General features: G+C 42.1%; 1 protein-coding gene across 1 annotated transcript; it reads left to right on the forward strand.

Annotated features, from left to right (window-relative positions):
- The first annotated feature begins 56,859 nt into the window (after positions 1-56,859).
- LAMC1 (laminin subunit gamma 1) lies at positions 56,860-181,663 on the forward strand. Its single transcript, XM_059147025.1, has 28 exons — positions 56,860-57,768; positions 136,587-136,891; positions 141,401-141,531; positions 143,663-143,829; positions 146,849-147,037; positions 147,846-147,963; positions 148,344-148,442; positions 148,534-148,670; positions 149,227-149,349; positions 149,437-149,626; positions 150,139-150,251; positions 152,172-152,393; positions 152,512-152,700; positions 158,629-158,874; positions 159,369-159,522; positions 160,133-160,275; positions 161,219-161,397; positions 162,506-162,662; positions 166,791-166,996; positions 167,419-167,498; positions 169,100-169,237; positions 169,768-169,912; positions 171,028-171,177; positions 171,431-171,545; positions 172,568-172,767; positions 174,072-174,230; positions 176,708-176,807; positions 178,632-181,663. The coding sequence occupies exons 1-28, from the start codon at positions 57,354-57,356 to the stop codon at positions 178,886-178,888; spliced, it is 4,827 nt and encodes a 1,608-aa protein (XP_059003008.1). The 5' UTR covers positions 56,860-57,353; the 3' UTR covers positions 178,889-181,663.
- Positions 181,664-205,204: the final 23,541 nt, after the last annotated feature.

The following is a 205,204-nucleotide window of genomic DNA, read 5'->3' on the forward strand; positions in this document are numbered from 1 at the left end:
TTTGGAGTTTATTTTGAGGAAAATATTAGACTTAATATCATGTTCAGGGAATAATTCCATTTATCACATTTGACTCTATGTTTATTCCCTTTGTCAGGAGTCTTGGATTTTGTTTAAAATTGTACTTAGCTACAGACTTCACTTACTGAAAGTAAAATCTATTTACTCTAGCATTTCTTCAAAAAGTTTGTTTTTAAGACATTTTAGTACATTGTCATTAGATTTAGAGTAACAGAGACCACTTGTCCTAGTCAAAAGTTTAAAAACAACAATAGCTTCTTTCCAAAAAAAAACCAAACCAAACCAAACCCAAGCAGATATTTGTAGGAACCTGCTATGTGCCAGGTAACACATAGATGTCAAAGTTTTAGAAATAAAAGACTGAATTCTGGGTGCAGATGGGTTAATAGATGATTGTGTTGAGGAAGGACCCTGATTTTAAAAATGTATTTAGGGGTGCTAGGTGGCTTGGTGTGTTAAACCTCTGCCTTTGGCTCAGGTTGTGATCCCAAGGTCCTGGGATCGAGCCCCACGTCAGACTCTCTGCTCAGCAGGGAGCCTGCTTCCCCCCCCTCTCTCTGCCTGCCTCTCTGCCTACTTGTGATCTCTTTCTGTCAAATGGATGAATAAAATCTTTAAAAAAATTTTTTTTAAAAATACGTGTGTGTGTGTGTGTGTGTGTGTATTCTGCAAGCATATATTCTGCAAGTGTGTGTGTGTGTATATATGTATATATTTTTTTCTAACCCCTTTATGGGAAAAAAAGATCTTTCTTCCCAGAAGTGACACTTAAGCTGAGTCTTGATCATGAAAGCAATATCTGTGTCATTTTGAAATAGAAGGAAATTTAAATCAGTTGTACTTCCAATGCTTGGCAATAACTACTGTTAGATTTTGGAATATTTTCTTTCGATAGTTTTTCCTATCACATTATTACATAGTTTAGATCATATTAACTTTTTCATTAATCTTTTATTTAGGCTAATCATTTTCTTATTACAAATTATTTAAGTACATTATTTCCAATATCTGTGTATAATTTCCATAAACCCATACTTTTAGGTGTTTGAGCTACATTAATTTCCATAATAATGAATATGCCATTTTGATACATTTGTACTTAAATTTTGCCTGTATTTAGTATGCCCCACACTCACCCCCCAGGGAAAAGTAGGATTCCCAAGTCAGGATGTGTAAACATTTTAAGACTGCTAGTATTGCCAAGTTGTTTCCCAAAAAGGATGTGTATGAATTTCTACTTCCATTAGCAGATATAATTCTCAGATGGACTGTGTTATGAAATAGTAGATTATAGACACCTCAGCTAGGAATAGAATGGGAGATGGAGTAGGATAAACTTTCCAGGCAGAGAGTCATTAGTGATTTTACAGAAGAGTAAAAGAATTTGGTCTCGGTAGCTTAGTATGGCTGGATTAGCAGGGGCAAACTGGGACAAAACCTCAGGTTGGAGAAATATACAAAAGCCATCTCACAGAGGGTCATGTATGTTATGTGTATAGGTAGCTGAATTCTAACCATACCGAGAGACTCTCCCTTATCTAACTTGATATTCCACTCTCTGATCTAGCACCCTCTGTATCCACTCCCACATAAACTTTCCTCGGTCATGCCAGTACATGTTGGTCAGTCCTCTCTGGCTGGACGCAGTACATCTCTTGCTGGGTTAGGTTGTGCCTTCACCCTATTTATTGGACTGGTGGGCTGGAGGGAGTATGGGGTAGGTCCTCAGTGGTGCATGTAGTCTTCCAAAGCAGAAGCCTATGTGTCATCTGCAAACACGGGGGACTCTAGCTTTCAGTGGGGAGAAGTGAGCTCAGAGGATTCAGAGGATTCAGTATCTCCCATTGCATCAACCAGGATATCCTCATACCAAGGCTCAGGGTCCCTCCTTCCCAATCAGAGACTGACTGGTTTAGCAATCCTGCCTCTGAGAACTCACCCTTCCTTGGAACTCCATTCCCCCCCCCCTTTTTTTTTTAAGATTTTATTTATTTGAGAGAGGGAACATGAACGGGGAAGGGGAGGAAGAAAAGGAGAGAGACTCTCAAGCAGACTCTCCACTGAGCCTGGCGCTCAAGGCGGGGCTCAACCCCAGGACCCTGAGATCATGACCTGGGGCTGAAGTCAGACACTTAATTGACCAAACCACCCAGGCATCCCTGGAACTTATCCTCATAAAAACCCCAGAGCCCATGTTTTTTCCTGCCTTTCAGCTATAAATGAGTCTCTTTATGTGCCGCAGTGGAGGCCTTTCTGGCTTTGACACTTCACCTTAAATTGGTTATCTCGGCATTTCTTTGTCTTATGCCAGTAAATACATAATCCTCAGCAAGAGAACATTGAGTCCATCGTCCTTACAACACTGTCTCCACCAAACCATTCCAGTTCCTGACATCGGACCACCAGGGCGTTCTCGTCCCTCTCACCCACAGCAGAAGTTGGAATAATTGCAATGACACAGCGTGCTAAGAGCCATCAGTATACCATGGACCACCAATGACAGCGTCCTCCTTGATGGTGGTCTAGAAGGTGATTCAGCTCCAACATGTCATTTTATAATCTGCTTCCTTACTGTTTGTCTTATCTTGGGTCTCCTGGGAGGGATGAGCGACAATGATTTCCATAAGGAGAATTTGGGGAGATGCTTTCGAGAATGATATCTATAAGGGAAGGAGGGAATCAGGAATGGACAAAGAGAACTGTGCAACTATGATGAGTTTGCAACAGAGTTCTCAGCCATTCATCCTGGAAGCTCTGGGCTAGGATGGCCCTTTTGAGTTCTGGCGGGGGATGGCCCTTTACATCCATGCATCTTCCTGTCATTGGCGGTGAGCTGCCCACAGAGAGAGGCATGACCCTGATGTGGTAGCTCCTTTTGAAGAAGCTGCCAAACTGTCTTCCAACGCAGCTGTGCCATTTTTGCGTTCCCTCCACCAATGAATGAGAGTTCCTGTTGCTTTACATCTTCACCAGCGTTTGGTGGTGTCTGTGTCCTGGCCATTCTAATCGATGCAGAGTAGCAGCAGCACCTTTTGGCGGAGGGTAACTCCCAGAGAGGGCTTTAGAAGCGAGTTTTTAGCGTCCAAGAGATTGGATATCTTGATTCTTTTTTTTTTTTTTCCCCAAGACTTTATTTATTTATTTGACAGAGAGAGATATCACAAGTAGGCAGCAACAGGCAGAGAGAGAGGGGAAAGCAGGCTCCCCACTGAGAAGAGAGCCCAATGCGGGGTTCAATCTCAGGACTGTGAGATCATGACCTGAGCTGAAGGCAGAGGCTTTATCCCACTGAGCCACCCAGGCGCCCCTGGATATCTTGGTTCTAAAAGAAGGCTTGGGGAAGCAAACCAGATCATCCACTCCACAGAGTTGTCAGACTACGTTATAAGAATAGAACTCTATTTTGGTAAAGTGGACTTGCTGTGGGCTCCTCTGAGCCATTGGCCTCTAACACAGAGGTAAGTCAAGCACTTGAGCTTACTGTCTAGAAGTCAGTTGGTTTTAGCTCCGGGTATTAATGGGACATAGGGAGGGTTAGCCATCCTCTCCGTAAGCCCGGGGTTCAAGGGATTTGAGGGATGGATACAGGCACAGTTGTTGAATGTCTATGTAGCTGATCTCACTGGGCTCATGTCTTTGAGCTTTCTTTTCCTCCAGCACTTTCTCTCCATTCACGTCTTTGGGGAAGTAATATTGAAAAACGAATGGTCGAGAGCATGGACTCTGGCCAGACTGCCTGGGTTCTCTGACTTCTCTGAAGTCAAGGTAAATTTCTCCTCCTCTTTACGGCCTTTTCCTTGCCAAAATGGGGCTGTAATACCAGTGTGTGGTAAGGAGTTTCTGCGACCTTGGCCTTCTGCGGTTTGAGCCGTGCCGGCGGCACATCTCATCTGATGTTCTGTCAGCTTCTGCTTTCCCAGAGCTGTTCAAACGACTCTTGCATTTGGTTAGTGATTCTCACTGGCACGGCCTTGAGTGTTCCATGAAGCCAGCTCTGTACTCTCTCTCGGGGTTGAAAAACTCATTTCCCTTCTTTCTTCTTGGAGGCTTTTCCTTGAATTGGCTCTTCCTTCCCATTGAAGTGGTGAGATACAAGAGGACGATTGCTGAGCGGGTTCCCAGGTGGAAAGGGCAGGCGGCGGCCTGGCTTGCACAGACACTGAGCTAGGCCGGCCTTTGAGGTAGAAGAGAGTCTATGGTTCCTGCCTACGGGCCAGTTTCCACACTGGGCTTTATGGCCAAAACCTGCTGGCCTTGTCTTGTTTCTCACAAAGGCCTTCTGCCTGATTGTGGCAGAATTGAACTTGAGAAATCTCAAGTCTTGGGTATCTTTCTTTTTCTCTTGTTTCCAGGGATCTGACCAGTAGCCATTGTCGTGCCTTGTTCATGCCATTTTCTTCAACTTGAATAACCCTTCCTGTTTGTCTCTACCTGTCAGAATTCTCCTAGGCCAGGTTCCAATACACCAGCCCTCATGAGAACTAAGCTTGAGTACTTTCTGCACAGTATTATCAACATTGAAAATCCTTCATGTACAGGGACAGATACATTTTTATATCCAGTACTTAGCACAGTCCTTGGCACATAACTAGTAAAAGTTTTAAGAATGGTACCACTATAGAAGTATAATCAATATTTTTTTCCAATTTCTGAGTGAAACGTGTATCCGTTCTTCTCCTCCCCTAGCGTTTTACTTCCTTGCTGCCCACCCAGGATCAGTTCTACTCATCTTTATGTCCATTTGTATGTGGGCTATGTTATGTGGATTTGTTATATCCATAAGTTGTATGTGGGTTAAATTCTACAAAATAAGGGGAATTTTCACAGGCTTTTATTCTCTTCAGGTCTGAGGGACCTCTAAGTTAAATCCACAGGCTGTCTCCAATATACAAATGATCTACATACAAAAGCTTATTTAAGAGGCGCCTGGGTGACTCAGTGGGTTGAGCCTCTGCCTTCTGCTCAGGTCATGATCTCAGGGTCCTGGGGTAGAGCTCCCCATTGGGCTCTCTGCTCAGAGGGGAGCCTTCTTCCCCCTTTCTCCCTACCTGACTCTTTGCCTACTTGTTATCTCTCTCTTTGTGTGTCAAATAAATAAATAAAATCTCTTAAAAAAAAAAAAAGCTTATTTAAAAATTAGAACTCATTAGGGATGCTGGGGTGTCTCAGCTGGTTAAGCGGCTGCCTTCAGCTCAGGTCATGATCCTAAGGTCTTGGGATCAAGTCCCACATTGGGCTCCTTGCTCAGAGGGAAGCCTACTTCTCCCTCTACCTGCTGTGCCCCCTGCTCACTCTCTCTCGGATTAAAAAAAAAAAAAAATCAAAACTCATGATTGTCTGTCTGAAAAATATTTCTGATCAAAACTTCTCTTCCTCTTTAAAAAACAAAGAGCTTATCTTCCTAGGTCACTGTGAAACAGTCTTTCAGTCTTCCAATCTCTGAACATTAACTCTTTGAGATCTTCTTTTTTCTCTTTTGCCTTCGAGGGAAAAAGCAAAGCACCTACGAATAATAACACCTAGCTGTAGACAAAACAAGAATAGATAAGACTTGGGGCACCTGGGTGGTCAGTCAGTTGAGCGTCTGCCTTTGGCTCAGGTCAAGATCTCTGGGTCCTGGGGTCCAGCCCTGATGGTCTCCCTGCTCTGGGGAGAATTTGCTTCTCCCTCTGCCCCTCCCTCTGCTCCTATGCTCTGGCTCTCTCTCTCTCTCTCTCTCTCTCTGCCTCTCCTTTCCTTTCAAACAGATAAAATCATTTTTAAAAAAAAGAATAAGACTCACTGACATTTCAGAGATTCACCCAGACTCAGAGTTTCCCCGCGGTTTCATTTCCATGTAGGATAGGGACTTGGGATCAGGAGAAGACAGATCTACTGGACATGAGTACAGAGATGTAACAGGGGCTGGGGTCTAATACAACCAGCTCTGGGACTGGGGACACGGATGGACAGACAGCAGAGACTGGGAGGATTCACCTTCCTTCCCCCCTAGTGATGCCTAACCTGAATTGAGGGGAAGAGTTGGGACCAGAATTAAGAGGAACTGAGGGATCCCGTGTAGCAAAGAGAAAAGAGAAAAGAAGTTGCTTCATGCTACAGATACGTATTGTCCACCTACTCTGGCTGGCATGGTGTTACGTGCTGGGGATAGAGCAAAACTTACAAAAATCCCTTAGCTTGCATTCTAGATAAGGGAGATAAACAATAAACATTTTTTTTTAAAGTAAAATTCCCAAGAGAAACAAACACTTGCTCACATGAAAACTTGCGCAAGAATGTTGAGAGCAGATTATTTACAATAGCCAAAAAATGAAAAGAACTCAAATGTCCATCAGTTGATAAACAGACAAAGGAAATGTGGTATATTCCATATAAGGGATATTATTTGACCATTAAAAGAAATCAAGTACCAATACACACAGCACAGAAGAACCTTGGAAACATGCTAAGGGAATTAACTCAGTCACAAAAGCCCACAGAATGTGTGATTCCATGTATATGAAATGTCCTGAATAGGCAAATCTCTAAGGACAGGAAGCGGATTAGTGATTGCCCAGGATTAGTGGCTGTGAGATGGCTCAAAGGGAAACGAGGTCTTCCTGCTAAGAGGTCCTGGAGTTCTTTTAGGGGTGATGAGAACATACTATAATGGCTTGTAATGAAGGTTTCACAACTTTGAGAGCACACTAATAATCATTAAGTTGTAGGTGTGAAATGGGTGAATTGTATAGTATGTGTATTAAAATAAATGTGAAAAAGTAAAATTTATAGTAATAAGCCCTCTGAGAGTGATAAAACATATGGCAGGAAGCAGAGATGGAGGAGTTTTTTTTTTTTTTATATTTTATTTATTTATTTGACAGAGAGAGATCAAAAGTAGGCAGAGAAGTAGGCAGAGAAACAGGCAGAGAGAGGAGGATGCAGGCTCCCTGCTGAGTAGAGAGCCCAATGCGGGGCTCGATCCCAGGACCCTGAGATCATGACCTGAACCGAAGGCAGAGGCTTAACCCACTGAGCCACCCAGATGCCCCGAGATGGAGGAGTTTTGATAGAATTTTTACTCAGAGTAAGGAGGGTAGGTCTCACCATAGGTGATATTTGAGTGACTACAGATCCAAAGGAGGTCAGAAGGAAAATATTGGACTTTGATATTGAAAAGGGAAGAAACTTTTTTCCATCACTGAGTTACTTACAGAGAGCAATTCAGATAAAAGGAACACAGGGAAATGAGAAGTAACTACAGTTTTAGAGAATCCATAATGCAACTAGAATTATTATTTTCACATTTCCTCACATGATAAGAATTTAAATAAGTACTCACTAAATGAATACATCTGGGGATTTAGGAATTTTAGAAGTTTTGTATGGTGGAGATTGGTTTTTATCGTTTGGGATGGGATTCTGCAAAATGCTGTTGTATTTGTTTCTCCACTTGGTTTTCTCAATTAAATAAATAAGTAAATATTAATCAGCACTTCAGTCAGCAATTTATTTTCAAGTACTTTAATTTCTCCTCTCTTGAAACATGAATTTTTCCCTCTCCCTTTAACTCTTTGACCTTAACTCTGTAAACAAATACTCTGGTGGGACCAAGCTGGTGCAGCTCTCTTGGAAGCATGTAACTCTTCATTTTTGCCAAAAGAGGGAACTAGAGAGCTTTCAGGCCGTTTTCAGGGCGCCAATCCCAAAGGGCTAGGTGGAGCCTGAAGCGATCCTTCAGCCCAGCCTGCCCCAGTCCTGACTCAGAATCAGACTGCACAGCACTTTGTAGGGGACAAGCTCAGACACATCTCTCTAATGTCTAACACTTCTCTAACCACAGTCTTCAAACTCTGACAGTGTGTACTAACTCCCTGATACTTGTTCTGTGTTCTGCTTTTGTTTTTAGCTCTTTTTGAGATAAATACAGATTTTAATTTTACATTAACCCCACAAAAGAAAACAATCACCAGGCATGTTTCGGGCACATAAGTTCCACTAACAAGAGGCAGTACAGGCTATGGACAGGGAGCAGCCTAAGACCGCTGACACTAGCTTTCCTGGTAACAACTAACGGCCCAAACTTGCCTGAATAGTACTCAGAAGTCTTACATTTTAGTCTGACAGTAAAGGACACTAAGTAACAGGGACAATGGCTAATTAGCCTACATTTCGAAAGGTGCCTAGATATCTAATAGTAGGGCGAACACATAATATTGATAATGATCACTGTAGAATACTCACTCCCAACCACTGTTGATAGAAGTTGAAACCGTTAAAGACATTTAGGAAGGCAATCCGGCAAAATCTTTCAGAGTGTCAAACGTGCTTAAGTTCAGTCCAGCAATGCCATCTTCAGAGATCAGTTCCCCAGAAATGGCTTGTCTGTGTGCATAAAGGCATATGTAATGATCACAGCGATGATGATAGCATTTACCGCTTACTACGTGCCAAGTTTGAAGAACTCTATGTATATTGACTAACGTGATTCTAAAAGTAGCCCAGTGATCTCTCTGCCTTGTTGAGGAAAGAGGCACAGTGAGGTTAACTAACAGCCACGAGGTTGTGGAACCAGGATTCAAATACAGGCAGTGTGATTGCAGAGTTTATGCTCTTAAACAAGACCCTTAAGCAAGACCTGGGCAGGACAGGGTATTGTTTCTAATAGTGTAAAGCTGGAAACAACCCACGTCCATTGCTAGTGGAATACCTGAATCACCGATGCTACATCCATCTTACCAAAATGAGGTCAATCCAGATGAAATGACTCAGAAAGACCCCCAAAGACATATTGTAGGGAAAATAGCAGACGGATGGAGGGGGAGCAGGCGGGAAGCAGTTCCCGGTATAATACATATAATATGATTCCATGTATGGTTCTTTAAATTTCATATCTGTATTTGGATATGTACAAGCATAGAGAAAGGGTGGAAGGACTTTAGAGACATCAGTCTGCACTAGTTGTAACCTTTGTTTCTTTTTAATTTTTTTAATAAAGATATTTATTTATTTATTTGGCAGACAGAGATCACAAGTGGGCAGAGAGGCAGACAGAGAGAGAGATGGGGAAGCAGGCTCCCTGGAGAGCAGAGAGCCCGACTCAAGTCTCGATCCCAGGACCCTGAGATCATGACCTGAGCCGAAGGCAGAGGCTTTAACCCACTGAGCTACCCAGGCGCCCCTAGTTGTAACCTTTGGGCAGGAGAGTGGGATTGGGGATGGGCGGTGTTTGTAAAAGGAAATTTTCAATGTTTTAGCCTATATAATTCTGAAGGACTTGAATGTTTTGAAATAAAATGTATTTATGTACTAGAGGAACAGCCTTTCAAAGAGGGAAAATGATACAGTTTAAAAATAGAAGGCCATCTTGGCAAGCAGTCCAATCAACCCCTTCACATCACAGATACGGAAACTGCGGTGTTAAGGAGTAGAATGCATATGCAGCGGCCGAGCTGAGCTAGAGCCTGCCAGCCCCGCTCCTGCCCCTGCATTCTCTGTGTTGCACCATTTTGCCTTCACTGTGGGGGAAACCTTTGAAAACAAGCTAAGCTGTATCTTTTTTTTTTTAAGATTTTATTTATTTATTTGACAGAGATCACAAGTAGGCAGAGAGGCAGGCGGGGAGGTGGGGGGAAGCAGGCTCCCTGCTCAGCAGAGAGCCGATGCGGGGCTCGATCCCAGCATCCTGAGACCATGACCCGAGCCAAAGGCAGAGGCTTTAACCCACTGGGCCACCAGGTGCCCCATAAGTGCTATCTTAATGTGATCTCACATTTATGTTTTATTTCAGAGATTCATAATCATCTGGCCTTTAAAAAGTTTTGGAGGGTATATAATGTCAGTCATTCAATCAACAATTATTTATTAAATCACATAATTAGAGAGTACTAATTAGATGCTCATTGTTTTATGTCAGGTACTGCGCTAGGCCTGGAAGTACCGTGGGTTTTTTTGTTTGTTCGTTTTTATGTCAAGTTTTTACTTAAATTCTAGTTTGTTTGGAAGTACAATGTTGATCAAGGAAAAAAAAAAAGCAGTTGTTACCCTCAAGAATTCTGGACACATGTTCACCACATAAACATGTATGGATTAACCAAAATGCAAAGCCATGCCTGCTGGAAGAGAATGCACAAAAATATTAATGGCATTAGGAGTGTTAAGGTGTTTTATGTGGTTCTTTACAGATTCCCATGTTTTCCTTTTTCCAAAAGTTTCCAATTTGGGTGTAATTCTTCCACTCAGAAAAATGTATTTTAAAGATCAAGTAATAGCACTTTGTCTGCATCTGAAGCATGTTGAATTATATGGCAAGGGAAGAAGGTCATTATAGTGGAGGAAATGAAATGTTTCAGGGGTAGGGGAGGAGAAAAGGCTTGGGCAAGCTGTTCTCTCCCTGACACTGAACCATAATTCTATGGCATTCTCAGAGAAAAGGCTTCTCAAAGGGCACTGAATAGAGGTGGGAGACACCTTTTGTCACACTTAGGGAACATCAAGCTGTATATCAGGGGAGAGGGCGCTGGAAGCCAGGTAAACACTCACAGGTCAGTCCTCGGACTTTGGAGATAGGCCCTGGGCTGTGCAACCTTGAGAAATATACTTGCCTCTCTGAACTTGTTTCTCTGTCCATAAATGGGGAGAAGATCAATATCATACCATTGGGTGGTTATGAGAATTAAATGTGTTAATATATGTAAGAAGCAGGATGCCTGGGTGGCTCAATGGGTTAAAGCCTCTGCCTTTGCCTCAGGTCATGATCCCAGGGTCCTGGGATCGAGCCCCACGTCAGGCTCTCTGCTCAGCAGGGAGCATGCTTCCCCCTCTCTCTTCCTGCCTCTCTGCCTACTTGTAATCTCTCTCTCTGTCAAATAAATAAATGAAATCTTTTAAAAAAAATATGTAAGAAGCTCAAAACCAAAAACAGAATTAAAAAAATAATAAAACAGCTCAAAACCATGGCTGGCACAGAGCAGTGCTTAGTAAATGTTAACTCTTGCCTGCTGCAGAGTTCAACAGCAGGACCTGATTCTTATTCCCTTGACCATCCCCTCATGCCCACACACAGTCCACACACATACGTGATTTTGCACACTAAAAACACAGTCCAGGCCAGAGAGAAAATGTCATCAATACTATTTCAGGCACTCATACAAGTTAGTTGATTTTCTTAACAATCGGACCAGAAATAGAACAACCCGACATATTAAAATATAATAATAGAGAATGACCCCCATGACATTTCTTTTCACATTATTGCTTAGGGGTCCTCTATGTCCAAAGAAACAGGTCTTAGGACGTATGGCCGGCTCAGGCAGAAGAGCTTGTGACTCTTGATCTTGGGACTGTGAGTTCAATTCCCACACTGAGTGTGGAGATTACTAAAAAAATTAAACTTAAAAAAAAAATAAAGTAAATAGGTCTTAATATTTTCCTCTATCCATTGTTTTATTTTTCAAATTCTTAAAAGGAACCAATAATGGAAGGACCCTGGAGAAAAGTGGCCACATGGTAATAATGTAAGAAGGGTTAGTCCTGGGTGCCAGGGCGTCCAAAAAAGCAGAGGCTTGGATACTCCCCTGACATGGGAGCAGCAGAACCGTCTAATTTGAAGAGACCGCATGGGCCCAGACAGGGAGGATACCCATGGCACCCATGATGAAGTAACCCTCAGTCATTGTCCAGCACCGGAAGTTTGGGGTTTGTTGCTTTGAAGAACCATTTGTAAAAGACTCTTACCTTTGTGTAAAAATGCAGCACCTGCTAGATTTTGAAGGATAGTAAAACAATGTATAAAACTTACAGTGAAATCATAAGATCACTTTCCAACAAGTCATCGACTGCTAAAAGTGTTCTTGCAATCTCGAAGGAAGCCAGACTGGGTGCAAAGCCAGCAAAAACAAGAAACAGAGAGAAGGAAAGCCAGAGCCCCGATCCAACTCTTCCTGAAGCTTGGAACCATTTCTGGACTCTTCAGTTAAATGGGCCAGTAAAAAATCCCAAGGCTTTTTTAAAAAAAAAACCATATATTAATGAAGCAAACAGGTCTCCAGTAGAACAAGCGAGTTTCCTATTCTGGTTTCGAGTCTCAGAACCAAATTTGTGGACCATGAACTGATGCAGAGTCACACCAGAGTTTTTACACTGATGTGTTTGTTCCCTATCATTAGCAATTCCAAATTCTGTTCGTTTTGGAATACTTCTTAACTCAGATTTGCTTACTATATATTTAAAAATCGAAGCTGTGAATATGTTTTACTGGTGAGCACAGTCCGTAAGTCAATTTAGTGGTTGGAGGTTTGGAAGGCTCACCAAGCCCAGGACTCCGTCCTGGGGGAGACGTGCTGGAACACTTGGCCGACCTGGGGCTCCTGCCAGATGGGGGTGGCTGAGGGAGCAAACACTGACCCAAGGAGTCACTCACCGACCTTTCTGCTGTGGATTTGTTGCTGGAAAGAACATATCAAACCTTGAGGAAAGGGGAAATGAGCTACATTTCTTTCTTTCTTTCTTTTTTTTATTTATTTGACAGATAGAGATCACAAGTAGGCAGAGAGGCAGGCAGAGAGAGAGAGAAGCGGAAGCAGGCTCCCCGCTGAGCAGAGAACCCGATGCGGGACTCGATCCCCGGACCCCGAGATCATGACCTGAGCCGAAGGCAGCGGCTTAACCCACTGAGCCACCCAGGCGCCCCGCTGAGCTACATTTCGGATAAGGAACTGTTTGACTTCACCAGGATTTCTCCGTGCCCTTCTCTTTGATCTCAGAGAGTAAGAGGAAGAAACGCGCTCGTGGAGAGGTAAATGAGAACAGCAGCCATGACTGCCTCGTGAATGTCAAGAAACTCTAGTTCCTGAATAATGGAATGCTGCTAACTGGCTTTTGTCTATTTAGAGTTAAAAAAACCTCCTTTAGGCAGCCCAGGGAAGAATATAGAAACGGAGAATTGGAAAACTCCAGCAAGGATAGTTCAAAGCAGTTTCCAGTTTGACTTAGAAATGTAATTCATGGGGCGCCTGGGTGGCTCAGTGGGTTAAAGCCTCTGCCTTCGGCTCAGGTCATGATCTCAGGGTTCTGGGATGGAGCCCCGCATCGGGCTCTCTGCTCAGCAGGGAGCCTGCTTCCCCCTCTCTCTCTCTGCCTGCCTCTCTGCCTCCTTGTGATCTGTCTGTCAAATAAATAAATAAATAATCTTAAAAAAAAAAAAAAAGAAATGTAATTCATTTTATCTCATAGCTGTGAAAAGCTAATGCCTTTCTAAAAAACCTAGAATCAGAGGATAACTAATGGACTACAAAAAATGGAATGGTTTGAGTGATTTGGGATGGCTTGGGACACACACCCCCTCCTTGATGTAAAACAACTGAAAAAGGAAAAAGTTGTAAAACAACTGAAAGTTCCATTGCGTTTGTAATCTAGTGCATCTCCCCAGCCAAGAACTGAACACACGACGCAGATTGGTCCAGGCTTCTTTTCTTGCCTTGTCTCCAGCTAAACTTTCTTTATCCCATATCTTTTGTACCATTTCTTTTCTTTCTTTCTTTCTTTTTTTTTTTTTTTTTTTAAGATTTTATTTATTTATTTGACAGACAGAGATCACAAACAGGCAGAGGGGCAAGCAGAGAGAGAGGAGGAAGCAGGCTCCCTGTTGAGCAGAGAGCCTGATGCAGGGCTCAATCCCAGAACCCTGAGACCATGACCTGAGCCGAAGGCAGAGGCTTTAACCCACTGAGCCACCCAGGCTCCCCTCTTTTGTATCATTTCTTATCTTTGGGCTTTGGTTTAAGCTGCTCCATTCCTGCTTGGAGTTCCCTCATCCTCTCCCTCCTCTAGTATCTGCCCATCAAATTCATACTTTTCTTTTTCTTTTTTTTTTTTTAAAGACTTTATTTATTTATTTGACAGACAGAGATCATAAGTAGGCAGAGAGGCAGGCAGAGAAAGAGGGGGAAGCAGGCTCCCTGCTGAGCAGAGAGCCCGATGTGGGGCTCGATCCCAGGACCCTGGGATCATGACCTGAGCTGAAGGCAGAGGCTTTAACCCACTGAGCCACCCAGGTGCCCCACATACTTTTCTTTTTAAGGCATAGTTCCAAACTGACATACCCCAAGTGCCTCAGAAAGGCAGGAAAGAATTTCATTGTTCTTAATATTCCCATAGTGTTCTGTGTGTACTGATATTGTACGCTTACTGTTGCTGTCTTGTATCACAGTTATTTATGTGTTTATCCATGCCTCTTTCCACCTTTGAGCCTTCATCTACACACTTTGCCCATATTGTATAGCTCATAAATTCAGTGCATTCCTGTTTTCTTATAGTATTTATGTACTACCCATAATAATAGCTCACTTTTAGTCATTCAGGGATGGTTTTGAAAGCTCTGCATTTATCAACTCATTTAAAACACACAACACTGCTATGGGGTAGGTTACCATTATTATCCACGGTTGACAGTTGATGATACTGACATGTTACAATCAATTGCCCAAGGTCACACTGCTAATAAGTAGCAGACAGGGATTGGAATCTAGAAAGTCTGGTTTCAGAGTCAGGCTCTTAACCACTAAGATGTATGTGTGCATGTGTGTATATGTTGTATACATGATCACCATTATTCTTTATTATTATTATTAAATTCTTTTGGAGAAATCAAAGACTTTGGTAAGTCACACATGACATGTGAAATTCTAGAGGTTCTGACATCATAAGTACTAGATTAGGAGAATTTGACTGGACATGAGTAAATCCATTGACTTTGGAGTTTGTTGAAATGGCTATTTTTTTCATTTTTGGTCTGCCTAACATTTTCTGATCACTTTTGCTACATCAAGAAATCTCTAGACTTACGAGTCTTGCCTCCCCAAGAGAGAAACCCAGAAAATTCAATTCCTTGGGATCCTTTGCAGCTAGCTCATAGCTATGTGAGACTTTATCTCCAAACTTGTACAAGGAAATAAACTCAGAGGAAACCATCCATTTTACAGGTAAGAGTGGAAGTAGAGGGGACAGCTCTCGTCCTAAGGTTGGTTTCCCATGTAGCAGTTAGCTATGGTGCTGGCCAGCAGTATGGACACTCTAAAGAAGGACCATGGTGAGCCCTCCATGGTGGGGAGAGCAAGACCAACAGGTTCTTCAACAGACCATTCCTGCACGATGGATTCGTTGTTGCTCCTGGAAGTGTCACTTTAATTCACGTACATTTTCTCCTGTTCTCCCACTGATTCTGTGAGCTATCCCATGATATTATGATTTATAATAAGAAATATGTATTTGGTTTTCGTCCAGTGATGAGAGTGGAAAAAAAAGTCTTTCATTATGCTAATGAGGCAACTTTTGGAAAGACCCTAAGAATGGAGCTGGTCTGAGAAATTACAGGGCTGGAGTTTTCAGTATGTGCTACCCCCATGTCCCCCACCCAACCTCATCCTGAGGAAGGGAGAGGGGTTGGAGATTGAGTTCCATCGCTGGTGGGCATCTGTTTAATCAATAATGCCCATGTAATGATGCCTCCATAGAAACCCAGAAGGATGGGGTTTGGAGAGCTTCTGAGTTGGTGAATACTTGGAGATAACATGTTGGGGAGAACGACAAGATCAGACAGTGTGGAAAATCCATGCCCCCTTCCCAAATACCTGACCCTGTGCTTCTCTTCCTTCTGGTTGTTCCTGTTCCCGTATATCCTTTAATGTAAACTGAAAATCTAGCAAATAAAATGTTTCTTTGAGTTCTGTGAGCTGCTCTAGCAAATTAATCAAACCTGAGAAGGAAGTCATGTGTTCCATGGCACAGGGGACAACGTGGACTTGTGACAGTGGGCAGTGTTGCAGGACTGAGTCTTTAACCTGTGGGATCTGACACCATCTCCAGGTAGTGTCAGAAGTGAGTTGATTGCTTGGTGGTGTTAAAGAAAAACAAACACACATTGGATGCCTAGTACCCTTTGTTTTTCTTTTATAGATTTATCAAGGTCTAGCTGACATAGTATCAAGCTCACCTGTTTTAACCCAGTATTCTTGAGAAAGTTCTTTTAACCAACTGCTTAAATATCCAGAGTCAGCATCTATTGTTTGAAACTAAAAACCCTGATGGAGTTGTTTATAATCACGAGGTCATATGGCATTTTCTTTGGGATGTTTTCTTGCCAATGGTACTACCATCATTATCTATCAGTCTCTCTTACTTAATTCGTTCAGTTGGATTTCTTTTTTTTTTTTTTTAAAGATTTTATTTATTTACTTGACAGAGAGAGATCACAAGTAAGCAGAGAGGACGGCAGAGAGAGAGAGAGAGGAGGAAACAGGCTCTCCACTGAGCAGAGAACCCAAGGTGGGGCTCGATCCCAGGACCCTGAGATCATGACCTGAGTAGAAGGCAGAGGCTTTAACCCACTGAGCCACCCAGGTGCCCGTTCAGTTGGATTTCTTAGGCACACTTTATCACACTCTTGATACGTTTTTAAATTAAAGAACATCATAAAAACAGTTTAAGTCTACATTAAAGTAAATTCTCTTTCAAGGACCTCCACCTAACTGACCTACCTGATGCCCATAGAATTAACTCTTATAGCAATGTAGCTACTCTATTGTGCTGTCCTCAGACCTTTTACTGCTGTCTGTCCTCAGACCTTTTTTTTTTTTTAAAGATTATGAGAGAGACACAGGGAGAGAGGGAACACAAGCAGGTGGAGTGGGACAAGGAGAAGCAGGCTTCCCGCTGAGCAGGGAACCTGATGTGGGGCTCCATCGCAGGACCCTGGGATCTTGACCTGAGCTGATGGCAGATGCTTAACGACTGAGCCACCCAGGTGCCCCAAGTCCTCAGACCTTTATATGCCCATTTTTATGTCCATCTTTTTTTGTTGTTTATTGTTTAACCCACATCTAATTCGACAACTAAATAATTTCAGTAAGGGATTAGACCTTACTGTTTTCAGGACATTTAACTTAGTTTTCACAGAAAGAATATTCTTTCTTTTCACTCATATTTTATTGACTTACGTAGTTTTTTTTTAAAGATATTTATTTATTTATTTATTTAGAGAGTGAATGTAAGCAGGGGGATGGGCAGGGAGAGGGAGAGGGAATTTCAAGCAGGAATTTCAAGCAGACTCCTTGCTGAGAGGATTCAAACTCACCACCCTGAGATCATGACCTGAGCTGAAATCAAGAGTCGACTCAACCAACTGAGCCACCCAGGCACCCTGACTTGCGTAGTTTTAAAAATTAAATTATGTAATAAGACAAATACAGAAGAAAATGTCACAGTGAAATGTTACCAATCAGGAAACCCGTTCTTGGAGGCCACTCCCGCCTAATGTCCTTGTGATATAATATTGGATACCGCATACCTCCTGAGAGAGCTAAGGCTGTCCCTCTATCAGTGCGGGAAGCTACGATAGCTCCCCAGGGGAGTCTTGCTTTTCAGCAAAAGAGAGACTGAAGACTGAGGAGCCTGACGCGGTTCAGGCCTTTAATTGAGAATTGACAATACAGCAAAGGATGGAGAGTCTCATCCCTTATGAATTTGGTATCTGTGTGACAAGAAGATTAAATTAGAAATGATAAATGGTTGAGGTTTTATGTTGTCTTTTTTTTTTTTTTTAAATCTGAGTCTCAGGAAGTCTTAAATCATTTTGTTTAAAAACCTTGTGTAAAATTGGGACCGGAACAAATTCAAGACAATAAGACATGGACTGTATTTTCAAATGGTATTTTTAAAAATACCATTTATTTTTATTTATTTATTTAGACAGTGTGTGTGAGCAGAGGGAGGGACAGAGGGAGAGGGAGAGAATCTCAAGTAGACCACACTGAAGTGTGGAGCTCGATTCCGTAACCCCACGATCTTGACCTGAGCTGAAACCAAGAGTCCATCCCTTAAGTTAAAAATGGTATTTTTAAGAAAAATCTAATGATGCCTTTTCAGCATTCAGAACTCAACCTGAGTCCCACCATACACAGTTGTACCACTGTGAGCAAAAATCCAGGTCCTAAAAGAGGTCAAGAGAATAAATACTTCATGGAAGTTGTTTTTAGCCAGAAAGTAAACACGATCAGACAATGGCGCATGGTTGTGGTATTTTTTGAATCTGAGCTAAATTCAGCATATGGTGTGTTACCAGGCTCAATTTACTCAGCACAGAATGTTCCAATTCACAAGCAGGTGTGGGGAAGAGCCCCAGTTCACTTCATTTGCCACTGGAAATTTTGGAGGAAGACTAAGTTTAAAAGTTATTTTTCTCATTCTCCAGTTTACTTTTGGTTTTCAAGGACTCCGTGGCCTCTGAGGACATCAAGGCAAAGCCTGCTTGTTGTTTTTGCTGTGAAGTTACAGTAACTGACGGGTGGTTTTTCTAAAGACGCAGTATAAGGTTGCCTTTGTCAACAAGCTGTTAGACATAGACTGTTGATTAACCCCTACTCAAGGTCTGATGTTTAACTTCTCGAAGTAAACATTTGCAGGTCACAGCAGTGACTATGTAGGTTTTACGTATCCCTTCAGGTGAACAGGTGAAAGTAGTGATGGTAAACCACGCATTTGCTCAATGTATCAGTTCCCTGTGTTTAGGAATTGAATGTGAATTAAAATGATAAAGGAAATCAGTCTCTTAGATTCTAAATTATAAAAATATGTATAATTTTATGAATTCAGGGTAGAACTATGGCTTTTGAAATTTAAGAGTTTTGCAGCAGAAAATGACAAAATCTTTAAAAAATTTCGAAAAAATCCTTACTTTTTTTTTTTTTTTTTAATTCCATGACACAGTAGGAATCCAGACATTCTAGTAGTTGCTAGATCTCTGGAAATAATTACCTACCAGGAGATTAACACCTCTCAACTAGTTAGTGGCCCAGCTGTACGCTATTCTTTGTTGGTAAAGGAGCTATTCATTCATGGAGCTGAACCCACCAAACCAAACAAAGGGACTCTTGGTGGCTATTCAGGTAACTCCAAGCCAAGAAAAAAGGATTGCCTCACTTCCTCGAGACTGAACTTTTGATCAGTGCTGTGTGGTCGGTCAAGCTAAAAAGTTTGTGGGCTTTTAAAAAATTATTTATTTATTTATATAAATTTTATTTTTTTAAATTTTATTTAAAAATTTTATTTATTTTTAAATGTTATTTTTTAAATATTTATTTATTTTATTTAAATTTTATTTATTTAAATTTTAAATTTTATTTATTTTATTTTTCTTCAGTGTTCCAAAATTCATTGTTTATGCATCACACCAGGTGCTCCATGCAATACGTGCCCTGCATAATATCCACCACTGGGTTCACCCAAGCCCTTATCCCCCCTCCCCTTCGAAACCCTCAGCTTGTAGTTTGACGGAATTTTAAACAAGGTTTTAATGGCATTTCGGAAGCCAACAGCAAATAGCCTCCAGTAAGGAAGCAGGATAACAAGACAGATTGAGTCAGGAATTTATTAAGGAAATTTGCCTCATTACTACACTGTGCATAGATCTCTTTCTGACATCTACTGTCAAGGCTGGTGAATATTTTACAAATAATAATAAATTATTCACTTCAGCAAATCGGAGGATGTAAAATGGGTCTTACTCATAACTTTCAAGTTTTTTGTAATTAAAATGAGGTTGAGTTTGCAAGATACTGGGGTACAAGAGAGAAAAGATTGACAAAATCCTGTTCCTGTGGACCTTGTGTGCCATTGGTGGAGACAGACTGTAAATGTCTTTTTAAAATGTATTTTTATAAGTTGTGATGAGTGTTTTGAGAGAAAGAGGGTACTGAGAAGAAAATAACAGAGAGAAATTAATTAAATAGGGTGATCAGGGAAGTCCTTTTTGAGCTGGGGACTTTTATTTATTTTTTATTTTATTTTTCTTTTTAAGACTTTATTTATTTGGCAGACAGAGATCACAAGTAGGCAGAGAGGCAGGCAGAGAGAGAGAGGGGGAAGCAGGCTCCCTGCTGAGCAGAGAGCGGGGCTTGATCCCAGGACACTGGGATCATGACCCAAGCCAAAGGCAAAGGCCCCAACACACTGAGCCACCCAGGCACCCCAGAGCTGGGGACTTTTAACTTGAGACCCAAAAGATGAAAAGAAGCCATTCATGGGAAATCTGTAGGAAGGACAATGGCATTGCAAGTGCAAAGGGCTTGGCGTGTTAGGAAAGAACTGACAGAAGGCTCAGATGCGGGAAGCATCAGGACCAGGAAGGGTGGCATGAAATGAGGTTGGAGAGATGTATGGACACAGATCCCACAGGGAAAATTTCCTCAAATTTTTTTACAATGACAAAAAAAAAAAAAAATAGGAAATACATTTTATATCTTATTCAGTACTTAAAGCAAATGCACAAAACAAGACCTACTCTTATAATGTGTAATGCCTACATACGCTTTGTTCTATTCTGTAATTTTATTTTAAAATGCTGGTCATTGCCTCCTGAATTGATTTCCTGACCAACTAATGGATTTTTGCAAAAATACAGATAAAGGTCCCTTGTAGGCCAGGGTAAAGTGTCTGGGAAATTACTGAAAGTCTTTAAGGGACAGGGAGAATTATTTAAAAAAAAAAAAATCATTTTAGCTGCTGTAGGAAGAATAAATCGAAGGGTTACAAAAACGGAAGTATGAGGGTCAGTCATGATATTATCGCAGAAGGCCAGGTGGAAGATACTAGTAGCTCAGGCTGGGGTGGTAGCAATCAGGGTAGAGCGATGTGTTCAAATTCAGGATTTATTTTAGAGGTAGACCCGAGAGGACATAGTGATGGGTGGGATGGGTGAGGATGAAGGAAAGGGAGGCATCTAGAATCAATTCCAGGCTTCTGGTTCTGGCAACTAAAACAGTGATAGTACTATTGATTAGGTTGTGGGAGTCTGGAGCAGAACAGGTTTTATGGAAGAAAATAAAGAATTCCACTTTAAACATATTAAATTTGAGATAACTCTGAGTCATCTAAGCAGTTAATACACACAATTAGAGTTCAGAGAAGGAAGCTGAGAATCAATAAAGTGAGGTTTTAAAACAAGTAAATAATATTTGAAGTCACAGAGATGGATGGGTTCACCGACAGAACATATGGATGTTGGGGAGAAAAGAAAGGCCTCAGGAAGGACTTCCAAGAAATTCCCATGTTGAGAAATGGGATAGAAGGGTTGAGGGGGCTGGTAAAATAGATCAAGAAGGACCTACCTTGGAATCTGAGCAACGTCTGCAGAGTGCACTGTTCCAAGAATGACTGGGCGGAGTGTTTCAAGCAGGGAAAAGCCATGTTAAATACAATTGAAAAACCAAGCATAATGAGAGTGGAAAATTACCCATCTGGCAACATGGAAGTCTTTGGCAATCTTGACATGGGTGTTTAAGTGCGGCTGAAGGGACAAGATTCTGGATTAAACCCTAGAATCCAGAAATTCCACCCCTCAGTTATTGGAAACAAGAAATTCTTGCATGAGCACCCCAAGAGAGACTCCTATAGAAGATAGTCATAACTGCTTTGTTCACTGGGGCAAATGACTGGAAATGACCCAAATTTGCATCCTTAGAAGAATAAGAAAATAAGGGGCGCCTGGGTGGCTCAGTGGGTTAAAGCCTCTGCCTTCGGCTCAGGTCATGATCCTAGGGTCCTGGGATCGAGCCCTGCATCGGGCTCTCTGCTCAGCAGGGAGCCTGCTTCCTCCTCTCTCTCTGCCTGCCTCTCTGCCTACTTGTGATCTCTGTCTGTCAAATATATAAATAACATCTTTAAAAAAAAGAATAAGAAAATAAATTGTGCTGCACTCATGGAATAGAATAGTATAGAGTAATAAAAGTAATTTCTTCAATGTGGGTAAATCATGTTGATGGGGGGAAAAAGGCATAGGAAAAAAGTATGATTCCATTTATATAGAGATTAGAAATGTATTATTTAATGATTTCAGCTCAGGTCATGATCTAGGGGTCTTGGGATTGAGCCCCAAGTCAGGCTCTATGCTCAGTGGAGAGTCAGCTTGAGGATTCTTTCTCTCTCTCTCTTTGCCCCTCCTCCTGCTCACACTCTCTATCTCTCTGAAATAGATAAATAAATCTTTAAAAATAAATATAGATCTAATAGCTTTTTTATTTTTTAAATTTTTAAAGAGATTTTATTTATTTGAGAGAGAGAGCAAGCCCAAGCTTCGTGTGGGAGGGTGGTGGCAGAGGGAGAAGCAGACTCCCCACTGAGCGGGGACTACAATGTGGGGCTGAAGGCAGGCGCTGAACCAACCTGAGCCACCCAGGAACCCCCAATAGCTTTTTTAAAAAAAATATTTTATTTATTTATTTGACAGACAGAGATCACAAGTAGGCAGAGAGGCAGGCAGAGAGAGAAGAAGGGAAGCAGGCCCCCCACTGGGCAGAGAGCCCAATGTGGGGCTCGATCCCAGGACCCTGAGATCATGACCTGAGCAGAAGGCAGAGGCTTAACCCACTGAGTCACCCAGGTGCCCCCATTAATCTGTTTTTGATTTTTCTATTTTGTTTTATTGTTCTGCTTGTCCCTCTACCCCTGCTTCTGAGTTTGAATTTCTATAGCATCAGACTAAATCTTGATAGGCAGTTGGGCAAGTAAAAGAAGGCTTTGTTTTTTAAAGAGAAGTCAAAACACATTATTAGAAGAGAAAGGTATTAGACTGAGAAGGGGCAAAGGCCTTAAAATGCTATCCCTTATTCTTCATCCATACGGCTCATTATCATTTTCAGTATTCAGAGGAGAATGAACAACACGCTTTCTCTGAGCAGAATTTGTTTTGGAACAAACTGGAATATTCGTGGGACAACTAAAAACCAACAGAGGAGGGGCGCCTGGGTGGCTCAGTGGTTTAAAGCCTCTGTCTTTGGCTCAGGTCATGATCCCAGGGTCCTGGGATCGAGCCCTGCATCGGTCTCTTTGCTCAGCGGGGAGCCTGCTTCCTCCTCTCTCTCGCCTGCCTCCCTGCCTACTTGAGATCTCTCTTTGTCAAATAAATAAGTAAAATCTTAAAAAAAATTAAAAAATAAGAAAATAAAAACCAACAGAGGAGTCACACTAGACAAGACAGGAACTTGCCCTTTTGTATCTGAGGTCTTCATGCAGAGTCTTAATCTTCATCTGAGCTCTGATCAGAAATTGGTTCAGGTTTTGTATGAAGTGAGCAAATGATAAGTAAATCACCTGGGTGAGGTTCTTACTTTTTATCTGAAATCCGTAAGTACTACTTAATGCAGAATATGCCAAGCCATAATTAGAAGCAACAGAGATATTCTGTTTTGAAAGATTTCTAAATTAATAGAACTTATGGCTTCCATTAGTGGTTTTTGTTTTTTTTTAAGATTTTATTTATTTATTTGACAGGCAGAGATCACAGTAGGCAGAGAGGCAAGCAGATAGAGAGGAGGAAGCAGGCTCCCTGCTGAGCAGAGAGCCTGATGCGGGGCTCGATGCCAGGACCCTGGGATTATGACCCGAACTTGACAGAGGCTTTAACCCACTGAGCCAAGCAGGCACCCCCAATTAGTGGTTCTTTTAAAAGTCTCACAAATATCTCATATCTGATCTGTATTTGAACAAGTAAATCACCCTTGTAAGCATAATTTTTTAAATGATAGAGGTAGTTTTATGACAAGCCAGTGTATTATAAACTAACACACATAGGGTAGATTTGGAAAACTAAGGCCAGAAAGTCACTCAATATGTATCCAAATTCCAAAGTACATCCATATTGTAGCGTGGTCTGAATTTCCTTCCTTTTTTTGGCTGAATAATTTCATTGTATGCATATATCACATTTTATTTATTCATTCAATTGTTGAACACTCGGGCTTTTTCTATCTTCTACCTGTTTCTTCTTTTCTGTCGTCTATCTTCTATGGCCATTGTGAATAATGTTGCTGTGAATGTGGGCATACAAATATATTTTCGAGTCTGCTTTCAATTATGTTAGGTATATTCCCAGAAGCAGAATTGCTGGATCATATGGTAATTCTATTTTTAACTTTTTAAAGAAACTCCATATTGTTTGCAAAAACAGCTGCACTGTTTTAAATTCCTATGAAAAATGCACAGGGTTGCAACTTCTCCACATCCTTACCAGCACTTACTATTTTCTGGTTTCGTTTTGTTTTGTTGTTTTTTAAAGATTTTATTTATTTATTTGACAGACAGAGATCACAAGTAGGCAGAGAGGCAGGCAGAGAGAGGAAGGGAAGCAGGCTCCCTGCTGAGCAGAGAGCATGATGTGGGGTTTGATCCCAGAACTCTGGGATCATGACCTAAGCTGAAGGCAGAGGCTTTAACCCACTGAGCCACCCAGGCACCCCTCGTTTTGTTTTTGTTTTTGCTTTGTAATAGGTATCCTAATGGGTATGAATTATGATTTTGATTTGTATTTCCATAATCATTAGTGATGTTGAGTAACTTCATCTTTTAAGGGTTTTTTTTTTTTTTTTTTAAGATTATTTATTTATTTATTTGACAGACAGAGATCACAAACAGGCGGGGGTGGGGGGTGGCGGGAAGCGGGCTCCCTGCCGAGGCGGGGCTTGATCCCAGGACCATGGGATCATGACCTGAGCCGAAGGCAGAGGCTTTAAGCCCACTGAGCCACCCAGGCACCCCCATCTTTTAAGGTTTCTAATACAGTTCATGACTTTTACTTCTTCCCAGGTAATGGAACTTTTGATTTCAATTTTCCTCTTACTGCCTATGTGCTCCTATCATTGTGTAATTTAATTCTACATATACTTTAAAATTCCATGTGGCATTATTATTGTTTTGTAAAGTCACCTATTGATTTGTTTTCCTGAAAATAAGAGCTAAGAAACATGTGCTGTGCCACATTTGCTGTTTGTTCTCAGATCCATTTTTTTCATTTCCCCTACTTTTCACAGGGATTGCATTTCCCAGGCTCCCTTGCTAACTGATCCCGTTAGGTTCATACAAATGGGAGGCACTGGCAAAAGACTGGAAGGTAGCATAAAGGAAGAAGTCAAGCCATTTTTCTGCTTCTCACTCTGCTTCAGGTGATCTCTCCATCAGTAACTGTGCCTTCTCTGTGGTTGTAGGTCCTACTAGGTACCCCTCTCCTGGCATCCTAGCACCCATTGGGCTCTTCCTAAGGGGTTCTATCCCCCTGCTGCATGGTCTTGTCCTGTAGGCTCTGATAAGAACTCCTCATTCCATCGCCCCTGCTAATACCTGGGCAGTCACCCTACCCCTACGAGGCTTCCCAAGGCCTTCCTCACGTACATAACCAATCTCTGTATTAAGGCCCTTTTGTTCATAGTTCTGAGAATAGTTCCCATTTCTTGACTGGACCCTCTTATTACACTCCACAAAATACACTCATTCACCAAGGTTTAGCATTAAGAAGCTGTTACCTAGTTATCCTGAACAGAGATCCAAAAAGAGAAATGCAGTAAGCGGTGTGTTGATTTTAAGTCTTGAGAATGGTGTGGATTGATTTTCATTCTCTTATAAACCTTGGAAGCCCCAAATCAATGTTTGCCAAGTAGGAAGAAATAAAAACTTTGGTATTTAGGGGAAGGAAATGTTATTTTTAAGAATCTAAGTTACCTATTTAAAACAATAGAAGGCTTAAAAAAGAAAACCTTAAGAATATATAAAAATAAGCCAGTTTCCTCTGAAATACTGCATTATTTCCTTTATGAAAAAAATCAGTCAATACCTATTTAGAAAATTTAAATATTGAATTGTTTTTAAAACAAATTTAAATTTATTAAGTTTAAAATTTTTAATTTAAAGTAGATAATAAAAATCATGAGGCACCTGTTATGTGCTAGGCAAGTATTATGAGACACACAGGTTGAATAATGACAATTCAAAAGACAAAACAAAACACTGGAAGAAAAAATGTATTTATTTGCAAATCCATGTATAAGATTAGCCATCATTTAAGTTAAATTTATTTATTCATTTAAGGTTTATTTATTTGAGAGAGAGAGAGAGTATGTGCATGTGGGGGCAAGGGCAGAGGAAGGGAATCTTCAAACAGACTCCCCACTAAGTGTGGAGCCCTAAGTGGGGCTTGATCTCATGACCTATGAGATCATGACCCATGAGATAATGACCTGAGCTGAAAGCAAGAGTCAGATGGTTAATGACTGAGTCACCCAAATGCCCCAACTTAAATTAAATTTAACTAACATTTATCTAATACCTTTTCTATTTTATCATGGAATCAGAAGGAAGATTTATTATTAGGATACTAGTGACATAATACTGATTTCATATTTTACCACTTTCCCTTTTGCTCCCCCCATTCTTGCTACACTGGACTTATTGCTATTCCTTAAACAAGTTACACATGCAGCAAAGACAATGGGACATCATACATGAAAGTATATAAAATACAAGTATAATGTAAAAATAACAAAATATATTAATGATGATGGGTGCCATGTGTCTTTTTTTTTTTTTTTTTTTTTTTTTTTTTTTTTTTTGGAGAAACAGATATGGAAAAGGACAAAACTAGAATGAACACTTTGGATTGGATTGGAATTAGAAGTATTGGTGTGAACTCATGGATTTCAGTATGTGTAGACAGATACAAAAATACAGATAAATATAAAACACATACATTCTCTAATTTTGGCTTAAAGCAGCAATGCCTCACCCCCAATAGCAATGAATACACCAACTGTCCAGAAATTGTCTTCTAAATACTATTATTCTCCACTAAATGGAATCAGGACTCCTTATAAAAATGGCTTATTCAAGAGTTGGTGCAGGGAAAGTAAAAGATGAGACTGGGATATTTTATTATACCAGACAAAAAATAAGAAACATGCAAAGAATGATGGGGACATGCCAAAAGATCACAGAAGTCTATTTGAACAGAGTTCCCACTGGCCAAAATGGGGACCATAGGAACAACAGAATGATGCTTTTAACAGGATATGAATTCATGAATCTATTGTAACATAAATTAATAATTGGATAAATTGAAGGTTTGGTGAAACTTTACATTGCCTGGAAGTACCACTTTACAAAATGCTTATTAATGATAAAGAGAAGAAGAGTAACTGAGAAGTAGAGAGGTCTGGTAGCCATCAACTTAAGTGATCAGAGTTAAATGGAACAAAAAAAATTCTGTGTGCTTGGATTGGATGGAAGGAGAACAGAACATTACTCCTGTGATGGTTCTGACAGAGTTCAGTAGCTGAGAGCATAAGGAAATCTCACACAAATCCGAATTCAAGGACATGCTACAAAATAACTTGCAAGAAATTCTCAAAATATCAAGGTCATGAAAGTGAAAGAAAGACTGAGGGACTGTTCGGTACTGAAGGTGTCTAAAGATCCATCACAAGTAAATGTAATAGGTGATTCTGGATTGAATCTGTTCCTTATAAAGGAATCTGTTGCCTATGAAGGGTTAATTGCCTGATTTTGATGGTTGTATTGTGGTAATAAATTCATAAAGTAATTTTACTGTTGGGACATCAAGTCAGAAATTTAACTGCAAATGATTTCGGAAAAAGTTCTTTGTAGGATATTTGCAAATTTTTTCTAAGTTTGAGATGATATTAAGATAATAATGATACATACAAAGAAAAAGAATGGAACTCTCACAATCTTCTGGGTCAGGAATTCAGGTAGGACTTAGTTTTTGTGTTCTATGTAGCAAAAGCTGGGGTCACTCATTCAGCTACATTCAAATAGAAGTTGTGCTAGAAGTTCCAAGTAGCTTCACTCACTGTCTGGCTCCTATGTGCTCCTCCATGTGTGCCTCCCTGCACCCCTCCACACACAGTGTCCCATCGCTCAGGAGTCTAGCCCAGTCTTCTTTCAGTCTGATGGCTGGATTCCCAGAACAAGAAAAAAAACGGCTACTCCTCTGAAGGTCTTCTCCACCTGGCTCGTGGTCGCATAGTGTGTTCACTTTGTAAAAATTTAATCAGGCTGTATACTTAAGACTTTATTTTCCTTACACTATGTTTGGTGTACTTCAACAAAAAAGGTAAAAATAACTTATATTTACTGTTGCAGCATTCTAATTGCACATCCTCCTTTTTTACTTTTTTAGTTAACAACCGCTGATAGGCAAATTCTTCTTGGAATGAAGGTAAGATAGTAACATAATCACATGTATTTGACAACCTTACTTTTTTTTTTAAGATTTTATTTATTTTTCTGACAGAGAGAGAGATCACAAGTAGGCAGAGAGGCAACGGGGAGAGGGGGAAGCAGGATCCTTGCTGAGCAGAGAGCCCGCTGCGGGTCTCGATCCCAGGACCCTGAGACCATGACCTGAGCTGAAGGCAGAGAGGCTTAACCCACTGAGCCACCCAGGCACCCCAACAACCTTATTTTCTAAATATCTCTCAAAATGATCTAACACATAAAATGGATACGTTTGCCTACTCCTGGAAAATAAAAACCTATGCCACCTACATATTTCAAGACTCTAGGAATTTTCATTTAGTTAACATAAGCAAGAAAAAGGAGCACCAGCTTGTTGGCAGTTACCTTTAACCATTCTTTCTAGGGAGAACTAGAGAATGGCTTTGACTCATATCCTTTTTGCTTGCTAGGAGAACTGGCTGGCTCACAAATATTTATTAGCCTCCCACTCTGGAGGAAACCTCTTTACAGGTTTGCCCCCAGGGAAAGATGTGCCTGGTCCTGTTCTCAAAGCCACTCAACAAGAGGAAGCCTGCTTGGAAACTTGCTCTAGGGAGATTGCAATCTCTGTAGCCACAGGCTCTGTTCCTGCTCAAAGGAAGGGATCTGAGAATAAGAGAGAGAAATATATTTTAAACAAACCTGGTTAAGATAGATTGTAACTGAATGAGCACCAACTTATAGAAAATTTAATGCATGAATTACCCCCTTAATGGAGAACAAAAAGGCTGATGGAAGTTACTAGATTAAAGGTAAAAATATGGAATGCAAAGGTAAGTAATCTAATGTTTCATTTTGTTTTGTTTTTAATGAGTAGCTAAAAGTAAAAATAAATAAAACAACCAAAAGAAATTTATAAATAGATACGCAGTCAGGGTCACTGAAAAAGAGATGTACAGCTACATGTATTCTGATAAAATTTACAGATTGCAAAGATAAAGAAATTATATATACTTCAAGAAAGAAAAATACTTATCCATAAAAGAAAGATAATCAGACTGGCAGGTTAGTCTAGATGTTCACAAAGTATAAAGTTTTGAAAACAAATATCCTTTGATAGAATTTACAGGTTACGTTTTAAAAGAATGAAGTATTTATCTGCCTATCCAGGAACATGATCTATCTCTCTATGTGTCAGATTGTCTTTGTGTCTTTGAGTAAAATTTTGTAGTCTTCTTAATTTGTGTCTTGTTTATGTCTTAATAGATTTAATCTTTGGCCTTATATGGGTTATTGTGTGTTTGTTTTGACATTGCTTGTTTATTGTTTCATTACATTTTTTTTGGAAGATTTTATTTATTTATTTGACAGGTAGAGATCACAAGTAGGCAGAGAGAGAGGAGGAAGAAGGCTCCCTGCTGAGCAGAGAGCCCAATGCGGGGCTCGATCCCAGGACCCTGGGATCTTGACATGAGCCGAAGGCAGAGGCCTCAATCCACCGAGCCACCCAGGTGCCCCTTTCAGTACATTTTATAAGTAATATTAGTAGTGCATGTTGCTAAAAATGATGACCGTTTATCTATCCCATTCAAAATTTATCCTGCATTTTTTCTTATCTTATTGCATTGCTTAGTACCTCTAGGACAGTGTTGATATTATCAGTCTTTTTTTTTAATTTCCTGACTTGAATGGGATTGCATTTAATGTTTCACCTTTAAATATGAAGTCTGCCATAGAGTCTGGTAGATCACTTTTATCAGATATATTTGTAGCTTACTAAGGTTGTTTATAGTGTGGAATTTTTATTGAATTCTTTTTTTTGTCATCTTCTGACTTGATTGCTTTAATGTAACTGATAATGTGGTGAATTTCATTCCTGGCTTCTGTAAAGCTGATGCATCTTTATATTCCAGCAATAAACCTAATTAGGCAAGAGTATTCATGTCTTTATATATTACAGAATCTAATTTGCTACTAATTATTTAGCATTTTTGCATCTTTGTTCATTAGTGAGACTGCCATAATTTTATTTTTGCTGTACTATAATTATATTTTAGAACTAAAACTATGTGTATGTTAGATTCATAGAATGGGATGGAAAAATTTTTTAAGCACATGTTCCTGAATAGTTTGTACAACATAAAAATTATTGAAACTATGAAGAAACTGTGTCATTAATATTTTGGAGTGGTTCTTTGACAGATTCTAATTTTTTCTAAGGTTTTGATGTATTTATTGTTTCTATGCCTTCTTAAGTCAAAAATAACATTTATATTTTCCTAGAAAATCATCCATTTCAAGTAGTTTGTCAAGTTAGTTTTGTACAATAGTTAAAAATATTATCTAAGAACACCTAATCTTTCTTTAAGCAACTGTTTCCCTTTCTTGGTTTTAGTGGTGTTTAATGATTTGTACTCATTGTTTTCTTGACTGTTCTTACAAAAAATTTTTCTATTTTATTGGTATTTTCAATGAAGTGGTTTTTGTTTTCTCAATTAAGATTACACTTCTATTTTTGGTTTTGGTTCTCTATCAGTTCTCTATCAGTTTCTTTGTTCTTATCGATGATTTACATTTACATATTTTGCTATATTTTCCTTTAGCTTCTTTTTTTTTGTTTGTTTGCTTGGTTTTGTTTTTTATTTTTAATTTTTAAAATTTATTCCTTTAGCTTCTTGAGTGGAATATTTAATACCTGTATTGTATTTTGTTTTAATTTGTAAAAATGTCATCAAGGTAATATATACAAATAGATAAATTATCAAGTAGTATTAGAGGCTTACATCAAGAAACAGTAGCCTTGGTGGTGGGGTGGGGGTTGGCACTGTTTATAAGTGCCAACCGCCATACCTGGCCCCATGGTCCACCCTTGCCAGGTGGCCAGTCTGCCATACCCCCCCATTACCCCCACCCCAACCTGGAAAGTTGCAGCCCTTGCCAGAGCAAGGCCAGCCAAAGTGGGAAGGAGCACACAGCATGGGCCTGCCTGGAGAGAGGAGCCCAGGACGGGGTGGGGGGGTATACCTCCTAGCAAATTATTGGAACACACATGAGAAATGACTGCATCCTGTCCTTGTGTGTAATCTGATCTGGCACAGAATGTAGGTGCTGCAGGTGTATCTGCTGGACTACTGACCTGAGGCAGGGACCTGTACCCTCCAGTGCCCTCTGCTCCCCACCCCTTGGGCCCACTTGGCAGACAGTGCAGTGCCAGCAGGTCTCCACGTGGTGCTTGCACTCTTTGCAGGTGTAAACAAAGCAGTCCTCGCCCTGGGTGCGTAGCTCCACCAGTATGCACGTGGTGGACCACTGGGCTTTTTGGAGTGGAGAGAACTCCCGGAGCTTGTCCCTTGTGAGGGTAAAGAAGGCAACTGACAGTCAGGATCAACGGTGCGAGGCAGGGATTGGCGCCAGGGCAGGTAATCAGAGGGATCACGGAGAAGACAATCTCAATCTGACTCTAGAATGAGAGCACTGCACTGGATCAACGGCAGCAAACAGGTGAGTGGAGCCAAATGTCCACAAGGCTGGTCACTCTTTACTCTTTAGTTTGCAACCATACAAGTCCTTACAATACAGCCCTTGCTTTTTCCTGCTAACAAACCTCTGGTCCCTTCTCTGAGAATGACTACAATGGGCCTAAAATTTACATCTTCTTATCTCTCATTTAGTAATTCCTTCAAAAGAAGAACCATCTAGGCCAGGTAGAGTGCATGGACAGTGGACACTGCGCCTCAAAGGGTCTACTTGAAAATGCAGCCCACACAGTTCAATCTGAATCTGATCACAAGGAAACAAGTCAGATCCAAATGGAGGGGTAGTCTACAAAACAACTTTTGACCTTGGCTTTCAAAAAAATGACCATGTTATGAAAGAAAAAGCCAGGAACTGAGACAGGGCACCTCAACTTGACACATAATCCTTGGTTGAAGCATAAGGACCAGACCCTAGATACTGGCACTCGGGGAAATTTCCTGAGTGCAAAGCCCTAGTGTGCTTAAGCAGGGGAGGTCTTCTTCCTTAGAAAGAGCTTGCTGGGGGCACCTGGGTGGCTCAGTGGGTTAAAGCCTCTGCCTTCGGCTCAGGTCATGATCCCAGGGTCCTGGGATCGAGCCCCGCATTGGGCTCTCTGCTCCGTGGAGAGCCTGCTTCCTCCTCTCTCTCTGCCTGCCTCTCTGCCTACCTGTGATCTCTGTCTGTCAAATAAATAAAATTTTAAAAAAATAAAAAGAAAAAAGAAAGAGCTTGCTGAGCTACAGATAAAGAAGATGTAGCAAACTGTTTGCAATTAGTGAATCTAGGGGAGGGATATTGGAGGGGTCGTTAGGCAACTTCTTGTAAGTTTAAAATTCTAAAAAGTTGGTGGGGGTGGGAAAAATAAGCAAAATCTTCTTAGTCCTTGCTGCAGAAACAGCAAAAGTTTTGTTCATTAATGTCTGAAAAGACAACCACCATTAATTCCCATAACCAGGAGTGGAAAGGCTGCAACAGGAAGCTGGTATTGCACATCTATTTTACATTAATTAGTATATAATGGTAAACTCTATTAAACTGAAAAATGTAAAATGGTACCTTCAAGAGATGAGGAACTCGTGAGCAACCGCTGTGCTGCCCACTATATTCTACCAACTTCTCAGAGACTGAAAATCTGTGCAAACTATCAGTAACACTGGTAATATACTTAGATAGCAAGCGTTTGCATAAAACAAGTCTTTTTAAGATAAGACACATTTCTAGAAAAAGAATGTAGGGCAAGAGAGCACACTGAGTAGAGACACCTCTCGAACAGTTGCCAAAAGTTAAAAGCATCTAGGGAGGACTGTAACATGTATTTGACCTTATAATATTGGGTATAAGATTATGGCTCAAAGAAAGCACTCATAAAACAAGGAAGAGCATTTTGAAAAGGGATGCCCGGAAAAACACCGAATCTAACAAATGGAGAATGCCTGTAACAACTCATTCAAAATAGAGGCAAATAAAACCAGCTGGTGACTAAGAGAGAGCGAAATAGTGGCTTTTTCTCTTTCTACCACCAAATATAACTTCCTAAGAGCAGCCATTTTCACCTTTTTTAGCTGTATCTTCTACTATTCATCTCCCTCTTTCTAAAATTATGCTATTTCTTGACTTACCAATTTTAGGCAGAGCCTATAGGTGACCTATTATGGTAGTTGAGAATTCACTTCTGGTTTGTTTTTTCTTTTTCCCCTCAAACAACAAATATTTATTTCTCACAGTTCTGGAGGCTGGGGAGTCCAGGATCAAGGGGCCAACTGATTCAGTTTAGAGAATTTTTTTTTTTTTAAGATTTTTATTTATTTATTTGACAGAGAGAGACACAGTGAGAGAGGGAATCCAAGCAGGGGGAGTGGGAGAGGGAGAAGCAGGCTTCCTGCTGAGCAGTCCCAGGTCTCAGGACCCCAGGATCATGACCTGAGCTGAAGGCAGACGCTTAGCGACTGAGCCACCCAGGTACCCTGAGGATTTACTTCTGTACGTCCCTTTTTCCATTCTCAAAAAATTTTGTTAGAGCGATATTCAATGTTATATATCATTCTGTTATGTAAATATTGTTCATTATTGTGCAAAATAAAGTACTTTGCTGATAGTCCTTTCTGTAAACCCTCTGGTTTTCCTGCAAGTAATAATTGCCTCCTTTTTAAAATTTGCTTAAGTTTTTTCTGTACGTAGCTCTGTTTTCCAAATACTACTACCATTTATTTTTCCAAATCATCTAGCAATCTTTCCAAATGTTCCATCACATCAGATAGTCTATAAGTTTCATCTATTTTGCTTTTTGCCTTTGTCCCAAAGTCCACTGTCCTCCTATTCTAATATGGACCACGTGGCCCCTAAGCCTGGTGTGTAGTCATTAAGATGGGCATTTCTTTGTCATTCTCCTGTGGCAGATCTCGTGTTTCCTAACTCCCTCATCTATTGTTATAGATTCTTTAACAGTCTAGAGAATATGCTCTAGCTAGTTTAAGCCCAAAGAAAACTATCTGATTTGTGCAGTCATTGAAAAAACTGAAGGAGGAATCTCGAGGTCAAGTTTTCAGGACCAGGGCGCCTGGGTGGCTCAGTGGTATAAAACCTCTCCCTTGGGCTGAGGTCGTGATCCCAGGATTCTGGGATCGAGCCCCACATCGGGCTCTCTACTCAGCGGGGAGCCTGCTTCCCTTCCTCTCTCTCTGCCTGCCTCTCTGCCTACCTATGATCTCTGTCTGTCAAATAAATAAATAAAATCTTAAAAAAAAAAAAAAGTTTTGGGACGCCTGGGTGGCTCAGTTGGTTAAGCAGCTGCCTTCGGCTCAGGTCATGATCCCAACGTTCTGGGATCGAGTCCCACATCGGGCTCCTTGCTCCACGGGGAGCCTGCTTCTCCCTCTGACTCTGCCTTCCACTCTGCCTGTGCTTGCTCTCGCTCGCTCTTTCTCTGACAAATAAATAAATAAAATCTTAAAAAAAAAAAAAAAAAGTTTTCAGGACCTCTGCCAAAGTCATACCATAAAACTAGGTATTGTTGGACTCGTCATGATGAGGAAGCTGCTGAATCAGGAAGCTGCTTCCACAATGGCTGGCACCAGAACCAGGTGACCTCTGCCACATCAAAGTTGCTGAATCTAAAGCCGCCTGCTAGCTCAGGAGGATCCCTGGAAATCAGGGATTTCCAGGTTAGCTGCCAGCTCTAGAACGCTATCTCCTCTTTATAATCTGTATCAGTCACTATTCTCATAAAATTCAGTTCCAAGTCAAATTCTTTCAGAGTGTATATGCTTGGCCCAATTCACATAATCTCAATCTAGAACCTTAGATGCAATTTAAATCTAAATTGTAGGAGGAATGTCTTTCTGCTTTCCAACCGCTGCTCTATGGGAAGGCATTCCAGGGCAAGGGTAACAACATAATAGGTGTTGTGCAAACCATTCCATGTGTGTGCGATGGTCCTCCTGGTTACCCAACATCCACACTCACCATTCTTCCCATACCTAAACTTCCAACGACAAGGTATTCCCACTTAATACAATGCAACTGTACTTTGTACAAATGAAAACATCCTTACCAACTTTCAAAAAGAGGAGACCCCAAATCTCTGTCACTGCATCCGTTTCTGGGTGACGCCCTTTCTTTCTCTAGTTCAGTCTCAGACCTCTCTTGATAACCTATGACACGTGGACTAAATAAACTCACCTCTACCAACACACTTTGTATAAAAGCAGAGGAAAGAAAAAGGGAAAAAAAGGAAAATTCGTCATTATGCAGATCTTCCATAATATACAGTGGGGTTGTGTATGGATAAGCCCATCATAAATTAAAAATATCCTGTGTCAAAAATGCATTTCATACACCTAACCTACCAAATATCATAGCTCAGACTAGTCTACCTTAAAAGTGTTCAGAGCACTTACACTAGACTACAGTTGGGCAAAATCATTCAATGCAGAATCTGTTTTTTAAACATCCTCATGTAATTTATTCAGTACTGTACTGAAAATGAAAATGGGTACAAAATCATTGTAAGTGTGCTGGTTTGCTCATGATTGTGTGGCTAACTGGGAGCTGGGCTCACTGCTGCTGTCTCCCATCACAAGAGAGTAGTGTATTACGTAGTGATGGCCCAGGAAGGATCAAAATTCAAAATCTGAAGTATGATTTCTAGTGAATGTGTATTGCTCTAGCAGCAATGTCTTTATAGGTTAGTCAGTAAAAAGTAAGAAGTTGGAGCTGCACACCCAGATATGGCACATATTAACTCTAAAATGCAGACAATCCCACTAAGTGTTGTGCCTTTTCTTCAAAGTAGAGTTTTAAGGTGTATCTCTGTATCTTTCTCTTTGGAGGGAATATCCTGTTGTGACTCAAGTTTTTTAAACCTTTTAAAGCACTAATTTCAAGGATTCTCCTGGGAAGGGTATGCAGTATTGCTTTTGGTTTGGTATTTTGATCAGGAGGGCTGTTCTACTTGACCCTTTTTTCTATAATAGCCCTTACTACTTGACTGGAAGCTAAAGTTAGGATTTTTCCAGTTCCTGAGTATACTATTCCAATATACACTCTGGAATAATAGAAGTAATGAGAGAATGGGTTTGTAAATGTCAAGACCCACTGTGAGATGCACTGGAGCCCAACTCCATTTATGACCTGACCTTGTAAGGCAAACTCTACTGAGTGACCATTGTAATGTTCTGCGTTCCCAGGGATTCATGGCAGCTCATAGCCATTGGTGTTCTATAACCCTTGAAGAGTATTACTCCTCTTTTCCCAGTGTACAGTTATAGTACAGTGTACAATAAATGACACAAGGTCTTTTGGAAAAAGCCAGGAGCTCCGGGTTTGAAACAGATTCATACTATGGTGAGGGGTCATGACTCAAATCAGGCTCTGTGTACCAGACCTAAAATTTTTGTTTGATTTGGTTTGGTTTGGTTATATAGGTCATGTAGAACCTTAGTGTGCTGCCCAGTTATTTAGTCCTAAAGACTCCATGACCAATTAACGATTGCAAAAGATCTCGAGAATATAGTGTGGCCCTCTGGTCCTGATGCCTATTACAGCAACCATGCCCATTTGCCTCTGTGGTTAAGTACTGCCAATTAGGCTTTGTGTCGCAGTTTAGAGAGCCCATTTAATGGCAGCATTTCCTTCCTTCATTCCAGCAGCATCTATAAGGATAGGACTTTAGCAACTCTCAAGAATAGTGTTCTTTCCTTGAACTTTAAACTTTGTATGCCCAAGTGAAGGAAATCTCCTTTGGAACCTCGCAAGAAGACATAGGAGTTGTTGAGCTGGTCACACATGATCAGTCCACTCTAAGATCCCCATATCTCTGAGTGTTTAGATTTATTCTCCTGTATTAGCAATAGTCCTGGGATGGAGTTACCTCTTGAGGGAATTTTGGGATCTGTGGAACCATTGGATATCACAGTGATTAGGGATGTTTTTAGCATTTGCTGACAAGGGCCAGGAATAGTAAATCCTACAATTCATGGGACAGACTGACTCAACAAAGAATTGTACTGCATCCTGAATAACATTCAGTGGTCCTCCAGACGTTACTGTATGTGAAAAATTTCTTTACAATAATCTGAACCTAGAACCCAATTCCAGCTGATATATAAACACAGAGTACTTTCTTTCTTTGTTAAGGTTTTATTTATTTATTTGAGAGAGAGAGAGAGAGAGAGCATGAGAGGGAGAAGGTCAGAGGGAGAAGCAGACTCCCTCCATAGTTGGGAGCCCGAAGTGAGACTCTATCCCAGGACTCTGGGATCATGACCTGAGCCGAAGGCAGTTGTTTAACCAACTGAGCCACCCAGGTGCCCCCATAAACACAGAGTACTTTCACAAGATTTTAATAGACACGAAATTTCCTGGAAAGCAAGAATTGTGTAACTAAAGATATTACTATATTGTTTTGTTCGGCACTTTACAAACACTGTTTCACCATTTTGGAAAAATTATATTGCTGACTACAGTACTGCTTGTGAACTTTTGTCTTCAAAAGAACACATCTGTATCAGTCCACATCTGGAGCTATTGTAATCAAGGCAACTCTGAATATAGATCCAGACATAGGATTACTTTGCTGTGTCTTCTAGCAGAGCTGTGCCTAGGCACTCACATGCAGAAATGATTATACTTTCCTTTCATTTCTTATCTCACAGTTAGAATATTATGTTGATTTAAAACATAATCTGTAAAACAAAACAAAACAAAACATAATGTGTATATAATATATGAACTATAATGAACTATAAATTTCATTTAAGAATAAAGGGGATATTGGGTGCCTGGGTGGCTCAGTGGGTTAAAGTCTCAGCCTTTGGCTCAGGTCATGATCCCAGGGTCCTGGGATCGAGCCCCACATCGGGCTCTCTGCTGAGCAGGGAGCCTGCTTCCCCCTCTCTCTCTGCCTGCCTCTCTGCCTACTTGTGGTTTTTCCCTGTCAAATAAATAAATAAAATCTTTTTAAAAAAAGAATAAAGGGGATATTACCATAAAATTATCATAAAAAGGGGACATTGGGTCTAACAGGGTTGAGAATCACTGTTTCATATAAGACCAAGGAGTTTCTGTTATCTTAATTTAACTCAGCACAGAACACTGTTTAATCAAAGCCAACAATTAGAACTATTCTCAGCTGCCTGAGTTAGCTCACTGAATCCAAAATCTCTCATGGATACATGCCAGTTGATAAGTTCAGCCTAGTTTAAAGTTATGTTCCTGCCACCTGATCTAACATCCTTAGAATTTATTACCACACATATTCACTGTTCAGGGTTTGAAAGACGTAAATTAGCACATAGAAGCAGCCAGCCTGCCTGACAGTTGTTGACTCCTTGTGTGCACTACCCCTTGTGTGTACTACCTCCTCACTTATGGTTTATAGCAGCTGACATGACATCTGCTAAAGCCTTGCCTTTTTTTTTTTTTTTTTAAGATTTTATTTATTTATTTGAGAGAGAGAGATCACAAGTAGGCAGAGAGGCAGGCAGACAGAGAGGAGGAAGCAGGCTCCCCGCTGAGCAGAGAGCCCGACGTGGGGCTCGATCCCAGGACCCTGGGATCATGACCTGAGCCAAAGGCAGAGGCCTAACTCACTGAGCCACCCAGGCACCCCAAGCCTTGCTTTTAATAGACAATTCCTTCAAAGTCATTATAGGTGGTAACTTACCTTTTTTTAGCACCAGCCCTTGGACTACCAATGTCCTTTCCTTTTCTCATTATGGTTTTCTGATACTGTTTCATAGAGGAGGTCTTCTTGCATTTTATGGAAGAGGACAAAAAAATGGAAATTTCTTTCTGAATAATGCTCTAGGATGATTTTCAGAATGATGTTCTGCTCCTTCTTCCCCACTGGGTTGTGAATCAATAAATATTATGGAGCATCTATTATGTGCTAGACATTAGGGAGCTGTCAGAGCTATAATACTGGCATTGTCCCTACTCCCATGACATGTTAAAGGTACTGTTGTTCCCTTCCTCTTATTCTGTAGAGCTTTCTCATGGTCTTCACTTCCTTTTTTATTTTAAAGATTTTATTTATTTATTTATTTGACAAGAGAGAGAGAGATCACAAGTAGGCAGAGAGGCAGAAGAGAGAGAGAGAGAGAGAGAGAGAGAGAGGGAAGCAGGCTCCCTGCCGAGCAGAAAGCCCAATTCGGGACTCGATCCCAGGATCCCTGAGATCATGACCTGAGCCGAAGGCAGGAGCTTAACCCACTGAGCCACCCAGGCACCCTCATGGTCTTCACTTCTTTATGAAGTCAGATCTTTCTAGACTTTTTTGTCTTTGTTACTATCAGTGGCAGTTGAATGGATCCTTATCAATAATAATTACAATTGAATGGATCATTTTATATGATTCTGGATTATATCCAAGTATCTGCTAATTCAATTTGAAGAGCATGTATCTACTATACATAAAACACTGTGCTAAGAGAAATGGCAAATGATAGTAAGAGCTAGCACACACTGAATACTTAATAAGTGTCGATCACTTTTAAGTACTTTGCATGTATAACATGTTTAGTCCTCCACCACTTTATGAGGTGTTGCTGTTAATACTCCCATTTTACAGATAAAGAAACTGAAGCATTAAGGCCTTAGAACCTTGCTCAAGGTCATATGCCAGTAATTAAATTAAACACAGATGATCCACATCCAGGGCCAATTCTCTTAACTATTTCCTTGTGGTAAGTAAGATACTAAGTTGAAAAATATGACTTGCTTCAAATAACTTGCTACCAAAGGGAGGCTTTGCAAATTACAATAAATTATTAGACTGAAAAAAAGGTCAACTAAGATTCTTTCTTTTTTTTTTAAGATTTTATTTATTTATTTGACAGTGAGAGAGGGAACACAAGCAGGGGGAGTAGGAGAGGGAGAAGCAGACTTCCAACTGAGAAGGGAGCCTGATGCGGGGCTCGATCCCAGGACCCTGGGATCATGACCTGAACGAAGGCAGGCGCTTAACAGATGAGCCACCGGGGACCCTCAACTGGGATTCTTGAAGTTTTTTAGAAGAGCTGGCTCTGGTAACTTTTCTGTTGATTTTTTTCTTTCACTTTTTTTTTTTTTCCCTCTAGTGATTCACTTGACCATTCATGAAATGGTATTTCTTTGCATTGACTTTTTGATCTGATTGTTTATCTTCTCTACAAAAATGGAGAATTTCTCGAAGGTAGGAACCATGTATTATTTATTCTTCTATCTTCAGCACCTAACATATAATGGAGGATCACTAAAAATAAGGACTAAATAAATTATTATATTCAAAATAAATAGTAGTAATCATTCATACTCAGTATTTATTGAATACATTTCACCCAAGGGTGCAACAATATTTTAAATCCTTTGATTGAATAAGTCTCAGTAACATTCTTTTTTTTTATCTGCAATTTTTTATTTGATGCTTCTTTTTTTTTCAGTAACGTATGATGTATTATTAGTCTCAGTAACATTCTTATAGAGTTAAACATTATTATCCTGTTTCACAATCAAGGGCTTAATTGTCAAAAGGTCAAGTAGCTCCCAAGTTATAAAATCAGTAGAGGAAAAAACAGAATTTAACAGTTTCTTACTACAGAAAGATTCCCCAGAAGTTAAATGAATTCACATAAGAATACAAAAAAATATAAATAACAAAGATCTTTATCAAGACCCAAGCAGTATTTTAGTAGAAAACACTAGCTTAGGTTAACTTTGGGAGAAAGTTTTTGAAAAGCAGCTATAAAGATCATGTTCAGAAACTTCTTTCCATGCTATTTTTGTTTTCTACACATTATTTTAGTAATAAGGGCTATATCCTCCCATGAGATCTACAGGGCGGATATGAGATAAGCCATAGATGAGTTAACTTGTTTTGGCTTGAATAAGGAAATGTGGCTGCTCCAGATGCTTCCATGCTCTGAGCACATCGGATCTAGTAGGCAATAGAAACTGGACTAAGACTCAAAGAGGGGGGCTGTTTCAGCGAATAACAAAGTCTACTCCAGTGTTTCCCTCGACAGAGATTTTTTTTTAAAGAAAAATATTATTACAACATAGTTCTAGATTAGCTCTTCACAAACAAACCTCAACAAAGGATGATCCTAGGGTCTTGAACTTTTTTTTAACTATAAAAAAGTTATTTTTACTCTTTACTCTGTTTCAGTGACAGCTTTCCCTACCTCTGTTCATGGTTTCACCATCCATCCATCAAACCAATCAAGCTAGAAACTTTAGATTTATTCTCTAGGGCACCTTCTCCCTCACCCTCACATGTCAGTGGTTTTCCACATCGTGCCCATTTTCTTTTCTTTTCTTTTTAAAGATTTATTTATTTGATAGAGAAAGCATGGGTGGGAGAAGCAGAAGGAAAGGGAGAAAGAATCTCAAGCAGATACCATGCTGAACGCAAGCCTGACATAGGGCTCGATTCCATGATGTGTAGATCACGACCCAAGCTGAAACCAAGAGTCAGCTACTCAACCCACTGCACCACCCAGGCGTCCCAATTTTCTACCTAGGTGTATCTCTCTTGCCTCTTTTAAGGGTCAAGCCTCTATGGACTATATGACAGTCTCTTACGTGGTTTTCCTGCCTCCAGTCTTACCCCTTTCCAGTCGTTTTTCCTCCTCAGTTGGTAAAGTTGTTAACCTAGTAACCACCAATAGGTCACACTTGCCTATGGATCAGAATACAACCTCCTTAGTAAGATATTTACGCCCTCCCCAATATTTATAATTCCTTATTTTTTTGTATTTCCTTGAAAACCACTATGCCAACTACAAGTTCCTTCTTGCCATCCCCAGACACCTCCAACGTCTTGAGCCCTTTCATGCTTCAGTGTCCTTGCCATGATGTTTCCTTGGCCTGCAGAGTTTCCTGAATTCATCCCATCTCCCACCTACTAGAATCCCCTCAAATCCCACCCTGTGAAGGATGTCTTGACTCTTCTATTTCATGAATCACTCTTATTTCAGACCCGTGGCAGAAACTCCTGCTCCTCACTGAAGCATCTTTCGATGTCCCACATTTCCCAGCCTCTTTCTAATGAGGTAGGGCCATGTGACTTCTGGTCAAAGAGCTAGAAGTGCAAATGAAATATGCCACTTCTGGTCCAAGGCATGACCTTCCAACACTCTCTTCTCTTTTGGAAAACTAGGGGGTAGCTTTGGCTTGATGGCAGAACCACAAGATGGAAATGGCCCAAACACACCACAATTGGGGAAGCTACTCTGGAAAGTCCTTTGAAACTACATTAGAATTCATATAAGCAAGAAATAAATTTTTGTTGGTTAAGTCACTGAGGTTTGGTGTTTATTCATTACATTTATCCAGACTAATTCAATGTTCTGCCTATCTCTGTTTAGCCTTTAATTATGCTAAATTTTGATAATGTGTTAATTATTTTGTTCCTATACCATGAACCCTCAAGGTCAGATGAAATGCCTGTTTTGCATCTAACACAGTGTTATGACCAAACGGAACTTGTTGAAAATTGAACTCACCATCTTCAAACTTTACCCCCAAACCTGTTCTCCTTTGGTATTTCTCATCTCAGCGAATGAAATCACCATTAATACAGTCACTTTAGGATCTGGAGTTACCTTTCTTGTTGTTTTCTTAATCATCTTAAGAACACCTAGGAGAAACTTATTCTGCCTCCTAAGTATGCCTTGAATTTGCCATGTTTCTCTATCTCCTTTTCCCTCATTATCTAACTCTTACTGGGATGGTAGCCACCAGCTTCCTAAATGACTTTTCTATTACTCCTTTGACTCATTTTTCATCTGCAGTAAGAGGAAGATGTTTTAAAATTTATAAATATGATCATATAATTTTCATGTTTAAATAAGACAGATAGGGGTGCCTGGGTGGCTCAGTGGGTTAAGGCCTCTGCCTTAGGCTCGGGTCATGGTCCCAGAGTCCTGGGATCGAGCCCCGAGTTGGGCTCTCTGCTCAGCAGGGAGCCTGCTTCCTCCTCTCTCTCTCTGCCTGCCTCTTTGCCTACTTGTGATCTCTGTCAGATAAATAAGTAAAATCTTTACAAAAATAAAAAATAAAAAAAATAAATAACACCAGATACATGTGAGAAATATATTTTGGGCATCTGAATGACCAAACACATAAATTCATACATACATTCATAAATACATACATACATACATATAAATCACAATATCACACCTCCCTTTGGGTTTCAAGTGTGTTCAGGGAACAGCCCTGTCTTCCCTGTTTGCTGCTGTATTTCCAGCTTCTGACACACAACAGGCAGTTCCAAATATTTGTTGAATAAGCAAATGAATGCATGGATACTTGGAACCTAGTAGGTGCACAATAGGTGTTACTTGAATAAACAGCCAACAGCTAGCTCATATATTCAAGCAAATATGAATTTTAGTACATTCTGAAATGTTTTATCCATGCATATTTTAACATTCAGTGCTCTTTCTCTTATGTCACCCCTTGTAACCTTTAAAATTCTAACCCCTGGATCATTTATTCACTCTCATTGGGGAAGCAGGTTCTTTGCATATAAATTCTTATACATCTATGTATCTGAGTTACATAATATTTAGAATTTTGTGTTATTTTTTAAACATGCTTCAGTAATTTTAACATTTATATGCAAGTCTTCTCGACTGAATTATAAAATCACTTAGAATTAAAGCGATGAGCTCTGGGGCACCTGGGTGGCTCAGTGGGTTAAAGCCTCTGCCTTCGGCTCAGGTCATGATCCCAGGGTCCTGGGATCGAGTCCCGCATCGGGCTCTCTGCTCAGCAGGGAGCCTGCTTCCCCTCCTCTCTCTGCCTGCCTTTCTGCCTATTTGTGATTTCTCCCTGTCAAATAAATAAGTAAATAATAAAATACATAAACCTTTAAAGCTATAAGCCCTGTTTTGAAACTCTTGCCTCCTCTCACAACCTTAACCCTCCTGGTGCCTAGCCTTCTGCATAAGCAGATCACTCAGTTAAGTAATAGTAATTAAAGCATTGGCAAGAGTTAGCCTAAGAGGGTGAGAGATGGATGGGAGAAATGCTCAGCAGACAGATAATTGGAAAGGATTCCTGATTTTGCCTTAAGGTAGAAATGAACTTTGGGGCTGGCATCTAGAGCTTGGATCAGAATTGTAGGTACCTTGTGTTCATTGTATTAGTTTTACTGGGCTCCTTGCATACATTTTTTCCAACAACTCAATTATATTTAATGACCCCCATGTTTTGTGTAAGACACCTTAAAAACAACCCATGGAGAAGAAGATTGTTTTTCTAAGATCCTTTTAAACATATTTAAAACCTGCAAAAATCTAAAGTAAACTGCTTTTATTCATTACAAATTAGTTAATGTTAAGATCTAACTTATCTTTCCTTTTTTTTTTTTCTTACACCCTCTCACCTCTCATGAGTATTAACATTTAAAATGAAGCAGAAACAAAAAAATCTTGGTCTTTAACATCAGGTGATCTGGAATATAAAAGACTCCTCTTGTATGAGTGAAATCAGGCACACATGTAAATTTAGCCTTTGTGTGTTGCGGGTCATGGCCTTGACTCTGCCTGTGCTAAGAAGGACTGACTCTTCTTGGCTGTTCTGACAAAGCAGCGGGAAACACAGTCTACTTTCTGTAGCTCCCGCACTGCTGTGTAATTATATATCTCAGATGAGGGGATAAGACTGCTCAGGAAGGCAGCCTGATGACCATGATTCTTTCAAGTGCTCAACTGGTATTGATACGATGTTTTCATAATGAGCTATTCAAGATGGAAGTTCCAGAATAAAAAATACTCCGGTATTTGAAAATAATGTAAAGCTGTCCAGTTAATTAAAATGATCCTCTAGCGGCCCCTGGGTAACTCAGTGGGTTAAAGCCTCTGCCTTCGGCTCAGGTCATGATCCCAGGGTCCTGGGATCAAGTCCCGCATCGGGCTCTCTGCTCAGCAGGGAGCCTGATTCCCTTCCTCTCTCTGCCTACTTGTGATAGCTGTCTGTCAAATAAATAAATAAAATCTTAAAAAAAAAAGTTAAAAAGGCCCCAGTTATCACTTTTATACCATCCTAGTGACTTTGCTTTTTAAATGAATGGACAATGATGTACAGTTTTTACTATGTGGCCACTGGTTTAAAAAATGCTGACTTTGTGTTTTCATTCAGTTTTATGGTGGAAAAGGGACTTGTATGTATAAAGGCGTTTCTTGCTACCCCAGAATCATGTTACTTGGCTAAGAGTGTAGGTACAGAACTGCTGGCAGACAGCCACCTTCTTGATGTGTCGCGTCCTCACATGGTAGAGAGAGACAGAGAGGGGGAGAGTGAACTTGCTCTCTGGTATCTCTTCTTATAAGGGCACTAATCTCATCAGACCATGGCCCCACCCTCACGACCTCATCTAACCCCAATTATTTCCCAAAAGCCCCATCTTCAAGTACCATCATATTGGGAGTTAAGGCTTTAACATAAGAACTTTGGGGTCCACATTCAGCCCATAACAATTATTTAAAGCCTTCTCTCTCTCTCTCTTTTTTTTTTTTTTTTAAGATTTTATTTATTTATTTGACAGACAGAGATCACAAGTAGGCAGAGAGACAGGCAGAGAGACAGGGGAAGCAGTCTCCTTGCTGAGCAGAGAGCCCGTTGTGGGGCTCGATTCCAGGACCTGGAGACCATGACCTGAGCTGAAGGCAGAGGCTTAAAACACTGAACCACCCAGGAGCCGCCCCCCCACGCCTTTTTTTTCTTGAAGCATTTCTGGCTGTTGCCATGGTGCCACTTTCTGAAGCATGTTACTTTTTTTTTCTTTTTTCTTTTTTTTAACGTTCTGCTGGTTTTTCTGACTTTAACAATTTGCTTTGACCTTCATTTCGTGACATACTGGGAAGACTTCTTTGGAAGTGGTTATTTTCTTTTTCTGTTTAGGAAGCCATAGGAAATATTTTTGCCTACTTGCCTTATGTAGTGATTATATTTATTCCTGGTTTATAGCCAGTTCAGACTGTCCTTTCTGCAACTCATTCCAAAATAAGTGATCAGTTCTTCCATGAGCACAAATATTCACATGCTATTAAAAACAAAACAAGGGGGGGCGCTTGGGTGGCTCAGGTGGTTAAGCGACTGCCTTTGGTTCAGGTCATGATCCCAGGGTCCTGGGATCGAGCCCCGCATAGTGCTCCCTACTCAGTGGGGAGCCTGCTTCTCCCTCTGTTGCCCTGCCTGTTTGTGTCTCTTGCTCTCTGTGTCAAATAAATAAATAAAATCTTAAAAAAAAAAACCCAAAAAACAAAACAAAACAAAACAAGTGTGCCTTATGCCTAAAAAGTTCTACTGACATGTGTGCAATGGACATCCCAAAGATCATCCAGAATGTTGAAAGAAAATGTCTTTCTTGCATTCAGTTAAGACTGATGTCAAATTACTTCCTGGAATGACTTTTCTGTAAAATCAGTTTGAGTCAGTATCCATTCTTGCTTTGGAAAAGCATATCCTGTGTCATTAACAAATGGGTATAGTGAATACACCCCAAAGATCAAAGGGGAAATGTTAGTAGAAAATAATATTACTTCAGTCAAATTTGATTAGAGAAAAGATTTAAAGCCCTATGCTTAAAATGGTGGCACACAAAAAGCAAGCGAAGAACTTCAATTACTGTATAATTTACTGGACAGTTTGAAAAATGTAATTTGTGGGAAGAAGATTGTTTGACTTTGCTGTCCTTAAGCTTAGTGGGTTATTAGGTGACCCTGTCTCTGGACTTGGAAGAAAATGGACCCTTTTTCCCTTCGTGTGGAACTAACACTGAATAAGCCTTGTCACTACAGCATATTTGTGAAGTCCTTGAGTGGTTTAACATTAACGTTTAACTTCTAAACTTTAATAATTCAGGTTACAACTGTGGAAAAAATAACCTGTGTGCATAACTTAAATTGAAGCTTTCTTTCTCTCAGTCAATTTTAGCTGTAATACTCATTGCTTTTTGTTTATAGAATTCAAACTAAAAATATATTGTTTATTCTTGCATAGTGATTTTTGTCCTAAATATTATTATTTGCAGGTTATTTCTATTATGTCTATAAATTATATTTAAAAATTGGAAAGAACTTTGTGAAGACCTTATTTATGAGCCAATTATCCATTCAGAAATAAATGTCTCCTCATTCCTGACATAATTACCAAACCTAGGTGAATGTTAATTTGATATATATGTGAACTGATGTGTCTTACACTGGCTGTGTCTTTGCTATTGTTTTTTGTTAAGTTTTTATTCAAGTTCCACTTAGTTAACATACAGTATTATGTTAGTTTCAGATGTGCAATATAGTGATTGAACACTTTCATGCAACACCCAGTGCCCATCACAGGTGCCCTTCTTAATCCCCATTTCCTGTTTCACCCTTCCCTTCCCCCATAACCATTAGTTTGTTCTCTAGAGTTAACAGTCTGTTTCTTGGTTCACCTCCCTCTCTCTCTCTTTTTTCCCCCTTTGCTCATTGCTTTAGATTCTTAAATTCCACATCTGAGTGACATCACAGGGTAGTTGTCTTTATCGGACTGACTTATTTCACTTGGAATTATACTCTCTAGCTTCATTCATGTCCTTGCAAATGGCAAGACTTTGTTCTTTTTTATGGCTGAGTAATATTCCATCACATATGTGCACACATATATAATCTTTATTTCATCAATTGATGGACACCTGGACTGTTTCCATAATTTGGCTATTGTGGTAATGCTGCTATAAACATCCAGGTTCATGTATCTCTTTGAATTTGTATTTTTTTTATTCTTTGGGTAAATACCTAGTGGCACGATGGCTGGATCATAGGGTATTTCTACTTCTAACGTTTTGAAGAACTTCCATACTGTTTTCCAGAACGGCTACACCAGTTTGCATTTCTTCCAACAGTATAAGAGGGTTCCCCTCTCTGCACATCCTCGCCAACACCTGTTGTTTCTTGTGTTGTTGATTTGAGCCATTCTGACGGGTGCAAGGTGGTATTCTCCTTGTAATTTTGATTTGAATTTCCCTGATGACCAGTGATGTTGAGCATCTTTTCATGTGCCTGCTGACCATTTGGATGTCTTCTTTGGAAAAATGACTATTTATGTCTTCTGACTGGCTGTGTCTTCGATAAGTTGGTGTAGTTTGGGAAGCAGTATTATATAACAGTGAAGACAAACACTCTGCAGCCAGACTGTCCATGTTTTAGTCTCAGCTCTGTCACTTACTAGCTTTGTGATCTTCAGCATGAATCATCCCTATAAAATGGAATGATAGTAAAAAGACCTACTTACAGAGATATTGCAAAAATTAAATGGTGGGGGGGCGCCTGGGTGGCTCAGTCATTAAGTGTCTGCCTTCGGCTCAGGCCATGATCCCGGAGGCCTGGGATAGAGCCCTGCATCGGGCTCCCTGTTCAGCGGGAGGCCTGCTTCTCCCTCTCTCACTCTCCCTGCTTGTGTTCCCTGTCTCACTGTGTCTCTCTCTGTTAAATAAATAAATCTTAAAAAAAATTAAATGGGTTAATATGCACTGAGTACTTAAAATGTCATTGTTACCTAGGAAACTCCAAATAAGCTCGTTATTATTATCCACAGTGACTAGGAGCATTGACTGTAGGGTAAGACATTCAGATTTTAAATCCAGGCTCCACTACCAGCTGAATAACCTTAGACAAGTTACTTAATATCACAGTGCCTTTATTTCTTCATCTGAAAATAGGGATAAAAATAGACATGAGAACTAATTGAAATAATAGAGGCAAAACGATTAGAAGAGTTCTGTGGCACATAGTAGGTACTGAGTAAATATTAGCAGTGGATATAATAATCATATCATGGAGACTAAATTATATCCATGCCTCCTAAATATCAAGTGAAATATGATATCAAATGAAAAATGCTATATCCTGTTTCACCAGTCTTCAGAATAACTTAAGGTCACATATTTTTAGTAGTAATATGACTCCAAACATCTATCCTGCTTATTATGAAAACATCTTTCCTTTCCCGTGTCCCTGTGTATGGTAAATGCAGGAATCCAGGGGTTGTTACTTAGTCTCGAGTGGTCAGTATTGAAAGGCCGTTGTTGCTCCTGCAATATAACCTCATCGTACTGGGTCAGAGAGGTGCTGGAGCCTGCCCTCCTTTTCAACTTGCTGAAGCCACAAAGTCCTTTTTCTCACCTTCCTAATGTACAGCTAAGGGGAGACTCCATGATCCAAGCAAGACCATTACAATAATAAGAGTACATTTCCTAAGGTCTCAGTTATTCACTTTTAAATAACGATATAACAAACAGTATAATAACAAAGATAACTAGAAAATCTCCAAATGTTTGGAAATTAAGCAACACACGTTTAATAACGTATGGGCCAAAGTAGACTTTGAAGAGAAATTGGAAAATATTTTGAATTGAATAATAGTAATAATGGTGTGGCACATCAAAATACTTGGAATGTAGCTAAAGTGCTCTTTAGAGGGAAATTTGTGCCTTAAACACACATATTATGGGGAAAATGGCTGAAAAAGTTATCTGAGATTTTACTCAAGAAATTAGGTTATCAAACTCAAAGTTGAAGGAAGAAGATATAATAAAAAGCAGAAATGAGCAACATAGTAAACAAATAATAAAGAAAAATTAAAAAGCTAAAAGCTGGTAATTTGTAACAATTAATTAAACTGATAAAACTAGTAAATAAAAATAAAAAAATATCAGTTTTAGGAATAAAGTTCCTGCCATCATTAAAAAGAGAATAAGAGGTTATTATAAGTAACTTTATGCCAATAAATTTGAAATTTAGATGAGGTTGACAAATTCCTGGAAAAATACAAGTTAGTAAAACTGACTATAGAAGAAATAGAACATTTAATAGTTCTATATTTACTTTAAAAATGGAATCTGTTAGGGGCACCTGGGTGGCTCAGTGGGTTAAGCCTCAGGTCATGATCTCAGGGTCCTAGGATCTAGCCCCGCATCTGGAATCTCTGCTCAGTGGGGAGCCTGCTTCCCTCCTCCCCCTCTGCCTGCCTTTCTGCCTACTTGTGATCTCTCTCTCTCTCTCTGTTAAATAAATAAAATAAAATCTTTTTTTTTTTTTTAAGATTTTATTTATTTATTTGACAGACGGAGATCACAAGCAGGCAGAGAAGCAGACAGAGAGAGAAGGGGAAGCAGGCTCCCTGCTGAGCAGGGAGCCCGACGTGGGGCTCGACTCCAGAACCCTGGGATCATGACCTGAGCCGAAGGCAGAGGCTTTAACCCACTGAGCCACCCAGGCGCCCCATAAAATAAAATCTTAAAAAAAATGGAATCTGCTATTTAAATGTCTTCTCCTCTCCTACTCCCCCCACCACCAAAAAACCAAAAATAAAACAAACAAACAAACTAAAACCAGAACCAAATCGCTTCACTGGTGAATGATTGCAAGTATTTAAAGATGAAGTAATGTTTAAAATAATTTTCCCAGAGAATAAAAATGGGATACCTCCCAACTTGTTTTGTAAAGCCAGCAAACTCTTGATGTTAAACCTGACAGGATGTAAAAAAAAAGGGGGGGTGGGGAGGAGCATATAAGATGGCAATTTCTCATTAACATAGGTTTAAAAATCCTAAATATAATATTAGAAACTAAATTCAGTATAAGATAAAAAGATAATAGTACAACCAAAGTAGATTTATTTCAGGAATACAAGGTTGGTTTAGCATTTAATAATTAATGAATATAACTCAGCACATTAACAAACTAATAATATATCATAGGGATAATAGACAAGTCATGAGCATTTCAATAGATGAGAAAAATCATGACCTATTCCAACATTCATTGATAATTTAAAAATAAAAACCTCTCATCAAACTAGTAATATAAATGAAATTCCATAATTTGATAAAAGGTAAATATAGAAAATGTACAACAAACATTATACTTGTGAAATGTTGAAAACTTTCCCTCTGAGATCAGGAACAAGATAAAGATATCCACTATCACATTTCTATTCAACAGTACACTATATGTTCTAACCAGCACAAGTAGAGAAGAAAAAGAACTAAAATATATTAATAAGGAAAATAAGAAATAAATCTGTTAGTATACACAGATGACTAATTGTGCAGGTGGAAGATTTAAGAGGATTTACAAACTATTGGAAATAAAAGTGAACTTAGCAAGGTTGTTGGGTTGCTGGTTATAAAGCCAAAATAAGAAAATCAGTTCTATTCTTATATTCTAGTAACAAACAATAAGATAAAAAAGCAAATACCTAGCAATATATTTAATTAAAAATGTGCAAATTTCTACACAGAAAATGATAAAAGATTACCATGATCTACACCTATAACTATATTATATATATTGAAGGATGTAACTCAATGTTGCATAGATGTTACTTCTTCCCAAATTAACATATAGATTGAATGCAATTACAAACAAAATTCTGGGTAGATTTTCCTGGTTGAAATTGAAAAGCCAATTATAAAATTATGTGGAAATGCAAATGGCCAAGAATAATCACCATGGTCTTTAAGGAAAAAAAATAAAGTGCTGGAGAACCTACCCTAGTGGATACCAAGACTTATTATAAAGCTACAGTAAAACAGAATACAGATGTTTGAAACAGACAATTGGGGTGTTTGGTGAAAAAGTTCATATTGCAGAGTAATGGAGGAAAGAATACTCTCTTCATAATGGTGATTTAGTAGTAGGGTAGCCATACACAAAAATCAATTCCTGGTGGACTGAAGATTGAAATGTGAAAGATAAAACAGAATTTCCAAATCATAGCACAGGAGGATATGCTAATAACCATAAAGATTTTAAATAAGAAGAGAAACAGCATTAGTCTCAAAGTTCAAAGTTAGACTACATTTATTTTCTATTTATTTATTTGACAGAGAGAGATAATGAGAGAGGGAACACAAGCAGAGGAAGTGGGAGACAGAGAAGCAACAGGCCTCCCGCTGAGCTGGGAGTCTGATGCAGGGCTCCATCCCAGGACCCCGGGATCATAACCCCAGCTGAAGTCAGGCACTTAACCAACTGAGCCACCCATGTGCCCCTAATTAGATTACATTTAAATGAGGAATTTCTTTCATCAAAAGATACCATTAAATGAAATGCTATAACATCTGTGATTTTGGTTCAAATAATTAAGTGGTGATGGGGGGGAGTGAAGTGGAGAAATAAAACAAGATTGTGTATATAAATATACATTGAGCTTTATACACTAGTCTTCTGGGGAAAAAAAGTGGTCACCACAATAAATCTAGTTAACATCCATCACCATTCATAGAGAACCTTTTTTTCCTTGTGATGAGAACTTTTAAGACCTACTCTCCTAGCAACTTTCAAATATGTGATACAATATGATTAACTACACTCAATGTTGTACCCTTTCTGACTGTATTTAACCATTCAGGGTCAACAACTTACTAAGGATATTCTGAATTCCCATAATAAAATCATGTCATCTGTATGTAAAAGATTGTTTCTCTCTCTGTTCTATACGGTGGGATGCAGTCCACATGTGGTTAGCAGAATAGTAAAATTTTTGAAATGTGAAGTTCTTTGTTCCTTTGATGGGAAGATTTTGGGTTGGGGAGGGGTTGCACTTTGCTCCTCATTTTGGGAAATACTTCCTTTTTTATTGTCTTTGTAATAAAGTTTGAATTTAAATTTTATGAATTATGGTATGTGTCCTTTCCTCTTCTTTTTAAAACTAGCATCACAATAGAAAGATGGCTTAAATTGGGTACATGTTGCTGGGTGGGAAGGAAGGGCTTTACCTCATACGAGAGGAATCCTATCTTTACCGGAGCATGGCCACAGAAGATATCTTATCTTGTTATGCTTGGACTTGTACCAAAGACCCAGGAAGGATCTATAAACCTAACACAAAGGATCATGTGTAGTTAGTGTAACTCTGAAGAGGGATACTGTTAATTCTCTTCCAGTATCACATTAATTTTCATCTAATTTAGAATTCCCATTTGATAACCTAAAAACCTTGAAAGTTCGAGGCAGTTCTTCCTTTACAGTGGACCATGACCTTTACACAACAGAAAAGGATATGGAGCCAGAAAGTGCAGTCTCCAGGTGATCTCGCTGCTTGCTGTAGATTACTTAATTCTCTTTGAGTCTTATATTCCTCCACTCAACAGGTTAATATCCCCTGCTTCAGTTATTACATTTTGAAACGCATAAGACAGAAGGCAAATATAAGCTAACATCATTATATTAGTAGTAACTGTTACCTTTAGATTACATTCTACATATAAAAGATAAAGCATATTGTATAGTAGTGCTTAAGCTTGGGAAAAATAAAGGGAAGTGAAGTCAGTAAAAACTAAGGAATGAGAAAATGGACACACTGGTAATTACAGAAGATTTTTTTTTTTTTTAAGATTTTATTTATTTATTTGACAGAGAGAGAGAGATCACAAGTAGACAGAGAGGCAGGCAAAGAGAGATAGGGAAGTAGGCTCCCTGCTGAGCAGAGAGCTCCATGTGGGGCTAGATCCCAGGACCCTGAGATCATGACCTGAGGTGAAGACAGAGGCTTAACTCACTGAGCCACCCAGGCACCCTGGGAAGATTTTTTTTTAAAGGACAAAGTTTCGATGTTAAAAGGTCAATACAACCCTTTAAGTTATTTTTTCTAACTATATCACACATTCTCAATTTGGACGTAGTACACATCTGTTGTATTTTCCTACCCTGTAACCTGCCCCCTTCTGGCAACAGCAACTGAGAAATTTCCTTGAAGAACTGTTTTTCCCAAACTCCCTGGCTTTTGGGTGGGCTGCTTTAATATTACTCTATTCAACTGATTAGGGGTGGATATGCCCAGGGATTTGTAGGTGACCCAAGCCAGGAAAATCAGCATCCTTCCTTGAAATTGTTTAGATAGATCCTGATAGGGAGAAATTTTCTTTTCTCTGGAGTTCTAAGTGGGATTTTTAAAAGTTTGGAACTCCTTTGTCTGTGTAAGAAACAACTACATCCTCTCGTTCTACCTTTCTTGCTGTCCTGGTGGTTGAGCACTAAAAGCATTTTTTAAAGGGATCTGAAACCATTTCTCCCACACCTCCACATTTTTCTTCTAAACACCGTATCTGTTTACTAGATAATGCACTTTGTAAGCAGTTAAGAACATGTATTATTAGGGGCTCCTGGGTGGCTCAGTTGTTAAGCATCTGCATTCCGCTCAGGTCATGATCCCAGACTCCTGGGATCAGCCCCACATCAGGCTCCCTGCACGGTAGGAAGCCTGCTTCTCCCTCTACCACTCCCCCTGCTTCTGTTCCCTCTCTTGCTGTGGCTCTCTCTGTCAAATGAATAAATAAAATCTTAAAAAAAAAAAAAAAAAAACTATTATTAAAGGGCCACAGAATTAAGAAAAAAAAAAAAAAGGTTAACTTGGGGTGCCTGGGTGGCTCAGTCAGTTAAATCAGTTAAAGCTCTTAATTTCTGCTCAGGTCATGATCTTGGGGTTGTGAGATTCAGTCCCGGGATGCACTCCCTTATGGACCTGGAGCCTGCTTAGGACTCTCTCTCTTCCCCCTTTGCCTCTCCCTTCTCCCCCAGAAAAAAACCCAACAGGGTAACCTGAACTAAAAGAAAATCTCATACATTTTCACTTTTTATTTAAAAAATACCAAGTCTATTTAGTAAACAGTAAAATCTCCAGGTACCTAAAATATCTAATGTCACAAAATATCTAATTAGCATTTAAGTTTTCCAAATCGATTTAAATTTTTTGTTTTAACCTTTGTTTTGTTTGATTCAGGATTCAAACGATGGAGAAAATTTTGTTCTGTTTTAATTTTTTTTAATCAAGCACATAGCCTGGGCCCAGTTACATCTTACCTCCCTCCGAAACAGGTATTTCCTTGTCACATGCCAATAAATAATAGAGTTTAGAAATTAATTCAGTCTCTTTAGGTGCTTTACAAATATCAGATGAGGTTCTGGTAATGAAATTATGCAGCAGAAGTAACAGTTTAAAGTTACCCTGGGACATTAGAATCCAGAAGGAAGCAGTGACAGCAAACATTTATTTTAATTTTGCAAACTTTGGTGTTTCCTTACCTTTATCTGTTTTGACTTTGGTAGAAAAAAAAAAAGGAGCCCCATGTTTGATTTGCCAAAATCTAATAAAATACTGAAAATTTTAAAGGCACATGCATTAATACATGTACTTAAACATATTTATTAAAAATACCTGTAGTTTTATTGACAACTAACATTCTTATTTTCGTCCTATATGCTTTGTTCTCAAGTACAATGAAAGACTGAGAGAAAATATCATCGTCTCTAGGTACAAATGAATGTATTTATTTTTCTTCAACTCAAATATGAAAGAATTAATATACAGTCCCACAACTTTCTTCTTCCAATGTGGAGGTGCCAAAGGATGAGGAGGAGTTGAGAGACGGTTAGTCATGCATCAACTTCACCCATTTCATCAAATAAACGAACGATACAAGTGATTCACGTGCCTGTTAAGCAAACTCACCATCCTGGCAAGACACCACCCCTGACAACCAGACCATTAGCCTTGAAGTCCTTCTGGAGTTAACAATGACCGCAGCCATAGCAAGCCAACATTTACTTCGTTACTTCAGATCCCCACTGTCTTAACGGAACTCCTGAATCCAAAACCAGGTATAGGGTTTGTTTCTTTTTGCGGGGTTGGGTTTTCTCCCGCAGGGTGGGTGAATACATTTATTATTCTCACTTTACTATTAAGATCTGGGAAAGTTAAAAAAGTATCTGTCTCCTGAGCATCCAGCAGTTCCAAGCACTTTGCCTGTAGATTTGGCATGTGTCAAGACCCCCGACCCTGGGCGGTCCACTTGTACAGCACCCTCCTTTCCCGGTCCCTGCCTGTCCTATCAGCACTGGGTAAGTGCCCAGGTTCTGATCTGGGACTAAAACCCATGATCTTCTGGCTCAGGTTCTCTGAACTGAGTCATCCTGGCACGGAGAATATTCCGTGACTCAGCAGGCCCGAAAAGGAGGATGTCAGATCCAGATAATTTCGAGTCTTTTAAAGGCAAGATGAGGAACATAAACAACACAGTGGAAGAATTTCGCAGTGGGTCTGCCTACCCAAGGGAAAAATGTCATTCCATTCCCAGCCTTTTCACTTCCTTCTCGGCCCCTGTGATGAAACAACAGCTACACTTTTAATTTAGAGGCAGGAAATGGCTTCAGAAAATTCATTTTGATGCTAAGACCAAGGCCCTTAATTCTCCAGGGATCTGGTGGGTCCCCTGCACACCCCGGGACCCCTCCTTGGAAAAGGCTGGCGCCCCGCCCCGCGCAGCAGGGGGCATGCCCGCGGCGGCCGGCGGGCAGCTCCCACCGTCCGGTCCTTCGAGTCCCGGTCCCGGGGCGCGGCCCGCTGGACGCCACGACCGACACCTGGCGCGGCGGAGATCTGCGCCGCCGCGGCCCGAGTTGGCGAGCGGCCCAAAGGCGGATTCCAAGTTACCTCCCCGGCCCGGCGTCCCCCCTTCAAGGCTCCCTCCACTACCCCTTCCCCCAGCCAGGCTCTCCGGGGACGCAGAGCAGGCCGACCCTGACGTCCAACTCCCGCAGGGCGCCGGCTCTCCTCGGCCTCCCCTTCCGTCCCGGCATGCACCGCCCCGCCGCCCCTCCTTTCCCCTCCTCCCCCCTCCCCCGCTCTCTCTCCGCCTCCCCTTCCCCCTCCCATTCCTCGCTCTCCCTCCCCTTCCCCCCTCCCCTCCCCTCGCTCCCCGCCCACCCTCGCGCCCCTCCAAGGCCCCTCCCCCGCCGATCCCGCGCCGCCGGCGGGAGCGCGAGATGCCGCCGCCCCCGCCGCCGCCGCCGCGAGCTGCCCGGGCGGACGCGCAGTCCGAGGCACGAGGAGGGCGGGGGACCCGCTACGGGGGCCGCGGGAGCTGTTGAGAGGAGGCGGGGGTTGGGCTTTCCCCTCCGCCAGACCCCACCCCACCCTGCCGACCCCACCCCCTGCTCCTTCCTCCCCGGGGGCGCGCTCTCGGGCCCGCGCTCGGAAGTCGGGGGTCGGCGCCGAGTGCGGGCTGTGTCCCGGGTGGGTAAGGGAGGCGCGGAGGCGGCGAGCCGGGCCGTGGCCCGCGAGCCGTGCGGTCCTCGCCAGCGGCGCCCACTGGCCCGTCTCTCCAGTCTGAGCCGCCGCCACCACCCGCCCCGAGAGTCCGGCCCCTGGGCCCCGAGGCTCAGCCCGCGGAGCGGCCTCCCCGGGACACCGCCGGGCGAGAGGAACGCGCCCGCGCCCTTGCCTTCGGCGTGGCCCAGCGCGCGGGCGGCGGGATGAAGGGCAGCGAGCGGGCCGCGCCGGCGCTGCGGCCCCGGGGGCGGCTCTGGTCGGTGTTGGCGGTGCTGGCGGCCGCTGCGGCCGGCTGCGCCCGGGCAGCCATGGACGAGTGCACGGACGAGGGCGGGCGATCGCAGCGCTGCATGCCCGAGTTCGTCAACGCCGCCTTCAACGTGACCGTGGTGGCCACCAACACGTGCGGGACTCCGCCCGAGGAGTACTGTGTGCAGACCGGGGTGACCGGGGTCACCAAGTCCTGTCACCTGTGCGACGCCGGGCAGTCCCACCTGCAGCACGGGGCAGCCTTCTTGACCGACTACAACAACCAGGCCGACACCACCTGGTGGCAGAGCCAGACCATGCTGGCCGGGGTGCAGTACCCCAACTCCATCAACCTCACGCTGCACCTGGGTAAGCGGTGACAGCCCTGTTCCTGCTACTGCTCGCCAGCCGCCCAGCTCGCCGGCCGCCTTCACCTCCTGGCCCAGCCTGCGGGGCGCGAACAGCCCGGCGCTGGCTCTCTGCTACCCTGCAGGGGCCACACAGAGCCTCCCTTCTCCGACTTCTAAACTAGATCTGGCACTTCACATTCCGCGAGGGCCAGGATACCTTGCGCTAGCATCTGTTTGCTTTTCTGTTCTTTCTAACTTACCCAGATTTTCACTCCCTTGATGATTCGCCCTTTCGGCTGTTTTTTGTCCCTTTTTTGGGGAAGTGTTAATCAGAAACCCCTGTTCTCGCTTTTCTCCCTCCTCGCAGGGCCACCACGGAGCGTTCTTGGATCAGAGATAGAACGGTCTACCTTCAGCACTTTGATCTTGTTTAAATGCCCCCCTCTCTCCAGGATTGAGCGTGATTGCTGTTTGCTCTGTTGAATAAGCCAGAGAGCAGAGGGTCTCTAGTGAAGGGAATTTGAGGGAAGCCAATGCTTTTACTACCGGTGTGGCCTATGTGTAATTAAAACAGAAATTCACTTTTTAAAGTTACTCTTCTTTTGAGTTGTTCAGCGTTAATGAAGGGCCACAAAGTTATTTCACCGCTACTCCTGGAACAGAGAAAACAAAAGAAAGTGTGCATCCACTTTAATTTCTGGCTGCACTTTGGTCCTGAGTGAAAAGGCTCTCCTGTCTTTCCTTTTCCTTTGATTCAAAGCCAGTGTAGAAACATGTATGAATGACCTTTTAGAAATCAGGAAAAGGATGTATAGAGAACTTTGTTGCCGGGTGGTGGATGAGGATGGACATGTTTATCCTAAGGTATCAAAAATCATGTTTGGTCTAAGCAGGTTTTTCTTCATCACTGAAATATATAAACAAGCAGAATAATTCATTATTGTGTTTAACAGAGTTAAAATATGCGTGATAAACTGGCATCTGCTTTGTAGAACTGCAGTCCCCTTCATTGAAAGAATTGATTTCCCTGGTAGCTGATGGTAAGGAACTTCCAGAGAGAACATAGGGCCCAAGCCATTCTTCAAAGCCAGATCATTCTGTAAGGCGAATATTATTTGAGGGCCTTTGAAAGGAATGTTTTATAGGCAAATAGTTCTTTTGGTCATGGTTTTGCATTTTTTCTTTCCACTGCTCTCTGGTACATTAAACTTTACGTAAGTATCAAGATTCCAGAGAAGGAATATAACTTACCCAAAGTACTTTGAAAAGTAGTTAAACTACTGTGTGTGGAGTAAGTTGTAGAAAAGCAGTTTCTAGCACTTTTGGAATACCATTTATTTCTAGACAAGTTATCAGAAAAGTGAACTTTTGGAAAATAAGTTCAGACAGTGAAACTCTGAGGCACCCGTTTTTCAGAGATGGAAGAAGTGAACTGTACTTCAGTGTTTTAAGGGTATCGGAAATGCATAGAACCAGCAGTGTGTTGGAACAGGTGCTTTTCTAAGACACAGCAAGAGACCTGGGATCTTCTAAGTCTTCATGGGAATACTCTTTAACTCTTTAGACAGCTAAATACTCTTAGGTGTTATATTTTTAAACTTGGTCAAAATTATTTTTAAAATTTATATTCAATTATTTTTGTGGAAATTTATTAAAGTTTCTGTGTTGAATTTTGAATGCCCACAAAGTTTTATCTGTTTTCAAATACTAAAAATTTCAAAGTGGAAGCATTTGCTCACTGCCTCAAAGTGCCTGGGATTCAACTGGAAATTTCTGAATAAGAATCTGTTACTTAGGTAAAGGTCAGGCTGTCAATCTCGGCATTCTGAGTTTTCTGCTGTGGGCACTGTGTAGCAAAAGGTTACTTTAGGTGATTGCAGAAGTAGGTAGATCACTCAGATTATTTCTGTGTTACAAAGGTAAAGGTAATGTGGTATATAAGACAGTAACAGTCAAGTTAGGTTGTTACTGGTGGGGAGCAGATATATTAATTATGGATCATGGTGATTAAAGGTCTAAAGAAATCTCAAGAGGCCATCTAGTTAGGACTCTTACATGACTTTGTGCTCTAAAAAATGTTATATGCTTGGACTTGTTTTTGTTGAAAATGTCTTCTTCAGTTTTTGGTAATATTCGTGGTAAATGAAGTTCATAAAACTATGGGTTTAAAAAAAATTATTTAAAATAGTCTCCATATAAGTATTGTGATTAACTGTGAGAACATTTACTTGAGACTTTTAAGACAGACAATTTCTAAAAACCTGACTAGAACTTATTGTACTTTTTCTTGGATCTGAAATGATGTCCCAGAGGAAGTTGTGTGTGGTGGAGAAGGTGGAAAAGGGGAGGGAGACGTGTGTTGTGGGGGCGATGTCTCAATCTCTCTCTCCCTCTCCCAGTATCTCCTCCCCCCGCCCAGCCCCCGAAGTTTCCCTTGCTTCTTTTTTAATGACAGGGATGTATGTATACATGCTGGTTATGATCTATAAAGTATAGGCAGGGCTTTATGTATCATTGTGTGTTTTGATGATCAGCGTATTCAGCCCTTAACTTCAGTTACTCTGTGGGCTCTAGCTTGCTGTTTCCCATGAATTCAAGTACCATGACTGTTTGTGCATCTATTAAATCTCCCATCCAGTTCAAATTTCACATACCCTTAAGCAAGTGATGCATATTGTGCCCTGCCCTTAGAGCCTGTGAAACTCCCAAGTGAGCAGTGTGAAAGAAGCAGGGCTAGCCAACACTTTTCTCCCCTCCCTTTTGATTTTGAACTTTAAATACAGTAAACTTTAAAATAAGCAAAGTCAGACTGCACTTAACGTTACAAGAAACATACATCTTTTGGCATTAACTGTAGGTCATTTTTTTTTTACTGTAAAAATAAAACACAACATGGTGAATTAAAACAGTTGTGTATAATGACTAGGGAATCTTCCTCTTCATTTGCTAGTTTGGAAGAGAGCACCATTCACAATTTCTCATGCAGCCTTCCAGAAACTTTTCACGCATACACATGTATATGTAAAATTATGTTATCATTTTAACTGCTACCATTTGGGGGGAGTGGTCAGTAAGATTTTAAATGATGGTAAGGACAAATTAGATCATTGATTGTACCATTACCATCACTTGCACAGAAGCCAGGAGAGTCAGTGTTGATTCTGAGAGCAGCCATGTCTTAAGCACCATATACAGTAATCCAGGGTGCAATGTATCCTCAGATAGAATCAGTTCAGGTTGCTATGGGAACAGGAATTGCATTTTCTTTCTTGTGGAGAGAAATCTCAGCCAGGCACCCTGTTCTAAAAAACAGTCTTATTTTGCACTCAACTTCTGGATCTTCTTTCCTAACTTCTGTATGGATTATTCAACTGCTGTTTAAAAGTTTGGCTTTTGTGTTAAAGAATAAGTCATAATAACTTTTTTATTAGTATCAGCAGGATAGTTGATAGTAGGATTGTAGCTGAGGATTTGCATTTTATGAAACAGCCTTTTTAATTAACCTGGTAGTTATTGCGGGTGGGAACTTGGCAGGCTTGGTCTGGATCTTCGAGGAAGGTAGCGCTCCCCCTTTCTGAAAACAATTAGATTAAGGAAGAAAGTGCTTATAAACCAACTCAATCAAAATTCATGGAACTCCTAAAATTTACATCAAGACCAGATTTGTTTCCAACGCCTCTCTGTATGCTTTAAGAGCAAACAGTGATTAAATGATTCTTTTTAGCCACATCTATCCTTTTTGTGTGTCTAAATCAAGTTAATTGATACATGAGGATATTGCATTTTATTCCGCTTCTTCCTTTCAGTGTATATGTAAAATGAAACAAACAAAATTTTTTTCCACAGGGCAGCCTCTGCAAGGTAGGTTCCGACTGTGTCAGGGAATAGTTCACTCTGGTGACTTCACTGTGGTATTTGCACACCCTGAGGGGACACTATTTTAGTTCGTCTCACAAAGGCTTGATTTACATGTTGCAGGTTCCAACTTGAGAAGTTAGGGAGCTCTTACTTAATGGCCAGCGGTAGTTGAACACAGTTCTATAAAGTTGCTGTTGGCTGTTTTCCTTTTCTACAGTTCACAGCTTTTTCTGTAAATATCTTCTCCATGTTTCTAAAGCATTCAGAGGAACAATTTACGCATTGGGAGAGAAGTTGGGACTATGAGCACCCCCCCATTCTTTTGTCACTGGCCACAGTTGTGGGAGGGTTAGTTTGATGATTTCAGTTCTAAATCCTTTTAGGAAGTTGGATATGCCTTTTGCTCTGTGCTCCTTACCCCCATGCATACATTCTCATGTTACTGCCAAATATTCGGTAAACATTTTTCAAATACCTACTAAATACATAGCCACAATACCTGATAGAAAGGTAGAAGGTAGAAGGTTGCGTCTTCAGAAATTTACGCTCCTGGATGGAATTTTCACACTGTTCTAATGACAGTAAATCAGGAGTGCTTTTATAATATTTTACACTTTATGAAACTTTCAGTTTATCACTGATCAGGCTTCCACAACTCAGTGAAGGCAAAGATGAAGATCCTGAGGTGGTGATTTGCCAGAAGTCCCAGTGGAGGGAGGGTTTTGACTCCTTCGTCTGTTGCCTTAGCCCCAGCAGCTCTTAGCTTTGTTAACAGATCTCTCAAAGGAATGACTAGTTTATTCCAGACCAGCTTTAAAACACAAGTTCACGTACACACTGATTCAGAGATACCAGACTCCCTCGATTTTTCTCCTTTCCCCTCTGTTATTTTTCACTTGTATTTTTGGATTCCTTTCTTTTTCATGGGACTCACTCTCCTTGAGTAAATTCCTCTTAGTCTCAAAGCATTATTTACTGTTTACAAATTAATAAATTCTAAACTCGTATCTCGAGACCAGCTCTTAGTCCGGTCCTAAGGACTTGTTGGACATGGTCAGTTTGAGGTGTCCAGAGGCCATGTCCAAAACTATATTCATTCTTCACTGTCTTACCGAACTCAACGTCATATCTCAATGAATGCTCTTCAGTTTTAATCCTGAGGCTCTAGACCAGTTTTTTGCCAGGCCTCTCATAAAAGATAAAGAGGCTTGATAGGCTCTCATCAGTAAGATTACTCTGGAGAGCAGATAGGATCCACTGCTGGAGGCAGGTCAGTGCTGGACAACTGTAACTTCACCGCTTCCTTCCCCACTCATCCTTACTACAGTCTGTCCCAGATGCCACTCTGACCTCCTGTATTTAGCCACTGTGTGTCTTGAATCCTCTCCTTTAACTATACCTTATTGTAGCTTTCCATTGAATGTCACTTGAATTACTGCAACAACTTTCTAACTACCTGGTGGCCTTTCTGCCACAATTTTTGCCCTTTCTGTACAGGCAGCCACACTTTGGACTGAGGGATGGTTCTAAAATGCAAATCTGATGATATTTCCCAGCTAAAATTCTTCAGTGGTTCCTCAAACCTTTAGGATAAAGTCCAGACTCCTTGGCATGGTATACAAGGTACTTTAAGATCTGGACTGTTGTTTTAACTTCTAGAATGATCTCTTGTCATCTTACACGCTCAAAGGGCTGCTTCTTTAGTCTGGAACTCTTCTTCCAGGTGTCACCCCCTTCAGGAAATCCCGCCCCAGTTTCTCTGTCTTCTCTCCTTTCCATCCTTCTCCCAAGTGTGGATTAGGTGTCTCACTCAGCACCCTGTAGGTATCTACCACAGTGCGTATCAGTGCTATTATATGTTTCTTGATTTGTCTGTTACCACTTGACCATGAAGTCTTTGAAGCCAGGGTCAGGGACTTGGTCTTTTAATTCAGTTCAGTGTAACCAACATTAGTTAATTGGTTGCCATTCCTCAGCACCATACTGATTCCCGGATGCGTAGTGATTCATTGGACATTGCTGTGACCTCCTGGAACTTGTGGCCTAGGTGTGGAGACTTACATCTCTAGACAGTGGGATGCAGGCAAGTTTATAGCCTACTGGCCAAATCAGCCCAGGGTGGCCACCTGTTTTTGTGTGCACCATGCAAATATTTTTAGATTTTTCATTCAACAATCGGAAGAAGAATGAAATTTTGTGACATGTGAAATCATATGAAATTCAAATTTTGGTATCCACGAAGTTCCATTGGAACACAGTGAATGCATCTATTAACCTATTGTCTATGGCTGTTTCTGTGCTACAAAGGGGTTGAGTTATTGCAACAGATACTGTTATGTCTTGTCCCTCGAAGCCTAAAATATGTACTCTCTGGGCCTCTGCAGCACACAGTTTGTGACTTCTGCCCTACACCAATGCATTCAGTCTTATAAAATAAGTTGTAAGTGAAAGGTGTGAGCATAGAGGACATTCACTTATAATTTCGATGGAGGCTAGAGTCTTTATATTTCCAGTGCTTAGCACTGAACCTGGCATGGTGTTCCATGAATATATGTAGAGTGAGTGAATACATGAATGCCTGAATTATAAGAACTCCCCAAACACTGCTTGTCACTTTTTTTTTTTTTAAGATTTTAGTTATCTATTTGATAGACAAGGGATCACAAGTAGGCGGAGAGGCAGGCAGAGAGAGAGAGGGGGAAGCTGGTTCCCTGCTGAGCAGAGAGCCTGATATGGGGTTTGATCCCAGGACCCTGAGACCACAACCCGAGCCGAAGGCAGAAGCTTAACCCACTGAGCCACCCAGGTACCCCTGCTTGTTACTTTAAATTCTCCTCCGCAATTCTTTGGGGTTTGTGTTTATTTTTATCAGCTTCATCTTTCTATTTTCTTGACACATATGCTCCTGTAATAGCTAATATTAAATGTGGTGCATAGTTCTTTGGTTTCTAGAGCTTTAAAAAAAAAGAACTGAGTTATGTGGAACTGACATGGAATTGAAAGATCTGTGAATGTCCTTTTTTGGGTAAAAAAATAGACTTTTATGTGATTTGAAGTCATATAGATAATTTATGTGAGGAAGCGATCTTCTCAGATTTGAATTTCGTAGTGACAATGAATTTTGGAAAACTTAATGTTAATATCGTGTGTGTTTTCTTCAGAAATGGACCGAAATCTTTTACTTTAAAACCTGTGCTCACATCTATTATTGAAATACCCGCTTCAAGGATCTCTTAAAGGGCAGTTGTGGGGAGAAGTTAGAGCGACATATTTTCTATGGTTATTGTGCGTGGCATCATTTCTAGTTTGTTTGACTCATTGGGGTACAGTTAGAAGACAGAGCTACTGAGGGACCCTTCCCGGCGGGCTAGCGAGGGTCTACGTTATAGTCGTTAGCTGGTGGACAGTCGTCGCTTCCTTGTCTGGAGTTAACGGGGACGAACCAGCGGATGCTTCCTTACTTCCCCCTTGTCTCCAGCTGCACTTAATTGGCAGCTCTACCACTGTTCTGTTTGAATTTCAGGGAAAAGTGTCAAAGCTCAGAGCAGGGCTGTTTATTTATTTTTACTGCCCAAAATTCCTGAGAAGATTTTTAAAAATAAGGAATCAATCTGACCCTTATCTTAAATTGTCAGTTCCAAAGGGTAAAAGTTCCTTTGTGTGTGCTGGTTCTATTATCTGGCCCAAGTTGCTTGCTTTTAGATTTGTAAGAGGGCCTTGATAGGATTTGCAAGCATCTCCTTTCTTATAAAATGATAAAATTAGATATTTGCTCATTAGGGCCTAAAATTGATAGCTTGCTAAAAGGGGTTACCAGAAAATGCATTTATAGAAATGTCTCTGAGGTTTTAGAGTATTGTGCCAGACTGTGGGGACACTGATTAAGTACATCTGCTTTTCTTTCCATGGGCTCTTCCAGGAGGCCATCCTAAAATAACTGGGCCCAGTCAGCCTGATGCCCTATGAAGCTACATATTCATGAAATAAAATAAAGCAGTCTTATCTCTTTCTCAGACAATGGGGCTCTCAGATCTCTTGTGGGAGGGGAACCCTGTGGCAAGGCTCGGAGATGAATTAGGGGATTTACATGATTTCTTTAAAACTTGAGGAGTTATAGTCCCTGGGTTCCTTTCTTTTACTCTTTGTTTCCAACTGTGTGGCTGCTTCCTGTTATATTGAAGGCAAACGTGGAATTTTTGTTATATCATCGTCTTTGGATTTTTGTTATTTTATCTTTTTTTTTTTTGTAAATATTTTATTTATTTATTTGGCAGAGAGAGAGAGAAAGACAGAGATCACAAGTAGGCAGAGAGGCAGGCGCAGAGAGAGAGGAGGAAGCAGGCTCCCCGCTGAGCGGGGCTCGATCCCAGGACCCTGAGATCGTGTCCTGAGCCCAAGGCAGAGGCTTAACCCACTGAGCCACCCAGGCACCCCTTTTTGTTCTGAAAGTTCTTGGAAATATTAATCCAGAATCAGCCTCCTTCACATTTTTTTAAAGTTCTTAAAATAAAAAATAGAAATGGTCTTGTATAGAGTTACGGACTCAGTGCATTTTGTTTTGTGATGATAAATCACAAAGTACGTGAAGGTTTCTGCTAACCAAAATGATTCTCTATAACAGTGACTACCCACGTGCCTGTCAGTGTTTTCAGAGAGAACCGTTCCTGACCAGTCCTTTAGCTCCTTTCTAGTTCTGGCTTTATGTTCTGTGTCTTGATTTGGGGGTAGGTTACAGAGGCATACAGCTATGTACAAGTTCAGAGCTGTACATTTGGTATTTGTGTACTTCATTGTGTGTTAATTATTCCTTGAATTAAAAAAAAAAAACAACTTATCAGTCAGTTATCCAAAATAATACATGAGTAATTTTGTTTGTTTCTGGTATGATTTTGGCTTCAAATGGTAGAGCACAGAATCGGAGGCTCAGTCATATAAGATCTGTTTCTCTCACCGTGTTCTGTACCAGCAGTCACTGGCATTGATAGGTGTTAACAGATGTCTCTTGGTCGAGTGGACAAAGGGTTTTAATTGAAGGACCTGCCGAATGCTTTCAGAACAGCATTCGGGTGAGCTGCGTGGAAGGTCTCCGGAAGTGGAGTGTGGGAGACGGTCCAGGAAGACCACCGTCCCCTACCTCTACCCTAGTAGTGGTTTTGGTTGGTGCTTTTGTGGTTTGAAGTGTCAAACCCTAAGTTTGCGTGTTTTGTTGCAGGTTTCGAGAACCCCTGAAGAGTGTCTACAAGGCTTGTGCTTTGGCTACAATATCTGCTTTTTACATAACTTACTATTTAATTTCTGTGGTGAAATCTCAATGTTCCATAAATTACTTGCAATGTGAAGACCCTGTCTTCTTTCCTTTGACGTGTTCTGACTCGTGGCTTCCTCTTATTGAGCCTTCTAGAATAGTAGGTGAAGCTTGAATTATGTGGCTTTCTTAGAGAAGTTTATGACATTTTGTGAAGTATTTCCAAATGAAAAGAGCTACCAGCTAAAATGAGATGAGCTTATTGGATTGTAAATCTAATTAGTTAGTGGACAAAGGTCTTCTGTAAATAAGGTGACCTTGGTGGGGAAATTCTTCATTTATGGCTGTTGTAATAGGCGATGTGTGGGTAACAACAGAGATTGAAACACTATCTTCAGGTAATTTGTAATGTGTTTGAAGAGATGAGACAGACATAATCATGCAGAGGGAATCAATGGGAGCTTATAGGCACAATAAAAATAATTCAGTTGAAACTCTTCTAAGTGCAGAGGGAATACATGTGACACTTTGAAGAGTGTAGATTGAAGTTAGCCAGGAAGAGCCTCTTAGGTCCTGACGAGAAAGTGGATGGGAATGGAGGGCTTTGCGGGAAGGGTGAGTTGTTTAACTAAAGATCTAAGAGTAACTAGATAATGGTGAAGGCATTGTTTGTTTTCAATGGAGTCGTGGAGGCATGCATCATGGGTTCCGAGAAGACGAGGATCCTGAAAATTAGGGGGAAAGAAAGTAAATCCCCTTTCATGGAGAGTGCTCCGTGTACCTTCTTGAATCCTCAAAAACAGTCGAGAACTATTATTGCCCCCCTCTGGAGTAATCACTAATCACGTAAGAGGACTCTGCTCTCAGAGAAGTCACACGCTGAGTTTAGGTGAGAATCTAGACTTGTTGTGGGTAGGTTATGCTCTTCCCGGTCTATCGTGTTAGAAAAGGCCCCTTGAGTGATAGAGAACTATAAAAAGACCTTTAATTGAGGGGTGACATGGAAATGGACTGAACTAAAGGTTTCTCTGAGAGACCTCTGCTCGAGGGGCTTTGGATTCAGGTTGCTGCTTTTATAGGGCTTTGCACTTGTTTGTGAGGAACAGAGGATTGTTGGCAATGGAAGAATCTCAGGTTTGGGGTACTTATACTAGTTTTATAATTAGCTGTTCATGCTTCTAGGAATTTCTGAGGAATTTATTGAATTTCAGAATGAGATCCTGGCTTTTGTCAGTGTCTGCTGATAGGAAAAGTGTACCGTATACCGCACTTCCTGAAGGGTGGTCAGGGGAGTGCCACCTTATCTCCTTTCTACCTTATCCATGACTCTCTTCTGGTTGTTGAGAACTGCTGAATTTAGTTCAGTTGCTTACTTTATCTGACATCCTTAAAGATAAAGCTGCCAGGTCCATCTCCAAGTTGGATTTCATTTCCATTCTGCTCCAAGTGAATTCTAACTCTTACATGGTGGCTGTTGCTGCTTCTGCTTCTTCTGCTTCTTCTTTCTTCTTTTTTAAAAGATTTTATTTGCGAGAGAGAGCACGAGCTGGGGGGAAGGGCAGACGGAGAAGCAGACTCCTTGCTGAGCAGGGAGCCCGATGTGGGGCTTGATCCCAGGACTCTGAGATCAGGGCCTGAGCTGAAGGCAGACGCTTAACTGACTGAGCCACCCAGGCGCCCTGCATGGTGGCTTTTTTGTTGTTCAAGTTTGCCAGCTAAATAGGTCTAACAAACCTTTCATGGAATGATTGATACATGACTACTGTGGCCCTAGGAGAACACTTTCAGGCCCAGAAGTGACTCCCTTCCCCTTGATTTCTGTACGTGGTAATTTGTAAATCTGTAACTGTTTATTGAATTCATATATCTTCTCTGTGTGTCTATCCTTTATTCAGTTTATATCTTCTTAGTTTCCCCAGAGCATGCTGAGCTAAGGTCAGGCAGGTGATTCTTAGATACCTACTTTTTATTTATTTATTTATTTTTTGCTTAATCGCTGAAAGCGAGGTCATAGTTCCCACTTAGATTTTGTATGTTGTGCTGCTCACTCGCCACATACTGTCTCCACTTCTTGAACTGGAAATTCTAGGATTGGTTTTTCTTTACAGGTGTGAGTTGACTGGTTGCATTTTAAGTATTACTGAATCGTAGTCTTACCTTTTCTACTTCTTTTATGGACCTGCTCAGCACACATTGTGTTTTCTATAATACATGTGGTTACATCATCACACCCTAGCGACTAACCAGTATTAAATGTGCATGCTCCTGGGGCGCCTGGGTGGCTCAGTGGGTTAAAGCCTCTGCCTTCGGCTCAGGTCATGATCCCAGAGGGATCGAGCCCCGCGTCGGGCTCTCTGCTCCTCAGGGAGCCTGCTTCCTCCTCTTTCTCGCCTTCCTCTCTGTCTACTTGTGATCTCTGTCTGTCAAATAAATACAATCTTTAAAAAAAAAAAAAAAAAGACTTTCATCTTAAATGTGCATGCTCCTTTCTAATGGGCAGTTGCGGGGATGGTACCTGTTGCTACCTTTGAAGGGTGAATGTTGGGTTTAAAATGCACCCCCTCTTTTTTTGCCATTTGGTAAAACATAGAAGCCTAAGGATTTTCCTCAAAGATTTTCCATCAATTTTCTTCAAGGACAGTGAAAGGATTCTATTTCCAAGAGACGAGCTTTACTGTTTTTGAAGAAGGGGTAGTGATATCTAGATGATGATGGGTTGAACAGCTCTTACTGTAAGGGCTTTCTGTTCTTTGGCGGGACTGGAAAGTGGTACTTTCCCACTCTGGCAGCAGAAATCCTGATGAGAAGGAAGACTAGTCTGCGCAGATGTTCTCAAGATCAGAGATCATTTTATTGTCAAAAACTACCGAAGACTAAAGGAGAGTAACTTGGCAATGTAACATGATTGGATCTAGATGTGCTGTAGCAGTTTGTCTGTCTGCACTTCCGGCTGTGACTCCTCCCCCAGTGGCTCCGCTTGTCACGGAACTTATTCTGATAGGACTGCTGACCTCTGGTGTTTCGGTGTCACTGAATTTTTAGATTATTGCTATTTTAATGCCAGATCATGATCTGGTAGAGATGAGTATCTTTGGAGGGAGAGTGGGTGTGGCTGGGTGGAGTGAGGGGAGAGGGCAGTTGGAAACCAAAAGAGCAATTGTGTACTTCAGTTGCTTGAGTCACATGATTGTCTTTTATGGGAAAATGGTCATGTTCTTTGGGGTTGAGTGTCTAGGAGTAACTTTTAGAGTGGTTCTATACAGAGTTTTGAATTTAGAGCGAATATTTTAGATAAGTTCATGGGATAGAACTTCTGCTGAAGACCAAATTTGTAGAACTCTGCTAGATTATGAAAGTTTTTGGGAACATCTGCAATACAGCTGTAATAAAATTTGTTTACTTTATCAGGATTGCTTTAAAGGCTCAAGCCAGTTTGTTTACTGCTCTTTTCAGCATTCTTGCTACATGCCAAGAAATAAGTGAGCATCAACTCCTGGTGGATCTGGGGGTCATTTAGTTTTATGGCCATTCTAACAAAGTTTGGGTCTTAAACTTATGTCCACTTTAAAGCTCTTATATCCTGGCACAAGATACAGATGGTGTATTCAGGGTACCAAAAGATGGACTGATTCTGGAAATTAACATACTTTCCAGATGTTTGGAGAATGTAGGCTTGTTTTCTGTGGCGCTGTTTGTGTTTTCCTCTGTGTACCTATATCTGTGCTTTCCTGTGTTTTTATAGGAAGGTCCCTGGAGAAGTGGGGAAGGATCTGCTTTTTGGTTTGGGAAATAAAATGGGTATTTATTTTTTTGCCTGAAATATTTTGAGTTGATATTGCCATTTCTGTGAGAGAAAGGAGAGGCAGCTTTGGGAAATAAAATGGGTATTTATTTTTTTGCCTGAAATATTTTGAGTTGATATTGCCATTTCTGTGAGAGAAAGGAGAGGCAGCTTCGTTCCCATGAGACAGAGAGTGTTGGGAAGGGTGGTGGCAGCGGCGGTGGGGGGGCACTCTGGAAGTAGTAACTGAAGACAGACTTCTTCACATCTCTAGTGATTTTAAATTATGAAACGGGTCACTAATGCTCTGAATCAGCAGACTTTTAACCATGCCTGACTAAATAGACCTTGTTTTTGAAATTCACAGCAGTGCCTAGATCCCTGCTGTCTTTTTGTCCATCCTGCTAACACACAGCTGTTTTTGTTCATACATCATTTTGTGTTCAACTGCTTGGTTACTTCCTCAGGTCCCTTTTATGGTGAATAATGAACACATGGGAGTTTGAACACCCAAGTGTGTGGCTATTCAAACAGGAAGTCTCAAGGAAGCACAGTAACCTTGTCAGAGGAACAAAAGATGGAACTGGAAAGGCCATCGAAGATTCCAGGCCTAAAACATCTGCCAGGAAACATCCGACAGTTTCTGAGATGTGGACATTCTGCACCCCACAAATGGGATGGTTTATTTGGAACCTGTTCCTTTTTAAGATTTTTATTCTATTTTATTTTTTAAAGATTTTGTTTATTCATTTGACAGAGACATAAGTAGGCAGAGAACCAGGCAGGCAGAGAGAGAGGGGAAGGGAAGCAGGCTCCCCGCTGAGCAGGGAACCCGATGCGGGGCTCGATCCCTGGACTCTGGGATCATGACTTGAGCCGAAGGCAGAGGCTTTAACCCACTGAGCCACTCAGGCACCCCTCCCTTTTTTTTAAATGCTTAGAGGATTGAGCCCTAATCCAAAATAGAAATGGAGGCAAAAAAAGAAGTCATGTGGCATTATTGGCATTAGAACAGGAAGGTAGCTCCACCTGTGGGGATGGCTGTGGGTCCTGGGAAAGAAGGTGCATCATCTCACCTTTATTGAAAAGATCAACAGGGCTGTGCCCAGAAACAAGCAGATGGGACCTGACAGGGGCTGCCAGAGCTGGTGGGGTTGGGTGAAAGATGGTTTTGTGCCAAGCCCTTGATTACTGAGGCCGGAAGGAATAGCCGCATGGAGAGCGTGCAGTCTAGCGGGGGGTGGGGGGTGGTGCGGGAAAGGGTGCGTCAACAAATACACGTGGAGGCCAAGCTGGACGTACCACAGGAGAAGGATAAAAATCCCGTGCGACTGCCCAGGAGATCTGATGCTAGCTGCTCAGGGTGTCTTCCCAGAACATTGATCCAGTGACCTTTCTGATTCCTGTCAACCTTGAGATTCCTTGACTGCATGATAGAGAATGTTTCAGAATGAGTCCAGGAAGTCCTGATTTTTAGATTAAGAATGAAAGTTAAATTCGAACAGCAGTTCACAGTAGGCAAGTGGGGTGATGCAAACGCTAGAGAAAGAATTTAGTTGGAGGCTTACTTAAGGGAAGCCGTGGATTCTGAGGAGTGCTAGTTGTGTTCATCGCAGGCCCGGAAGGAACAACGCTCTGGTCGCCGTCGTTGTGGACACGTTCACCCAGCATGAGTGCCACATCTTTTCTTGATGCCTTACTTTTTTTTCATTTTGGTCTATTTGGCTACCTTCTAATTGTTCTTTAGAACTCTTGGCAGATTTCAGCTTTGCCAGGAAGACTGCTGGCTTCTAATGGCTTCTAATGCCTCCTGTCTGTCCACAGCGCTGGCATTAAGTTGTTTGATACATTCATTTCTAAAGGTCTGTGAACATTGGGTGTGACCATGATGTTAAAGACACGGCACTGTTTTCTCTGTTTCCCCTCTTTGACCGAGTTCATGGAGGACTCATCTACTGATTTCTTTTTTTTTTTTAAAGATTTTATTTATTTATTTGACAGAGATACAAGTAGATAGAGAGGCAGGCTCCCCGCCGAGCAGAGAGCCCGATGTGGAGCTCGATCCCGGGATCCTGGGATCATGACCTGAGCCGAAGGCAGAGGCTTTAACTCACTGAGCCACCCAGGCGCCCCTACTGATTTCTTAATTCATTCACTTAACTACTTGTTAATTGAGTGCCTGTTGTGTGAAAGGCACCACAAAGTGCGGGAGACAGGGCAGAGATGACCTAGTGCTTGCCTTCTGGATCAGCAGCGTGCTATATGAAGGACCTCACCCAGGGAGGGTTTCATCTGCTTTCTTTTTCCCGTGGACTTTGGTATCCCTCATGGGGAATATACTGCCTCTTATATAGGAGTAGGTGGCTCAAAATTTTCGCGAATGAATGAATTCCTATTTCTGGGAGGCTGTGGCCACAAAACACAGATGAGGCTGAGAAACGGCAATTTGGTGTAGATTATCCCAAGGAGAGGGACTTGGCTTTTTAGGTAGGGTTCTTGAAACTGGACTGGTGGGAGGGAATGGTTCGTACATGGTGTAGCTTCCTCATAAGTATTGTTAGGTAAGGACTGTAGCAAAGAGCTTCAAAAACACTGACGTTTATTTCTCTCTCAGGTGGTGGTCCTGAGGTAGGTGGGCAGCAGGGTAGCTGTGATCCTCACAGACAGCCCGGGACCCAGGGTCCTTTAATCTTCATGATCGGCCGTCCCTTAGGCTGTTGTCCCTTAGGATGTGTGTGGTGTGGGTGAAGTTGGGTGATAGGCACCTCTGTGTTCCAGATGAGAGGACGCTGCTAAAGGGCGGATGCCTAATTTTTTAAAAGTTTTTAAATTATTTATTTGCTTTTTAATTTTAGAGACAGGAGGGAAGGGGCAGAGGGAAAGAGAGAGGGAGAAACCCAAGCAAGCTCCGTGCCCAGTGCAGATTCCTGCACGGGGCTTGACCTCAGAACCCTGAGATCATGACTTGAGCTGAAATCAAGAGTCAGACGCTTCACCAAGTGAGCTACCTAAGGGCCCCTACATTCTTAAGACCCAGACCTGAAAGCAACGTATATCATTGTATCGTCTGCCACTGGAGAGCATTTAGTCACCTGGCCACCTCATCCACACCGTGGGGACTGGAACATGGAGCGCGGCCGGGCAGCTTGGGATGTCTCACAGGAGGACAGCTTTTGGCAGATGGGTCTGGCACATCCCCATGTCTGCTGTGGTGGCATAGTTGCCAGCCGCGCACAGCGGCATCCTTCCTCCCTCAAGTTTTGGTCTTCTGAAGCACCTTCTGTGGAGGATCTAGAAAAACCGGCAGACATGCTCTTTGTGGACCCTCGTACTCTAGGTCTTCAGGAAAAGACCTGTGAAGAAACGGGGTACACCCCCTTCTCTTCCCGGGGTGCAGGCTTCACACCCCACCTTTGCAGAGTTCTTTTATTCTGAGACATCCCAGTTTTCTTTCCCCTGGTGCCCTCACTGTGTGGTGCTGAATTTGCTGCCCCCGGTGGGCCCTGTGGGACCATTAAGTCTTGATTTACTTGGCGATAGTGAGCATGTGTGTTTGCTTTCAGCTGTGATGGGTGAATCAAAGCTGTCTTGAAATCCAGATGTGTCTTAGATATGAGAATTCCAGAAATGATAAAACAGTGCCTGTTGTTTGTACCACTCTTTGGTCATTTGGACGTTCTGTTTTGCTCTGGAGTCTTTCTTCAGTGTGTGTCCATCGAGGTCAGGAACTGTGTTTTGTTTGTTTATTTATTTAAAGATTTTATTTATTTATTTGACGGAGATCACAAGTAGGCAGAGAGGCAAGCAGAGAGAGAGAGAGGAGGAAGCAAGCTCTCCGCCGAGCAGAGAGCCCGATGTGGGACTCAATCCCAGGACCCTGAGATCATGGCCTGTGCAGAAGGCAGACGCTTAACCCACTGAGCCACCCAGGTGCCCCAGGAACTGTGTTTTAAACCCCTAATATAGGTCTGCAACTCAGAGCGAGGCACTTAGGGAATCGTAGTACATTTTGTAAAGTGGGTCTGTATTCACTAACACCTGCAACAGTACCCCCCAATCAAAAACTTTAGTATTTCTGCAATGAAACGTTTTCAAACTTTAGGGTGATTGAAGACTGTAATGACCTCACACTAGTTCAGTTTGTGTTTTATTGTCAGATGTTATGAAAACGCTCTGCTGTTTAGGGTTTTTGAATGTAGAATCACAGAGATAAGGGATTATGGACTTGCATCATATTTGATTACGTAAAGTATTCCACTTCTTACAGATAATGACAATAGGATTACTAAAAATTGTAAAAATTTAGCACAAAATAGGCCTATGATAAATTTGTTATTTAAGAAGGTGAATAAAGGGCATCTGAGTGGCTCAGTTGATTAAGTGCCTTCGGCTCAGGTCATGATCCCAGGGTCCTGGGATCTAGTCCCACATCGGGCTCCTTGCTCAACAGGGAGCCTGCTTCCTCCTCTGCCTGCTGCTCCTCCTGCTTGTGCTCATTCTCTCTCTCCTCCTCTTTCTGTGTCAAATAAATAAATAAAATCTTAAAAAGAAATATGTGAATAAAGTTCCCTTAATAGGAACTTTTATTTCATTGAAAGGATGAATTTTAACAGATTTATTTTAAGATGGGTTTTGAGTGGATGGGTTATTATATTAAATTATGGTAAGAATGTTTAGAAGTCCAACTGTCGCATTACATAAATATTTTTAAAAAGTAGTAGTGGTTGAATTCCAACAAAAAAATTATAAATTTAAAGACAAAAGTCTTGTCCTTTATGGCATTAGTTCATTTTTTGTTTTTGATTGTTTTATGTAAAAATGCAGTTTCATCCCTGGTGCCTGTGTGGAGTTTGGTTAGAAATCTGGCTACAGTAAAGCCATTCAATTTGAGATACTTTTTGAATTGGAAGTTAATTCTGATATTCTTCTTGTTCTCAGAAGCAGATGACTTTCATGATATCTGTGTCCTTACTCTCTTCCTACCTACCTACTTAGCAGAACTTTTTTCTTTCTGTTCAGGTGTTTTAAATCCGTAAGAGATTGGTGTCTCTAGGAATGGTTAGAGAATCGCTCATGTTTGGGGCAGCTGGGTGGCTCAGTTGGTTAAGTGTCTGCCTTCGGCTCAAGTCATGATCTCAGAGCCCTAGGTTGAGCCCTGCATCCGGCTCTCTGCTCAGTGGGGACTGCTTTTGCCTTTAGAGTTCACTAGCATGGCTTTTACTTTCTAAAGATTGTGGCATCCTTGAATTGAAGTCCTTTTTTTTTTCTTTTTCTTTTTCTTATCCTCAGTCAAAGACATTGTCTTTATTTACTCAGAGTCCTTTGCTATCACCCTATGTCTAAAATATATCCCATTGTCCTCTGGGTTTTATCATTTCAGTTTCTTTTGGAAGGGAATTACCTTCTCTCTAAATTCATTTCTGCATTCTAGAAGTGTGATACGACAATGCAGACTACACCAGTCAGTGATCAGTTTCACATACCACCTTGTTCTGGAATCTTTTTATTTTATTTTATTTTTTTTAAAGATTTTATTTATTTGACAGAGAGAGATCACAAGTAGGCAGAGAGGCAGGCAGAGAGAGAGAGGAGGAAGCAGGCTCCCTGCTGAGCAGAGAGCCCGATGCGGGACTCGATCCCAGGACTCTGGGATCATGACCTGAGCCGAAGGCAGCGGCTTAACCCACTGAGCCACCCAGGCACCCTGGAATCTTTGTAATGTGGATTTTGTTTCTTCATATCAGCTCATTGGAGAGCTATATCTTAAACCATTAGGTCAGCAACTTAGAGCCAGGTGCTTGACTTGTGAACTCATAGGCGTTTGAATGTTCTTTGGGAGACCATGGCTTTGGAAGAGGGTTTGAAAGAGCTGTGATAGAGTCTAATCCTTGGAGAAAGAACACAGAGCTATTTTCTCAAAACTTAAGGTATCCTGTGTGGGCAGTAATAATAGAAGACCTGTCCATTTGTTCTGATGAACTTTCTTTCAAGAACAGGAATAGCTGAAACGAACCATGAAATTGTTTCATTTTAAGAAGCCTCCTCTTCCTTTCCAGGGTCCCTGATGCCAAGTTAAATACCTTTCTTTTTATAGAGTAGCAGAGTTTCTCAGACTGAGACTTTAACAGTTTCTGTTTCACCAAATACAAGGTCCTATAAAGTAGGTGTTTAAATTCCTTCTTCATGTCTTTTGAAGGTTATGACGTCATACTTCTCTTTTAATTAGTGAACCTGAGAGCTATTTCTTTAGGTAGGAAATCCTTTTTTCACCCGGCCTCGTGGTTTTCAAGTACTCACCAGTGATAACTGGAATCATCTTTGGAGTATCTACTACTCTCGACTTTGTGTTTTATCCTCCTGCTTCTAGAAGAAAATAGTTCTATCATCCCTAGACAATAAAAATGATATATTATATGTACTCATCTGCAGCTAGCTTTTTTCCTCTCAGTGCATTTCCGAAGTGTGGTTGTAATTCATTCATTTTCGTTCCTGGGGGCATTTTATTAAGTGATTATATTAGAGCTACTTTATTGATTATCCTGCTGATGGGGTCTTTTTGTTGTTATGAATAATTTTCTGCAAGCATTCTCATGCATGTTTCCCGATGCTTTTGTGCAGGAATCTCCTTAACGGAGTTGGTGGGTCATAAAGAGTATCTTCAGTTTCATGAGATGATACAGACGGTTTTCCAGGGTCAGTTAGATGCTTGCTAGCCGGGTTAGCAGGCTGTTGATCAACATTCGATGTTGTGAGAATTTGTAAATTTTACCTATTTGGTGATGGAAAGTTGTTTCTCATAGTGGTTTTATTTATAAGGGTAAATATCTTTTTGTGTGTTTATTGGTCTTTTATATTTCCTCTCCTGGAAAATGTCTCTTCACATTTTTTGACCATTTTTCTTATTGACTTGTAGAATTCTTCATATATTCCAGACACTAATCCTTTATTAGCTGCATATTATCCGTATTGTCTTTTTATTTTCTCTGTAATATATTTTAGACAGAATTTCTTAATTTTAGTGTGGTCAAATAGATCAGGATTTTCTCTGATAATTATGTGTTTTATGGAAGAAATCTCTCCTATATTTTATTAAATTTGCCTTTTACATTTAAGTTCTTAATTCACCTGAAAATCATTTCAGTGTTGTCTGTATTTCTTAGGGCTAGTTCCTTTTAAGCTTATTTTTCTTTTTTACAAATATTCTAGCTGTCTTTGGGCCTTTGCTTTCATATGCAGATTTTAGAATCAGGTTGTCAAGTTCCTCACTGGCCTCTGTTTGGATCTTGATTGAAATTGCACTGACTTTATACATTCTTTTGGGTTGAATTGACATCTTGATAACATTGAGTTTATCCATGAACATAGTATGATTTAGTTCTTCTTTTTGAATTCTAGTAGTGTTTTTAAATTCTTTCTCTATGATCCTTGCCTTGTTTTGTCAGATTTATTCCTGGGTATATTTTATTTTTTGTTGCTATTAAAATTTTTTCTAAATTACTTTTTCTAATTGTTGCTGGTATATAACTATGTCATTAGTGTTTGTGTAGTAATTGTATAACCACTTGTTTGAGGCTCTTATGCTAATGATTTGTCTTTAGATTCTTTCATTTTTATATGTAGATGATTATCATCTGTAAATAATGACAATTTTGTTTCTCTTTACTAATTCTTAACTCTTTTATTTTTTCTTTTCTTTGTTGATTAGAACAATATACAAAATTCCTGTTAAACATTCCCCTTAAAGTACTATGATTTTACAAAAGCATTACTAATTTGATAGATGAGAAGTGCTTTTATTTTAGGTTACAATTCTTTTGTAATTGTAGAGGCTATTATTCTGTTGCATGATATTTATTTCTGTAAACTTCCTCATTTCCTTTTTTTGGAAAGAGATGCATTAATAGAAAATTTTTTTTAGCTTAATTTTCAACTTTTTGCAGTTAAACCATTTTTAGATATGTTTTGGGTATAGGTTTTAGTGTATTAAAATAGCTCTAAAATATTAAATATAGTCATATACGGGTATTGCTCTTTGGTAAAATCAGCTATCAGTTTAGTTGCTGTTCATACTGTTGGGCATAATAAGTGGTAATTTGGAAAACAAAAACATTGATATTTATAAAATTCACTGAAGATTTGATTACTACATTTGTTTCCCTAAAGAACACAGCAAACTGTGTCAGTGGCAACTTCAGGAAGCACTTACAGAGGGACTTGGGTTTTTCTTTGGTCTTCATAAATAAACATTTTTTATTTCAGAGTTTGATAAATTTCTCAAGCTCCTGAGATATTTTAGGCCAGTCTTCGAGGTTTTCATAATGTTAATGTGGGCCATATACTTTAAGCTCTTTTCCCCTCTTTAAAGTCTTAACACACTCTGAGTGAGATGTTTATAAATCTGAGAAGTTGACTGAATTTAAAGGTCTTGAAACAAAGAATGGTGGATCTGTGGGACTTTATGGAAACATTGTCTTGTACAATATAAAATATGATAAATGTGAGTTTATCTTTTAAGTTCTTGGGATAGATAAGCCCCCAGGAGTCATTCACCTGTAAATGCCACAGAAGTGGTTTTCAAAGGAATGTGGTACTGTCTCATTAGGGGCATTTGATCCGACAGGAGAGAGGGAGCTTGGAGGGGGAGGGAGAAGAGGCCATCCCGTACAACAAAGAATTGCCCAAATCCTGCCCAACTTGGGATTTCTCATGGGACATTTGAGCTATTAAAAAACCTGATTATAAATATCTGAGCCTAGAATATAACTTTGTCTTTATACATAAACACAGTTTTCTTTTAAATAATTTTATTATACATAATTTCCCATAAGTACAGCTACTTTGTAAATAAATATTTTTTGAGCTTAGCATGAGTTAACACACCAATTAGGAAACTCATTCCTCAGCCACAAGTGCCTCTTGTGGTGTTTAGGTTGCCCATATAATTCAGGTTTAATCCCTCTGCATTTCTAGCTCTCACAACCAGAGGGATTCTATTTATATATTTGTATGTTCTTATGTAACCTCTTTTTTCCCCCTAAAATATCAGATGTAAAGAAAAGTGTTGATAATAATCAGTTGGTAGTTCGAAATTTGCTTTTACAGCTTTTCCTACACATGAGTAGTTAACCAATATGTCCTCTCTGCCAATATGTTTTTTTTTTTTTTAATGGAGCAATGAAAGCAGATTAAGACTAAGTGAATATTTTATAAGGAAACATGCTGATAAAGTTGGCAGAGATATATGATTCTTCCTCATGTTCTCCATTTGACAGTCTGTAATTTGTCCTGACATGTTATACCGACTCCGTTAAAGTGATGTTCCTCTGTATCATAAAACATATGGGTAAAGCTGGTCTGTCATTACTTTTTTTGACACCAAGTTTTATTGTGATGTCCATCTGTGCCTCTGCCCCTTCATTTTCCTGTATGTCTTGTACAGAATAGCATCCAATCCTATTTTTAAAAATGCAAACTTATTTGTTATAATAAGTTGGTACAAGTGTCTGACAGCTTTGTTACTGCCCTCTTGTGTAGTAATCCCCAGGACATTATTGAAATAGGTATGTTTCCTTTTAATTTCTGCTTTACATTATAGTTAGGGCCACACACACATGCCACTTAGAAGTTAATGTCACTTGTAGATTATGTAATTTATGGATTTCATTTTAGGAAGATAAAGGGGAGGCATTACAAAATATTTGTCGCGAGAGCAGGCATGAGTCTGGTAGGCTTGGGAGTGGTCCTGTAGTGTGTCACCCTCACATACGTGGTATTCTAACTTGAGTCTTCCTTCCACGTTCTCTCTCCCCTCCAGTCTTTCGTAGGGGGGAAGCCAAGTCATCTTTCCAAAACACCAAATGTTACTTCCCTAAGTGCTAACTTGTATTGACTTTTGGTGTATATAATGTTTCAGAAACTGGAGACATGCTAGGCAGGGACTATAGCTTAAATTTGTTTATGTCTCCAGGGTTAACATAGTGCTTTGTGCCTAGGGTATGTTTCAGAAGTGTTTGCTGATATTTTTAGTCTGCTTTTTCCTCTCTATGATAGAAACTACATTTGGGGATGGTTAGTCTGCTTTTTCCTCCCTATGATAGAAACTACATTTGGGGACGGTTCTCCACGTTTCCTTATAACTTGCCCCTTTCTTTTTTGTATAAGACTGCACTTTAAATGGGTCTTGGCAGTGAATGTCATCTTCATACCTTCCATGATGGAATAATGTGGACATCACCCCCGATATTGAGGACACGCATGGAAATGGAAAGGCCTTACTACTGATCTGATTGTAATTATAGTTTTAGAATAAATTGTGGCAGAAGTATTTTTTAAAAGTATATTTAACAGTGATAAAAGTAGTCTTAGTTTTCAAGTTTATCTGAAAGGTTATGTCAACCCTATATTCTGGATTTTTGTTTGTAGCTATTTTCTCTAATTTGGAATTTGATTTACTGTATACAATTTTTGTTTTTGTTTCCTGGTGAGGGAATTTCTTTCTTTTCTCCTTAAACATCATACTGTCCTGTTCTCAGCAAAATTAAAAAAAAGAAGTCATTCTGGACCTTTTCTGTGTCACATATGTATCTTTTTTAAGTTTGTATTTTTTTAAGTATTTTTTAAGTTTTATTTATTTGTTTATTTTAGTAACCTCTACCCCCAGCAGGGGGCTTGAACTCATGACCCAGAGATCAAGAATAGTGGGCTCTTCCAACTAAGCCAGCCTTGAGTCCTGGTTTGTTTTGTTTTAAGATTTTATTTATTTATTTTAGAGCATGAGCAAGAGTGGGGAGAGAGAGAGGGAGTGGGAGAGGCAGACAATCTCAAGCAGACTCCATGCTGAATGAGGACCCCAATGTGGGGCTTGACCCCGAGACTCTGCAATTATGACCTGAGCTGAAACCAAGAGTCAGACACTTAACCAGCTTGAGACACTAAGGTGCCCCATTCTATCTGTTTTTTTAACCTGCATATAAAAAGAGTTTGGGGGATGCCTGGGTGGCTCAGTGGGTTAAAGCCTCTGCCTTCGGCTCAGGTCGTGATCCCAGGGTCCTGGGATTGTGCTCAGCAGGGAGCCTTCTTCCCCCACTCTCTCTGCCTGCCTCTCTGCCTACTTGTGATCTCTCTCTGTCAAATAAATAAATAAATAAATAAATAAATAAATAAACTTAAATAAAATAGAGTTTGGGAGGCATTAGTAGTAAGTCAGATCTGTAGTAGATAGCATTCTATATGTGTTTCTTCTGTGCATTATTCTTTCACATTCAGTATTCTTGCGTGATACACTTAGCATCCTACATGCTGCAAATAGAGTTGCCAGTGCACATAATATTATCTACTAATTGATCTTTATCATCAGATTTCAGAGTTGCTGTCAATCACACTGTATAGGATTTTATTACCTATTTACTGTTCATGTGAACTTTATTATATTGCTTAATCTTCTTTTAAAAGACATTTTTGTCTATATTTAATCCATTTCTTTTTAGAAAGGTAGATTACTTCTGTTTTGTGACTATTATAAATAGTGTTTTGATATATTTACCTAACTTTATATGCCTTTCTGCTTGTTTTTTTATATTAATTCTTAAAGATGGGATTATTGAATTAAAATATTTTTAAGACTTTTAATGGTTCGTCCTTAAACTCTAAGTAATAGGGGCTAAGAGTACCTGTTGCTGTGGGAATGTCCTTTCCTTCTCTCCTAATGTGAGGTAGCCAGATGAATTTTTTTCATCTGAGTTTTTAAATTCCCAACATTTAGTAGTTAGTACATTATGGCTACCTCGATGCAGCTCTGATTTTGGTGGTTTTGTTGGGTTGAGGATGACCACAAAGGCTTTGACACTCCTTCCTTGGCTTGCGAGCTGGCCTGTGCTTTGTGCATGTGGTTTGGCTAATATGCACTGGTAGGTGCGACGATATGCCAGTTCCAGGCTTATCCTTTGAGACGAGTGACAGCTCTCACCTTGGTCTCCGGGAGCCTGAGCTGCCGCAGAGAGGTCCAGCCACCCTAAGAGTGGCAGGCTTCCGAGGATGTGGACCAGCACTGTGGTGTATCCCCAGCTGTGTCCAGCCTCCTGTCCATCCTCAGCAAGGCACTGGGCATAACCAATGCAGCTGCCAGCTGAGTCCTACTGGCTGACTTAGTACTTCTGACAACACTTTGTGCAGCACAGAGATCACCCTGCCGAGCCCTTCCCCAGTTTCTGACTCTCAAAATCATGAGATACAAAAATGGAAGCGGTTCAGGTGAGTCAACTTTGGAGTAACTTGCTGTGCAGCAGTAGGTAACTGAAGGTTACTGCGTCTAGAGTATTGAACTGGAGAGCCTACACTGCTTTTCCCCAAGACGAATCAACCTTCATTCCTTCCTAGAATGGTTGCTTGAGAAAGAACCTGTGGACTCCTGGTAGACACCGTTACTTCTCCTGAGCTTCAGCTAGAGAGCAGTAGGTGTGGAGTCACAAGTCTCCCGAGACTGTGCATTTTTGTGTGAGAACTGAAACTTGGCCGAAGATTCAAACAAGGTTACTATCACAGGACTCTTGTGTCCAAGAGAGCAGACTCTTTTCTGTATATCCTTTTGTATCTACTGCATGGGAGGCAGGGACAGGGAACCAACTTTGAGATGATCTCAGGGAGAGCTGCAAATGTGGGTAACCGTGAGAAGACAATCCATGGGTTCCTGCCATTCCCCTGACCAGAAAGCTTTCCTTTCTCTGCCTACCAAAGAAAACATACACGCTCTGGCTGCCGGTGATGGCAGTGTGGGCCTAGCGCCATAGCCCCAACTCCGACCCTTCTCCTGTGGCTACCTGTTAGTGTTCACTGTGCTCTTGTGCCTTTTCCTTGCTGTTCCCCCCGCCAGAGGCACCGCACTCTCCACTCCTCATCCTGTCTTTCCCAAACAGTGCCTACTGGTGTTCTCTTTATTCTGAAAGGTTAATTTCAGTTGCTTCCTTTGTCTTTAAAATCTTTATTTCTTTATTCTTCCTGCTTATGTCCTTCTTCACCTTGAGCACAGTCAGCCTGACTTTTGGGTATTTGTCTCCTATCTCTTAGTAGATTACAAAAAGTTTGAAGACACAGAAGGTGTTATTCATTCATAATATATAATAGTGTTCATAAAAGTATTTGGATTTTTTCTGTATTTGCATTTTCTTCTCTCTCAGAGAAAGTACATTAAAGTTCTTTAGAGGTTTAGTGACTAGAAACTTAAGGAATTATTGTCTTGAGACCATGTGGAGTTCCTTATGCAAACACAGGTAAATGAGGCAAGAGACTTAGACAATGAGTACTCTGTACTTCCTAGTATTGGCTGGAGTTCTCTGTAATTCTGCTTTCTGTCCAGAGAGGGTAAAGATCAGTCATTTCTGAATTTATTTATTTGAATTTGTGGTGCCAGGATACTGAAATCAAATCCCTTGTTAGGGTTTTTATAGTGCATTAAATCTAAAAATTTGAAAAACTTGCAAAAACTTGGTGTTGTCTATTTTTAATCAGTTTTTCCCAGATATTTTTTTACTGTAGCCCATTATAAGAAGCATATTTTCCATTGCCATCTAGTCAGAACATAGAACTGAAACAAGTTCCTTAAAACAAGTCTTACCATTGTTCCATATATTGTACTCTGATATTTTCTATTCTAATGTTTTTATTTTATTTTTTAAAATTTTTATTTATTTTGACACAGAGAGAGAGAGAGAGAGACAGCAAGAGAGGGAACACAAGCAGAGGGAGTGGGAGAGGGAGAAGCAGCTTCTTGCTGAGCAGGGAGCCTGATGTGGGGCTCGATCCCAGGACCCTGGGATCATGACCTCAGTGGAAGGCAGATGCTTATCGACTGAGTCACCCAGGAGCCCCTATTGTAATGTTTTTAGATGCTGGTCTTGACTTGGGAACTTTTTGTTTGTTTCAAACTATTGTATTGTTTGAAATGTATTCAGATAATAAAGGCTTGAATGGTAAGGCTTGGATTCTGAGACTAATCAGCTTCCCTGAGAGAATTGATGTTTTTAAAGTCCACGTTGGTGGATGAATTGGATCAGAGCAGTCACATTTTATAGATATTGTGTAATTCAAAATGTACATAGTAAAAGGTAGATTTTCTTATTGGGAAGAAACATAAGGTGGGATCTGTAGTCTTTGCTCAAAAGCTGCTTTTTATTTTCTTGGCATTTTCACTAGCTTGAGGAATGCTCTCTCAAATTAAGGGCACTGCCTACCAAAGCAGTTTAGTTTTTGTATTTTTTCTATAAATAGTTTAATTTTTTCCAGTTTTCATTTTAAAATGTTGATTTTCGGGTGTATTCCTAACACTAGCTTATTATTAGTACCAACACTTAACAGCTACCATTTATTGAAAAGTTACTATGTGCCATGCATAGTGTTGATTGCTTTCCTTAAGTTTAATGTAACCTCCAGAGCACAGCGATGGGGATGGTAAGCTCTTCTCATTTACAGAGGAGGAAGCTGAGACACAAAGAGACCCCACACCTTGTCTGTGGTGAGTCAGAGGTGCTCCTTGGGGTCCGATTGCAGAGCTCCTGCTTGGAACTGGCCTGTGATTGGTTCCACCTCTCAGAGTAAAATGCCTTGTATAAAATGCAGCTATACTATTTATAACTTTGAGGGACTTGTTGGTACTTTTAACTCATTCCTAAAATTTGAGCCTTATTTCCAACATTCTAGTGGTGGTGACAGTGAACAGTGAAGCATAGGTAAGGTCTTTTTTGATATTTCAGTGGACTTGGTTGCTTGATTAAGGTTTCAAGATTCATCTACACTGTATATCTCACAGTAAATCTATGCTGAAGTTTCTTCTACCTTGAAATTTACTCTTAATGGATAAGTGAGCTTTTTAAACATTTAATGTCTACCGTATGCTAGGCCCCATAACTGACTCTAATATTACAAAATGAGTGTAGAAAATTTGGCTGTGGTTAGAGGATATGACATTGACTGTTCATGGATTCCTAGAACCATAAACCCGAGAGTTTTTTTTTTTTTTTTTTTTTAACTTAACCTCTTCTACCAAGGGGAAACAGGCCAGGTTATCAGGGTCCCTTCTCTTCTGTCGTCTTAGTCCCTTGATTAGTGAGAACCTGGCACATTCTCTTTCTGATTACCATTTCTTTTACCAGTTTGTGAAATGTGATGGGAGGCATTTTAAAACATTTACTAGTGATTGATTGAGGTACGTTGTTGACACTTGCCAAGGATGATTTGGCCCCTTGAAGCCTGTTTTCTCACCTGAAAAAGTGGGGTAATAATGACACCTATTGGTAGGATCGATGTGAGTATTAAATGAAATAAATGCTTTAATACTGTTTCCATGGTGTGTGACGCAAACACAAATGCAATCAGTGATTACTTTTAATGAGCTTAGTAAAAGTGAGACTCTAGTTGGGGACATTTCTTAAAAGGTATGTTAGGTATTATAAAGACACTATTGCATTAACGGATCTTGTGTAGGAAATGGGAATTAAATAGTATTTTCATATTCTTACATTCCAGTCTTCTTTTATTAGCAAGGCTTGACTGGAATTGGCCCAGCCCTCCCTGGCTGCCCAGCGCCGTGTGTGCACAGTGAGGTGCCGTGGAGAGAGCATGAGCCGGTTTTCTAGCCTGGTCTCCACAGCTCGATACCTGGGGGCCTTTGAAAAGTCTCCTCAGGGATAAAATTCCTTCATTTTCTTGGGTATAAAAAGTGAATCATAGGGGCCCCTGGATAGGTCAGTTGTTAGGCATCTGCTTTCAGCTCGGGTCATGATCCCGGGGTCCTGGGATCGAGCCCCACATCAGGCTTCTTGCTCTGTGGGAAGCTTGGTTCTCTCTCTCCCCACTCCTCCTGCTTGTGTTCGCTCTCTCACAGGGTCTCTGTCAAATAAATAAAATCTTAAAAAAAAAAAAAGTGAATCATAGTACTTCCCTTATGGGACTGTAAGGATTAAAGCAGACAGTGCAGCCCTCCCTTACCTCCCTCTGCTTGATTTGGCTTTTCCCGGACGCGGTCACTGTGGCTCATGTCTTCTGGCTCCTTCTCCTCATCCCCACTTACTGACCGCATGGGGTGTGTGTTGTCCATGGACGGGCGGCGCCATCTTCAGCCTTGATGGTGCCTCTCCTGCTCCATCCCGACCCTGGGCATCACACCCTCTCTCACGAACTCCCCAGCACCACCGGCCTGCCACTAAACGAGTGCCAAGAGGCAGCCAAAAGTTACCTTAGAGTCCTCTGAAGCCATTTCACTGGCCACATTCATTTTACAGATGAAGAAACTGAAGGCCGGGGAGATAGTGGTTGCCTAAGGTCAGGCTTCCCTCTTCTAGACGAGGGCTCTCTCCGCCATGGGGTGCCCCATGTCCACTTTCGAGCTTCTAGGAACAACAGCAGAAATTGAGGCTCATGTATGCTGTGTCTTCTGAGCGCGCTCGGAGCCTGTCTGCTTACAGGGTACCTGAGATACTGGTTTTATTTACGTGGTAGGTATAATATTTGAGTAATTTGTATTAAAATTACAACATAAGTGCTGATAATCGTAATCACTAAACACCTAAGTGCAAAGCTTTGAGAATGGTGAACTTTACAACAGAGAGAGTCTGTGCCTTCGGAGAGCTCCCAGCCTGCCGGGCTGTTAAGAACCCCTGGGGCTAAGGAAGATTCCGGAGTCCCCGAATGAGCTTGCTGGCGTTCTTTTCCCACCAGTCACCTGCAGACGAGCACGGATTGGTGTTCACCTAGTTCCCACCTCGGCTCCTCCGAGAGAAGGTATTGGGTCCAGGCCGGTGTGTTTGTAGTTCAGAGCCGCAGTGGGGCCCAGCTCAGAGCTTCCTGCGTGCTCCCAGGGACGTGATTTGGTCAGCTCTCATTCCTTAGCACTCCTTTCGCCATCTCTGGTGGGTAAACAGATTTTATAACACAGGCTCACGTCCAGTTTGACGAGGTTGCCTGTCTCTCCGGAAACTTCCCAGACCGTCCCATACCGTATAGAAATTCACTGAACAATTTTAACAGCTGTCAAACTGCAGCCCAAGCTAGCAGGGTTGGGAAGCTGAACATATGCTGTAAATCACCCTTATTTTCTCTTCTTAAATAAATACTATGTGCCTTCATCGAACATAGCCTATGTTTTTTATGTGCAGTTCAACACCTAAGAAGTAACTGAGTGGTAATCTAAAGTCATCTTTAGAAGGATTTGATGTTTAGCAAATAATAGCAGACCTCATCTCTTTCTAAAAATAAACCATCAGTTTATGTCACTGAGTATATTTGACTCTTCTAAAACGAGGCTCTCTCTCCTCTCGGACATGGGAGGACATTTATTTTTTTGTCTGTGATGTAGTTTTCCAAGAGTTCGTCACTATTGGCTGCTTCATTTCAGTTCTAAATTTAGTAAATTCTTGGAAGTATATTTAAAGAGGCAATTTAAGGATTTTATCTCAAGCCTTGTTGATTGTGTGGTTGCAAGTGGTCAGTCGTTACATTTCATTGCGTCGGCCATAGGCGTACTGGGAGCGGCTGAATTTCAAATCCTTTGTAGTTCTCTACATTTTTATGTCTGACTGCTTTATGAAATGTATGCATTCCTTTTTGTGGAGAAGACTCCCCTGTGGTTATTTTAATTTGCTTGGCAGGTGTGAATTTATCTGGTATCTTCTCTGCAGTTTGTTTGTTTGTTTTAAATAATAGCCAAGTTGATTTTTTTGTCCCCAGAAAGCACCCATTGGAGTGGAGAGTGATGGATTTGGTAATTCAGGAGTCTAGTGTGTGACTGAATCAGAAAACACATGTTAAAGACTGCAGGCTTAAGCTTTGTAGTTCTTATGCATTTCCCATTTTCCTGTAACATTTTCTCCTATCTCTATGTATAAATATTTTATCTTTACTCATACTCGTATTTCTTGTTAATCAAATTCTTTCCTAAGACTGTTGATGTAGACTTGAAGTATTTTTAATGTCTCTGGGTGTGGGTGTTCTAAGTACCTCCCAGAAAACCTCCAGGAATTTTTGCCCACCTACTTGGTTTCCCTGGAGGGTGAAAGAAGGTGATTAGTGGAGGAGAAAAACCTCACAAAAAGCCACCAACAAAAAGCTGCCTGCATGTTTGTTAAAGGTAAGACCCATGGGCTGCCGTCTCCGCAGCCCCGAGGGCTCGTCAAGTAAGGTAATATCCGTGTGTCGTTCTGTTTTATAACATGTACGGTTTCTTCCCTCAGAATAAAGTCTCAGAAGATCTTCCTGAACGATAGTTATATTGTGACGGGAGATTTTTTTTGTTTTTTTAAGATTTAATTATTAGAAAAAGCAAGAGACAGAGCACAAGCAGGGGAAAGGGGCAGAAGGAGAGGGGGAAGCAGGCTTCCTGCTGAGCAGAGGCCCAAAGCGGGCTCCATCCCAGGACCCTGGGATCATGACCTGAGCCAAAGGCGGATGCTTAACTGACAGAAACCCCCAGGTACCCCAGGAACTGTTTTTGTTAAGTGTCTCAGTTGACTGGGAGTTTCACATGGCTTATTGCTTCCGCTGTGTTCCCTCTACCCTGTTGCTTATGTGATTTTCTTAGAATCATCTGGTAATGAAGTGGCCTCTCATTCAGGTCTTCACAAGCAAAGCATCAATGTTTAGAGAAGGCTGTGTTAGGAGAATAAGAAATCTGCTAAAAGGGAGGCTCCACTGTTGATGATTTTAGTAATTCAGACTTGGATTCCTGCTTTGAGAGACGTTTTGCAGAAATGTTGACAGAAGGACTGTTAATATGTTATATCATGGTGGACCATAACATCCCAGACCCTCTCAGCCCACTTGCCCTGTTAGACCCCAGCATTTGTGGTTTGTATTAACCCCAAGTGTGTGGCAGGAGAAAATGGAAGTGATCTGAGAGACCACCTGGTCTAATTCTTTGTTTCGGCCAAGGAAACTAGACAGGGTAAGTGACTTGCTCAGTGAGAGGCAACACCTAATTTGTGGCCACCGTGGGCATGGTCCTGCATGCAATTCATGAGTTAGGGAAGAGAGAGGGCACAGAGCTGTGGAACCAGGGAGAAGACAAAAAGTGCAGTTCAGGGTAGGAGTATGTGTGGCATTGCGGACAGAGACCATAGGATCTGCCGTTAGGTTTGAGTGGCATCTACTACGTACAAGCTATGTGATGTCTGCAAGCTGGACACCCAGGGGAGCCCATGGTGGGATTCCGAGTTTGGCCTGAGTCCAAAGGCTGAGAACCAGGGAACCAGTGGAGTAGATCCCAGCCCTGGGCAGCAGAAGACCGATGTCTCAGCTCATGCAGGCAGACAGGAAGCAAAAACCGTGAATTCTTCTTTTTCTGTGCCTTTTTCTGTTCAGGTGCTCGGTGCACTGGATGACGCCCGCCTGCACTGGGGAGGGCGATCTGCTCTCCCGAGTCCACACACTCAAATGCTAATCTCCTGTGGAAACACCCTCACAGACACACCTCGAAATCATGTTTAATCTGAGCACCCCGTGGCCCAGTCAGGTCGGCACATAAAGTTAACCATCACTAGAGGGCTTTACGGATCTTGAAAGGAGAGTCTTCCGGAGTGTGCCTTTAAAGTCTTCACGTCGGGTTATGTCACTCTTAAAGCCGTCCTTGGCTTCTCATCGCACATCTAGAAGATCGGGCTGACGTGAGCGTACTTTCCAGCTTTACCTCTTGTGTTTTCGTCATGCTGAATGTCTTGCGGTTCCTGGAACGTGGTCTGCATTTTCGGTTTTTTTCTTGAGGAGCAGTTGCCCCTTTAACCTGTCCCACCACTCCCCATTAGTCATGCTTCAAGACTTCATTCAGTTCCCCTTTCTTCTGTGTAGTCTCTTAGGCCACGGTCTCTTCGTCCTACCTTCCTTCATGGTGAATCACTACTTGTATTGTGTTTCCATAGTACCCCGTACACAGTGTTACAGCAGTTACCACACTGTCCTAATGATTTGTTTACCTGTGTGACTCACTGAATAATCATTACATTCCCTGAGGACAAGGCCCAGGTCTTAGTCATTTTTGTATGCCTAGCTCTAGATTGGTGCCAGACACATAGTAGATGCTCTTAAGGTGCTTGTATGAAGGGGCGGGGGAGGGGAGGAGGAAGGAAGTTATCCTAATTAGAGGTTCCTAAGTTGGTATAATAGCACGAGCAAAGATAAATCTGCAAAATGAGCATCAGTTTGATGGGAAGAATGAGACAATTTGATTGGAAAGGGTTTGTGTTGAGAAGTAGGCTTGTGTAAAAGCTAAGAAGATAGGATCTTTTCCTGTGGAGGGCTTTGAATATGAAGCAGAAGATGTGTTCTGGAAGGGAGCCATTTTAGGTGTTTGTCAGAGGAGTAAGGTGGTTCCACAGCAGAGTTACAAGAAAGTTAGCCTAGTGGCTGGATGGCTTGGAATGAGGGGAGGTTTGGATCCTGGGGTTCTAGTAAAATTATTGCAGCAATAATGAGAGCTGGGATGAAGGTGATGCCAATCAGAAAGGCAAGAGGAGAGACATTTAAAACAACAAACCACCAAATTCAGGCAAACAAGTTCACTGTAAGATTTCTCACAGTTTGGTTTGCTAGAGTTTTTCGTTTTTTTCTCCCCCCCCTTCAGAAGTAAAGTTTTCTCTCCCGTTTGGGTCTTTTGGTACTAGTGCCTAAAAACTCCACCTTCATCTGAAACTCTCTACTCTGATTTTTCAAAAAGGAACAGAAGTTCTTTCAGTAATTTTTGTTTTACTTTAGTTTAGTTTAGTTTAGTCTTTGTGTTTTGTTCTAGTTCATCTCTGCTGGGCTGTGGGCCCAGAAGGCAACTTGGGAAATAATGTCAGTTCTCTTTGGCTTTTACAAGATGTTCCTACAGTTGTCGTATTAGAGCATGTCTTCCTGACATTCAGTTTGGTTGTCGATGAGAGCGCTTATTGAAAAACAGTACATTTACATCATTTTTTCTTCCTTTCTTTTTTCAATGATTTCTTTATTTTAGAGAGAGAGGGAGGGAGGAAGGAGGGGGGATGGGCTGAGGGGGAGGGAGAAGGAGAATCTCCAGCAGATTCCCTGCTGAGCCCACACACAGGGCTTGATCCTCAGGACTCTGTGGTCATGACCTGAGCCAAAATCCAGAGTCAGAAGCTTGACTGACTGAGCCACCCGGGTGGCCTTCTTTCTTTTTTTAAGGTGCCTGTATCTTTTTGATTTTCTCTTTCCTTGAGATATTCTTGTAATGTCTTTTTTTCATGGATTTATGAAAAATGTCAAATGGAATTCTAATCAGTGATAGGTTTTGTTCTGTGAATTTGTACATTGAAAAACAATATACTTTTTCTTTTTTTAAAGATAAATGATCTAATTTATTGACCTCTCTCATTTTCATTTAATATTGAAGGGAGGGAGAACAGATGGGAGTGCCTGCTCAGCCCCAGTCTTGGAGCTCGGTGCTTCACACACGTTATATTGGGAGCTCCTAACACCTGGTAAAGTAAATATTAATAATTTACTTTATGAGGGAAATGAAGGAGTTGGGCAGTTGTGTCACTGCATAATTAGGAAGTGGCAGAGAAGGCAAACCTCAGCTTTGCATATGCTCAGTTGACGCTGCACATTTGAATACGGCTGTTCTCTAACTTACTTTCTTTTTTTAAAAGATTTTATTTGAGAGAGAGGGAGAGAGCACAAGCAGGGGGAGTAGCAGTGGGAGAGGGAGAAGCAGACTCCCCACTGAGCAGGGACCTCCGACTCGGGACTTGATCTCGGAACCCTGGGATCATGATCTGAGCTGAAGGCAGATGCTTAACTGACTGAGCCACCCAGGCACCCCTCAAACTCTCTTAGTAAGAGGACTGTTTATCCAGTGAAATTGAATTCCTGATTCATCAAATAAATAAGAATAATGTTCTGTTACATACAATTCTTTGACTCAGTAAGTTTCAGGTTGAGAGTTATATGATGAAACTGAAGATTGAAACATAACTTATTCCAATACATGTAAGATATGTAAGAGTTCAAATAAGTGTTCAAAGTCAAATGATAATTCTAATAGCTTGTTTTTTCCTATATCGCTATAATTCTTAAAAGCACTAAAAATTATAATGTGGATCTTTAAACAAATTGCTTTTTAAATAGCTTGTCTGGCAGTCTGAGGATAGTGTTAAATTACACTTATCCAGACACTAGAAGGAGAAATAGTAGGAGATTTTGTTTTAAAGTTGAATTATTAATCATATCTAGTGACGTCAATGTTACTTGTCAGTTAACTTCGCGGCCGATGGGCAGCAAGCAGTGGACAGGGAATTAGTGTATGCCTCCACATCTGGTTTTATTATTCATTGTTTGGCAGAAAACAGGTTTGTGTGTGTGTGTGTGTGCTTAAGATTTTATCTATTTATTTGACAGAGAGAGAGAGGGATCACAAGTAGGCAGAGAGAGAGAGGGAAGCAGGCTCCCTGCTGAGCAGAGAGCCTGATACAGGACTTGATCCCACGACCCTGAGACTGTGACCTGAGCCGAAGGCAGAGGCTTAACCCACTGAGCCACCCAGGCGCCCCAGAAAACAGTTTTTGAATATACCTTATAATCTTGTAAGATTTTCATGGTTACTTAAAAAAATCAGAAAACTGTTAGCTTTTCACTTGAAGTTTCAGGAATAGTCAAATTTATTTTGTTTTACATGCTGAGTACAAATTAGCTTACCTGAAGTCTTTTCTGTAGTAAGATTAGAGCTTGTTCAGCAGAATAAGCAAGTTAATACATACATGTTTTATTTCAGAGATAGTTCAAATATGGCATTTATCAACCAAATAATAATTTTTAAAAATCCCATCAGAAATTTTTAAATTAGCACAATGCCCCAGAGCAAATAGCAAGCCTAGATATGAAAAGAGAAGAGTTGAAATTGTTGTGTATGGTTATAGAAACCTTGGAAACTGAGCATTTCTGAGGTGGCTTAGTGCAGAAGATGCTGACATCTAATGCTCACTATTGACCACTTGCACACGCTTTCACAGTGGCTTTTGGAGGAGCCATGCCACTCCTGATGTCTTTCCTATCATTGCTTTAAATAGTACAGTGCAATGACTTGTAAATCCGCCAAAACAAAACAAGACAGAGGCACATCTGTCTCATCAGAGTGAATTGTTGTAAAACGTTTCATTGGTTTCAGACGTGGAATGAACCCATCGCATGCGAAGGATGTTCTTGCTTAGCATCGTCCTTGGGTGGTGGTATGAGGTAATGCTATTAATTTTCTTTTCACAATACCATGCTCATCCATCAGCCTCGATGATGTCTTTTTACTGCTTCTTCTTTTTTAAAAATAATGTTTGTCTCTCATATAGCTCCTTCTGTGATCCAATAATTTACTTTGAATGATGGAGTACTTAAATTTTTATTGTCAGCTTATAAGAGTGAAAGACAGTGAGTACTAAAACTTTAAACCTGTATCAAGGTATTACAACACAAAGCAGACGACGTCTTTATTATCGTATGATGGACACGGCAGGTGCAGGCACTGGGTGGGTGGCTGTGCTCAGGCTTTCCCTGGCATTTGAGTGTGACCCACGGAGACAGTGGATGTTGTGTACTTATAAAATTTTTTGCAAGTGGACAAGCCCAAATTAAATTCACATGAAGACAAAGCAGAACTGTAAACGATCTAATTGAAGACACATGTATAGGCTCAGCTATACCACAGAGATGGAGAAGAGTTTTTCCAAAGTCTACATAAAAATGAATTGACTCGTCTGTATCATTTAGTGCATTTAGTGGTTCACATTTTATATGCAATACATCTAAGTATACATATAGTCAGGGTTCTTCAGAGAAACAATCAATAGGAGATACGTGTGAGTGTGTGTGTATGTGTATGTATACACATATATATAAAATTAATATATATGTACATGTGAACTTATTTTAAGGAATTAGCCACATGATTGTGAGGACTGGGAAGCCTGAAATCTATAGGGCAGGACAGCAGGTCAGAAATTCAGATAAGCGCTTATATTGCAGTCTTGAATCCAAAAGCTGGAAACTCAGCCAGAATTTGTGTGTTGGGGTTTGGAGACAAAATTCCTTCATCATAAGGGAACTTTAGTCTTTGTTCTTAATGCTTTCAACTGAGTGGGTGAGGGCACCCATGTTATGGAGGGTCTTCTGCTTTGCTCAGAGTCTACTGATTAAACTGTTAATGACATCTAAAAAAATACCTTCACGGCAACATTAGAATGGTCTTTGATGAAACATTTGGGTACCATAGCTAGCCAACGTGACACGTAAAATTAACCATTAAAGGTGTGTATTTATAATTATAAGTTTTGAGACATGCAAAATAATTCAGTCATTAAATTTTCTTCCATGTGACGACTTCTTTGGAAGCCCAGAGCTCTGAGAAGAATGAGAGGTAGTTAGGTGTTGAAAAAGTGAAACATTGTAGCTGAGCAACTTGGTTTCAGACCCCAGCTCTGCCATTTACAATTTGTGAGACTTGGGTCGAGTTTCCCTTTCCCCATTTATGAGAAGGTGTAACTTCATCAGACTACTCTGATAAATCAGTGAGAGAATGCTCGTAAGAGTCCCAGTGTAGTGACTGGTGTATTCAGTACATGATAACTTATCATTATGATTATTTCTATAGACTTACATTTATACTGCATTTTAAAGTTTTTAATTTCCCTTTATCTTTACATGGTAGCCTGGTACACAAGTGTCTTATTGAGCATGTTGTTGGTATTGTTTGTGAGGGAAAAAATGGAATCAAAATCCAGTGTCTTTCAATTTTATTCTTTTTTATTTATTTATTTGACAGAGAGAGAGAGAGAGATCACAAGTAGGCAGAGAGGCAGGCAGAGGGGGAGGAGGAACCAGGCTCCCTGCTGAGCAGAGAGCCCGATGTGGGGCTCGATCCCAGGACCCTGAGATCATGACCTGAGCTGAAAGAAGAGGCTTTAACCCACTGAGGCACCCAGTTGCCCCCAATTTTATTTTATTTTTTTAAAGGAATATGATATTTGAATAGCCAAGAAGATAAGTGACGTTGTGACCTCAAGTATTGTTTGACGATTAATGAGGTATCCTGAAGAGCATCTGCCACAGCTTGGGACAGCCACTTGTTTACTGTGTTGTTAGGTACTGGAGTATAATTTTTCTGAAGTCGTGTCTTACAGCTAAGTGCATTCTAAAAGTACTTCCAAAACCTAATTTCTCATTCTGCTACTAGTGCTCATTGAAATGGAACCATATTTTGTAGAACATCTTTAAAGCAATTCATATTCTTACCTAGGGCCTTACTATTGGTGACTTATTTATTGATGGACTCTGGGATTTAGCTCAGAAATAAAAAGTAATCTTTGAAATTAGAGTTTAAAAAAACAATCTTTTGCTACAATCTTGCTGTCTAAGTGAAGTTACATTTTTAATGGTTTTTGCATTGTGATTTCTTTTTACAAAACATGGTACTGGATACAGTTGTCCCAGTCTGATGCTTAAATGAAGTTAAAGTATGAGTTAACTACTTTCATCAAATTAAAATAACACCTGGCATGTTACAGTCCAAGGTAAGAGATTGAAGCTAGTACTCATTGATAGTACCTAAGCATTGGTAGTTAAGTATACCCGTTCAGGTGAGAATTGAGAAGCCATCCAAACCAGACAGGCTTGGGGGCTACTGGTGCTCTTCAGATGAGTCCAGGAAGGCTGGCAGCAGCCCCTGACTTCTACAAAGGACCTACTAAGTACAGACACAGTGCTCGTATTTTATGTTTAGCCAAACCACTCCAAGAAGTAGTTACTAAGTTATCACAGCTCTATATCCAGTACTCTTGGGGCAAAACCTGTTTTAAATTTTATATAATTTTTTGGATGTTTAGAATATTTTAGCATATGCTTTATATTATGTTTTCCCCCTCCATCAGCACTTTTGGCCAAGTCCGCCTTAATTGAACACATGACTATTTCTGTAGAGAAATACAGAAAAATTCACATGTAAATGGGATAGTGATTACAAATAGTGCCTCCCCCCCCCCCCCCCCCGGCTCTGGTCATTCAGATCAAATTTTGCTACAAATGAGTTTTCTGGCAAAGGAGTTTGCTATTAATTTCAGAGCAAAAACTGGTTTACAGAGCTTTTGAAATTTCAGTTTTGAGGGAAAGGGATTATGGATCAGTATTTCTGTTTTTATAGTTAGAAAGAATGACAAAGAAAAATAATTTTCCCAGGGAAAACTCACACATTTACCACGATATCCCTATCGTAGGTAGGATGTGGTATTCCTGGAATAAGAGCAGGTCCAACAAATCAGGTCATTTCGTTTTTTTCTCTACCTTTTTTCAACACCTCAGTATTTCTGATATTTTATACATCATTGAATTCTAGAGACAGTATAAGTCAATATTGGCTTTTCCACCTCATTTTTTTCCATCTGAGTTAATGCACACTTTCACCTGGTTTTAGTGCCTTACTGGGAAATTTCAGTACTGTAGATGAAATTAGGAGATTTCTTATTTTACATACTTCCAAAGGTTCTTTATAATTTATAGTCTTACTCCTATGGGGGATATTTTAAAGATATTTTTCCATTGGCGGGTTTTTATTATCTCTTAACTTTGTCTCTTTTTCACAAAATATAAAAATTTTATTTGACAGTAAATCAGTGCATGTTCACTAGTCTGTATGTAGAGACAACATGGTGGTTAATATTTTGTTCAGTTTTTAAAAAGATTTTAAGACATACCTTTTCCATTTTCCTTGGCAACTAATAACAGTATGTTTAATCACGGTATTTACTTTCTTGATTTGATTTGAATGGGGAAGAATGAGAAAACTGAGAATAGATTCATGATGTCAGAGCAGGTTGGCGGGTGGTCTGGGGGCAAGCGGGTTGAGGGTGTGGGGAGGGAAGATTCTAAGGGTCTAACAGCCTGGGTTCTAAAACTACTGTCATCTCGGGCTTTGAACACAGCTGGTTTTGAAGGGCTCTCGGGAGGATCAAGGACAAGGTCCCGCAGTGCGCTCCGCCTCGCACCAGGTGATGGCTCAGGGTTAGTGGTTTCGATTGCCGTCCCGAGCAGAACGAAGGTTTTCGCGTGAGGTAGTTCTTTATCAGATTTGCATTTAAGTTTAGGCATTTTGTGTATGTGTTGTGTGTGTGTGTGTCATCGATCTTACCTTTCCCCTGTCCTTCCAGTAAGTGGCCTTCTCACCCTTTCTCCTTCCTTCCGCTGGCAAGAGCTGTCACATCAGATCCATCTCAGGTGCGGCAGTGACGCTCAGCTGAAGGCTGGGGTGTGTGGGGGAGGGAGGGAGACTGACTGGGACCTTATCCCAGGGTTGAGGGAATCTCAGTGTGTTCATTGGTTTCTATTCTGTTCTCTGGGGGCCCTACCATTGAATCAGTGACTATGCTTGCTAAGTTTCTAGTTAGGAAGTTTTCAGAAATATTTCTGCATTTGAGATAGTCACCTCTGATGAGAAATGTTATCAAAATACTATGATCTGGTGAGATGAAGAATTAATTTAAAAATGTGTTTCTTTGTGTGACTCTTATTTCTTGACTAAAGAGAAAGCAGGACACGAGTTTGTATCTAAGTGTATACTTTCAGTATTCTAGCTCTTTACCTTGACTTATTTAAACCATGTAGCTTTTTGAAAGTTGCTTTAGATAATACCTATATGTATGTCAGTAGTTGCAAATTTGAATCAGTCACAGAAGCATACGTTTCAATAGAAGCCCAGGGTTTGCGGGTCCTTGCTGGTATACTCACATGAGTTTGCGTGCCTGCTGTATGCAGGCCCTAGTAAATGCTTTCCCTTGAATAGATGATTTTAGGTGCTCTGTCGGTTAAAAGTAATGAATCATAAGGAAGCTTTTGAAGACCAAGTGGTGAATTTACAAAATATTTCCAGGGTAATAATTTAAAGATGCTTTTGGCATAAATCCAGTATTTATAAAACAAATAGCTAAGCAGTGAACAATGAACTTTTCTAATCCCCATATGCTCTGTCATCGTGATCTTTATCACCTTTTTCCTTTAAAATCGCCACCAAAAAATTAGAATGTGTTGCCGCATAATGTTATCTGATTCTTAACATAGCCTTGTACTTACTGTGGCTCTGTAGATTTTTCTAATCTGTTGGTTTCTTTTGCTTTTAGAGAATATGTCAGAAAGCCTTCTTTTTTAAAAAAGATTTTATTTATTTACTTGAGAAAGAATGAGAGTGAGCTCTAGAGAGAGGCCGAGTAGGGGTGGGGGGTATAGAGGAAGAAGAGGGAGAAGCAGACTTCCTGCTGAGCAAGGAGCCTGATGCAAGGACCCGGGGATCATGACCTGAGCTAAAGGCAGATGCTTAACCGACTGAGCCACCCAGGCGCCCCAATTCTTCTCATACTTTATGTAATGTTCTAGAGTTAAAACCTTTTAAAGCAAGTGTAAACCAACCTGAGCCAATAATGAAGTTAATGTGTTCCCCTTTTAGGTGAGCAACTTGTTGGCCACTTAGCTACTAATTCTGGTGGGCGGCTCTTATTGGGCTGTGTTATTTCTGTAAAATAAAGACTCACTAGGAAATAGTGCCTGTGGAGGATGGATCTAGGTGGCTTCCAAAGGTGAGGCTCTTTTTGATGTAGGTATGTTCTCAGATTAACAGTAGAGTGAGTTTCTCATTAAGTGGCAGCTATCCTTTTTTTTTTTTTTTTTTTTTTAATTTTCCAAGATTTATTTATTTATTTGAGAGAAAGAGAGTGAATGCATGAGGGGCAGAGATACAGGGAGAGAGACTCTCAGGCAGTCTGAACACTGAATGCTGGCGCCGGATGCAAAGCTCGATCTTACAACTCCGAGATCACGACCTGAGCCGAAACTAGATTCAGATGCTTAACTGACTGAGCCACCTAGGTGCCCCTAATCTAGTATCTTAATAGATGGTTGAAGAGGGTTCCTATAGGAAATTTATTATCATCATTAATATTTCAGTCATGGTGACTAGAATAGGGATAGATGATGGTTAAGTAGATTGAAAATATTGATGCATTTGAGTATTTGTGCCTCAGATGATGCAAAGCATAACAAATGAAATGCATTTTCCAAGTTGTATTTTTTTTTTATTCTCAGAGTGAAGGTAGGAAGTGGCAGGGGTGGAAAGAAGTAAGTATTTGCATCCATGCTATTTTAGACTTGGTCCTCAAATAGTTTTAGAACATTCTTTCATTGATAGCATAGACATTCATTGGAAGATCACTCTGTGCCTGATACTGCAGGACACTATCAAGCAAGTGAAAAGGTAGCTCACTGATTGGGAGAAAGTATTTACAAACTGTCTATCTGATAAGGATCTAGTATTCAGAATTTATAAGCTCTTATAACTCAACAATAAAAAAGTGCAACTGTAAGATAGGCAAAGGATTTGCATACACACTTCTCCAAAGAAGATATGCAAAGGGACAATAGGTACATGAAAAGAGGCAATGCTCAGCGTTATTAGTCATTAGGGAAATGCAAATCAAAACTGCAATGAGATACTACGTCACACTCACTAGGGTAGCTGTAATTAAAGCAAAACCAAAACCCCCAACAACAAGTGTTGGTGAGGATGTAGGGAAGCGAGAAATATCCCTCATGCACTGCTGTTGGGAATGTAAAATGGTGCTTTGGAAAGCAGTTTGGCAGTCAAGGTAAGCAGAATTATCATATGACCCAGCAATCCTACTCTTAGTTGTGTTGGATTTGTATGCCAACTTTGCTGGGCCATGGTATCCCAGGTATTTGGCCAGACATTATTTTAGGTCTTTCTCAGGGGGTGTTTTTTTGGCTGAGATTAACATTTGTGTCTATGGGCTTTAAGTAAAGCAGAGTGCTCTTCATATTGTGGGTGGACCTCATCAACTGTTGAAGGCCATAGTAGAAAAAAGACTGACATCCCTTGAGCAAGAAGGAATTATGCCAGCAGACAGCCTTCAGACTTGGACTGGGACACTGGCTCTTCCTTGGGTCTCCAGCCTGATGATCTTTGGCCTTAAACTGCCCTATCAGCTCTGCAGTGGGTCTCTAGTGCGCCAGCCCACCCTGCAGGTTTGGGCTTGCCTGCCTCCATAATCTCTTGAGTCAGTTCCTTAAAATAGATGTCTCTTTCCATACACCTATCCTACTGGGTGTGTTTTTCTGGAGAACCCTGACTTACACAATACCCAAGAGAGTGAAAACCATGAGTTCACACAAAAACTCGTCCACAGTGCTCATAGCAGCATTATGCATAATATCCAAAATACAGAAACAACCCAAATGCTGGGTTGTTTGACTGAATGAATAAACTGAATGAATAAACAAATGTGGTATAGCATACAGTGGAGTATTGTTCAGCCATAAAAGGGAATGAAGTACAGATACACACACGCGCGCGTGCGCGCATGCACGTGCACACACTGTCTACCATGTGGATGAACCTTCTAAACATTGTGCTTCCTGAAAGAAGCCAGACACAAAAGGCCTCATTTTGTAGGATTCCATTTATATGAAAAATTCAGAATAGACAACTCTATAGAGACAGGAAGTAGATTAGTGTCGCCAGGAGCTATGAGGACGCGGAACAGTGGATGACTGTTAGTGGGTGTGATGTTTCTTTTTGGGGTGATGAAAGCGTCCTAGAATTGGATAGTGATGATGGTTGCACAGCCTTGTGAATAAACACTGGATTATATACTTTGGGTAAATTTTGTAATATATGAATTATGTATCTGTTAAAAGACATATTCTCAGAGAGCTTTCATCAGGTGTATTATACTTGGCACATCAGTCTAAATCTCTTGGGCTTTGTACATTTTTTATTTACACAGTAAATACTGAGTTAATTCAGTTACCATATCCTACGTACTCTAGGGAATAAAGAGATACATCAAAACACAGATGCCAGCTTATATATTATAATGACAATGTAACCCATATTTGTGGATGGATTTGTCACTTATAAAATTTTTTTACATATCTCATTTGATTCTTACTGCAGTCCTGTGATTTAAGTAGGACAATTCTGGTTTCTCTTTGTGTCTTCCAAAGTCTTTCCATAACCTTTTACTGTGACTTCTTTCTTCACAGTAGGGTATCTGTTTACATGTTCTTCTTAAAACAGTATTTATCTTGTCTGTCAGCTAATAGGATCTCAGTAAATGCATTATTACTGAGATGATTTATCCCTATTTTCTAGTGGAGGAAATCAAGACTCTGGTGTTGAAGGGACAGCCTCCTCTTCCTGCAGTGGGACAGGGCATAGCTGTGGGGCGGGGCATAGCTGTGGGGCGGAGTCTGTGCAGGGACCTTCCCATTTTTCCTCACTGGACCATGCACAAGGAGGAGCACCATTAGATGCCATAACAGAAATGCTACCAGAGGATTTCTGAGGCTTAGAAGTGAAGGCAGAGAGTTGTGAATGGAGTTTTGAGTGGAGTTTTGAGTGGAGCGGGCATTTTTTATCTTGTAAGAGAATGCTTTTGATGTTTCACTGTTGAGTGTGATAGTTGCTGAAGGTTTTTTGTAGATTCCTTATAGGTTAAGGAAGTTCCCCTCTCTTCCATTTTGAGGTACTGGAGGCACTGGAAAAGAAATGTGCTCATCAGACACTTGTTATTATTTTATTTTATTTTATTTTATTTTTTAAAGATTTTATTTATTTATTTGACAGAGAGAAATCACAAGTAGACAGAGAGGCAGGCGGAGAGAGAGAGAGGGAAGCAGGCTCCCTGCTGAGCAGAGAGCCCGATGCGGGACTCGATCCCAGCACCCTGAGATCATGACCTGAGCCGAAGGCAGCGGCTTAACCCACTGAGCCACCCAGGCGCCCTGTTATTATTTTTTTGTCTGTTTTTGTTAACCTGGTGTTTTGGGAATGTAGTCTACCTAAAGTGAAAGCGTCCTTTGAAAGCCAAAATTGGAAAATAGAGTCACAAAGCCATTATCACCATAATAAACCTGTTTTAGGGAAATAAGGATCTCAACATTGTGCTTTTCCTACTTTGAGGATACCTGTTCAAATACCTTATATTTGGGGGGTGTGTAGGGTATATAGGTTTTTAAAACTGCATTTTGAGTTTTAAAATTTATAGCATAAACTGTAAATATGAGTTTTGGTAATAAGAGCAAGCTGAGTAGACTTCAGTTTGGGCACATTTAGAGAAAAGTCCTATGTGGGGTGATGGGCAAGGATACAGATCCCCACTGTGCCACTTAATGGTGTGACATTTTTAGATCTTAGTTTCCTTAAATCCAAAAAACAAGGTTCTTTCAGGGAGTAATCTTACACGAATTTGGTAGTTAACCTTGAGGCCCGGGGTGTTTGAAATGATATCCAGATTGGTGGGTTATACTTACAGATTTTGATAATCAGTAGAAAGCTTATCAATTACTGGTAAACCAATAATGGAAATCTCAGCAGTAAGTATGTTTTAGGGGGATTTAATAGGGAATGTCCAGATAGTAAGGTGGGTTTTTTTTTTTTGTTTATTTGTTTTTAAAATTTATAGTTGAACTCTGCCTGGTTTATACATTTTAAAATTCAGTTGTGTGCCTTCGCAATACAAACTGTGTTATACCCACATATTTCATATTACAGCAACTTCTGAAGAACCAGGTGACTGTTTTTAGGCTCATTGTCCGGGTCTTAGGTCCCTTTATACACTGGCAAATAGGCCTATTTCAGCTTGCCCTTCTTGCCACATTTTCAAAGCAGCCTTGTATGTGTCTGGGAACAATAGCTGTGGACTTTCATTATCTCTCTTGTGCTAATGCATGTTCAAAGTAAGACAGATGGGAGCTATTTATCAAGATCTGTAAAATCTAATTATTAAATGGAGTTTAACGTTCTACTGTGTTTTTATGTTTAGAAGTAGAAATGGAAGATAGAGGGCATCCAGGTAGACAGAAGAGCATAGGCAAAGGCTCTGAGTACAAAAAGAGAATGGCCTGACTGAGAACAGGTCTTCCTCAACCTACAGTGGGTTATTATGTCCCAATAAACCCATTTTAAGTTGAAAATATCCTAGGTCAAAAATGCACTTAACACGCCTAACCTACTGAACATCTGAGCTTAGCTAAGCCTTCCTTAAACGTGCTTACAACACTTGCACTCACCGCTAGCTGGGCAGCATTATTTAACATGAAACCTGTTTTATAATAAAATGGTGACTATCTCATGTGACTGATTGCTGCACTGAAAGTGACATACAGAATGGTTGTAAGTGTGGGGTTGATGAACCTCATGATCACGTGGCTCGCTGAGAGTTGTAGCTCGCTGCCCACTGCCCATGGGGAGCCTCAGGCTGCATATTGCTAGCTTGGGAAGAAATCAAAAATCAAAATCTGCGGTATGGTTTCTCCTGAAGGTGTATCGCTTTCATACCATCCTAAAGTTGAAAAATCATGAGTCAAATCACCCTAAGTCAGGGACCATCTGTGATCTTAAGTAATTTGGGATGGCACGGTGTCCAGCACACTCTTCACAAGGAGTTGCTCAAAGAATGATTGAGGGAGTGAACTAATCATGAATGAATGAATAGACTAGATTGTAGAGTGAGCGTAGGGTTTGGTAAGAGATGCATAGATTTGGCCGTGAAAATCTTTTATGCCATATATGAAGGAACTTTTTTTAAAAGTCCGGCTTGCGGGGGCGCCTGGGTGGCTCAGTGGGTTAAGCCGCTGCCTTCGGCTCGGGTCATGATCTCAGGGTCCTGGGATTGAGCCCCACATTGGGCTCTCTGCTCTGCAGGGAGCCTGCTTCCTCCTCTCTCTCTGCCTACTTGTGATCTCTCTCTGTCAAATAAATAAATAAAATCTTTAAAAATAATAATAATAATAAAAAAAAAGTCCGGCTTGCTTTGGGAAATTATTGAAAGCTCTGAACAAGGGAATGAAATGGCCAGATTTGTATTTTCTAAAACTTGGGTAGCTTTATTGCCTAATAAATCATCTTTCCATAGCCCCTTTCTGAGGCAAATGCACAGTCAGATAGTTCAGTCTGTGATTCAGTAGTTATATTAGCACATCATTTAATCTCGAGGCTATTTCTTCACCTGTAAGTGAGGCAGGTAGACTTGGGGATTTTTCTATTCCTTCCTCCTGAGAACATCTATGATTTTAAGTAAAGGGATGGCGAACCGTGCTTCTGATGGGTTCCACGGCGTGGCTCTGCAGGCATCACTCTGGGTTGTCAGAGTTGAGATGACTAAGATGCTTTGTGGATGCCCAGATGTTCCTGGGATGCCTGCAGTGTCGTGGGGGATGGTAACATCTGTGTGTTCTTCTTTTGTTGTCTGGATCATGATCTCATGGGTAAACCACTCTTTAAATTTATTTGGCCACTTTGATCTCTGGGGTAGTGAGGTAAAAGCTCCTATTAGATTTTTATAACTGTAAGTAGAATAAGCGTTGTATTTAGTCAGTAATTAGGGAAACCTTACTTCGGAAGCGGTTAGGGGAAAAGGGTTTAACGGTTCCTTGAGATATTAATGTCATATTTTTAAATGTAGGGCTTAAGGAGAAGATGGGGTTTTAGGAATTTTTTTTAAAGGAATTTAGGAATTTTTTTCTTTTTCTTTTTTTTTTTTTTTTTTTAAGATTTTATTCATTTGACAGAGAGAAAGAGAGAACAGAGGGAGGAGCAGAGGGAGAGTGAGAAGCAGACTCCCCACAGAGCAGGGGAAGAGCCCTGCTGGGACTTGATCCCAGGACCCCAGGACCATGACCTGAGCTGAACGCAGTTGCTTAACCAACTGAGCCATCCCGGCACCCAGGAATGTTTTTCTTTTTAAGAGTTATTTTTAGAGAATGTGTGCATGCATGCACACTCATAAGCAGGGAAAGGCACAGAAGGAGAGGGAGAAGGAGAGAAGCAGACACCCCCCCCCCCACCCCCCAAGCACAGAGCATGACGTGGGGCTCAGTCTCAACCCTGAGATAATGACCTGAGTGGAAGTGGCAAGAGTCAGGCAGTTAACCAGCTGAGCCACCTGGGTGCTCCATTAGGGAGTTGTGGTTTTTTTTGTTGTTTTGTTTTGTTTTTGTTTTTACTTGAAATCAGTGGGACCTTTCTAACCCTAATGTCACCCTTGGCAAATTTCTTCTGCTAATATGTAAAGAATTCATATGTAAAGAATAGTGGGACAGGTGGACAGGGTCACTAAGCAGTGGGTGGGGTCGAGTTAAAAGAAGAGAAATCCTACAGATGATGACTGGTTGGATGTTAAAGCTGTGGGATTGTGTGCTGATGTATTCCCTGTGGTGGTCTGCAGATTTGTGTGGGAGACATTTGTTCTCATTTCCTGTTTCATCACACCCTGCCACCTGCTGAGTCGCTATACAAAGTAACAGTACTTTTCAAGATTGCTGTTTAGGAAATGCGTTTTATGTGCCAGGAAGTCAATTTTGTTGTTGTTCCACAGAAGGCTGATCCAGGAAATGTCTCTTAAGACTCTAAATTTGAAAGGAGTGTGTGTGTGTGTGTGTGTGTGTGTGTGTGTGTGTGTGTGTTTTCAAGTTAGGGAGTTGGTGATTGATGCCAGAAGAGACAAGAGTAACTTGGAATTGTGTGAGTCTAGTTCACATGTGGGTGGAGGAAAATGCTTTATACTAGGTTCCCTAGCTGTTATCCTGTGGGATTTCTCACTTCAAAATGGAAAACTGTATCCAGATATAGCTGTTATTTAAAATAATAATAAGGATAGTACAGTCTGTATTTTTCTCTTTGTGGACACCGGAAGACAGCAAAACTATGTTGCTGTTTGACGTTCACACAAAGACCCTGTAAGTCCATCTTTGTTATTCAGAGGTGATACTTAGAAATTCACCCACTGGGTGTGGTGCAAAAACAATGAATACTGTTACGCTGAAAAGAAATTAAAAAAAAAAAAGAAATTCACCCACTCACTAATCTTTGTTTGTAACCCCCAACTCAATATTCATGATGCTTTTGTGGTTATTTGGGGATGTGGGCAAAACAGTGAAAAAGTTGACATGCTCCTCAGCTGAAGTTGAAGCAAAAGATGCTTTGCCTTCTTTTTTCAGCTCTCCTACTGCAGGCAAAGAGTCCCTTTCTGGCCTGTTTAGTGCCATGTTTTTTATATCTGGGCTTTTCCTTATGATTTTCCTACCTAAAATGGCCCTCAAGTGTCTAGTGTTCCTAAGTGTAAAAAGGCTTTGATGTACTTTAAGGGAGAAAATGCTTTGTTAGACAAACTTTGCTTCGGCATGAGTTTGTAAGACTGTTGGCCATGAGTTCAATGTTAATGAATCAATAATGTATAATAAGGTATCCTAAATGCAGAAACATACATAAAACAAGTTTATATAGATCTGTTGATGAAATGTGACTAGAGGCTTGCGAGAGTCTAACCCTTTATGTCCTCTTAGGAGTGATGCATCCATATTTACAACAACTTTATAGGACCTAACTGCCAGGAACAATGAGAATGGAGTCTATTTAGGGTAGAAGGTTATTGGTCTTACTCATGGGCCACCTGTCTGGGTGAACATGGGGAATGTTTATGCTTTTGAAAAGATAAAATAAAAATCTCTTGAGAATTAAAGAAACTTTAATTTGGAGCCAAGAACAATAATAGCACATAGGTAAAATTTGACGGAGTTCTTTATTTAAAGTTTGCCCTTCTGAAGTCTATTAGTTGGGGGCACCATTTGTGATAATGTGACCGTGGTGAGTGTCTGAGTTTAGATAAAATCTTACTACAACACATTCCATGGGGACATTTATTTGAAGTGGTCCTTGCAAGTTCTGCGGACAGCTCTTGGGCTATCTGGGACTCTGGGACTTGGTCCTGGCTGATGGTGTGTGTCTGTTTCTGCTTCATTAGAGTGCGTGAGTTGACATTTAAGAGCCTCTCGTTCCACGATTTTCAGACGCTCTATTTCTTTTACAGAGACCCTTTTTTATGGGTATCGTCCTTCCAGAGCAAATGCCTGACTTGAATTCAGGAAATGGTGGGAGAGAATTTTCCCACATTACTATTATAACAGAACTGTGAGAGAATGGACTTAGGTGTGACGAACAGAAGACTTTTGGGTAGAGCACGTTGGACAGGACAGAGTCAGCAGGACATTATTGTGGCATCATTGCTTGGTATTTTCTTTCAATAGCATTAAAACTGAAGTTTTGCTTTTTAAATTCACCTGTTACGCTCCATGTCCTTTGTTACGCTCCATGTCCTTTATCTCATTCATTATTGCTTGAAGAGTACTCCTTAAACCAGTTTTTAAGATAAAAAATATACGTGGACTTAGAAAGTATTAGGCAGTGTCGCACTAAAAATATTATTTGTATAGCTTAATCTAGAAGATGCTCTTTGGTTATATGATAAAGGAACTTGAAGGAGGTAGACATGTTTTTATATGAATCAGATATCTAGAAGTCAGTCCTCAACTTTTGTATGAGTTTTGTACACTCCAAATGTTTAACATGAATATTTATAAATTTGTAAGTTTTTTCCATAAAAATTGTTAAATGTAAGCTTCCAAAATCTGTGAAATGATACTTACTATGTACTGAATGTTTGTGTCCCCCTCAGATTCATATGTTGAAGCCCTAACCCCAATGTGATAGTAGTTGGAAGTAGAGATTTTGGGAGGTAATTAGGTTTAGATGAGGTCTTGGGGGTGGGGCCTTCATAATAGAATTAGTGCCCTTATAAGAGGAGGAAGAGAGACTAGAGCTCTTTGTTCCTCTCTCTGCCACTGAGGAAAGAGTGAGAAGGGAGCTCTCTGTGAACCAGGAAGAGGGTCCTCACCAGGAACAAAATCTGCTGGCAGAAGTCCTTGACCTTGGACTTCCTGGCCTCCAGAACTGTGAGAAGTAAATGTCTGTTGTTTTGTTTTCACAATATTTTGTCATTTTGTTATAATAGCTTGAGCTGTTACATAATAAAGAATACATTTTAATGTCCTTGTTTCTTGGTAGATTGAGCTGAATCATGTGGCCAATGATTTAATCAGACATGCCTAAATAATGAAACCCTAATAAGAACTCTGATTGCTGAGGCTCCGTAGAGTGTCCTGGTTAACATACTGATGTGTTGGGAGGGTGACTGTCCTGGAATCTGTGAGGAGAATGTGCAGAAGCACTGTATTTTCCCCCATCCCCATTTCGCTCTATGGGAGTCTCCATTTGGCTGTTTCTGACCTGTAAGTAATTGTAAGCATAACACCTTCCTGAGTTCTGTGAGTCATTCTAGTGAATGACCAAATCTGAAGTGGTTGGGGAACTCCTGTAAGGATCGCCAGTTGGTCAGAAGTCTGGGTGGTGTAGAGACTTCTGCAGAACAGCTGGCATCTGAAGTAATGGCAGTCTTGTGAAGGACTGAGCCTTAAGTCTGTAGGGTCCAATGCCAACTCCAGGTGGTTGATGTCAGAGTTGTAGTGCAGTATACCCAGCTGGGGGATGAAAATGGAATAGGGGAAAGGTCACTCCTAGCTCTTGTATTTAATAATACTTTACATTGATAAATCTTTAATTTTACTAATCTGGTAGATACAAAATGGTATCATTGTGGTTTTATTTATTATTTCACTGTTTTAAAAGCCGGAGCATTTTTTTATTAGCTATAAATATTCCTCTCATCATTATACTTTTAACTTGCTTTTGTGCTGGTTAGGGTTTCTAGTATGATGTCAAGGAGTTAGGCATCTTTGTTTGTATTTTTATGGAATTCACCTTGCTATTGAGTGTGTTGATACTAAAGGTTTTTTTGTTTTGGTTTGGTTTTTTTGGGGGGGGGGGAGTCAATACCTGTATTAGTTAAAGAAGTTCTCTTTTATTCTTAGTTTGAATTTTTATCATGGAAGAATGTTGAATTTAATCAATTGTGCTTTCTTTGCCTATTGAAGTAATTTTAATTTCTAAAAAAGATAGATTACGTTAACATGTTTTAAAGATTGTTGAACCAACATTGTATTTCTCAAATAAGCCCAGCTTGTACATAATGCAGTATCTTTTTTGTATATCACAAGAGAGGACTTACTTTTGCCTCTGGTAATGTTCAGCTAGGCTCTTTAGCAAAATCTTTCTGAGGGGCAAATCATCTCAACGTATTAACAAAATAGGTGGGAATTTCTGGTTATAAACCTAGGAAAAGGCAGGAACCACAGAAGTAAGCCTTGAACACATTTTCAAGTCTGAAAGAAACACAGGTTTCCTCTGCTACCCAAAAGTAGAGTGTTCCTATGAAACCATTCGTAAGCTGAAATGGCATAGAGCAAAGAAGCAATTACCCTTAATTGATATGGAAAATTTTTTGAGCATTCCCAGGCCCAAAAAATAACTTCTCTGAAGATTTTCTGATACCTTAGGACATATTTTGCTAACAGCTCTACAAAATAAATCAAGATAAGGCACAGAAGCTCCCAGATACGTTCAGAACTCTGGAAACTTGATGGTGAGATGCCAGGTGCAGTTCCCAGGGAAGGAGCTTGGTGGCGCTGCTCTCGCCGCCAGGGGTCTACATGGCCTCTCTAACAGCTGACTGCAAGACGGAGGCCAAAGGCTACTTTTGTTCTCTGCCTTTTTTTCATAAAAGCTAAAATCCTTTTTGGATTTCTTTTGGTTAGTGCAAAGTATATATCACAAACTTTTGAAAAGTGGGGTATACCTATAGCTACGAAATAGAGGTTTTGGTAGCCTCATGGGGCAAGGGAGACAAAGTCCAGGACCCAGCAAAGGTAGATTGTCTGACAGCCCTCCCAAACCTTTCAGCTGGGCCTGTAAAAGGCCTTCATTTTCTTCATAAAGTGAAAACAGAAATATACCATCCTGCAAAGAGACTTAAAGCCAGGTTTGCATCACTTGGAAAATCTAGGGGCACTCAAACTTTGAACTTGGATTCATACTGAGCCACTTTGGAACCAATCCCAGGTGCCTGGCATAAAGAAACATTCTTTTTTTAAAAGAGCAAGAGAATGCAAGTGGTGGGCCAAGGGGCAGAGAGAGAGAGAGAGAATCTCAAGCAAGCTCCACACTCAGCATGGAGCCCACGGGGCTTGATCTCAGGACCCTGAGATAGTGACCTGAGCCAAATCAAGAGTCAGATGCCTACATGACTGAGCCACCCAGGTGCCCTCTTGAACATCATTTTGTAGGAAGGTACTGCATCTCAAATTATTTGGTGTGTGTGGATTTTTAAAGTACATTGTCGGGCACATAGTCAAAGGTAACTAGGCATATAAGAAAACAAGATATAATGAAAGAAAATCAGCAAAATAAAAAAGAGAAGCAGACACACAATTTTTAGTTATTGTAATTACTGGTCTACAAAACATCTACGTTTTATATACTCAGAAAAAGGACAAGTGTGAAGATTTCTTCAGGGAATGAGAAACAACAAAAGAATTACATAGATTAGAAAACAATCATACAATTTTAGAACTGAAAAATGCATTGCTGGATGTTTTATATCAGTATTCACCAGTGGTAATGGCCTGTAATCCTCCTTAATTCGTCCTGCCCCTATCTGATTTGCTATCAAAGTTACACTGGTTTCATAACGTGAGTTTAAAAGTATTTTTTATGTTTCTGGACATAAATGTTTTTTGTTCTCTGTTTATTTTTTTTGTTCTCTGGAAAAATTCTAAAGAGAAATTTAATTAAAATTAATCATGAAATTATCCAGATCAGATATATAGTAACATTAGTCATATGTGTCTTTTTTAGACTTACAGGTTACTGCCATTAGTATGCATCAATTTCTGTTGCTTGTATAGTATCTTTTTAAAATATTTTGTTTGTTTATTTGAGAGAGAGAGGGAGAGAGAATCCCAAGCAGACTCCACACTGAGTGCAGAGTGCAGCACGGAGCTCGATCCCACGACACTGTCCTGACCCGTGCTAAAACCAAGAGTCGGGTGCCCAACCGACTGAGCCATCCCAAGTGCTCCCATATAGTATTTTTAAAAAGAAAAGTGATTAATGGCATTTCTTATCCTCTTAGTCACTCAAGCTCTGTGAATCTACAAATTAGAAAAGGCTGAGTATTCAGAGTCCAAGAATGATATTTCCTTGCAGAAAACAAGTGCTGTTGTCTAAGAAGAATATCCATACAAGTTTATCGTATAGTGTGCGGTTCACTCTTTGTGCATAGAGGGCAAACGCATATAAAGTCACTTAGGCATGGTTTATTAAGCATTTCCCCAGTCTTTATAGGATCCTTTAAAGCTGGAACTGGCAGGTTGTGAAAGACTTTAGTTCATAGGGACTTTGAACAAAGAGCCCGAGTCTCAGGTTTTATTAATGAAGAAGAGGAAAGTACTTCCCTAAAGAAGAGCTTCTCCATCTACCCTATTACAGAGCATTTTGACACTTCATGAGTTAGAAAAAGTTGTCTTTTTCATTCTGGCCTGATAATGTATTTTTAATTCATAATCTTATTGGAATCTGTAAGAAAAAAAAAGTTGGAAATTCTCTATTCAGTACTGCAAGAATGAAGGATGAAGCGTTGCCTAAATATCAGGTAACTGAGTAGAAGTGACTGAAACCAATTCTATTCATCTACTTTTGGATATACAGATTGGCCTTATCTCATTCCTTTTGTACACAAAAGGAAACTTCTTTTAAATTCAAACACAACCTCAATCTCACTTAAGTTTAAAAAATCATACTGAAATAGTTTGTCCGTTGCTAATAGTTTTCTTGTCTAATGGAAAATATTTTCCAAAAACACGTTATTAAAATTGTAGATCTATTTGAGCAAGAATGAAAGGATGTTTAAGTTAGGAAGTGAATTCAGATGATCTCTACCCAGGAGTTGAGAACCTTCACAAGCACGGGCTCTAAATGACTCTCTGACCCTGTGGTCTCCCAACGGTTTTGATCAAGTGCACTAGTAGTAAAATATTTCTTGGCATATAAGCATAATATATTATATATATATATAGACTTATTTATAAATGCTATACATGTATGCCACAGTAATATATTATGTACAAGTATATAAATGGAAAATTAAGAAGGATAAGATTAAACTTAAATGTAAATAGAGCTTCTGTTATTTTCTTCTCACACGTCCCAGTGGACTGTGGTGTTTGCTCATTCTAGACAGCAATGGTCTGGCCTCCCTCATCCTTCCCCAGAGATAGGGAATTTACAACTTCTACAGTTCGCTTGCTTCAGGTATGGTATTAATTTGTGTAGAACAGTGATTGGAATGAACAAACATTTGGTCTAGAGAACTCTCATATCCTTGGAGAGTTTTTAAAACTTCCATTTCCTTTACGTCAAATCCTTAAATTCTGGGTACTTGAAACGTTTTGGCTCGTGACTCTCAGCTGCCTCCTGGGCGGAGAGGAAGGGTAGGAGGTAGTGAGTGCAGTCAGCGTTTCTTAATCTCTTGGCACCCGGGAACGTATGAAATCAGTGGATTCGACAGCATGTTGTCTGGCCAGTTTCTATAAATGCTTCTGCAGCTGGCGTAGGCCGTGTATCACAGAACCTCATTCTGTCATTTTACCAGATCTTCTAGCTATTATAAAGAGAGACTTTTCTTCCCTTGGCCAGTCCCTCCCCACAGTGACGTGTGGAGACAGGATGTCTTCCCAGTGGTAAAGAAGGACGGAAACCAGGAATCCCTTCGCCGTTGCGAAGGCTGTTGCTGTCCACGCTTTTTTGTAGTTGTGAAGCACACCTCAGGTTCACGCCTTTATTAGCCCCATTTCCTATGCCATATTTTCTGAGTAAGGAAGGATGTTCTGTTTAACTGACTTTGTCATTTTTGTATTTTAGTGGCAAGGACCAAAGGAATGCTGTCACGGGGGTTTCAATGAACAATGAGAAACTCGAGAGAAAACGTTGCCGTCGTTCTGATTTGTTCCGTGACCGCTCCAGGGACCATTCATTTGTTCATCGCCCTTTCCCGTTTTGTCCAGCCCCCTAACGTAGCAGCGGAACCATGCTGTGGTTTGGGGAAGTAAGGCGGGAGAGGATTGACCTGGTTTCTCTCTTCTCTTACTCTGCGATGGTTAGGAACCGGCCTTCATGCCTCAGCCTATCCCTCCTTCAGGACCACTGTGGACCTTTAGGAGGAGATACGCTACTTGGACCACACTTTCCTAAGACCACATCAGAGCAAAATCGGTCTCCACTTGTTTTCCTTGCTTTGCTGCCATCTCCGTCGCCAATTCATTATGTGAATGTACTCGAAGTAATACTACAGGCTTGATTCCCTGATTGTGGAAGCATTGATATAAATTTTGACAGAAAATCACTTGGCATTAAGAACATTAGTGCCTGTGCAAAAAATGAAAAATTAGTTTTTCTCTTTGAGACCCCAGTACGTCCCTTCCCACCATTTAATGCCTTATAAATATTTAAACACACAAAAAATTTAAATTTATGTCTAAATAATTAAAGAAGGGCCTGTTGATTTTGGTTGTTACCTAGTAATTGACCTTTTCATTACAGTCTCTTGAAGTAGCTTGAAAAGCCAAGGGTGTCCTTGATGAATTCATGAATTTTGGAAATTAGTGTAATTAAGAGGTACTCTGGAGAACAGGGAGGGTTGCTTCTTTCTCATTTAGAGAGAACAGAAGATAGGACCTAAAAATGCAAATAGTACACTTGCTGTACGTTTTGGGCAAGTGGAGCTTTCTTTGAAGTACCTGTCAGAACAATTCTGTAGTTTTTTTTTTGTTTTTTAAACACTGGGATCCCAGAAATAATCCTATTGTTTTGACCAGGGGAGACTCATGGTTGTGGGCTTTGCCGACGGCTCGCAAGAATGCCTTTTCCTCTGCCCTCTCCTGGGTTCTTTCAAGTTGTTCTTCGTACCATTGCCTGTGTTGACTTACTCTTACGGTTTTCTCTCTCGTCTCTGGAGTTTACTTGTTTGGGGCAGTAAAGCTCGTTCTTAGATTTAGTCAACTCTGATGTTTTTTTTCCTTCACCTTCAAAAGTTGTAGTTTGCTTTTTGGTTGCCTGCTTGTGTGTGTTTTGTATTTAATGTACTTTTTTCCCTGATAGTTTAGATAAGGAATAAAATGATGAAAGATACTGACTCAGAACGTTCTCAACAGGAATTTTATCATATTTATTGTTTTTGACTAGTTATGGATCCTGTGAATTTCTGCATCTGGAGATAAGGAGTTAACTGGAAAGATGAGTATCACATTGGAATGTTAATTGCTTTTTTAAATGCACTTAAGTCTAAAAACTCAGTTAATGAGATAAGATCTTCAAATCCCCAAATGTGGAATCAAGGTGATAAAGCTAAACCTGTAATGGAGCAATTTTGATTCATTTTATGTTGGGGTTCAGGACAGCATGGTGCGATTAAGGGGATCAGGACACACAGTTAATGTAAGAAGCTTTAGTGACAGATAAGGAATATTGAAAAAGAAATGAGTAAAAATTTTAATCTGTGCCCAGTTGTCTGGGAGGGAGAGTCTTCCAATTTTAATTAACCTATCTGATTATTTTTAGAGAGAATTATCTTTAATCAGAGGTAGGCATTTTAATATAATTTGATAGAGCTTTTGCTTGAGAGGGCTCAACTCCATATATTGGCTCTAATTTTCTGCTTACCAAGCAACCTGCTGATCTTGAAATTTTGGACTTTTGTGAGAACTTGCCCTGTGTGGATACCAAAAAAAAAAAAAAAAGTTTCACTCAAAAATGAACATGTATTTAAGAGCCTAATGACTTGCTGAACTGATAAAAATTAAATTTCTGAATTTCTAAAGCTGAGGATAGGATGATTTTTAGAATAACCGGCCGGTGTTACTGGTCTTTATAACAGATTCTGTGGAACTCTATTGAATAGAAACCATAAATGGTTTTTATTACTGTAGTTCCCTTATAATGAAGGGATATATATCTTGTTGAATAATAACAGTGCCATGAAAATGAAAAAAAAATTTTAATTGTTCTTCCTATTTATTCCACGGGTGGTGTTTAAGATACCAACATAGTTTCTGTAGTTTCTAGGCTGTATCTTTTATCTTTGTTTACCCATTTCTGAGAGCACTAGATTGAGCTGTGACCAAATATCCGTGGGTAGAACCTGGAGGTGTGGACTTCTGTTTTATTTTATTTTATTATTTATTTATTTATTTATTTTCAGCGTAACAGAATTCATTATTTTTGCACCACACCCAGTGCTCCATGCAATCCGTGCCCTCTCTAATACCCACCACCTGGTACCCCGACCTCCCACCCCCCACCCCTTCAAAACCCTCAGATTGTTTTTCAGAGTCCATAGTCTTTCATGCTTCACCTCCCCTTCCAATTTCCCTCAACTCCCTTCTCCTCTCCATCTCCCCATGTCCTCCATGCTATTTGTTATGCTCCACAATTTTTAAAAAGATTTTATTTATTTGAGAGAGAGAATGAGAGAGAGAGAGAGAGACAGCATGAGAAGGGGGAGAGTCAGAGGGAGAAGCAGACTCCCTGCCGAAAAAGGAGCCTGATGGGGGACTCGATCCTGGGACTCTGAGCCAAAGGCAGTCGCTTAACCAACTGAGCCACCCAGGAACCCCCATTTGGCTTCTAAAACAAGTCTTTAAATGAAATTTGGTAATGCTCTTTTTAAAAATTACTAGACTTTATTTTTAGAGCTATTTTAGATTAGCAAAATTGAGCTGCAAATAAAGTACAGAGATGCCCCACGTCCTCTGTCTCCCCATCTGTACACACAGCTTCTCTCATGGTCACCATCCTACAGCAGAGTGGTACCTCTGCTATAACTAGTGAAGCAACAGTGACTACATTAGTATCCCCCAAAGTGCATGGTTTACAGTGAGGTTCACTCTTGGTGCTGTAAATTCTGTGGGTTTAGACAATGTTTACTGACATGTAACCACCGTTATCATATCATACAGAAGAGTGTCATTGCCCTAAACATCTTCTGTGCCTTCGCCTGTTCATCCCTCTCTCCTCCCAAATTCCTGGCAACCACTGATTTTTTTACTATCATCATAGTTTTTCCTTTTCCAGAATGTTACATAGTTGGAGTCGTGCAATCTGTACCCTTTTCAGATGGTCTCTTATTTCATTTAGTAAAATGCATTTAAGTTTCTTCCATGTCTTTTCATGATTTGATAGCTCACTTATTTTTAACCCTATGTGATATTCTATGGGTGGAAGTACCACAGTTTATTTATCAATTCCTGTTGAAGGACATCTTGATTGCTTCCGAGTTCGGGTAATTATGAATAAAGCTGCTATAAGCATTCATGTGCAGGTTTTTGCATGGATGCATGTTTTTGCCTCATTTGGTTAAATACCAAGCAGCACCATTGCTGGATCTTATGGTTAAGAATATGTGTGGTTTTGTAAGAAATTGCCAGACTGTCTTCCAAAGTGACTGTACCATTTTGCATTCCTCTCAACAATGAATAAGAGTAGTGATACTTTTTAATCCTAAAGAGGTTGATATGCTAAATGCATTTTTGATGACTTCCTTGTGAGGATATCTTATTGGCAAAGGACTGTGAAGTTTTGAAGGGTCAACATAAAGGGATTGACTGTGAGGCGTAACGTGTGTGTACGCGCAGGTGCCTGAGGAAGGTTAAGGGCAAGAACACCCCAGCATGCCCTTTTTCCAGATTACCGCAGCTCATGCACAAATTGTCTTGTGTTTTGGAATCATTGTTAGAAATAGAGTCATACTATTAGAGTATAGCACTGATGTTCTTTCATTATAATAGTACTGGTGACCAAAATGTCTGTGGCATTTTAGACAGATGCCTGGACTTCCAGAAGGTGGGTGAATCTGGGGTTTATTATGATCTGTGCCAACTGTATCCTAGTGCCAAGAGTTGAAGTAAGAACTGTGACTTTGGACAGTGCTCTTTAAAGGCAGAGAGTTTCCTGGTGAGGGTCTCCCACTGCAAGCCTTGATGTGGACAGGATCATTGTCCTGTTGATACAGTGGCGCGAGGGCTCTCTGGCCTTGGATAGCACAGGTTATGCAGAGTTAGCTAAATGCTCACATTTCTGCTACTGACTTTGACATATTTGCTTTTCACTTGTATGGATGAGAGGACTTTGGAGGAAATAAAGTTTTTGAATAAAAAAAAAACAAAAACGGAATCCCTCCCCCCATGTTATTGTTACCATAAAGGGTACATTGCATGCTGTCGCTTCGTAAGGATTCTGTGCTGATGCTCTTTCATTATATTGGTGTTGATGGTGATTGATCTGCCTTTACAACTGGTTTTCCTTTTAAAAGTGGAAATGAAGTGGGAAGGAGGTGGAAGGGTCTCAAGAAGGGCTCCTTCTACTTGGGTGACTTACAGTCACTCCGTGAGAACAGTAAGAGTCATACCTGCACAGGTGGCCGGCCAATGCGCATATGCTACCTGACTTGTGCTAGAATCTTCCGAGACTGAAATTTTGGTGTGGGTCCTGCTCTGTTGAATATTGGACAGTTCTTCTACACAATCCCCTTTGGACTACCATCATGTTTCTTTTGAGTCTTAACATGAAATTTACTGTATGACTGTGTAAAAGGCAATATTAAGCCATTTCTCATTTTCCCTTTGAGTAGATTTTTAAAACAGGTTTATACCAACTTGAATATATAAAAATTTTAGGGAAATAGGTGAAATAATTAGATGTCTACTTAAAATATTTAATTTATTAACTTACATGCTATAAATAACAAATAAAAATAGGATTATTTTCCATATTCTTATATCTATGGAACCATTTTTAAAAAATATTTTATTCATTTATTTGAGAGAGAGAGCAAGCACATGAGCAGGGTCAGAGGGAGAGGGAGAAGCTGACTCTCCTGCTGAGACACGGGATTCAATCCCACGACTCTGAGATCATGACCTGAACCAAAGGCAGATGCTTAACCCACTGAGCCAGGTGCCCCCTTATGGAATCATTTCATTCTAATTCTTTACATATGTTTTTGACATCGGTGATTATTAAAGTCCTCTTTTAGCCATCAGCATAGTTTCCCAGATCATGTTATATTCATTTCCAAGAATAAATTATTTATGATACTGTACTTTAAAAAGTGTGTATAAGATTACTATCTCTGGAAATTTTATTTTAAGCCGCATATACTGGTTCATGTAATATTGTATGCATTTGTCCATTTCTTCTTTTAGTTTATATTTGGGATCTTCACAGTATATCACTTATTCTGCTGCCTAATAAGGTATTCTTTAAAAGGCTTATTATTTACAGTATTCAGCACTTTTATTTTTAAAGCCATACCTCCCAGGGATAATTACATAAATCTTGGTTAATCTCTTTGCCTCTTGAAAAGCAAAACAGAATGACAAAAATCTTCTATTATGTGTCCTATAAGCTTCCAAAACTTGTATTATTTGAGGTCATTTCAAGCTAATTTGATTTCCCCACAGTAATTTGTGGTCTAAAATGAAGTAACTGGGAAGCTTTGTAAGAACTAGAATACAAAGCAGTTCTTCCCTTTCTGAAAGGATAATTTAGGGGAGACATTCTTTTATTACTTTAAGGCATATGTGGTATGTAGAACTAGGCTCTGTCCTTATCTGTACATGTATTCATGGAAGTTCCGTCTGTGGGTTCCTTACAATGCTCCCTTCTTTTATTCTGGTGTTGAGAATGACAATGCCAGGCATTTTACTCAGTATGAATATTCTAAAAACTCACACGTAGTGAGAAATCAAGAGAAACACTGAAAGAAAATGCAGTTGAGGGTGTATATTATATTGATCTACTTTGTCCAACCCCCCACTTGTATTTTCTCACTTATTCAGAAAAATCTAAATTTGTCCATAACTGCTTTTTTAAGTCTGTGAAATCATCCATTTGGAACCCGTCAGCCCTGATGATGCATTTGTTAAAACGTAGCACGCCATTCTTTGTGTTGCAATTAGGTTTGTGGTCCCACCAGACTGTAAACTTTGGGAGGGCAGAGGACACATTTGTCCTTATGCTCCCTAGTGCTTCAGGCATTCAGGATGTGCTTGGAAATTAAATGAGGAAGGAGGTGCCACTAAAAAAAGGTTTATAAACTTGGTCTGTAAATTCTGGAGAAAACTTGTGAGCATTGGTTCACCTGCTTGCTGTTGTTTTTACCACTTAGCTCCTTCCTATTTTCATTGTTATATATATTATTAATATACTATCAGTAGTATATTTATATATGTGTGTATACATCTATACACATACACACATATACATATACACACATATGCACATATACATATATATACACACACGTATACATACCTATACATATATACATATATGTATATATATGGTTCTCCATGGACATTTACGAACTTGGAGTGTTTGACCTTTATTTAGCACATGTCCACCTCGTCTGGCCTTCGATGAGACCTCTACAAGGGCTGGACACAGCACTCAGGATTAGCAGGCAAGTGAAGTGAAGCCTGTCTCTCTATTTAAAAATATATAGGCAAGCCAGCTTTCTGCTAAATTACACATCTATGTCCTATGGTAGACTTGAAATTTTATCGCCAGGGAAAGAAGGAAAACAGAAGAGTCTGCAGAAAGCTTCCTTGACTTACCAGCCTGGAGCCACCATGCAACAATGCAGTGCAGGGCCGGGTTGCAGTTCTAATCCGCCCACATGCGGAAGTCAATGGGGTCTTTGTTCCAAGCTCCGGGAAGAATGCAGGAGCCAAGTAGTGGTGGGAGTTCAGTTTAGTTCCAATGTTTTATAGATTGGACTAATTTTCAAAGGGATCCAGACATTTGCTTTTTCAAGTGAGAGAGGCAAGAGCAGAAAGTCCATTCTTTCTTGCTACTGAAGAACTTAATCTAAAACATGACATGTCGTTTGTCCCTCACAGCTAGATGTGGACAGAGATGGAGGCGTATTTGTTTAGAGCCTGGAGATGGAAGGGTGTCAGCTTTGTGGACATAGAACCCAAGAGTTCTCTTTTTCTCATCCAGAGATGGAAACAATTATTTGACAACCCTATGCGCATTCATTAGAAAGCTTTCACCTTAAAAATTGTACCTTTATTTCTGTTATCCCTTTGCAAGTTGTTCGCTATAAACATTCACCTGCATCTGGGAATATAGGACTTGACCAAGCACAGAATATTGGCAGAAGCCCTGTGTAGGTGCAGACAATTATCTAGTTCTTTCTAGAATTGAAGTTAATTGGAAATCAGCTGACATTTCCTGTCTCTGATGTCATTTGTCTTTTTGAGATCCTTTCTTACGGCATTTTTAGCATTCCTCCAGAATGTTCCTGTAAGAAAAGAAAGTATTAAAAAGACCTGGTGAGAGAGGTCTGCTTAGAAACGTTGCTGACAGGTAGGGTCGTAAAATCAAGCAGTTTTTTGGATCTGGACATTACAGTTCGTCTTGTCAAGCTCTTTGTTTTACAGAAGAGAAAAACGGACGTACGGTTCTCCTTACTCTCTAGTATAGTATGTCTCTCACTTTGCATTTTAATGATTTGTGTCTTCCCTTACAGATCATATGGAATTACTTTAGGACATGGAGTGAGTCTTATTTCTTCCTGGTATCTTCAGTGCCTAAACAGCCACCTGGCATGCGGTTCATTTTAGCATATTTCTGCAAAATGGATAAATCATTGAATGAAGGACCAAACAACAAACCAGGCTTACCTAGGCCACTGTCTTTCTTGTGTGGGATAGCTGCTTATTTTATGAGTCAGACGTTTTTCTCCCTTTAAAAGACAGCCAAAATGTACCTCGAAGTGAAGGGACAGCTGGGTAAGACAAGACCTCTGAGTCCTCAGAGGGTCACTCTCAATGTCTGCGTGTGTGTGAAGGTCACTTTCATGTCTGTGCGTGTGTGAAGGTCACTCTCATGTCTGTGTGTGTGTGAAGATCACTCTCATGTCTGCACGTGTATATGTGGGCATAGCAACAAAATATACAAAAGTAAAAGATAATTCCAGGTACTGATAATCCGTGAAAACAGTGCCGTGAACATGAGATTTGGAGTTTGCCAACTCCATATTGAGAATCTCCAACATGAGAATGGAGTTTCCCAATAAATAACCAGATGTCTCCTCTTCAGTAGAAGTCTAACCCCCAGCACCATGCATTAGTCCATCCATCCCACAGAGAGGAAATCCTTGCCACTACCCTGAAGACTTACCGCATGCTCCTGGTTGAAGCTCTTCTGGAACCAGAGCTGCTAAAAAGAGTTCTAAAAAGTTCTAAAAAGAACTTTGGAAGGTTTGGTTTATCCTCTGAAGGATGCCATAGTTCACGAATGGAATTTTTGTCCTTTTATTTACCTTTAGGAAAAGGGGTTTTTCCTTTGCTCCTGTTGAAGGCTGCCCCAAAAAGGCTCTTTTAGAAATATTGTCCTGGTTTTAAAATAACTGGAAGAAGGTCTTAAAGGCATCATCTTAAACTTTGTCAGGGACTAGAAAACATTGCATTGCAGAATTCTGACCCGCTGTATGTAATAGATGAGTCAGTCCAGTAGACACATATTTATTGAGCACCTGGTTTGTGTCAAGTACAGTGCCCGAGGGACGGTGGGCTACAGCTCCCTTATGTCATAGCGATCGATTTAGTGATTTAGTGAGCTGCAACTCGCACTTTTAACAAATAAAATGGAGAATAGAACAGAGCATCAGGTAGCACCGTAGGGAATTGTGTGTTCAGGGTTGCGATATAAGGTGTTTGTTGTTGTGTTGTTTTGTCATGGGCAGAAAAACTTAAAAAATTTTGCTGTTGTAGAGGATACCCAAAAAGTACAGATGGATTCCTTTGCTTGTGAGTAAGTTACTCTCTTGTAGGGTAAAAGAAATTTACGCAAAGAAGTAATACTAAGTACTGAATTCTGCGGTTTGGGTAGGAGGTGCCACGTGTTCAGAAAAGTAAGATGGTAACACAAGTGTCACGGAGACCATAGTACTTGAACTCAACCTGGAAAGATCGGTAGGGTTTGCAGGAGTAAAAGCTGGAGGGTGACTCTGGGGCTACAAATGGTACGTGGATGGAAACCATGGCAAAGCTGGTCCGGAGGTTTTCGTTTATGCTGGAGACTGTTAGGATACGGCTTGAAGGTACAAAATGAAGCAGAGTTGTTCGGATTTATGAATCCCTTGCAATAACATGTCTAAGGAATTTGCACCAGATCAAATAACTTGCACAGATTGGTAAGCTGGAGAGTGAGAGGATGTAGGATGTGTTTATATGGTATTTTCCTGCTCCTTCCAATTCCTTTTTGGTCCTGTGGTTCCTAAGGGAATGTCTTCCAGGTGGGTGTCAGATACCAAGTCATTGGCATCAGATCAAAGAGAACTAGAAAAGACTTTGGCTGTCCTCCAAAATGTAAATAGAAAGGTAGAACAAGCCCCATTGTGGTGCGTGTGAAACACTCCCCTGGATGAGAACTGTAGCGCTGTCTGTTTGAAATATGGTGAAGGGTAGATTTGAAGAACATTTCTTCTGATAGCGCTGCTAAATGTTTGCTCTCAGTGTAGAAGCGAAAGCAGATAAGAAAGGCTTATGTTTTTGAAGTACTAGGAATCTGACCGACCTATCCGAAGTATGCTATGTGAATAATTGGTCAGATGGAATTGCCTTAGACATCCTCTCACTGGAGAGGGATGGGATATTCATAATGTATAAAAACAGCTCCAGTCGTGATCATAAAAAGTGTCTTCTCACTGGAAAGGGATATTGAAAACTCTTGACTACTTTTTAATGGAAGAGAAATGTAAAACAAGTTTCTGGAAACATAATGTACATTCAAGGGAAAGTGATTTAACTAGAAAAAAGCATATTTGAACACAACTATTTAATTTTTAACACTAAATATGCCAGTAATTTAGATCGGCTTCTGGATGGAAGTTTCGATTCTTATCGTGGTAGATTATCCAATGTTCTAAACTTAAGGCTATCCTAGGGGATATTCAGTGTTCAAGTCTTTAGAAAAAATAAGCACATGTTCACATCTGGGAGTGCAAGATTGTTTACAAATAGTCTGGGGAGATTGCGTAGATGTTAGATTTCGGCGTGGCCACAGTTTAATCAGGAACGCAATAGAGAGTTCAAGCACAGCTCATGAGAGATGAAGCCATGTGAAGAGCATAAACTCTGGTTTCTAAAAGGTAGTGGATAGGGCGTGCGTTTCCATGCCTCTGCAGATGAATGAAAAATGAAGAAGAGGGTATTCATTTATCCTTATCTTAGGAAGGCATCTGCGCACAATCAGTTGCTTGTGGACAGAGCGCCAGCTGGCAGAGGATTTTCATGATGTAAACTGTCCATCCGCTTAGAAGAGCAGAAGCACAAGGAGGCCTGTGTGAAGGACTGAATTCCTACCCAGAGGACAATGGAGGGAGGTTCTAGCAGAGATCTGAATGGGATCTACTTGCATTTTCCACTTTATTTGCAGTTATCAACACGTCATTTTTCCTTCTGTTCTAGTGGTGATACGCTGTTGAGCTGATGTCTCCATTTCCCTCTTTTCATTGCTCTTAACTGCTCAGTAAGTCTCCACTTGGGTGGGTTCCAGAGGGGGCACCCCTGGAAAAATGGTCCTACTTTTTACAGCACTGCTATCTCCTCTGTCTTTCTGCTTGGTTGTTTTATTTTTGTGGGCTGTAGAGGTAATTGTAGATTTGATTTCTGAAATAAATTACAGCCCCTCTTTTTTTATTTTAAAGATTTTATTTATTTGTCAGAGGGAGAGAGAAAGAGAACACAAACACAGAGCAGGCAGAGGGAGAAGCAGGCTCCCCACCGAGCAAGGAGGCTGACGGGTAGGATTCCATTCCAGGATCCTGGGATCATAACCCACTCCCAAGGCACACACTTAACCGGCTGAGCCACCCAGGCGTCCGTCCATCCCTCCTCTTTTAACTGATGACCTTTCTGCCTGTTTGTTTACCAGGAAAGAAAAAGGGGGCACTTTTTTTTTCCCCCTATGAAGTAATAAGTAATTCTTGTATCAGATATATTGGAATTGTTACTAATCTTGTAAAATTTCTGAATAAACTTTCTGCGTATTTTCTGTGGCAATAGAAGAAAAATTCTGGTTTCCTTGGACCAGATTTTAAAACAGTATGGCCTGCAGGCGAGACAGAAGAGGTTTTAGTAGAAATCTCTGTTCCTACAGTCTCTGATTTCTTAGATCAGGATTGACAACTGCTTTCTTTGCAAGACCACATAGTAAATATTGTAGGCCGTGCATGCTCTCTCAAAATTGCTCACCTCTCCTCTTTTAAGCCAAAAGCAGCCAGAGACAGAGTGCAAATGAATGGGCGTGGCTTTGTTCCAGGAAAGCTATTTACAAAATAGCTCAATTCAGTCTGCAGGTTCCAGTTTGTCAACCTTGAATTCTAAACGACTAAATATGTGTCCTAAGGCTGGAGTCTGGAAGGAGATGGGATCAGTTACTTCAAAGTATTTCTGAAATGAAAAGAAAGCACTCCCTGTAGATGAGATGCGAATGCTCTGAGAGTACGGAAAATCCAGAATATCAATTGGATATTGATACTGATATCCAGAATTGATATTCTGGATTTTAGACTGGTCTTTTACTTCCTCAGTCTCTATCTCCCCCTTTTCTCTCCCTTGCCTCTCTTCCTCCTTCCTCTCTGCTCCTCTCCCTCTCTCCGGCATCAAAATGAATTCCTGAATACTGTGCTCTTAAGTCTCCCTTCACATATACATAATTATTACTATATAGTTATAATGTGTGTGTATATATATATATATAAAATATTACATTATATATTAATTTATATATTAGTACCTGAAATTTCTTCTCTGAGAAGTAAAGATTTTCTGCACCGGTCTTGAGCCAACAGAACGTAACACCCTCCCTGAAAAATGCCAACATTATTGACACAGACTGGATGAAACAAGTCTAGGCTTTCACACAAAGCAGAAAAAGTGTTTTCTTATCTTTCTGAGTGTACCGAAGCAGAAGTGAATTCTTGGCTTCCAGATTTGCTTCTTGCCATTGAGAATTGCTGTTGTTTTTGTTATCATTTTATTAAGTATTAGTAATTGTCCGGAGAAGGAAGGAGGAAGTACAGGAGCAAGAGGGGTTGGGGAATTTGGTTTAAGGGCATCTTGGCCGGTATCTGCATGGAAAGAATAGCGCTGTGAAACCCCAGCAGCAGGCAAGCTTTCTCAAAAATCAGTGTATTCCTACTTCCTTGGGAAGTGGGCCCTCAAGGGTACATATTGGCCAGCAGAGGAAACTGGCATGGAGAAAAATGTTGGGGAGTTGGGATTCAGCTGGTCCAGTCACCCGGCTCCTGGGAGGAGAAGTGATCAGCCCTTATGAGTGTACCGTCTGAACGTGGCTTCAGAAAGACGGCTGTGATTCTGCTTCGCCGCTCATGCCTGCACAGTTAACACTTGCAATAAATTTCACCTCGAAATCCTGATGTGTGAAAATCATAGTTACCACTCATGGGAGCCTAAGTTCATTCCGTAGGGCAGCGCCAAGCTCAGAACTCTTTTCCTGCCCAACTCTTTTTGAAGGGTGAGAACCGAGATAAGAAAGAGTTGACAGTCGGGCAATATTCCTCCCATGTAGTTAATTATACATAAAACTCATCCAGGGTGCTTTTGAAAATACGGATTTGGGAACTCACCCAGAACTTATAGAAATGGAACTTCTGGGGATGAGACTCAACAATTTTCACTTTTTCAGAAGTTTTCTACTTTCCCAGATTCTGACAGGCTGTCCTTACCAGGGGCCAGTGGTGGAACTACTGTAGCAGGGAAGCTTACCCTGGGCTGGCTCTACTGGGGAGTGGCCTTCCAGAGCTCCTGTGGTTGTGAACCGTTTGGATACCAGATAGCTCTTTAATCTAGACACTTACAGTGACCACTGTTAATTCCATTATTTATTCTCTCTTGAGGGACGTCTTTGAGAAGTCTTACAGAACTTCGCTGTGGGCCAGAGTGGGTGTCCCTTACACGCTGTCCTCCATCTCCACCACCGGGGAAGAGCCTTACTGTTTTGTTGTGACGGATCCTTCTCATCGACATGACATGCACTGTCTTCCCACCTTAAAGAGCAGTTTCTCCTGGAAACCCCTCTTCTCTCCTCCATCTACCACCTTCTTTCTTTTTCTTTTTTTTCCCCTAAAGATTTTATTTATTTATTGGACAGAGAGAGAGATCACAAGTAGGCAGAGAGGCAGGCACAGAGAGAGGAGGAAGCAGGCTCCCCGCTGAGCAGAGAGCCCGGTGTGGGGCTCCATCCCAGCACCCTGGGATCATGACCTGAGCCAAAGGCAGAGGCTTAACCCACTGAGCCACCCAGGCACCCCCCACCTTATTTCTTGATAGCAGAAGAACCTGAAAAATTGTCTTTATTCACTGTCTCCAATCCTGTCTTCTCTGACCACATTCCCCCTACACTTTCCTTCTTCGCTCTTACTTCAGCCACACCGGCCTCATGACCCTTCCCCAGGTCTTGCTGGCATTGTCCTGCCCGAGAGTATTTGCACTTGTCCTTCCTAGAATGCTCTTCCCTCCATGTCTCTTTCATTTCTTCACATGTCCCCTTAGCCAGGTGTCTGACAACAGTGTATTTATAAATGGCACTTCTCTGTGCTTTCCATCTCCCCTTTGTTCTTCATTGTGTCATTTATCATCTAACACACAACATTTTTGTTTTGTGATTGTCATTTATCCCTTACCTACCCCACTCCCTACTGTGCTGTCATCCCCGCAATTTTGGGACCTTGTCTGTCTGATTCTCCACCTGAGCCCCAGTGCTCACTAAGTATTTGCTGAATGAATGGAAGGATTTGGACTTGAAATTATTAAGACCAGTTGGGCTATTATCCTTGACCTAATGGGTGGCTGAGGTAGGAAATTAAACAACTGTGAAAACTGAGAGAGATATTTTAGCCTTTAACATATTGTATGGTGTCTGTAGTTATTTCTTCTATTTCTTCTTTCTTACTATTATACAAATATAATTGATCTAGGGGAATAAGGGACAAGTTTATTAGGAATTAAAGAAACTGGAAACTAGAAAAGGCATTCTCACAAAATGAAGGATTGAGTATTCCAAATAGCTTGGTCGACTTTCGCTTAAATTCACCTAGCGAGTAGTTGTTGAGTAAATAAAATACACTGTTGGTCAACTTCCTATGACTTTGCGGGGAGGGGTTTACTGGAGTCATCTTTGTCTGTCATCACACCGTGTAACTGTAGATTAGGATCTTTTCTTTCAAATTTTCTCACTCTTCTTTTACCATTTTTTACTCTTCTGTTGATGAAAGCCCAAAATTAGTCAATTCTCAAAAGTGTGTGAATGTTTCAGAACAAGACTTAAGCTTCTCGTGAAATCATGTGTCTTTTTTCTTTTCCACATCTTAACAATTAGACATTTTTAAAGTATGGGTTCCTTGCACCTTGTATATTTGTTGCCTCGTTATGTCTTGATTTTATTTCCTTAGTATTATAATTAACTACTTTCCCTGTGGAATTCCATTAAATTCCACTTGTCAGTCAATTCCTTGTTGGAATTCTGTTGTTCAGCAGAGTGGATTTTTTGCCTCTTTTTGGATGAGTGGGAGTAAATGCTGGCTTCATTCCTTTAGCTTGGCTCAAGGATTGCAGGCATGCCTGTGACCCACTAGCCTGAATTAGGGCTGCTGTTGAGTCTTATAAACACGAGGTTGGGGTTAATAAGGCATAGGCCCAGTTTCTGGCTTGGAATCTTACTTGGGAATTTGTGTCTTCTGGTGAAAGTTTCAAATAAAATTATAAAGATAGACAAATTAGGATAAGTTTATTTTGTGTCTAAATAATAGGAAAGATTTTTCTTTAACAGTGATTTGTACCTATTTGAAAGTCCTCTCCAAGACTGTTCAGATATTCTAGTCTTCAGATATTCTAGCCATTCTCTGTTCAGAGAATGGATGTCTGATCTCATATTTAATTGGCATGTTACACCAAATCACGTTTGACCCTTCAGTTTGCTGGAGAGTATGTGGCATTTCTGGGGTATCGCAGGTGGGTAATACAAGCAGGAAGATTTTATTTTTTGAGGATTGTTATACTAGGTTGGTGCCGTGGTCTTATTTACCAGTAGCACCAAGAGCTAGTTTGTAGGAGGAGTGGTAGGAAGAGACTAGAACTGTCTTCTTTGGCTTAAATTTTAAATTGGTACTTTATGGAAACATCTAGTTTTCCTAAGATTTTAGGTTTATCTTCCCCCAAATCATGCCAGTCAACTTCAGAACCTTACCCCACCCCCCCATAGCTCCATTGTTACAACCATAGCACTGTTTTTGTAAACAGCTTTGGCATAGAGTTTTAGCTTTAAAAAAAAACCAAACATTTAATTAATTTGTTTATTAGAGTATGGGGGATGGGCAGAGGGAGCGAAAGGGAGAGAGAACTTCAAGCAGACTCCATGCTGAGCACAGAGCCCAACTCTGGGTTCGATCTCATGACCCTGAGATCAGGACCTGAGCCAGACAAGAGTTTGATGCCTAACTGTCTGAACCACCCAGGCAACCCTAGAATTTTAGCTTTTAAAAGAACTCTGACAGATAATCTGCTACCCACCTCATTCTCCCTCTGTGCAGTCTCTTTCTCAAATGAATGGATAAAATATTTTTTAAAAAAATAGGGTAACTGGGTGAGTCAGTCAGTTAAGCATCTGCCTTCAGCTCAGGTCACCACCTTGGGATCTTGGGATGGAGTCTCGTGCCAAGCTCTCCACTCAGTGGGGAGTCTGCTTCTCCCTCTCTCTCTGTGCTCTCTTTCAAATGAATGGGTAAAATCTTAAAAAAAAAGAAAGAAGAGAACTCTAATGTGATTATGTTCACTGGTTCTTTGCCTGCCTGCTTTGTGGATTTCATCATGGCAGTTTGCAGTTGGAACTTTCCATGCTGCTAATCTCAGCATGTCCTTCTGTCAGGACGGTGGCTCATGTGTGATAGCACGTGTATTCAGGAAGTTTGAGCTATTGAAACATTTATTCATTTGAATATCAATTACACTTCTCAAATTTAAGTTCCATTGCATTTGCTTTAATGAATTAAATTTAAAAGGACTATTTTATACAAAGCTGTGCAGGTTGCTTGTCCTCAGTTCCTAAATTGCACGGACTGAGATGTTCTTCACATGGAATTGTCCCCTGGCACTGTTGGCATTTAGCTGACTGACAGAGAGAGGAGCACTGACATTTAAGGAAAAGCCATGGGAGAGTAAGTTATTGAAAACGATATTATTATCAAATTATTTTGAGGATGAGTTTTAGACAATAGAAATGAGCTTTTCGGCAGACAGGCAGAACTGGGTTTTCTAGAGGTTGGCATGAACTCTGTGTACCCATATCACTTCCACACGTTCTGTGTGTGACTGTTCATCTTTCTGCTTTCTGGTCACCCATCTGTGTCTACTACGGGATCCCACATTCAGTATGAACTTGGCCCTGGGTCATCTTGACTGGCCAGGCGGTGTTTGTACCATCTGTCCGCTGAGGTGGAATGATAACAGCTGGTACGCAGCTGGACACATTGTCCTGGGAACTCTTATTTCAACCAGCGGTTATACTAACAAAAATGAAAATGTTTTCAGATCGCTGCTTTCTGTGACTACTGTTTGTGTTAACTGTTTGTGTTTGGAGAATCCCATCGCGTAGCCTAAACGTCTACCCTCTCTAATTGACTTTAGGTACCACAACCATATTACAGGCTTTATATTGCTAAGATCAAGCTTGACTTCAAGGAGAACAGTCCTTTTCTGACTCTAAGGAGTTAGTACATGGGAACAATAGTGAATCAGTGACTCCTAACTTAATACTGTAGAATGAACTAGTTTTCTTCATTGAATTCAGGCCACGGAAGGGCATTTTGAAGTTTCGTGAAATTCTATATAGCCATTGTCATTCATGACTTCACTGTACAGGGGGCTGTTTCACAAGATCCTCATGGAATTCTTCTGAGCTGCACATAACAGAGAAGCATTTATATTCCCAGGCAGTCAGTACTTGAAGCCAATTCTAAGACAGGAAGGGTTTCTCCCCTACTCAGAGAGATTAGAAATACTTCACCATGTAGGAGGCTTAAGCAGAATTCCTTGGCTTGGCCCCGCGTGAACAAAGGCTGGCTTCTCATTGTGCAGACGGCCCCCTCCCCTCCTGTCATTGCCTCAGCCAGCACCAACTGAAGGATGCGGGGCAGGAAGTATTAGTTAATTTTGTGCGCCTCATTCTAAACATCTGTACTTGAGTTTTTGTTTATGGAAGGAATGGGGCAGGAGGAGGGGGAAATGCAATGGAACATTCAGAAGCTAAATATTTTCCCGAGGGTGTGTATATCCATGGTCGGTCTTCAGGCTCATGAATGCAAGGCAAAGGGCAGAAGATGTTCTCGTTGTGCAAGTGGCTGAAGACTTTCTAGACGTCTGCTTGCTGACTTTCTTCATTGTTTGACTTGGCCTCTTTATCTTAAAGTCATACTATCTACGTCCACATGCTCCCACAGTGTAAAAATAGTAGACCACCTATCATTGGACTGGTAATTAGAAGACTCGGTCTTGTGTTCTATTTATCTATTTACCATTTAGACTGTTTTACTTTGTCCACTGTGAAATGAGTAGGATGGAGAGGTAAAGAGTCGGGAGATGGCGAGGGAGAGAGAGAATGAGGGTAAGCATACTTGAAGGGTCTCACTGGCAGCTGTTTAATGGAGTGAAACCCAGCTCCTTGGTTTCCCAGTTCTTGATTATCCATGACCACAGGTGATGGTTGGTAGATAACTCAAGACTTGACCCTTCTCCATTTTCTGTATCGGTGTCCCGATTTTTTCAGATTAGATTCCAAGTTCCTTGAAGTAATTTCAGTCCCCTTGTCTCTTATCTATAAAGCAGGGTGCAAAGAAGGGGACCATTAAAAATTACACCTGTACAAAGATGCCTGCACAAAGTCATGACCTCCTCCCCTTGTCTCAGCAGCCCTGTCTCTGCCCGGCAGGTCTTCTTTTCCTCTGGTCCGCTTCCTCTGCTGGCCTCTGCAGTGGCTCTTATGAAGTCTGTCCCCTCTCTGCAGATACTCCCCACTGGCTTTGCTCTCAACTTCTCCCCCTTAGCAGGTACCTTTGATTTTCACTGCACAGAAAAGATAAAGTCATCAGAACTCTTTCATCTTCCATGTGCTAACACCTATTCGGTCACTTACGTTTGCACTCAGCTGGAAAGCAAGGGTGCGAGGTTTCTCCTGATGAGGCAGTTCTTATTGCCCAGCCTTGTTTCCATGTCGAGCCTTGCCCCTTTCCGTTGACTTGAGCACAAAAACGTGTAATACAGACTCCTCCCTTCTATCTCAAAAAAACAAAAAAAGAAAGAAAAATTCCTGGAACCCAGCATCCTACCCCACCGCTCCCCCTCCTCTTCCCATCCCGCGCCCCTCCCCCTCCTCTTCCCATCCCGCGCCCCTCCCCCTCCTCTTCCCATCCCGCGCCCCTCCCCCTCCTCTTCCCATCCCGCGCCCCTCCCCCTCCTCTTCCCATCCCGCGCCCCTCCCCCTCCTCTTCCCATCCCGCGCCCCTCCCCCTCCTCTTCCCATCCCGCGCCCCTCCCCCTCCTCTTCCCATCCCGCGCCCCTCCCCCTCCTCTTCCCATCCCGCGCCCCTCCCCCTCCTCTTCCCATCCCGCGCCCCTCCCCCTCCTCTTCCCATTCCCGCGCCCCTCCCCCTCCTCTTCCCATCCCGCGCCCCTCCCCCTCCTCTTCCCATTCCCGCGCCCCTCCCCCTCCTCTTCCCATCCCGCGCCCCTCCCCCTCCTCTTCCCATCCCGCGCCCCTCCCCCTCCTCTTCCCATCCCGCGCCCCTCCCCCTCCTCTTCCCATCCCGCGCCCCTCCCCCTCCTCTTCCCATCCCGCGCCCCTCCCCCTCCTCTTCCCATCCCGCGCCCCTCCCCCTCCTCTTCCCATCCCGCGCCCCTCCCCCTCCTCTTCCCATCCCGCGCCCCTCCCCCTCCTCTTCCCATCCCGCGCCCCTCCCCCTCCTCTTCCCATCCCGCGCCCCTCCCCCTCCTCTTCCCATCCCGCGCCCCTCCCCCTCCTCTTCCCATTCCCGCGCCCCTCCCCCTCCTCTTCCCATCCCGCGCCCCTCCCCCTCCTCTTCCCATTCCCGCGCCCCTCCCCCTCCTCTTCCCATCCCGCGCCCCTCCCCCTCCTCTTCCCATCCCGCGCCCCTCCCCCTCCTCTTCCCATCCCGCGCCCCTCCCCCTCCTCTTCCCATCCCGCGCCCCTCCCCCTCCTCTTCCCATTCCCGCGCCCCTCCCCCTCCTCTTCCCATCCCGCGCCCCTCCCCCGCCTCCCGTCCTGCCTAACCTCCTCGGTCCTGTCTGACAGGGGACCCTTCTACTCTCCTTCTGCTTGTTTTTAAATGAGAAAACGAAATACTATTTTTAATCCTTCCATCTTATTTCCAGCCAAGGAGCTTTGACCGTGAAACATGTCCACAGGCTAAAAGTAGAAGGGGGTTCAGAAGTGGCGCCCTCTCCCCCTTACTGTCCATCAGTTACTAAGTTACTCCTGAGGTCAGCCTCCTACACCTGACCCAGACGCACTCGCTTCGCTCCATCCCAGCTGAAGCCACTGTCGCCTCCAGGACTCCTGCCGCATCTTCTTCACTGTTCCCTCCACTTTTAGTCCTGTCCCTTCCAACCTCCTCTCTACCCAGAGGGAGTGGCCAGAGTGATCTGACTTTTAGTCAGATCTGGGGGTGCCTGGGAGGCTCAGGCAGTAAGTGGCCAACTCTTGGTTTCAGCCCTAGTCATGATCTCAGGCATCGGGCTTCACACTCCGCGTGGAGTCTGCGTGGGGTTCTCTCTCCTTCCCTCTCCCTCCTCCTCTGCCCCTCCCTTGGCTCACATTCTCTGCCTCTCTCTTTCTCTCTCTCTCTCTCTCAAATAAATAAAATCTTAATAATAGTAAAAGTCAAATCTGCTTGTGTATTTCCCGTGTAAATGCCTCAGTGGCTTGCCATTGCCCTTAGGCAGGTGTTGCTCTTGAAGGTGGCCTCAGGCCCGGCCTGTGCTCCTTCCCGTGGAGCCCATGTCCAGCCACGCTCCAGCGCTTGCCGTAGTGCGCAACTCTAGCTCCTCAGTGATCGCTCCTCTGTGTGCTCTGGGCCTTTCATACGTGCTGTTTCATTTGCCTGGACAGCTGATCCCTGTTTGCTTAGGGAATTCCTCTGCATTCCTCAGGTCCCGAATGCAGATGTCACTTCTAGAAAATGTTTTTTGATGCCGCAAATCCAGCTTAGGTGACTTTCCCCCATGCTCCCCAAACTTTGTGCATTTCCACCTTCAAAGCTCTCATCACACGGAATTGCCATCGCCTGGGTCCACTGCGGGATTGACCTGAACTCTGAGGGCAGTGCCTGTGGCTGTCTTGTCCTGTGGAATGTGTGAGCCTCTTTTGCCCATGGCCACTGAGCCCTTTTTCTTTTCCAACTATGGCTGTGGGTTGGAATGCAAAAGGCAGCTCTGGAAACAAGGCTTAGTGAGGTAGGGCCGGCCCCAGAAAACTCGTTTGCTTCCAAGTTGAACGCTAGCAAAGTTGCTTCCTCATGTCCTGTCCTGCCACCCGTTGCCTGGGGTCTGTGGCACCAGCGAGAGTGACCACATGAGCTGGCTTCTTTCAGAGGGTGGCTCTGTGGTGCAGATTTGGTGCGGGGACCACCGTACACCCTGCTCCACTTTATCTTCTCTCCTTTGATACAGTCTCCTGCAGGTTGAGTTGTTAAAGAACAATGAGATGTCAGACACGGAGACAGAGTAGAAAAGCAGGGGTAATCTGTAACGCCCAGATTAGTGAGGAAGCCTTTGAACATCCCAAACCACCTGTTCCTGAATAAAACTCGATTGTTTTACCATTCCAGCATGTCTTACCTAGTCTTTGGAATGCCATAGATGCTACAGTGTAAATCCACACCCTCATTCAAGGGTAACATTTTAACATGTTTGATACAGTAAAGAGATAGAGGTTACATTTTCATTCTTCTAACAGGTGGTATAGGGGATTTGCGAAACCTGTGTCGCCTCAAACTGTTGTACTGCATCTGGGGTAGAAGATCCAGATCTGTATGTGGTTCTCTAGCAACTCTACGTAGTCCCTGGGACAATCAGACCCTTATATGTGAACATATCCAGGATCCTAATTCAGGAATTTTCTTCTAAACTCTATTATGAATAATGCCTTATGTGTGTATAGAGTTTTACAGTTAACCAGGTACATGCAAGATCTTAATTTGACCTTCCAACAGCTCTTTGAGGTAGGTGGCTCAGGGGTCATCCCCCACATTCTTGCAGAGGAGAAAATGGCCAAGCAGAAATCACACAGCTAGTAACTGAAGGAGCCAGGCCCTGAGCTCGGGCCTCACAGTGCCCAGTCCTGTGTTCTTTCCATCATGCCACACACCTCCGTGTTCAAGATTGTGTGTGTGTGTGAATGTATTTCGGGTGTATGGGGGAATTAATCAGACTTCTCCTTTAAGATCTGGATCACTTAAGAAATAGGTATAGCTCATCATCTTAGTTTTATTGCGGATACTACAGGATTAAAGAATGGAATACGTGACTTATGTGGACACGTGACAGGTGGGCGTTCAGCTCTCCCCCTTCCCCACCTCTGCAGCCCAGCTGGACTCATCCATGCGGTCCCCATCTGGTAGTAGGACAGCCGCAGGCCTCCCTGGCACAGAGGCAGACGCGCTGTCTTGCATTGCGGTGCGCAGGAGAGGAGAGGGGACCTCAGGCAGGCAGCTGGAGAGTGAGTTGAGGAGATTCCAGGCCACCTGTGACCCTCCCTCCCTCTCCCCTGCGGATGGGTGGGCACAAGGAAGTAAGAGGTTAGCAGGAGTTCCTTGGCAACCCTTCTGAGAGGGTTCAGGAGTTCCTCTTCTCTGGGCTTTGTAGGGGAGGATGAGGATGGTGCTTCCTGCAGAATTAATTCCCTTGGGAAGGAAAGACTGTAAGCTCCTCGAGGGCAAGGACCTCTTAAGTCTAACACATCCTGTCCTCCGAACTGTATAGCATAGGACTGAACATGTAGTTGTGCCCAACAAATACTTGCTGACCAATCTGTGATCTTCACTATAGCATAGAGGTTGCAGAGAATAAATATTGTCAGAGACGGGAAGACCCACCTGGAGAACAGAAGGTGATCAAAAACATTTGCGCTCTTTTTGACCCACCTGAAGGCATGCTGGCTGGCAGCCAAACTGCCCCAGCCATCAGACTGTGCCCTCGCTGCCCCAGCAAGCTGTCTGAGGAGTGGCTCGTCCTCCAGAGACAGCAGCCCAGTGGCTCCCCCTTTTGCTGTCCTTTCCTGCTCGGTGCGGTGCTCGGATCTTGCATATTCTTTGAACAAATGCAAACAACTTCTTTAACCCCACCCCCTCCTTTTTTCTCTTTCTCTTTTGTTTTTCTTTGTTCAGCTGCTGGAGGAATTTTTTTCTTCATTCCTGCTCTACTCCCTGCCCCATCTCTTAATCACTCCTTTTCTCTTTTTCTTTCTGAAATTCCTCTCTTAACTTGGTAGATAAGTAGAAGAATACTGCTCGTGATAGTCTCCTGCATCAAGAAGTAACGTAATAGTTAAGGGAGGGAGTTTTTAAATACCTTGAAAGTTTCCAGGATACCCATCTAGAAAGCCGGCAGATACTTTGTTGGTAAATTAAATTGCTTTTGCTGAAGCACCAGCACTAAGAATAAGTGTACTTTTTAATGCAATTTTGATTTTGTTTAATTGTGTTAAGTACAGTGCTACCATTTTTCATGGCAAACAAGATTCCACCAATGCGTGTCTTAAATAAGCCAACTTATGACCTAAACTGTAACTAGTCCTGTCTGTGGGAAAAGGCTCACTCTTTCCAGGTTTAGAATACCTATCGGACGCAACCAATGTATTGTGGGTTCTGGAACCATCTTCATCTAGGGCATATCTGTCCTTTGTAAGGGTCCTAAGCAAACTGGGAATAGAGGGAGTTTCGTTGCTTCATACGTATGACTTACCAACTTCATGTCTGTCCCACAGGAAAAGCTTTTGACATCACATATGTGCGCCTCAAGTTCCACACCAGCCGCCCTGAGAGCTTCGCCATTTACAAGCGCACACGGGAAGACGGGCCCTGGATTCCTTACCAGTACTACAGTGGCTCCTGCGAGAACACCTACTCGAAGGCAAACCGCGGCTTCATCAGGACAGGCGGAGACGAGCAGCAGGCCTTGTGCACTGATGAATTCAGTGACATTTCCCCTCTAACTGGGGGCAACGTGGCCTTTTCAACTCTAGAAGGAAGGCCCAGTGCCTACAATTTTGACAACAGCCCTGTGCTGCAGGTAATGGATCCAGAAGCTGACTCTGTAGCCCGCTGGTTCTCCCCTGTGCATGCCGGAGGCGGGAAGACTGTTGTATGGGGGCCTGTGGTCCCACTTCCGGGGAAAGGGGTAGGAGTAGCAGCTGCCAGGCGGACGGTATTCTGCTCTCCTGAATATTCTCAGTATGTGAAGGAAAGCAGCTTTGGTCCTGCCACCCAGCTGATGTTCTTGTGTTCTCATGTGCCTGCCAGTGTACTCTGGGATATAAACTGTAGAGATTTTTAAAAAAACTGAACAATTTAAATTCGGGTCTTTACTTGGCAGTGGAAACATTTTGCTTCTGACCTTTTGAAAAGAGTATTTGAATCTACCTGTTCTTTTCTTTTTCTTTCTTTCTTTCTTTCTTTTTTTTTTTTAAGATTTTATTTGTTTGAGAGAGAGAGAGGGAGAGCTCGTGCATGTGCCAGCAGGCATGAGTGGGGGGAGGGGCCGAGGGAGGAGAGAAGCAGGCTCCCCACTGAGCAGGGAGCCCGCCCTGGAGCTCGATCCCAGGACCCCGAGATCATGACCTGAGCCGAAGGCAGATACTTAACTGACTGAGCCACCCAGGCGCCCCCTGAATCTATCCATTATTTTCACAACCTTCCTTATCTCTTTCATTTGACCAAAGGAAGTATTTTTTAGTCTCGGGGAGGGGGAACAATTGAAGCAAGTCATTTAAGAATGCCGGCTTCCTTCATTATTGTGCAGGGGAAGGTGGACCACATTTGTCTGCACTATTGTCAATCATAAAAACTTCTGATCACCTGACAGTGCTGGTGTCTGTGACAGGAGAGACGTGTAGGTTCCCGTGGTACAGTGCTCGAGCATCACGATAGAAGCCTTTCCCTGTTTGAGCACAGAAGGAATTAAAGCTATCTTTTTTCTCGTGAATTCTGTGTCCATGTTCTTTATACACCATAATTTAGAATCTTTCTGCAACACAGAATTGGAGATGCTTGTGTCATGTGGCTGAAGCTGATATCTAAGTGGGGGCAGCTGTATGAAATGACGGAGTGAGAGCGACCGGTTGTGAGTCTGTAAACTCTGTACATTTCATGAAAATCTGTCGTCATTTCTAAATAGGGTAAAGTAGAGAGTTCCTTTATTCTTCTGGGCTTTATGACTTTTTTAAAAAATTTATTTATTTATTAGAGGGAGAGAGACCACGAGCAGTAGGGAGAAGGGGGTGGGGAGCAGGTTCCCACTCAGGGGGAAGCCGGATGCGGGACTCAGTCCCAGGACTCCGAGATCACAACCTGAGCCAAAGGCAGCCGCTTAACCAGCAGGGCCACCCAGGAGCCCCTTCGTGCTTTTGTGGCTTCTCAGTCTTTCTCTTGAAGTTTATTACATTCAAGGACTCTTTGTGATTTGACCACGTGGTTTTGGATAGCGGCAAAAGATGAGAATATGTTTCTCTGTGGGTCCAGTTCTTCCCTTCTGTTGTATTTCTGCAATTTGCTGAGAGATCGTGAATCTTGAGCTTGGTCAACTCTGAGGTTCTGGTGAGCAGTGAGTATGTTCGCCAAGGCCTTTCAGTGAAGTGTTTCTTGCAATGGTAGTAAGATATGTTCAGAATAAGGAGTAGAAAGAATAGCTTTTTGATAGATTAAAAAACAGAAGATTGAATGTCTAAGGGAGATGTGATCTATAAATTTTTTAAGTTTATCAGTTTGCTAGCTTAGGTGCTTCCTGTGCAAATGATCCTTTTTGACAACCCTGCAGAGATAGCAGTAGAGGCAGCAGGAGGAAGCATTGACTTACGTGACTTCACTGTGGTGTATTCTGGAACCTCTGCTAACTGGATGCCTTATCAGCCTGTCCTGAAGCAGTTCCTCCAGCTGTAGGAGTTCTGATGTTTGCTACTGGTTTTGTTTTGTTTTTTGTTTTTTTCCTCAAGTTATCTCTATACCCAACTGTGGGGCTCAAACTCGCAGCCCTGAGATCAGGAGTCACATGCTCTATCAGCTGAGCCTGATGTTGCTCCTCTTTATACCATAGGAACTTGTGAGACTAAATGTGGTAGAAATGTCACGGGCATCTGTAATAGATCTGGTCAGTTGCTGTCATTATGCAAAAACATTAGTTCTGTGTCTCTGGATGTAAGAGCTCTGGTTTTCATATCCACTTGCCAAGGAGCGCTCGCTGATCAGACGTTAGCTGATTTCACAACGATAACTGACTTGACAGCTGAGCTGATATGACCCCCTCTCCTCATTGCCTCCTGTGCCTCTCTCCAAAAGCTGCGATCTCCCCGATGGGAGAATAGACCCTTCCTGGTTTCACTGTATATGAATATTAATGAGCATATGCTGATTTAAAATAATAATAATAATCAGCATGTATTATAGCACTTTCCATAATGTGCCATAATGTGCCAAGCAGTGTTCTGAGCCCTTTAGCTGTATTTACTGCAGATGTATATACACACTCTATATACTGTTTACTCATTGAACTTTCACAGCAACTCTACAGGTAGATACTTTTGTGATCTCCATTTTACAGACAGGGCATCGACCTCATTTATCAGAAGAGATCAGAAGAGATCCAATAACCCACATTACACAGATTTAAGCAGCAGAACTGGGATTCAAAACCTAGAAAGACTGGCCCCAGAACCTGTTCTTTTTAAGATGCCTGTTATGAAAGAAATGGCTTAGACTCAGCCCTTGAGAAGCTTTTACTCAAGGAGAGCTGTGATAAAGATGAAGCTCAGAGGAGATAGGAGGTACAGTAAGCATTAAACACAGACATACGCGGAGCTATTTACATTACAGACGACTCAAAGATTCCTAGCGTTGTGGCCGGGAGTGGGAGTTGTTATTGGAGTTCCAAGTTGGGATGCAGTGGAATCATCATCTCTTCTCCTTTCTAATTATACTTGGAGGCTTCACGGGGATTAGCTTTTATGAGCCCTCTAGGTTGCTCTCTGTGCCAGGGGTTTGGCTTGGTTCGAGCCGTGCTGCTTAATCAGGGGTGTGCCTCCCTGTCTCTCAGGGAGCCTTCTGAAAACACAGATGCCTGTGGCCCTTGCACTTGCTTGTTGCTTCCCCATGGGGGATGCTGAGAGGCACACCTAGGATGGGACTTTACATGGTGTCTTTGGGTGGTCATGTGTCATATACTACTCCAAAACGTAATGAATTTAAGCAACCATGATTTATTATTTCTCATGATTCTGTGTTGGTATGGGCTCACCCACACTGGCAGCTCAGCTGGGGGCTGGGTTTCTCTCCCCCTGTAGTCTTACAGCTTCGACGAGGCTAGCCTAGGCTTCCCCGGATGATGGCAGAAGCATTCCAAGAGGGTAAGTCTCTGGGCACAAGTGCTTATCAGACTTCTTTCTGCCTGTGTCACTTTTGTACATTTCCCCTGGGCAGAAAGCAAATCACATGCCCCAGCCCAGCATCAGAGTGGAAAGGGACTCTGCAGGGTGTGGACGCCGGCAGACAGGATTCACTGGAATCATTATTCTAACAATCCACCATAGATGTAAACATCTGACTAAAATTAGCTCAATGGAAGGGCGTTTATTAAAAGGGCTTAGATCTCATAAAACCTAGAGGAAAACATTAACTTTCCTTCTCGCCCCCTCTCATTATGCTACACCTACCAATCGAATCAGTTGTGGTTGCTTCAGATGTGTTCATTTGCTCAGCAAATGTTACTTGAGCACCTACTGTACGCTGAGCACCAGGGAAGCTGCAGTCAACAAAACGAAGAAGTCCTGCCCTCGTGGGGCTTACGGTCTTGGCAGTGGTGGCGGAGGTGGGGTGGGGTGGGCTTGTGGTGGTGGAAAGAGACTATAAATGAAATAGGCAAGTGAAATAGGGCCTTGGGGTGGGCAGCAGTTCTAGGTTGGGGGGCAGGGAAGGCCTCCCGGAGAAGTGACATTATGGCAGAGATCAAGACAAAAACTGCATCTGACTGGTTCTGGCCCAGTCATAATTTAGTACTGTGTACTTGGTTGCCTCTCCCAGATCTGTCCGTAGCGGACTGGGGGTGGAGGGAGAGAGAGCTGGTACAGATGGGGCAGGAGGAGGCAGGGAGCGGCGCAGCTCTTGCTGTGTGGTTCCAGGAGCTCTGTGCTGCTTGCTCGGACTGAACGTGGGGTGTGGACACAGGGTGGAGAAGAAGGGACCTGTGTATTGAGTCCCTCCCGTATGCAAAGCATTTAGAAGTATATTTCATGTAAACCTTGCAGCAGCCTTGTGAAGAAATGAGTAGTATTCCTGCTTTTTTGGGACCCTGAGTGGTGACACAACAACTTAGATTAAAGAAGAGAGGAGTCAAGAAGAAGACAAATGTTAGGAAATTAAGGGAGTTGTTGAGCATTATAGCAGATTTAATGCTGGAAGAGGATATAAGTCACATGATATATAACTGTATGAAAAATTAAAAAAATACTGTCACATTGATGTTTCTCATCTTCAGTCTCTTTACCTTTTTCTGTTTTTCTTTATTTTCTTTCTTTTTTTTCCCCCCCGACAGGAATGGGTCACTGCCACTGACATCAGAGTAACTCTCAATCGGCTCAATACTTTTGGAGATGAAGTGTTTAACGACCCCAAAGTTCTCAAGTCCTATTACTATGCAATCTCTGATTTTGCTGTGGGTGGTAGGTAAGTAAACCATGAAATAACTTTTTTTTTTCCAAGATTTTCTTTATTTGACAGACAAGAGATCACAAGTAGGCGGAGAGGCAGACAGAGAATGGGGCAGGTAGCAGGCTCCCTGCTGAGCAGAGAGCCCGATGCTTGGCTCGATGCCAGGACGCTGGGATCATGACCTGAGCCGAAGGCAGAGGCTTTACCCCACTGAGCCACCCAGGCACCCCAAACCATGAAATAACTTTGAAAGTGACTGGAGCTTTGGTTTAGAAGTGAATGTAGCAACTTGTTTACAACCATATTAATAATGTTGTTAGACCTTCTCATTATCCTGGAAACAAAGTAATGAGGTTTTCTAAAACCCTGTCAAATCAGCACACTGGGTGAATCTTTACTGAGCACCTCAGTGCAAAGCTCTGCGCCGGGCCCTCCAAAGCCACCGAGGCAGCACAAGACGTTCACCTGCTGCGTAGGACTTGACCTTCTAGGATCCTACAAATGAAGGGGGGCAGGCAATGTATGAATATGTGAAAAATTAAAACACGTGTTTTAGAGAGAAAGAGGCCATATATTGGAAAAGGAGACGGAACTGTCAAGCTAGGGCGGGGAGCAGATGGGGACAAAGCGGGGCCCTGAAGCAGGGGCAGAATCTGAATAAGGAGGGAGGGCGTGTGGGTGGGTGCCGGGTGGGCAGGTCACAAGCAGAAGTGTAGGGCTGGGAGGTTGTAGGGCTACTCAGCTTAAGGAACATCTCCTCTGGGAGTCTGTAGAGCTGACAGAGTGAAAGCTGATCGAGACTCTACTCCATGAGAAACCGTGTACTGATTGAAGTAGGCCATGCTATCTAAACGGCGGTTAGGAAGATGACCTACGGGCAAGGTGAAAGTAGAGACCATCCAAAGAATTTCTCTTTTCCTTGTGATGCTGTGATCTGGGTATTAGGTGACAAATACCTGACATTAGGGTGGTGACAGTAGACGGGAAAGGAACATGGCGATGGATTTTATTGTGAAGCAAGAATTATCAGGACATAGCCAAGGATGATGTTAAGGTCTGATGATCAGGAGAACGGTGGTCTACTAAAGAAGTGAATGAAGAAGATGGGCGAATTTAGGGAGAGGATGGGTTTAGACGTAGACATGTATTGTTTTAGGTTATAGGAGATATCTGAACTTGCTCCTGTCCCATCAAGGGTAGGAGCTGAGGGGAGAGATGAGAGCTGGGGATAGAACTTTGGGATTCATCCTGGTGCACTGTAGATGTTTCTGGAAGGTCTGAAAGGTCTTACTGAGTAGCGGGCGGAACATTGGGCCTGATTCTGTCTTCATCGAAGCCAGTGAAGGGAACATCAGGGCACTAGAGCATGTTTTAGCGTTCATGCCCATTTCCATGAGTCCTTAGTTTGTGGTTGTACCTGCTCCTAGGGTTCCTTCGGGGATTCTTGCCCCAAACAACGTGAGGGAGTGTCAGGCTACCTCTCTGCATACGGTGGTGAGGTGCTGAACGCCTCTTACTATCTTCAGATCAGGACACTTTAAAATCATTATGACACATAACAGCCATGACCACCTTTTTCCCTTGTACTGTGCCTGCACAATCCTGGGCACATGAATAGAGCAGCTTCTTGGTTCTCCTGATAACCCCGTGAAATTCACACTGTCATCGTCCCTATCTTACAGGTTAGGTGCAGAGGTTAAGTGACATCGGTAAGTCACAGAGCCAGCTCCCAAACTCATGTAGCCAGGCTTCGGGGTCCTTGCTCTGCATGACCTCCACACTTGGCTGCTGCTTGATACACACAGTTGACTTTAGGAAGTGATCCTAGAAATTGCGGAAGCCTCCAAAATTGCTAGAGACTTTCTTCCCATGTCTGGTTAATGCTCTATCCCCTATTAAGTAAAGATGTTTTGGGGGGAGGGTTATTTGGCTTGTTTAATTTTTCTTCCTACCTGAAAACTCAGTCATTACTTAATATTGCTTAGTTCCTCAGTGTATAGTCTTGAATGGTAAAACTAAAAAATAAGTAAGTAAAAAATTAAAAAACTGTTCTGGGGTTGTGTTTAGTTCTCTTTGTACCTCCTTTTTCTGCATCCATTTCTGGGACTTGGTGGCCATTTCGTATTTTTGTCTGTTCCCTTCCCAGGTGTAAATGCAACGGCCATGCAAGTGAGTGTGTGAAGAACAAGTTTGACAAGCTGGTGTGTAATTGCAAACATAATACTTACGGGGTGGACTGTGAGAAGTGCCTGCCTTTCTTCAACGACCGGCCGTGGAGGAGGGCAACTGCGGAGAGCGCCAGCGAGTGCCTGCGTGAGTGCCCCTTGGCCTCCGTCACTAAATTATCTTGAGGACTTCCAGAGTGGGGAGAAGGAATGGGTGACTTCCTTCTGTTCCTCCTTGAAAGGAGAACTCTGAAAGGCAGTGCTGCTTCTGTAATCGAGAAGCGTAGAATGGTAACCTGTACGCCCATTGGAGGAAAATCATAGATGAAGGCAGTTGGCTACAAATACAAAGCATGTTTCGTTTTGTTCAGTTTCAGTATCAGAGTGGGAGCAGTGTCTCCAAGGTTTGGAACTTCGCTTGGATCCAAGTGCTAGGCCAGTGTAGCCTACTACAAGATACGGTTTATCTAGTCTTGCCTTAGCTGCACGTTAAAATATTTTCCTACCAGCAGTCAGGGTCATTGATGAACATGTGTTCAGTACATTGAGTTCTGGACTAAGGCTGCATTCAAAAAATTATTTCTCAAAATTATTCTTCCTTTATTTCACTAAAGAGCACAACAGGGAGACTTTTCCTGCTCCTCCGTGTAGAGGTGGGCGGCTTTGGGAAGGAAAGTAGATCTTAGTATTTCTAGAGAAGGGCAAAAGGAAAAAGGCTGCACCTTGTTTTATCCCTTAGTAATGGCTTGGTTTATTCTGGACAGATAGAGAAAGAAGCCTCAGGAGAAAGGAACCATGAAGCTATGTAATTATGCTTTGGCATGGACTTAAAAATTAGAAACTTTTAAAGCAGCTATAATTTTTTATGACCTTATAAATATTTCTTATCATATACTCTTTTTTTTAAAGATTTATTTATTTATTTATTTGACAGAGAGAGAGAGGGAGAGCATGAGAGGAGAGAGGGTCAGGGGGGGAAGCAGATACCCTGCTGAGCAGGGATCCTGATGCGGATCTCTATCCTGGGACTCCAGGATCATGACCTGAGCTGAAGGCAGTCGCTTAACCAACTGAGCTACCCAGGCGCCCCTGTCATATACTCTTGGTAAAGGAATAAGAGAGACACTCTGAGCTCACTGGAATTATTGGCAGAAACCTTGAGAAACGACCAGTATCTTGACTCAGGACTATTTCTCTTAGTTGCCTTAGAGCAGGTTTTCTTATCTTTCCTTTTCCTCAGCAAATCCCAGATTTGAAGATAAATCATACAGCCACCTCTAGGACTCCTGGGCGCTTGCTTGAGCTTCAGTCCTTGACTGAACTGTAACAGCTAATGTGAGAAGCTAAACGATAAAGGTCTTAACGGAAACAGTGAAATGCCCCAAGACATGACATTTCAATAAATGTACACATGTGTTTGAAAAGTACTTTGCTTAGTGATGGGGTCGTATCTTTTTTTTTTTTAATTTTAAGATTTTATTTATTTATTTGACAGAGAGACCACAAGTAGAGAGGCGGGGTTAGGGGGGCAGGCTCCCCGCTGAGCAGAAAGCCCAATGTGGGGTGCAATCCCAGGACCCTAAGATCATTACCGGGGCTGAAGGCAGAGGCTTAACCGGCTGAGCCACTGGGGTGCCCTGATGGGGGTCATATCTTGAGTCTGTCTAGGAACATTATGAAAATGTTCCAGACTGGCAAGTGAACCCAATACTGTTTCTAAAGGACTTTGATAAGGAACTAAATCAACCTGCCTTGGGTCCCTTCAGCACTAAGTTTCTGGCCGTTGGGACAGTACTTCAGTATTGTCAGGATGCTGGGGTTGGAGAAGAGAAGATTACAGCCTTCTCTCTTACCAGTTGCTGGTGACGGAGACACGGTGCCTGCTTTACCTGTGGGTTAGGACAGTGTAGGCAAGGGGACTGTTCTGCTACATGGTCCCAGGGCACCAAAGTGTTTAGGTGGGGGTGGGCTGGGTTTGGCCTGGGGTAGGATGTGAGGGATAATCTAGGGAGACTTGAGAGATGAGACGGAGAAAGGGAGCTCTCTAAGTTACTTAACACAGCTCTAGTTTTTGGTGCCAGTGACTCAAGTTGCTAAAAAGTTTTCAAGTATAATACTGTGAAAGAACTGGTTATAAAGAAGGGGAGGTGACAAGAAAGAAAAAATATATATTCAGTCTTTTTTTTTTTTCTTTTTTAAAGATTTATTTATTTATTTATTTATTTGACAGATCACAAGTAGGCAGAGAGGCAGGCAGAGCCTGAGAAGGAGGCTCCCTGCTGAGCAGAGAGCCTGAGGCAGGCCTCAATCCCAGGACCTTGGGATCACAACCTAAGCCAAAGGCAGAGGCTTAACCCACTGAGTCACCCAGGCGCCCTATTCAAACATTTCTTTAAAACAACTTGGTTTATCTGAAATCAAATAAAACTGTATTTAGTGCTCAAGATACTGCCGGTATTTTGTGTGACATCAGTAATTCTAAGAAAATACACTTATTATAAACACAGAAAAGAAGTTCTGTGACTACATATACTTCTTCTTAAAATATAGTTGTGTTCCACAGGGAACATAGTAACTTAACGGAGGCTGTTGGCTTTGTGGCTCCCCAGGAGACAGACGTGTCTAGTGAAGCTAGATTTTTCTTCAGTGCTGCTTCCTTCCACGGAGGCGCTCATTTAACCCATATGTATCAGGTTACGCCAGTCTGGCCTTGAGAGCAATCTGGCACTTAGAAAGTTAGTATCTTAACTTATTTCAATTGGGACCTGAAGAGTTAAGGTAAATTAAAGCCTGAATATAAACTGGCTCCCTGTTGCTGGATAGAACGAAGGATAAAGATTCGGAAAAATTGCAATTTGACTTGCCTTTCACTTGTATATAAACAATTGCCTGGAGATTCCTAAGTACAGGAATTCCTTGTATTTTACCATGGCGTGAATTGTGATAAGACCATCTCTGGGTAAACCGATAGCCTGACTATCTAAACCCTCATTGACCTCCTGTTTTTGTTTTCAAATGAACAACGTCTCAAGTGGGCGTTCTTTTCTGGCCCCCGTTGTGCCCCAGAGATGTGGGAGATGGTGGTTTGGTTTGCTCAGAGTCTTTTGAAATGCCGTTCAGCCAAGGAATGCGGATCTGACATCACTCATACATTTTTTGGCCAACAGCCTGTGACTGTAATGGCCGCTCACAGGAGTGCTACTTTGACCCTGAACTCTACCGGTCCACCGGCCACGGGGGCCACTGTACCAACTGCCAAGGGAACACAGATGGCGCCCACTGCGAGAGGTGCCGGGAGAATTTCTTCCGCCTCGGGAACAGCGAAGCCTGCTCTCCCTGTCACTGTAGTCCCGTGGGTAAGTGACAGGCAAAGCCAGCATCAGCCTGACCGATGGAAAGACAAAACCCCGCACCCCCCCCCCCCCCCCCCCCAGAAAACAAAGCTCTGCTTCCTAGGCACCTGCGCAGGGGAAGAGTGGAAGTACGTGCACTGTTGTCCCAGGCAAATGACACAGGATGTGCCTGACCCTCCCCACCTCCACTCTCTTTAACCAAGTTCAACCTCCCAGTGATTTGCTGGTGTATATAAATAAGTGTGGGCTTGGCCTGAGTCATGGTTTTGTGTAAATAATTAGTAACACGATCCTAGAGACCATACGAACTTTGACTGGAAAAGGTTAGCTGCTTCGTGAGTTCTTGCTCGTTAATAATTTTGTTTCGTTCACGATCCTTAAAGGGCTGGACTTTCCCCGGCGTGTTGTGTGTGTTCAGAGATATAAGATGCTCTGAGTCTGCTCTCCTCTTTCCAGAGTCTGACCTTTATGTTGCTGTGCCTGTAGATACGTAAATTCTAGACATGGGCCTTAAGGAGCCTGTGCTTGTCCACAGAGAAGTGACTGGGTTGGGGAGCAGTTTATCCCTGGGTGCAGACATATTTGCTTCTCAACATTGATGAGCTGGGTGTGTGTCTGGTGAGGTTAAAATGGTATGGCTCGAAAGGATATGATTCTGAGATTATTAGGATTTACAGTTTGATCTTTCTTCTCTCGGTAACCATCTAGAGATGACATCTTGGGTTTCAGGCATTGTTTTTTGTTACCCATTTTTTTTTCTTTGACATATTTACTTGCATTTCTGGTCGTTGACAAGCTCTTTAAATTTTAGGTTCTCTGAGCACACAGTGTGACAGTTACGGCAGGTGTAGCTGCAAGCCGGGAGTGATGGGTGACAAGTGTGACCGCTGCCAACCCGGGTACCATTCTCTCACCGAGGCAGGGTGCAGGTAAGACTTTTCAAACCCAGGGGAAGGGGGCAGGTTCTAAACGTGGTTGATCAAGAATAAGAGTCCTCGTGGCTTGTCTTCAGCATTATAAACGTTTTCTCCCCCCCCACTAATTGTCAAGAACTTCTGGCTGTAAATATGGTCCGGGTTTGGTTTGTAACTCAGTTGAAGCAGGGTTTTTAGTATGGAAATGTGATAGCTATATCCCTGATTGAAACCAAATCCAGACATGAAACTGAGTTTAGGACTCCTTTTGCTTTTTTATGTTTTCCTTTAAAAAAAAAAAAAATCAAAGTCAACCAACAAAAGGTGGACTTTAAGAGTGGAGTTTCCTTCTCAGTTCTCTTCTCTCTCTCTTTTACTCCTTTCTCCATCCACAGGCCGTGCTCTTGCAATCCTTCCGGCAGCGTGGACGAGTGTAATGTTGAAACCGGAAGATGTGTTTGCAAAGACAACGTCGAAGGCTTCAGCTGCGAGAGGTAAGCGCATTCTTCCTCTGGCCGGACTGTTTTTTTCTGGCCTCATATTTCAAGTCCAAGAAACTCCTGATTATATCTTTATGTTTTTCAGATGCAAACCTGGATTTTTTAATCTGGAACCCTCCAACCCGAGGGGTTGCACACCCTGCTTCTGCTTCGGGCATTCTTCTGTCTGTACTAATGCTGTCGGCTACAGCGTCTATCCGATAACCTCTACCTTTCAGATTGGTAATTTGGACCTTCCCTTCTGTCTCCCAGAATTATGAGACTGGACTTAATGGTATTTTTTTAAAAATGAGTAACTTTTTTGAGGATTTTTTGATGGTGGTAGCATTCCGTTTTTAAATGTTAATGATTTTTTTGTTTGGCTCTCTGTTTGGCTTTTTATTTTTTATTTATTTTTAAAGATTTTATTTATTTGAGAGAGAGAGAGCGCGAGAGAGAGGAGCAGGCTCCCCGCTGAGCAGAGAGCCCGATGCGGGGCCCGATCCCAAGACCCTGAGATCATGACCTGAGCCGAAGGCAGAGGCTTAACCAGATGAGCCATCCAGGTGTCCCCTGTTTGGCTTTTCAATTTAATGAAAACATATGGATTTAGGGTTTACTATAGTATAAACTTTTGTAAAATCAAAATATAGCTTGAGGGTAAGCACACACAGGTACTGTCATAGGATCCGTGTATTCAGAAGTACTTATTGGTGACTTTCCGTGTTTGTTGGTGTTGTATAAAGGACCTGAATTCAGGATGCTCACAGTGTGATGTGCTTCCTTCCTGTGCTTGCAGATGAAGACGGGTGGCGCGTGGAGCAGAGGGACGGCTCTGAAGCGTCGCTGGAGTGGTCCTCTGAGAGGCAGGATATCGCCGTCATCTCAGACAGCTACTTCCCTAGGTACTTCATTGCTCCCGGTAAGTCAGGCGCAGTGGCTGTCTGGGGTGAGGAGCGCTCCTGTCTACTCTCCTCCTCACCTCGCCCACCCCTGTGTCTGTTTGCAGCTAAGTTCTTGGGCAAGCAGGTGTTCAGTTACGGTCAGAACCTCTCCTTCTCCTTCCGGGTGGACAGGCGAGATACTCGCCTCTCTGCAGAAGACCTGGTGCTCGAGGGAGCTGGCCTGAGAGTGTCCGTGCCCTTGATTGCTCAGGGCAATGCCTATCCGAGCGAGACCACTGTGAAATACGTCTTCAGGTAAGATGGTCTTCTTTGTAAAGTCTGACTTGAGCGGAGTTGTAAAAGTGGTTTCTTTATTTAAGCTTATCAGGCCTCAAGTTGTTGAAGAAAAAGGTTTGGAGGGGCACCTGGGTGGCTCAGTGGGTTAGGCCTCTGCCTTCGGCTCAGGTCATGATCTCAGGGTCCTGGGATCGAGCCCCGCATCGGGCTCTCTGCTCAGCAGGGAGCCTGCTTCCCTTCCTCCCTCTCTCTGCCTCCCTCTCTGCCTACTTGTGATCTCTGTCTGTCAAATAAATAAAATCTTAAAAAAAAAAAAAAAAGTTTGCGTTATAAAGGTGACTCTGGAAGAGGAAGCCTTCCCTTTACTTACTGTGCTCTTTCTAGCTGTACTGTTAAACCAACAGGCCTGTTTCTGACTTGGTTAGATTGTCAGAGCATTGCACTGTTGGTGGCAGAAATGCATACGAAATGCTTTCTCAGCACCCACAGCTGTCCTGACAGAGGCTAATGTGGCCTTTCTTTCTCTCTAGGCTCCACGAAGCAACAGATTACCCTTGGAGGCCTCCTCTTTCCCCTTTCGAATTTCAGAAGCTCTTAAACAATTTGACCTCTATCAAAATCCGTGGGACGTATAGTGAGAGAAGTAAGTTATGATAGAATTTGAGAACATTAAGATGATTGGGCAGAAGGGTCTGCATAATGCAAAAGTTGGTCTCTAAAGTCCCAATACTATAGCACTGGTCCTATAGAAGTGAATGAATTATCTCAGTATACATGAATTATGTATAAAATTAATGCACTTGTTAAACCACTTTCAAGGACCTGGAGAAAATTTGCTAGAATTAGTAAATGGCATTGTTTTATAATGATTAAGACTAATGAGGTGACTTTATATCTAAACATAGTCTAAGAATCTTACATGTTGTTCTGCCAGCTCACATGCTTATTAACCTTTATTTCTTTCTATTTATTGCTATTAATTATCAAGCCCTATAAACTATTAGCTAAATCATGAAAAACTATAAATTTCTGAGTGAAGGTTCATCATCATGTTAAACAGAGCTATTTCCAATATGCCTTTAAAATCCTTCCTTATAATTTTTTTTTTTTTTTTTAAATGAGGACCTTTTTCTGTAGAAAGCTCAGGCTATTTGGGTGGAGTCAGAAGGGTGGTGGTGTGGCGTGGTGAGTCATACTTGCAGCTTGGATGTGTTGGTTTTTGAGATGCCTACGTGAATATCCAGACAAAAGTATCTTGTATGTTGTTAGAAATAACGGTCTGGGGCTTAGGAATAAGTTAGGACTGGAGATCTAGAGTTGAAAGGTTGACTACCCCAGAAACATAGATATCTAAGGGCCATGTGTTGAGACTTAAGGGAGAAAAAAGAATTTTAAGGAAGAGAAATAATGAATGGGTTTTTAAAGATGGTGCCATTGGATTTCGGATCGGGGACTAAGGAATCATTGGTGATTTTTTTTTTTAAAGAAGTGTTGAAAGTGAAGTTACACTTCAGGGCTTTGACAAGTAATTTGAAGGTGAAGAAGTAAAATAAAGCTTATTCTTTAAAGAAGTTTGGCTGTAAGGGAAGGAGAAGAGATGGATTATCATTCAAGAGTAGGGACTCGATGAGAGGGAGAGCGCTTTTTAGGATGGGAGATGTAAGAATGGTTAGAACTGGAAGCATATCACCCAGTGGGTGTATCTCATGATCTCGCTGTTGACAAAGTCCACAAATGTATTAAAAGTAGCTAAGTTCAGAGCAGTCATAGAAGAGATGTCCTTCGGCCTGAGGTGGTCAGTTTCTAAGGATTCTATAAAAGGCAGGTGAAATTTCATGACATAGGGAAAGGATGATGTAATTAAGGACGGCCTCTTGGGGGCATGTTCCTGCTGAGGCCGTCACGGGCCCTGTTGGGTTGGATGACCGATTGGTCTAAACCAGTTCACGGCTTCCTCTGTTTTAATTTTCTTCTGGAAGCAGGGAGCACTGTGACATACGGCACACTGGCTTTTGTGTAATTGCACGTTTGCCAAAGTAGCCCTGAATATTAAAACTTGGTCACCAGCTTTTCCTATTTTCTGTGGGGCCAAAAAAGGTATAATTGAGACCTGCTTGTTGGCAGGTGTGTTCCTTGCTCTCTTACCCCTGAACTCTACAGTCAGGGCCTGCTTTTGTAGCCAAAGAACAAAAACATTGCTTAATGGCTACGGACTCTTCTTGTCTCCTGCATTCTTGCTCTGATCTCCCCTTGGCCCAAAATACTGTCTGGCACCTTTACTTTTATATATGGGTGATTGAGACACCTGTCAAACCCCACAGAGCTGGTTGGGTGTGTGTTTAAGATATGTTTGCTGTCCTGCCCTTTCAGATCCTCAGCACCGGGTGCCCCGTGACTGTCGTGAATGCTGTTTTCTAGTTATCTCCCCCAATAGATGAATTAAGCCAATAGCTGATTGTCTCTGGAATTTTGTGTCCGATTCCTCTTTAGCTTTATTACCTTTCTGTAAGCTTTTAGAACAAAGCAGCCCGTTCACGGACTCTCTGATCTACACCACACGCAGGTGCTGGGTATTTGAATGATGTCACCCTGACAAGCGCTCGCCCGGGGCCCGGGGTGCCTGCCACCTGGGTGGAGTCCTGCACCTGTCCTGTGGGATACGGCGGGCAGTTCTGTGAGATGTGCCTCTCGGGCTACAGAAGAGAGACTCCGAGTCTCGGGCCATACAGCCCGTGTGTGCTTTGTACCTGCAACGGACACAGCGAGACCTGTGACCCCGAGACAGGTGAGACAACGAGCTAGGGCCGCTGGACTGAAATCCTCTCCAGCGGACGGGCAGGAAAGAGCCCCTGGTCTTACCTGCTGGCACACCTGCCTGTTTTCTCACACCCCCCTCCACACAGGCGTCTGTGACTGCAGAGACAACACGGCCGGCCCCCACTGCGAGAAGTGTGGCGATGGGTACTACGGCGATCCCACCTCGGGCACCTCCTCCGACTGCCAGCCCTGCCCGTGCCCTGGGGGCTCAAGCTGCGCCGTCGTCCCCAAGACGCAGGAGGTGGTGTGCACCAACTGTCCTACCGGCACCACCGGTCAGTCCGTGTTGCTTCTGACAAAAATACATTAGGGCACAGAGCCTGAGGGACTTGCAGATTTTGTTGGGCTGTTTGGCGCCATGATTACAGTCATCTAAGCGGGCAAAAGTTGTGCGTGAAAGAGATTTATTATGGATTCATAAAATGCATATCAGATACAAACAATAGCTAACACATTTACAGCCATGTACTTCTCTAAGTACTGTACACCTTCTGCCTCAGTGATCTTCACAGCTCGTTGACGTGGGTTCTGCTGGGATCCCCATACTACAGCTAAGCACACTGAGGCACAGAGACATGAAGTCATTCACATGTCCAAGCTGCCTGGTTAGTCCTTGGAGGAGCTCATGACCACCCCCATATGCTCTCCCACCTAAGATGAGAACCATCTTAGTTTGTGGGGCTGTCCTGGGATTTTTAGTTTGTGGGGCTGTCCTGGGATTCTTGATACAAAGTGGTACTTTTTAAATTCTTAAATTCATTTTGTTTTTTCTTCAGTAGTCCTTTCAGTGCATCAGAGCCCCTCACATTTAGTTAGGAAAAAAAATTTTTTTTTTTTAAAGATTTATTTATTTATTTATTTGACAGAGAGAGAGAGATCACAAGTAGGCAGAGAGGCAGGCAGAGAGAGAGAGAGAGGGAAACAGGCTCCCTGCTGAGCAGAGAGCCTGATGTGGGGCTTGATCCCAGGACTCAGGGATCATGACCCGAGCCGAAGGCCGAGGCTTTAAACCACTGAGCCACCCAGGTGCCCAGGAAAAAATATTTTTATAGCTTTGGTTAGACATCTGTTCCTATTCTCTGAGTCTTTCTTTTTGATAAGAACCTAAAAATTGATCTTTCCTAGCTACTCAAGGAGCAGTCTTGCTGACTGACTGAGGAGAGCAAGGCTCACTGGTGACCGTTCCTCCACTGACTTCAGCCTCCATGTGATGGCGAGGTTCTGGCTAGGCTTCTGATAGAACCCTTGACACAAACTTTTTCTTCAAAAGATATCCCCGGGGCGCCTGGGTGGCTCAGTGGGTTAAGCCGCTGCCTTCAGCTCCGGTCATGATCTCAGGGTCCTGGGATCGAGTCCCACATCGGGCTCTCTGCTCAGCAGGGAGCCTGCTTTCCTCTCTCTCTCTCTCTCTGCCTGCCTCTCCGACTACTTGTGATTTCTCTCTGTCAAATAAATAAATAAAATATTAAAAAAAAAAAGATATCCCCGCCTGGAAATAAGTGAGACAAAAATACCACTCAGCTAATAATTTGTATCTCTTGTATCTCATCAAAACACTCTTTAATCCTTGGGAAACATCAAAATACCCCATCTTCTCTTTTCGACTCCTCCGACCCGACACGAGCACAAGGGCATTGCAACACAGAGGGAGTCAATCATTTGCTTAAGGTAGTTGAGAAAATAAGAAGTAGAAACCAGTGTTGACTTTCAGATTTTTTACTCTTTGTATACGTGTATTAGAAAACAGTGGCCCATCAGCGGCTCATAGATGGATTTCTCCGATCTCATTCCCCGTTACCCTCTGTTGCCTTTGTGGTCTCCACTGTCCTGGGCTTCTTGTAATCCATCAGATCAGCCACACTCTATGTCCTTTTATGCACAGTCTGCCTTCTTTAGAACATTTTACCCCAACTTGTTCCACCCAGACCTCATTTTTCCTGTTCAACTCCGATCTTTACCTTGGAGTTGGGTTGAAACATCACTTTCCGCGGTGAACCCGCCCTACACCACTCCCTCAGTTGTTAGGACCTTTTTTCCACTCTGCTGCCGCAGCATATAGCAAGCATCCCCCTGCAGACTCTCTTCTTAGATGTACTTAATATGGCATTTTGATGAGAGATCCGTTTGCTCATTCTGTTGGTCCATTGGGTCGACTGCAAGCCTAAAACTAAGGTAAGCACTGGAGACATTCTCATGGCCATGCTGAAGAAGACAAATGGTGAGTCGAGGTGATTTGGGATACATGCTGGAGCGATGGAGTGTCCTCTAGATCTGGCAAAATGTTGTAAACTTGTTAGTCTATAACCAGATTCTCTCACACAAGACTCCTGAGGTATGTTTTGTTTTGTTAGTTATCATATGACTTGCGGGTGTTCATGGGTGTGGAGAGGTCCACGCGCAAAGCAGCATAGACCCTGCGGAAGATGATGCCGTCACTCGTTAGTCCTATATCCTGCTTTCCTTTTTTCATAGCACTTTTTAACCACTTGGTATTTTTCTGTCTGTCTTCCCCCTTCTAACCCCCTAACACCTGTTAAGCTCCACAATAGCAGGGACTTTTGTCTGTTCCATTGACTTTTATATTCCTAACACCCAGAATAACACCTGACATGTATGCTTGTTGAATGAATGCAGATATTTTTTGGCTAAAGAGTAGAGTTTGCAGATATGGGGTAAGATGTTTCTCATTTAGAAGACAACCGAAGAACAGAAGAACTGCCTACATATAGCCCCTGAGCTCCGTGCACATGCTGTGCTTCACGTTTGATCTTTAAAATGATCTTTTGAGGCAAATTAATAATAATGATGATGATGATTTTTTTTTATCACATTTATTTGAGTGCCTGGCATTGGGAATACAGAAATGAATAAGAGATGGTCCCTGCTCTTCAAGGGCTAAAAGTATAGCTGGAAACACAGATAATTTTAAGACCATGCTAGAGGAGAAAGAACAATGCCTCCCCCAGGGTGGAGGGGATGATCAGGAAAGCTGAGGCAAAAAAAAAAAAAAAAGTACCTAACTTGCCCAGAGTCATGTAAGTAGTACATCCAGGACTTGAACCTACATCCTGGACTCTGAGACAAAAGGATAGCTTAGCTGTTATTGCCAGAAGGTACTTTGGCATGCTTTAGCAAGCTTTCCATGGGCTCCCGTGCACCCCTGTTTTAGGTTTTCTACCAGATTAAAAAAAAAAGTTTTATTCAAAACGGGTTTCAAAACATTTTAAATATAGATCATATCTAGAATGGCCAAGTGATCCTATGAAAGAGCAAAGCTGACATACTGTCCTAATCATGGTCTGGAGAAGGATGTTGGGTGAGGGTCTGATAACTGCTCACACCAGAGACAAGAAGGGCCCGTGTAGCATCCATTCTTTCTCGCCCAGCCCGCCCCCAGCCACAGGTTCGGTTCTGTTCTGTTCGGCTCAGCAGTGACCACCAGTGACCACCGTTTGCCAAACGCAGGGGTCAGTTTTCTGTCCTCCTCTGACCCGGTCTCAGCAACGTGGGACCCTGGTGACTGCTCACTCCACCCCACACATTTCTCCTTTTGTCTTTGGGGACTCAGCCCTCTCTTGGGTCTCTTTTTGTCCCTCTTCTCTTGAGGCTCCTTTTATCACTTCTGATTCTCAGCCTGACACTCCCATGTCCACTTCATCTGTATTCTCCCCTCAGGTGAATAGATCTTGTCTTCTAGCTTCAAAAGACTTTCTGTGCCTCCTGAAAAAATCTGTCTTAGGTCACGACCACACTCTCTGCTGAGCACCAGAACCTACTCGCCGTCTTCGCTTGGCTGGTGGGCTGCAAGCCTTCCATTTGCCCCTGTCCATCCTTTCTTCATTTTTTCACCCCTGGGCACCTGTATGCACGCATCACATAGGCCCTCCGTTTGTGTTCAGGGAGCAGGAAGCGCCTAGAGGAGATTGGGGGGGAGGGGCAGAGTTTTTAGTCCAAGGCCCCCTCTGGGGTCAAGGAGGGTCCTTGTGGCTTAGTGACCTTCCTCAGGGTTCTCAGCTCCTGACACTGGCTTTCTCCAAACAGCCCTTTGTCACATGAGGTTGTGCTTAACTGCTCCCTCCACCCAGCCCCTGAGGCCCAGGTCACAGAGCCCCACAGTCGCTACCCCCGGGGCTGCCCTGTCCCCTGGGATTGCTTACACCTTGCCCACACTCGTATAGTTGGTGTCTTTATTAAACTCTTTTCAGGTCTTGCTAATTTGAACCTGTCTTTTTTTTTTTTTTTTTTTAAAGATTTTATTTATTTACTTGAGAGAGAGAGCATGAACAAGGAGAAGGTCAGAGAGAGAAGCAGACTCCCCATGGAGCTGGGAGTCCGATGCGGGACTCGATCCCAGGACTCCAGGATCATGACCTGAGCCGAAGGCAGTCGTCCAACCAACTGAGCCACCCAGGCGTCCCTGAACCTGTCTTTTTAATTTTCCGCTTGAGTCAGATGGCTAAAGGCATCACAAATTTAAACAAATCCAACCTAAATCTTTGACATCTTCCCTTTTTCTTCAATCCCAACCCTGTCCTTCCCCCAATCTTACTCATCTCAGTGAAAAGACTACCGTTCACCTAGTTGCTCCGGCTATAAGCTAAAATCCTAGGCTTGTCCTTGATTCTTCTTTCTTTTATTTCCTGGAAGCAGTCAGCCAGCACGTGTGACAGGCTCGATCTCACATCTGACTGAGTTTCCCGGCCTCCACTGCCACTGCCCTGGTCCACACCACTGTGGTCTCTCGCCTAGAAGAGCCTCCTCTTGGGTCTCCCTGCAGCCCATGCTCACCTGCTGCCAGGATAATCCTTTTAAAATGAAAAATCGAGGGCACCTGGGTGGCTTAGTCCCTTAAGCATCTGACTTTGTTTCAGGTCATGATCGTGGGGTCCTGGGATGAAGCCCTGTGCCCTGTGTCAGGGTTCTGTGCTCAGTGGGGAGTCTGCTTCTCCCTCTCCCGCTGCCCCCCACTCGTTCTCTCTCAAATAAATAAATCTTTAAAAAATGTAAATCAGGCCATGTCACTTTAAAAACCCTCTAATATTACCTCATTGCACCTTAATTTAAACCAGATTTTTTTTTTAATACTATGATCTTCATGATTGGCTCTTACTACTTCCATAAGCTTATCGTGTTTTTCTGGAACATGCTTTCCTTGGATATTAGCATGGCTGTTTGTTGTGGTGGTTGTTTCCTGTCTTTCCGTTGTCATCCCAGATAGCTTTCTCTAACCACCCAGTGAAGTAGCCCTTAACCCTGTCACTCTGTCATGTTGCTCTGTTTTGTTTAATTTGTTATGCTTATCCCCACCCAAAATAATCTTTTTATTTAGGTATCTGTGCTTTGCTCTCCCCCAACTATAGTATAAACTTCATGAGAGTAGAGATCTTGTCTACCTTGTTCACCACATCATCCCGACAATCTAGAACAGCATTTATGTGTAAGAGATGCTCAGCAAATGTTCATTAAATGAGCAAATGAGCAAACTTTTATTTCTCCAGAAGCTTAAGTTAATTCATTCCCTGTCCACTACAAAGATATTAAGATTCCAGCTTGAGGTAATAATGATGGCAAAGTGGAAAAGGAAGGAGGAGGAGCAGTGAGTATGCTAGAAAGAGTCCTGGATTCTAGCTGTGTGATTGTGGGCAAGTTACTTAACCTCTCTGGTCCCTTTGCTATAATAGAAGCTGGAGGCAAATGGCAGTTTCTGAGTTCTCTTCGAAGAGACTCTGATTCTGTACTAGTTGGCAGAGCTCAACGAAGGTCTTTTCTAGGGAGATTGTCCTGCTCGCTCTATTGTATAGGAAACTGATGGTGCTCAGGGGCACTTCATCTCTTTTAATATCATAAACCAAAACAAACATGAATGCGCTGTCCCTTGGGCCTGAGCCCGACTCCTGTACAAAGCACTTTGAATGCACGATGACAGCTAGTCCTCAGGACAGTTGAAGTGCAGTAGGCAGAGCACGTGCTGTCTTTCTGATGGCAAAATGGTGATGTGCCCAGAGTCACTCCACTGGTCTGGCACCAAGCCAGGACTGCAGCCCCGGTCCGCTGCTCACCGGGGCTGGTGGCCTGTCCACTGTGTCATGTTGCCCCCCACCTGATGGTTCACCTGCGCGCTTGGTAACCAGGTTGCTCGTGCGCAGTAGCACCAGGAACGTCTGAGGCCTTTCTTGCATAACAGCAGATTGTCTCATGTGCAGGTAAAAGGTGCGAGCTCTGTGACGACGGCTACTTTGGAGACCCTCTGGGGAGAAACGGCCCTGTGAGGCTCTGCCGCCTCTGCCAGTGCAATGACAACATCGACCCCAATGCCGTTGGCAATTGCAATCGCTTGACAGGAGAATGCCTGAAATGCATCTATAACACTGCTGGCTTCTACTGTGACCGCTGCAAAGATGGGTTTTTTGGAAATCCCCTGGCTCCCAACCCGGCAGACAAATGCAAAGGTAATCTCGCCATCAGCCAGGTTCTGTTACAGCCGTACTCATTTATTCTGAGAATTCATCTTGAGGTCGCTTTAGATATTTACGGATGCTTGGTCTAACACAGCACTGTTCAGCAGAAACGTAGTATCAGACACTCGTGTAACTGAAGTTTTCTTGTAGACACATCAAAACAAAGAGAAACAGATGAAGTTTACCTTTAAATCCTGTATTTTATTTACTCTGATATATCTACCAGAGTATCATTTCAATGAGTCATCCACTAAAAATGATGGAGAGCCACGTTCTGTGTTCTGCGTACCAGCTTGTCAGAATCCCGCGTGTGTTTCCCATTCACAGCCCCTCTGGAGACTGGCCACGTCGCAAGCCCTCAGTAGCCACGGGCCACTCATGGCTGCTGCGCTGATCAGCTGAAATCGGGACAATCTGTAATGCTTACATTTTAGTATTTCTATCGGGTGACTTGCATCTCCTGCTGTCTCCGTCTCTTCCCCCAGCCTGTGCGTGCAATCCCTACGGAACCGCGTCGCAGCAGGGCGGCTGCAGCCCCATCACGGGCCAGTGCGAGTGTCTGCCCCACGTGACCGGCCGGGACTGCGGCGCCTGCGAGCCCGGCTTCTACAACCTGCAGAGCGGGCGCGGCTGCGAGAGGTGAGGGGCCGGCTGCTGTGGCGGGAAGGACGCTGTGCTTTTGTTTGTTTGTTTGTTTTCCATTGTGATATATGGGTTTTTATGAGTTCCCCGTAATGGTAGCCTTGATTTTGTTCAGGAATTATTTGAGTTCCTCACTCGAGAGGCAGTACTGGACAGTGGTACTGGAGCTACTGCGAGGGTAGAGTAGAGTGAAGCTGCCCTAGAGGTATCAGAGTCACCCAGGCGACCTTTCAGACGTGACATCTTCTGAGGCGCTTTCTGAGATGCTCAGGGTCAGGCTGTTGGGGGCCAGCAGCCTGGGAGTTTCTATTTTCAAAGCTCCTGGTCAGCCCCGAGGGGGTGCCAGGTTGGAGAGCCCCTTTGTAGTGGTTTTAGGAGTGGACTAACCCTGTTCGTGGGTGAGGTTCAAAAGAGAGGTTCTGAGTAGAACTCATGGAAATTGCTTGAACCTCGGGTGCTTAATGACCCTTACCGTTTTGTTTTAATAGCCCTTTAGATTCTGTTTTCTGGTACAAATCACATCAGTTCTGCGCTGACCGGGGGTGGGAGGAAGGTTTGCTTAGAGTCTGTTTTTCTCACGGGAGAAACATCACGTGTTCATTTGCAGGTGCGACTGCCATGCATTGGGTTCCACCAACGGACAGTGTGACGTCCGCACCGGCCAGTGCGAGTGCCAGCCCGGCATCGCAGGCCAGCACTGTGAGCGCTGCGAGCTCAACCACTTCGGCTTCGGGCCCGAAGGCTGCAAACGTAAGGAGCTGGGAGCGTAGAGCTCTGAGTCTTTCCTGATTCCAGTTAGGACCACGGACTTCTACAGTCGGGGCTGTACCTAAGTCCTCACAGAGGCTTGAGGCTGTGAAAAGCCTCCTTTCCTGAAACTGGGGCTTGAGAGCTTCTCTCGTTCCTTGGCAGCCACCTTATTTATGTCTTCTTATGTCCCATTTCTGATTCTTTTTCCAGTCTTTTGTCTTCCCAAGGAAGGTCTCCCTTTGATCACCGGGCTTTCCCACTGTGCTTCACGAAAATTACATTCTTAGAGCAGATAATGAGACAGGGAGAGACTCTGCTCACAACTCACTTGTTGGCTGGCTTACCGGCTGCAGTCGCTTCCCACCCTTGGGGCCCTCTTGGTACGCTTGCATCTACACATCTGCTTCTCCTTGGCGTAAACACTTGCCTGGAATGAAGCCTCAGAACCGTTTGGTGTTTTGCTTTCCGAATTCCTTCATTTCTCCTGTGGAATGTAGCATAAATCATTGACCCAGTTCCGAGAACAAAGCGAGTAAACAAACTATAAAATAATGCAAAATATATATTAGCATTTGGGTTTTCTAGTTCCTTAATGAGAGAAATATTAAACAGCAGAGACAGGGAGGTGTAGTAGAATTCTTGAAATGCATGAAAGGGCACCGATGCGTCTAATAGTCTAACGTCTGTAATTACTCAGTGACGGGACGTGTGTCCCCTCGAAGGATGCTGCACTTTGGACTTTAAAACTTGTGTTTGCTTAAAAATTTCTGTTCTCTCTCCGGAGCGACTTAACCATTTGAATTCTCGTAATTTGGCCTGTTTTTCAAGAACATACCTACGTATGATGAGAGTGCCATCAGCTTACTGACGTCAGTCTGAATTAAAAGACAATGCATTCTCCCTTCCTTTCTCTGTCATTGACTCTTTCTACTTTATTCTGCAGCCTGTGACTGTCATCCCGAGGGATCTCTTTCACTCCAGTGCAAAGACAATGGTCGCTGTGAATGTAAACAGGGTTTTGTGGGAAATCGCTGTGACCAGTGTGAAGAGAACTATTTCTACAATCGGTCTTGGCCTGGCTGCCAGGAGTGTCCAGCCTGTTACCGGCTGGTGAAGGATAAGGTAAGCTGTCCACAGGGCATTTGCTCATTCATTCATTTATTCAGTAGACCTTGAATGGGTGCTTCCTGTGTACTGAGCACTAGAGAACAAAGGAGGAGCAAGATAGGCATGGCCCCTGTCCTGAAAGACTTGTGTTCCAGTTGGGAGACAAATAATAAAAATTAAATAAAGAGATACTAAGATAAGCACCAGAAAGAACACAAACAGAGAATAACTGGGAGAACGACTTTATATAAGTCCTCTCTGAGGACATTTATTTAAGGTGAGATCTTAAGAATAAGAAGGAACAAGCCTAATGAGAAGTGATGGGTAGGCTGTTTCAGGCAGAGGGAGTGTGGGGTACAAGGACCTCAGAGGTGGAGGGTGTCTGGAGCCTCCTGAGTGAGGAGGGAGTGGTTTGTAATAAGACCGGAGAGGTTGGTAAGACAGCTCATGTCACACCATGTCAACCACAGGAAGGGATGTAGATTTTATTCCATATCCAGCATGAATGCACTGAGGAGTTTTAAGCTAGGAAATCCAGTTTATATTTTAAGAAGAATGCTCTGACTGCCATGTGGAGAATGATGGTTAGGAGTGGGGCAAAAGGGCAAGCCTGGATTGAACTGGGTAAGTATGTGTGTTTGGGGGGGCAGGGTATTAGAGAGGGCCAAGGATAGAGAAAGAGAATCACCAAGGATGCATCTTGGGTGTTTTGCTTAAGGTACGTGGAGGCATTGTTTATTGAAATGGAGATGACTCAGGGGAAGAAGATTTAAGAGAAGAAAGTCAAGAGTACAGTTTTGGATGTTGAGTTGAGATACCCATCAGAGCTGAGTGAGGTGTCAGGAGAGCAATCTAAAATGTAAGGGAGAGGTCAGAACTGCAGAATCCTCAACAGGTAGTGTTTCATGTCAAAGGAATAGGCTTGATAGTTTTTCTCTTGAAGCCAGAGAAATAAAAACTACTCACATTACCTGTTTAAAAGTAGATAACATGTGGAGTATATAGACCTATGTATTTATAGGGTGAGTGCCCCTTTGATGATCATTCCTGCAGGAAGTACACTGAGTTCTTCAGGAATATTTGCATGTGCTGCCTTTCTTTTTTCTACCTTGATTATGTTCAGGTTGCTGATCATCGAGTGAAACTCCAGGAATTAGAGAATCTCATAGCAAACCTTGGAACTGGGGAAGAGGCGGTGACAGATCAAGCCTTTGAGGACAGACTGAAGGAAGCAGAGAGAGAAGTTACGGACCTCCTTCGAGAGGCCCAGGATGTCAAAGGTATATGCATGTTAAACAGTAGGTAACTCCTGCCAAATGGCCCAGTCTTTAGACATGGCTCCTAGTTCAAGGTTATTTAGTGTGGCTTTATAAAATTCTTCAATTTTTAAACTATTTATAGAATCTGAATTTTTTTTTAAAAAACAATATGTGAAAATACAAGAACTTGTTTTAAGATACAGTAAGCAAAAATAATTCTCCCAACACATCAGAAACTATTGAGTGCTGAAATTCCAAGTGTTGAATCTGTTCCATTACAAAGTGTTTTCAAACAGTTTTTAAAAATCAAGACAGGTATGCATTTTGGGTGTGCGTTATTTTAGTTGAAAATTTGAAGCTGCATTCTTCTGTCAGTCTACTGAGTGAGAATTTATCTTCTACACTACTTTATTTCTTTAGAAAGGACCCTCATAAGGAAAAATTGCAGTCTTTAAGTATTGACTAAACAGCTAGATACTAAATACATAACACCTCGTATTTATGAAAGATTAGAAGTTAGTGCCTACTTATGAAATTTTCTGTTTAATAAGTGAGCAGATGTGCTAGTAACATCATGTAAAAGCATATATTTTATATTATGTGTCTATTTAATGTCTTTTGAAATTATGTTGCTTCCCCGTACATTATCCCATGAGACAGATGATAAGCAGAGGAATTGGCTTAAGATTTAGAAAACAGGGTGCCTGGGTGGCTCAGTGGGTTAAGCCGCTGCCTTCGGCTCAGGTCATGATCTCAGGGTCCTGGGATCGAGTCCCACATCGGGCTCTCTGCTCAGCAGGGAGCCTGCTTCCTCCTCTCTCTCTCTGCCTGCCTCTCTGTCTACTTGTGATCTCTCTCTGTCAAATAAATAAATAAAATCTTTAAAAAAAAAAAAAAGATTTAGAAAACAGTTTATTTTAAAATACCTTATTAACTTCAAAGGAACTTAAATTTGTAAAACTTTGCAAGTAGGAAAAAGTTATTTTAAATTATTTACTTCTTTTTGAATCACTTTTTTAGAAAGATATATTTATTTATTTGAGAGTGAGTGAGTAAGAGCCAGCGAGCATGGGGAGGGGCAGAGGCGGGGAGAGAGAAAGAGAATCTCCTGCGGACTCCCTTCTGAGTGCAGATCCTGATGAGGGGCTCGATCTCATGATCCCCAGATCATGACCTGAACCAGTCGAGTTGGACACAACCACTGGAGCCATGCAGGCACCCCTTAACACACTTTAATATTTTATTTTAATAAAGATTTTATTTATTTATTTGACATAGAAAGATCACAAGTAGGCAGAGAGGCGGGGGGGGGGGGGCGGGGATAGGCTCCCTGCTGAGCAAAGAGCCCAATGTGGGGCTTAATCCCAGGACCCTAAGATCATGACCTGAGCCGAAGGCAGCAGCTTAACCCACTGAGCCATCTAGGCACCCCTAATATTTTATTTTTATTATTTACTCTGAATTAAGCTTTTTTCCCTAAATTTGGACAAATCCTTTTCTACACTTATTGAGTGCCTACCAGGCATTGTGCTGAACACCAATAATGAAAAGATAAATAAGACTGTGCTCCTTCTAGCGAAGTACTCACTATCTGGCTGAGGTCACTTTTTTGGGGGGTGGGACTTTCCATCACCGAGATGAAAGTGTTCACAGACACTCATAGCAGATGTTCATTAACATTAGGATACTTGGGACCACAATGACTGACCTCTTTATTGAGTTTATGAATCTACCCATTAGGAGTTAGGTCTTCCTGTCAGAGTATAGTCAACAAAATTTAAGTATATTCCTTATTTTTGATTGTAGATATCCCTAATATATATATATATATAATTTTGGTTTTATAAAATTATTGAAGTAAAGAAGGGAGTAATGAGATGCATCTGGTTTTGACCAGTTTGTTTAATTTTTATGTGAGCGTCCAGAAATTGTTTTCTAAGGTAAATTTTTAGAAAATGAAAAATAAAATGAGAGGTCAATAGTTTATGTTAACTTCAGTTATGTGTTTGTCTTTTGTGTTGTTGTTACATTTTAAGTTTTAAACATAGATTAAGAAGAATTTAAATGTTTCCTGTTCTGTATAAACAATAGTGGTTTTTTTAGGATGTTCATTTGTTGACAAAAACTTGCGACACACATTTTTCCATTAATGTATTCCCTTGTAACAACAAATTCACATGTGCCTGGCCATATACACTGAAGCATTGAACATGGGGTTATCTTTAAGTGCTGCAGAGTCCATCTGAGAGCTGGGGTCTGGCACGCAGCTCTGGTGCCCACACCAGGAGCACAAGGGAACAGTCCAGAGGCCAGAAAGGGAGGTCAGCCAGCACCATTCCACATCTCGGTCCAGCCCCAGCTGCGTCTAGCCTCCTCCGGCCATAATGACATTTGCTTTCCTCTACCCAGGCAGGTGATTCCGCTGGACAGAAGCTTTGACAAAAGCCATGGGTGTCATACCTCCCCTTGAGCCACTTGAAAGGCGGGAACATAACAGGCTGCTGCTTCTCCTAGCTCGGGGAGCCACCATAGTGAGATGAGGGTTAAAGTCTTCTCCCGATAAGACTTGATTTGTGGAGCTCCTGGCTGACCTTTCTTACTCGGGTTCAAACCAGCCAAGAAGAAGAATATCTTCACAATGATTTATCCTTTCAAACTACCCCTGAGTATTTATTTGTAGTTTAAACTTGTGTTTATTCTACAGCTTTGAAAGGAGATTATATGATGCAATTAGGTTTTGCAATTTGAAGTCATTCAAAGTGATCCTACCAGTTAGGTTATCTGTTCTCTTTTCAGTTCCTGATGTTTCTCTAAAAAGCTGGCCAGAGAGATTGCTATCTGTTATATTCCTGAAGGTCTAAAGGAAGGGGTCTTTTATAACTGCAGTGGCTGCTTATGCTTCCTGAGTCTAAATGATCTTCTACGATTTCAACATTTTTTGGTCTTTTGTTATTTTCTTAAAAATCTTTAGATTATCAAAGAATTGTCTGATCATTCACGCAAGGCCACTGTGTACAGTTAGGCGAGTTTCATACTGCACCAACTTTGCATGTGTATTTGGTGGCCCTGCTTGTCAGATGCTAGTTCCCAAACCTGTATTCATCTTTATTGATCTTAACTTTGACCTCTCATCTTTTTCACTTTCCTTGGAAACTTTAAATGCCAACTCTGAGCATTGCTGAAATACGAACTGATCAATTTTGGATAGGACTTCATGGTTCTTGTATATTCATATACCCTCATGACAAGTGAGAATTTTAACGATGACAGAACTATATTTACACGGATATACATTTATCTTTTTATTTTTTTATTAAGACCCTGGTATGAGATTTAAGCTGAATGGGCACAATTAATAAAGAACAATTTGGGGGCGCCTGGGTGGCTCAGTGGGTTAAGCCGCTGCCTTCGACTCAGGTCATGATCTCAGGGTCCTGGGATCGAGTCCCGCATTGGGCTCTCTGCTCGGCAGGGAGCCTGCTTCCCTCTCTCTCTCTCTCTGCCTGCCTCTCCATCTACTTGTGATTTCTCTCTGTCAAATAAATAAATCTTAAAAAAAAAAAAAAAAGAACAATTTGAAAAACTAGTCAAAAGCAGAACTCTGTACAAAAGAAATTACCTGCCTCTGCCAGGGGGTTGGACAGGGCAGCAAGAATCTGTATTTAGTCTTTATTTAGTTTAAAATACAAAATGAATTTAATTTACCTTCACTTTAATTTGCCTTTACTTCAACATTGGTTTGAACCTAGCTTTTTCCCTAGTTTAGTAAAATGTCCAGCTGTCAGGGCTGATAATGCTTTCAGTAACATTGTATTTTTATGATTAAATCTGGCATGTGCTGGAACATCAAAGCTTTCCTTCCTCAGACATTTCTTGAGTGTAAGACTGGGGATGTAGTGGTGAGTAAGGAAGAGAAGCTCATAGTCCAGTGGGACAGACAGGCACACAACTGGAGGCAGTGCGATAAATTCAACAGTGGGGGTGCTATTGGGCACAGTGAGGACTGACCAGTTCTGCTGATGGGCTTAGGGAAAGCTTATCAGAAAGATCTGTGTTCAGAAGAATAAAGTCGTGCCTCGGATTTCATGTGAAATAGGTACCCCACCCCATCAGATCATTTATGGATTTTCTTCTGCACTGCCATTGCAGATGTGGACCAGAATTTGATGGACCGCCTCCAGAGAGTGAATAACACCTTATCCAGCCAAATTAGCCGTTTACAGAATATCCGCAATACCATTGAAGAGACTGGGAACTTGGCTGAGCAAGCCCGTGCCAGGGTAGAGAGCACAGAGCAGCTGATTGAAATCGGGACCCAAGAACTTGAGAAAGCAAAGATTGCTGTTGCCAATGTGGTGAGTGGGAAGGTCTGAGGCTGGGGCGCAGGAGTCCCCTGGTAATTTGTAGCAAGCCTTACTGTCAGCTGAATGGTTCAGCGAAACTGATTCTTTATGTCTTTTTGGCTCTAAGCGTGGAGCCAGAAAGCCACGTTGCTCAACGTTGTCATTAAATAGTTTATCACGAACGGGATAAAAACCAAAGGACATCTGGGTCCTTTCTCTAGCTTTGTTCCTCCTATGGCACTAGTCAACTTAAACTTCCGTTCTCCTTTGGTGAAAATAGAAATCATAATCTGTAGCCAAGGATGCTGATCTTAATGAAAAATCTTTGAATTAATGAGTCATCCTTTTTACTAATAGAAATTTGGTTTTGACACTTGCTTTATTAAATTTAAATAGTTCAGTTCTTTAAGATTAGTGCTTCTTTTCCAATTCAGTCAATCACTCAGCCGGAGTCTACAGGGGACCCAAACAACATGACTCTTTTGGCAGAAGAGGCACGAAAGCTTGCTGAACGGTAAGTTCCAGATCCCTGTGTCTTAATGGTTAAATTATAACTGTCCTTACAGTGTGGACGTGTTGTCCCCTCCTTCACCCACAGACACTTTTCACACATAACCCACTTTTGCAAAGTTGGCTCTTTTCTGGAATGTTATTGGCTGTGTGTACTCTTGCCTCTCCTTTGAAATTAGAATATTAACTCTGAATATTTGAACATGATGCTTTGGAGGGAAACTATATTTACACATCTCAAAGAAAACTATAACATTTTTAGATTTTTAAATTTTAAAACCTTAAAGTGATAACTAAGAAGCACAGTTGAATTTAGTTATTTTTTTTGGTTTTTAAAATTAATTTTTAACAAAAACGTTTAACTCCCAGATTTTAAAAGAGAACACTTACTAACCCATAGTACCTTTGGAAAGTCAGCCCTAGAAAATAGACCATTTCACTCCTCATTTTTTTGGAGACTTTTTTAAATTATTAAGTTTAAGATAGTTCCTTAGGAAAAACTCAAGTTGTAGGAGAGTATGAAATTGAAAAAAATTGTTGAAGTAGTTGCTAGAATGTAGGCTTCATGAAGGGCAGGTGTTTTTGTGTGTCTCATTCACTGCTAAAGTTCTGATACCTAAAATGACGTCTGGGACATAGTAAGTACACAGTCACTGTTTATTGAATGAATTGCAGAGCAGCTAGTAGACCTCATGGGTACGAGGGCTTACCCTCATGGGTAAGCCCGACATTAGAATTTTAGCCTCATTGTTCAGAGCAATTACTTTGGCTTCTTGCTTTAACTGTGTGCTCTCTTTCTCTTATTTGTAAATGTAAATGTGTGAGCTGTGTCATTTAGATCATAGAACATGGACAGTTTCATAGCTGGATCTTCTGATTAAAAGAAGCTAGCTGAAAACATATGGAAAATTCCCAAGGAAATCAGGTCTTGAAAATAAAATTATTCTGGTGTCTTTCATAGAGGAATTTTGAAAGAAACCTTAGCCTACCGAAAAGGAATGGCCATATACGGGAGTGTGACACTGTAATATGAAGTTTTAGAGCTGTCCTATGAAGTTTTAGCCATTCCGCAGCTGAAATCTGCATTATTTGGCTGGATTTCCTGTTGACATGTTGCTTTCCACTTGGTGTTGGGTTACTTTTCCTTGCCAGTAATTGGGTTCCATATGAGAAGTCTGAGCAGTTGGAGGCTGTCTCAAGACTATGTAGTAACTGAACCAGAGTAGGGATCAAACATTAGGTCTGGGACTCGTGTTTAAGTCTAGATGAGTTCTTGCCAGCACACATGGTTTCACAGATCAATTATTCTTAAAGGATTTTATTTAGAAGCAATTTTTGGAAGAAATGTAGACATTTGCCCCTATAAACTTTATAGGAAAATGTCATTTGGAAAATACCATTTTTTCAGATTGTAGAATGCTGTTGTAAACTTAGCCCCACTGAAATGGTTGCAGAGTTTCAAATTTATAAGAATTTTTCTATATTTATAGGGCTCTGTCCACATTAGTAAATGTATATATAATAAGGTGAGCATTACCTGAATTCTGCTTTTTTCCCTATTAAGTCGTTCTGTTTCATGGTTTATTTTTCTTTTACATTATACAGCCATAAACAAGAAGCTGATGACATCGTACGTGTGGCGAAGACAGCTAATGATACATCAACTGAGGCCTATAATCTGCTTCTGAGAACACTGGCGGGAGAAAATCAAACAGCACTTGAGATTGAAGAGCTTAATAGAAAGTGAGTGTCATTTAAAAGTGGCTTATGGCCCTTCAGTTGTGCTTGTAAGTAGAACCAGTTCCATGAAAAATTAAATGCCGGTGGATTCAGAGCGTGCATCCACGCAGGAAGATCTCTTTCATTAATGATACTTTTGAAATGGTGCAGTGGTTGGGGCAGGGACTATAGAGCCGCAGAGGTTTTATTTGTTCCAATTTCTGTAACTACAGAGAAAGGTAACAAGACTAACTGTGATCCTTAAATTTCTGCATCAAGGAAAAAAGGAGAGAGAAAGTATCCTAGAGTCAATAGAGAAAATATACCTGAGCTACAAGTATTGAGAAGGTGCCCCAAAAAAGAAATAGGTGGTAAACCATGTGGTATAAATAGAAGTGACCAGATGAAATCTAAAGTTAAGCTGTGTTGGTATTAAATAACATTTTCTTTGAAGTTTCGGAAATTCTGTTGCAGGGATTTGAAGCAGAAAGAGTGTGGTTAATGTTAAGATGCCAAAAGCAACTAAATTTTTCGTTAAATCTTTTGCTCCTTAGGTACGAACAAGCGAAGAACATGTCACAGGATCTGGAGAAGCAAGCTGCCCGGGTACACGAGGAGGCCAAGAGGGCTGGAGATAAGGCGGTGGAGATCTATGCCAGTGTTGCTCAGCTGACACCCGTGGACTCGGAAGCCCTGGAGGTATGGGCTGGATGACCTGTGTGCACAGGGGTCGGCTGCCTCTGCTGTCACCCGTCCAGAGCACGCGGCCTCAGCCCCCCCAGACACACACACACACACACACACCTCGTACCCCCCCTACACCCTCAGGCTGGGTAAGAGCTATTCTGACTGCGCTACCACTGTCACTGTCACGGACCTCCTCTGTCCTCCAGCTCACTCACTGGTAGTGTCAAGTTCTGCTTCAGGTATGTTCACTTCCTGAGGTCAAGAAGCCCGTGATTATAGAGATTAAACAGCAAGGACTACTTCAGTGATAGGAATAATCACTCCTAAGTCTTTAATATAAATCCGGATTATTATATATTTGTGTCTGTTAGAACAGAGTACACCCAGACCCTTATGCCCAGGCACGCTTTGGTTGAGAACAAGAGAGAAATAGAAGAAAATGGTTTAAATGAAAGAACTACATCAGGATGCTGTCAGGCAGCTACATTAGGATGCTGTCAGGTAGCTACATCAGGACGCTCTCAGGCAGCTAGAGAATCACTAGGGGTTGTGGTAGGATTTGATTACATCTGTACTCGGCTCTTGAATCCTCATTCCAGACTCTGTATAAATGCTCTATTTTTCACATTGAATTTGAAGTTTAATAAGTTTACTTTTTATGTTGGAGGCATTGACGTGGTTTTCTTACCGTCAGGCTTCCGTTCGTTCTCTTCAGACAAGTACGTTCCGTCTGATCTCGCATGTTTGAAGTTTGAGAACAGGCAAAACTAATTGGTGATAAAAGCCAGACCAGGGGCAGCTGCATTGTTGAAAAGATAGGTGTGGAAATTAACTGGAAAGAGATACAGGGGAATTTCCTGGGGTGGAAATATCCCGTGTCTTGTTTGGGGTATTGGTTACACAGGTCAGAATATTTGTCAAAACTCATCTCACTAAGTGCTCTGCATTCTACTGTGTGTAGAGTATATTTCAATTTAAAAAAAAAAAAAAGTCCATGAAATCTTGACCTGTGCTGTTCTTTTCAAGATATCTCTGAGTGTTAAGTGTTAAACACAGTTACTAAGCCTACCTTTTCATCAGGGTCATTGTTTTGTCTACAAGGTCAAAACCTTACTTGCTTTTCACAGAGTGAGGCAAATAAAATCAAGAAGGAAGCGGAGGATCTGGACCGTCTAATTGACCAGAAATTAAAAGATTATGAGGACCTCAGAGAGGACATGAGAGGGAAGGAACTTGAAGTCAAGAAGCTTCTGGAGAAAGGAAAGACTGAACAGCAGGTTGGTCTGATTAGCAGGTGGCTTCATCTCTTGAGGCCAGCTCTGGAACTGTGCCAGCGTGAGCTGTGTCTGTGACGTGACCCAGCACAGGGGCCCCCAGCCCTCAGGAATTCAGAGGCAAAACTTGTGTGGGAAGCCCTGGCTTGGCTGCCCCATGCTGGCAGCTGGCAAGGTGGGAGGTGTCTGGTCTGGTAGGAGGAAGAAGGGAGTCACCTTGGCGGGTGTGTCCTCTGATCCTGCCATGTGTTTGCAGACTGCTGACCAGCTCCTAGCCCGGGCAGATGCCGCCAAGGCTCTTGCAGAAGAAGCTGCCAAAAAGGGACGAAATACGTTACAAGAAGCCAATGACATCCTCAACAACCTAAAGGGTATGAAAGACTCACATAGTAGTGTCAGTTTCTTGGTTTTCTTCACTAAGGCAATTTCCTTTTTTTTTTTTTTTTTTTTTAATTTTTACCATGAGATTCTCAAAATATACACCGTATGAAAGGTGAGAGTATAACAGATCCCCTAAATCGATCATCCAGTTCAACAGGGAATGATTTTTACTACATTAACTCATTAATTTCATCCCCACAACATCCACCCTACTTTTTTTTATACTGAGGAATTTCAAAGAAATATCCGAGAGCTCATGTCATTTTACCCCTTTGTACCTCAGTATGAAAATAAAACCAAAAACAAGGAAATTTTCTGATATTAGAATAACTCATGTTATCAAGATATGCCTGTTTAGCTGGTTCGTGTTGGTAAACGGAGATTATTTTTAATTTTCTCTGCCAGTAGCATCTCAATCTTTGTGCCTTCTGTCCTCATCCAAAAGAAAAAAGAAATGTGCTCAATTCACTGGCAGGTCCTGGACTTGTCTCTGCTAAAATAGCCCGTAGGGTCTATAAACATGGAAGCTTTCCAAGATAGCAGTTGGCTATATGGGCTCTGGTATCAGTGGGATTGGGTGAGGATCCCTGATCCACCTCGTACTTCTGTGACTCCTTGGGGGAAAATTATCTCCCTCTTTAACCTCCAGTTCTCATGTGTAAAAATGATCCAGTGCCTGCCTCACAGGCATATAAAAAAGCTCTTTACTCAGTAGCTAACACATTATTTAGTGAACACTAAATAAACTGCAGCTTTTAATACTGGTTGCCGTGCAGTAACGGCAGACTTACTGCTTTGCACGAAAATAAACTTCGTTCCCGAAACGAGTTCTTCATAGGAATCCATGAAGCTGGGCGCTTCGTCCTTCAAGGCCGTCGGTGCTGTTTTTCGTTTTCCTCTCCTGACGGTCCTTGTTCGTAAGACGTAATCCTGCTGCAGCTCCCTAAAGGGTTCCCTTCCGGCTGGCCGCGAGTCGGGTTCACACGCGTTCCCTGAACTGGCTTTATTTTAGATTTCGATCAGCGAGTGAACGATAACAAGACTGCTGCGGAGGAGGCTTTAAGGAGAATCCCTGCCATCAACCAGACGATAATGGAAGCCAACGAGAAGACGAGGGAGGCCCAGCTGGCGCTGGGCAATGCAGCCGCGGACGCCACCGAGGCTAAGAGCAAGGCCCACGAGGCGGAGAGGATCGCCAGCGCCGTCCAGAAGGTGTGCACTTGGCCCTTCTCCCCAGCAGTCTGTGTCCCTGTGTTCCTCTAGTCCTCTTCTGGTTTCTTTCCAGATCCCTAAAAGCCCTTGCAGGCTTCTTCCTCAACTCCAGTAAGATTATCTTAAACTGTCTTTGTTCATTTTTTACTGGGAAGTTAGAGTAGTTAAGTACGTTGACCGAAGAGGGAGAGTCATTGAAATCATTGAAAGGGCCCTTGAACGTTTCTGCTGTTGTCTCAACGGCAGGGTCCACGTGGTGAGGAGGGGGATGGCTGCGTGGGCCCGTGGCGTGCCCTGCATGAAAAAACCACACTCTCCTCAGATAAACACAGTTCTTTGACATGGACAGCTATTTTTTTTCCAATCTTGTGTAGAGTTCCAGGTCCATAAAACTCTCAGGCCCCTCTTTCAAGCATATTTTATATCTGAACCCTATCTTATTAGCTGCCACTGCTAGGATTCTTTCTACTCATCTCTTTTTCTCCCTTTTTTTTTTTTTTTAAAGGTTTTATTTATTTATTGGAGAGGGAGACAGAGCATGAGTGGGGAAGGGGCAGAGGGAGAAGCAGACTCCCCAATGAGCATGGATTCTAACATAAGGCTCCATCCCAGGACCCTGAGATCGTGACCTGATGCTTTAGCCAGCCAAGCCGCCCAAGTATCGTCCCCTTTCTACGATCATCTTAAGGAATAATTTCTTTAAGCTGGCTTTTTCTTATTTAAAGGAATAAATCTGTTTATTTTATTTAAAGGAGAGATTGGAACAGATTCTCAAAATAATGTGTTTGAGAATAATAAACATTTTTTAGTTTGCTTAGAACAAGTTGGTTTTAGGATTAATTATATTTTATAAAACACTCCTACATCAGGATCACGGTCTTTTTGTACCTTGTGATGAACGACCAAGTAGAACAAGGCTACTGCATTTGAGGTGAGAATGTATCCAGGGTCTAACCTGGATGATGTGGTGGGAAGTCTAAGTGTTCTATTTGCTAGCCGTGTGACCTCAACTAAAAACAGCAGTGATAGAACAAGAAGTATTAAGGACAAATAAGAGGAAAGAAATGGAAGTGTTTTATAAAATATAAAATGCTGTTATGTTAGGCGGTAACGCTAGCTTTTCTTTCCTTCCTATTGTTTGGAACCCAAATAAATGATACTCTAAGTCGGCATATACTGTCATTTCCTGCCCTGTTCTTTCTGGGTTATATTTTCGAACCATTTACAGATTATAAAAGGTGTGGGAATGTAGCTTAGAAAGAGGAAAGCTTTTCTTCATTAGTTGTTCTTTATTGTGTGCCTAGAACGCTACGAGCACCAAGGCAGAAGCCGAAAGGACTTTTGCAGAAGTTACAGACCTGGATAACGAAGTAAACACTATGTTGAAACAACTACAGGAAGCAGAAAAGGAGCTAAAGAAAAAACAGGAGGATGCTGACCAGGATATGATGATGGCAGGGATGGTAAGCAGTTTGGGCCTGTTCGCTCATGGGCAGAAAGTGGAGGGTGTTTAATGACAACGGTCTCTCCGTCTTGTTAAGAAGAGTCTCTTTCACGTTGACTTCTGATTTTCATTGTGTTTTCTGGCCAAGAATCGGGTTAGTAACTTACATAGAGCACAAAGAATTTGGATCTCTTGTGGGGTTATTGCACAATTGTCCTGTCCCAAAGCTTCTCTCCATTAAAAGCAAAACATTCTTTTTTACACATTGAAGTTTTAGGACATTGAAAAGTATGTAGTTGTGTTTTTGGATGGGTGATTCATACATGGTATAAAACCAGAAAGAAATAAAAAGGAATACAATGAAAAGTTAGTGAATTTCCTTCCTGCTTTTGTTATGCCAGCAACTTACTTTCTCGAGACAAAGACCAGTTTCTTGTGTTTCATTTTTGATGATGACAAAAACATACCAAACTTCTATCTAACTTAATTTTTTTTTTTTTTACCTTTTGTGATGATGTGTATACACAACACTGTTGGTGACAAAACTGACTGAGGAATGCATGGCCCAAGAAAGAACAAGGGTGCATTTTCCAGTTGTATGCTATATGTTGCTTTCAAAGTGGAAACAGCACTTTGCAGTTCATTCTGATTACAGTCACCGTAATGACCTTGTTTAATTGTCCACTTGCAGCCCAAGCAAGGGACCCTTTTCCCATTCTTGCGGAAAAACAGGCCTTTTACTCTGGCTGATTTTCACCTTGGGACAGGAAGGAGAAATACTAACCCTGCTGATCTAGGTAGAGAAGACTCTAGGAAAGTGGTCACAGGAAGCACCCTCGTGCAAACACTTTATTTTAGTTCGCTTTTTTGGGTTTTGTTTCGGACGGTCTCGATTTTCTATAGCCAGGGATGGCTCAGAAAGAAATTCCCATATAGGAAAAAATACCCATTTCTTGTATGTGCTGAGGGTCTCTGCATTTCGTTATTTGTTTTTGTTTTTGTTTTTAAGATTTTATTTATTTATTTGACAGAGATCAAGTAGGCAGAGAGGCAGACAGGGAGAGAGGGGGGAAGCAGGCTCCCTGCTGAGCCCAATGCGGGGCTCGATCCCAGGACCCTGAGATCATGACCTGAGCCAAAGGCAGAGGCTTAACTTTCTGAGCCACCCAGGCACCCCTGCATTTCGTTTTTAATATGGTTTTTAATATGGTGGGTTTAGAGCCTGTGCAAAGGAGGAAAAGGCTATGTTCTTGATGAGCTTCGGAAAAGAGGGTATGGATTCCACTGAGAGGGTGGAAAAGCATCCATCTTTGTTCTTTCTGGTAAATAACTTCTGACGAACACAAAGCAGCCTCATGCACCCTTCCCATGTGTCTGGACATTAGTCCTGAAGGCACGGCACCGAGCCCATGTTGTTTGAGTCTGTCACATCACTTCTTTTGTCAGAAGAGTAAAGGCTGATGGTTGTCCTGGAAGAGGAGGCTGGAGCCCGCGGGTTGCACGCAGTAGCATCGCTCTCTGCCGCCCATGGCGAAGCCACTCAGCCTCTCCCAGGACGCACAGAAAAGCCTGTCAGGGCTCAGTGAGACTGGCTGCAACTTCCGCGGAGATCCAGCGTTCATTTGGGAAGTTTTTTTTTTCCCCTCACACATTTCCTTTTTTTAAAATCTTACATTGTTTCTATCCAAAAATGCTGCAGTGTCTTGAGCCAAAAACTGGGGAAAACAATTCTGTGGTGAGGAGCTCAAAGCCGCTCACTTCTATCCTGACCTGGTTTATTTGTGAGAGCATCTGTTTTCTGATATTCAGACACTTCCTCTTCCATTGTCATTTCCTGTGACTCACATACAGGGTATTTGTTCAGGTTTTATGGAATTTTCCCAAATACATTTACCTTTGGTTGATTTACAAAATGTAAACTGTATCCCCCGGGTTTGTGTGTGTGTGTGCGTGTGCACTCACAGGGGGAGGGGTGCTACAAAGGTGTCCCTTGATTACAAACTTTTGCTGAGAATAGGACATTTCCAATAATCAAGTCTCTAAGAGTGTCCTGAAGGACATGTTTTGGTTCTAAAACGTCATTTTTATGCTTGTCCTTAAAAATCCCTTGTTTCTGCTTGATGAATTTGGTCACGAATCCACTTCCATGTGTTCTTGAGTGAGAAAGTGAGAAAAGTAGATGATATTCACCTTGTTGAAATATACAGTCAGCGTAGATATGCAGACTACCTATTCGTGGATGTTCTATGAATTAAAAATAGCAACATTTCACCACGAAGATATACCAAAAGACACCCCCCCCACCCCTCAAAAAAAAATAAAAGCCAAAACCAAACCAAGCCCCATACAATGAGAGACTGTAATTTCACGAGTCAGGAAAGAGGAAGCCTGTGAAAATTGGACTTGCTGACTGATTGGGGGGAAAAAATCTCAGAAACAATGAGCACACGCCGTCAGAACTGTTGGCATCTATCATCTGTCCTTTTCCCGGTACAGGCTTCGCAGGCTGCTCAGGAAGCCGAGATCAATGCCAGAAAGGCCAAAAACTCCGTTACCAGCCTCCTCCACCTGATCAACGAGCTCCTGGAGCAGCTGGGTAAGTGGCTGTAGAGTCACTGCGGGCGGCCTCCGGATTCTTGGTGCTGCTGCTGGGGTCCGATACACTCAACACAAAAGCAGATGCTACAGTGTGACCATTGTGTGAACTGAGTCAGGGCTCAAGGTGGTATTAATTCAGCAAGAACTTACAAGGTCCTTCCGTGGCATGTGATCTGAGTCCTGGAATCTGACCACAGTCCAGGAACTCTGAGGTGGCTCGCTTGCGGCCGATGTTTAAGATAGATGAGCGGTGACTGTTCTTAGTTCGTCCTGCTGGCAGGGCATCTTTCCAGGGTTTGAAGTCAAGGATTTCAGCGGGAGCGTGGGAGAGCACTTGATACTGGAGATGACTTCCCTGCCTGGAATGCTGCTCATTTGCTCATTAAAAGGAGAATCTGATGAGGTGATGGCTTGTCAAAAAGAGAATAAGCTTGATTTTTCAAGGAAACGCAAGGATGCTGAAATGCTCTTTTAATCCAGTGTGATGGGGAGCAGGCTTCGTCACAAGACAGATTTTGTCGCAGCCGCCATTACAAAGTGGTGGCACTGCAGCCTGACAGCCTCAGGGCAAGGCATTCTGCTTTAGCCTTAAAGGTTTGGTCAGTGTTTTGTTTGGGGTTTTTTTTTTTTTTTTTTTAAGATTTTTATTTATTTATTTATTTATCAGAGAGGGGGAGGGAGCGAGCACAGGCAGACAGAATGGCAGGCAGAGGCAGAGGGAGAAGCAGGCTCCCTGCTCAGCAAGGAGCCCGATGTGGGACTTGATCCCAGGACGCTGGGATCATGACCTGAGCAGAAGGCAGCTGCTTAACCAACTGAGCCACCCAGGCGTCCCTTGTTTGGGGTTTTTTGTTTGTTTGGTTGGTTGGTTTGGTTTGGTTTGTTTGGAGGGTGGGAGAGGGTGTATTTTTTATCTGTCTCAAATATCAAGAATAATAAATTATGTGCTGTAAGATGGGTTTTAAAATGAAAGAAGCTAGAAGATACAGCTTTTTGTGCCAGAAAGAGCTGAATTTTAAAGTTAGTTGGCTTGGGTTGGAGTCTTTATTTCGTAGGCTTGTAAACTGTGCAAACTTGGGCAAATTACTTAACATCTGAGAATCACTGGCGGAATATGGTCTTGTGAGAATTTTACCAAGTACAGTATGCATAAAGTCTTGAGCACTGTATGGCCATCTGCTTTCATTAATTATGGAAACAGTCCTTTCCAGGAGAACCCCCTTTTCTTGCTAATTTTAAAGTGAAGCTTTTGCTGGAATTGTTTCAACATTTTCATCCTTGGCCATTTTCCATAGGACGGCTCCAAATAGTGTCTAACTCCTAAAGGCAGGACAGAACTCCCCAGAACTAACTCAGACTCCCTGGAAGCTAAAGAGCCAAAGGCTTAGTTAGCATTCTAGCCTGAAGATTTTTATGTTCAGTAGATGGCATTGAAATGACATACAGTTTACGTATATGAACATGAAAATGGTATTATGTTACCAGATGATCTTCAAACCCACAGGTGAGGCTTAAGACCTCAAGCACAGCAGCTGTGTATTTAGACATTTCACAAAAACTGTTTACTCAGACAAAACACCAGCCCAGTATCCATTATATGCTCTGACCTGTCCTTGCTGAGTTAGTTCTGCGTTTGTACGTGCTCTGCATTGTTCATGCCCTTACGTGCCATGAACGGTCTACAAGTCCCCTTTGCAGGCCACCATGGCATAGTGGCAGCTGCTGGCTCTGTTTATACGAGAGACTAGTGCAAGTGCTAGCGGAGTGATGTAATTCTTACTGAAAGCATCTGTTTCCTCCTGTGTCCTTTCTGACTCTACAGGGCAGCTGGACACGGTAGATCTGAATAAGCTCAATGAGATCGAAGGCACCTTGAACAAAGCCAAAGATGAAATGAGAGTCAGCGATCTCGACCGGAAAGTGTCTGATCTGGAGAGCGAGGCCAGGAAGCAAGAGGCCGCCATCATGGACTATAACAGAGATATCGAGGAGATCATGAAGGACATTCGCAACCTGGAAGACATCAAGAAGACCTTACCGTCTGGCTGCTTCAACACCCCGTCCATCGAAAAGCCCTAGCGCCATCTTTCAGGGCTGGAAGGCAGCACCCCGCAACCGGGGAGCTCTCGTGAGGCCACAGAGTGCCTTAACACAAAGATTACATTTTTTTCAGACCCCCACTTCTCTGCTGCTCTCCACCACTGTCCTTTTGAACCAGGAAAATTCACAAAGCTTAAAGAGAAGCAAGTCAGACATCACGAATCGGGAACAAAGGGTTTTATCTGATAGTCTCTCTTCCACGGAAGGCGCTCCCTTACCCACACTTTCCCTTCTGAGTCGCATGAGGACGTGGCGTCTTACATTATCATACGGTGGTGTAAACACTTCGTGGAAACCATTGTCTGCCGGGGCTGAGCAAGGAGCCCTCCCCTTTCTCCCTGATACCAACAGAACCTCCTCCGTCTTAGTACTCTTGTTTCTATGAAGGAAAAGTTTGGCTACAAGTAGTAGTAGCGTTGTGATGGCCAGTATATCCAATCTATCGAGAAAGAAAGTGCACCTACATCTACTTACCCCTCCTCCTTTTACGCAAAAGGAAATAAACATCCTGTGCCAAAGGTATTGGTCACTTAGAATGTCAGGAGCCATCGTCAGTTGTTTTAGCTGTTTTGAGAATAGGACACTGAGCCATCCATGGGTAAGGATGCAATTGTTCCTGACAGTCTCCGGGAGAACGAGGCTGCGGAAGTAGGCGGAACGTTTTCTCATATGTTCATAGTTGACTAGGAAGATAACACTTTTTTCAGATCTTTGGGCAGCTGATAAATCTGGATGGGCAGCTCGCACTCACCAATAGACATCTTCTGATATTCCTAGAAATGGAATTTATACAGAAGAAATAGGGATATGATAACCACTAAGTTTTGTTTTTGTTTTTGTTTTCCCAAAATCAAACTAATTCCAGAGCTTTTTTTTAGTGTGTTAGTCTTGGAACTAGTGCTGGTATCCGGTAGAGAGCAGTTGGTCCCTAAGATCTTGACAAACCAACAAGAAACAAGCCGCCTTATCCTGGTCTTTCCTAGCAAAGGGATAAAACTGAGATGCAGCTTGTACGGTCAGGATCCCGTATATCCATTTTTCTTCCATTGGGGAGAGATGACACTTTTGACCCTTATGCTCAATTATCTTCTGATGTTCCCATCTTCTAGGATCCCGCTACACACCTAGTCTGCCGACTCCTGGTGGCAACCCCTTGCACTCCGTCTTCCACACAGCTGCCAGCACCATCTAGTTCCTGCACTTTGTGACCCAGACTCACTCGACACCTTCCCTCTCGGTGCAGAGGGAGGCCCCGTAGGTGGAGTTGCCTAGCTAGCTTCTCGGCTTCGGATCCTCAGGTCTGTGGTTCTCTCTCAAGACCACGGCGTGAAGATTCCCCTGCCACACAACCCCTTCCTCCTCCCAACCCACCTTCGAGAAACATATATAGCCTTTAACACTATGCAACTTTGTACTTTGCGTAGCGGGGGGAAAGAAACTATTATCTGACACACTGGTGCTATTAATTATTTCAAATTTATATTTTTGTGTGAATGTTTTTTTTTTTTGTTCATCATGATTATAGAGTAAGGAATTTATGTAAATATACTTGGTCCTATTTCTAGAATGGCACTGTCTGTTCACTTTTTCACCCCGTTCTTCCCCGACACTGGCACAGCGTGTCTGTAGACCTCCTTCCCTTCCGTCTGCGGGTCTTCCCTCGGCGTCTGTCTCCCACGCTCGGCCCTTCACCTCGCGTCCGGGACGTGTTCATTTTCTAGCGCGAGTGCCGACCCGCTTTCCCTCCACACACGGCCGCTCCGCGGGGTGCCTCCTACCCTCCTCCAGTGCCGGCCCGGGACCCGAAACTGCGGCCCGATGTTCCCCAGGCCCGCTCCCGCGCAGGCGGTGGCGAGATCTGAGCGCATTTTGCTGAATGGCATCTTCAGCATCAATGTGGGTCTAACCGGGAATGAGCTGCAGAGGCCCTTTCCCACGGTGGGAGCTGGACGGGCCCGTTGGAGGGGGGGAGTGTGTGACCGCTGAGCGCTCAGAGGGCCTCAGGGATGGTGGACAGACAGGTGGAGTGGCAGCGGCCGAGCGGCCGGGTTCACCCCTTGCCTTGCGCCTCCTGGCGTACCAGAGTCGGCTCCAAAGGCTTTGACTTGGCACACCCTGGCTTTCTCTCGGCTGCTTCTCTCAGGCCTCTTCTGTTGCCAAGTTTTCACATCAGCATCTCCTAGCTGGTTCCTCATGTTAAGTGGCCACCTCCTAGCAGAGACATTCTGTTCAAGGTTGCGGGACAAGGACCGTAGATCAACTGCCAGGACAGTTTCCCTCTAGCCCGGGGGTCAGCCTCACACCAGTCAGTCTTAGGCTGCAGTGAAATCTGGAGTGTTTTGTTTTGTTGCTTTTCTCCTTCTCCATCTGTGTAGTATATTTTTAAACAGAATTTTATTTTTAAAATAAAATCTCTTTATAAGACAATACCTGCATTACACTCCTGCAATATACATTATTTTATTGTATAGTTCTAGTTACCTGTATTTTATGTAACGAAACCGACAGGGCGGCTGCTGCAGAATGCTGTGTGTCGTGGCGGGGGCGGGGCGTCCAGCTGTGCCCTGGGATTCTTCCTTGTAACCCCAACGGTGGCCCTTTGGTATGTGCCTTCACTCTAGCTGTTTGCCTTAATCTCTACAGTCTTGCTCTCCAGGGTGGTGAATAAAATGCAACACTTGGCATTTTTTTATGTTAAAAAAAAAAAAAACAGTATTTTATTTATAATAAAATCTGAATATTTGTAACCCTTTATATTTGGTGTGGCCTGAGTGTGGTACTGAGGACAGAGGATGTTTTGAAAGGTATGAAGAGAAAGCTGCTCATAATACCTTCTTTGGATGACTTACTTTCTTGAGAACAGTCCAGTATGTGTGCAGGTTACATGCTCTACATGTGTGTTTATATTTGTATGTACATATATGTGTGTATGTATTATATATGCAAATAACACACACACACACACACACATATATATATATATATATATATTTTTTTTTTTTTTTCTTTTCCCTTCTCAGATGGGGCTACTTTGGTCTGGTCCAGAGGCAGGTAGACTTTTTTCTGTAAAGAGCTAGACTGTACATACTGTAGGCTTCGCAGGCCCTACGGTCTCTGTTACACCGACTTCACTTCTGCGGCATGACAACAGCCCAGACTATGGGTAAACCAACGAGTGTGGCTGCGGTCCAACACGGCTGTTTACAAAGACAGGCGCAGGCCCGAGGGCTGCCATGTACCCGACCCCTTGGGGTGTGATAAATGCCTGCTTAATGACACCAGAAGACTATTTTAAAATCACCTGGGCTGCTTCAAGTAGCAGCTGTATGTAAAAAGTTGTCTTTCTACCTTTAACTATGCCCATAACTTCAGCTAAAGGGGGTCTCTTCAGGTGATGAAAACCACTCTCAGTGTAAGGGAATAGAAGTAAGTGACGTGCTGAGCCGGCGGGCCCATTAGCTCATCGTGCCTCTCCCCACCCAGAGGGTTAGGGTTAGGGTTAGGCTGGAGTGACCTGAGGCCAGATGAAGCGTTGCGGGTACAGAAACAGCTTCGGTTTCCTCCTCAGTGCTCGGTTCATGGCCATGAGTCCCTGCGGATGACCTGCCACCTTCCCGGTCTTCTAAATCCTTGTGACTATGATGACACCTGGGAAAAACCTGAACTCCTCTCGATTGGACTTGCTCGGAGAGAGCTTTAGAGGGCACCAGTTCCTAGCTTTCACACATACCCTGTTCTTAAGCCGTCTATAGGACCTGACTGCCAGGCAAAGACATCTCTCTAGTTAAAGTAGTGAGTGGGATTTTAAAAATTTGCTCCTATTCCTTTTGTTAGTTTAGGGTTAGCAGTTTCTCCAAAGTTGGTATCGGCATAATCTGATTCAAAATATCCCCAAAGATTTACTGCTTAAAGTAAGCCCCCGATAAATCTAAATTCACCAGCCCCACATCACCAAGCTCAAAATGGAATGGCTGCAGAGGATTTCTGCACCCGGGAGAACCACCAAGTAGAAAGGCAGATGGTACCTGCTTTGTAGGGTGAGGAAGGACCCATTCCAGGGAACATTTCACATCTCCCCAGGGGACCAGAAACAAGACAGTTGTACATAGCAGGTAATTTTGACTGTTCACACTAAGCAGGGTTAAATGAAGGAGATACTAATCATTGGACTGAAAAATAAGAAACTTCCTAGTCAATAATCTATCAGAGGCTCCAGAAGCATGGAAACCTGGTTTCAGAAGTTATCAGCTCGAGTGCCTTCTACGCAAATGATATTATAAACAAATTAATTATATGCGGGGTACCTGGGTGGCTCAGTCGGACACTTTCGGCTCAGGTCATGGTCTCAGGGTCCTTAGCCCCACTTCAGGCTCCCTGCTCAGTGGGGGGTCTGCTCCCTCTGCCCCCACCTACTCATACTGTCTCTCTCTCAGCTAGGTGAATAAAATCTTTTTTTAAAAAATTATGATATGCTCAAGAAAAGGAAATATTTAACAGAAGTCAAATATAAAAAGTTCCTGGTTGGGAATTCGAAGAAGAGAAACCTCAACATTTCCAATGTTGTTGTAACGTGTCTTTTCTTTAACTCTTCTGCCTGCCAATGGTTTTCTTTCTCCTTTCTGTTACAGGTGAGCCTGGGGTCAAGGTGTCCCTTGCTCTGTTGACATTGGTCAGTCCTTCCTTGTGTCCACCCCCAACCCCAAGCCTTGTACTGGCTTCCAGCATTGCCACATGTTTATTGATCAGGTGTCTCTCACCGACCTTTCCCCCCAGCCTCCCTACTACTCCCCAAGATCCAGGTCTGTGTATTTCTGTCCACATACAGGAAGTGGGCCCTGGGTTTTCTAAATGGTCTAAAGGTAAAATCAACCTTTAGATTGATTTAGATGATTGCCTATTCTCCCATTTCCGCTACTTTTCCCCTGCGTGAGCAGAAATTGGGTTTATGGATGCTTGTCAATGCATTTATATATTTATATATAAATATAATATATATATATATATATATATATAAAGAGAAATATATATATATATATATATATATATATATATATATATATATATATTTAGAGAAAAGATATCTATTGCAACTTCTTTCTGAATATTCTGCACTTGCCTTCCAGGATGTAGAATCCGATTTTCCCACTCTCTCCGTTGATCCCCAGCCCTTCTTTGTATGGGTGTTTACTTCCTCATGAGCATGGTTCCTAAGTTGAGGTTAGTACCAAGTAAGCTCGAGTCCAGCCATGAGCAGAAATGTCTGGGGGAAGATGGGCTGTCCTGGTGTGGATTACACGTTTCTGGGTTGCTGAGCCAGCGTCCAGATAAAGTCTCGGGAGAAACAACTGTGATTTCAGTGATTACATGTCTACCAGGTCAGAGAAGCTTGTGTTGCAACTTGCTCGTTCCTCTTGGCTCAGACAGTCTGCTGTCTGCGCTGTCTCGCTCGGAGTGATACGGAGGCTCAGACCTGGCCAGAGAGATGGGTTTTGCCACACAGATTTCAGACAGGTTGCCCTCCTTACGTTTCTGAAGGACTGGGGAAGGACTCACACTACTAAGATATATTGTACCGCACACTATGTTTTGAAAGGTGCCTTCATGATTATTTCCTTTCATATGCCCTTGATTTGATGAGGGTCTTCATTTGGCCAATGAGGAAATGCAACCATGGTTTGCTGCCCCATCACCCTAACCACCGTTTTAGCCTGTTGTTCTATTCTCTCATAACTTTGATCCATTTTCCTTTTAAGAACCTCTCTTAGTACATGTACTTTATAATAAGGTTCTTCAAATCCCTTCTTTGGAGAGATCAAGGCAGAATTTAATTATATTAGTAACTTGCCCCATATTAAGGAACCAGTCAGTGGCAGAATTATTACTTGCAATGCAATTGACTTTCAGCATCTGGGTCTATATGCCCCACACAGCTCACACCCCTCTCTGGTTGCTTGTGGCTTTCCCCTCTCTTTCTCTTCTCTTACTTAGCCTCAGGGATAAGGAGCATAGAGCTGGCTCCCCTAGCTTCCTCTAATGTTAACATCTGATAGAACCATGGTATATTTATCAAAACTAAGAAACTGCTCTTGGTAGAAGACTTAACTATGGTCTTTTGCCTGCTTTTAAAGAAGCTTCTTTTTCCAGACTCCATTTTTAAAGTAATACTGAATTTTAAAGCAAAATGAAAAATATTCAGCGTTAATATCCAAGGTGTGGGACAACAGGAGTGTGGATAGTTGATTTTACTTTCGTAATATGATCCAAGACTGCCCAGTGAGTAACATGTTCATAATTAACTACAAGGAATGTCATTAAACAACTTGCTAAAATGTCCTGAAATTTTCAAGAGATTTTTTTAAAGCTCCATCAGAATTAACGTTATTCATAACAATATGCCATAAATTGAAGTATTTATTAGAAATAGAAAATTTATTTATAAAGATTACATTTAAAAATTTTTATTGCCTCATTTCAGACCTACAGAAACATTGTAAGGGTAGCATAAAAAGTTCTTCAACACTCTTTCCTCAGGTTCCTCAAATGTTCATATTTTATTACATTTGCTTTTTCTCTGCTCTCACTCTTCCTCTATGTGGAAAGAACTGTTTTAAGTTGCAGATATGATGCCCTTTTACCCATAAACACTTTTCAATGTATGTTTCCTAAAGACAGGGAACTTTCTTATGTAACTGCAGCACGATTGTCAAAATCAGGATATTACCGGGGCGCCCGGGTGGCTCAGTGGATTAAGCCACTGCCTTAGGCTCAGGTCATGATCCCAGGGTCCTGGGATTGAGCCCTACATCGGGCTCTCTGCTCAGCAGGGAGCCTGCTTCCCCCCTCTCTCTCTGCCTGACTCTCTGCTACTTGTGATCTCGCTCTCTGTCAAATAAATAAATAAAATCTCTAAAAAAAAAAAAATCAGGATATTACCATCGATACAATATGATTATCTTATCCACAGCCATTATTCAGACTGCATCATTGTGGTAGGCAGAATAATGGCCCCTGAAAGAAGTCCACATCCTAATCCCCAGAACCGGTGAATGTGTGAGGTTGCATGGCAGAGGGGAATTAAGGTTTCTGATGTAATTAAGGTAGTGAATCAGACAATCTTAAAACAGATTCTCCTGGGTTATCTGGGTAAGCCAATAGAATCATAAGGATTCTTATAATTAGAGGAGGGAGGCAGAAAAGAAGGTCGAGTGATGCAATGAGATGGGGACTAGCCTACCTTTGGGGGCTTAAAGATGGAGGAGGAGGCAGGAGCCAGGGATGTGGGCAACCTTGAAAAGGTCCAAGAGGCAAAGGAAGAGATTCTCCCCTTGGGCTTCCAGACAGGGAACACTACCCTGCTGACGCTCCGAGCTTGAACCCAGGAAGATCCCCATCAGACTTTTAACCTACCGAAATAGAAGACAACAAAACTGCATCATTTTAAGCCACTGAATTTGGGGTAATTTGTTGTGCAGCCATAGAAAACGAATACACCATTTGTTCCAGTGACATCTTTTTAAAAAAGAAAAAAATCTCGGGCTCTCTGCTCAACAGGGAGCCTGCTTCCCTCTCTCTCTCTCTCTGCCTGCCTCTCTGTTTACTTGTGATCTCTCTCTGTCAGATAAATAAATAAAATCTAAAAAAAAAAAAAAAATCTGAAACTCTGTGTTCAGTTGTCATGTCTCTTTTATTTCCTTTACTCTGGAGCATTTCCTGATTCTTCCTTTGTATTTTCTGATGTTGACTTTAAAACAAAAAAAAAGTTCTTTTGTAGCATGTTCTTCAGTCTGGTTCCTTTGATGTTTTTGATGGGATTCAGGTTGTGCACTTTGACAGCGAGATCAGGGAAGTGATGCTGAATTCTCTTCAGTACATCCTACTGGGAGGCGCAGAAGTCATTGCTGGCAATGGTCACTCGGCCGGCTGATCAGCGCGGTGCGTCCCAGATTTCTCCACTGCAAAGTTACTCGGTAACACTTTGTGATTAATAAGTATCTTATGAGGACATACTTTGAGGCTCTATAAATATCTTGTTGCTCTTTACACTCTTCCCCACTAGTTTTAGCATCTGCTGGTGAGGCTGCCAGAGGGAGATTTTCTAATTCCATCATTCTTTCTATATTTATCAGTTGGCATTATACTGAGAGGTAGTTTCTCCTCCCCCACTTTTTATGTCAGATCTTCATATTAGATTTATAGATTCCTCTTTTATTTAATGAGTTACAATAGGCTGTTCTCAATATATATTTTGATCCTTAAATGTCCCTTATTTGGCTGGTTGGAACAGCTCAAAGCTGACCCCTGTGACCTTTTGATAATTTTCCTCGTTCTTTGAGCATTATCTTACTTTTGGCACATCAAGACATTTCAGGCTCATTTTGTCTTTCCTCTTCCATAATCCTGGAACCAGCCACCTCTCCAAGGAGCAAAATTAGGTTTCATTAATTCCCCAAATGCCAAGATCCAACAATGAAAATGGGTCATGCAAATTGGTGAAAAACTCTCAAAAATGATGCTGAATTTTGAGCAAATTGTTTATTAGGCTACTTGGCTGTGGGGAACATGGCCTATTCTCTCCCATGGACGATTGCCTATTTTATGCATTATTGACAAATATTTTTGGAGCGCTCATTGTTCCTGCAGCCTACCTGGTACCGATACGCATGGGTTTTATGCTGTGACAAAGGCAATCTTCCCTACTTCGAGAAATCTGTTTAAGTAAGGGAAGCAGCAAAAAACAAAACATAAAAAATAGTAAAAAAGGAAAAAAAAAAGAGGAAGGCATATCTCTTTAAATAGGAGTATGTGAGCGTGTTGCCTAGGAACATTACCTATTAATGTTAGTACACTGATTTATTCATTAAAGTAAATGAATGCTCAGGACTGTTCTTTTTGCTAAGCCTGTAAAGGACAAATTATATTTGTATGATCTAGATTTGTATATTTGGCTGTGTTGAAGAGAATCTGATGTGGGAGATGGGCTCGGGGACATTGATCCAGATATGAAAATGCAGACAGCAGGGCACCTGGGTGGCTCAGTGGTTAAGCCGCTGCCTTCGGCTCAGGTCATGGTCTCAGGGTCCTGGGATCGAGTCCCGCATCGGGCTCTCTGCTCAGCAGGGAGCCTGCTTCCTCCTCTCTCTCTCTGCCTGCCTCTCTGCCTACTTGTGTTCTCTCTGTGTCAAATAAATAAATAAAATCTTAAAAAAAAAAAAAAAATGCAGACAGCAAATTCAGTGATAGGCAGTTGCGTGGTTGTGTTTTCCTCCCGTCCATTGCTCTCTGTATATTGAAGATGTTCTGGAACCCCAGCACTGTAGTCTCTGATCACATGGAGAACTCTTGCATTCCACAGGCTCTGTTTTGTGTGTTCCGGGTTTTTTGATTGATTATTGCTGGCTATCATCTCATAAGACCAATGACACAGCAAATTATTTCATTATTTCAAACTCTCACCATTTATTGAGGCGCTACAGAAGTGCCCAGTTATTAATCAGAGCCCAAACTAGAAAGATCTTGACATGTTGAAATCAAAAAGAGCAGTTACAAACTATTGATAGTCAATTGGTATCTTTTTTTTTTTCAGGTTTAAGTAATCCAACATGGAATTTATTGTATACATCATCTGCCACAAAATATTCTTCCTTGGTTTGGTATTTCTTTTTTTCAAAAATTTTTAAAATTAACATATAGTGTATTATTAGCCCCAGGGGTACAGGTCTGTGAATAGTTTACACACTTCACAGCACTCACCATAGCACAAACCCTCCCCAGTGTCCATAACCCCACCACCCTCTCAGTCTATCGGTATCTTTACTAGATTCTAAGGCATGGCTGGCAAAAACTATTGTGGACTCTTCTGTGCTTTTGTGCTGAGTTTCGTGAGGGTTGACTATGTAATAAAATGAAGCTTGTATTCCCATAGGATTGTGGACTCAGGAGTTCTCCTAGAACAGCTGTACTCAAAGTGAGGTCCTAGAGCCAGCAACATCTGCCTCGCCTGTTAACTTCTTAGAAATGCACATTCTTGGCACCACCTCAGACCTACTGAATCAGAAATTCACAGGCGGAGGGGAGAGAGGGTAATCTGTGTCTTAACAAGCCCCCTCCGGGGATTCTGATGCTGGCTAGAGAATTAGAGAGTGCTGTGAATTGGTTCTCGGCAGTTATGTCTTATGTGTCTGTGTGTTGGACTCCACCAGGCATCATTTTTACTTTCAGCTACCTTTGCTGCGTAGCTCTTTGAGCTGGGAAGAATGTTCAGAATAAACGCTAATTACAGTGTTAGAGACGATCAGTATTAACTCTTTGCTGTGCTTAAAACTTACACTAAGAAACTCTAAGTATTATGTAAACATCAGATTGTTTAATTAATCAAGACTTTCCTCTTATGGAATACAAAAGCCTTTTTAAAAAGTAGGTGAAGGGGGCGCCTCGGTGGTTCAGTTGGTTGAGCATCTGCCTTTGGCTCAGGTCATGATCTCGGGATCCTGGGATCGAGGCTCACATCAGGCTCCCTGCTCAGCACGGAGTCTACTTCTCCCTCTTCGTCTGTCCCTCCTCCAGCTCATGATCTCTCTTTTTCTGCGTCTCTCTCTCCTCCTCTTTAATAAATAAACAGACAAACAAATAAATATTAAAAGTAGGTGAAGGCTGACAGATCTATTTTAAAAATTTAATATTAAGTATTTTTGTTTCCAATCTCTTTCTACACTTTTCACAAGATCTTCTAAATAATCATTTCTATCCACTAGATGTGAACAGGCCAAAAGATCATGGGAAAGAATAGACTTTTTAGGATTCATAATTATCTAATGCTATGAATTTGGCAAGCTTGTTCTGAACATTTCCACAAGCATGAAATAAAAGAGAGCTAAGTCGTTTAACATGGGAGATGTATTTGAAATTAGAATAAGCAACAAATATACCTAAAGACATCAGAAGAAGTTCAATTTAAACCTCAGTCCCTACCGAGTGGCTATAATTCATAGACAAGCTAGCTGTGTGCCTTCAGCTAAGTCTCTCAATCTTGCCTATTTTTTCTATAAATGGGGCCGTCACAACCCTACAGAATTGTTCAAGTCAGTGGATACGTATGTAAAAGAATACAACATTTAGTATCATCAGGTAAACTAAGCTTCTGTGTGTCTGGAAGCTTGTACAACTTGGTGTCGTCTTTTATGTTTCTATTTTTTTTTGAACTTTTAAAAATTTAAATTCAATTAATTCACATATAATGTGTTACCGGTTTCAGGGGTACAGGTGTGTGGTTCATCAGTGTTCTGTAATAGCCCGTGCTTACTACAACTCATGCCCTCCCCAACGTCCATCACCCAGTTACCCCGCCCCCCCACCCCCCTCCCCTCCAGCAACCCTCAGTTTGTTTCCTAAGATTAAGAGTCTCTTATGGTTTGTCTCTCACTCTCTGGTTTCCTCTTGGGGTCCTCTTTTAAAAAATATAGATCAGGGACGCCTGGGTGGCTCAGTGGGTTAAGCCTCTTCCTGTGGCTCAGGTCATGATCTCAGGGTCCTGGGATTGAGCCCCGCATTGGGCTCTCTGCTCAGCAGGGAGCCTGCTTCCTCCTCTCTCTCTCTCTGCCTGCCTCTCTGCCTATTTGTGATCTCTCTCTCTCTCTGTCAAATAAATAAATAAAAATCTTTAAAAAAAAATTTTTTTTAATATAGATCACAAATGCAAAGAGTGAGTGTGGGCCAGAAAGGGGCCCATGAGCTCCATTCCTTCCACCTGGAAAGTCCACGTCCAAGCCGTGACTGTTATTTATTTTCAGCCAGGGTAAGGCAGGACATTTGCTTCCTTTATGTCACTGTGTCATTGGGTGTGTGCATGACTGTACTTCCCCTCCACGGCAGACACCTCAGCGGCCGTCTGGCCAGGAGAACCTGTTCGGTGTGCTCACTGCATGACGACAGCGGGTGCGGCTCTAAGGGGAGTGCCAGGCTCTGCAGAGTGTGCCCAGAGGCTGCAGAATCAGACTTTTGCCAGAGGAAGAAAGAGCACCCGGAGGCAGGAATTCACTGCAGCGATGGTGAATGGCTCGACTGGGCAGAGCCTTCCAGATCTTTTCGTTAAACCTCTTAATTTCAAACCCGGAAGAGGCAAAACTCAGTTGTTGTTGTTGTTGTTTTTCCAAGATTTTATTTATTTGACAGAGAGATATCACAAGTAGGCAGAGAGGCAGGCTGAGAGAGAGGAGGAAGCAGGCTCCCTGCTGAGCAGAGAGCCTGATGTGGGACTCGATCCCAGGACCCTGAGATCATGACCTGAGCCGAAGGCAGAGGCTTAACTCACTGAGCCACCCAGGCGCCCCCAAAACTCAGTTTTTTAAAGATGACTTGTTAAAATAGAATTTCAATCACATCTGTCCTCGGGAAATTGCACACCAGAGACAGTCTTGTGGACTGGAGTCATTTTGAGATGCCTTGTGGCCCAAGCCCGCTCTAAGCAGGCATCGCGCTGAACAGAACATAAACTTGGGACAGCAAAGACACAGACCCTGATATTTCAGTCAGGACTTGATGCTGTTTGCTTTTTATTAAAACAAAACAAACAGTAATGACAACAAAAACACTGCTATTTAAATGCATTGAAAGAGCTGAAATCTTTTTTTTTTTAATTCTAGTTAACACAGAGTGTTCTATTTAATGCTTATCAGGATAAGTGTATTCTCACTCCCCTTCACCTATTTTGCAGTCCTGCCAAAAGATGTGAACTCTTTCTCGAAAAAAATTATTTATTTTTTAAATAATCTCTATACTCAACATGGGTCTCGAACTTACAATCCTAAGTCCAAGCATCATATGCTCAACCAGCTAAGCCAGCCAGGCCCTCCAAAGAGCTGAACTCTTCAGCTTACCCTTCTGCGTCTGTACTTCCGGAGCCTGTCAGCGGATGCAGAGGAACACTGTCCTCTATTTAGGGGATCCATTTCAGTGGGGACTCTGGGGAAACCTGTGGATTTTTGCTCTCTTAAGTGGCACATTGAAGAATATTCAGACTGGAAAATACTGAATAAAGGACTAGAAGACCTCAATGAGTTACTTTTATCAAAAGAAAATGATTTCTGATAGTTATTTAGGACTAAAATAAAACCAAGGCAAGCCTGCCTAGCACACTGAGAGTCCATTCTGTGACTTTCATAAGGAACCTAGGAGAAAAGCTCACCACCTGTGAATGATTTACACAAATTATCTAGGCCCACGTCAACATCTGCAATATTCATATGGGCATCGTTATATTAAGCAAGTTTTAAACGAGTGTTATTTATTGACTCTTAAGTATCTAAGAAACTTTAGTGACCTTTCTGCACTTGCATACTGAGAACCTCCATGTGAGGCCCTGCCCAAGGTAGTAGGGATACGGCAGTGTGTGAAACAACAAAACCCCCTGCTCCTAGGGGACTTATGTTCTAGTTGGGGAGACATAATAATAAACAAAAGATGAATAAAATCTGTAAATATTAGCTAATTGTGTAGCACTTAATATGTTCCAGGTGCAGGTCTAAGAACTTTATAAATCTTATGCCTATAAACTGATGATGTTGGTGCTATGATTATTCCCATTTTGTAGACGATGAAAAGGAAGCGTAGAGAGATTCTGTCTTGACTACTTGCTAAGTAACAAGCCCGGACTCAAACTCAGGCAAACTGACTTGGTCTCAACCACCTGGATCTCAGCCACCACATATGCTGCCTCTATGTGGCACCAGTGTTTGGTGGGGCAGAAAGTTCTATGGAGAAAAACAAAGCAGGGAAGAGGGAAAGAAGGAGGGTTTAGGGGGTGGGGTGGACCTTGCAATTTGATACAAGATGGCGGAGAAAGCCCCACAAAGAAGACAGCGTCCGAGTAAACCCAGAACCCTACAGATATCTGGAGAAAGCACATTCCGGGTAGGGACACAAGATATCGCACAAGTCCCAGAGTGGAACCAGCCATGTGGCTGGGCGTGAGTGAGAAGGAGGACAGTGAAGTGATGATGTGGGGGGGGGGGGGACACATCATGTGAGACCCTGAGATGCAAAAGATGAGGGGCTTTGGATTACGGTGATCACAGTGGAAGTGATGGAAGTGATGAGAAGTGATGGAAGTGGTCCAATTCCTATCATGATCTGATGGTAGAGCAGCAAGATTTGCTGCGAGAAAAAGAGAAGAGTCAAGAATGACTTTACCGTGCTTGGGCTGAACATGCCACTCGTTTTACTTTTTATTCCTTACTCATGTTCAGGCCTTTCCATAGAGGGAAGACTGAGGCAGAAAAGGAGGTCTGAGAGCAGAGTATCAGGAACTCTGGATTACAGCTGGGATGTTAATTACCCAACCAAATGTAGATTTCAATTAGGCAGTCGAACATGATCTTAGGAGTTCAGAGGTGCTGTGCAAGCAGGCTAAAGATAGAAATTTGAGAGTCGGCAGATACACTTAAAGCTCTGAGACTAGCTGAGAAAACCAAGGCAGTAAATAGGGACAGAAGAGAGAAGAGGTCTGAGGCCCGAGTACTGGGTGTCCTCCCCTCCAGTAAGAGGGCACTCCTGTGTTCCCAGGTAAGAGAGATGTACATAATGTCCTGGAAACCGACACAAGTGTTTTAAGGAGAAAGGAATGATCAGTTCTGACCAATGATGCTGATAGATCCCAGAAGACGTAGGCAGAAAATCGGCCATTGAGTTTTACAACATGGGCATCCTTGTAGACTTCACAGAGGCCATCTCAGTGGAGTGGTGGAGGCGAAACCCTGATTGCAGTGGTTGGAGAAGTGTCGTGAGATCTAATAGCAGCAGTTTCAAGAGAGACCAGGAGGTGAGAAACTGCGGGGCACAGGCATAGCCTGCTCTTCTGTTGTCCGTAAGGGAGACATCTCTAAAAGGGAGCAGAGAAAGGGGGCAGAAGCTGAAATGTCACAGTTGAAGGGAGTTTTTGTTTTTTAGGATGAGAAAAATTCAGAAAAGGAAGAGAAAGCAATGATGCAGGAGAGAGAGAGAGTAAAGATTCCTTTCCCAGGGGGTGGAGTGCTCCTCGAGTAGGACAAGGAATGAGCCCTCCTGTGGGTCGTAGGTGGGGTACATACCAGCAGGGAAGGTGGAAAGGAGAAGTCGTTGGATGTGGCAGTGCAAGTATGCGGGAGAGATGCTCTGCCAAGTGCTTCTATTTTCTGAGTCTTAGGAAATAGGTCATTGGCAGAGAGTGACATGAGGGAGGAGGTGTGAGAGGATTGAAGAAAGGGGAAGGCATGAAACAGTCTTGAAGGAGAATCAGGAGAATTGCTGGACTAGGGAAATGAGGTCTGATGGCTCAGAAGCCCTTTGAGGTTAATGAGCATGAATTCAATGTGCGGTGGTGTCTTAAGCCTGGGATTCTACTGGGACCCTGAGGGAGGCAGATGGGAAGGGGTGGGAGCGCTGGGACGGCAGGAGGGTAGACAAACGCGAAGACGGTCGGTCCACGGACTGTAGCAGCTGAGGTATTACTGAAGGTGGGACACTGGACAGACTGAGCTTCCCAAATCAGAGGTGCTGATTGGAAATCGGGGGGCGGGGGAGGGGGGCTGGAAGTTCTGGAAGACGTACAATGACTTGGAATGGCGAGATCTAGATGTGATCGCAGGAGTGAGTGGCAGAGCAGGGTGTGTTTTACTAAAGAGAGTATCTGGTTAAGCTGTCATACTTTTCTCACATTTTCAACCCTTTTCCAGTTGAGCCACCTCAGTAAATTGTCCAAAACTTCTTGTTAGTTTTCAAATGAAACAGAATGAAATCTTTGTTCACTGGCAGCCCATGGGCCATGACTGACCCATGGTGACTCACGGATGCCCTGACTGTCTGCGCCCACGGACTCATGACTAGGACATTCGATGAGACTCCCTGATAGGAAAGGACAGCTTTGCATCCCCGGTAAAGATTAGCCTACATACTTGGGGTTGATGAAGTATACTTGAGTAATTTCTGTAAAGCCAATGGTTTAAGAAGGGCTATTTTATTGATTCTAACCAAATAGCAGATTACTGTATTTCCCTTTGTGGTTGTCATGTGCGTTCTGCAAATTGGCCTTCTTCTAAGTACACCCCATGAGGCAAAGAATTTGAAAACCATGTACCCAGAAAACCTAAATCAGAACCCTTAATTTGAATGGTTTTTCCCCTACCCCAGCAATTGAATTAACTGGAAAAAAAAAAAAAAGACCAAAACAAAAAAACGTTAAGAATATAAGCTCAATTACCTCATCAAAAAAAAAAAAAAAAAAAAAAAAATTAAAAAGATGAACTATCCAAAATTCCAAGTGAGGTCAAAGTGTGAATCAAAATTTGGCTTACACTGTCTGTGTTAACTATAGAGCTGAAGGGTAAAAATAGTAGTTAAGAAAGAACCAGATCCAAACTCTTCAAGAAGGATTGTTCTAGGGGTGCCTGGGTGGTATAGTCAGTTAAGCACTGGACTCTAGATTTCAGCTCAGGTCTGTGATCTCAGGGCTGTGGGTTCAAACCCCAAGTCCTTCCTCTGCTCTTCTCCCCCGCTCCCAACTTGCTCTCTCTCAAATAAATAGATAAATAAAATCTTAAAAAAAAAAAAAAAAGATTGTACTAATCATGCTTCAGACAATTTGGGTGACACAGAGCAGGCATCTGACTTGTTAAATGAAGGCATGAATGCCTTAGTCTGGAAAATGAAATGCTATACCTTATGGAAGTCTGTTAGCAAGGGTTTCGTTAGCCAAAAACCATACCCAAACCCCAAATCTTCTTTCCTGAACTTTCTACTTAATCAAGGATTCTCCTTTTGCTGCCTTTATAGGAAGTGGGGGAGTAAGGAGGTTCTGAACTGGCCAGGATAATTCATTTTAATAATCTTCATGATGGTACCTGGGAGCTGTTAAAGGGCATTTTTCGTCTGCTCATTTTAATGGTCTGAGATAAATTGAAATGAAGGCCTGTCCTTTGGTGCTAGCGAAGGCAGAGCAGAAGAAGATAAGTAAGACAGGACCCAAGACCTCGGCCACTGGGGGCTGAATGTTTCTACACGCTGTGCCATGGGTGGCTTTGCAAAGGGACTGTCAGAACACTGGAACACTGTGACTAGGGCTGTGCCCGGCCTAAGGGAGAGCAAGGAACCAATTCAGCACATTAGAGACCTCTCTGTCTTGAGGCAAACCTCTGAGAGGGGAACAAACACTTGCCTATTTCCATAAGCCTATGCTTTGAAAGCAAATTCTGAATTGGTTTCAGAGGAAAAGAATATTCTCTTTAAAAAAAAATAATTTTTTTTTTAAATAGCTGAACAGGTTTTGAACATTAAAATGGTTTTTTTTTTTTTTTAAAGATTTTATTTATTTATTTGTCAGAGAGAGAGAGTGAGTGAGAGCGAGCACAGGCAGACAGAGTGGAAAGAAGAGTCAGAGGGAAAAGCAGGCTCCCTGCAGAGCAAGGAGCCCGATGTGGGACTCGATCCCAGGACGCTGGGATCATGACCTGAGCCGAAGGCAGCTGCTTAACCAACTGAGCCACCCAGGCGTCCCTTAAAATGGTTTTTTAATGGCTGAACAGATGTAGAAATATTATAGGCTGATCCAACAGTACTCTTTCCCCATTTTCTTTCAAATGAACAACCCCAGACATCACCTTTTGCGTTTTACAAGAAGTCTTTCTGCAGAAAAGTTCAAGTGGATTTTCAGCTACCCAACCAATTACCTAAATTATCTTAATTTGTAGGCGTGGAATGTATTCTCAAATGTTTTGGTGGTGGTGGTGGTGGTGGTGTGTATGTGAGAGAGAGAGAGAGAGAGAAGAGGGATTTTTAAGAGCATGTTAGTGCTCGATCAATCTAAAGATGTATGTTTTAGGAGAGGCACAGAGCTAGCTTCCTTTCTGAGGAGGGGCAGGATTCATGCCTACAAAAGGAGCCTAATGGCCTGGAACACTAGAAGCACATTCTCAGGACATGCTGAGGTAACTAGTTCCAACTTGCCAAAGGATGCTTTTCCACTTGGCTCACAGCTACTCATTCATATTGGTTTTGACCATCCCACTTGTTTTATTTTTAATTCCCTATTCATTTTCAGGCCCTCCCATATAAGGTTAGCAAGAAATGGCTAATTCCAGAGCTGGCTGGCATTTGTGACACTGAACTAGAAGATTAAATCAGGTTTTAGAAATCTGTTTTTTCATATTTTCCTCCATGCCCAACTTGACACACTGCAAATATTAATACTCAGTTACAGAAAGGGGTAAGTTTTAAACCAATTTGGGGAAAGTTGGCTTTAAATTAATTTTCAGTGGTGCTTGATAGACACTAAACAACTCTTTCAAGCAAAAATTAGCCTAGAAAAGTTACTTGAGGGGGAAAAAAATCTCCCATAGAGAAGAAGTCAAACAACGTATGTAGTATACCCTCAAGGAGGTGGAGGGTAGCTCCCACTCCTTAACTCGGGGCAGCAGGGAGTGACTTCTGAAGAGTACAGTATGGAAAGGGGGTAAAGAGTAACTTTATGGTGGAAAAACCTGGCAAAACTGCCTCAGCCAGGTGACTAAAGTCAATGTCAACAGTGATGTCATGCTGATAGTATGTACCCTTGATAGGATGAAATGAAAATGGCACTTACCTCTGTGGTCTTCCTCCCCAAAACCCATATGCCCAATCTAATCATGAAAAAACATCAGACAAATCCCAGTTGAGGGACATTATACAAAAAATGTGACCAGCACTCAAAACTATCAAGGTTATCAAAAAACAGGGACCGTCTGAGAAATTGTCACAGCCAAGAGGAGCCCAAGGAGACATGACAACTAAGTGTAACATGGTGTCCTGGATGGGATCCTGGAATGGGAAAAGGACAGTAGGCAAAAAATAAAAAATAAACTAAGGAAATCTGTAAAACTTAGTTAATACTAATGTACCAATACTGCCGTATGTGACAAAAACACCGTACTAATATAAGATGTAATCAGAGAAACAGAATATGGGGTATATGGGAATTCTCTGTACTCTATATTTAAGTTTCCTATAAATCTATAACTTTTCTAAAACTAAAATCTATTTAAAAATTACTTGAATGAAAGGTAAACACGCTTCTTTCACACAGTCTGATGCAAAGTCTCATCAAGAATTAGGCAGTCCTGGGCAGTTGGAACCCTGTAAATATGGACTCCACCGTTCGGACAATGCCATGTAGAGAAGCGTGTTCCCAAGGTCCCAGCTTCCCCAGTCTGGGTCCTTCCCCCTCATAGATAGAAGCGCTAGTGCTAACCTAGTGCTGTGATAAATATTTAGCTCATTAATCGCCCTTCCCCTTCACAGCAGCCAACACTATGAAGTAGGCAGGTGCTGTTATTATTATTCTTTTATCCAGGCAGAAAAATGCCTTCTAGAAAACAGAAGGGCCCAAGATCACCTTCCCTGGGAGGGCAGAGCTGGGAGAAAAAAAATCCAGACTGTCTGGGCCCCAGGACAAGTGTTCTTGTACCTCTCTCACTGGTGTACTCTTCAATCCCCTTCACACCTTCTTTCCAGGCATTCAGGGGCTCCTACTCTCGTCAAAATTTGGCCCTTTGGTAAAGGGCCAAATTTATGATGGCCCATGGTATCAGCTGTACTGTGTAGACTCGGTAGAAAGATAATGGAGGCAGGGCAGGTGCCAGGAGCTGGGTGGGAAAGCACCACTCTCTGAAGTAACGCCTGGTTTCTAATTACAGCATTGGCCCCCATCCCACACTCAGATCCCCAAGGGACTTGCAGTGCTTCTGAATCCCATCCTATAGTCAAGCCCTAAACCGAAGTGTGGTACCCATGTGATATTTTGGAACCAATCCAAACTTCGGGCATTTTCAAGTGGTTTCTCTAATGAGCACCAATAAACCCACAGGTGTGCCTGAAGCAGGACTTGTGAAGCTGAGCGTACTTTCCCAACCCTGTGTTTCAGAAAGGTTGACTCCCTTTTATTTACAAAATAAGATGTGCTAGCCTAAACGAAGAGAAGTGGGCTTTCTTTCATGTTTGAAAAAGATGTACGTAAGACTTTGAGAAAGTAATTTGAAACAGCAGCTTCCCAAACTCTGCCCTTTTCCGTACATTTCCTTAAATGGGTAAAAAGTTCACAATTTAATAAAGACCCTTGGAAAGGCTAGTCGAAGAATAGACCCATTCAGTAACTTCATAAATATAGGGAGCTAAATGTAAAATATTCCATCATGACTTCCTGCTGGAAAAGTCAAAGCTGGTTTAGGTCGCTTGGAGGGGAGATAGCTGTTTGTTTTTTTAGTTCCCTGCGGCATGGTGTGGTGACAAGGCTTCTTTTTTTTCTCTTGGGTTATCTGTTTTCAAATGTTTCCATAGTGGACTTGTGCTGCTTTTATCCTAAGAAAAGTAAACAAGACAAGATCATATATATATGTATAGTCAGAAGGGTCAGATTGTTGTTTTGACAGGAAGACAGGAAATGGCTCACCTGGAAAATCATGATGTGAGCGTGCTCAGGAGTGGTTCTTCCTGTGACTGACCAGGCATCACCAGTTTGAGGGAGATTTCTTCTGGGAGCACAGCAGGACTCTGGGGAATTCCTCTAACCACTGCCGATGGGTTGAAGATCTAGCAGAGGGTTTGATGAGTCTGGTTTCGCAGAATTAACAAATAATTTGCAGACGATTCAGTAAAACAAAACAAAACAAAACAAAACACACTGCCAAGGTTGGAAGACAGATCAATGTAAGGAACTGATCCCAACCAATCTGGAAGAAAAGAATGAGGGTAAGTCAATAACCTCCCAGAACTAAGGCTTTCATTCTGAAGCTGGTGTGTTCGTTTCTTTTTCAGCTCTGCTCAGGAAAGAACAGGGAGAAAAAAAATTAACTTAGGTTTACATGTGAGGGACTTACATTGGTCCAGTCGAGTCCAGCTTTTTCTCTTCTGTAGCATCATGATTTAGGGGATTAGAGTCAGCTCCAAAGTGGACACATGTGAACTCAAGCCAGGGATTCACAAACTTTCTCTTAAAAGGCCAGATTGTAAATACTTGAGACTTGACGGACACTATGGTGTCTGTTAGCAACCACAGAACTCTGGTGTGGTGCAGGAGTCGCCATGGATAAAATTGGGGGGAAAGAGTTTGTGTTCTAATAAAACTTCCCAGAAACAGTGGTGGATAGGATTTGGCCCCCAGCCCTAATTTGCTGACTGCTGGCCTAAGCCAATCAGATTTCCCACCCCTCTTGCCAGTGATTAAGGTACCCAGGCTTAATCCAAACTGCATACACTACTTTCCTGGTGATAGTTAGTGACTGAGAGATAGGCAAAGGGGAAAGGGGAAAGGGAAGGGTAAAGCTTTTAGTTTGAAGTCTGGAGGAGAGGGGTTCTCTCTCTTCCCCCTTCTTGAATAAGGAATCATACAGTCTTGATGCCAGCAACCAGTCTACGACTATGAAGGGACCCAGTCCTCAGGTGAAGTGGACTCTGGATGACGGCAGGGAAAGATAGAACTTGGATCCTTGATGGTATCCCGGGACTACAGGGTGTTTTAACCCTGTTTCCCCTCCAACCTTTAGATTTTCCAATTGTGTGAGCTGATAAATTTGCTTATTATAAAGATCACTTTGAGTTGGGATTTCTGTTACTTGCAGCTGAAAGCATCCTATCTGATGGAAAATTTTAAAATAAGTTTATGACTTTCAAAGGTTACAAATGCTAAAAAGAGTTAATACCTGTTTCTATAAAATTTCCTTTCCATCATTAAAAATAATGTGACGAATAGGAAATGAAATAGCTCTTTTTAATTGTCTAGATTGATTAGTGTGGGTCTGCCAGAGGGCAGGAAAGGTCATAAATGACATTTAATTTATGGACTATTTGGGTTGGAGGATACTTTCTCTGTGATTCAACCAAGAAGATAAGAGTAAGGGGCACTGGAGACCTGGACGAGGTCACCGAAGACCTTCGCCAAAGACCTTGAACACAAAAGTGTCCACTCACACCCTTGATCTTAAACATGGGTCTCTTCCTGTAGCATCTTCCAGCTCTAATGCCCATCGAAAACTGGAATAATGAAGATAACCTAGAACCTTAGGCCTTAATGAAAAGAGTTTATCAAGAACAATAGTAATAAGCAAAAAAAACCAAAATGTACTTTTCATAAAAGCATCTTGTTGAGAAGTTTCATATTCCTTATGCCATTCTTATGATAGCTGTAGACCATTGTTCTATACTCATTGTAGTCTCTCTTAGTTGTGTGAATGTATAGCTTTGGCGAGTTACCCAATTACTTTTCTAAAACAAAAGAACTGAAGTTTTAGGATTGTTTTTCTTCAAAGCAGGTCCAATCTGTATAGTGTTACTGTAGTTAGTCATCTTCCTAACATTGTGAAGGGGTAATTTAGATTAGATAATGTTTCTCATCCCATTAATATTTAAACTGAGCTATAGAAAGGTAAGTGAATTTAGTCCTGCAAAAGTAAGTACTAAGCACACATTACTCATTCATTTAAAAAAGGTATTACTGAGGGCGTACTGAGAGCCATGCAGTGAGGGTTCGAGACCTCGTTATAGCATAGAGTGAAGGCTGTTCTGGAGCTAACGTTATGGAAGGAGAGACAGAGAGTAAGGATGAGTGTCTGAAGTGGGGTGGAGAGAAGGGGTAAGACATACAAAGCAGAGTCAGGCAGAGATGCCAAGTGGGCAAACGTGGGAGGCGGAAACTGATCGTGGTCATTTTCTTTTCTTTCTTTTTCCCTAATATTTTATGTATTTATTTGTGTGTGGGAGAGAAAGCACAAGTAGGGGGAGCAGCAGGCAGAGGCAGAGGAGAAGCAGGCTCCCTGATGAGCAAGGAGCCCGACGTAGGACCCAATCTGAAGACCCTAGAATCATGACCTGAGTCGAAGGCAGACAATCAATGGACTGAGCCACCCTGGCGCCCCTGGTCATGGTCATTTTCACCCTCAGGTGGGACTGGCTCCACGACGGAGCGTGCTTCCTTGTTTGAGAAACAGCGGAGGGGCTGGTGTGATGGGAGCCGAGACTGATGGGAGCATCGTGTATGACCATAGAGGCCCCATATGGACACTGGGTTTATTCTGAGAAAGATGGCAATTTTTGAGTGTCACCAACCTACATATTGCCTGACAAACCTAAATATCGCTGGCAATACCAAGACAGCCAAACTGACAAATTCCTACTCTTTATTAAGCTAATGTAGAGTTGGAACAAATAGTTGAATGGCCATTGATGACACAGAAATAAGGGATTAATTCATTGTTCTTTTCCAGTACAATGGAACAGTACAGCTTGCTGTAGCACTCCGCGATCCTATCTTTCATTTGGTCCTGTCTGCCTAAGGAAGTGCGTTTCTGTAACCCCGGTCTTATCCTTTCCACAGAGATTACATAAAGTGCCTACCACCATGTCTGGCTCAGAGGAGAGGCTCAAAGAAATCCATTGAACAAGTAAGCAAAAGAATAAGCGCAGCAAAATATTGTGATAAAGGATTCTCTTTAAAAATTATCTCAATAAAATAAAGTCATCAGACTTTAATATGAAGAGGTTAGTCTAGGGTCACTGGAAAGGCAGATTACAAGCACTTCTTTCCTCTTTCTTGTGTCATATTGTTTTCTTCAAAGATCTAAGCATAAAATCAAAATCTGCATTGCAATGACAGTTCTTGAGGATAAATTCTATTTGTAGGTGATTACAACACCTGAAGATTTCAAGCATGTTCTGGGAAAACAATTTAAAGTACTTTTTTTTTGGACACTTAACAAATGCTCACTACTTTGCTTCTCATAAATGCCCTTCAAATATAGCAATGTGAATAAGAAGGAAAATGAGAAAAAAACCCGCAAAACAAAAAATGGGGAACTTCCCAAATTTTTGGCACAAGGTGATATTCAAAGTCAGAGCAAGGAACTGATATCCTATTTCTGGGCATCTAGTTTATGAGATTTTATTAATATAAAAATGGTATTTGCCAATAGCAATGCAGGGTCAGAAAATGTTAGATAACACATAAGATAAGATACATGCTGGGTAAAAATATAATAGCAAATCAAAAGATTATTGAGTCTGCTTTCAAAAAAATGTTTTCCCATCAGAAGTAATTTTATCTACTCACTAACTTAGTTACAAGTGACCACTGTGAAGGAGGTGCTTAGTGAGATGTCCATTTAAAAAAGGAGAGACAGGGCACCTGGGTGGTTCAGTTGGTTAAGCATCTGCCTTTGGCTCAGGTCATGATCCCAGGGTCCTAGGATTGAGCCCTGCATTGGGGAGTCTGTTTTTCCCTCTCCCTCTGCTGCTTCCCCTGTTGGTGCTTTCTCTCTCTGTGTCAAATAAATAAATAAAATCTTTAAAAAAAAATAAAATAAGAAAGAGAAGGCTTTGGACCTGGGCTGCCCAACATGATAGCCCTAGGCTCATGTGGCAATTTACACTTAAATAAAATAAAATTAATTAAAATTTTCACTCCTCATTAACACTAACCACATTTCAGAGGCTCAATAGAGCCACGTGGTTAGTGGCTATCCCATTAGGAAGCACAACTGTAGAATGTCTCCATCACTGTAGACATTGCCACTGGGTAGCGTTGCCTTAGGAAGCACAGACAAGGGAGTCACACATAGAATTTTTAGTTAAGGTGGGAGGTGGGCAGGCAAGGTACTCTGGAAAGGGAGTAACAGATCACTAGGATGGCTCTCTGGGAGGGTAAATGAGTTTATTTATTTTTTAAAGATTTTATTTATTTATTTGATAGAGATCACAAGTAGGCAGAGAGGCAGGCTGAGAGCCTGATGCGGCGCTCGATTCTAGGACCCTGAGACCATGACCTGAGCCGAAGGCAGAGACTTAACCCACTGAGCCACCCAGCCACCCTGGTAAATGGGTTTAAAGACGAGAGATGCATTAGTAGTTTTTGTGGATGTTGAAGAAAGTTACTGAAGTTCCATACCAGGGATTATTTTAAAGTTTCATTACTTTAGAACCAGAGGCAATATTTTGTTATGCATAGAGAACTTGCTTAGGAGAGAAGAACGGGTAGGGGAAAACGTGCTAAGAGTAATAGCCTGCAAAGATTGGTGTTGTAAGCGGTGTTTTCCAAAATGATTGTAAATTACCTGGAGAACATAATACATGGTTTAATATTCCAGAAGGAATTTCGCTGAGGTTGGTGCTAAATGTCAAATCAGTGCAGCAAAAAGAAACATTTTGGAAAAGTTCTCAAGAACTGGAGTAAGCAGAAAGGTAGAATGTGAAGTTCAGTGAAAACTGGTGTTAATTATTATATTTAAGGGAAAATTATCCAAATTAGAATAACTAAATATTGGGGCACCTGGGTGGCACAGTCAGTTGGACGTTCAAGTCTTGGTTTGGGCTCAGATCGTGATCTCGGGATCGTGCCAGCATCAGGCTCTGTGCTCAGTGTGGAGCCTGCTCGAGTTTCTCTCTCTCTCTCTCTCTCCTTCTGCCCCTCCCCACCCTCTTCATGCTCACTCTCTCTCTCTCTCTCTCCAATAAATAAATCTTAGAAAAACAAAACAAAACAAAACAATAAAAAAGAGGGGCGCCTGGGTGGCTCAGTGGGTTAAAGCCTCTGCCTTCGGCTCAGGTCACGATCTCAGGGTCCTGGGATCGAGCCCCGCATCGGGCTCTTTGCTCAGTGGGGAGCCTGCTTCCCCTCCTCTCTCTCTGCCTGCCTCTCTGCCTGCTTGTGATCTCTCCCTCTGTCAAATAAAATAAAAATAAAATAAAAATCTTTAAAAAAAAAAAAAAAAAAAAAAAAAAAAAAAAAAAAAAACAATAAAAAAGAATAACTAAATGATGGTATCTGAATTACCAGTCTCACATCAAGGACAAAATCAGGGAATTCATGTAGACTCATCCTTTTGTTCTCTTTTACTGCTGATGGCTAAAAGGAGCCCCTCTTGGCACACAAAGTAAGGAAAAGATTTCCTTCCTCTGGATGCATGCAGACAAGTGCACATGGCTTGGCAAACAGGGCTCTTGGAAGGATTTCAGTCTCTACTATTCCTGACCCCTGTGCACCTCCTCTCCTGGGTATCTCTGGGCTGGGCCGCAAGGTGCCCAGGACAGGGCACCCCACTCCAAACCATATGCCACCAGTGTGCAAGCTGGGCTACTTCCAAATGGAAGAAGTTTTATAACCTGGTCTCTCTTGGTCAAGACATACATGGGGAAGCTTGGAAACATTCTAAGGAAAGCAACCAAAATCATCACCAGGTGGTATACTAGGTGAGTCTAAAAATGGATATTTCTGCTAGAAAGGCAAAGGGACATATAGATCAGTCTTATAAA

The sequence above is a fragment of the Mustela lutreola genome, chromosome 14 (assembly GCF_030435805.1).
Source record: "Mustela lutreola isolate mMusLut2 chromosome 14, mMusLut2.pri, whole genome shotgun sequence".
Lineage (NCBI taxonomy): Eukaryota > Metazoa > Chordata > Mammalia > Carnivora > Mustelidae > Mustela > Mustela lutreola.

Coding starts and splice junctions, on each gene's coding strand:
- LAMC1 (XM_059147025.1), top strand. CDS start 57,354: ATGAAGGGCAGCGAGCGGGCCGCGCCGGCGCTGCGGCCCCGGGGGCGG. Junction 167,499..169,099: donor GCACGAAAGCTTGCTGAACG/GTAAGTTCCAGA, acceptor TACATTATACAG/CCATAAACAAGAAGCTGATG. Junction 171,546..172,567: donor CATCCTCAACAACCTAAAGG/GTATGAAAGACT, acceptor GCTTTATTTTAG/ATTTCGATCAGCGAGTGAAC.